Here is a 288358-nt window from a genome sequence, read left to right on the forward strand (position 1 = left end):
TGCCTTGAATGCTTACATTTAATCCCGACATCCCAATAACATATGTTATATTCATATTTTCATGATTGCAATGTCAGGGGAAATTGTATAACATACGAGCTTTATTTTATATCCAATGATGATAAATCATTGAGGTTTGGTAACCAGACCTAGGGTTGCATTTAACGTAGTCTTGCATACTTCATTTGCATTAGCACACAATTCAATGGTAATCCTGTTCATACTCCACATGCATCAGATTCCTCCATGGCTGCATAAGCATTTCGTTCATCCATTCTCATTCCTCAATGGAATACCTATGACTGTCAAACAAAAACACACAACACTATGTCAGATGTAAATTCATACATATGCGTTCTATCTAAACATACATCTCATGTACATTAGAGAAAAAAAAAATAGACAATGACATGTACACAGGAATACTCAGCTCAAAATCTCGTATATATATATCAAAGAATGGGTCAGTACAAAAAATGGGCGCTACTCGAGCGCAATGATCAAAAATGATACATCTGGTGCTAGCACACCAATCGATACATAGCCAAAGATCAAAATAAAAATTAGGCATAAAGCATCTAACTCTATTCCAAACTCTCGCCTCCAAGAGGAGTAGGAGGAACAGGGGCAGCAGGTGGCAGAGGCGGTGGTGGCATATCCGGCTTGACAGGAGGTTGTGCACCTCCAGACTCTCGTGTGTACTGAGAGAATCGTTGCACCTGCAATGTCTCATCAGGTACTGCACTAGTGTATGCAGCATAATAATATGCAGCTCGAGTAGACTGGAAGCAGATCTCATCCTGTGCTAGCTCTAGCCTTCACTCTACAGCCTCTGCGCACTCTCTCTGGCGATCTATCTCTCTTTGTCTCTCTACCAGCTGCGCATCCCTGACTGCCACTACAATCTGCAACTCTCCCAACTGTCGAGAGGCTACACGAACCCGCTCTCGGTACCACCGTACCGTGTCCAGTACCCCACCTACTGGCTAATCTGGCATATCCTCATCGACCATCTCTGGTGCATGCTGCTGTGGAGGCGCCTACTGTGGTGGAGGTACCTGTGGCTGTGGAGGCACCTGCTGCTGTGGGACCTCCTACTGAGGGGCCTTCTCCTCTATCCTCTGCCTCCTTCGCCGACTGTGTCCTGCTCCACTGCCCCCTGCACCCCGGTCTGATCCCATCTGACATGGGGGAATAGGTATCTGTTGTACCTAGTTCTGGACCTGTGGTGGCACCTGTGGCTATGCCTTCTGCTGCTGAGGTACTTGTCCCTACCCCTGTACCTGCCCTGCCATCCCTAGTGGATCTGTGAATCGAGGGAACGGATGGCTCATCAAAAATGCCTGATATGCAGGCGTCATCCTGGAATCTACTACCTCTGGCAAGTAGTCCCACTGAACTGCAACTAAGCTGCGGATATCTATCATGGATCATCCAGGATCCATCCGTGGAGGCCATCCCCGCTCTATATCCTTCTGCACCCTAGCATAGGCACAGTACTTAGCTGAAATGTCCTGTGGTTGGCCATATTGCTGCCACACTCGTGAGATGAAAAATCTCTCTATGACTGATGTCGTCCTGCCTGCCAGCGGTCGAGAACTAAACATCCAGGGCAGCTCTCTCGAGGCATCATCCCAGTCCTCTGTCTCTCTCTAGGGTCGCCATATAATAGACACTAGGTCATCGAGATGTGTCCACCAATGCTCAGTCTTACCCAGGTGAGCCTGGGTAATATGCCCTCAATATCTGTAGATGTAAGGCTCCATGGGCTCCCGAGAATCCTCAAAAATTGGCCTACATATAGGGAGATGCTCCCAGGCCCAGATTTGTAGCACATAAACACCTGCTGCCATGGTCTTCTTCTTGTGGAAGATGACCTCATGCATCTCATGAAAAAGATGGGCCAACATGCACTGACCCCACCCAAAGATCTCAAGTGCCTCAACCATCCTACGGAGCATGACACCCCATCCACATTCCAACCCATGCTGTCCCATGTCAAGACATAGGAAGTAGCTCAAGAAAATACCCAACACGGATGCTAACCTGTGTGTGGGTCCATAAGTATGCATCAGCTCATCCTAGCTGATGTCCCAACCTCTCGATAGCTCTCTCTCAAAAACAATGGATAGTGCCTCTATCCCTAATCGAGGCACTGTATCATACACGACCCGAGCACCGTGAAATGGGATCTTCAAGATCCTCCATATGTCCTCTAGTGTGATGGTCATCTCACCCATCGGCAAATGAAATGTGTTCATCTCTGAATGGAAATGCTCTACCAATGCAGTTAGTAAACCGTGATTCACCATCATGGCTGGAATCCAGCATAGTGAAGACAAACCCAATCGGGCAATGTGTGCCCAATCTGCATCATCCAAACTCCGCAATAACTCTCCATAAGGCGGATAATGAGATCTAAATGATATGTCTCCAAATACCTCCTGCACGCACCAAAAAAGAAATGACAAACAAACGATCAGTATCAAGTCGAATCGAAGCATCAAAACGAAATAGAATGCAATTTCTAAATGCGAAAATCACAAAACTGGCACAGAATTTCGTGCGAGATTGGTGAAATCTTGCACGAAGACATACAGTTTCACGCGAAATAGTTCTCTCTTTGCACGAAGAATCTCAACTTTGCACAAAAAAAGATCTCCTCGCGTGAAGATAGATCATCTCGCGTGAGAAAAAAAGGTTCTCGCGCGAAACACGAATTGCCTTGCGCGAAGAATCTCCATTTTTGCGCGAAACCAAAATCACCCCACGTGAAGATAGTCTGACCACGCACGAAGAAACAGTACATCCTGTTTCTTCGTGCAAAGAAAGAAGATCTTCGCTCGAGAAGAGATTGGTCTCACGCGAAGAAAGAATTGAACATCCTAAAACATGCTAAAAACGTGCATAAATGAACTCGAAATGCATGAAAATGAAAGTACGAAGATGGAAGATCGATGACTCACCGATGGTCCATAGTCTACTGGCCGGCTGTGTCGTCTAGAGTGCTCAAAATGATGATATCTCAAGTTCACTGCCATGTCTATATCAGAGCTCAAAATCACTACAAGACAAAAGCACAAATGAATTGAAAATGACCCTTCGAGCCATTATATAGGTGTTGACCAAATTTTTCAAAGTGCTCAAATTTGCGCAAAGATCGTACCCTTGGCTAATTGGACCATTTTGGATCCATTTTCGAGATCAAATTCAAAATCTGACACACCTAAGAGCCTTAAAAATGCATTTTAAAATTTTGGGGACTGACGTGATCGAACGCTTGTGCAGCCCAAATCTTTCTGATACTTTATGATTCTTGGAATCCTTTCAACTTTACATTCTCCATATTTTCAAAATTCATTTTGAAAATAGTCAACTTAAGTCAACTATGGCTGACTCTGGTCAACTTTTGGTCAAACTTGGTTTTTACGACTTTGCAATCATTTCAAATCAACCCAATCTTTAGATTATTCTAATCCCTTCTAGATTCTGCTGACATGATATACTGCTTCAAATCATATTTCTGGTGTGTCATCTTTCAATTTTGCTCTCGAGGGGGCAGGATGATTACATCATTAAATACTTATTGCTCGGGGTATCTAGTTCCCATCTTATGTCCTAGTCACTTGGGGCATCTCATCACTTGGGACTTTTTGTTCCCTTCTATCTAACATCTCTTCCATCTATCTTATCTTTTCATCAATTGATCAACCTTATAACAGCTCTTCTCAGAGTTCGATGGACAGGTATTGGGATAGTCTAAACCCTGACTCCTGAGGATCAAGCCTCGTTCTAGGGATGATTCTATGACTCATGATGGGACCTTGTTATCTTTTATCAATTTCGGGTATCTATGTGTTCTATCTGGATCCTTGAAGGTTAAGCTCTGTTCTGGAGATAATCTTCTAAATGCTATCAATTTTAGGTATCTAGGTGTTTTATCTAGATCCTTGAAGGTTAAGCTCCGTTCTAGAGATAATCTTCTAAATGCTATTACTCTCAGGTATCTAGGTGTTCTATCTGGATCCTTGAAGGTTAAGCTCTGTTCTAGAGATAATCTTCTAAATGCTATCAATTTTAGGTATCTAGGTGTTTTATCTAGATCCTTGAAGGTTAAGCTCCGTTCTGGAGATAATCTTCTAAATGCTATTACTCTAAGGTATCTAGGTGTTCTATCTAGATCCTTGAAGGTTAAGCTCTGTTCTGGAGATAATCTTCTAAATGCTTATCAATCTTAGGTATCTAGGTGTTCTATCTAGATCCTTGAAGATTAAACTATGTTCTGGAGATAATCTTATAAATGCTATCAATTTCAGGTATCTAGATGTTCTGTTTGGATCCTCAAAGATTATGCTACATTTTGGAGGTAGTCTTTTAAATGCTATCACTATTAGGTATCTAAGTGTTCTACTTGGATCCCTTAGGATTAAGCTCTGTTCTAGAGATGGTCCTTAAAAACTTATCAATTGGTCTCCATGTCATCAACTTCAGAACCAATCTCATCTTTGCATCATGCTTTCTGATTTTCTTTGAATTAAACGTGTTGCTCGCACATTCAATCAAAGAGGGGCAAAATGTAATACCCCAAAATTGGCTCATCGCCATTATACCAATTCTGGTCTATTCCTGATAATTTCAAAGTCCTATTCTAATAGGCAATTCTCATTCTGCTATTTGCTACTTGACTTAATTGTCAGATGCAGAAAACCTAAATCTGCATTCATCATGCTTATTATTTAATTCCTATAGTATTTACTCGTATTAGTCACATTAAACCTATTGATTAATATTTAATTTAATTATTAAGTATTTATACTTTAATTAAATTATAATTATATCCTAAGGCTAATGTACTATGGAATTAAATTTATTTAATTTAATAAATACGTCTATCTTAATTAATTAAATGTAATTATTTAATTAAATGGAGTACTTACTTCTAAATAATTAAACAAAGTTATTTAATTAAATGGGAAGACATTCCTAATTAATTAAATGAAGTTATTTAATTAAACAAAAGTGTCTCTAATTAATTAAAGATTATTTAATTAAATAGAAAAAGTAATTATGAGAGCATATTTCATTTTATTAAATTAAATATCTCAACAAAATCTCTCTTCAGTTCAAAAAGGGGAATTTCCAGTTCACTATTGATCAAAAATAAGTTAACTCAGTTAACTCCTTTTTTTTAAATAGTTAACTTCTTATTTTACTCAAATTAAGTCTGTTAACTCCCTTTAATTTGGGAATCTCCCTTTATGACTGAAACTCATCTTCAATCCTGACCGTTGATCTGAATCGATCTCAACTGTTGATGGATTCCAGGAGGCTCTATTTAAGAGACCCTCATCTCTTCATTTTAGGGGGATGAATTGATTTGCTATCGAATTGCTGTTGAAATTCATGCTCATATTTACTTACATTTCTTGCATACATTCTCATTCTTAGTTTAATCTCATTTTAGTTTAATCATGCATATGCTTAATCTAGTTTGCTTCATTTGTTCTTAGATTACATTGCATCTTTCATTTTTTAGATTAATCTATATACTCATTCTTAGCTTAATTCCATTGTCAAATCCTTCGTTCTTAGAGGGTCTGGTTGCCTGCACCTTGATTCTGAGAATATTAACAGGAAAAATCCCTTTAGATAGAAGGCAACAAGTCGCTTTGCAGGGCAAATTTTGGACAAACAATTCAATGTTCATTCCGCGATGAATCCGCAAATAAGGACCGTGTTGAAGTGTGTGTGTTAGCATAGGCCACATTTTCACATATACAGGGATGACACCCACAAATCATCACTACTAGAGTAATAAAGTGTATCCAATGAAGGTTATAATGTTTTATCATGAAACATGATCTACCCTGTGAAAGGTCTTCCCTGTTAAAGGCTTACAAGATTGTTAGATCTTACCCTATTAAAGGATTTCAACACCCTGTTAGAAGTGTGCTTGGTAAGAAAACTTTAACTTACAATGAAGTGAACACCATGTTAAAGGATTTACAATAGCTTTTTAAGAATACTCTGTCAAGAGATTTAACTGATTCACCTGTTAAAATGCCTCATCAATGATCCTTCAGTTAGCACTCTATTGCTTGATATTAGATCACCTCTATACTAATGTTTACTTAATCCTTTATGATTAGATGTCTCTTTTTTGTCCTCTGATTCCTTTCTTATGTTCTCCTTTAAGTGATTATGCAATGTAACTCAAATCCTTAACGCCTTAGTCACAATGAATGCTTTGTTTGTGAATGCAAACTCTCTTCAATTCTCCTTAAGAATTTATTCAAAAGTTTAGGGTATGTCCTCCTTAAGAAGACCTAGGTAACTTAAGGTTAGGTATGAATAAACAGTAGTGATTCACCCATATTGCAACTTAATCCTTCCCTTTTTCTAATTGGATGCATGTAATGCATAGGGATTCACAATTAAGATTTGTCCTTATCATCAAAGATCATAAAACAATTCTTAAGTTGGCCCAAAAATGGCTTACATAGAAGTTTGTGCCATTACAAACAACTATGTTAAAACTGTTTAACTCAGCACTTAAAATCCTTGATGCTTGGCATCAACTACAACTTCAATGTTGTAACTCAGCCTCTGAATGACTTGGCATCCACTAATCACTCAGCATCTAAATAGCTCGATACATACCATATGCTCAGCACTTGAGTGACTTGACACTTACTAGTTACTTGGCTCATACTAAATATTTGTCACTCGGCATATACTATCTAACAACTTATGCTAGCTATGTATTACTTGATTGGCATGAACTAAGTAAATGACTTAAGTATATTGTCACTCATGTGTCAAAACCAATCTGAGATTAACAATAGGCATGTAAAATATTGAATAGGTATATTATAAAACTTACATAAGCATGCAATGCAAGCTCCACCAGGATGTAACACAATTGATTGTTATAGTCATTAAAAAGGTACAAAATAGAATTCAAACATAGGAAAAATTGGGCATTATTTGGAATCTAGGAGTGAAATCTAAGAGAGACCCATTTGAGTACTCTACATTTTTATTCTTAAAATATAATTAATTGAGCCCCATAAATAAATATAGAAAGTAAAATTTTGAAAATACCAAAATAGGTACCTTGAAGGAAACACATATGAGAATGCATCTCCTAAATACACCATTATTTATAGAAAAAAGAGTAATGGTCAATCAATAAAAGCACCGAATAGACATTTAAACATGATCAAAAAAATTGTACACAAGGTTCTCTTCATTGGATCATACCCTACTTTTTGTCCTACAAAGAATCCACTCTAGGAATGAAGAACAAAACCCAAGACTGGTCCACAAATGAACAACAAAGAAAATTCCAAACTTTCCCTCGATTCTAAAAGAAAATTCAATCCCCAAACAAGGAAATATCCTTTAAAATATCCAATCAGTCACTTTTTTAAAAAAATGAGAATCAAAATCTCTCCAATCTCTCATCAAAGCACTCCAATCTCACACATGAAAATAGGAGTACTCATAGAATTTCCTCTTTATAATTTCTCCTAAATCATCTCTCATTTCCTATAGACAAATCTATATGGAAAATATGAGATAAATCTATATTAATTTTCTTGGAAGGATTTGTATGGGAAGAAACCATCTTTCCATGACCAATATTATAAACTATTTGTTAGTTAGAGGGATATGGGAACCATATCTCTCATTAATTAATATATTTTACAATATAACTTAATAATATAATAATTATCTCCTATTATACAATAGTAAATAAATAAAATATCATAAGTGGAATACTAAATTAAATACAACTCTTTTACTTACTAAACAATATAATTAAATGTCAACACCTACACATATGCATATATCTGTGCACCCATACACACACACACACACACACACACACACACACACCCAAGAGGTGTTATTAATGTTGTATACCCATAAAGTAACATTATCAAAATATTTAATAATATAATTAATACCTTAACCACATAGAACCATGGGATAACACAATCATATATATCTTATTTAATCCATGAAATCAATTGTAAACACAAATACCCTATTTAATCCTATTAGAGTAATAAAGTATTTACTTATTGATTTAAATCACTTATTATCTCTAGTTTACTTAAGCTAAACTTTGGGCATATAATAATTAATTATTATCATACAACCAAGGTTAGTTACCTATTAGGGTTTTGATCTCCTTTATAGGGACGATCTTTCTTTGTAATTATGCCTTCATTCACTTTTGATAATAGCAATTTCTCTTTTTTCTCATCAAGAATGTTTCCTTTGTAGATCTAAGAATTCAAACCTCATAGCTTTTGTTTCTCTCTATCTATGACACATGTTTGCATGTAGGTGATTCTTTGGAGTTGTGGGTTGATCTTTCATCAATTTTAACATGGTATCTGAGCTTTAGATCTTCATACCCATGTTTTGTTTATGAGAGGTTTGGCTTGGCTTTCATACCTGTGTTTTTTTTCTTTCAGAGGGTTTCATTTTTTAGAGTTTTTTTTTTTTTTTTTGTATTAGATCTAGGGGGTCACCTTTTTGGTGCACTTTGAGCCCAAAGACCTCACTATTGAGCTCAAAGCACCCAAAAACCTTATTTTTATTATAAAGTTATCCAATTTGGACATGGTTGGGATCTGAGGCAAAAACAATTGCTCCCAAATTTGGCATGTTTTGTGAGGTAGCAATTTTATAAATTTTTTGGCATGTAAATTGATATTTTTGGCACAAAAATTGAGGTTTTCTAGCATGAAAGTTGTAATTTTTTAGTACAAAATTTGAGATTTTTTCACGTAAATTGAGGTTTTTGGTACAAAAAATGAGATTTCTTGGAATAGAAATAGAGACAATATCTAGTACATAATTGACACATTTCGTAAGACAATTTTGCTAAGAAATTTGCACACTTCCCCATGCAATTTTGGTACAAAACCTACACACTTCCTTAGATAGTTTTTGGTGTAAACTAGCATGTTTCTCAATGTACTTTATGGTACTTGTATGTACACTTCCTGATGCAGTTTAGCATGGATCCCAAGGTAGTTTTTTATTTTTCCCTTCTGGCTCTTTTTTGACCTACATGTATTTTTTGGTCGTAACTTGCTCATTCAAACTCTATTTTTTATAAACAAAATATCATTGGAAAGTTGATTTCAAGCCTATTGTGGTGGTGTAGTTTATTTGGACTTTTGATGCTATTTGGTTGCTAGTTTATGCAATCAAAGTTAGGGGTTCAATTTTTCACTCTGGGAGACATATCTTGAGACATTCTATTTTCTAGATTCTGCTCCATGCACATCCCATTTAGTTTTTAGTTTTTTTTTTGCATTTTGGTGGATATCTTGGTTGTTTCAGGTCCAAAGATCAATTTTTTTGCTTCAAATGATTTTTCATGGGTTGTACTATCTCTTGTATCATCCTTTTGTCTCATTCGATCTTTGTTGACATCCTTTTGTAGTATTTTTGCAAATGCACTGAGATAAAGTGTCAATCTATTGCATTTTGAGATCTTGCACATTGTTGTATTTTGTTGTAGTCACACTATATTATAAAATACCTTGGGGGGTTTCATGTTGGCCATATTTGTCATCTTCCTTTGTCAAGTGAGTGTTCCTTCCATGACATTAGCCTCATGATGTGTCAATGATAGGTGTCATATATGTATTTTTACTTCTTTTACACTCTTGATGTTCATGATTCTTTATTCAACATGAGATATTGCATTTATTTTTAGCATCCATGTCTTACCTTGCAGCATTATAGGGGGAACTATGTTGGTTCTATTACTTTCTTAGTTCGATGGAGTGAGCTATGTATTCAATATTTGATCCTATGGTTGGATACCTATGTGTTTTGGTGAGATGGATCATTTACCATATAGACATTCTATCATTCCTATTTTTGGAGGCCATGAAGATACCTTCCATCTTTGATTGATCATCTCTTCAAACTTAGTCTTCTCTACCTGGTCATGTTATATACAGTGCAGGTTCTTCAAATCAGCAGTTTGACTGCTTTAATGGTGTTCTTCATGATCATCTTTTGTTCCTATCTTCTATCACATTTAGTAGTTTGGAGGCTTCTTTAGTCCTTCACTAGTTGTTTTAGCATTATTACCATCTCTTTTTGGAGTAGGGTTTTTTCCATGTGGTTTTCTCTATTTCTCCTATTTTTAGAGATTTGGTTGTGCTTGGTTACCTCATCAAGCCTTGTTGTGGGGACCCAAATTTACTTTCAGTAGTAGTTTCTAAGTTCTTAGCTACTCCTAAGTTTATCTTAAGGGGGGGGGGGGGGTGTTAGATTAATAAAGTATTTACTTATTAATTAAATCATATTGATTTAATTATTAAGTTACTTATTATCTCTAGTTTACTTAAGCTAAAATTTGGGCATATAATAATTAATTCTTTTATTAATTATTATCATTCAACCTAGTTTAGTTACCTTTTAGGGTTTTGATCTCCTTTATAAGGATGATCTCTCATTATAATTATTCATTCATTCACTTCTAATAATAGAAATTTATGTTTTTTATTATCAAGAATGTTTCATCTGTGGATCTATCAATTCAAACCTCCATAGCTTTTGCTTCTCTGTATCCTGTGACAAGTGTTTGCATGGAGGTGACTCTTTGGAGCTGTGGGGTTGAGAATTCATCAACTTCAACAAATAAAATTAATATAAAGGTCATAAAATTAATTAATTAACATGTCACAATAACCATGTAACCAACTAAACTCCAACAAAGTTAATAGAGGCAATTATGCTTAACCAGTCCAAGTATCCCAAAAAGAAAAGTATAGAAAAGACAATATGATCATTGAAAACATGAACCAATCAACATGCAACTAAACTAAATTATAAAATTGTCATCAAATAAAAGGACCACAAGAAGGGCTTACACAATATCCACACTTAAGAAATATCAGTGAACCAAAGCTGGACATCCCAAAAAACTAGCCAAAAAATCAAGGATGTCATTGATCTTCAATTAAAATGATAGAAAGCAATGAATTAGGTGGGCCTCAACATGATCTCCTATCAACAATTATCAAGGATTTTGAGGGTGTCATCAAACTTTTGGGGCCAAGTGAATTCAATGTTTGGTACCTACAAGCATAATAAGAAAGAACACACAAACATGTGTGTGTGTGTGTGTGTGTGTGTGTGTGTGTGTGTGTGCATGCCTGCGTGCCTGCGTGTGTGTGTTTGTGTGTGTGTGCATGTGCGTGTGCGTGTGCGTGTGCGTGTGCGTGTGCGTGTGCGTGTGCATGTGCGTGTGCGTGTGTGTGTGTGTGCGTGTGTGTGTGTGTGTGTGTGTGTGTGTGTGTGTGTGTGTGTGTGTGTGTGTGTGTGTGTGTGTGTGTGTGTGTGTGTGTGTGTCTGTGTGTGTGTATTTTTGTGTGTGTGTGTGTGAAGGAAGCAAATACAAAAAATAACAAGGATTGAGACTAGTGTAGATCTAACAAGTTGAGTGACTACAATTTTATCCCTCTCCATATATACAAGTCATAGATATGAACGGTCACACATACACATATGACATGAATAGTGCTAGCATAATAAAGAGTTAGACTATAATTACATGTGAAGAAAGTGAATACATTAATTTTAATCATTATGCAATCAAGGGTTATCCCCATAATCATAAAACAATAATCATTAAAGAGAATCTTTAAAAATAATCATAATCAAGTAAAGAGAAGATGAATAATTATCATAACCATATTTATGTATTGATCAAAGCATAACCACCAAAGTTTCATAATCAACACCTAAATCTATCGAGTGAGATAAATGGTTCATAAAATGTAATCATAATTATAAAGAATAAAATATGAATAATGACCATATATATGTATTATCATCATAAAAACATTCATGTATTGATCAGAGCATAACTGCCAAAGCATCATAATTAACACCTAAAGCCACCAAGCAAGATAATCACAATATAACATATGTATTATCCCCATAATCATTTTGGTACATAACCTACACACTTCCTTAAATAGTTTCTAGTACAAATTGGCATGCTTACCAATGTACTTTTTGGTACTTGTATGTGTGTTTCCTGATGTAGTTTGGCATGAATCCTGAGGTAGTTTTTTATTTTACCCTTCTAGCTCTTTTTTCACCTACATGTATTTTTTGGTCGTAACTTGCTCATCCGAACTCTATGTTTTGTAAACAAAATATCATCAAAAAGTTGATTTCGAGCCTTTCGTGATGGTGTAGTTCATTTGGACTTTTGATGCTATTTGGTTGCTAGTTTATGCAGTCAAAGTCAAAGGTTCTATTTTGCACTCCAAGAGACATATCTTGAGACATTCTATTTTCCAAATTCTACTTCATGCACATCCCATTTGGTTTTTAGTTTTTTTTGTATTTTGGTGGATATCTTGGTTGTTTCAGGTTTAGAGATCAATTTTCTTGCTTCAGATGATTTTTCATGGGTTGTATTATCTCTTGTATCATCATTTTGTCTCTTTTGATCTTTGTTAACATCCTTTTGTATATTTTTGCAAATGCACTGAGATAAAGTGTTAGTCTATTGCATTTTGAGATCTTGCACATCTTTGTATTTTTTTGTACTCACACTATATTATAAAGTGCCTTGGTAGGTTTCATGTTGGCCATATTTGTCATCTTCCTTTGTCAAGTGAGTGATCCTTCCATGAAATTAGCCTCATGATGTGTCAGTGATAGGTGTCATATAGGTGTTTGTACTTCTTTTACACTCTCGATGTTCCTAGTTCTTTATTTTGCATGAGATATTGCATTTAGTCTTAGTGTTCATGTCTTACCTCTCAGCATTATAGGGGGTTATGTTGGCTCTATTACTTTCTTGGTTTGATGGAGTGAGCTATGTACTCAATATTTGGTCCTATGGTTGGATACTTATGCATTTTGGTGAGATGGATCATTTACCATATAGACATTCTATCATTCCTATTTTTGGAGGCCATGAAGATACCTTACATCTTTGATCGATTATCTCTTCAGACTTAGTCTTCTACTTGGTCATGTTCTACACAGTGCATGTTCTTTAGATTAGTAGTTTGACAGTGTTCACAGCTTCATGCTTTAGTGGTGTTCTTCATGATCATCTTTTGTTCCTATCTTCTAAGACATTCTATAGTTTGTAGGCTTCTTTAGTCCTTCACTAGTTTTTTCAGCATTATTTTCATCTCTTTTTGGAGTAGGGTTTTTTCCATGTGTTTTTCTCTATTTCTCCTCTTTTTAGAGATTTGGTTGTGCTTGGTTACCTCATCAAGCCTTGTTGTCGAGACCCAAATTTACTTTCAGTAGTAGTTTTTAGGTTTTTAGCTACTCCCTAAGTTTATCTTAAGGGGGGGTGTTAGAGTAATAAAGTATTTACTTATTAATTAAATCATATTGATTTAATTATTAAGTCACTTATTATCTCTAGTTTTTAAAAGCTAAAGTTTGGGCATATAATAATTAATTCTTTTATTAATTAGTATCATGCAACCTAATTTAGTTACCTTTTAGGGTTTTGATCTTCTTTATAAAGATGATTCATTTTTGTAATTATTCATTCATTCACTTTTGGTAATAGTAATCTATTTTTTTTCTCATCAAGAATATTTTATCCATGGATCTATGAATTCAAGCCTCCATAGCTTTTGATTCTCTCTATCTATGATAGGTGTTTGCATGCAGGTAACTCTTTGGAGCTATGGGGTTGAGTTTTCATCAACTTCAACAAATAAAATTAATATAAAGGTCATAAAATTAATTAATAAACATGTCACAATAACTATGTAACCAACTAAAGTCCAACAGAGTAAATAGAGGCAATTATGCCTAACCAGTCTAAGTATCCCAAAAAAAAAACATGCAGGTAGTTTTTAGGTTTTTAGCTACTCCTTAAGTTTATCTTAAGGGGGTTTGTTAGAGTAATAAAGTATTTACTTATTAATTAAATCATATTGATTTAATTATTAAGTCACTTATTATCTCTAGTTTTTAAAAGCTAAAGTTTGGGCATATAATAATTAATTCTTTTATTAATTACTATCATGCAACCTAGTTTAGTTACCTTTTAGGGTTTTGATCTTCTTTATAAAGATGATTCATTTTTGTAATTATTCATTCATTCACTTTTGGTAATAGTAATCTATGTTTTTTCTCATCAAGAATGTTTTATCTATGGATCTATGAATTCAAGCCTCCATAGCTTTTGATTCTCTCTATCTATGATAGGTGTTTACATGCAGGTAACTCTTTGGAGCTATGGGGTTGAGTTTTCATCAACTTCAACAAATAAAATTAATATAAAGGTCATAAAATTAATTAATAAACATGTCACAATAACTATGTAACCAACTAGAGTCCAATAGAGTAAATAGAGGCAATTATGCCTAACCAGTCCAAGTATCCCAAAAAAATAAGCATACAAGTAGTTTTTAGGTTTTTAGCTACTCCCTAAGTTTATCTTAAGGGGGGGTTTTAGAGTAATAAATTATTTACTTATTAATTAAATCATATTGATTTAATTATTAAGTCACTTATTATCTCTAGTTTTTAAAAGCTAAAGTTTGGGCATATAATAATTAATTCTTTTATTAATTATTATCATGCGACCTAGTTTAGTTACCTTTTAGGGTTTTGATCTTCTTTATACAAATGATTAATTTTTGTAATTATTCATTCATTAACTTTTGGTAATAGTAATCTATGTTTTTTCTCATCAAGAATGTTTTATCTATGGATCTATGAATTCAAGCCTCCATAGCTTTTGATTCTCTCTATCTGTGATAGGTGTTTGCATGCAGGTAACTCTTTGGAGATATGGGGTTGAGTTTTCATCAACTTCAAAAAATAAAATTAATATAAAGGTCATAAAATTAATTAATAAACATGTCACAATAACTATGTAACCAACTAAAGTCCAACAAAGTAAATAGAGGCAATTATGCCAAACCAGTCCAAGTATCCCAAAAAAATAAGCATAGAAAAGATAATACGATCATTGAAAACATGAACCAATCAAAATACAAATAAACTAAATTATAAAATTGTCATAAAATAAAAGGACCTTAAGAAGGGCTTACACCATATCCACGCTTAAGAAATTATCAGTGAACCAAAGCTAGACATCCTAACAAACTAGCCAAAAAATCAAGGACGTCATTGATCTTCAATTAAAATGATAAAAAGGAATTAATTAGGTGGGCCTCAACATGATCTCCTATCAACAACCATCAAGGATTTTGAGGGTGTCAGCAAACTTGGGGAGCCAAGTGAATTCAATGTTTGGTACCTACAAGCATGATAAGAGAGAACACACACATGTGTGTGTGTGTGTGTGTGTGTGTGTGTGTGTGTGTGTGTGTGTGTGTGTGTGAAGGAAGAAAATACAAAAAATAATAGGGATTGAGACATAGTGTAGATCTAACTAGCTGAGTGACTACAATTTTATCCCTCTCCATACATACAAGTCATAGATATGAACAGTCATACATATACATATGACATGAATAGTGCTAGCATAATAAAGAGTTAGAGTATAATTACATGTGAAGAAAGTGAATACTTTAATTTAAATCATTATGTTATCAAGGGTTATCCCCATAATCATAAAACAATAATCATTAAAGAAACTCCAAAAAAAAATCATAATCAAGTAAAGAGAACATGAATAATTATCATAACCATATTTATGTATCAAGCAGAGCATAACCACCAAAGTTTCATAATCAACACCCAAATCCATCAAGTGAAATAAATGGTTCATAAAATTTAATCATAATTATAAAGAATAAAACATGAATAATGACCATATATATGTATTATGATCATAACAACATTCATGTATCAATCAGAGCATAATTGCCAAAGCATTGTAATCAACACCTAAAGCCACCACCAAGCAATATAAATAGTTCATAAAAAGTAATCATTATTATAGAGAAGAAATCACAAATAATGACCATATAAATTTCTTATGTATCCATCAAAGCATGTAACATCTAACATCCTAACTACACACACCGAGATCCTAAAAGATCCTCGACACCTAAGTAAAGATTAAAACACATTAAAAGTACCATTAACCATAAACAATATACATAATAATATCAAGATGTTTATCATTAGGATCATCATCAAGTACTAGATTATGAATTCATTATAAATAAGGTAGTGGAGTAGATCACACAAGTATGTCAATGCAAGCACCCAATATAGGGTCATAATCACAAAAGAAGGAAGATAAATATATAGGATCTTATATCATTCAAGAAACTCCAATCAATAGTAACAAAATAAAGCTAGGGTTAGAGAGGTGTTACACTTTGGCCATGCAAATTCTTCTTTGCACGTGATCAAATATTTTGATGCAATAATTTAGATTTAACATAAAAACCCAAAATGAAATCATGAAAGATAAACTCTTATGTTGTAAATGTTGTATTTCACTATGTTGTTTGAATGAGAAGAAGAAAAAGGACTTGGACATGAATGTAGTTCTATCTCCTTCCATGAAAGAAAAAATCCATTGATTGTTGTTGAATGAGGGAAAGAAGCTTGACCCATGAAGAACACCTTTAATGCTTAAATCTTGAATGTTGGATTTTTTTGACTTCAAATATTGAATTTGATTGATCGACAATAATGGGATAGTTTTCTTTATGGACTTGATCCCCAAATAAGGAGAGATAGGGTGTTTATATACTTCATCCAACATCTTGAGGTTAAAACTCAAAAAGGATGACCATGCATTCAAATACCCCATTAACTCATAGAGATGGGATCTTAGTTCCAATTTTAGTGTAATCTTTGGGAGCACAACTCCCTGCATGTTATGTTCTACCCAATCAAAGCTCAATTTAGGACCATAGGTACCAGACAATTAGGGGAATTTAAATTATAAGATATAACTAATTTTAAGTTTTAGATAGAACATGAAGGCCACAAATGGTAATAGGGCCTATGTGATGAAATAATTACTAGATTAGAGGAAAAATAGAGCACATTTAGAATTAAGGGCTTACCTTGATTTCAAACAAAATTGAATTGATAGAGGGCTTATTTTTTAATTTAGGTGCTCATTAAGTATCATATGAAGTTCTACTATGAAAACACATCGAGGTGTGTGTTAAACAATAATGAAATTGTAAGTGCCACATATTTGGTGCTTACGATTTATGAGAATACAATATCGATGAGTACATGGGATCAAGTGATGGGGTGACTGTAAAGGACTAAATATTGAGTGATCCTTGTGAGAAATCAACATATAAGATTTTATCTATTAATATATCCAATTATAATGATTTACTGATTAAAACGATATCAATGTAATGTCTTTCTATGCATGTAATTGCACAATTTTAAATTATAGTATCAGAATAGTCATATAACAACTAATTACGATTAATCCCACTTGGGTTCAAGGATAAATTAGAAGCTAGATAAAGTAGATTAAAGCCACAATTACAATAGTAAATTAGATCAGTGATAACACTTACAATACCAAACCTAAAAAGAAACAATAATCTAAAAGCTAAAAGTGTTCTAGCCAAAAATAATGTTGAATAACATGGATCGGTTTCTACAAATGTAATTATATTGTCACTATAATAGACATGTTAAATGCATATCCCAGTCTCTTACAAATATAAGAGTAGGAGACATGTCTCATGAAGAGACATGTCTCTATGATGAATCATTATTAGTTAATATATGTCAATATATATTAACAATATAAATCACAATATAACAGTTGTATTATATATAATATATATGTATAATATATTATATATGTGTGTGGCATTATATATATATATATATATATATATATATATATATATATATATATATATATATATATATATATATATATATCAACATTGTATCGTACGATTAAATCAATCCAACTGTAGCTATAATCTGAACACTCCCTCTTAGCTAGGGAGGATTTGTTATGGAACACAATATGCTCTCAAGAATATGGAGATATATCATCTCAATGTGATATTCCTGGAATGGCATATCTACGAATATCAACATAGATCCAACAACACACACATATATATATCTTAACATATATTACATATGGGATTCACTTCAATTCACTATGAGGCTAAATTTCTCAACACTCACACTTTAGCAAAGAGAGAACTAAAGAAATTATAATACAAGATTTGAACACCACCTTAAGTGTGGTCTACAATAGATTTAAGTTATGGTGTCTGGCAAGATCTGGCCCAAAGAGCCATAACAATTTGATTTTCATGGTGTCTAGAAAAATCCAGGTTGAAGAACCATGATGAGTTGATTATCAAGGTGTCCAGCAAAATGTGGTTCGAGGAACCATGATAAGTTGGTTATCAAAGTGCCCAGCAAAATTCGACCTAAAGAACCATGATAACACTTGCTCCAACATATTTTGGTGTTAGGAGATAGATCAACTATTGATAAAGTTGTCACCTTACAATAATAACCTTATGTTTGATATGTTCATTATCATGACCTTCTATTTATATATGTCAATGAAACATCATCACCTTTCATTACATATCATATGTGAAATAGTAACCACCATGGACCAGGTCAGAGGGTGGTACAAAGGATTTCACCTCAATTCTATCGCATAGAGAAGAATGCATTACAATAAATTTTACTTAGAAATTCTCATCACAAAGAATATATCATTTACAAAGGATTGCACCTCAAACTTCTCCCTCTAGTCAGGTCCTCTAGCTACTTATTCAGAAGCTCTCTTCACCCAAGGACGCATTGTTGAACTCACTCTAAATTTGGTATCAATCTTTTAATTTTCTAGTGATAAGTTGCCAATTTATCATGATGTACATAGGGGTAGGACCATTAGAATCATGCATTCACGCACATGTGTTCCTATGAATATCAATCTTTCATGTCAGACTCCCTCTTAATGGAAGAGTACCCATAATCTCAATCATCAAAGATATTTTCTTCAAGGGCCTCACTTTATCTAGCAAGGTCATCGAATAACTAATTAATTCTAGACCAAATCTTCTTTGGAGCTATTGTCATAAAATTGAGTTATGCACAATAAGTGTAAAGTATACAGCCATCTCTTCTTGCAAGAACATCTCTAGAGACAAGGGAAAAGATCAAGGAAAATAACTCTTTATAGTACATATAGAAATACAAATAAGAGAGAGACTATAATAAGTAGATAAATGTCATACTTAAGGATAAGAAACACTTATCTGCACAACTTTAATACAAATTGCTTCAATGAAGGTCCATTTACATCAATTTAGAAATATTTTTCTCAAATTGTTCGACAAACATCTCCCCTTTGAATCTTCTCCCCACTAAGGATGGTTCGAATTGAAAAATCAATTAGATTCTATTCTTTGATATCTCCCCTATAGGGATGGTTCAAGTGGGAATGAAACATTGGTTATAATATCTCCCACAATGTAAAATTCTCACTCTTATATAATTGAACAATTTGCATTATATCAAATTTGGCAAACTTCCTTTTTTTTTGTTTTTGTTATTCCTTCTTATACGATCTCAATCATACTAGATTAGTCAATTTTTCGAAGCAATGTTGAATGATGATTCATTAATGTGATGCCATAGTCAGATTGAAGATTTACTCATGATACTATTCTTGACACCAATTTTAGATATTCACTTAGTTTAATGTTCAATGGCATCTTATGCATATCGCTAGGTAATGAATTCACACTCCTAATATGAATGATTGTTTTGTCAATAATGAAAAGGGCTTGTGATTAATATCTTATTTGCATCCATAATAATAGGAACTAAGTCTTCATCTGGTCACCACTTGTATTAGAACTTGGGCAAGAATAAAGGATTCCCAATAAAATAAAATATTATTTCCTCCCTGTTGGTGTAAATAAGTATTTACTTATTACACTTACTTAAGTTTACTTAGGTTAATGCATTATTTTACATTATTTTATTATTTATTTAGGTGAGACACTTAGGATTTTGTGTACTCTAATGAGTTACACAACTCTAATTATGCACATGGTGTCTACAACACAGGAGTTCACTTCATTCACTCAATTGTCATGTTGACAACATAGTTATCTGCACCCCTCATTTAGCACATGTTGTCCACACCACTGATTTGTGTGCTACACCATTGTAGGCTTATCCTCACATCATCGCACTTAATTTTGTGCTTAATGGAGGATAACCCATATCTGGTGGACATGTGCCTGGTTGTATGACTTATCATGTTGCTGACTTTTATGCATTCTAGAAGCTCTCCTGAGGCCTTTATATATAGGCACTCCTAGTCTACTCTCAAGCTGGCATATTGAATGAATATCATCATTCTGATCATACTCTCTCTATTGGTCTACTATCTGCTTGTGTTTGAGTTCCTTGGTCTTGGGTGAATTCTAGACTAAGCCAAATTCTTATATGGTATCAGAGCTGAGGGAGATTCTCTATACATAGCCGTTCAAGACCGTTCATGCTTCAGCACCTCGACATGAATCTGAAGGATCCATAGAAATTGGGAGCATCTAGAGCCAGATCTAGCCTCACTATTGCGTTTGGAGCATTGATTCGGTGAAGATTGACTATAAATTTTCCTATATTGGGTGAAAGTTGATCATGAGGCAAAAAAAATTTGCAAATCTGAACCTGGAGACCCCAATTCGCAATTCAAAGCTGACCCCATCAAATCTGAGTATTAAGTAGCGGTAAAGCACATGCCTTAACCGAATTCCTCTCTCACCAATGTTCACATATCATCCATCGACGGGCGGCCAAGCTCCACCGGCGCAACAATACTTCATTTCTAATTCTCGCACGCAGTGTCTTTTATATTACTTTCAAACCTGCGCCCCCACGAATGTGGGACAAAACATTTAGAAAACTGGTGAACTAAAACATATCCTAATGTCATTTTCAAATGCTCTGGCAACTGTCAAAATAGTCATTCCTGGCACTTGGCATTTCTTTTGCCCATGCGACATAATTCACCTGGTCCACATGGCTAAATAGTCATTCACCTGCCTGCCCAAACAAAAATGTTGCCCTCTATGCCCAAATCCACCCAGGGACACGCATCACCATTCCTTACCTCCAAGTGGTCGCAAACCCCAGCTATCCTTGCTTGACACATGGAGAAATTTTATTACCCCACGTGGATGACTGTCTACATTAGCAACTTGTCTGATTAGCAGTGACAGGGCTGCCACACAAGCAGTCATGTTAGATCCATGTCATCCGCTCATGCCAGCCTTTCTGTACATTCCGTACAGATCCGTACAGTACGGCGATACATGTCATCAAGGCACAATTTTTTTGCTGACATCATCATTTCACTATCTTAAAATTGATGGTCATTTGACCATTATTCGTGGGCATTTTGAACTACTACGATGGTCATATGACCTTCAAATTTAACCTCATCATTTGCCGATACAACCCCTCTCCAGATTGATTTTGGTTTTTGCAGTCCGACTTCAGGAGGCCATAACTCGGACATCCTAACTCCAAATCAAGTGCAATTTTTTTTGAAATTGGGTAGAATTTCATAAAAATTCAATGGTGCAGCTTTTTTCTAGTTTTGGTGCATGGATTTGTTGGAATTTACATTTTTAGGTGACTATCATAATCTTATATTTTGCAACTTCAAACGCTCTGTACGAGCACATCTGCAGTCGAAAACATGTTCTATTTTTTTTGAAGTGCATTATTTTTTGTCTAATTTTTAGATCCTCAATCAGATTCTAGGGTTGTGTGGATAAAAGTGTCACTTTCAACAATAGGTCCTTTCTTTGCTTTGTAATGCTTCAAAATTGTAGCACATTGTAAAGTTCCAAATTTGTAATCGTTTTAGAGGTTGTAACAAGCAAAATCAGAAGTCCACGAAGGCCAAAATTGGCAAGTGGCCCATTGGAATCGCACTACTAATAAAGTTCCCAAAGCATCTATTTTGGGGGGGTTTCTTGATTTAGTGGGGGGGGGGGGGGGGGGGGGGGGGGGGTGTTCTTGGTGTTGTGTTCTCTCTTTTCTGCACTTTTCTTTCATTTTCTGCATTATGGGCAACCTTAAGTCTCCTAAATTAACTCCTTATAACTATGCTATGTGGTCAATCAAAATGTGGTAACACTTAATGCATAATGGAGTTTCACAATATGTAGATGGTACTCTTCCTAAACCAGTAGATGATAAAGTTTTAGCAAGTGATATTTCAGCTTGGGTAGCAATGGATAGGAAAGCCCTAGGTGATATATGTTTGGGGTTAGATGATAAGATCATGTATCAAATCAAGAAGTGTTCTACATCCAAAGAAGCTTGGTATACCCTCAAAAACCTTTATGATAAAGTGTCTAAAGAGGATGTGTTCAAAATTGAAGATGATCTTGTCTCCTTAGATCTTAAGTCATATGATTCAATATAGGATTTCATCATCAAGGTGAATGAACTAAGGACAAAGCTTACTGATTGTGGGAGTTCTATCAAAGATGACAGACTGATCTATCTCATACATAACAAGCTACCATCGAAATATTCCACATTTGTATCTTCTTTTAACACCTCAAAGACAACCTTAGGGTCTACCTACAAGAAAGTCACTTTTGATGAATATGCTAATATGTTGGATACTAAATAAAAGAAGTTGAAATCAATGGGGATTCTCAAATCACCTATGTCTAAAGCATTGGTGGCCAATGATGGTTCTCAAAATTCAGCTAGACAATCTTCAAATAAAGGATAGGGTAAGAAGAAATGGAAGAGAAAATCTAAGAATGTAGAAAAGACAACACCACAATCCAATCAACAAGGCAAGTCCTCAAATTCCAACAAGAAGGACAACAACAATAAAGAGAAGAAGAAGTGTGCTTATTGCAAGAAATCAGGTCATGAAGAGCATGAGTGTTATCTTAAAAAGATTGATGAATTGACCAACATCATGAAGAGACATAATGTTCTATTGCCTAATGCTTATAAGGATAAAGGGTCTTCTTCATATTCGAAGGGCAAAGGGCAAGCACTCATGGAAAATTTAAACTCTTCAAAGGAATGGATATTTGACTCAGGTGCCTCATATCATATGGGTTCTTCAAAGGAGAATTTTTCTTCAATGAAGTAGTCCAAGGTACCACACATCTTCATGGGACATGATAGAAAAATGGAAGTTGAAGGGAAAGGAAACATGGAAATGGAAAATGGAGAGTTTCAAGATGTTCTCTATGTTCTAAACCTAAGTTCAAATCTCCTATCAATCTACCAAATCACTCACCTCAAAGATGGACATAGATTTGAGTTCCTTTCAAACTCAGTAAAGGTGCACAGTCTAAAAGATGATTCCTTGGTTGTAGTGGGAAAAGTGAATCATAACAAAAGGTTGTACTCGTTCTCTCATTTTGTGCCCAAGTCTTCTTCAAAGGCCTTGTTATCACAATCAAATTCAAACATGCAATTATGGCATCAGCAATATGGTCATCTTGACTTCCGCTACCTTCAACAACTTTGCACATACAAAATGGTCAAAGGTCTACCTCAAATCAACTTTTCTAAGGGTGAATGTTCAACAGATTCAGTGGATATACATCCAGAGGGGAAGTTACAGAGAGGGAAGTCTTCAAGAGCACCAGGTGTTCTACAAGTGGTTCACATGGTATTTGCAAGTCCTTTTGCATTCAGCCAGGGTCTCTACATACTAACTTTCATTGATGACTTTTCAAGGTTCACTTGGGTCTATTCTCTTCATAACAAGAATGAAGTGTTGGACAAGTTTCTAGCCTTCAAGACTCATGTAGAACGTAAATCCAGAAAGGCCATCAAAGTACTCTGAATGGACAATGGAAGCATGTATGTGAACAAAAGACTTATGGACTTTTGCAGACTCGAGGAAATTGATCTTCAAACTCCTTCAACATTCAGTATGCATAAGACAAATGTTGTAGCATTGAGGATCTGAACTCTTAAGTCTATGGCAAGTTGCATGATACAAGCCAAGTCTCTTGATCCATCATTAGAAGTCGAAGCAATCTCTAGTGCCACTCACATTCTTAATCATTCTCCTCATCCAACCTTAGACAGAAAAATTCCTTTTGAGGCATGGTGCGGCAAAAAACCTATTGTGACACACTTCAGATTCTTTAGTTGTCATGCATGGGCAAACAGATCTTCTAGGGAATGCAAGGCACAATCACCTTGACCTTGTACCTTCATTGGTTATGAAGATAGTGTGAAGGCATATAGACTTCTAGATCCTAAGACACATCAAATATTTGTGGAGAAGGATGTATACTTTGAGGAAAGTTCACCAAGCTAGTCCTCTAATCCTCTATGCACATCATACAGTGTGGAAACTGATAGTGACACCAGGGATAGTGCTTCAACAAATTCAAACACGTGGGGTTCTATCAACAATTGCAACGAGAGGTCACTACATCAGTTCAGTCCATATGCATATATCACCACAGTGATAGGTCTAGAATAGCAAGGTACATCTAGTCTTCCAGGTACAGGTTTAGTGACAGATTTGGGGGACAGTATTGATGATCTACCTCTTCTTCTTGATGAAGAAATACCTTCTTTAGTTGTCATGAGGGCTTCATTCAACTCTCTTGTCCATTCTCTACATGATCAATCGTTACAGGTTGAAGTGATTGTGGATAATTGTGATCAACAGTTGTAGAAGGGTTCTTCATTAGTTGCAGAGTCAGATAATTCTTTGAGACAAGTTCTTCAGCCACTTGAGTAGGTTTCAGAGATATCACTTATCCATGGGATTCTTTCCACACACAGTAGAAGCATCTCATTTGTACCCTTGGCATTGTTTCTTCCTAAGGGGAGGAACACCATTCTGTAGTCTTGGATCAACTTCTTCATCGGAGCACTCACTGTTCGGCATTCTTCTTTGGTGGAGGGGGGGGGGGGAGCCTATTTTGTCTCTCTTCCTCTTCTCATCATTCTCTTATGTATATACTGGATGTATGTCGTAATGGGGGATCTTGATTACTCCATCCGTCCATGCATCCCTATTTATCTCTCTTTTTGGGGGAGGGTTTTTCCCATGAGGTTTTCCCTCTTTCTCCACTTTATGGGAGATTGCATATCATTATGTACATGGGTACCTAACAAGGCCTAGTAGCCGGGACCCATTATGCATTGCATCCTAGATTTCGTAAGCTTAAGGGCATTCCCCTAAGTTGCACTTAATGGGGGGTATTGGTGTAAATAAGTATTTACTTATTACACTTACTTAAGTTTACTTAGGTTAATGCATTATTTTATTATTTATTTACGTGAGACACTTAGGAGTTTGTGTACTCTCATGAGTTACGGAACTCTCATTATGCACATGGTGTCTACAACATAGGAGTTTGCTTCATTCACTAAGTAGTCATGTTGACAACACAGTTATCCGCACTCCTCATTTAGCACATGTTGTCCACACCACTGATTTGCATGCTACACCATTGTAGGCTTATCCTCACATCATCGCACTTAATTATGTGCTTAATGGAAGATAACCCATATTTGGTGGACATGTGCCTAGTTGTATGACTTATCATGTCGCTAACTTCTATGCATTCTAGAAGCTCTCGTAAGGCCTTTATATATAGGCACTCCTAGTGTACTCTCAAGCTGGCATATTGAATGAATATCGTCATTCTGATCATACTCTCTCTATTGGTCTACTGTGTGCTTGTGTTTGAGTTCCTTGGTCTTGGGTGAATTCTGGCCTAAGCCAAATTCTTACATTCCCAATGCATGAAAGAGTAAGTTCACAATATATTTTATCCTGAACTTTGCTACCACGGAAGTATATAGGTTGGCAATATATAGATACTCAATATTATATGCATCCATTAATACCAAATATATTTCAACTCAATCTTCTTTCTTAATAATATTAGATTATCATGTGCATTTTAGGAGACATTTATGTGGGTTGTCATTGTTGATACTTGTCGAATATTCAAAATAGAAAAGGATTTGAATTCATTCCCATGACTCATTCAATCAAAACTTATCATGTGAGCCTCTGTCCTTTGTTGTAGTTGACATCATCAATATACTACACACCATTGGGTTATCTAATTTTACCCATCTCCATATTACCTTAACTTCCCACCAAACATGCTTGTATTATCATTTGTCCATGTGTATGTAACCTTGTACGTCATTTCATTTCCTTAGTATTGATTTTAGTTGATTATTCCACCAAAAAGCAATGTATACATTCCTTCCTCTTTCTTCCCCACATAGGCAGGAAGTCATAAAGAAACAAGCCTTGTTATTTGTGTGACACCTTTGATGGTACAAAAGATTATATCTACACAAGAAAATATTGAATCACCGCTTTAATCTCCACTTTGTATCATATATTTAAGTTAGATCTCCCCCATACAATATGGGTGTAACACATACATCTTCACCCTTCAAATATAATTTCTTTGATAGTATTGGGTGGTTTCATTTCACTAACACTCACACAAATTATCAAGTTTCCTGTTTATTATGTCAGCATTACAAAATTGAGAAGTTTGTTTCCTATTTATTGCACCGAATCAGTGGGAATATTTTTATATCTATTTGTTTAATATATTTCATTTACCTCCTTAGCACTCTGTGAATATAGAACGTCTAGTTCTCTTTATATATTTCTCAAGTATGTGGTGGGTCCACCTTGTCCATTCATCCCTCCTTATGTGCTATTTACTTCCAATCATAATTCCATGCAATCGATGTCCTTTACTTACGTTGACCCTCATTTAACATTGGCATTGGCTAATCTTTAGACAAAATGCACAAAAGACAACAATAAAAAATGTCAAACATGATTCTTTTTTAAAAACACAGCAAAATTTTCTCAAAAAACATGTTGTTTTCAATCACAAAAAATATAGATCATGAAGATCAAATGTTGAAAATTTCAAAAAATTTCATTGTGTTTTCATTTTTTGAAATTTAGGCAATGGTGCAATTTGTAGGGAGGATCGTCACATCCTTTTAACATTTTTTTCTACACCTTATTTCTAAATCACGATCTTAATGGTTTCCTATTTATCTTTCTAATGTTGATCTAGATATAATTAGGCAATGCCATTATCTAAAATGCTTCCATCATTAATCTCAACCAAATTGTGGCAGAGAAAATCAAGAACATGAGAACACCAATTTGAGGTGGCATGTACCATGGGAATATTTGGTGACTGGTGAGACAATGGATCAGCTAATGCATCCAACTTTTGACACACGACTTCTAGAAAATTCGTCAATATTTAAAGAATGTCCTTCAAAACCCACAGAGGAATTTTCTTTTCACATAAAAGAATATCATTCATTAATCCTCCCCTCATGAGACTTTGTACATTGATATCAAAACTGCATCGTAATTTCATGAGGATACTTCCTTTTTACTTTTAGTGCATTTATTTATACTATATTGAATTTTTATATTATCTTATGTATATGTGCAACATATTCTCCAATATACTCATCTCCCCTCTAATCCATGTTTGGTTACAACTGAAAACATTTTATGTAATTGGGATTTGGTAAGAGGTGAGCTTCAATGCAGAGATGTTTGGAAATAAAATATCTCTCCTTATCATATATCAAGCTTATAATAATAGATTGCTCAATATATCTGCTACTAGAACTTCACTTCATTGTATCATACAAGATTTCTATAATCTTTCCTTATCCTTTCTAACATTTGCAATTTGGCTCTAATACTATGTTGAGTAACATGGATTGATTTCCGCAAATGTAATTATATTGTCATTGTTATAGATATGTTCCAAATGCATATCCCAATCTCTTATAAATATAAGAGTAAAAGACATGTCTCTATGATTAATCATTATTAGTTAATATATATATGAACAATATAAATCACAATATAACATATGTATTATATATAATATATATGTATAATATTATAGATATATGTAGCATAATTATAATATTATATATATGATAAATATATCAACATTGTATCTTACGATTAAATCAATCCGACTATAGCTATAATCTTAACAAATAAGATGTTTATGAATGTAAATGAATCTAGAGTCAATGAAATCAATCAAATTTATGGGTTGAGAAATATAATTAACATGGCCACACAAAAGGTCTAAAATAGAATGTGAAAATGCAAAAGATTAGCTTTTCACTATTTCAATGATATATCTGACTCCCTTTTATTGTATTTTATATGATAACTAATGTTTATGCCCACACATTCTTAAAATCATGTCTCTTCAAATTCTTAAAATCATGCCTCTTCTTGGTTAGCTTTTCTACAAAATACAATGTAAACATACTCAATATCGAATTCCCTGCTCTTGTGAGAGTCCCTAGTCTTGTGAGAGTAAAGTCACATCTATTTAACATTTAGGAAGCACACATAAACTAGTTAAAATGAAACAAAACCACTTCATTTTTCCTAAAAAAATCAAACCATTGAGTAGTAGGAACAAGATTGCATTAACAATGACATGGAAGATAAATATAGATCTTAATAAATAAGGGTTATATATTTAATAGGTTAATTACACACGATAAAAGTATAAGTGGTTTTAGGTTTTGTCATAAGAAGCTCTTGCTTAATATTAAAGTTACAAAACAAAAAAATATCATGTGTATAGCTAGGGATCTAGAAGAACATCTATACTGTGGATTATGATAAATATGAAATGAATGTATGAGGATGTAATCATCATGAAGATCTCATATAAGGAAAATTTCATGTAGGAACAAACATAAAAATAGCTAGTTAAGTTGCAACAATTATAATTATATGCCTTAATTAGCTTGCCTACAATTTTTTCTTATTTCTCCATTATTCGAAGAGGGAGGTAGATTACCTAGCTTGATCATGGACTCAATTAAGCTAAAAAAAAAAGCAGACTCATCTCGGCTAAAAAAATACACCAAGTCTCTAGTTTCTCCTAGAGTGGAGAAGAGAACTTGGTCTGAATTGAGCAAGCCTCGTCCTAGCACCAAGTTCTTAAAGTAACTATTATCAAATTTTGTGGGAGATCCCACATCAAGATCAAGGGTCACATTCTCATCCACCCCATGAGGGCATTGCATGTCTAGATAGTTTCTATATTCATGATCTATTGTTGGATCGGGATGACCTGATCCACTTTGGTTGTAAAGCCTGAACATAATAGAAAAACATCTCCCCTTTCCAATTGTATGAGTCCCTGAAAAACAATGCATTTTAACATTAATTCATATATATATATCTTCTTAAATAAAACAAAACAAACCCCAAATTATCATAATATTTATTAATGAAATATCTAACTTTAAAACGTCAGAATAGATAGAAATATAAGCTACATAAGGCCAAGTTTAAGATCTCTATCCATTGCTATGTTTAACAAACAAATAGCAACATAATTAAAAAATGTAGTAGGGAGGATGAAAATATATTTATTGTGCTGTTATCAAGCAAATCAATATTTTAACTAAATCGACTCAAACTATGTAAGCGGTTGCACAGTTCAAAACCAAATATGATTATTGCCCTTTTGCCTAAAGGTAACGCTCGGATCTCCCAAGCGTTAAGAATACCACTTCGAGGCAGAATACCACTTCGAGAGTTAAGAATGTCCTCTCACATTTCATCAGTAATTGATCGTGGCCACCTCTATCACAGCTGGAATGAACTTTGAATTTTCTAAGGGAAAAGCATATATTGTTACATGAATAACATCGGAACCCCAACTAAGTATGCCAGATCACCTCGATAAAATGATGAGGGTTCCAAAAAGAAAATCATGTTTTCACAGAGGTAAGAGGTGATTAACAAAGTACCATACGCACACCATAAAACCGGAAACTTTTGGAACAAAGCTGTGAAAGTGAGTATCTTACAAGGAACATGTCATATGCATAACTGAAAATATAGGATGGAAGTTTTTCCTTAACTGTAGGCTAAACAATGGTGTCAATCCTCTATATTGTGATTGCCCACCAGCAAATCAATAAATGTATGTTTACTGAAGCCACAGTAATTTGCCTAGCTTCCTAAGAGAGATCAGATGTAAATGACAGCCAAATATGTCTAAATAGTTAAGATGATATATTTAGTTTGGATTCAGATGTCATGTTAAAACCTCTTGTGGAGCAATTAGGAGTCAAACCTAACGGCTAGAACGCTTTAATTCTGAGCTACCAGACCTTTTGAGAACCAACCCACCTTTGGATGAAGAAAGGACTTATTTTCCAACAATAAACTTTCTTGAAAAAAGTAACTGGTTCTCTAGATGGTGTAGATAAAATTGTTCTGTTCTCGAAATGAAGAAAGTTAACTTATCAGCATTCAAATTTTAGGGTACCTGAAAGTGCAACCAAATCGGTTACAGATAGATCAAACTTCTTGAAAAGCTGAACAAGAGTTGTAACGTTGGCTCTGGGGCTTGGCATTATATCATTTGAATCATCCTCACTTGCGGTCAGACTGTCTTTTCTTCCCAAATACACCTCCCAGAATGGACCGCCACTCTGCAACAGCAATGCCATTTATAACACATACATATAAAACAATCAACCCAAAAAAAAAAAAATCATATTTCAACTGATTAGTAGGGGAAGAGATCCAGCAGTCATTATGAAATGTCTTAATAGTAGTGCACAAATGGGTCAATCACCAACTAAAAAATTAAAAAATAATCCACTTATACATGTGTGATAGAGCTTATCTATAACATGTTATCTATCTATCTACCCCTAATATCTTCCCCTACCAAAATCAAGGCAATCAAATAAGGCTGCAGAATTCAACTGCCATGAGAGCAATGATAAAGGAAGCAAATCCACCTTGATCGGTCTACGTTGCTGTTTGGCCTAAAGGGCATCAGATAATCATCTCATCCCCCAAACAGAGAGTTCAAATCATTAATGAAGTGTTCGAAACAACATGAAGATTATAAAGTGGTGTTTACCAGAGTCACAGCATCCCTAGCTGCAATGATGAGAATGTCAGCACAGGAAACTGTACCGGGACAAGCTTTCTCCAGAGCCTCTTTGATTTCATCTATGACATCATATGCCCTCAGTGAGTTTATATTGGATAGTGCATTCTTCTCTCCAGCCATGTTAGGGGTCTCATCTAGAAGCACCGAACCATCACATCCCTAACAAAAACAACATAATCATATATATCAGCTCTGTATATATAGCTCCATGGGTAAGCTTCTAAACCCTTGTTTAGTTTTGAAATGGAGCGAAAGGATTCAACAAATAATACCCAATTCTCTCTTAGTATGACAGTACTTGTCACACCAGCACAAAATATGTTTGCAGTCACAACCTCATTAAGAAAACAAATCAAACATTATTATATATCAGCTCTGTATAGTTCCACTATAAGCTTCTAATCCCCTGTTTAGTTTTGAAACAAAGGGCAAGGATTTAACAGATATGGCCCAATTCTCTCTTAAATATGATGATATTTGTGACACCGGCAGCGGTCACAACCCCGTTAAGAGACAAATTAAACATAATTATGCATCAACCCTGAATGGTTCCATTTATAAGCTTTCTAATCCCTTGTTTAGTTCTGAAACAGAGCCAAGGGATTTATCATATAATACCCAATTCTCTCTTAGCGTGATGATATTTGTCACAACAACACAAATTAAGCAAAAAATCGAACAAAATAGACTTCTAGATTTAGAAATGCCGTCATAAACAATCATCTAAAAAAGCAAATACCCTCTTAAAAGATTCGGAACTTCATTTAAACTTATCTCTATCTCACATTTACTAGGCAATCGTGATATTGAAGGCGAAGAACAGAAGCAGCATTTCTGGGTTCCCTTTTCATGGCCATCTCCATCACAGACCTCACCACGGCCTCTGCCATGGGGCAGCTATCTCTGTAAAATCCTTTGTATAAATGCTGCTGCTGCATCCTATTTTCAGTATGCACAAAAGGTGAAGTCATTACCATATAGAAAATTATCAGTATAGCTATAATCTGCAATAGCATGCGCATTACAGGAAAAACCCATTTCTGAAAAACCTTCATAGTTGCCCTGAGAACTCAAAGACCTAGCCCAAGAACCCTAAATGGAACATGAATGACAAATTCTGCCCTCTAACTTTATCAGAACATGCTTCTCTCAGTTTATCCGATGTATTGAGAGGTAAAAACGTTTGTATGCAAAGATTCAAAGTATAATGGGGACTAATATAGTAGTAGAGGATGGGTCTGACACATATCCTGAAAAGAGAATCAAAACTATTTCATCTCCACCCAATTTATATACCATCGATATTTATCTACCATCGGTTTCATTCAACCAACGCATTAAACCAAGTAGCATGGTCAAAATTGATTCCCATTTCATATAAATTATATGACAGCAAAATGACCATCTGGAGATGTCATTATCAACCCTCTACATTTCTAAATTATTCGTTTCGTCTTTGGTATTCCCAGTCTGTGGATGGATTCTTGTGTTTTATTGCTTGGGAGGGGACGCCGTAATTGTTGGAACCATTTAATCTTATTTTTTCATTGGATGAAGCGAAATATCCACCGGCAATTTAATCTCCACTGAATATATGATAGAATTTTTTTTCATGTTTACATAGACATTGGTAATTACAAAGAAATGAATCAGTGCTTAGAGATGTTTTTTATATTAAAGTAGTCAAATTAGAGATGTTTTTAGTGTTAAAGTAGTCAAAATTAGGGGGTCAGCCTTTCTACTTGGGGGTGTTCCAGCTTGGATATTTTTTTCCTGATCCACTAGTTAGCTATGTTATCAAAGGGTTGAAAAAGAAATATTTATCTTTGAATCAAATATAATATTATTTATAATAAAAACATATAAATATTTATGTTTGTTTGGTATATATTAAAATAAAATTATAAAGTATAATTAAGATAATATGAGGAAAAACGCAGTTGTATTTTCAATGAAGATGTTAATATCTACAAATATAAAAGACAAATCATAACATAAAAGTTAAATTATAATGCATTGTTCTAAACAACAAGTAAAGTAACAAAAAAATGTTAAGAACTTTAAATATTATTTTTATTTTTATATATAAAATAAAGATTTGAATTTGTTAATGTAACTTCTCATGTGATAGGACAAAATTAAATATCTCAAATTTTAAATTGAAACTTTTGCTTGAAAAATCATTATGTTTGACATAGGAGGGATTTTTTAAGAAAGTTTAATATTATTATTTTTGTATAGAACTTGTAATTACTAAAAAGGAATCATTATCTAGAGTTGTTATTAAAAGATTGATAATGTTAAAAAACTGGGTTAAGTATGGTGTAGTTATAATTTACACCAAATAGATATAGATAAGATGTTTGTTATTCATTCAACAACATTTATTATGACAATTTTTTAGTTTCTTTCCATTGAAATAAGCTTATAAAAATTGTGAAGTATCACTAAGATAATACAAAGCCAATAGAAATGGAGTAGTTGCATCTATAAATGAAATGTTTACTTTCAATAATAAGATAAAAACATCTACTGAGCTCAACTTTCTACTTTGCAACTTTCCTACTCTCGCGCTATTTGGACTCTTCATGCTACTGGTGGTGCTAGTTGGGGAGGGCTGAGTCGCCCCCTCTCTTCCTTGCGAATGTTTGTCCCGAACTGGTGTTGGTCTTGAGATCCCAAGATGTAGGTGGGAATGTTTCCCTAAACCCATGTAGCCAAGGTCTAGCTATGACCTCCTTTTGGACCTCATTGATTCCACTCAATTGCCTTCTTGGGTTATTATTAATCCATACTCCAATGTTGTGGATACCTCGAAGCCCATAGGCACCCCTTTCGATGATTACTGGAAAGTTATTTTGGTGGGTTGCACTAAATCTGTTGATGTTCTCCCCCCACCTTAAATATCTGAGGGTGTGAATGGTCTAGAAATTTTCCTTCCTAATGCCATCATGGGTAAAATTGCTTCCTCCCTTCAACTTTTCTTGGTGGAGAGATTTGATGCAAAGGCTTTGATATCATAGGTTTTCTTCACTCCAAATACTCCTTTGTTTAGTCTAACCATCCAATGGTTAACCTTGTTAGGGTCTTCTCCATATTAGGATCTCCAAGATCCTTGGTATCAACTTCTCCTCCTAGGTATAGTTGATCTTGAGAAGATTCCAAGGTCACAAAGTTAAACTAGTCTAACTAGTTCCCCAAAAACCTAGGTGTCTTCGCTAGTTTCCCCTCCTAGGATTCCAAACCTCTGCTTAGGATCTTTCCACACATTCCCTTGGATACTTATTAGTCTTCTTAGTCCATCTAGGGTCACTCTAAACCCTTACCCACACTTTTGAACCCTTCACCAATCCAATTGATCTCAAATTCACTAGGAAACCTAGTCGCCTAGCCCCAATTAGGCCTAGTTTCAATGTTGTGAGCTATAACTCCTAAAACCTCCAAATGACCTCACCCAAGTCCTTGAAAGTATTCAAGGTTATGAGTGAGTACTTTTAAAATCCAAAATATTAGCTTCTAGTTGCACCCATAACCCTAGTTTCTACCAGGGCTTATCTTTAAGCCTATTAATTAGGCCTTTGGACTAGTGAGCATGAACAATTTTGAAACTATGGACCTATTAGAGGAACACCTAGGGCACTTGGAAATGTCCTTCAATCCTTTGCACAAAGCTATGGGTGCATGCGCCAAAGCATTGTTAACCTTGTTTTGGCTCACTTGTATTCAACAGTCATCCATAGGGCTTGCCATTTGAACCAAGGAACTCATTGAAAAAACAAAAATGCAAACAAAACAATATATCTATATATATATATATATATATATATATATATATAGACCCTAACCCTACTTCCATAATTGTTTCAATCAATTCCACCAGTGGCTTCTTAGGTTAGAGCCATTTCTACCAATACAAGACTGTCAAGGTGATTGCATACTAGTGACCTTCAAAATGCCCTAACTTTGTACACCTAGAACTTCAAACACAACTATCTACTAAAAATGAAAGATATTAGAAAACACTATATCCTCATGGACTTTGATCTCCTCTTCCAATCTATACTGGTCGTACAACAACAAGAAATCAGTACAGCTCTAGCAAAATGTTGCCATAGTCATTCATACAAGAGTGCCAAAAATAATTATTACAATCCATAATTCTATTAACCCTATCCGAACATTGAATCCATGCTTATATCCCAAGCATGGGTGGTTATAACTGATCCAACTACATCTTTCTCCATTCTTGCAAAAGTTGTCAAAGTTGCTTGAGTAAGTTATCAAAATTGCTAGCAACTTTTTTCAATATGAGCATTTTGCCTCATTTTAGCAACTCGATGGGTGAGTTTGACCACTTGACCCTAGATAGGGTATGTAGGGTCCTAAAACACTCCTCAAACCCATGTTACACTAAAATAGCAACTTTCCACTATTTTGACCCAAAATAACAACTTTTCCCCTAGTGAGCACTATAGGCTCTTACAAACATGTAGTTGGCCAACATTACATCCAACCTATTGGATTATATTCAAACACACACACTAACATCTAAACCAAACCTAAAACACAAAAAAGCATCAAAGAGGGGAGGTTCCCTGCACCAAGATTTTTGGCCTTTCATCCTTCTATGGATATGGTCTATGAATGGTTGTCTAACCTCTAGAATGTTAAAGGTAGTGTGAGTGTAGCTATTATGTTGAGTTGTCTCTTTTCCTTCAAATCGATTGTAGAAGAGGATTTGATTCACTTCTTCTCTAGTACCTAGCACTACAGGAACCACAACCTAGCCCTGCCAAAATAGAAACCTGGTTTCGACCCCAATGTCGAGTTGTATCGCCTCACTCCTATCTAGGTCCACTTACTAGGTCTTCCTTTGGAATTATGGGATGATGGGATTCTATAATGGATTAGCAATACATTTGGGCACTTTCTTGCTACTAATGTTGTTACAGTGCAGAAACTTGGTTGGTGTATGCTAGGTTTTGTGTTAACATTGTTGTTAATAATGCCCTACTCAACTTCATCTCTCTCAAAAAAAAATGGAGAGTCTAGACTCAAGCCATTTTCTATGAGGAAACCACCCTCTATTGCCACAAATATTTAAAGCATGGACATGTAATCACTAACTGTAAAGTACTATAAAAAAGGACTTGAATTTGAAAAAGAAAGTCTCCTCCCTACAAGGGCAAACTGAGTCCACAGTGAAGATGCCACATCCCTACAAGTTTTTTGAGACTGTGATTTGGTCTTTGAACATGTTCAATACACATTCATGGAAAGGATTATATATGTTCTCAAAAACCCAATGGCCTCAACCCCTACCCAATTGATGAGGTTGAAACTAGAAGATGGAGAAATATCTAACAATATAGACATTTTTTCCTAAGGACTATGATGGCTTTGACCTCTACCTCGAGGAAAATGATAACTTTGTTGTCATCTTAAGACCCTAAGGATTTTGGAGTTATTGTTCTACCTTTATATGTATTTTTCCCTAGAGACTCTCTCCAAGGAAAAAGGTGGTTGGGGTGACTTACCCTTCTCCTCCCCCTAAGATGGTGTGTATGATTTTGGTTTTACCATCTAACATGATTGTTACTATTCTGACATTGGAGGTCACTAAATCTATTCTCACCTCCCCTTGTCAGCAAATATACATTGATCCCACTAGTGGACAATAATAAGGAAGATTGGTAGAAGCCAAAAAGGAAGACTAGAGGGAAAAATAAGGCGAGCATGAGTGCTGACACAAAACTAGGAAGACCTTCTAGAAGAACACATAGAACAAAGGAGATGGGTGGCAGTTTACTCTAAGGATACCAAAAAAAGTAAGAAATGAAGTGACTCAAATGGAATATGAGATGCTTAAACAACCCTCAAAAATAGTATTCTTTGAAAAAAAGCATAAGGGACTTGAAGCTTGATGTTACTGTCATTCAAGTAGTGAAAATGACTCAAACCACCTATGCTAATCTTACCATCAAAACTTGGCCCGATTGTGCTTTCACCTATAGTGAGAACAATGAGGTGTTTGGTGGGGTTTCCACTCTCTAAAATCCATGTAAGGTGACTATGCAATTGCCTCCTCTCATAATTTTTTGATAACTTATTCCATTTGAATAATCTCTCTTGATATATGTTTATGTGTATGCCCCCATCACTTGGGGTGTGTAGACCCTAGTATGGGAGGAACTCTCTAAGCTCTTCAATGATAATGGTGAGAGCCTTTTTATGGTGGTAGGGTACTTCAATTCCCTTCTACACCCCTCTAAAAATTTTGGGGATCTTTTTGTGATGTGGATCCTAATCAGACTTGGAGGTTTATTCAATGTGGTTTCCCTCTAGATTATTTCTACGAGGTCAAGGGGCAGCACCCCAGGCATGCTCCCTATCATGGTATAGGGTGGGGTCAAGGGGCAACACCCCCGTGGTCGTTATTGGGGGCAGCACCCCCAAAGCCAAAAATGACCTTATATTGTAAAAGGTGTCAACTGTTATTTTTCTATTATTCTAGCCCTAATTTTGTAATCGGCAAAAAGCTTGTATAAAAAGGCTTAGGGTTAGGGACCTTCATAATGTGTGATGCAAAAATTGGTTCTTGTGTTAGTATTGAGCTATAAGGGATTATGGATTTAATTAGGTTGTAATCACTGGATAATGATAATATTGGACTTGTTGTTAAGTGGATGTAGCCTAGGGATTGGATGAACCATGTTAAATCTTGGTGTCTTGTGTTCTCTTATGTGCGATCTATTATTTTTTGATATTGGTTATATTTGTATGTAACTATTATTTTTGTCTAAGGTTAATCCTAACAAGTCTTCTAGACTATAGTGAAAGTATGCTAGACTTATTTGAATTCATGAGGAATGACCTTAATTTTGAACTCCAAGGGTGTTGGAACAAGTGTCTTGGAAGTTGACTAGTAGACAAGACCAGTAGACTAAGTGATCAAGGGTTTTGTCATTGATGTGAATACTAATGAAAGATCAATACAAAGGGATGATTGGCAAAGCATGTTATAATGTCCAAATCTATCAAATAAGGATGATAAAAAAAGAGAAGATCTGTACACCCATCAAAGGCAATGGAAAAGGGTACAACATGACTAGATCGAGGAATAACTAGAAGAATTTGCATTTTAATTCTTCTTAGTCAAAGAAATCCATCAAGAACACATGACTCTCATGACTCTGTGTGAAAACATTGCACCTAATAAGAGCGGTGAACTACTACAATGGGAAACCATGCTACTAGTAGGGGTGAGAATTCAAAATTTGAATTTGCATTTTGATTCTTCTAAGAGAAGCTAACAAATTAGTACAAAAGGAGAAAGAATGGAAAGAGGAAATATTAGATTGCCAAGTGTCTAGTCAAAGAGCCAAGAGAGTCAAGCTAAGGTGGAATCTCAAAGAGTAAAGAAGAGTGATCAAAGATATCATCTTCAAGGAGTGATTGTGTTGAGAAAAGAAGAAGTGTGCCTGAACAATGCAAACAGTATCATGTGCATAAGTAGATAAAGAGAAGCACACAAGTGATCAATGAATGAAGTTCCAAAGAAGAGAAAGAGCAGAGTAGAGTTCCAAACTGGTCAAGGGAGCTGAAAAAGGATCTACATCAAGCTAAGTTTAGTAGCTAAATTATTAGATCATTTTTTTTGTTCTTTAATTACCTTTACAACAACAAATCTTGTCGAGGGTATACCCTAATAGGTTCTTTGTACAAATCTCTTAACAAGGTGACATGTTAACTTGTGTTCTAAGGTCGTCTAACCAAGTTGCTCCTAATAGGGAAAGATATTAATAGGTCTTATCTAAATCCCCTAGCAGGGTGGCACCTCATAGTGTTGTTGCAATATTTTTATAGGAATAAGCTCTTGATTGGATCCACTTCAAAAGAGTGTAAACTTGTGAGGATCGACTCACACATGGTTTTTACCCTAGTTGGGTTTCCATGAGATAAATATTGTCTTATATGTTTCTATTTTCATGTGATGTGTCTTTGCTTAACCTTGACCAATTGAGTTATATCTTGTACTAACCCATAGATAAGCATAGTAGTATATTGATTCATCCCCACTGCTCATTTTACTAACCTATGGAACTGGGACCAACAATTGGTATCAGAGAAAAGGTCCTCATGAGATGAGAGTTTAATAGCTCGAGGAAAAGATCAAGATGTTTAAAAGGGATGCACCAAAGTTCTCTAGAGAGAACTATGGCACATGGTGTAGAAAGATGTGCCTACATCTGAAGACTCTTGGAGATGACTACTGGACCCATGTAGACGTAGAATATATTGAACCAACTAGCCAACTTAGTATTGACCAGTTAAAGGAGAAGGAGATACACATGACCACAATGGATTCTCTAGCAAGCACAATGTCATAATTTGGATATAAAGATGTGGAGGAACTAAAGACAACTTACAAAATGTGGGAGAAGCTAAAAGTCATCCGTAGTGGAGACAAGCATGTCATGAGGGCTAGGTTGAGAGCCTATGAGGAAAGTTTGATGATATAAGAATGCAAGAGGGTAAAGATATTGAAGGCTATCGAAAGTGGGTGAAGGACATCATGCTATCTATCAGAGCATGCGACAGAGTAATATTAGAAGATGAGTGCATAAGCAAGATGTTGAGAACCTTGTTGCCCAAGTATTCCATAATGGTGTCATCCAATCAAGTGCTAAGAATAATAGACACGATGGAGGTGTCACTTCATGCCTTAATAGACAAGTTCATTGCATTTGAACTTAGAAAATTCAACAATAGTCAACCACCAAGGTTAAAACTACATTAAAAGCTTCGATTACACTAGCTACAACATTGTTGGAAAGAGGAGAACCAAGTACATGCAGAGTAGTAGATAGAGAACAAGGTTGTATGGACTATGTATTGAAGATGAGGTTAAGTGTAGTTGAGGATATATTCTACATTGTTTCCTAATGAAGATAAAAAGTGCAGATGCAGAGATTCAAAGACATATGAGAGTTATTCAAGAAATACAAAGGAAAGTGTGCAAATAGAGTACCTGAGAATTGGTTTCTGATGTTTGGATTATATCTCTTAATAGGGATACAATTATGATGAGTGAAGTTAAATAGTGACAATAGATAGCCTGATGATAATGTTAGCAAATGTGCAAGGTTAGAGGTTGCAATTTGAGAATTTGTATTTTCTATGAGCTGACAGTATTTTGCAATTGTGAAAAGTTGTATTTTTTTTATAATATCTTATTAAGGTACTATTATAATTGATTGGGAAAGCCTCAAGGCCAACTCAAATAATTATTTTGAGGTTATGGTATAAAGGAAGGTTATTTTCCTTCTGGTGAAGTATGTATGCAAGTGTGAGTAATTTGTGCAAGTGTGAATTGTACAAGTGATATGCAAAGTTGTTAAATGTGTGTAAGCGATCAAAGGGATAAGTGTAATGCGAGTTTGAAGATCTAGTATTGGGATTTGAAGAGTTTGGTATGGTCAAGAGGACAAAGAAGTTCAAGTTATTCTACATTCTATTATTTTTCAAAGAATAATAAAGAGACCAATTGGATAGTGAGTTCGGTGGTCTTGCCTCTGAAGATTTTTGGATAGTGGTTCCATCTACCTTCTACAACTCCTAACAGGGTTGACACAACTCCTAACAAAGTTGGAATTTCCTAATAGGGATTCAAAGTCTTCTAATAGGGACCGATATGTATTGAATGTGTTTCATTGGCTCCTAATAGAGTCTTTCCTCTTACAAGGAACTTTTATATTTTTACATCATTTTATGGGTACCATCCCCACCAAGATTTTCCCTATGATCAAGGATTTCCCTAGTTAACATATTTGGTGCTATTATGTATGTGTATCTTCTTGTGCTTGTTGATTATATTTTTCACATTCCTATGTGTATCTTCTTATGCTTTTTTATTATATTGTTCATGTGCATAAGTTTTAATAAGGTTAATAAAAGTTTTATTGATCTGATAAGTAATTACTTTCTAACAAGCCTTTGTGCTGAAGAAGAAGAACAAGAAGAGCTAGAGGCTATGTTCATGAAAATAATGGTTGGAGGAAAAGGGAAGTACAAGGGTAATATTCCTTTCAAATCCTTTAACTACAAAAAGGTAAGTTATTATTTTGCTAAATTTCTAGAGCCTGACAGAAAGGAGACCAATGAATAGAGAGAAAACAACAACTAGAAAGGTTCCAACAAGAAGTGGTCAAAGGAAAAAGAAATTAAGTGGTTTTACATTGCTGAAGAATGTGTGATGGATGAAGAGTTAACCAATGACAAGGAAGATGACAAGGATGAAGTATCCTTTATTACCATCATAGAAGAAAGGGTGGAGAGAACCCTAATAAAAAGTACTAGTATCCACAAGAATTAGATAATAGAAAGTGGTTGCTCACACAAAATTTTAGGTGATAGGAGAAATTTTCATGAGGTGAATGCCTATGATAGAGGAATGGTGAAGTTTGGAAACAACTCGTCATGCACGGTGATAAGTAAGGGTGCAATAGCCTTAAATGAGTCCATTACCTATAAATGTGTGTATCTAGTGGAAGGATTGAAATACAACCTATTGAGTGTGGCTCAACTAATGGATAAAGGATATAAATTCAAGTTCAATGAAAGGTCTTACAAAATATTTGATAGAATAGGAAAGTTGTTGGATACAAAAGAGAAAAACAAAAGTAACCTCTTCTACCTCAATATTTTTGGTAACACTTGTATGGCAACTATAAATGATAATAGTTATGGCATAGGAGGTTATGTCATGTAAATATTGAAAGTATTATCAAAGTAGGAAGGAAGAACTATGTAAGAGATTTACCCCCTATCACTAAACCTGACAATAATATGTGTAAATATTGCCAACTAGGAAAGTTGGCAAGTACAATTTTTTCTAGCAAGTCACTCACTTTTGAACATGTAGTAGATCTAGTTCATACTAATTTTTGTGGTCATATGAGGAAAAATAATGTATCTAGTGACAAATACTTTGTGTTGTTTATTGATGATTTTTCTAGTGTGATGTGGATTATTTATATGAAAGAAAAATTGGAAGCCTTCCACATGTTCAAAGTGTACAAAGAAAAGGTAGAAAGAGAGATTGGTAGAGCATTGAGGTGTTTGAGATCAGACCATGGAGGTGGAGTTCATCTCACAAGTTGAAAGCTACTATGAGGAGAACATAATTAGAATGTAAATGTTAGCTCTGAGGAAACCGCAACAGAATGATGTTGATGAAAGAAGAAATAGAACCATTATAGACTGTGCTAGAACATTAATGATCCAAAATAATGTTTCACAGATCTACTGGAGAGAAGCCATAAACACAAAAATTTACACATTAAATAGGGTACAAGTAAAGAAGGGTACAAAGAAGACACCCATATGAATTATGGTTCAGTTACACATCATCCGTCAGCTATTTCATGAATACTGAGGGAAGTTTGAGTCTAAAAGTGATGAAGATATGTTTTTGGGATGCTCTACTAAGAGAAGAGCTTACCAGTATTTTAATCTTCCAAAAAAAAAAATTATAGAATCGACAAATGCAAAGGTGGATGATTTCTTAAAGAAGAGTGAGGAAGACAAAAGAAAGGAACAAAAAAATTACAATCAGCTTGAGTACATTCTACTTAGTGACATAGTAGAGAGAATATTGGTTGAGGTAGAACCTATACAAGAAGCTATACTGACTCAAGTAGAAGAAGCCAGACCTAAAGAGCAGAGTCTAGAAGAATTTGAAGAGAAACTAGTGCTAGCCAATAATGTGAAAAGAAACCACTCATAAGAGCGGGGGCCCTAGCTTGGTTGGCTAAATCTTCCCTGTTGCAAGGGGTTGGTCATGGATTCTAGTCTCCTCTGTCCTTGTGGTACTGGTGGGCATGTCGCGCTAGCGCTACTAGTCACGTTAAAAAGTTCACCAGGCGCACTACAATTTATAGGGGGGCCGTGTTGCACCGATTCCTGCAGTCTAAAAAAAAAGAAAAGAAAAGAAAAGAAACCACTCATCAGACCAAATCATTAGGGATAAGGATGTTAGCATGCATGATACTACATTATGGGAGTATCCTACGAATTGGAGAGTATTGATATGTTGCATTCATGATTGTGTTTGGAATTGATGTCAACATGGCATTATTTTTGTAAACACTAGTAGAGTAGTAGATAGAGATCTTGATGGTATGGACAATGGTTGATTGTTTCGTCATGCAAAATTATGGACATGTTCAGCACAATGTCTTGATGTTGTGGTCAAGTGCATAGAGTCTAAGTCAAAGATGTATGAAAGTTGTACTTGATTTATAGAGAGAAGTTTAGAGATAGAGTATTGGGAAAGTAGTTCCTGATGATTGTTGGTTGTCTTACATCTGGGATGTAATGAAGAGATATACAATCAAACAGTCATAGAGGATAGTCAGATGATGACATCAGCAAGTACACAAGCCTTAGTATCGCACGTTTGAAGTTTTGTATAGACTATGATTTGATAGTGCTATTGTAATTATAATTAATTAATTATCTTATTTTAAGTAATTGGGAAAGCCTCAAGACCGACTCAAGCAATTATTATGAAGATATAGTATAAAGAAAAGATGTTTTCCTTGATTGTAAAGTGTATCTTTATTGGAGGAAGTTTGAAGTGTGAAAAGAAGCAGAGTGCATACTGAATGCATGTAAGCAATCCAAGGGATTATTGGATGCAAGATTTGAGATCTGGTTACAAGATCTAAAGGAGTAGAAGTTTGGTTGACAAGTCTGAGATAGAGGGGAAAAGTACATTTTAGTTCTATTATTCTTCAAGGACTAATAAAAAGATCATTTGGAGAATGGGTTCATTGGTCTTGCCCTTGAAGTTGTTTGGGCAATGGGTCTAGTTGTCTTCCACAACTCCTAACAGGGACTCAGAGTATTGAATGTTGTAAAAGACTCCTAACAAGATCTATCCTCTAATAAGGAATATTTATATTAGTACATCATCATATGGGTACAATCCCCACTGGGGTTTTCCCTCTGATTAAGGGTTTCCCTAATTAACATATCTAGTGTTATTATATATGAGTATCTTTTTGTGGTTTCAATTTATATTACTCATATGGTTACTATTGTTTAAGGTTTTTAATTATGGTATTAGTTGGATAACTAATTTATTCCCTCCCCCTTGAAGAATAAGTGTAATAGCTTTGGGAGATCAATGGTGAATATGTTGTTAGATTGTGGTGACTGATCAGGAAAGTATTGTACATACTTCATAAAAACTTTGGGGTTTGGGGCATCGGCTCGAAAAAAAATTGGGCCCTATTTTATTGGGATTTTGGGCTAACATGTAATTATTTATTATAACCCTAAAGCGGTTAAAAAACTTATATAAAAGGGCTTAGGGTTAGGGATTGTTTCATAAGGTGTGATGCAAAATTGGTTCTTGCGGTGGTATTGAGCTATAAGGGATTACAGATTGTAATTAGGTTGTAATCACTAGATCATAAAAATATTGGACTTGTTGTTTGGTGGACGTAGCCCAAGAATTGGGTGAACCACATTAAATCTTGGTGCCTTGTGTTCTTTTCTATGTGATCTATTATTTTCTATTATTGGTTATATTTGCATATAATTGTTATTTTTGTCCATGGTTTAATCCTAACAAGTGGTATCAGAGCCCAATTTTTTTTCAGTTATCCTCTGTAAGAAAGTTTCACAGTTGAGTGGGAGTCTCACGGTTGAGTGGGAGCAATGGAAAATAAGGGTAAGCTGAGGGTTGATAGATTTAATGGGCAGAACTTCTAGTTATGGAAGATGCAAATGGAAGACTATCTGTATCAAAAGGATTTATGGAAGCCATTGGAAGGCAAAGCCAAGAATTGGGGATCTATGTCAAATGATGAATGGGATCTTTTGGACAAAAAGGAACTTGGAAGCATTCAATTATGCCTGGAACCATCTGTGGCATTTAATATTACAAAAGCAAAGATGACAGAAGAATTGATGAAAACCCTAGCGACACTGTATGAAAAGCCCTCTACTTCAAACAAGGTATTTCTCATGAAGCATTTATTTAATATGAAAATGGCAGAAGGTGGATTTGTTACAGATCATTTAAATGAGTTTAATACTATTACTAGTCAATTATCTTCTATGGGTGTCAATTTTGAAGAAGAAATTAGGGCTCTCTTGATTTTGTGTTGTTTGCCTGAAAGTTGGAATGGCTTGGTAATGATTGTGAGTAATTATGTTCTTGGATCTAGTACCCTAAAATTTGATGATGTGATCAATTTTATTTTGAGTGAGGAAACTCATAGGAAAACCTCAAGTGGATTTACATTAGGAAGTGCTTTGAATGCACAAAGAAAGGGCAAAACAACTAAGAGAGGAAGTAATTCTAGAAATCATGGGAAATCAAGAGGAAAGTCAAAGGGGAGGAGGTCTCAATCGAGAGGATCGAACAACTACTGGTACTGTGGGAAACCAAGGCATAAAAAGAAAGATTGCTAGAATTGAAAGAAAAATGAAGGAGATAAATCAGATGAAGACAAGGAGGCAAATATGGTAAGTAACAAATCCAAAGAGGATGCTTTTCTTTTGTCGTTGGAAAGTGTTGATGATTCCTGGGTTGTAGATTCTAGTGCTTCATTTCATGCTACACCTCATAGAGGTTATTTGATTGATTATGTACAAGGGAATTTTGGGCTTGTTTATTTGGGGGATAATGAACCCTGTCAGATTGTTGGAAAGGGAAAAATTAAGATTAAGTTTCACAATTGGAATCATTGGCTACTACATGAGGTAAGATGTGTTCCAAGGTTGAGTAGGAATTTAATTTGAGCGGGGCAATTTGGTGATGAGGGTTGTGTAGTTACTTTTAATTATAAAAATTGGAAGGTTTCAAATGGTTCCCTTGTAGTAGCAAAAAGTGTGAAAGTAGGCACCTTATATCTTTGTACAAGTCATATTGTTCCTTCTACTTTAATTGTTTCAGAGAAAAATGAATGTTCAGGAACAATTGCTACAGTTGAGCAGGAAGAACAAATAACTATTGTAGATTCTGATACATTGTTGTGGCACAATAGACTTGGGCACATGAGTGAGAAAGGTATGAAAGTACTTCATTCAAAGAAATTTTTACCAGGTCTGAAATGTGTTAATATGACTTTCTATGAAAGTTGTGTGTATGGAAAACAAAAGAGAGTGAGTTTTGCAAAGACTAAGAAGGAAAATAAAAGGGAGAAATTAGAGCTTGCACATACCAATGTATGGGGACCAGCTTAGGTATCTTCCCTTGGTGGCTCTCATTACTATGTTACATTTATTGATGATGCAACTAATAAAGTATGGGTTTATTTCCTTAGATAGAAATTTGATGTATTCCAAACTTTTAAGAAATGGAAATGCTTGGTTGAAAATGAGACTGGTAAAAAATTAAAATATCCTAGATCTGACAATGGTGTTGAGTATTGTAGTCATGAATTTGAAGATTATTGCTCCACTAATGGTATTTGTAGATAGAAAACTATTCCAAGGACTCCATAGGAAAATGGAGTGGCTGAACGCATGAATAGGACTATAATGGAATGTGCAAGGAGCATGAGGTTGCATGTTGGTTTGCCCTTACACATGTGGGCGAAGGCTATCAGTACTGTTGTATATTTGATTAATAGAGGTCCCTCTACTTCTCTAGGCTATGGTATTCTAGAGGAGGCATGAATTGGTAAGAAGGTGAGTTATTCTTTTCTCAAAACCTTTAGTTGTGAAGCATTTTCTCACATAGATTCTGAAAATAGAACCAAGCTAGAAGCTGAGTCAAAGAAATGTGTATTTGTTGGATATGGCATTAATGAGTTTGGTTATAGGCTTTAGGATTTTGAAAATCAAAAAATTGTAAGAAGCAGGGATGTCATATTTAATGAGAAAGTGTTGTAAAAGGATTTGTTGCAGCAACATGAGAAGAAAAAAGATGATTATGTAGTGTTGGATGATACTCCAAAAGCTGATGTTCCAACCATTCCTCATAATGTGCAACAATAGTAACAACAAATACCACACACACTAGTGAATGTTAGATGGTCAACAAGGAAAATTATACCTCCACAAAAATTTTCTCCCTCTTTGTACTCTATTTTACTTACTGATGCTAGTGAACCTGAATATTATGATGAAGCTATGTAGGTGACTAAGATTTAGTGGGAGTCTGCAATGAAAGATGAAATGGACTCTTTTCTGAAGAATAAGACATGAGATTTGTGCAAGTTGCCTGTAAGTAAAAAGGCTTTATAGAATAAGTGGGTTTATAGGTTAAAAGAAGAGGATGGAGGTAAGAAATGATTTAAAGCCAAGTTAGTTGTAAAAGGATTTGCTCAGAAAAAGAGAATTCATTTTGATGATATATTTTCTCCTGTTGTTAAAATGACTTCTATCCGTACTATTTTAAGTCTAGTGGCTACTGAAGATTTTCATTTAGAGAAGTTGGATGTTAAAACAACCTTCCTTCATGGTGATTTGGATGAAGAGATATATATGGCTCAGCCACAGGAATTTGCAGTCAAAGGTAAGGAGAACTTAGTGTGCAAATTGAAGAAAAGTTTATATGGCTTGAAGCAAGCACGTCGGAAATGGTATCTAAAATTTGATAGTTTTATGCATGAGCATGATTACAGTAGGTGTCATTCAGATCATTTTGTCTACTTTAAGAAGTTGGATGATGATAGCTACATTATTTTATGTTTATATGTTGATGATATGCTTGTAGCTGGGTCTAACTTGGATCACATTAAGGGGCTAAAAATCCAATTAGCTCATTCATTTGCTATGAAGAATTTGGGGGCAGCAAAACAAATCCTTGGTATGAATATTTGCAGAGATAGGAAAAATAGAACATTGACTCTATCTTAGGCTGATTATGTTAAGTAAGTGTTGTAACATTTCTCTATGGAGAATGTTAAAGCTCTCAGCACACCTTTACCTAGTCATTTGAAATTGACCAAGGAGATGTGTCCCAAGACATAAGAAGAGGAGGATAAGATGTCTAAGGTACCCTATGCTTCAACTGTAGGAAGCTTGATGTATGCTATGGTATGTACTAGGCTAGATATTGCACATGCAGTGGGAATTGTTAGTAGGTATATGAGTCATCTAGGAATTGAGCATTGGAATGCAGTCAAATGGATTCTCTGATATTTGAGAGGAATATTCAATAAGTGTTTACACTTTGGGGGCTCTAGTACTGATTTACAGGGCTATGTTGACTCAGATTTGACAGGGGATATTCATACCAAGCAGAGTACTACAGGTTACATTTTACTATTGGTGGGGAAATCGTGAGTTGGGTTTCTAGGTTACAAAAGGTTAATGCTTTATCCAATATAGAGGTAGAGTATGTAGCTACTACAAAGGCATCCAAGGAGATGATATGGCTTCAGTTCTTCTTGCAAGAATTGGGACATCCTCAATAGGATAATTATTTGTTCACAGATAGTCAGAGTGCCATTCATCTTGAAAAGAATTTAGCTCTACATTCAAAGACCAAACACATACATTTGCGGTACCATTTCATTCGATCAGTTTTGGAGGATGGACAGTTAAAGCTGGAGAAGATACATACAAATGACAATCTAGTAGATATGTTGACAAGGGTAGTAACAAGGGAGAAGTTGAACTCCTCTTTAGCTTCAGTTGGTCTTCTAGACTGAATATGAATAAAAGAATAGTAGAGTCTAGGGTGGTTTGATCTAGTGGGAACCCCATGTGGTAGCGGTATTGCTGCAGGATCAGTCTCCAAGTGGGAGATTGTTGTTTAGTGTAGAGCCTAATCAGTCCCCAAGTGGGAGATTGTTAGATTGTGGTGACTGACCAAGAAAGTACTATACATACTTCATAAATTCTTTGGGGTTAAAAAAAAATTTGGGCCCTATTTTATCGAGATTTTGGGTCGACATGTAATTATTAATTATAACCCTAAAGCAGTTAAAATACTTTTATAAAAGGGCTTAGGGTTAGGAATTGTTTCATAAGGTGTGATGCAAAATTGGTTCTTGCTGCAGTATTGAGCTCTAAGGGATTACACATTGTAATCAGGTTGTAATCATTGGATCATAAAAATATTGGACTTGTTGTTTGGTGGATGTAGCCCAGGGGTTGGGTGAACCATGTTAAATCTTGGTGCCTTGTGTTCTTTTTTGTGTGATTTAAAAAAAAATAAAAATTATTGGTTATATTTGCATATAATTATTATTTCTGTCCATGGTTTTCATCCTAACATATGTTCAGGAAGGATAGTTCAAGATTCTATTGTGCATGGGTCTAGGATATTGGATCTTGACAAAAACTTAGAAGACAATCATTGAAGAAGAAAATCTTGAAGGATGCAGTGAAGAAGAGAGAGATCTATTTATGTGTAACATGAGAGCAAGAGAAGCTTTACCAATAGCTCTTCTAGAGAATGAATATAGTCAAGTAAAGTCACTTGTAACATCTCATAAAATTTGGAGAGCATTAGAATCTACTTTTGAAGGTGATGATCATGTAAAAAGAATGAGATTACAGAGTTGGATATGTGCATTTCAAGATGCTAGAATGATGGAAGATGAATCTATAAGAAGTTATATTGGTAGAATATCAAAAATGGTTGTAGGAATTTGGTCTCATGTTGGAACCAAGGAAGATGGTGAAGTCATATGGAAGATCTTGAAAAGTTTGACACCACCTTTCAAGCGAATAGCTCAAATGATATAGTGTAACATCCAATTTTCCCGAGTCTAAATTAATAAATATCATACTCAAAGAATATAGTTATTACTTCATTTCATAGGAAGACAGTTATATCATTCATGTTCATGTGAATAAGATTTACCATTAAAATCAATTAGACAAACTTTCTTAACTATAAACTTGAAATACCATCAAGTGAAATTATTACAGAAATTGAAAATCACATACCTTAGAAAATTGAGATTGAAATCAAACTAGGGATACTTCTGCAACCACTCGAGTTAGTCCACAAATACACTATAACAATTTCACATGAGGACTGTCATCTAAAACCCACTATCTCAAAATCAAATGATGATCACAATTAAATACAACTATATTTAAAATTAGGGTATCACATACCACTGTAACAATTAGGACATCATTTACCATCGATTCATTTAGGGCTTATGATACTATTATATCACTTAGGGCTACCTCTACCATAGATTCAATTAGGGTTTCTTCTACCACTGATTCAAATAGGGCTTTGGATACCACTAATTCAAATAGGGTTTCTGATTCCATGGATTCAATTAGGGCTTCTAATACCACTATATCATTTAGAGTTCGAGCTATTACTCAATCAAATAGGGCTTCTAATTACTTAACTATTGCAAGAATTCAAGATTAGAAATATGCTTATATATGATATTCATATAAATGAAAACAACCCATAATTCTATCTATTGCATCTAGGTGTAACAATGAAATACACTTAATTAATCTTACCTTCTTGCATATTAATCATAAAAATAATAATACATGTTTCTGACAACCAATTGAATGTATGACTTGTCTTTGTCTGATGTATGTCTAATAACTTGTGGAGAGATGAAACATTGTTAGGGGCTTAACCACCCAACCTTAGACCAAATCTTATCCCCACATGATCTCTAACGAGAAAGGCCTTCCCTACCTGGAACAGACAGGGGTCATCTTGCCATCCACTAGGCATCTTGGTATTTAATTCACCATATGACTTGGTAGTAGGAGGTTACATTACAGGATTATGCATGGGCTATGATAAACACTTATCTGATTACTATTTCATGTTATTATAGATTCTGCTTTTTTCACCTCGTCACCCTTTTTCTTGGCCACATAGTCGGGTGAGTCCCAGGTGCTAGGAATTCTTAGAACAATTGATTCTATCAACTATTTAAGAAGATTACATGCATCTAGCATCTCACAATCTGTGATTAAAATATTTCAGAATTTGATTGTTTATTTCTAATCTCTATCGGTAAAAATATTATGGATTCATACTATGTTTTCCTTGACTTCTCTTGCCATACACAGGGCTGAATTAAAGAGATTTAATTTGTTAATTCAACATGACATCAAACTAGATATCATCATGTTAAATACTAAAACTTACTGCAAACTACTTATGCAGAGATTTCACTGATTGGGATACTTATCATAATTTTGGCCATAAAGATTATGATCATTCTATTTATTTTACACCTTTTCACCTTTTAGGGCTTCTTTGCCAGTGATTTCCTCAATGTTCGGACTTTATGAAATTATTATCATTTCAACATGATTGAGAAAATAAAAGATTTTGAAAAACATTCGAGCAAATTCAAAGGCTTTCATTATTAATTCATCTTCCAAATGCTTGACTGAGATTATTTATTTTTAGTAAAACAACAGGTGGCTTAATTACTAGACCCCATGAATTTCATTTAAAATAGAGCTATGATACAGTGTCTATCAACATACTGGATTTAGACTGAGATTGTTTTTGCACATTATTATCTTTTAACAAAAAGGGATAATTAAGTATCTATATTCTAAAATCTTTATATTCTTCCTTGAAATTCAGCCTGAAAATAAGTAGATATCAATTTTATGAATTTGATGCAACATGGCACAAGATATAGTTCATGTGATATGGAAATGAATAAAAGATTACAAGTCCCTATATTATTACCAGTTTCTTGATACTTTATGATTTCTAACAAGCTTATCATTGCAAAGAAAAAATAAAAAGAATACATACACTAGTTCAATAGCTCCACTACTGGTTTGGATTCCCATGGCAAGAAATGTGAAGGAGAAATAAAACAAATGCAATAAACTCTATTGAAAATTATTCACAATCAGATTAAGCTGCAGATGAAACTATTCTCAATTTCTTCAGAGACACCGACAACAATAAATAAGAATAAAGGTGTCTCAAATATGATTATAAGACTATAATATAGAGAGGAGCTTGACTCTACAGCAATTACAAGAATCCATTTGAATTCCCAAGATGACCATTTGGATTCCAATATTAAATCTACTATGAAGAGAGAAAAGAATAAAAGAAAAATAAGAAGTTGGAAAGAAGAATTCGAAGATTATAATTTGAAATTTAAAATAATTCACTTATTATAATTCAAACATTATTATAATGTACAACTAAACATCACTCTAGTAAATTATTAAATGATAATGGTGCCAAGTCATTTTTATATTATATTAATATGCATGTTATAAATACTTATTAAAATAATATGATGAAAGATAAATTAAAATCCTTTAAGATATGTTTTATATTTTAACTCAATTATTTTAATTAAATTATTTACTAAATAACTCATGTGGGTCTTGCAAATGTATTATGTTCCAAGTCGCTAGATCCTCTACCCATCTACTTAGTGATGGTGATGCTCCTACCTAATTCTTTTCTGATAATGCTTCCACCCCACTAACATGCTCCCTAGAAGGAAATTCTACACCATTAAATTATATTATCATAATAAATTATTTAAATAATCACAACAATTAACCATCTTCTTAATTCCATGAATTCGTGATTAACGATCAACTAACATGTCATCTTCACTTGAAATCATAACAACTAACTATCTTACCATTTCACTAGATTATAACAAATTAAACTGCCAACTGACTTCATGCGAACCTCAATGGCTATATTTCAAGTTAGGTCAAAAATTGGGATGCAACATACAACTAGTAATGCCCTACACTAAGGTTTTCACAAAGGAAACATTGAGTGGTAGATTAGAATCAGAAGAAGCATATCTAAGACAATCTAGAGAACTTGTAAGAGTTGAAATAGCTTTTAGTTCCCTAAACATTCAACCTAATTTGACAAGGAGTGCAAGCACATGTGGAGATTTTGATGGCAATAGTAGAGCTGATGAAGACAAAAAGATTGAGGAAGAAATAGCCCTTCTGGTGAGAAGAGAAAAAAATGGTAAGAAAATCTTTAAATTTTGGACTTGTAATGAATTTGGTAAAAGAGACAAAATGTATAAGGAAAAATTTAACCCTAGAAGAGATAGAGATAGAAATTGTTTGTATGCTAATGAAGATGAAAAATTTGATGAGAAAGGTCAAAGTGAAAGTGATGATGAATTAGGATTTTTGGCTATCAAGAAAGGTGATCTTGATATAGAAATTAGAAAAGGAAGAGCTCTAGTTACTCAAGTGGATAAGAAGTATGATTGGATAATTAACTATAGTTGTTCACATCACATGACTGGTGATATGAATAAGTTTTTCAAGTTCAAGAATCATTATGGAGGCATTGCTAGAGTTGGTAGCAATGTAGCCTATCATATAATAGGAATTGGATCCATTATTCTTGATGGTAAAACTAATAGTGATGATATCTATTTTGTGGATGGATTAAAGCATAACTTTTTGAGTATTAGATAGTTAGTGGACAAGGGTTATCTATTGTAGTTTACTAAGAAGACCTACACTATCAAAGACAGAGATAGTAAGATGATTGGAACTGGCACTAAATCTAGAGGTGATGTATTTTAGTTGAATCTTACTTAGATGACATGTTTGGTAGCTAAAGTGGATAATAGTTAGTTGTGGCATAGAAGATTTTTTCACATAAACTTTGATAATATTGTCAAGGTTAGTAGCACTTTTGTAGTCAAAGACTTGCCTAAGATTGTTAAGCCTACTAATGTTGTGTGTAAGGAATGTATTTTGGCTAAGCAGAAGAAAGTTTCATTCCCTAGCAAGAAGTTCACTACGACAAAGAAGCTACAGATCATTTACATAGATTTGAGTGGTCCTTCTAGAACAAGAGGATTCTATGGTGAAAGATATTTTATGATTTTTGTTGATGATTTCACTAGAATGATGTGGGTAGCATTTCTTAAAGAGAAATTTGAAGCTTTTAAGAAGTTTAAGATATTTAAGAATAGAGTTGAGACTGAATCTAGTGTTAAAATTAAGTGTTTGAGATCTAATGGAGAAGGATAATTCACCTCTAGATAATTTAACATATTTTGTGAAGAAAATGGAATAAAAGACAACTATAAGAACCTAGAACACTTGAGAAAAATGGGATTGTTGAGAGAAGAAATAAGTCTATAGCAGAAGTAGCTAGAGCAGTTTTATTTGAGAATGATGTTTCTAGGACATTCTAGAGAATAGCAGTTAATACAATAGTATATACTCTGAATAGAGTACAGATCAAAAAATGTATGGACAAGACACCTTATGAACTATGGTTTGGACATTCACCATTAGTCAAATATTTTAGGATATTGGGAGAAAATTTTATATTTAGAGAGGCGATAAAATTGGTAAGTTTGATCCAAGAAGCAATGAAGGTATGCTTCTTGGCTATTCATTGAAAAGCAAGGCTTATAGATGTTTCAACTATAGAACTAAGACAATAGTTGAATGTAAAAATGTAAGGATTGATGAGAAATTTAGAACTAAAGAAAATATGGTAGATTATAATTCAGATGAAGAAGAGAACAACTGTGGAATTCTTAGATAGAATACTGAAGTTTTGTTTAAGACTAATAATGACTTGCAGAATGATGTGCTAACTTTTGAGCATAGAGGAGAACAAAGTTTTGAACCTAGAGAAGAGATAAGAGTTGAGATGTCAACTCCTACCTTTGATAGGAATTTGACAAAGAATCACCCTCTAGAGCATATAATTGGAAGTAAAGATAAAGGCATAATGACAAGGAGTAGAGTAAATAAGGAGATATGTTTGATATCTCAAGTTGAACCTAAGTGCACAAAAGAAGTAGTCAAAGATAATTATTGGATCCAAGTAGTGACGAAAGAATGGGATTAGATAGTATAGAATGATACATGGGAGTTAGTTCCAAGACCAAAAGACAAGAATTTGATAGGAACAAAATGAATTTTTAGGAATAAGATGAATGAACAAGGAGAAAAAATAAGGCTAGACTTGTTTGTAAAGGTTATTCACAACAAGAAGGCATAGATTATGAGGAAATATATGCACCTATAGCAAGAATGGAAACAATAAGGATGTTCCTAGCTTATGTAGCGAATAAGAAATTCAAGGTTTATCATATGGATGTTAAATCAACCTTTCTAAATAGAGAACTAGAAGAAGACTTTTATATTGAGCAGCCTAAAGGTTTTCCTTTATCAAAAGACAAAGACATGGTATGAAGATTGAAGAAAGCTCTTTATGGTCTAAATCAAGCACTAAGAACCTAGTATGTGAGGTTAGACAGTTACTTGGCAAAGCTTGGATTTGCTAAAGGTACAACAGACAGTAATTTGTATCTAAAAGAAATTAAAGATGGATTGTTGATTATTATTATATTTGTTGATGACATAATTTTTGGAGGTAGTGATGAAGCTAGTGATAAATTTTCTAAGGAGATGAAGAATGAATTTGAAATGAGCTTGATAGGAGAAATGGATTTTTTCCTAGGTTTGCAGATTGTGCAGAATAATGATGGTATATTCATTTCACAACCTAAAGGATTTGTTGAAAAGGTTTGGTTTGAAAAGTTGTAAACCTATTGGCACACCTATATAAACTAGTCACAAGTTATCCAGCAAAGATGAGAGACCTACAATTGAGTAGAACAAGTATAGATCCATGATTGGAGGTATGTAGTAGCTAATTCACACTAGACTAGATATAGTAAATGTGTTTGGTATTGTAGCTAGATTTGAAGTAGATCCTAAGGAATATCATTTTGTAGTAATGAAGAGAATATGTTGATATCTAAAAGGGACATCTAACTATGGAATTTGGTATGATAGATTGAGTGATTTCACTCTATGTGCATATATTGATGTTGTTTGGGAAGGTAGTATGGATGACAGAAAGAGAACCAATGGTGGAGAATTCTTTCTTGGAGGAAGATTGGTTTCTTGGTTAAGCATGAAGCAAGATTGTATTTCATATAGTACTACTAAGGTAGAGTATGTTGCAGCAACAAACAACTATAATTAAGTTATGTGGATGAAGAAGATGTTGAAGGATATTAGAATTGAGATTGAAGAACATGTTATCATTTACTGTGATAATACGAGTATAGTGAGTATGTCTAAGAATCATATACTACATTCCAAGACTACACATATATCTATTAAGTATTATGTGTTGAAAGAGAAAGTAGTAGAAAAGGAAATCAGATTGGAGTATGTATGTACTAATGATCATATCGTAAATATCTTTATGAAGCCTTTACCTATTTAGATACATTTGAGTACTTGAGAGGTATATTTAGGTTTATGCCCCTACCTACTTCTAAGTAGATGTTGCAGAGAGTGCATCAGTCTAGTGGTACAGAGCACTATTATTTGACTAGACTAAATTATGATGCGTCCTATATGGGGAAGTATTTGGTACATACTGAATCATTAAAGACTCTTGGTATTTGGTAGTTGGCATTGAACAGTGTCTTTGGACACTCAAGCCGATGGATGACTTGGAGTAATTGATTAACAATTGGTATTTTACAATTGATATGTAACTTTGAGATTGAGGTCTTTGAAATTGATGAAAATGGGGAGAATATGCATGAAAAATATCTCTTAAAGCATGGGGGAGATATGCATAAGATGGGGATAGAAGAAGAAGTAGAGTATTACTTGGAATTTTTGGAACTTAGATATTTTTCATCTATGTTTCCATCAATGCCAAAGGGGGAGATTGTTAGTATGAATGTTGATGATACTACATTGTGGGAGTATCCTAAGCATTAGATAGTATTTATATGTTGCATTCATGATTGTGTTTTTCATTGATGTCAACATAGCATTGTTTATGTAAACACTGGCAGAGTAGTAGATAGAGATCTTGATGGTACAAACAATGGTTTTATCATTTGGTTATATGTAGTTATGGAAATTTTTAGCATAGTGTCTTGATGATGTGGTCAAGTGCACAAAGTCTAAGTCAAAGATGTGCAAAAGTTGCACTTTATTTACAGAGACTAGTTTAGAGACAAAGTATTGGGAAAGCAGTTCTTGGTGATTATTGGCTATCTTACATCTAGGATGTAATGAAGAGATGCACAGTTAGGTAGTGATAAAGGATAGATAGATGATGATTTCAATGAGTGCACAAGCCTTAGTATCACACACATAAATTTTTGTATAGACTATGAACTAACAATGTTCAAGTGCACAAACTCTAAGTCGAAGATGTGTGGAAGTTGTACCTAATTTACAAAGAATAGTTCAGAGATAAAGTGTTGGGAAAGTAGTTCTTGGTGATTATTGGCTATCTTACATCTGGGATGTAATGAAGAGATGCACAATTAGGCATTGATAGAGGACAACTAGATGATGATGTCAATGAGTACGCAAGCCTTAATATTGCACACATGAATTGTTGTATAGACTATGAGTTGACAGTGTTATTGTAATTATAATTAATTAATAATCTTATTTTAATTAATTGGGAAATCCTCAAGGCCAAATCAAGGAAATATTATGAAGATACGGTATAAAGGAAATATGTTTTCCATGATTGTAAAGTGTATCCATTATTGCAAGAAGTGCAAAGTGCAAAAAGGAGCAGAGTGCTTATTGAATGTGTGTAAGCGATCCAAGGGATTATTGGATGCAAGATTTGAGATCCAGTTATGAGATTTGAAACAGCATAAGTCTTGTTGATAGGATAGAGACAGAGGAAAAAATTATATTTTAGTTCTATTATTTTGCAAGGAATAATACATAGGTCATTTGGATAGTGAGTTCATTGGTCTTTCCCTTGAAGCTATTTGGGCAGTGGGTCCAGCTGTCTTCCATAACTCCTAACAGGGTTGGCACAACTCCTAAGAAGGTTGGAATCTTCTAATAGGGATTCAAAGTTTCCTAATAGGGACTCATATGTACTGAATGTTGTCATAAACTCCTAATAGAGTCTATCCTCTAACAAGGAATATTTATATTGGTACATCATCTTGTGGGTACCATCCCCACCAGGATTTTCCCTCTAATCAAGTGTTTCCTTAGTTAATATATCTAGTGTTATTGTGTATGAGTATCTTTTGTAGTTTTAATTTTTATTACTCATATGGTTAAGATTATTCAAGATTGTTAATTATGATATTAGTTGGATAATTGATTCACCACCCCCCCGCTTTAGTTATATCAGTGGACTATATATTCTAACAAAGGATAGTGGAGTAATAACCAAGACAAAGGCAAGAGAGATGGTGTGTATACTCTCACACATGGAGCCCAATGCTAAAAGGGAGGTTATGAAGGATGAAGAGTAGAGAAATGCCATGAAAGAATAAATTGATTAGATAGTGAAGAATGATACATAGACCTTAGTAGCTTGACCAAATGACAAGAATATCATTGGCAATAACTTGGTGGTCTAAAATAAAATGAATGAAGATGGACAAGTGACCAAAGACAAGGCCTAACTTGTTTGTAAGGGTTATGAAAAAGAAGAAGGTATAGACTATGAAGAAACATTTGCATCAGTGGCCAAACAAGAAGGAGTTGGGATACTCCTAACATTTTCAAAACACAAGAAATTTAAGGTATATTAGATGGACATAAAGTCTGCATTATTCAATGGAGTTTTGGAGGGGGAAGCCTACATTGAGTAACTTGAGGGATTTGAAAATGAAAAAGGAAAGAAGCAAGTGTGTAGATTGACAAAAGCCTTGTATAGAGTTAAAAAACAAACAAGAGCATGGTATGAGAGGATAATCTCATGCTTGATAAAGGCTCGATTCACAAGAACCAATGATTACTGTAATCTATACATGAAGAAAGATACATAAGACCTTTGTGGATGATATCATCTTTGGAGGTGATGATAAGTTGAGTACTAATTGTTAGTATCAAAATGGTTTTGACATTTGAGTGCCAACACACTTAACCACTTTCTACATTGAAGCTGAGCACACTATGTATGCCGAGCCATAACATGTGCCAAGTCAAAAAATCCTTTAGATGCCGAGCAGCCTTCAAGTGCCAAGTGAAGATTAGGTACCGAGTGAAGAACAAGTGTTGAGTGACTTTAGGTGCCTAGCATGATACAGGAGCCAAGTAATATTTAGGTGCTAAGTCACAGATGATGCCGAGCAAAACAAAAATGCAACAGGAGCCAAGTAAGCTAATTTGTTATATTTGTCAAGCATCAGGAATCAATAAGTGTCGAGTAACACAGAATGCACATATAAGATTGTAACTTCACTAATTTAGATGTAAACCATTGTCATGGCTGACATATGATGAATCTCAAAGGATTAAAATAATAAGATTGAATCTTTTGTATTTCCTATGCAATCTACATGCAGCCAATAAAAAAATGGAGAACGTATGCAACCAATAACAAAAAGTGCAAGGAATGAGCAGGAAACAGAGATTCCATATGGATCGTAGATCCATATCTAACCCTAAGTCTTTGAATGTCTTTATAAGGAAGATGAAATCTCATTGAATAGGTGGTGGATGAAGGAGTGTATGGGAAATTAGACTGGAGTAAAGAGTAAAAAGACTTAGAGGAAGAGAGCAACAATGAAATATTCAATTGATCAGAACAAAGAAAGGGATACAAACGAATATCAAATCTCAAAGGACCAAAATCAGAGAAAGTAGATCAAGTGCCTATATTCAACAATCAAAGGATTGTAAGCTATAAAGTTTATTATACCTAATACTCTCTAGCAATTGTATTAGAAAGGAAATCCTATGGTAATAGGTTAGCTTAACAGCTATTTTGAAGATACTTTAAATAGGTGATTAAATCCTTTAACAAGGTAACACTTCATGTAAAGTGTTTGTAAATCCTTTAACCAGGTCACTATTGACATAGTGTAAAGCCTTTAACAGGGCAGACCTTCAGAAGTGGTCAAACATTATTGCTGCACTGATTGTGTGGGTATCATCCCCACCCCAGTTTTACCTTCTTATTCTTGGAGGGTTTCTGGGTTATCAAAATCTTAGGTGTTATGTGGTGATGCATATATGTTTCTCATGATTTCTTAATGTTTATATGCATGCATGTTCTTTTCAATAATATGTTATTAAGGGTTTAAAAATAGGTCAAAAGCTAATACTTTTGATTCACACCCAACCCCCCCCCCAAAAGCATTCTTTCTATTTGAATATTCCAACAATTGGTATCAAAGCTAAGTTCTCTAAAAAAGAAACCTAATAGCTTGGAGAAAAAGATCTAAAGATAGAAGTTTTCAAACTTGGAAAGATCATTGAGAACTAGGTGATACATGTGCATCTCGCTCTACACAAGGTAGAAGAAGCTAGAGTGGAATTAAGAAAATCCTTGAAAAGAAGGAAAGAGATAGCCATAGCTGAAAATGATATAAATTACAGGGAGATTGATACCACACAAGTGTTTGCCAATGGAAACACTAAAGAGTTTGATGCAGCAATAGCAGAACTCATGGAGAAAAACAAAGTTCAAGCAGAAGAGATAAGATCTCTCAAGATGGAACATGAATCACAGGCCATAATGTTATGTGAAATCACTGAACAAAAGAAAAGAGCAGTTGATGATAGAGTCATGATGGAAGATGAAAAAAGGAATCTGTCAAATAGACTTGAAGAAAAATGTACTGAATTAACAAGGATCTCAAACATACAGATGGATACACTTGCCCAAATGATGAACCTTCATCATGAAATTAATATGAAAGATATTGAGATCTCTACTTTGAAGATGTAGAATGAACAACTACAGAATGAATTGAACAAAGAAAAAGAGATAGCAGAGAATCTCAACAAGTCAAGCGAAGCCATCAAGTACTTTGAATAGTTGATGAAATTCACAAGATCAGCCCATGATACATCAGGACTTGGATACAACAACACTAAAGTTGGAGAATCATCAAAGAGTGGCGAGCAAAGAAGTGACAAAGGTAAGGATTCTAGACCCACTTGTCATTACTGTAATAAAAAGGGGCATACTGCTAATGTTTGCAAGACTAGAAGAATCAATCAGCAAAACACACCCAAAAGCAAGGGTTACTGTCACAAGTGCAACATGCAAGGACATATGACACAAGATTGTAGGTCCAAAGTCACAAGGACACAAAGATTTGATGGACATTGTCATAATTGTAAGAAGTATGGACATAGAGCATTTGAATGCAGATCAAAGCCTATGTGGAAATCAAATCAACCAACAAAAACAAAAGAGAACCACTATTGTTGGGACTATAAGACTAGGTATAGCTGTCATTATTGTTAGGAATATGGACATATACCCCAGAACTACATAAGAACACATTTCAAGGGGAACTATAAAAGATGGTTGAATCAAACCACATGTTTCAGTTGCCTAAAAATTGGTCACATCAGCAAAAATTGTCCTACAAGGTCCAAGGCACCAAAGACTAAAGTAAATAAGGGAAAAGAAAAGATTGATGTGGAACACATCAGAATAGACATGAAGAAGACATGGAAGAAAAAGAATGAATCAAGTACATCCAATGGAAGGGTCACTTCACCCAAAAGGTCAAATGATCATTTCTCATCCAATTAATCACAAGATGAGCCTACGGGGCTGATACATATAAGGAAGTATCATACATCAGCCCTAAACTATGAAGAAGCAATGCAAAGTATAAATCTACATAAGACAAGATGCCAAGACAAAAATTTTAAATGATGATGCCAAGCTATCTTTGGATGCCAAGTAAAACTCTAGTGATGCCAAGTTCCTAACATTGATTGAGTTGATAGCTGATGCTAATTTAAATAACTCCAATGGAAGTTGAGTGGGCAGTTGAGCATTTAATGTGATGAAAATAGGGTATATTATCGCGATTTCAATCATTTTTCCTCATCACGATCAAGAAGCAAAGAAGAGAAAGAGAGCAGAGTAACTTCATAGTAGAAAATCCAACATTCCAAGCAGATTCCAACCTCTTACAGTGCATTTTCATCGATTTTGAGGTATTTTCATTTGTGTCGAGCTACACAATTTCATATTTCTGTGTAAAGGAAACCCTAGTTTACACAAATGGCTTCGAGCTCTAAGAAAACCCAAGACAAAGAGTCATTTGAAGTCTAGTTAGTATCTAATGAGGTTAAGCAGCCCAATTTTTGTCCTATCCCTAAAGTTGCATACAAGAATGATCCCGCCGGAGCCCTTTCTCTCATACCCCCTAAATTTGTAATGGTTTAGGACGTAAGAAGATGCTATAATTGTAAGATAGGAGCAATAGGAGATATGGAAATAAGAGAAGCCTATGAGAAGTTGTGTGTAGATGGAGTTTTGAAAGATGAATACAAAATTGTTGAAAGGAAGGGTTTAACATGAGTTTTGAGTTTTCCCACCATATTTAAGATAGAGTGGATCAGACTTGTGTTAAGCAGAATTCATGATGGTAGTCTGTGGCTAGAAGATGTTCCCATCAAGATCACAAAAAGAATCATGCATAGGGTAACTGGATATCCTACCCTAGATTGGTTCAAGACCTTGAGAAGTGAATCCAAGGAGGTTATTGAGAAACACACATGTGCCCAATGGAATAAAAGAGGAATGACAATTCACACCATACAAGATCCTCTCATTGAATTTGTTGTTAGAGTTATTGCCCATAAATTCTATCAATCTAGCAGACTCAACAGTGTGCCATGTATTGCAATAGATGTAGGTTATAAAATTGTGAAAAAGGATCATACTTATGATCTTGCAGAATTGCAACTTCAACAGATTAATGAAAACCTAGCAGCTATAAGAAAGACAAAGGGTGCTCAATGCAAATTTGGAGCAATTCTGGTTTTTGTATTCTTCTATATTTTGAATGAATTTCCCTCTTTTGGAAAATTTACATGGACAAATGATAGAACTATCATATCCCAAATTAATGAATATATAGAACAAATGGGAGACAATTTTGACACACTGATGACAACCTATTTTGAGGATTTCAAGAAATCCATGAAGCAAAGGGTAAGAATACCAGTTTCCTTAGTGGAAAAACATACTAATGATATATACTTCTTAGTTGATATTGATTTCACCTATATCCAAGCAGCAGTTCCAAGGGTGAGATGGCTAAGGCCATTTGGTTATGAAATCAACATAGATGAAGCATCTGCAACAATAACTACATTACTGGTAGAAGAGACAGACAAGAGTGCCCCACACTTTGGCACTTATGCTGTGGTAAGGTCAAAGGTGAATATGGAGTTAAAAACTACCTCCATAATGAAGAAGAAAGATAAATTGGTGAAGAAAATTAAGAAGAAATTTTGTGAAGGAATTGAGGCTAAAGCAGAAGAAGAAGAAGATGATGATGATGATGAGGATGAACAAGAGCAAGGCCAAATGGAATTAGCTCAAGGCCTAGGTGAAGACAAGGAGGAAGGTGCTCAGAAAGAAGAAGCCGAGGAGCACCAACCCAAGCAGAGCCAAAGAAAAGAAAGGCAATAGTAAAACCTCCAGCCCAACCCAAAACAAAGAAGAGTGCTAAGCCAACACAAGCTAAGCCACAAATACCAGTTACAAGGGCTACCACAAAGGCATCTTCACAAAATGCCAAGGAACAAATCAAAGAGAAGAAGAAGGCTATTGAACAAACTAGTGAAGCACCAAGAAAAAGAAGAAAATATGTAGCTCAACAAGATTCTGATGAGGAGGAAAGAACAGAGTCAGAAGATATTAGCCAATTCAGAGTGATAAGTCATCCTCCAAAATTAGCCTTAGATAAAATGTGTGAAAATATTAAGAGTGCAGACTTTATTGACTTGAAAAATATTGAATTCATCAAGCTCATTAAAGAAGAGCAAAATAAAATAGAAGAATCAGTATATGCCATGATGGCTAAATTCAAGACTACACCTCTAGAGCTAGACAATACCATGCCTAGAGAATTATATGAGATAATTGAAAATAAATGGCATCATTGTTTGAAAATTGAAAAGGAGATAAGAGAATCTACCTTAGCTCAGGTGATGCTTGACCTAACAAGAGGTCAAATAACAAAGTCTAATAAGAAATATAGTGGTAATTTCACACCAAAGCATAGAGCCTTTGATATTTTACAAAACAAGATTGAAAATATAGTCAATAAGTCAACAAATATATGGAAATTAATATATGGCTTGACTATTGTCAAAGATGGTGAAGAAGATCCCCTTGAGGGACAAAACACAAAACATGAAGAACCTAGTGAGAAAGATGAGGAAGAAGTAAAGACAAAAAAAGGAGAAGAGGAGAAGAAGGAAGAAGAAAAGAAGGGAGAAGAAAAGAAAGATGAAGAGGAGAAAGAAATAGAGGAGGAGTCACAAAAGCAAGATGAAATGGCAATAGCTAAGCAGGAGCAGCAACAAGACTAGAATGTGCAAGACACACAATTGCCACCTTCTAGCCCTCCTCATGTACCCATCACACCTACAGAAACTATAACTGTGCAGGATGTTCATGACACTACTGCTTAGAACATCAATCCTTTAATTGCAAAGGATCTCAAAAGAATCCTTGACCAATCTACACAACAAGAAAAATTATGTATAGATCCAGTATTGGTCAGTGTGGATGAATTAAAAAAATTAGTAGAAAACACAGTTAGAGATAAGGTGAATCCACAAGAACCACCTTCCATTATCTCTATAGCTACATGTGGTCGACTTCAAATGCAAACAATTGTTTCATCAGGAATAGTTGACACCATAGTACAGAAGCCGAGTGCAGCGAGAGACAAAGAAATAGAGCAAACAAGACAGACTATTACATCTGATCCTATAGCACAAACACAAGGTGCACTTCCTAAAATTTCTATAATTGATCAAGGTAGTACATAGGAGGAGAAAGTAGAGGAAACCCCTAAAAAGTAGGAGGCAATACAGACATTGATAAATTTTCCTACCTTGAGAACTCCTTCAAAATAGCCAAGCAATGATGCAATGCCACTGCAAATATCAACACCAAGATCTAGTTCTAAAAAAGTTGCAAGGGTACTTCACTATGGAGACCCTGAATTTGATGAGGAGATAGTCATACCAAGTTATGACTCAAAAAAAATAAGCATTGATCAAATCAATGAGGTGTAGGAAGCATTGAATAGATGAAAGAGGCAGGAGATACTTAGGAAGGAGTATAAACAAAAGCAAACATTGCATGAGATTAAAGATAGCTTTATGGATGCCTTCAGTTTGTAGTGACCAAATGAGTCAAAGCATATAATGGAGAAATTATTAGATATTGTTGAACAGGTGACAAATGAAGACCAAGAAACAAATGTAAAACTTATGGAATGGTCTAAAAGGAAATTCCAAGGGAAAGTAAATGAGAAAATATCAAGTGAAATTGCACTTTCCTAGGTTGAATTGGCAAAAATGCTTGACAAAGTGAAAAAGGTACTTGAGAATATATTCTCATTGTAGAAAAAGTTGTGTGACTTTTCATACTTCACACAGGAGACAAGCCAAGGAATAATGAGCTTGGAGAGAAATTTGAAGATTTCAAGCACACAACTACCCCAAGGTCTAGCTCAAAGTGAGAAGCACTTTAATCAAAGGCTTCACACTCAAAAAGAAGTAGCTATGTTAACAGCAGAAGAGGCCACCATTAAGAAAAATTGATACAGCTCCAATCCTTCATTACCCCACATTTGGAAGTACTCCATAAAGAATAGGTCTATGCAGAAAATTTTCTCAAGAAAGATCCTAATCTTTCTACTTTAGATGGACTTGTTCACCTTGTTGTAGAGACTGCCATCCAGCACAAGTCAATGGAAATTGCTTTGCATAATTGGGATGCCGCTCTTAGGATGGTTATGGAGATAAATAGCACATTTTTGGCAAAATATGGTCTTAACCCTTAAAACCCTTTGACATAAGTGTCAAAAAGGGGGAGATATTATAAGTTGATGAATAGGGGAGACAAGATAACAGAGGGAGACAAGATAAAAGGGGAGCATGCTATATAGCACAAAAAATTTGGTTACCAAGATAGCACAGATAATGGCACAATCAGCTCAGAGGGAGTTACAATAATTTTGAGGTATAGATATTCTAAGTTACAAAATTTTGATCAAGGTTTTAAAACCTCTATATATACCGAGCAGATTAGTAAATGTACTCATAAGGTCAGATAAATAATGCTTAGTTAAGTGTTTTTGTCACTCATATCAAAGGGGGAGATTGTTAGTATCAGAATGGTTTTGACATTTGATTGCCAACACACCTAACCACTTTCTACATTGAAGCAGAGCACACTATGTATGTCGAGTCATAACATGTGTTGAGTGATCTTCAGGTGCCAAGCAGCCTTCAGGTGCCGAGTGAAGATCAAGTGCCAAGTGAAGAACAAGTTCTAAGTGACTTCAGGCGCTGAGCATGATACAGGAGCCAAGTAATATTTAGGTGCTGAGTCACGGACAATGCCGAGAAAAAAAAAATGCAACAGGAGCCGAGTAAGCCAGTTTGTTATATGTGTCAAGCATGAGGAATTAGTAAGTGCCAAGTAACATAGAATGCACATATAAGCTTGTAACTTCACTAATTCAGATGTAAACCATTTTCATGGCCGACATATGATGAATCTTGAAGGATTAAAATGATAAGATCGAATCTTTTGTATTTCCTATGCAATCTACATGTAACCAATAAGAAAAATGGAGAAGGCATGCAACCAATAACAAAAAGTGCAAGGAATGAGCAGGAAACAGAGATTCAATATGGATCGTAGATCCATATCTAACCCTAAGCCTTCAAATTTCTTTATAAGGAAGACAAAATCTCATTGAATAGGTGGTGGATGAAGGAGTGTATGGGAAATTAGACTAGAGTAAAGAGTAAAAAGACTTAGAGGAAGAGAGCAGTAGTGAAATATTCAGTTGATCAGAACAAAGCAAGGGATACAAATGAATATCAAATCTCAGAGGATCAAAATTAGAGAAAGTAGATCAAGTGCCTATATTTAGCAATCAAAGGATTGTAAGCTATCAGGTTTATTATACCTAATACTCTCTAGCAATTGTATTAGAAAGTAAATCCTATGGTGATAGGTTAGCTTAATAGCTATTTTGTAGATCCTTTAAATAGGTGATTAAATCCTTTAACAGGGTAACACTTCATGTAAATTTTTTGTAAATCCTTTAACTAGGTCACTATTGACACAGTGTAAAGCCTTTAACAGGGCAGACCATCAGAAGTGGTCAAACATTATTGCTGCAATGATTTTGTGGGTATCATCCCCACCCCAGTTTTACCTTCTTATTCCTAAAAGGGTTTCTAGGTTATCAAAATGTCAGGTGTTATGTGGTGATGCATATATGTTTCTCACGATTGGTTAATGTTTATATGCATGCATGTTCTTTTCAATAATATGTTATTAATGGTTTTAAAATAGGTCAAAAGCTAATACTTCTGATTCACCCCCCCCCCTCTTAGAAGCACTCTTTCTATTTGAATATTCCAACACTAATTTTATAGAAGCCATGAAGAAATAGTTTGAAATTTATAGGATTGGAAATATCAAGTTCTTCATTGGACTTTATGATGTAACAACTAGCTTACTCCTACCTCAGGTTTCTTCTAGGGTCTCCTTATGTCTTTCTCTTAACCTAATAGGCTTTCTATATACCCTACTCTCCTTAAGACCCTATCTATGAGGTCCTAGTATATTCAACTAGTGAATGTCAATTAGGTAGGACAACAACTCTTTTACTCCTTCCTAGGCTTGAATTAGCCCTTATTGCTTACTTTTCACCAAGAGCACAACTTGCAACATCTTATATATCACCCCAAATGTAGATATGACTATCTAGGAAGGCATTAGGACCCTCTCCAAGACTTACAACCACCATTTTCAATGAAACCCTAATCAAGTTCCAAGAACCAGACAAAAATGCTTGCAAATAGGGCTACAAGCAATTAGCCCTCCATTTGATGAAAACCCTTAATAGCTTGCAAAACTCATTAATAAAGGGGTAAAGTAATCATGGATCTAGATACCCTTTTAAAAGTACTAAAGGATTATTGAGGTCTTAGTCTCCCAAACCATGCATATAATATGACCTACAATTGTGCCTAAAAATTAAGTTTCACAAGGTATTGAGTCTATCTAACAAGAAACAAGTTCTACCCTCCATTGGACCTTCACCATTTCCTCCCATTGTAGTTGGGGATTCCTCACACATTCTTGTATCTCACTCCAAGCTTTGATTGAAGCAATCAAAGTGTTCAATCTCTCCTAACACTTCTGCAATTTACTGTGATCCCTAGCCATGCAACTGTGGCTCGCCTAGGGCATCACCTGCCTTGGGCACCACCATAAAAAATCCATCCTTGCTTCCCATAATCATCCTTCACTTTATAATATTTACATGGATTCATTTTCCTAATCCCAAAGGCTCATACAGATCCTATGGTGGGAATAGTCTCTATGACTCCATCTTGGCCAATTGCCTGGTTTAGGACAACAGACTAGCAAAAACCAAAATAATTTAACTAACTATCTATCAAACCGCAAAATTGCAATCCAAAAATATAAAGAATCTAGAAAGGAATTAAAATAGAATTTCTAATGGTTACCACATTTCTTTCAAACAATTAAAACTCACAAAACTTGAAAAGCATAGAGTTGTCATTGTATTCTTGTTGTACAGTTTGTAGACACAAAATAAAAAATTCCTCCAAACCATTGAATATGTAAAGAATGGAATTATATAGTTTTTCAATGGTCAATCCTAACTATTTTAGATAGCTATCAAACCCCATCCATGAAGTTACTTGTATGCAACAAAAAGTTGTCAATGTTGTCAATGACAACATTGATATTTTTATAGCAACTTTTACATCTTTTTGAGTTTGGCCCTCAAACTTGGTAAAAAGGCTACCAAAACTCACCAAAATCCTTAAATGGAATTTAAACATGTAAAAGGGACCTTAAAAAACTTTTTTTTTCTATTCTACCCTCCAACTCACAAAAATGCCCTATTTGACCTAATCATGCAACCAGGAACAACCAAGGCCTAATAAGGCTTCCTACACTAATCACACCTCAAATTAGGACTAGGTTAGTCTCATCATTATCCTAGTGGTGTGGTTAGTACCACTACAAGAAAAAATAACCATAGAATCCCTAGGTCTTCATGAGCCCACCCATGTGCCCCTACACTATACTCTTGCACAGAGAAAAACTATGTCACTCTTGTGGACAATAGATCTTTGGAGATGCCCATCTTGTTGAAGTCTGCCTCAGCAACCCAAGTTGCTTCTAAATCTAGCTTATGTCTGCACTTTTGAGGTGTTTCATGTACACCTTATGCCTAGTGGACTTCTTGACATTTGATTCCAACAGTTTTTCAGCTTCCAACTTGATTAGTGAAGGCACCAATGTAGGTTCCAGATCAACACTAACTCCCTAACTATTATGAGAAACCTTAGGCAATGCACCTTTGAACTGGACCAAGTCTTGCACATTGGAAACAATAGAAATTCCCAATTTTTTTGGCAAATAAACATTATAAGTGTTGACTACATATTTTTCTAGGACTTTACAAGGTCTCACTCTCTTCATATGTAGCTTTATTGGCATACACTTCTACAACCTAGACTTATTTAAATGCACCATGACATAGTCTCCTATGCAAAATTGAATGTCTTTTCTCTTCTCATCCACCTTGGATTTCAACTTTTGTGTGCTATCTTTGATATTTTTCTTACTTGCTCTTGGATTTCTTTCATGGTCTGGGCAAAGTCTTCAACATGTCCACTTCTATATTCCATTCCTCCAAGATCTCTTAACTCACATACACCCCTTGAATACATCCCATACACAATTTCAAATGGCTTCTTCCTATGGTTCTATTCTTACTATCATTGTAACCATATTCTACTTGGGAAATGATAGCATCCCATGTTTTATCATACTCCTTAGTTAGGTACCTTAAAAGATTACCCAACACCCTGTTCACCATTCTGGCCATCAGTTTGAGGATAGTAGGCTGATCCAAAAGAAAGGTTTTTACCAAGTCTACTCTAGAAGGTCTTCCAAAAATGGCTCATGAATTTCACATCTCTATCTTACATAATACTAATAGGGAGTCCATAAATCCTCACAACTTCCTTGAAGAATAAGTTTACTATGTGACTAGCATCATTGGTAGTCTTACATGGGATGAAGTGCCCCATCTTACTGAATCTATCAACAACTATTTTGTCTTGGGTAGGCCTATTATGGTGTCCATGCTTATAGACTCCCATAGACTACTAGGGGTTGGTGAGGGTTGATATAGACATGCATTGATCATTCCACCCTTGGCTATCATGCACACCATGCATTGCTCAACATACTTAGTCACATCCTTGACTAGTTTTGATGGATAGTAGAATCTTTGGATTAATTCTAAAGTTTCTCTCACACCAAAGTGACCACTTAGGCTCCAATTATGATTTTCCTAAATTAGGTTTTCCCTTATTGATCCCCTTGGTACACATAATTGATTGCCCTTAAATAACAACCCTTTTTGCAAGGTAAATTTAAAGAACTTGCTATAGAAATGGTTCTCAAAGTTATAACATACCTTGTAGGCCTCTATAATGTCTTCATCCTCCTTATATAAACTCTTGAGGCTCTCTGTCCCAATGTTATGTAATTGAACTTCTTGGATAGTTAATAATCTTCTACTCAATCCATCTACTACCTTGTTCGTCTACCCTTTCTTATGCTTGATTGTGGAAGTGAATGCTTGTAGGTATTCCATCCATTTCAAATGTCTATTACCCAAATTTTCTTGATTTTTGATATATCTTAAGGCTTGATTATTAGTAAATACAAAAAATTCTTTGGGAAACAAATAATGTCTCCACTTCCTAAGAGACTAAACCATGACATAGAGTTCTAGGTCATAAGAGGAATACTTATTTTTTATTTCATTTAATTTTTCACTAAAGAAGGCTACTAGCCTACCTTCTTGACTTAACACTCCTCCTACTACTAAGCCACTTGCATCATATTCTATCATGAAGAGTTTCTTAAAACTATGCAATTGAAAAATAGGTTGGGTAACTACTTATTTCTTTAGCATCTCAAAGGATTTCTCTACTTCTAAGGTTCATTTGAACTTATACTTGACTCCACCCTTAATGGTATCTAAAAAAGGTGCACATATTCCACTAAAATTCCTAATGAACTTCCTATAAAATTGAGCTAGACCATAAAATATTCTTCAATCAATAGATGTAGTAGGTGGTGGCTAGTTGAGAATAGTTCCTAACTTCTCTTGATCCATCTTCAAGGACCCCTTTGACACCACAAAGACCAAATACACAAGTTCTTGTTTGAAAAAGTCACACTTCTCAAGATTGATGGCAAGCTTCTCCTCATGAATCCTCTGCAATACAACCTCAACATGTTTCATGTGCTCCTCCTTTGTTTTTAAAAATATTAGTATTTTATCTAGATACACCACCACTAAACTTCTAGTGAAATCCTTAAGCACTAGATTCATGAGCCTCATGAATGTTCTAGGAGCATTTGAGAGATCAAATGGCATCACAAGCCACTCATACAACCCATCTGTTGTCTTGAATGTTGTCTTCCATTCATCTCCTTCCTTAATCTTGATTTGATGATATCCACTTTTCAAATCCAACTTTGTGAAGTACATGGCCCCTCCAAGACAATCCATGAGATCCTCAATCCTAGGTTTGGGAAACCTATCCCTAATCATGATCCTATTTATAGCCCTTGAGTCTATGCATAGTCTCCATTTTCCTCCCTTCTTGGATGCTAGTACAATTAGGACTACACATGGGCTTATACTTTTCTTGATCAAACCTTGATCCAAAATTTATTGCACTTGTCTTTCTACTTCCAAGTTTGGTCAGAAGTGAGCTTATATGTTTCCTTGTTTGGCAAGGATGCACAAGAAACGAAATCTATTTGATGGATTATCACCCTTTTAGGAGGTAAAGTATTAGGAGTTCCATCACTTACAATATCTTTATATTTTTCAAGCAATGTGTGTACCTCTGTAGGAAATGGTCCTCTATCTATCTTTTCTTCTCCTTTGGACTTTAGTACAACTACATAGCTTTGGCTCTCATCATCTCTAAGTTCCTTGACAAACTCTTTTCCACTACATAACAACACACTAGGAACCTTTTATTGTGGTTCATCTCCTTCCAACAAAGATTAGATTTTAAAAGTTATGCCTCCCTTCTTGAAGGATATGACATTTTCCTTCCCATCTACTAGGCCCTTAATATTGGTGTATATAGGGTTACGAGTAGTCAACTTGTGGCTATCATAATCTTGGCACCATAGAGGCAAGATTTTTTCTCAACATTGGGGTGATTTTGGGAGGAGCATAACTTTCATATTTTAGTAAATTTTTCAAATACTTTTAAAGGGTTTTTGAAGACCATATTAAAGAAGCTATAGTTAAAAATTTAGAGGAATTTGGGAAAATTTGAGAAAATTATTATAGAATTACTATTTCTACACAATAGTCCTAATAATCTTACATTTGATCCTTAACAAAGCCATCCTATGCTTAGGTTCATCTGGAGTTGGTTGCTTGATCAATACCCTCCTAAACATGAGTTTTTCTCATTTCTCTAATTCTAGGTGATTAAATTCAAGTTCCTTTCTACAGGAGTTATTCTCTTGAGCATATGTCACTGTCTTAACATGGTTTGAAGAACAAGGCTTTTTAGGGCACCTATATGCTGGATGGCCTAGTTGACCATAGTTATAGCATTTCATACTAGCAAAGTAAGAGTTACTTCTACCTGATTCTCTACCCTGATAAGTGCCTCCTTAGTTACCATTTCCTCTACTATAACATCCTCTAGGAGTACTTTCAATTCTTTTCTCAATGATTTGGTCTCACCTTGGTTCCTCTGCTCAATACTTTTGCCTAATATCCTCCCTTTTGACCCCTATTATTTCTTCCCTTACCATTTTCCTTGAAGTTAGAATCCCCCCTCTTCCTATTATTTTCTTCCACCTTTAGGGATAGTTGGTGAAACCTTTGGATAATTGTAGGAGTCCACAAGCTTAGCTCCTCTTGGATATTCCACTTTAAACCACCCAAGTATCGAGCCACTTTTATTGGCTCCTCTTCTTGCTTCTTGGATCTAAGACATAACCTCTTAAATGCCTATGTATAAGAGGTCACATGCATGTCTTTCTTCTTTAGTCCTTGTCTCCTCTTTTGGAGTCGAATGTCAAAGTCTTCTGGTAGGAAATTCTCCCTCAGTTTGGTTGTCATGTTATTCTAATTGGCTATAGGCCTCTTGCCCACCCTAATCCTCTCATCTTGGACATATTTCCACCATGTCAATGTTAATTGGTGTAGGAGCACCTAAGGTAAGGTCAAACCCTAAGTCTTTTTTTTTTTTTTTAGATGGTCCAACCAGCCATTGGGATAATAAGGACTAATGATAAATTCCCAATGTGTGATTAGGAGGTTTGATTTGATGGGTTTTGAGTTAGGAGTCTAATTTAATCAATTGGGTCTTGATAAGAGGAAATTGAAAAAATTTCTCTAGGAGGGAAAATAGGTAGAGATTCCATGAAAAGGAGCAAAGAGGTGTGAAAATATGGATCTTAGATGTTTTAAGGTCATCCTAGGAGGTTTTATAACATTCTTTTCAAGTTTGAAGAGTCTAAGAGAAAAATTGTAAAAGTTGTCAAAAAGTTGCATTGACAACTTTTCAGGTAGTTTTTTGCAAAACCAATGATTTAGGTAGTTAAGGTTTGAACTATATTTTAGGAGGAAAGGTGAAGTCTATTTAAGATTTTTCCAACTTAGTTCCAATGGTTGGATAGTTGGGTGTACGGACAACATCTGTAGCAGGATAGTTTTTGAGAATTTGAAGTGTAGATTGAAGTTTGGATTGGAATTTTGGATTGAATAAGAATTTTTTTTTGATGGAGTATGATCTTGTGTTCATACCTTGAATATGTGTTCAATTTTTTTATTTTCAAATAACTGTTTAATAAGGTTTAGAAAATTGTTTGTTTTTAGTAATCATGTTAGTCGGTCGATTTTGTGTAACAAGTATGGAATGGGCTATAACTTGAGTATCCTTGGTCTAATCACCATGACTCTTGGGGACAAAGAAATATCCTTTGTAAATAGTGTAAATATGGTCTATTGAGTTTATGGAAGGCCAAATACTATTTTTACAAGTGAGCCCTAGGCAAGCAAATAAGCTTGGCAAGGTGCAAGGAGATGCTTGTAAAGAATTTTTGAGAAGAGTAGACGATTGGAATGGATAAATATTGAATTGGTAAGGTAGGAGGAATTTTTTAAGTAATTAAATCTCAAAGGAGGATGTTGGGTATGGATTTTCATTCTTGTGGAGAAGAAAACACTAACATTGCTTCCAAAACCCTTAAAAGTAGGGTTTTATGAACTTGTATTGTATAGACATTTTTGGAACCCTAGACCTACAAAATCTTTAAGGGTTGGACATAGGGAAAAAAAAATTAGTATACACCAAGGGGCCTTGTTAATGGTTTTTGTGATTTATAGCTCTTTCCTTGTTTCTAGGAGGATTAATAAGGGCTCCGAGGGCTACAAGGCCTAACTAGTCATTTTGGTGATTTGGGTGAGTGAGCCTTGAAAGAATGGTGCAAAATAATGGGGAATGAGTCAAGAACCTCAATAAGAAGGTTCAATTTTGTTTTGGGGGCACTTGGTGCTCTTAGGGAAGTTTTGGCAGTCTAGGCCAAAGAATGCATTTTAAGGTGGATTGAGAGAATGGCATTCAAAAATGATTTGTTGGGAGAGATTCTTGGAGAAAGGGGGATTGTAGAGGGATCCTCTAACCTAGGGTTAGGAAAGAAGACCCTAAAGTGGGCTAGGAGAATCTTGGGAAGAGCTAGTAACCTATTAGATGAAGAAGCTCCCCATCAAAGTGGTAGCAAAAGATTTGGTTTGTGGTGGCATGTTGTATTCCACTGAGTCAAGTGCATCTTCCAAGATGGTCACCAATGTAGAGTTGAAAAAGGAAGTAGATGAGAAAAATAAGCTCTTAGAAGAAAAGACTAGGGTTCTAGATGAGGCCCCAAAGGAGATGAAAGACAAGTTGAAAGAGATAGAGGATGCATCCCAAGCTAAGGAAAATGAAAAATTTGGCAAGGGTAAAGAGAAGGTGAGTTTGGAGGATGAGATCCCTGAACCAAATCCTTCACTTGGTGAGCAAGAAGCATTCAGTAAAGCCCTCAAAGAATTTGGATGGAAGAGTCTAGAGAATGTGTCTTTATTTCATGAAAAGATGGATGCAGAGGTGGTCTTAGAATGGCTAAGAAGCATTCAAAACTACTTTAAGTGTGAAGGGACAACAGAGACCCAAAAGGTAAGGTTTGAAAATTCTAGGTTGAAAGTTCAAGCTTTGACATGGTCAAAGTTTGTGCAAGATGAAAGAGAAAGTGAGGGGAAGAAGCCTATAGCTGATTGGGAAGCAATGGTGGGAAAGATCAAGGAAACATACCTACTAAAGGATTATGAAATTCATATCCATAACTAGAGGCAAAATCTCAAGCAGAAATATCTTGATGTGGCTACCTATACTGAGGAGTTTCAGAAGTTGGAACTAAGGTCAAGGGTGCAAGAAGCAGAGGGTATCAAGGTGGCTAGGTACCTAAATGGCCTTAAATGGCCCATATAGGATAAGTTGAGTTTTTATAGCCTCACCACTCTTCAGAGTTATTTTCAAATGGCTAAGAAAGTGGAAGAAAAGCTAAGGAAGAAAGGGGACTCTAGTTCTAAGAATAGGGGTAGAGATAAGGACTTCAAAGGTGGCTCAAGGGGAGGATCTAGTGGCAGGAGTAATGAGAAAAGAAAATATGGAGACTCTAAGTGGAGTGAGTAGACCAATGAAACTAGTTATAGAGGAGGCTCTAGAAGAGGAAAATATAGAAACAATAGTAGAGGTTCACACTTCAGTAACATGAAGTGATACAACTGTGGTAAGCTAGGAAACCCTACTTATAGATGTCCAAAAAAGGCATCATCTTCTTATGCGAAAATAAATTACATATGTCTAAGAAGAGGATGATCAAAAGGCAGGAGAAGTGGACCTTAATGTAGAGAAAGGTGAAAACCTCATGTTGATAAGGGTATTGGTTAAGGAGCCAATCGAGGATGAGCCAAAGTAGTGGAGAGCACTATTTAGAACCACATGCAAAACATTGGGAAAAGTATGCAAGGTGATCATAGATTCAACATCTACTGACAATGTCTTGTTAGAGGAGGTAGTACAAAATTTTGGTTTGACCAAGATCCCACATGTGTATCCTTAAAGAGTGACTTGGTTGAATAAGGGGCAAAATATCCCAATGAATAAATAAGTGTGGGCAGAAATCACCATTGGCAAGTATCAAGATAAGATCTTGTGTGATGTGTTTCCCATGGATTCTTGTCATCTATTGTTAGGAAGACCTTGGTAGTATGACAGGGAGGTAGTGCATCATGGGGAAGAGAAAAAATATTCCTTTAAGAAGGATGTTGTCACTTATAGGATTCAATCTATAGTGGAAGAAGACAAGGTGGAGAAGTCTACTAATAAAGCATTACTCATGAGTGGATATGAATTCCTCAAGGACTTGAAGGAGGGTGAAGGAGTAGATTATTTTATTATGCTAAAACCTAAGGAGGAAAAGACATCTACATCCACACCTATACTTGCAGAAGTGCAAGATCCATTAGACTAGTTTAAAGACATTATTTGTGATGGAGCACCACCTACCCTACCACCTAAGAGGGACATAAGTCATTAAATTGACTTCATACCAAGGGCATCATTTCCAAAAAAAGTTGCATACAAGATGACTCCAAAGAAAAACAAGGGGATTGCAAGGAAAGTTCAAAAGTTACTTGATCAAGGGCTGATTAGGAAGAGTATCAGTCCATGTGTCATACCAATGGCCTTAGCACCTAAAAGGGGAGGTAAGTGGAGAATGTGTACTGATTATAGGATAATTAATAGAACCACAATTAGGTATAGATTTCCTATTCCTAGGATAGAAGACTTGATGGATTATCTAGCTGGAGCTAGGTACTTCTCCAAAATTGATTTTAAAAGTGGATACTATCAGATTAGGATGAAAGAGGGGGATGAATGTAAGTCTACATTTAAGACTACTAAGGGTCTATATGAGTGGTCGGTAATACCATTTGGTCTTATCAATGCACCAAGTACCTTCATGAGAGTCATGAATGAAGTTTTGAAGGATTACATAGGGGAATTTGTTGTGGTTTACCTAGATGACATTCTTATCTTCAATGAGACCAAGGAGGAACATATGAAACACCTAGAGTTGGTATTAAGGAATCTCCAAGAGGAGAAGTTGACAGTCAACTTGGAAAAGAGTGAAGTTATGAAAGAGGAACTGGTGTATTTTGGGTTTGTAGCATCCCAAGGGAGTCTTAAAATGGATAAGGACAAGGTGGAGGCTATTTTGAGTTTGCCTACACCTAGATCTTCTACTGAGGTTAGGATTTTTCATGGATTAGCACAATTTTTTAGGAAATTTGTAAGAAGATTTAGTGAAATATGTGCACCTATGATGGATACAATCAAATTGTGCATGAAGAATAAATTTGTGTAGGCCAAGTCTACAGATAAGAGTTTTGAGAGGTTGAAGGAGGTAGCAACCCAACCCATCTTGGTTCTACCTAGTTTTGAGGGACCATTTGTGGTGGAGTGTGATGCTAGCAATATAGCAGTTGGGGTAGTTCTAAGTCAGGAGGAAAAAATAGTAGCATTTTTGGTGAGAGGCTTAATGAAGCCAAGAGAAGGTATTAAACATATGACCTAGAGCTTTATACACTTGTCCAAGCCCTCAAGAAGTGGAGGCACCACTAATTGTCAAGGAGTTTGTTGTCTTCACAAAGAACTATGATTTGAGTTTCATTAACTCACAAGAGAAACTAAGCCTAAGAAACATCAAGTGGATGGAGTTCTTATAGTCTTATACCTTCACTACCAAGCATAAGAACGGGACAAATAATAAGGTGGAAGATGCTTTGAGCAAGAGATTTTGGACAATGCAAGAAGTCAAGTTGTAGAGCATTAGCTTGGATGGTTTTAAAGATATGTATGAGGAGGACACTAACTTTTTAGAGGCTTATAAGGTAGTACTAATTTTTCCAATCATTTCCATAGTCAATTTGTTGAATATACCCTATAGAATAGACTATTATTCAAGGGTCAATAGTTGTGCATCCCAAGGGGATCCATGAGGGAGAATCTCATACAAGAGAAGCACAATGGGAGCATGAGTGGGATTTTTGGTCTGAACAAGACCTTGGACCTTGTGGAAAGGTTCTATTACTAGCCTAAAATGTAGAGAGATGTTAAGAGGTATGTGGAGTAATGTAGCATATGTCAAAAAGAAAAAGGGAACTTCAAAAAATGCAAGACTCTACCAACCTCTCCCTATTCCTAATAGGCCTTGGGAGTGCATCAGCATGGACTTTATAGTGGGCTTACCAAGAACTAGGACAAATATGGATAGTGTCTTTATGGTAGTAGACAGGTTCAACAAGTTGAGCCAGTTCATACCATGCAAGAATACACATGATGCAAGTAATGTTGCCAACCTATTCTTCAAGGAGGTAGTTAAGATACATGGCTTGCCAAGGAGTATAGTAGCTAATAGGGATCTGAAGTTTGTGTTAAAATTTTCAAAGACCTTATGGAAGAGGTTTGGAACAAACCTAACACATAGCTATGCCTACCATCCTCAAACTGATGGTCATAAAAAGGTGATAAACATGATATTGGGCATGACCTATTAAAGTGCCTCACCAAGGAATATTAACATAGTTAGGAGCAAGTTATTCCACAAGCTAAATTTGCATACAATGATAGCAAGAATAGGAAAATTGGGCTAAGTCATTCCCAAGTGGTGTATGGTACTCACCCAAGAGGCATAATGGAGTTGAGGGACCTACCTTCAAATGAAAATATTAGTGGAAAAGCTAATGAATTTCTAAAATCAATGAAAGAGGTACATAATCAAGTGAAGCAACCTTTGGTAGAAGCCAATCAAAAGTTGAGGGAGAAGAAAGATGAGGGGAGGAGAGAGTTGTAGTTTCAAGTGGGAGACCTAGTGATGATATATCTCAACAAGGTTAGGTTACCAAAGGGAATCCCTAGCAAGTTGTAGACGAGGAGGATTGGGCCATGCAAGATCCTTGAGAAGTATGGACCCAATGCCTACATGATAAATCTACCAAAGGATGTGTCTCTTTCACCAATCTTTAATGTGAAAGAATTAGTACCATATAAAGGTCCTAAGATGGATGACATAGAGTATCAGGAAGAGTTAAACAAGGATGTAGTAGAAATGAAGGTACCTAAAAGAAAGCAACCATAGGTTGAAAATATATTGGACTCTAGGGTGAAGAAGAGCACAAGAAACAAGGTCTACAAGGAGAATTTGATAAAATAGATGGATTTACCTAAGGCTGAAGCAAATTGGATTGCTCAGGGTGACTTCAAGAAGCTAAGCATCAGTAAGGAGTTCTTATCTCCAACAATACATTAACTTCTTCATGCAGGGGGAGAATAGTGTAGGAGCACCTAGGGTAAGGTCAAAACCTAAGTCTAATTTTTGGTTTGGAGATGGTCTAACCAACCATTTAGATAACAAGTACTAATGATAAATTCCCAAGGTGTGATTAGGAGGTTTGATTTTATAGGTTTTTGTTGAGCTATTGTTTTGCATGATTCTTAATGGCAAGAATCCTTTCAAACTCCTCTCTTGAAAAGTCAATCTTGGGGATCAACTCCAAGGTTCTGGGCAATCTTTTGACCTATAGGAATTTTCTCAATTGAAGATAAATGTGAATGTTCACAAGGATCCCTTTTCTAGTTCTAATAACTTTAGATAAGATGAAAAATTTGTTCCTTGCTTAAAAAGAATAAAACACACAAAAAGAACTATGTTTTTATATTTTTCTATTTTATGATGAATGCAATCTAACAATGCAACTAATATTAATTCCTAATTTAACAAGGGGTTAGTAAAGAAAATAACAAAGATAGGGTGACAAGAGGTTTAAGAAAACAACATGAAAATAAAATCCTAATGGACATAAGCTATAGAAACAATGCATCTACGAGTTAAGCTTTCAACAAAATTAGTGGGTAACCAATGAAAATAGGAGTAGTACTTCCTTAATTCCACTAATGCAATCATCATTTGGAAATTAGCAAACATAAGATGCTTCACTTTTCATCAAATCACAAGGCCACGAAAAGTGCACTCATGTGAGACAAAAAGTTATGCAGGAAAAAAATGGGTGATCTCTTCTCAAACTAGATAACTCAATAGAATTCATAAAATTGTAGCAAACACCAAAATTAAAAGATCACACAAATAGAAATAACACAATAAACTTTTGGCTCAATAAAATTCCATGAACATACATTCACAAAATATAACACACTTGGGTAGGAATCACTACACTCCAAATGCGAGCACCAAAAGCATATTATTATTGCAAAATAATGGCAACCTTGATTACATATTACAATCTCATATTTATAAGAAATCATCTCTCAATTTGTGTTGAGAGTGAGAGATATTGTTATGCAGTCATATGCTTCTAAATTAGTAAAACAAATCTAATTATGAACAAACTAACTCTCTAACTGGTGCTTAATAGGACTCCATCCATTTTTATATCATTAATTGGATGCATGAACCTTTACATGTCTTAAAATAAAGAATAGATGAGAAAATAAGAAAGAGAGATTTTAGTTGATGTATGAGTGTCTAGAAGTGCCAAAAATAGAAGCTCCATTTTCACTAGGCGTCTGTCAGAGCTAAACTACTGTCAAAATGAATTTTCGATGCATGGAAAGCTCTAATTTTGGAACTAGGAGTTAACTGTCAATGCAGCTCTAGAGAAATGCATCTCTTCAAAATCTTCCAAAACACTTTTCAAAAAGTGCACTAGCACACTTTGCACACATGTGCACCTCGCACACCTGGTGCAGCAGTGCACCTCGGAGGCCAAAAATTGCAAAATTTTACTAAGTGTCAAAATTGAAATTTTGGCTTCTAAGTTTTGTTCCCCTTTATACCAGAGCTATGTCTAGGTATTTTCCCTTGAATTTCTCAATTATCTCAGTGAGTTGCACTATATCAAATAAATCTAAGGCATTATATTTATCCTTCACTTTCTACGTATAGTTACCCACTTCTATATTGGTTTCAGCAAAATCCCCAAGTTTTATATCAAGATCCAACAAAGCTTTAAATGCCTGCCGGATATCCAAATTATTACAAACCTCATAAAAAAATTTCCAAGATTTTTGAACTATTGCCTCTACAGGTATTAACTTTTTTGATGCATCATCCTCAAAGATGTCTAGACATGCATCACTATAATGTCTCTCGACTTCCAAAATTCACTCTTACCCGCTTGGTCCTTGAACCTGTGGATCTCCGCATGTAATGATTCCATTACATTATTATTATCCATTATCTTCTCAATCCAATCATCTATCTTATCTAGCTCCTTAACTATATATACATCCATTAACATTTGATACCTCTAGCATTTGATTGCCTATAATGCCTGTAGACCATTTCCTTAGGTATGCACCTCATCCATTAAGACATAATCTTGGTTCAAAATTACTACCAACTTATCAACATTCTCCTATATAACATGTAATATCTTAAGATTCCCTTGGACAATTAGTACACCTTTCTCCTCAAAAATTTCCTACCATTGCTGATAGGCATTCAAAAATGGTTCCAATTGCACTACTCCCCTATCCCTTCTCTGAATTTTTGCATTTAGAGTTTTTTGAGGGTTAATGGATTGAAAGGGCCAACCACTTTGCTCAAATATCCCTTAAGGATCTCATTCTATCACTAAAGTGTTATCAATTCCATCCCATCCTATTCTAGGCTCCTAAAACTTCCTTTATCCCTATCATAACCATAATCTTTGTAGTTTCCAAGGTTGGCTTCCCAAGCATGACCACCTAGATCTAATAATCCCTAGGAGTCAGTTCTTCAACATTTGATTCTAGAGGAGGGATAGCCACATGAGCAAAAAGTTCCTAATTCTAATCACTCATGATGAAGGCTAGTGCTTGTGCATCCTTTGAAGGTGAATTAGGTTTCCTCAAAACTTCTATCAATTCCATTCTATCCACCTCTTTAGTAGTGAACTGTTGCTTCTTGTTTTATATTATTTCTTTTCTAAGCTACCTTGGACTATGCTGCATTGGGGATTTTCCTTTAGAGGATGAAGGAGTTTGTTCTGCAATGCCTTTCCCTTTATCACTCCTTTCTAGAGTCTTCTCCTTCTATGAGGGATCCACACTAGGAGTCTCTATTTAAGTGGAGTCCACAGTAGTCACCTCTATGTCCTAAGAAGTTTGTTGTGGTTGTTCACTTTCCCATCCTTCTTCCAACACTTCCTCATTGGATACTTGTTGTAGCTCTTCTTGATATTCTATTTGGACTTGTTCAATTTTTGTACCTAGAGAAAGAGGGGTAGTTGATCCCTTGTCCACACAAAATATGACTTGTAATTGGGATGTGGGAACCATTTCAATTCCTTTTGATTTAGGTGGCATCTAAGTCCAATATTCCTACTAAGATTGATTAGTGGGTGTATCTCTAATCTTGTCCCTAACCAACTTAGTACCTACAAGCATAAAGTCAAAATATGACATCTTAAAGACATCAGTGCCCTCCACATCCTACTCATCTATCCACTATTGCATTTCATCATCTAATGTAGTGGTCTGCATGGGTTCATCAGGGATAGATGAGGGTGTGATCATGGCACTTCTTCTTCATTCTAGCTCTGTGGCTCTAGCTAAATGGGTCCTCTGACTCAAAGGTAGATCATCCTCTTCATCCTTATCACCCTCTTCTTCTACGTCTTCCAGAATGGGTTTGGGAATTGATGGAAAAGGGATCACCTTCTTGATCACATTTTGTCTCCTCTTCACTAGGGTCTTAATTTTTCTTCTTTTTTGTGCTAAAGGGGAGGCTTTCTCTATTTGTTGAGTTTGGGACACCTTTTGTACGTCAAGTTTTGTTTCTTCTTGGCTTGGTATAGCTGGTGGCACTAGGAGCTCCTCTGGGGCTTGTGAGGCCTCTACATATGTTTTCCTCTCCTTGTTCTGGAGGCATAGGTATTTCTCCCTCTTTAGGTTTGGCTTATTGAGGAGAATTTCTCTTCCTCTTGACCTTACCTTTACCCTTTTGAGCTCTATAATAACCAGCCAGCCTATTGAGTTGGTGCACTATCTTTGGCCTTACTAGTGATTGAGCCGTAAATGTAGGGACAGTGACCTTTTTCCCTCTACCTTTGGCTAGATGGGCTTGAACATGGAAGATTATTTTTTCAGGAATTAGATCAAGTTTGAATGGTTTCTTGATCCAATCCTGCATCATTTTGATAATGTGCCTCACCTTATGGTTAATATCTGACTTTTCTTCTCTGCCAACCTTGGCATTCATAATAGGTTGTTCACCAATCATGTCCCTATTGAATAAAGGATCAAGTAACTACTTTAAGTCTTGTTGCAATATCTTTAATGTAATCTTTGTCTTCAAGGACTTTTCTTCCAAATAAAAAGTCATCATACAATAATCCCTGATACGGACATCATAGTCATTTATCACATTCATCCAATGATCTTCAATAGCTTCTTCATGTTGGAATGCTTTGCTTGCTAAGTATTGCACTCTCCCAATATTATCAAAATATGGCCAAAGAGAATTATACTCTTCCAAGGGATATTGGTCCCATTCACACTCAAAAGACTAAATGTCTTGTCTTTGATCTAGCTAATAAGGTCCTATAGTCATAAGCCATGTCAAACATATCTTATGTTGCTTTCAAACTCTTTCATATGTAGACAAGAGTTGTTGGGAGATCTCTAGGAGGATGAGTCTATCACTAGGATATCAAGGGATCTTCTTAGGGTTAATAGTTGTACCCACTACCTCAAACATGTAAACATATGACAAAGGCAAAGAGATGAATAACTAGGGCCAAAGGCTCACCCAACTATCCAAACCATCCTGCAAGAGTTAACACAATGAAAGCAAGCACAAGGAATAGCAACCAAAGGAGGAAGAAGAGAGAATAATTTTACTGATTCTTCAAATATTCTACACTCATGCCCAGCTATAAGGCCTTCTAGGTTATGACCAATTATAATACATTCATATACAAAGATCCAACAGCAAATTTGCACCTTCAGTTCTGCTCCAAAATTTTCTTCTCTAAAACTTGCCTAACTCTAAGCCTAAACATTCTATTTATACTTGTCAAAATGGCTTATATATCATTCTAGAACATTACATAAGAGGAAGGCCAACCCAACAATGGTCTGGACTCATCCTAATAATAGATCTTAACATAAATGTCAAGAATTAAATAAATCCCACAAGTTGGCCTGCAAAAATCAAGTCCAATTACTGGCACTCGACATACACTAGATAATTCAGCACATGAAGGAATTAATAAAGTAACTTGGCACATGAAAGAAATTGGATTGCTAGGAACATGAAGAAAATTAGATTGCTAGGCACATGAAAAAAATTGGATTACTAGGCAGATGAAGAAAATTGGATTACTAGGCACATGAAGGAATTGCTAGGCACATGAAGGACTACTTCTAGGCACATGAAGGACTATTAGGCACATGAAGGAACTACTAGGCACATGAAGGAACTGCTAGGCACATGAAGGACTATTAGGCACATAAAGGAACTTCTAGGCACATGAAGGACTACTAAGCACATGAAGGAACTGCTAGGCACATGAAGGACTGTTAGGCACATGAAGGAACTACTAGGCACATGAAGGACTACTAAGCACATGAAGGAACTGTTAGGCACATGAAGGATTGCTAGGCACATGAAGGAACTACTAGGCACATGAAGGACTGCTAGGCACATGAAGGAACTACAAAATGAAAAAAATGAGTAGGATAACAAGGCAACCTAGGATGCTCCTACATCAGACAACTAGGGTTTAAAGAAATGATTCTCCTAAATCATTGAGATGTCCCAACCTGAATTGAATCCAACTCAAATTGAGAAATCCATGAAGCATCCTCAATAGGTCTATTCTTCCACTTCACCAAATATTCATAGTAATCTTTTCCTCTTTTACTCTTGCCAACTCTTTGATCCAATATCTATTCAACTTCTTCAATTTGCTTCTTAGGATAATCATCTGATACAAAAACTTCATCCTTTGACTCATGATACTTATACAAATCAGCAGTATTGAATATAGGAGATATATCCATGTCATCAAGTAACTCAACTTCATAAGCATTACCACTATCAAACTTCTTCAAGATCTTACAAGGTCCAAATTTCTTCATCTTCAGCTTACTGTATGTTCCAACTGGGAATCTTCCTTTCTTCAGATGAACCATCACCTCATCACCAACTTTAAAATCATGGTGTTTTCTAGACTGATCAGCATTCCCCTTATACTTTTGATTACTTTATTCCAACCTCAACTTCACTTCCCTATGCAAAGACTCCATAAAATTAGAAAATTCTTCTCTTGTAGTGCTTTTCTTTTCTTCACCAGCAACATCTCTCAAATCTGATATACCTCTAGGATGCATTCCAATAACAATCTCAAAAGGTGTCTTCCCTATACACCTATTCATAGAAATATTATATGCAAATTCAACTTGTGCCAATACCATCTCCCAATTACTCAGCTTATTCCCAATCAAACATCTTAGTAAATTTCCTCAGCTTCTATTCACCACCTCTGTCTGACCATCTGTTTATGGATGGAATGTAGAACTAAACTTCAATTCAGTACCCATCTTCTTCCACAAATTCTTCCTTAAGTAACCAACAAACTTACTATCTCTGTTAGAAATAATATTTCTTGGTAATCCATGCAATCTTACAATCTCTTTAAAGAAAAGTTCAGCAACATGCTCAGCATTTGATGTCTTCTTACATGGTATGAAATGAGCCATCTTAGAAAATATGTCCACTACAACAAATATGGAATCATACCCTTTCACTATCTTAGGCAATCCAAGAATAAAATCCATACTAATGTCAGTCCAAGGTTTCTCAGGGACAGTAATAGGTGTATACAAACTAGTATTTTGACTCACCCCTTTTGCAACTTGACAAACTCCAAAACTCTTTACAAATTTCTAAACATCCTTATACATTTGTGGCCAATAATACTTCTCTTTCAAAAAACTCAATGTCTTATCAATTCCAAAATGTCCAGCTAATCCACCACTATGCTTTTCCTTAATCAAATTCAACCTCATAGGACTTCTAGGAATGCACAATTGAATACCTTTGAACAACATACCTTCTTGAATGAAATATTCATCATACTTACTTATGTAGTCTATTAGATTTGGTGCTCTGCACTGTAGTGCCTGCCCCTAGTTCACATTTTTGCTATCATTGCCAAACTCTTTTAGGCCAGTTTTATGTTTGATGATTAGTACTATTATTTTGGAGATTATTAGATATTATTTTACACTTAGTTTATTATATGATGAGATTACTTGGTGCTCTATATTTCATGTATGTATGATAATTATTCAGTGTTTTCAGTTACTAATGATGATTAGTTAGATGGTTTATTATCACATGAGTTTTCTTATGGATACTTACCCCATACTACATGTGTATGGTGTGCATGTTTGTTTTCTTTATGTATAGTGTTTTTGATGTGGTTAAGAAAGGGAGTCATAGCCACCTGCTAGTCGAGATCTACACAATGCACCACTTCCTACCATTGCTTGTTTAGCTGAGAATATTGCATCTGTACATGCATGGATTTTATGCAGGTTGCAGGTACCGGATATGGACTTCCCTAAATTGCCAGGATGAGCATACCCTATCGCATTATCTCAATGGTAAGAGAGGGGAGATAAATCTTAAGTCCAAATCCTAAACCCTTTAGCCATTTGTCCTAATTGTCTTTATGAGTCTTCGGTGTATTTTCTATTAATTAAGTTTAATTAAAAGATTAATTAATGATTTAATTTAATGAAAAATTATTATGAAATTTTAATATTTAATTAATTGAAAAATTAATTAAATAAAAAGAATTGAATTTGGAGATAAAAGTTTAAGGATAAATTTAAAACGTGATAATATTTATTTAATTTAATAATAATATATTTAAAGTTCATTTTTAAATAAATGCTAAATATTATTGTTATTTAAGTTAATTAAATATTTTATCAATTAAGTTTATAAAATAAATTAAAAGTAAAGAGATATTAAATTATTAAAAGATTCTAGATCGCATGATGCGAGCATGAGTTGAAAATTAAAAAAATTAATTAAAAGATAAAATAAGTGAAAATAATAATGTTATTTTACTTTCATAAAGTGCACATGGGATTAAAACTAATAAAGTAATTAAAAATAAAGTCAAGTGGAAAATTAAATAAAGTTATTTAATAATTCAATTTAATGTGCATGAAAAGATTAATGCAAGATAAAGAAAGATTAAGAAAAGTTAATTTTGAGTTTGAGTCTTGTGAGCAAGGAGTCCTCTCGGGTGAACGCACAATTAGTGCTCCAATTTGAGGAGAAAACTCCTTATCACAACTTGGGGGTTCATTTTTCAAGGAATCGTGAATTTTGGAGATACGAAATTTGGGAAGTGAATTTTTGAAGGAGAATTCTAGAAAAGATTTACAGAGAAAAGTTATTGAAGGGGAGTGAATTATCTCATAGTTTTTTGAGGATTTCGTATTAGCATCAGGATCAAGTAGGGTCTTGCATTTTGATCGCTGATTATTTATGCAATTTTCCTATTTCCTGTCTTCTTCGTGTCTGTGGATTGTAGACCTGAATTCTCTATGATGAATGTTTAAACATTTCAATATTGGAATTTATCAGATGCTTGTCAATTAACTTCCATATACATAGGATTTAGATGGGAAGGGTTGAATCTAAGACTGAAACTCTAAATTTGAATGGTTGAATTTAAATGGAGAAATCTTGTTTAAAAAAAAAAATCCATATTGTATTTATTGATAGTGCTGGAAATTCAAATTATATATATATATATAACATTATTGGGAAAAAAATTTTAAATAATATATATAGTAAATGTTAAAAATAATAATAATAATTTATAAATGTTATTGAAAAATGTTATAATTGTTATTGAAAAATGTTTTCAAAAAAATTATTTAAAAAAAATTATTAATGGGGAGGGGCGGATTAAACCACCCCCTTCCCCCTTGTCATATGCCTCTGTGCATAGCAGGTGATTGCTGACACAGTCATACCTGCTAATGCAGGACAACTGCGACAGTAGTCCCTGCGTCACAGTTATGGTTGTAGGACAGCGATTAAAATCGCTTGTTTATTATTATTATTTTTTTAAAAAACTAATACATGCCATTCCAAAATAATTAAATTTGGTGGTGATTTAAATTTTTAATAATATAAATTGCATTCAATTTTTATAAGTTTTAATTAAATTAAATTTATGTTTTTAGTATTTTTAGTATTATATTTTTATAATATTTTACAATTTGATAAATCAATAATAAATATTATATATAGAAATAAAACTTTAATCAATTTAAATAAATATGTTTCAAATAATATTTTATTAAGAATAGATGATTATATTGAGGATTAAAATATTGATTTTAATAAAATCGTAGTTATTTTATTTAAAATCATTAATGGTTAGGTTTTATAACTTAATAAAATAAAGATTATTCCAGATTAATTTAGGAAATTTGACTTTTAATCTGAGAGTAAATTTATATTTATGATTAAATAATAGGGTTAAATTATAAGGGTATTAGTGAGAAACCTTTGCATTAGAAATGTACATTGAAACACAAATTGAAACTTCAACTTAAACCCGATTGTGTATTCTGAAAACAAACCCAAACTATGAAATTGTGCTGTATTGTTTTCTTTATGCTATTTATGTTTGGGGTTTTCGGTTGATTAGATTGTTGGCCAGTTATAGGATGTCTACCAAAGGCTTGTGGGGGTTATGTGATTGTGATATTATGATGATTTGTTCTCGATCTTTCTACACCCAACCATGGTGATGTGTTGATATGCTATATGATGGATGTTTTTACTAGTTGTTATTGCTTTCCAATTTCCTTGTGTGAAGCTGAGGTGTATGTATTTGAGATAACTAACTTAACCATTTTTGAGTCATTGATCTGTTATATTTGATTTCCTCCTAGTCACTTTGAGAGGACTAAAGTGTTTCTATGTTCTAGATGATGCCATGTTTTGACTTGACCATTTTGGAGTACTCGATCAGTATTGTGATTTATTTTGGGATATTTTCCGGTTGCTCATTGAGAACTGATGGATATGGTGATTTATCATTGATGCCTTCAGTTGTTGATAGAGAACTATTTTGATCATTATGATTATCATTTGATGCTTTCTAGTTTCTCGTGGAGAACTGATGTGATTATTGTGGCTAATCTTTTGATGATTTCTAGTCACTTGTTTAGGGCTGAGGTGATTTTTTGATTTGTGATTTCATGAGCCTAGGGTAGGTTATCTATGTGTAGTGTTGGGAAGTGGCTTGCAATGGGGGACGGGAGACCCTAAGTGGCTCTGGGGATGACTTATTGTAAGTTGTTTTTTAATAAGTGATAACATTACACTAAACACTAACTTAAATGAACCTAATAAGATTAATTGTATGTTCTCACCCATGCCTCAAGTGCTAGTACAGACTAGGATGGGAGTTGAGAGAATGCTTGGTTATGACCTTGCATTCCATAGTATGCCTCGTTAGTATGAGAGGATACTAGTGGCCGCAAGATCATTGGGGACTCGAGGTTCCTAGGGAATTTCTCGGGTAACTTCCAATGTGATTCATGTGATGACACTTTCTCGCTTACATAGTAGGTTTCCTACATGTCTTTTTGGTGCCTCTGGGTCTAGATGTCAATCTATGTTGGATCCTTTGAGTTAGTGTACTTTTAGGATTTCCCAGACTTAGAGAGTACTTGTGTTTTGTGTTTTGATATCTTGTTTGGGACTTGAGACTATCTCCTCAGTGCAGTGGGAGTGGGCCATTTAGGTTCCATGTGGTCGGGTGGTAGTGCTTTTTACTCTTAAAATTGACATTCATCCATAGTCACCATGGCTGGAGCATTCTTTGTTGGCATTTACCTTCATTCTATTCATGGACCATTATGATGGATGGTTATATTTTATGATGGATGTTATATCTTTTTGATGTATGGATGTATCATGTATGGTGGATGATTTCATTTATTTTACTCTACGTATCATGGATCTGAAGAGGATGATGTATTTATATTTTTACATATGTATATTCTTTAAAGCCTTTCATACCCTATGACATGTACAGTGGATGAATGTGCATTTCGAATTAATTTTTCAAGAGGCATTCAGAACAAATGTATATTATGGACATTGGAATTTCTAATTATTCTTTCATGTGGATATGATAGTTGATAGACTTAGAATTAATTAAATTTAAATGTGACTCAATGTCTTGGGATCCTTAAGGAATGTAACATGTTATGTATGTTGTTGATGATTACATGTTATTGCTTCCGCTACTATGTGTTTGATGTGTATGTTATACTTTCTTACTTTTTTAAAAAAAAATGTTTAGAAAACTTAGTAAAACTTTAGGTTGATTCTTTTGGATCCCTTGATGGGGCATTACATGCACTCTCTCCACACCTCAAAAAAATCAGAGTAAGCATCATACAACTCTTTCATCTCATCAAAACCAAGAACTTCAACCTTCATTTTAGTCAACAAAGAACATCTTCTACTCAATGCATCAACAACTCTGTTAGTAGCTCCACTCTTATGTTTCATCACAAATGTAAAACTCTGCAAGTACTCAACCCACTTCATATGTCTTTGATTCAATTAATGTTGACTTCCCAAGTATTGTAAAGCTTTATGATCAATATACAATACAAATTCCTTAGGAATCAAATAATATCTCCACTTCTTCACTGCTTGAAAAATAGCATAAAACTCTTGATCATACATAGAATATTTCCTTTTAGCATCATTCAAATTTTCACTAAAGAAAGCAATAGGTTTACCTTCTTGACTTAATATAGCTCCTATTGCATTACCACTTGCATCACATTCAACTTGAAATACTTTATTGAAATTAGGAAAAGCTAATACAAGTAATTCAACAACCTTTTGTTTCAAAGTCTCAAAACTCTTATCAGCTCCATGTGTCCACTTGAATTTCTTTTTATCTCCCCTCATTGTTTTAGTCATAGCATTACAAATATTACTGAAATTCTTTATAAACTTTCTATAAAAACTAACCAAACCATGAAATGATCTTACCTCACTCACATTCTTAGGTGTAGGCCTTTCCAAAATTGTTTTAACCTTCTCAAGATCCATCTTCAAACCATCAGCTAAAATCACAAATCCTAGATACACAATCTCCTCTTGCATAAAAGAACACTTCTTTAGATTAATCAGCAACTTTTCCTCTTTCAACCTCTATAATACTTGTCTAATATGCTCAAGATGTTCTTCCTTAGTTTTACTAAATATCAGAATATCATCCAAATAAACAATCACAAACTTACCCAAGAATCTTTTCAAAACGTCATTCATCAACTTCATGAAAGTACTAGGTGCATTAGTCAAACCAAAAGGCATAACCAACCATTCATACAAACCATCTTTTTTCTTGAAAGTAGTCTTCCATTCATCACCTTCTCTAATTCTGATCTGATGATAGCCACTCTTCAAATAAATATTGGTAAAATACTTTGCTCCACTCAAACAATCCATTATGTCATCCATCCTCGGCATAGGAAAACTATATTTCACTGTTATCTTGTTAATGGCTTTGGAATCAGTACACATTCTCCATTCTCCATTTTTTTTGGGTGCTAATATAGTAGGTATAGTAAATAGACTCAAGATTTCTCTGATCAAACCTTTCTACAACAACTCATGCACTTGTCTGTTAAGTTCTTCATTCTCTGCAGATGTCAATCTATATGGTGCTTTATTTGGCAAACTAGCTTCAAAAATTAGATCCATACAATGACTTATACTTCTGACTAGAGGTAAACCATCAGGAATATCATTAGCAATAATTTCTTTATACTCATTCAACAATTCTATAATTTTTACTAGTACTTGGCTATCACTATCTGTTGTCACTCAGTCATTACTAGCTTCTGCTACTCGGCCATTACTACCAACACTCAGTCCTCTAGGAACTATGGCAAAATAGACTTGATTCTTTTTCATTTCCTTTGCAAATTATTTCCCATTAACTATGCAAATTTTTATAGCAGTACAATTAACCTCATCTAGACTTTCAATCAAAGGCAGCAATATTTGTTTCTTCACATTTACCCAAAGAGTATATTGATTCAATCTTCCATCATGTACAACTTATCTATCATATTGCCAAGGTCTACCCAACAAAATATGACAATAGTCCATGGGCATAATATCACACAAAAATTCATCAAAGTAATGTCCAATTTTGAACTTCATAAGGCATTGCTCACTTACCAATATCCTATGCTCATCTTTGATTCATGAAACATGATAGGGTTTGGGATGTTTGAGCCTCTACAACTGCAACTTTGTAACCAACTCTTCTGATGCTAGGTTTGTAGAACTTCCACTATCAACGATCACTTTCTAGCATTTTCCAGCCATCTTACAACTAGTCTTGAAAAGACTTCTCCTTAAAATAGGTTCCTCATCACTTCCTTTATTACATAAGGTTCTTCTCACCATCAGATTTTCTCTAGCCTCAGGTCCACTTGGTGAACTCTCAATGTCTTCTTGAATCACAACATTTTTATTATTTTGTCCAATTTCAGAGGATCTACATTCAAAATATCTATGCCCTTCTTTGCCACATCTAAAACAATTACCATTAAATCCACCTCTAGAATAAGAATTACCTCTTACTCAATAAGAATTACCACTTTTCCATTCGGTCTTGCCTTTTTCATCATTCTTCCATTTGTATTTTCCTTTATCCTACACAGAACTTTCAGATCTTCCATCTTCACCATAAGATCTACCTCTGCCTCTCTGGAATCTGCCACCTCTACCTCTTTGTCTTTGTTCATACTTCTTTATCAAGATCTCCTCAACCTTCAAGGCATATTGGTATGCTTCTTCCACACTCTCCAACTTCACAAAACTTATTTCATATTGTATTCTAGATCTCAATCCATTTATGTACCTTGCAATTTTTTCAACATCATCATCCACAGGTCCAGATCTGATGTTCGGTCTATAGAATTCCTTAGTATACTCTTTCACAGTCATGTCTTGTTGCTTCAAATTTTTCATCTTTCTCAACAAGCTAACTTGGTAATCAACAAGAAGGAATTTTTTCTTTACCTTGTTCACCATCTTTGGCCAAGTTCTGATCTTCTCCTTTCCTCTCCTTTGTCTATCAGTTTGCAAGTGCTCCCACCATAGTGATGCATGACCTTTCAGCCTAGTGACTGCAATCTTCACCTTTTTTTTATTAGGAGTGTTTTCATACTCAAAGAACTTCTCCATATCAGAGATCCAATCCAACACAACATTGGTGTCCAATTTTCCATCATAAGGAACTACTTCTATAGTAGGCTTTGAATTTTCCCTAGACAACACACACAACAATCTTTCCTCATCTTGATCTTCTTCAGGTTCTAGATTATGATTTGGTGCTACTACTTCATCATCACTTACATCATTAAGGTGTGCTCCTCTCCTCTAGGTTGTCTTCATAGCATCTAATCTAGTTGCAATTTGTCTCAACTGATCCAATATAGCATCATCAACATTTCTTTTAACATGAACCATCTTTACAAATCAAGTTCCTGCAAGATCATAATCCTCTGTAAGTTATAGGTCAAATTCGTAGATCTGCCACCCTACAACCAAATCTGAATCAAGGTTCTACATGATCCAATCTCCACAAGGATGAACCTCAAGCTCTAATACCAACTAAAATAGGAAAAGGGATGAATAACTAGGGCCAAAGTCTCACCTAGCTATCCAAACCACCCTACAAGAGTTAACACAATGGAAGCAAACACAAGGAATAGCAACGATAGGAGGAAGAAGAGAGAATACTTTTATTGATTCTTCAAATATTCAATATGCATGCCCAATTGTAAGGCCTTCTGGGTTATGACCAATTATAATACATTCATATAAAAAGATCCAATAGCAAATTCGCACCTTTAGTTCTGCTCCAAAGAATTCTTCTCTAAAACTTGCCTAACTCTAAGCCTAAACACTCTATTTATACTTGCCAAAATGGCTTACAGATCATTCTAGAACATTACATAAGATGAAAGTAGACCCAACAATGGTTTGGACTCATCCCAAGAAAAGATCTTAACATAAATTTTGGGAAAAAAATAAATCCCCCAAGTTGGCCCATAGAAATCACGTCCAATTATTGGCACTCAGCATACACTGGATAAATCGACACATGATGGAATTGCTACTGTAACTTGGCACATGAAAGAAACTAGAGTGCTAGGCACATGAATAAAATTGGATTGCTAGGCACATGAAGGAATTTCTAGGCACATGAAGGAACTACTATGCACATGAAGGACTACTAGGCACATGAAGGAGCTAGTAGGTACATGAAGGAACTACTAGGCACATGAAGAAACTGCTAGGTACATGAAGGACTACTATGCATATGAAGGAACTGCTAGGCACATGAAGAACTACTAGGCACATGAAGGAACTATTAGGCACATAAAGTACTACTTGGCATATGAAGGAATTGATAGGCACACTAAGGAACTACTAGGCACATGAAGGACTACTAGGCACATGAAGGAACTACTAGGCACATGAAGGATTGCTAGGCACATGAAGGAATTGCTAGGCACATGAAGGACTGCTAGGAACATGAAGGACTACTAGGCACATGAAGGAACTACAAAATGAACAAAATGAGCAAGCTAACAAGGCAACCCAGGATGCTCCTACATCAACATACAAGACTACATGTAATAAGCCCCGACCTATGATATTTGTGCAACTACATCATCTGGCATTCTCTTTGCATAGTCTCTTTCTATGAATCAAATTATGGTAAATATGAAGGCATCATTTACAATTTGATACTCTTTTCTTTTCTCTGAAAGCCTCTTCTCTACTAACTAAGGGTACATGATATATGTCAATGCATTCACATCTTGCATGCTACCCCTCTTGTATAGCCCTAGATAATATGTTGCTCTTGCAGCTAACAAGTATACCAAGTATGATGTCATGTAGAATTTTTTGTTGTTCTTTGCCACCACCAACTACTCAAAGAAATTTTGACTAAGAGTAGAAGCCTAGCCTAGTGGCATCTCAGCTTTCTTTATCTTCTCAATAAAGTGCACCATGAAAATGTTTAGGTGTCCAGTTGTCAGCAAACCCATCACTCTACTCAAGAGTATGATCGAGTACCAGATGTCCTTCTTCATGTATCCTCTAGTCATGTCCACTTTGCTAGTTTTCTTTTCCAGGGGATTCTTCTTTATGAGGTATGATGATTGAATGATCTTAGAAGCCTCTTCAATATATTTTTGGTGCCACCTCTGTTCTTGCTCATAGGTTAGCCTGATGAGTTGATCTGTGCTCAAGAGATGGAACACTTTCTCGATGTTCTTGGGTCAGAGATCTAGAATGATCTCTCTTTTTATGCTCTTTACAACCCTCTCCTCAATGAAAAAATGTTTTGAAAGTGTCATAATAAGTTTTGAAGACTACACCAATACTAGGTGTGATGTTGCATTGACAAGCCCTGACCAGGTAAGTGTGGAGATTGTTTGGAACCTCTTAGTGGATTTATTGCATATCTTCAAGAATTCTCCCAAATCTATGTGTCCCAAATCTGTATCCCTAATCACTGAGTTGTCATCTTGAAAGCGTGATTTTTTTAGAATGTCTTAGAACTTGAATACTACAGGTTTTAGTGCCATTTTCTTTCTAATGGAAGATGATGAAGAGGCCATTGTATCTACACCAAAAAGATGTTCATTAGTCTATAATTGAAGAAAATATGATTAAAACAAACTCTAATAATGATACAAACAAGATTGAAAAAACCTAATTATCAGAAAACATTAGAAAACTTTTTTTTCACCAATATGGCACACCTAGCACACCTTGTAGGTGCACAAGGTGCACTCATTTTGAGGGTGAAGGTTTATATGCTTAAGTTTTTTGAAAACAAAACAATAAAATAAGTGCTTAGTTAAATTTTAAAGTTTCAGAAAGAAGTTTGGGTGCGCATCAGCACACTTAGGTAAGTGCGCTAAATTGCACCCAAACTTTGTGTAAGTTTTTATGTTTTTTGCTTATGTTTTTTTATGCGAATAGTGCACATCACTGCACCCATTGAGGTGCACTAATGTTTACCATTATTATGTTTAACTTGGTAGTTTTTTTGTAGATTATTTAAGTGGAGGGCAAGGAAATGGAGGATGCAGAGTAACGTACCTCTATTAATATGAAGTTCTAATTTCTAGGGGTGGAGTAAAGGCTTTCTTGAAGAGATGTGGGGCTACGACTCAAGGTGGAGGAGAACAAAAAATAAAGTAAAGTAGGGAGGGGTCCCCCCTATATATAGAATTAGGGCTCTCCATCTGTAGTTGTTTAGCTACATAGGTGCATTAGTTGTACATACATGCACCAAAAAATAGGTTTTTGTGCATCAACGCACCTTTGGACATGAGCTTGGTGTGCCAAATTTTACCAAAATGACTTGTTTCTTTAAAATTTTGACTCCTTGACCTCCAAGTTTCTCTGTCAAGACCTAGACATGAACTAGGGCACTAGGTAAGATCTCAAAATGACCCAAATCCTAGACTAGGGATCCAAAAAGTCCTAAAAAAAAGAAGTAGGGGTTCCCCATTTTTGATCAAAATGGAGCGTGCACTATGGAACCACAACAAATAGCCCCAACAAAAAGGAAGAAATGACAAAGGAATTTCTTCATCAACCAACATTCCTTCAACATGTGTCAAACACCAATTGAATCCCAAACATTCCAAGTGTATTTTGAGTTTATTTGCAATCAAAAACCTCAAAATCTTCGAGCTCCAAGTTTAGTGTGTGCTCTGTATATTCATTTACTTATCATCTCAAAATGCAATCTATCAAAATTTCTTAAAAACTTGTAAACAATCTTCCACCCCATCTGGCTCATTCATTGGGAATTTGCACAAAAGTTATTTATCAATCCTTTGTCTAACCAGATGAGAGAATCAGTTTGAGAGCTCTTAGCGAGTTGTCACTTTTCATTTGAATTTTTTGGCAATCCTTTAAATACTTTCTACATGTAGTTCATAATGTTTCCATTTGATTCCTTGATGAAGCAATGTTTCAGTTTTGGATAGCTTATCTTGAGTGTGTATCCATTTATCAAATTACCCTTCTTAAAACTCTTAGAATCTTCTAGTATTAACACCATTCTTTTTCTTTTATTTTCTTTCTGTATCCTAACCATGCTTAGACTATGTGGTCAAGACATCGGTGTCATTTCTTAAATTTGATCTTTTGTGAACATCCCTTGCATTCCTCTTTTAAGAACTTCTAAAACTCTCATGACAAACAATGATCTTAGCAATTCCTTCGAGAAGACCCTTCTGTTTGAAGCAATGGGACTTGGATCGTCCCTTGTTGTTTTCAACCTTGGTTCAACAACAAGTGAGAGAATCGATCTTTAAATTTGTAAAGTTTAAAGAACTTGTTAATCTATAATCCTGAATTCAAGACTAAAAGTCCCCAATTACTGTAAGTAACATCCATTCCTAAATTGGTATAAGCCACAAAATCATCAAAATGTTTTGACAAATAAATACCTCTTCCTAAAATTGGAACCAAAAGAGTATTTAGTAAGATATGTTAAGATAAAATCTTGAGTGCACCTACCCCCTTGACTGACACAACTTTGAAAGCAAACATGTGACTGAAAGAAAACACGTAACTGAAAGCAAACACACTTGGAGAAAATAAACACACTTGCAAAAATGAAATCTATCTATCTTTTCTTTTGTTTTCTAGGCTTTAAAGTAATGTTTCAGAAATTTCCCATTGACTAGCAATGGAACCAATTCCCCTTATAAGGAACTGAGCCTAAAAGTATTTTCTCTAAGAATTTTTATGATCTGATAAGAACCAATCCACAAGTGTTGAAACTTAGTGTGGCTACCTGACTTTTCTTTCACCTTATCCCAAAGTAGAATAAGGTCAAAAATTCTGAAGGACTTTATTGTGGCCCTCTTATCAAACCATCTCTTGATGATAGCTTGATTTTTAGCCATATGCTCCAAAGCAAGTGTCTATTTTTCATCCATCTCTAAAAGATTCATCAATTTGATTTATACTCTATCAGCATCTTCAGCATAGCTACTCATGAATTTAAAAATAGGAATCCTGAGATTAAGCGAGAATATTTTCTCTTGTCTATAAACAAGAAAATATGGAGATGTCCCCAAAGCATTCTTGACCCTTTCTCTATCTATCCATAGAGCATATTTGAGTTGCGTGTGCCAATCTTTAGGATTCTCCTTCAACAAACATCTTATTATTGTTATCAAGTTATTGTTCATAGATTCTGCAACACCATTCCATTGTGGATAATAATTTGAAGAGAATTTGATAATGACCTAATTTTCTAGTGCCCATTGAGTTACAAATACTGATGTGAAAACTGATCTATTATTGCACACTAGGGAGAATGACATCCCAAATATAGTAACTATGTGTTCTTCCAAGAAGTCTGTTCCCACCTTAGCAGTGTAGTTTCTTAATGTCTTTTCTTCTATCCATCATGTACAATAATCAGTAGCTGTGAGAATAAAAGTGTGTCTAGTTGGTGATGTTAGATTGACTAGACCAATAAAATCTAGCCCCCACTTTGCAAAGGGGTGTATCTCAAACACTAGTTGTAATGGCATCACAGAATGTCTTTCTCTATTACCACTAGTCTAACAAATATGACAAGTACACACATGCTCGAAAGTATCTTTGAATATCATGGGCCAAAAATAACCTAATCTTAAAATCATATGAGTAGTTTCTTCTACTGAACCATGCCCTTTACCATACTTATCGTGGAATTTTTCCAGAACTTCTTTTACTTCCTCATGTCCCAAGCAATTCAAATAGATACCTTCATAGTTCCTTTTGTATAATTTCCTATCATGTAACATTAAGGATTCACACTTCATTTTTAGTCCCCTATGCTATAAACTATTCATCCAACTAGGATACAAATTTTGTAAAAGATAGTAAACAATATCTTGGTACCAAACATCCATTACTACACCCTAATCAATATCAACTTGAGATACTACATGTTGGAATTAACAAGTGGCAAGATTTACTTATGAGGGGGGGTTGAGTCAAAAGTAACTAACTTTAACCTTTTCAAATCCTTTTAACTAAAACCATTTACATGCATCTAATTCATTTAATAAACATGAAATTAAAGACATGCATGAAAATTGATAACACACAAATTTGGTAACCTATAAACCCTCCAAAAATTGAGAAGTTAAAACTGGGGTGGGGATGACACCCACAAAATATCATTACAAAAATGTGTAACTATTCAAAGTTACAATGTTTGACCACTTCCAATGGTCTTCCCTGTGAAAGGCCTATCCTGTTAAAGACTTTACACCCTATTAAAAGTGACTTGGTTAAAGGATTTCACTACCTTGCTAAAAGTAGGCTTGGTTAAAGGACTTTAGTACATTCACTTGGAATGTCACCCTATTAAAGGATTTACAAATGGCTGCTAAGCCAACCTAATTCCATAGGATTTCCTTTATCTAATACAATCACTAGAGAGTATTAGAAAGTCTTTGACAGATTTGCAATCTTCAATTGTTGATTCTAGATCCTTGTTCTACTCTAACTAACCTAATCCTTTCTTGATCTGATATGTCACTCTTAAAAATTTTGATACTCTATTATTGGTCAACTAAATTCTGTAGTGCTACTCTATTCTTCACTAAGTCTTTTAGACTCCCCTTTGAATTTCTCTATAGTTCACCCATACACTTCTCTCATCTATACATACAATGGGGTTTTTTCCTCCTTTTCAAATATTTCAAAGACTGAGGGTTAGGAATGAATCCATGATCATAATCAAATCTTCATTTCCTTCTCATTTCTTGCACTTTTCATATTGGTTGCATGCCTTCTCCATTTTTCTTATTGGTTGCATGTTGATTACATAGTTAATGTGAAAGATTTGTTCTTATCTTCAAGATCCTTCGAGATTCATCCTATGTCAGCTCCAAAAATAGTTTACATCTCAATTTTTGAAGGTACAAACTCATATGTTGACTTTGTGTTACTCGACACATACTAGTTGCTGATGCTCAAAACATATAGGAAAACTGGCTCACTCTACTCCTATAGTAATTCTATTTCACTCAGCATCAATACTGACTCGGCATCTATACTTTTCTTGACACCTTAAGATTACTTGGCACCTGAAGTTCACTTGGCACCTATTGAATTTTCTGGATCAACATACATTGTAGCTAAACTTCTATATTATACTTAGCATCAACTGAAGAATTAGTTAAGTGTGTTGATACTTGAATGTCAAAACCAATCTAAGACTAACAATCCCCCCCTTTGACATGAGTGGCAAAAACACTTAACTTAGACATTGTGAATCTGATCTCTATGAGTATACTACATATTCTATTTGACATATGTACAAGACTTCAAAAACTTATTCAAAATTTTGTATACCTCAAAATCTTGTGACTCTCTCTGAGCTAATGTGCCATTTCCATTCATGTAACCAAAATTCTTGTACTGAATGTGTCTTATGCTAATGTATCTGATACTCTTTGTCTTGTCTGTACTCTATATCTATTTTACCTTATTTTTGCTTCCTGTATTCTATATCTACTTCAAAATTTGAATATCTCTTCATTATTTCCCATTTCCCATTCTTATTCACATTTCCCCAAAACATTATATCTATATCTTCCCCCTTGCAATCTGCAAATATGTTGTTCCCTTTTATTATCTCTCCCCCTTTTTGACACATATATCAAAGGGTCCTAAGGGTGAATTGAGTACTTCACCAAAAATATTTTATTTACCTCCATAATCATCTTGAGAGAAGCATCCCAATTATTTAAAGAAATTACCAATGACTTGTCCTGGATGGATGTCTCTGCTACAAGATGAACAAGTCCTTCTAAAATAGAAAGATTAGGATCTTTCTTTAAAATATTCTCTGCATAGGCTTGTTCCTTATGGACTAATTCTAGATGTGGGGTAATGGAAGATTGAATTTGCATCAATTTGGCCTTAATATTGACCTCTTCTTTTGTCAATACAGCTAATTCCTTTTGTGTGTGAAGCTTAGCTCTAAAATGCTTCTCACTTTGAGCTAGATCTTTGGGTAGCTGAGTGCCAAAAATCTTTAGATTTCTTTCCAAGCTTAGTATCCTTTGGTTTGTTACTTGGATGGCTCCTCAGTAGTTGTTTTTGTTATAACTGTACTATCAACCTAAGCAATTTTGTCTTGTTCTTCTTGCTCTTTGGGTCAATTAGCTATGGTTGTCGGAGGTTCTGTAGATTGTTCTTGTGTTATTTCTTTATCCCTTTTTATCTCATCTATATCTCTCTACAACTCATCAAAACTCACCAAAACTAGATTTTTATAAAGTTGTGCTTGTGTTAGTACACATTTGGACCCAGATTTTAAACTTTTAGTTTCAAGTTTTGAATGTCTCTGAAGTACTTCAAACTGAGGTTCAAGTGGTTCAAAGTGGTTCAAAATTTAGACTGGTTAGTTCAAGAAAGTTCAAAATTTTATTTTCAAACTTTGTCAGTTCAATGGTTTTACAGTCTCATTGGTTCAAAGTGGCATAACAGAGATGTTTAGAGAATAGTTATCATAAGTGCAAGGTTTAATGAATTTAATGGGTCAAAGGTTCAAGTACATAGTTCGAGTTTAAATTCCAATGGTCAAGTTCAAAGACCATTATTTTCAAGGTCAGAGGGTTGTTTTAGAATGTACAGGATTATTGTCAAAACCTCATGTGCAATGACTCAAAAGTTCTTAAGCATGGAAGTGGTCATGGTCATTCTTGAAACATTTTATGAGTTGTGATTCTCTTATAACCAGGCTTCAAATTTTCAAATGAATTGAAAATGATGACATAATTTCAAAGCAATATATAGCAAGAAACAAATCATCTCCATCAGTCATGGGTTCCTAACTGATTAAAAGTAGAGGATGATTTTGACAATCGAGGCTAAAGGTCACAAAGAAGATGCACATATTTTGATAAAGAATCATATGAATGGGCTTCATTTATAAATGCTATTCAACACATGGCATATGTCAATTTGAATATCCATTTGAATGGAGATTGTGATCTCATATGGAAGAATGACAACATTCAGCTTTGTATACTTAAATTATAGATATCACATAGACATAATAGATATTTTAAGTTTGTGCCTCCTTCACTAAAATTGAGATTAAGTCTAGACAGATCTCCTTGAATGCCAAGCCAATATGAAAATCAAAACCTGTGGTATGAGAATATAATAAAGGAACCCAAATAAAGAGCCCAATCCTTAATATCTGGAGTGTCAACTCTACATACTTGAAAAAAGCATCAACAATTATAAGTAAATGAAGTTTGTAGGTTTGAAGTAAAGCCATATCCTGATTGTTAAAAGGAGTGACATCCCATCTTCTATTGGCTAGAAGGTGAAGAGGATAAATGAAGCTCAGCCATAGGGTAAACAATTATATGTAAACAATTTAACAAAATATTTGATAATCATGAGGTGGTATTTTAAATCCCATGTTGTATGAGAGCACTAAGACAAGGGCCAACCTAAAGATGTTACACCAAAGTACAGCTCGAAGCTTTTGTGTCCAAACTATCAAAGTTACTTGGGGTCAATATAGTGAAAGCAAATGATTGCATTAGAGTTATGTAATCCTTACTTGAGAAGGTTGATATTCTTCTTGGAGGAGGCATGATTTTAACTTTTTTATAAGGCTGAAGGACTTAAAATTGGATCCTCCCTCGTTGAAGAAAACAAGTTTGAGCTTGCTACAAGCCTGATGCAAAAAGCTAAAGAAAAGGGTGTTCCACTCATGCTACCAACAGGATGTTGTAATTGTAGTCAAATTTGCTCCTTATGCAAATAGCAAGGTTGTGCCCTCTAATCAGATTCCAGATGGGCGGATGGGTCTTGATATTGGGCCAGATTCCATCAAGACATTTAGTAATGCTTTGAACACAACTAAAGTTGTTATCTAGAATGGTCCCATGAGATTGTTTGAATTTGAGAAATTTGTGTGGCTGGACTGCTTGGATCATTTTTTTAACTATTGATACTTTATTTCTAGTTTATGAATGGATCAAGATTTACTATTTATGAAGGGAGTGTGAATTTGATAAATCTAAAATTGGAATTGAGGCAATTGCAAAGAAGCTAGTAGATGAAAGGGACTGGCATTTGCATCATTCGTGGCATAAATATACGTATATGAAGATTGCTAAGGAGCCATGGGTCATACTACATCTATCGTGGCAAAGGTTCTTGAGAAAACTGAATGTGAGGATGTGGATTATAGAAACATGATAGGCATTCTCAATATCAAGGCAAACGATGAAAGAATCAAATTTATTAACTCTCAATTTTAGAATAATAGGCATTGATAGACTGTTCAATATGATGTATTTTCATGTTTTCATCATTGGTGGAGAAATTTGACACTTGTACTCTACATTTCACAACTCAGAGTTGAAGATCATACTTTCAAAATCTTTTGGAGCATATGGCTTCTCTCAAAATTCAGAAAGCCATTAGAGTTTCTATTCCCTGAAATGTTGCAAAGGTCATGCATCCAAGTCACCGACAGCAACTAGTTTTGTTCAAAAATCTACTCAACTATTAGCAGGCCAGATTAATGGGATTTGGGTTTCAGGAGAGCATATTTTGACACGATAGAAGATACCAAGGATGGGACCAAATTGTTGACATGGAATAAGAGATTAGAGATAGCAATATCTATATTCTTCTATTTCTATTCTGATTGTACATAGAGACATTAGATCTAGAAATATTTTATTTGACTCCACATGTTTTGTGATGCTATTAGACTTTGGATTGTCCCATCTAATGCCAATACGAAATACCCATCTAACTACCAGTGTGAAGAGGAGATTGGGTTATGTGGATCCACGAGACAGTTTGGCTCATAAACAAAATAGACATCTACGACTTTGGTGTTATCATGAAAAGGATTAACTTTAGCATTATGACCCACTATTAAATTTTAACATTACATTTTCCTATTATAAAATGATGATTATAATGTGAACAACAATATAAATATTAATAGTATGATAAAGAAAGTTAATCCTGGAGAAAGAGGAATTTATAAAGACATGAGAATAAATAGATTTAAAGGAAGGCAAGTTATAAAAAACCTTTCAAGGTTCAATTAGGAAAAAAAAAACCAAAAAGCCACAAGAAGTAAAAAGATAAATAAGCCAGCAGTACCAAGGCAAAGGGGTTCCATTCTTTAGCAGCTTTTAGACTATAGACTGTGTGCTCTAGGAAGGAAGGAGTTTTTTCAAAAATAATTCCATTTTATTGAGAGATTGTGAGAGGCATAGCAAGGGAGGATTTTCTTTTTCTGAACTGTGTGTCCAAGATAGAGATAAGATTTTGGTGATTGATGTAATATTGTGAAAGAAGTTTCTATTTTTCTTTAAATAATGGTTTGGTTGTAACATGTGAAAGAGTCTTTATGGTCTTTTATAGTCAAGGAAGGGAGGTTGGAGGTTAAACACTTTAAACTTTGATTATAATATATTTTTCCTTCCACTGATCATGATTTTTACATCATTTTCAGTGTTCTCTAAAATTACATTTTGATATCATTGTTTCCTTGTTACACTATTATTTCAAAACGTCTTTAAAAGCTCTAATTTTAATCCTCTCAAGAGGATGGAAGATATGTTTTCATTTTCATTATGTAATGTAGCATTTAGCAAATGAACCTTGTGTTGTCTATTGCTCTTTACTTTTCTTTACATTTCAGTTGTTAAGGTTTACACATCTACACTATATTTACAGATAGATTCTTGATATCCTTTTATGCTTTCTAGTTAAAAGTATCCATAATTAATTCATTGCATATCTTACATGGGGAGCTATACCTGATAAAATTTAGAGGAAGGTTATCAATCCTCTGATAACCTGTCCAACTTTTGGTGTTGATTTTTCCTTTTACTTGGGCATTCAGGGTCAGATTTGCATGTATTTTCTCGAAGGACAATCTATTCACCAATAGCTTGCAATGTAGATTGGTGAAGAATCTTCTTGAGATCCTCTGCAGTTAAAGGATTGATGTTCTAACCTGAAGTGTCAAGAACATCCTTTACAATTACTATATCAATAGGTGTTGTATGTGGAGGACTAGGTGGTGGCAGTTGGGTATCTTGGACACTCTGCTCTTCCTTATGTTCCTTAGTTGTTGCCTCTCCACCATGTGTCTTCTCTAGTATCTCCTTTTCTGTCTCTTTTTCTTCTTCCTCATCCTTTTATTTTTCTTCTTCTTCATCTTCATTTCTACCTTCAAATGGGTCTTCATGTCCTTCTTTGACTATTTTCAAACCATATATTAATTTCCACATTTGTGTGGACTTTTAGACATCTTCTATTTGGTTTTGCAAAATATTGAAGGCTTTGTATTTGGGTGCAAATTTACTCCCATGCTTCTTGCTAGCCTTTGTTATTTGACCTTTAGTAAGGTCTGGTAGTACATGAGCCAATGTAGACTCCCTTGTTTCTTTCTCCATTTTGAGATAGTAATGCCATTTATTCTCAACTAATGAACTTAGCTTCTTAAGCATTGAGTTGTCTAGTTCAAGTGGGGTGGTCTTGAACTTAGCCATCATAGTGTAGATGGACTCTTCCACTATGTTCTATTGTTCCTTTGACAACTTATTGAAATCTATGTTCTTTGGACCAGTTAAATCAGCATTGTCTCTAATATTATTACAAATACTTTCCAATTTAGATGTGGTAGAACGGCTTACCAATCTGAATTGATCTTCATCAAACTCTATCCTATCTACATCTAATTCATGAGGTGCAACATTATTTCTTCTCTTCTTTGGTTCTATAGGCCCTCCTTGTTTCATTTCATTTTTCTTCTCCTATTCTTTTTCCATAGCCCTAGTATCTACCCTTGTAGTTGGCTTGGTTGGGCTTGGCTTTGTTGGTTTCTTCTTTCCTTTGAGCTGTGCAACTGGTTGTTTCTTTTCCTTTCTCTTCTTTGGCTCAGGCTTTGGCACTTCCTACTTGGCACCTTCATCTTCATTTGCATCCCCCCTGTGCATTGGGTTAAGGCAAGTGGCCCCTGATCTCATTCTTCTTCATCACCCTTGGCATCTTCACCTTCTTCTTCTGCTTCTTCTGTAGTGCCTTCCCCAAATTTAGCTTTTGGCTTCTTAACAAGCTTGTCCTTCTTTTTCAAAGTGGAGGTAGTCTTCAGCTCCATATCCACTTTTGATCTCACCACATCATAAGTTTCAAAATGTGGTGCATCCTTGTCCACTTCTTCTACCAATAGTGCAGTTATTGCTACTAATGCTTCATCTATGTTTATTTCATACCCAACAAGTCTTAACCATCTCACTCTTGGTATGATAGCTTGTATGCATGTATAATATATATCTACAAGAAAACATAGATTATTTACATGTTTTTATACTAAGGAAACTAGAATTCTAAGCCTTTTTTTCATTGTCTTTTTAAAATCCTTAAAATAACTAGTCATCAAGGTCTCAAAATTAGCTCCCACCTACTCTATGAATTCATTGACTTGAGCTATGATTGATTTATCAATTTCTCATGCAAATTTTTCAAAAGAAGGAAATTCATTCTAAACATAAAAGAAAATGTGTATCAAAATGGCACCAAATTTGCATTAGGCTCCCTTGGTTCTTATGATTGCTGCTAAATTTTGATTGATCTGTTGCAGTTGTAGTTCTGTAAGATCATAGGTATGATCCTTCTTCACCAATTTTTATCCTAAATCCACTACAATGCATGGCACACTATTGAGTCTACTAGACTAATATAATTTGTGTGTAATGACCCTAATAGAAAAATCAACAAGAGGGTCTTGAATGGTATCAATTGTCATCCCTCTCTTATTCCATTTTGCACCTGTATTTTTCTCAATTGCCTCCTTAGAATCACTCCTAAGGGTCATTGGTCAATCTAGGGTTGGCTACCCTAGTACTCTATGTACAATTATTTTTGTGATTTTTATAGGGCTATCCTCCAACCATAAGCTACCATCATGCATTATGCTTAACACTAGTCTAATCCATTCAGTCTTGAATATTGTAGGGAATTCTAGGGCTCGTGTTAAACCCTTGTTTTCAACAATTTTATACTCTTCCTTCAACACTCCATTTTCACATTATTTTTCATACGTTTCCCTCATTTCCATGTCACCTATGGCTCCTATCTTGCAATTGTATCATTTCCTTACATCTTGAATAATTACAACCTTAGAGGGTATAATGGATAGGGCTCAAGTTGGGTCATTCTTATATGCAACTTCAAGTATTGGATGGAAATTGGGTTGTCTAACCTCTTTTGACACAAGCTGGACTTCAAATGATTCCTTCTCCTATGTTTTCCTAGAGCTAGAAGCTATTTTACATAGTCTAGGGTGTTAACACGAAGAAAACACAAAATTGTGTAGCTCAGCACAGTTGTAAATACCTTGAAATTGATGGAATTGTGTTGGAATGCTATTAAAATCTTGTTATACACTGGATTCTCTACTTTGGATTTGCTCTACACTCTTTCTCATCTTTTCTCTTTGTTCACAATGGGAAAAAAATGATTGAAAATGTGATGATATACCCAATTTTTGCTACATTTAATGCTTAGTGCATTTATAGCTATCCACTTAGCTTCTAAAGGATTGCTACATTACTCAACTTCCATTTCTTTTCATCACTCAGCTTCTACAGGAGTATTACTTACTCAGCTTCAACTATAAATTTTCTTCACTAACTTCCTCTACCTACTCGGCTTGTAAGGGCAACTCAGCAATACTTGTGAAATCTTGAAATTTTAACTTTGCATCTATGTTCATGCTAATCTCTTCTTTTCAGTTCTTGTTTGTCTAGGAACTGACGTATGATAAAGCTTTGTAAATCAATTCCTCATGCCTTTTCTTTGCTTAGTTTGATGAAGTGTGATCACTTGACTTGTTAGGTGAAGTGATCCATTCATTTGATGTGCTACACTCATCCTTCTTCTTCCAAGTCTCTTTCATTTCTCTTTTGATGTGTTCAATATCTATCTTTTCTTTACCTTTGTCATTCTTTGAGTTGGGTTCCTTTGACTTTGTTGGGAAATTCTTGCTTATATGACTAGTCTTCAAGCAATTGAAACATGTAGTTTGACTCAACCATCTACTGTAGTTTCCTCTGAAATGTGTTCTTATGCAATTTTTAGGAATGTCTCCATATTTCTAATAGTAATGATAGCTATACCTTGCATTGTAGTCCCAATTATAGTGATTTCCTTAGTTACTTTCTGTTGCTACCTAATTTGGTGTCCACATAGGCTTTGATCTGCACTCAAAAGCTCTATGTCCATACTTTTTGTAGTTATAACTATTCAAAGTATAGATGGAGTAACTGAGAGGGGGGTGAATTAGTTACCACAAAAATAAATCCACATATCCCTTAGATGTTTAATAAAACTATTTACTATTGTCACTTGCTAAACATATAGAATTTTCTAAAACTTGATAAATGCAATTTATGTTAACTTATTACTGATCCTTAACATTCACAGTGATTAACATGTAATCATAAAGGAAATAACATGAACATATGAGACACCAAATTTAATGTGGGAACCCAATATGGGAAAAACCACCAAGTAACTAGCTACTAATTTTCACTCTTTTGAAGTGAGCCTTGTTAGGAGCCAACCTGGTTAAAGGTTACAAAACACACTACTAGGTGTGACCTTGTTAGAGGATTTAATCACCCTATTAGGAGTGGCCTTGCAAAAGGTCTTTAGAACAATTCAATGGAACTATCACCCTATTAGAGGATTTACAAATGGCTGTTAAACCAACTATACTAAGAGATTTTGGAATCACTACTGCAATGGTAAGAAAGTAACAATGAAATGACCTAAATGAGATGCATCTAAATTGCTGATTAAAAATCTCTATTCTACTTCACTAGATCTTTCACAATCAAATATAACTTTGCTACTCCTCAAGGATATCTGATCATCCTTCAAATTCACTCACACTTTCCTCTTCAAACAATCAATACACTTGCATACTCGCTCATACTTTTGAATTCTCAATTTGACCTTTCATATATACCTTTCAAATTGTCAAGTCAGCTCATTTACAAGTTACAATCACCAATAATCATTACCTCAATCAACTAGAATTAATACTTGAAACAATTAAATTTTATTTCTCAAATAAAAAAAAATCCTTCATTGGTTGACCCTGCTCCATAAACACTGTTCCTGAAAATATTTCTCGTGTTAACCAATAGAAGCTCAGTTAACATGACAAACCCTAAAAAATGCTTTGGAGACTGAATGAACTTGGTAAACACTAACTTTCCTTTGTTAACCATGTGAGCTCGGTTAACACTACTTTCTGTCACATTTTCCTTCAACACCCAAGTGAGCTTGGTAGACATTGTCTACAAAAAGTAATGTCAAGGAATGTTCGGTAGACACAAAAAATTGCCTTGCTAACTAACTGAGCTCGATAGACACTGACTAATAACTAATATGAAATTTGTGTAACATCAAAGGCAACACAAAATTAAACAATTGTATCCAACAATCTCCCTCTTTGGCATTGATGGCAACACAACATGTCATAGCATGATGAAATTTGAAAACAAGTCTTTCTTTGATGGAAAAAATTTTTCTTAGATTTTATGCCTCAAACTTCTCTAATGCAGTAATCTCCTTCTATGAAGGAATTACATAGCTTCTTCTTCAAAACAATAAACTTTCCCTTAAACAAATTTCAAAAAGATATGACAGTAAACTCTCCCTATTTGACAACACATGCCAAAGACAACACATACCAAATGAGTGTCAATGTACCTTGACTACTGATTCATATGCAATGTTTCCTTGACCATGCTACATCAACTAATAGATCTTCAACTTGGTTCTTGTTGATGCATCACTAAAATTTTATTTTAGTGAGCTTCACTTAGGGGAATGACCCCTAGCTTACCTCTTACATACAAGAATGCATCCTAAGGTAATGGCTTGGTGAATATGTCTACAATCTATTCTTTTGTATGGACATATTCCAATTTGATTTCCTTATCCTGCACCAATTCTCTGACAAAGTGATATTTTATAGTAGTGTTCTTGGTTTTGAATGCATCACTAAATTCTTCGATATATTAATTGCACTTGTATTATCACATGACATAACAACTAGTTCTTTGATCTCAACCTTCATGCCTTCCAACAACTATTTAAACAAAACAATATTAGAACAATTCACTACTACTGCAACATATTCTTCTTTTGGTATAGATTGGGATGTGCAATTTTTTTGTTGCTTGTCCAAGATACCAACCTTTTTCCAAGAAAGAATGCTCCACCACTTGTACTCTTTCTTTCATCAAATTTTCCTACCCAATCAGCATCAGTAAATACTTTTAAGTCCAAATTTTCTCCAAGTTTATACCACAATCCATAATCTTCAGTGCCTTTCAAGTATCTCAAGATTCTTTTGATTGCCATCATATAATTTTCTCTGGGTTTTGTTGAAAATCTTGCCACTATACCAACTACAAGAGTAATATTAGGCCTTGTATGAACTACATACTGCAATTTTCCAATCATTGATCTACATAAGGTTTGATCTACCTCTTTTGAATCATCATCTTTGGTAAGCTTTAGTCCAGTACACATGGGGGTTCCAACTAGTTTATAATCTTCCATACCAAAAATTTTAAGTATCTCCTTGATATACTTAGACTAAGTAATGTAGATACCATTCTTGCTCTGCTATATCTAAAGACCATCAAAGAACTTAATCTCACCAAACATAGACATTTCAAATTCTTTTTTCATTTGCTCTGAAAATTCTTTTCATTGATCATCATTCCCTATAAAAAAAGTATCAATCACAAATATTTCTGCCAAAACAATCTTGTTATCTAGTCCTTCTTTGATGTACAAACTACTATTCTCATTAGTTCTCTAAAAGCCAATCTAAATAAGGAAGTTATGTAATCTCTTATATCATGCTCTAGGAGCTTGTTTCAAACCATACATTTCTTTGTGTAACTTGTAGACCATGTCCTTTTTGTCTAGATCAACAAATCCTTCAGGTTGTTCAATGTAGACTTCTTCATCAAGAATACCATTGAGAAATGCAGATTTGACATCCATCTGATATACCTTAAATCCTTAATGTGCTACATATGCAAGTAATATCCTGACACCTTCCAATCTTGTAATAGGAGCAAAAGTCTCACCATATTCTATGCCCTCTTCTTGAGAATATCTTTTACGTACCAATCTAGCTTTGTTTCTTGATACCTTACCATCTTCATTCAACTTATTCATGAATACCCATTTTGTTCCAATCACATTTTTATCTTTAGGCCTAGGTATAAGAGTCCAGGTTTTGTTATTTTCTATTTTCTATGTCTCTTCATTAATAGCCTCAATCCAACTTTCATTTTTCAATGTATCTTTGACATTTCTAGGTTCAAAATCAGCAAGTAAACAAGTACCTTTTAGCTTACTTCTTGTCATAGTACCTTCTGATTTGTCTCTAATAATCTGATCTGGTGCATGATGTCTCTTGACATACTTGGCTAATATAGATTCTTTTCCTTTTGATTGAGTTCCACTGTCTTTATTTTGAGTTTCAACTCCTGGCTCTAGTTGTTCTATCTATAGTTTGGGTCCTTTAGACTCGGTAGGCATTGGCTTGATAGCTTTGGACTATGACTCGGTTTGAACTTTTTGCAACTCAGTGACTAAGGAAGACTCAAGAGTAGAAGTCTCCTGATTAAGAGATGTGTCTAGCAATGTATTAGGTTCATGAAAAAAAATCTCCTATAATCTTCTAGTTCCTTTTTGCTTTCTTCTTCAGTCCTTTCTGCAAACTCATCAACTTTCACATGTGAACTTTCTATAATTTTGTGAGTAGATAAATTCAAACATCTATATGCCTTACTCTCCTAAAAATATACCTTCATCACCTTTCACATCAAATATTCCTTTTCTAGATTCTTTTAAGATGTAACATTTACTTCCAAATACTTTGGGGTTATAGCCATACCATAACTCATAGGGGGTTTTTAATGAGTCCTTCAACTATACTTAGTTTAAGGTATGAACTGTAGTACTGGTAGCTTCCTTCCAGTATTTGATAGCAATATTTATTTCAATCATTAGAGTCCTTACACAATCCATGATAGATTTTTTTCTCCTTTCAACTATTCCGTTCTACTTGGTAGCTCTAGGAGCTGATTCCTATCTTTTGATTCCTCTTTCAATGTAAGAGTTATTGAATTCATTGGAGATGAATTCACCACCTCTATCTGATCTTAAGCATTTTAGTCTTTTCCCTATTTCCTTTTCTACTCTTGCCAAATACCATTTGAACTTTTCAAATTCTTTTGACTTCTCTCTTAAATACACAACAATCATCATTCTAGAGTAGTCATCAACAAAAAGTATAAAGAACTTTTCTCTAGTATAGCCAATAATTCTAATAGGTCTACACAAATCAATATGCACAATTTCCAAAATATCTTCAAACTGATAGTTTTTACTTTTAAATCTAGTCTTTCTCATTTTACCAATCTAACAATTCTTGCATAGACCAACATCAGGTTTCTTCAACTAGGAATGCCTCTTCTTCAAACTAGAAATGCGTCTTACTTTCCTAAATTTGCTTATTTTTACCATGTTATCAAAATTTACATGACATAACCTTTTGTTCCATAACCAACTTTCTTCAACTTGAGCAATAAAACATGAACACTCAGCAAGATCAAGATAAAACAAGTTACCTTTTGTTTGTTTTCCTGATCTAATCAGTTTTCCTTTGTCATCCAGTAGTCCTGCTTTTCCATGCATGAATCCCACCTTGAATCCAATTTTGATTAGTTGTACCACACTCAACAAATTATTTTTTAGTCCTTCAACCCAATAGGCATTATCACATATAAGTTCTTTGGTTAATGAGATTCGACCTCTTCCTTCTATACAACAAAGTTCATTGTTTCCAAACCTTACACTACCACCATCATAGTCTTCAAAGTGTTCAAACTTAGTTTTGTCACCAGTCATATGATGTGAACATCCACTTTCTATGATCCATGTATTATTTTTTCTCACATGAGAGATAAGTGCCATCTTATCTTCTTCATCATTATCAAATTCATCTATCACAACAATGTAAACAATTTCATCCTCACCATTATCTGAATCCTTAGAGTCCTTAGCCATAAAGCATGTCTTCTTACCTTTGTCCTTGAATGATTTAAAATCTTTCTTGCCATTACATTTGTGACATTTCTTCTCATCCTTTCTTGCTTTTTTTGGACACCTGACTGCAATATGACCAATTCCTTCACGTGAAAAACTTATTAAGGGAATTTTGCCTTTGTATTTTTCTCTGTCTCCAGAATATTTCCTTGCAAGTAAAGCTTCAACAACTTCAAGATCACTGTCAAAACTTTCCTCTGATTCTTCTTCACTTTCTAACTGGGAGTCCTTTATCTTCTTGCCTTTTTCCTTAAGTGAAAGCTTGGCCTCAAGTGTTGATTCAATATTCTTGGAAGCTGGAACATAATTTTCATAGTTATCTAGCTCAAAGACTATCAGTCTTCCTACTATGGCATCCAAAGTTATCTTATGATTTGCTTCACATATTCTTTCTTAAATTGCAGATACTCTAATTGCATAAATGGGAAGCCATGTTCTAAGAACTTTACTTAGAATAGTTTCTTCTTTGATATCTCCTCCAAAAGCTTTAATAGCACTGATACTTTCTTTTTTCATTTCAACATATTTGGCAATGTTTTCATCCTCTCTCATTCTCATTTGATCAAAATATCCTCTTAGGTTTTCTTCTTTGGCTCTCCTCACATTTTCATCACCACCATAGATACTTTTTAGCTTGTTCCACATAGAAAAGGTAGTTTTGCAGTCCTTGATATCATCAAATGCCTCATAGCTTAGAGCAGATGCAATGTCTATCATCATGGTGTTATGAGTCTTCTTCTCAGCAATGTCATTTATAGATAATGTACCAGAAGGAGTTGTATATTCTTCATCAAGGTATTTCAATCTTGCATAACCAATGGAAGCTAGATGAAGTCTAATCAATCACTACCATGTTGAAAAGTTATCTTTGTTAAGCCTTGGAATTTCTCTCTTGTAAGACATCTTGATCTTTAGCTTAGGTCCTTGAAACCTTTCTTGTGAGCACCAAAATCTCTAATACCAATTTTTGGAAATATAGATGGAGTAAATAAGGGGGGAATGAATCAATTACCACAAAAACAAATCCACAGATCCCTTAGATGTCTGATAAAACTATTTACTATTGTTACTCGGTAAACATACAAAATTTTTTGTAACTCGGTGAATGCAGTGTATGTTAACTTATTATTGATCCTTAACATTCATAGTGATTAACATGTAAGCATAAAGGAAATAAAATGAACACATGAGAAATCAAATTTAACATGGAAACCCAATATGAGAAAAACCATCAAGTAACTAGCTACTAATTTTCACTCTTCTGAAGTAAGCCCTATTAGGAGCCAACCTAGTTAAAGGTTACAAAACACACTGCTAGTTGTGACCTTGTTAGAGGATTTAATCACCTTGTTAGGAGTGGTCTTGCAAAAGGTCTTTAGAACAATTCAATGGAACTGTCACCTTGTTAGAGGATTTACAAATGGTTGTTAAACCAACTCTGCTAAGAGATTTTGGAATCACTACTACAATGATAAGAAAGTATTAATGAAATGACCTAAATGAGATGCAACTAAATTTATGATTATAGATCTCTATTCTACTTCACTAGATCCTTCCTAATCAAATATAACTTTGCTACTCCTCAAGGATATATGATCATCCTTCTATAACGCCCCACTCGGGAACCCAAGAGAAATAAACCTAACATGTTACAAACTTTACTGAACTGTTTTTTTTTTTTTGAAGTTTAAACAACATCAAGATAACATTAATGCGGAAGCAATATGAACATACACATCAAATACACATATGCAAATATAGATACAGTTTCAATTCCTCAAGAGTTCCTTTACGTTGAGTCACATTAAATAATTTTAAATTAATTAGTTTAAGTTCCAAGTACAATGTCTCAAGATCAAAAAGGAATAACAGATACACATTCGCATAAGCAAATGCATAAGTATAAACAATACAATGAAAGTACATCCAATTAATAACATCCACTGCACATGTCGCAGGGTATGTGAGAATAGATTCAATACATCAAAATACATGATAACGTATATACATCATCTAAAAAGAAGCCTCTAAGATAAGAAATAAGAATGATAAAGGTACATTTCTGCAACGAACATCCAACAGCTGGCAATGTGAAGGGGGAACCCAAATGGTAAGAAGACACTACCTCCCGACCACCTGGTTACCTAATCAGGCTTCCACTCCCACCGTGCAGGGAAGATAATGAACGATCCACATACGGCTATCAAACATAAAACATTCCTAGGCATGGAATTCCTAATAGCCAAAACTACCTCAAAGGTAACACATGCTACTCAAGAAGATAAAATAATCCAAAAGTAAGAAAACTCAATCCAATACCAACACCACATAATCAAACATCATACATGAATCAAGTATAAACCAAATACCAAGATCATAAGATAAAGTCAACAAAAGAAAATCACCTCAAGTCAAAAACCACATGTCAAAAGTACATCATCTATGAATCACCAATCATCATCAATGAAAGTAAATAACCATAATAAACACATCTGACAATAGATACACCACCAACAATAAGTACACCACCAGAGATACAAAAAATCTATAGAGGAGACTCAGACTACATACTAGGGAGTATCATCACATGGATGCTTGAGTACCTTGGACTGATCTCTTAAGAGACCCCGGACCCTCAAGCGTTAAGTTACCCTAGACTAGTTACTATGAACCCCAGACCCTCAACATCACACATATGGAAACTAGAAAGCCCTCTCAAGAAGACGAGGCACTCATCTCATTCCCATCCTTAGTCTATACAAGCACTAAAGGCATGGGTAGATCAAAATCTCTAACTTATCTTTTTAGTGTGTTTCCCCCCATAAATTTTAATTACTAGATTATCACTTATTACATAACTTGCATTAGGTTACCCTGGTACTGACCACTTTGGGTCCCGGACCCCTATGCAAGCCACTCCCAAGTCACGTACCTAGACAACCTCTCCTAAGCACATAAAAACATAGTTGTGTCCCATACCACAACACCCATAAAAATCAAACTCGGTTCCTTAACAGGCAACCTAATAACACGATGGTTCTCCCATCAAAGTACACATAAATGCTTCATAAAGTAAACTTCATAAATATAATTTTCAAACTGAATCACAAGACATATCATGACATCCAGTCACATAAATAGTATAACAGAAATCTCACAAACCTCTGGTGTACATCCTAGACTAGTCGACATCTAATCCACACCAAAATCTCAAAGCATAAACAGTATAAGCAAAACAGTATAGTTTCATAGTTTGGTTGAATTAAATGTAAGGTTCCAGTTTCCAGTTTAACATATGTTTCAAGTAACTAAGTTTTTGCAGTTACCCCTTTTTAATTAACCCCTTTCTATGTTCAAATAAAATACAAAATTACTCCCTTTCAATGAAATCAAATTTAATAAAGCTAATTATTAGTTATTTATAAAATAACTAGATAATTAACATTTAATCAATCATTACAATTTAAATCTTTTAATAAATTTAATTATAATTTACAATTATGTTAATATATTATTAATTATTAATTACTTAATAATTAACAAAACTATTTAATAAAATTGTTAATAATTACAACAATAATTATGATTAACATCTATCAGTTAATGTTTAGCATTAATTTCGAATTAGCACCATTTATAATCCAAATTTCTATATTTAATTATAACTCTTAAAAATTATTTAACTAATTAATATTCATTAATTATTAATCAATTAAAAACCTCATAATAAACATTATTTAACAATTAATACTAATTAATAAAACTTATAAATATTAAATAAACGTATTATTACATATAATATTTCTTAAATAACAAATATTAATTAATGAATATTAATAATACTTCATTCATTGCAACTTTAATATATATATAATAAAATGCAATTTAAATTTGTATGAGCGATTTAAAATCGCTGGAGGGCTTGAAAAAGCCGCTGGCCATAATATTAGAGCCGTGTGGCTGCCTGCGTGTCTGCGGGCTTGTCTGCTGCTGCGTGCAGCAATCAACCTGCGCATGCACGACAGACAGGTAAGGTGGTGGGGTGGTCAAACCCACCCCCCCCCCCCCCCCCCACATATTATTATTATTATTTAAAATAAAAAATAAAAAAAAACTTTAAACAACGTTTCCCCCAATTTAGTAAATAATATAAATATTAAAATTCTTTTAAAATCAACACCATCTCCTTCTTAATATATTTAATTTTAATTTTTTTAAAGTATTATTACGATTTAATAAAAATTAAATTCAAACACTATATATATATATATCATTTTTACACAATACTTCTTCCAGTTCATATTAAAATATATATATATATATATATATATATATATATATATATATTTTTTTTTTTTTTTTTTTTTTAAATCCATGATTGAAACTTCAGTCTAATAGGAATAATAAATCGTACCCTTTGAATTCTCAATCCTAAGATTTTCATTTCCAAAAACAAACCCTTCCAAATTTAAATTTCTTAATTTCTATTTTGATCCAAAGAACAGATCTCGATTTAACACTAATTCCTTTCAATTGTAGAACGAGGTTATCTAAATAGTTTTTCAATCCCGATTCCCAGAAGAAATCAAATCGCAAAAGATTCAGAAGAAAGGTAGCAAGATTCATTCAATAAAATTTGAGAAAGCAATTTCCAACAAGCACGAAGAAGACAGAGATCCGAAAGTGTTTATAGAATGGGTCACAAACCCTACCTTGATCTGATGCTAACAATCTGGTGATCCTTTGCTAAACCAAACCCTTCAAAACTTCCAAAGATTTCTTTGTTCCTCTTCCAAAAGTGTTTTCCCTGAAACCTGTGTATGTCCTAAAATCTGTGTTTGAAAAACTTCCCCCTAAATAATGACCCCAAAACCCTCTAATATAGAATCTAATTACCCTTTAGGGTTTCTATCTCTACAACTCTAAAATAATAATTATTTTATTTAATTAATTCATTCATGCACAATTAATTTTTTTTTTTTTTTTAAATTAAGATATTCTTTTATTATTCCTTCATGCACTTTAAGTGACTTATTAGATTACTTTATTTAACTATCCACTCGACTTCACTATAAATTAATTTATAACTTTAATCTCATGCACACATTACTAAAATATCTTTATTCAAGTTCACATGTTTTTATCTTTTAAATTAATCTCTTATATTTAAAACGCATTCATGCGAACTTAAATCTCTTCCATAAATTAATATCTTTTCACTTTTTAATTTATTTTTGAACATTTTAATTTGATAAATATTTATTAACTTAAATAACAATAATATTTAGAATTTATTTAAAAATGAACTCTAAATATATTATTATTAAATTAAATTAATATTATCACGTTCTAAATTTAATCTTATAACTTTTATCTTCAATTTAATTCTTTATATTTAATTAATTTCTCAATTAATTAAATATTCATAATATCATAATAATTTTCCATTGAATTAAATCATTAATTTAATCTTTTAATTAGACTTAATTGACAGAAAATTCATCAAAGACTCACAAAATAACATATGCACAAAATACTCACGGGTATAAAAAGGGTAGACAGTCTGTTATGAGGCCTCCTTGCAGAACAAGTATTTTAGGCTATGGCTAGGATTGGACCTGATCATTATCTTCCCATTCTCACCATTTGAGTATATGTAATAGGGCACGCTCATCCTGGCAATTCAGGGAAGTCGATGCTCGGTACCTGCATCCTGCATAAAAGATGAGCATGTACATGTATATAGTTATATCTAAACTAAACAGACAATGGCGGGGAGTGGTTCATCGTGTAGATCCCGACTAGCAGGTGACTATGACTCCCTCCCTTAACCACATCAAACACGTCAGATAAAAAGATAAAATAAATATGCACACCATACACATGCAAGTATGGGGTAAGTATCGTAAAAATCACAAGTCTAACATCAAATGCGTACATATAATAATGCATCTCTATCAATACAACATAATCATCATTAAAGACATCATGTTAACATTTTTATGAAAGAACCCACACTTACTAACTAGGAATCATCATTAATGTCATGTGAAATGAAATCAACTAAACAATTATAACCGATATATTTGTAATTCAAGACATGAAATAATATCATAATATTGCAAATCTAGTATCTCTTAAAACTAATCAATGCATAAAATCAACCTAAAGCAAATCGATAATGATAATAGAAATGTGAACTAGGGGCAAGCACTACACCTTCAAATTTGCTCACACTTTCCTCTTCAAACAATCAATACACTTGCATACTCACTCATACTTTTGAATTCTCAATTAGACCTTTCATATATACCTTTTAGATTATAAATTTGGCACATTTACAAGTTATAATCACCAATAATCATTACTTTAGTTGGCTAGAATTAATACTTGAAACAATTAAACTTTATTTCTCAAATGAAAAAAATCTTTCATTGGCCGACCCTGCTCAGTAAACACTATTCCTAAAAAGAATTCATGTGTTAACCAATAGAAGCTCGGTTAACACTGTGAACCCTACAAAATCCTTTGGAGAACTCGATAAACACTAACTTCCCTTTGTTAACCATGTGAGCTCGGTTAACACTACTTTCTGCCACATTTTCCTTCGACACCCAAGTGAGCTCAGTAGACACTGTCTACATAGGGTAATGTCTAGAATGCTTAGTAGACATAGGAAATTTCCTTTTTGACCAATTGAGCTTGATAGACACTAACTGATAACTGATATAACATTTATGTGACATCAAAGATAACACACAATAGAAAATTTTATCCAACAGTAATAGTGACCTTCAAATTTTGGTGTCCTCATAGTCCTAGTCCTTCAATCATGTGCATGATATCCTTGCCTTTTGCACTTATGACAATAACTTGCATTCTTAGGTTTGTCATGCTGATGGGAAATTTTAATCCTACATACATTAGAGGTATGTCACTTTTTACCATAGAAATGACAAGTAGGTTTAGTGTTCTTACCTTTGTTACTTCTTTCTTCTACAGTCTTGGATGACTCTCCTTGTTCAATGCTAGTGTAACCAAGTCCTGAAGTATCATTGCGTGCCCTTGGTGATTTTTGTAGCTTCTCAAAGCACTTGATGGTGTCATTAAGTTTATTGAAGCTTTCTATAATCTCCTTTTCTCTTTTTAGGTCATTATTTAGTTGATCATTTTGCATCTTCAGTGTAGAGATCTCAATATCTTTGACATTTAGTTCATGATGTGCATTCATCATCTGACTCAGGTTGTCTAGCTACATGTTTGAAATTCTCACAAACTCAATTGATTTTTCTTCCAATCTATTGGCAAGGTTTCTCTTGTCTTCTTCTAGCATAGCCTTTTCTTCAACGACTCTTTTCTTCTATTCAGTCACTTCACAAAGCATTATGGCTTGTGATTCTTGTTCAAACTTGAGTGTTCTAATTCCTTCTATTTGAGCTCTATTCTTCTCCATCAAGTTTTCTATTGCTGCATCAAACGCTTTGGAATCTCCATTTGAAAAGAGATTTTTCAATCTCCTTGTACTGTGTGTCATTCTCAGCTATGGCAATCTCTCTTCTTTTCTTTAAGGATTTTCTCAATTCTCCTCTAGCTTCTTCCAAAGCATGTAAGGAAAGTTGTATGTCAATTACCTAATTCTCTATGATCTTCCCAAGTTTGTAGACTTCCATTTCCAGATCTTTTCTCCAAGTTGTAAGGCTCCTTCTTGTGAGAACTTGGCTCTAATACCAATTGTTGGAATTAACAAGTGGAAAGATTTACTTCTAACAGTGGGGTGAATTAGAAGTAACTAACTTTAACCTTTTTAAATCCTTTTAACTAAAATCATTTACATGCATCTAATTCATTTAATAAACATGAAAGTAAAGACATGTGTAAAAACTAACAAGACACAAATTTGGTAACCTAGAAACCCTCCAAAAATTGAGAAGGTAAACCTAGGGTGGGGATGATAGCCACAAAATATCACTATAATTTAATGTGTAACTATTCAAGGTTAAAATGTTTGACCACTTCCAATGGTCTGCCTTGTGAAAGTCTTATCCTCTTAAAGACTTTACACCCTATTAAAAGTGACCTGGTTAAAGGATTTCACTACCCTACTAAAAGTAGGCCAAGTTAAAGAACTTTAGTACATTTACTTGGAATGCCACCCTATTAAAGGATTTACAAATGGCTGCTAAGCCAATCTAATTCCATAGGATTTCCTTTATCTAATACAATTGCTAGAGAGTATTAGAAAGTCTCTGACCTGATAGCTTTGCAATCTTCAATTGCTAATTCCAGATCCTTGTTCTGCTCTGACTGACCTGATCCTTACTTGATCTGATATGTCACTCATCAAAGTTCTAATACTCTATTCTTGGTCAACTAAATTCTATAGTACTACTCTATTCTTCACTAAGTCTTTTAAACTCCCCTCTAAATTTCACTATAGTTCACCCACACACTTCTCTTATCCATGCATATAATTGGGTTTTTTCCTCCTTTATAAAGATTTCAAAGACATAGGGTTAGGAATGAATCTACGATCATCATTAAATCTTCATTTCCTGCTCATTTCTTACACTTTTCTTATTGGTTGCATGCCTTCTCCATTTTTCTTATTGGTTGCATGTTGGTTACATAGGTAATGTAAAAGATTCATTCTTATCTTCAAGATCCTTTAAGATTCATCCTATGTTGGCTCCAAAAATGGTTTACATATGAGTTTGTGATGGCACAAGCTCATATGTTGATTCTATTTTTCTCGACACATACTAGTTGCTCATGCTTGGCACATATAGGAAAACTAGCTCACTCGGCTCCTATAATAATTTTGTTTCACTCGACATCTATAGTGACTTGGCATCTATACTTTGCTCAGCACTTGAACTTTGCTCGGCACCTTAAGATTACTCAACACCTAAAGTTCACTCAGCACCTATTAAATTTTTTTGGCTCAGCATACATTGTACCTCAGCTTCTATATTATACTTGGCATCAACTAAAGAATTGGTTAAGTGTGTTGACACTCAAATGTCAAAACCAATCTAAGACTAACACTACAATCATTTTTTGATCTTCCACATCTATTTCACCATTAAACCTAAAAAAAAATTCATCCTCAATCTAGTTATCTGCTATCATTTTTTATAATCCTTGAGCTTTGGCTAATCTCATGGGTTGGATCTCTAGATCAAATTCTATCAGTATTGCCATCCTCTTTCCTCATCTTTCACCAAGTTCATTTTGTGTCAATAATGTCTTGACCACAGGATCGGGTATAATCGCATATACCTTGCTTCTCAGTATATAGTGACAAAATTTCTTTACCACCTTAATTAAAGAAAAAGGCTATTTATTGAGATTGGAATAATTCAACTTATAGTTTTTTAGAGGGAAATTCATAAAAGAAAGAGGTTTGTCATCTTCATTTTCCTTCTTCTGTGTTAGAATCCCAATACACAAATGTTCTGAAGCAAAAGAATGTATTTTAAAGGGTAACTAATAATCTGGACTTACCAATACTAGGGTTGTTCAAATGGCCACTTTGATATCCTCAAATGATTTCTTAATCTCTGGAACCCATTCTATTTTAGCCCCCTTTTTGAGTAAATCATTAAGAAGATGGACAATCTCTGCAAATTCACTAATGAATTTTCGCACAAAATTTATCTTACCAAAGAAAGACTTATGTTCTTTTCGACTATGAGGTGGTGATAACTTTAGAATAGCTTCAATTCTATTAGGATTGATGGAGATTCCCTCTTCAAAGCTGATATGACCTAGGAGCTTTCCTTTAGTAACCCCAAATGAACATTTCTTAGGATTGAGAGATATGCAGTATTTACGACATCTGTTGAATACCTGTCTTAAATCAGCAATATGAGTGCTTCAATCCTTTGAAAAGATAGTTAAGTCACCCATGTAGATGACTATACACTTGTTTATCAATCCTTCAAACACTTCATCCATGGCTTGTTGAAATGCAACCCCTATATTAATTAGCCCAAAAGGAATTCTTCTGTAGGAAAAAGTTCCCCATTTAGTTGTGAAGGATATCTTTAGCATATCTTCTTCATCAACCATTACCTAATTATATCTTGAATATCCATCCAAGGAAAACATCATTTTTGAACCATTTATGATTTTTAGGACCTCATCCAGTGAAGGAAAAGGATAGTTGTTCTTTTGACTTGCAAGGTTTAAGATACAAAAATCCATGCAAAGATGAATTCTCCAGTCTTTTTTTGCATAGGAACCATATTAGCCAACCACATAGAATGGTGAATGGGAAAAATGATCTTGGCATCAATTAACTTCTTAACCTCCTTCAATATCAGTGGTTCAATGATAGTATTAATAGGTCTTTTCCTTTGATGGAAAGGCTTTGCATCTGGTTTCAATGGAATGTCATGTGTAATAATATTAGGGTCATATTTTTTCAGCTCTTCATAGCTCCAAGCAATGACATCCTTTTACTCTAAAACTAATTTGAACATGTCTTCCCTTTCTTGTCTATTGCATGCTTTCCTGATCCTTACCATTCTAGGATCATCATTAGTACCTAAGTTGTATGAGTCACATTCCTTGATTCCCTTTTCTCTGATCATTCTTCTATTAATTTCTAATTTGTCACAATAAAAAATGCACTCCAACTCAACCATTCCCTTAAGAATAGTGTTGTTTTTAAGTTCAGGATCCCATCTTCATCTTTGAGTGTGTCATCCTCAGGATTGTCATCAATTTCTTGCCCTTTAAAGTGTCCATTGCACATGATAAATTCTAGTATATGTTGATCATCCTAAAAGACTTGGAAGTTTCTGATATTGTCTAGAATAGATGGAGCAACGACTAATTCAACTAAAAATCCTTTTAATTTCGTTCTCTCAATTGGTTCTAATGCACTAGCTGAAATAGCGAGAGCATCTTCTACCATTTTTTTTCCTTCTTGGAATGGACTTTATGTTCAAAGCTTCAAAATCATCTATTAAATCCCATACTCTTTTCCTGTAAGCAAGTAACCTCTTATCGTTGCAAGAGTACAATTATTTCACTTGTCTTATCACTAACTAAGATTCTCCTTTGACTATCAAAGTTGTAATCCATTTCTCCAATGTGAAAAGAAATCTTTAGATCAATTCTTTGTACTCTACAACATTATTAGTACATTTAAAATGTAACTGATATGCAACATAGAAAGACTTGCCTTCTGGGTTGACCAACTCAATACCTATGTTGGCTCCTAATTTGCATTTGGAATCATCGAAGTGAAGTGTCCATATCGGATATTCTTTGGGTTTTCTAAACTTATTCTTGTTTGTCCTTAGTGTCTCTTTCACTTCGGCCTAGAAGGATTGTCTCTTAGGTACCCATTGTAGTCTCTTGTGGGGTGGACTTATTGATTTTCCATTTCTATTCTTTCATACTGAGAGTGTATGTTTTTCTTGTTTTTCTTGAATTTCCCCTATCAATTCCTTAATTTCATCCACTTTGGGTTTTGTATGAATGACCATTAAAGTCCATCCTTGACCTTTTATGTATCATCTTCTTCTTTGAATTTTGATCATTCCTGGTGGAGGGGAAGACAAACCTCCACCATCTAAAGAGGTTTCACTATATGATGCATTTAGACCTTTTCAATAGATTCGAATATGTTTAGAGAACTTTGATTTCCTATGGATTCATCTCTTGGAATGTTATTACTCTTGACTTCCATCATTTTTGTTAATACCTTAGGAACTACTTCTTGGCATGATGAACATTCAAACTTTGAATGGCTAACTTTATGCAATAGCCAAAATCCTAGGAGGATTAGAATACTGGGGTCAACTTCTTCTCTTAAACATTGTAAATTAGCCACCATGTTATCTATGAACTATGTTACAACCTCCTACTTTGGGATTGAAATCTTAGAATTTTCATTTTGATCATCTAATATGTTGGTTGAAGTTGAATCAAAAGCCATCACTTTGTAAGAGCCCAAATCTGATTGTAAGAATGCCACTTCATTCAAAGCATTGTATTTTGTAATCATTTTTTTAAACTTTGGCTCTACATCTATCTTGATTTGATTGTTCAACCCTTTCCATGGTAACCATAACTGAGTTAAATCCATAGAAAACCACCGTCTTAGTCATTTCATCCATTCTCTACTTAGAAGTAATCCATATGTTTTTGGAATATTTACCAAATGTATATCGATGACATCTTGAATTTGAGGGTCAACTGTCAATTGTATCTGAACATCTTTTTGTTTTATCTAGCTGTATCACTATCTGATTAGAAGGCTGATGAGTGACTCCCAACCTTTGCACTATTGATAGTGGCATAACATTATGCGAGGCTTCTAAATCGATTAAGTAATTGTGAATATTCCTCCCATATATCCTTATGCTAAGTAGAAATGGGGGTACCTCAACTTTGTCTTTAAACATAGTTGGCATTGCCTCCAAAGCATTAACTTGTTGAGATAATGTCTTTTGAGGTATGGTATTCGTGTTATGTGGTACCTTTGTATGATTCAGAGTTTTGATCAGTGCTTCTTATTGTTGGGGATAGTTTTGTAGCATGTCAAACATAGACATGTTGTCTTTTGTTCATTTCAAATCTTCCACCACATTATATTTCTCAGTAGACCAAGATGGATTTTTCAAGATTGTTGGTATATTTTCTTGATTATGATTCTGTTGTCCTCCATATAAGGGCCTCATTAGTGCTAGATTATTACTTGATCTCAAATTTGGAGGATTTGTTTATAGTCCTGGAGGAATTCCATCTATCGTAGGTTCTTTTTGGCTGCTCAGATTGTATGTACTTTGATTGTCATTGCAAAAAGAAAATGTCTCTCTAGGCTTAAGGTATGGTTCTTGGCTAAATGGAAATAAGAATTTTCATTGGTTGGCTATTCTACCTGTGCATTCTGTGTAGAATCATAGGATTCTAGTAGCATAGCATTAAACTGCATAAGAGGGACATTGTCAATTGCTTGTGAATTTTGAATCATGTCTTGATTTCCATTGTAGTATGAACTATCATTATTCAATGTGTTTTGACCATTGTCATACTGATTGATATTGACATATTGAACATCATTAGTATTTTTATTTGCAGGAATACTTCCATTATTTAGATGAGTGTTCCATTGTCAATTATGTCTTTGGAAGCCATTGTTACAATTAGAGGATTGAAGTTATTTCCTCCAAGATTATTTCCTACATTGTTGTTTTTAATGTTGTTGTTTCCACTGAAATTCCTATTGTAATTTTGATTGTAATTGTTGTTGTTGTAAGGACCAGTATTGTTTCTTTGAAATTTGTTATTTTTTCATTGCAACAATCTTAAGTGAGTCAGTTCATTGTTCATTTGTGACATGGTCTTCTTCATTTGACTAAACTCAAAGGCAAAACTTTTTTTTGTCTCTGTGAAAGCTGTTGCCTTTTTTTCGAAGAAAGTAGCTTTAGGAGGTTCATACCCTAGATATGTTAAAGATAGATTTTGTAGAATGGGTGTCTGTTGTAATGGAACTAGATTCATAGGTATGAACTAGCTAGGCATCACAAGTGCTCTGATAGGATATGTTGGCATTGTGGTAATAGCTTGAGATGGAAGCATCAATCCTCCTCCATTAGGATTGGCTTACTTAGTAAAGGTAATCACTTCTGTGTAGACTTTTTCCAATGTGTCGATATCTATTGCTGGAAGTCTTCTTAGAAAAATAGCAGTGAGATGGTCCATAGCATTCAGATAAATCTGAATAGCAGCTTCAACTGGTATAGTGTATGGTGTTTCCAACTTGTGGTATGCCATATGAAAGTGATAGTTGAAGCATGACACTATCTCAGCTAGATCCCTTTTGATTGATATGAAATGTTGATGTATCACAACTGGATTGATGAAAGTTTTAAATTGTCCCAAGAATAATTTTTTGAAGGTAGCCCAATCTCCAATACATCCAAGTGGTAGATTAACATACCCATTTGTTGGTGTAAATATGTATTTACTATTTATACTTTTCTTAAGTTTACTTAGGTTAATGCATTATTTTATTATATTGCATTATTTTATCATTTATTTAGGTGAGACACTTAGGAGTTTGCGTACTTTCATGAGTTGTCATATTGACAACACTAGAGTAAGAAACTCTAATTCAACACATGGTGTCTATAGCATTGAAGTTTGCATCATTCACTGAGTTTTCATGCAGACAACATAGTTATTCACACTCCCATTTTAGCACATGTTGTCTAAAACATTAATTTGCATGCTACACCATTGTAGGCTTATCCTCACATCATCACACTTACTCTCGTGCTTAATGGAGGATAACCCATATATGGTGGACACGTGCCTAGTTGTATGACTTATCATATTGCTGACTTTTATGCATTTTAGAAGCTTTCTAGAGGCCTTTATTTACAGACACTCCTAGTGTGCTTTCATATGGAATATTGAATGAATATATCACTATTTTAATCATATTCTTTTTGGTCTACTATTGTGCTTGTGTTTGAGTTCCTTGGTCTTGGGTGAATTCTCAGGGAGATTCTCTACACATAGTCATTTGAGACCATAGTTGTTTCAGCACCTTGACCCGAATCTGAAGAATTTGCAAAAATTGGTAGCATCTAGAGCCAAATCAGACCTTGCCATTACCTCTGGAATGTTGATTCAGTAAAAATTGGCTATAAATTCACCTATGTTGGGCTAAAGTTGCTCGTTAGGCAAAAAAAATTTCAAACCGGCACCCGAAGGCACCGATATGCAACTTGGGTATGGCTATTTTAATTGATCTATGCATTTATTTTTAGATCTAAATTAATTTAATTCTCTGCAATTATTTTTTTGAATTTCTATTTTTGGAAAAAAAATTGCCTAGTCAAGCTTGCAGAGAAATTTGTTTACCGAACTGGGTAGTCACACCTCGGCCCTATAGAGTATATTCCTTAAGAATATTCCATTAAGCGGTTCAAATCTCAATTCGGTGACAAGTCTGCACTTTTTGGCACCATAATTCAGCCAAATTTTAGAAATCTGACCATGACTTAACATTATATTCCATCGGTTAAGCTATCCAACATAACCCGATGAAGGCATATTAGTGGCAAGGCCCCAACTCCTGGCAGCTTTTTATCATATGTGTGTAAGCTTGTTATTTTATAGATCGGTCGGGTCTATCCCACAAAAAATGTAGATAAAACCCATGATTTTTCTAGTGACTGTAATCTAGCTCCGACCCCAAAAACATTTTTCTGGGCCATGTCATAGGTTCTCAAGCACCTGTAGATTCAAATCGGTGGCAAAAAGACCACCACAAATATCAATCTTTGATGCCCAATCCTATTGCACCATGCAACTTTTGTAGACTATGCCAACCATAGGCCATGTGGCCTAATCTTGATCTACCACATGGAGGATCGCAAAAAGACTCATCCATGTCAATACAGAACCAACCAACCCACATCCACAGGTGACTCACCACAGACCCGCTAGCTATCATCCTGATCAGCACGTACACATAGCAGAATCATATGATAAATTAGTAGCACAATCAGCATATACATGGAAATTTTTACACTGAGCAAGAAAACATGTGTTTTTTCCATACTATTTTGTACAATTTTGTATCATGCTAACATTCTCCTGACATCACACTGATGTCATCACAGGGCTCGAGTATGCTGATGTCATCATTTCCTGAGCCTAAATTTGATGATTATTTGACCATCATTTAAGGACAAAATAGAACTATTGTGATAGTCATATGACCTTCAACTTTAAATCCATATTTTTTTTATGCAACCCCTCTCCAGATTGATTTTTAATTTTGTAGTCTAACTTTGGGAGGCCATATCTCAGTCATTCGAACTCCAAATCAAGTGCAATTTTTTTTGAAATTGGGTAGAATTTCCTAAACTTATTAGTGGTGTAGCTCTTTTCTAGTTTTGGTGCATGAAATTGTTAGAAATTTCATCTTTTGGTGACTGTACCTATCCAGTCCTACATTTTGCAACTTCAAATGCTCTGTACAAGCTGATCTAGACATGAAAATAGGTTCTGCTTTTTTGAAAGTGCATTATTTTTGGTTTACTTTCTAGATCTACAATCAGATTATAGAGTTGTGTGGACAAAAGTGTCACTTTCAAAATTAAGTCCTTTTTCTGGATTGTAATACTTAGATATATCTTTGGAATTGTTGAATATTTGAGAAACATTGTAATGTTCCAATTTTGAACTCCATAAGGAGGTTGTAAAAAGAAAAATTATAATTCCATGAAGGTCAAAATTGGTAAGTGGCCATTGTAATCGCACTACATATAAAGTGCCCAAAGCATCTTTTTGCGGTGGGGTTTCTTGATTTAGTAAAGAGGGGGGGTGTTCTTGGTGTTGTGTTCCTCTTTTTCTATAGTTTTCTTTCATTTTCTACATCATTGGACATTTTAAATTTCCAAAATTAACTCCACATAACTATGCTACATGGTCCATTTAAATGTGGTGTCGTTTGATGCATAAAGGAGTTTCTCAATATGTAAATGGTACCCTTCCTAAACCAATAGGTGATCAAGTATCTACCAATGAAATCACTGATTGGAAAGTAATGGATAGGAAAGCCCTAGGTAATATTTTTTTGGGTGTTGATGACAAGATCATGTATCAGATTTAGAAGTCTCGTACACCCAAGGAAGCTTGGGATACCCTGCAAAACCTATATGGTAAAGTGTTTGAGGAATATGTTTTCAAAATTGAAGATGAGCTTGTCTCCTTAGATCCTAAGGCATTTGATTCCATAAAGGATTTTATCATAAAGGTGAATGAATTAAGAATGAACCTAGATGATTGTGGGAGTCCTATTAAAGATGACAGGTTGATCTATCTCATTCATAACAAGCTGCCATCTGAGTACTCCACATTTGTTCCTACTTATAACACCTCAAATGCATTAGGGTTTACGTATCAAAAAGTCTCTTTTGATGATTATGCTGACTTTTTGGATAAATAAAAAAAGAAGTTGAAATCAATGGGGATTCTCAATTCACCAAAATCAAAGGCATTGGTGGCCAATAATGAGGGTTCTCAACATTCAGCTGGTCAATCTTCAAATAAAGGAAAGGGCAAGAATAAAAAATGGAAGACTAACAAATCAGAGGATGTAGAAAAGGCAACACCATGATCAAATCAACAAGGCAAGTCATCTTTGAATAAGAAGGAAGAAAATAATAAGGGCAATAAAAAGTGCACTTATTGTAAGAAATTGGGTCATGAAGACCATGAGTTTTATCATAAAATATTGATGAGTTGACCATCATCATGAAGAAACATAATGTTCCACTGCCTAATGCTTATAAGGAGAAATGGTCTTCATTAGATTCAAAGGGCAAAGGGCAAGCACTCATGGAAAATACAAATTCTTCAACGGAATGGATTCTTGACTCAGGTACCTCCTATCATATGGGTTCTTCAAAAGAAGATTTTTCTTCATTGAAGTAGTCCAAGGTACTACACATCTTTGTGGGATATGATACAAAAATGGAAGTTGAAGGGAAAGGAAATGTGGAGATGGAAAATGGAGAGTTCAAAGATGTTCTCTATGTTCCAAACCTAAGTTCTAATCTGCTCTCAATTTACCAAATCACTCACCTTGGAGATGGTCATAAAGTTGAGTTCCTTCCTAACTCAATAAAAGTGCACAGTCTAAAAGATGATTCAATGGTTGTAGTAGGGAAAGTTAATCATGACAAAAGGTTGTATTGTTTCTCCCACTTTGTGCCCAAGTCTCCTTCACAAGCTTTGTTGACTCAATCCAATTCTCAAATTCAATCATGGCATGAGTGGTTTGGTCATCTTGCCTTTCGTTATCTTTAGCAACTTTCCTCAAACAAAATGGTCAAAGGTCTACCTGCAATCAAATTTTCCACAAGTGAATGTTCAATAGGTTCAATGGATATGCATCTAGATGAGAAGTTACATAAAGAGAAGTCTTCAAGAGCACTATTTGTTCTTTAGTTGGTTCACATGGTACTAGCAGCTCCTTTTGTAGTGACTTTAGTCAGCCAGAGTCACTACATACTTACTTTCATTGATGACTTTTCAAGGTACAATGGGGTTTACTTTCTTCATCACAAGAATGAAGTGTTGGACAAGTTTCTAGCCTTCAAGACTCATGTTGAATAGAAATCAAGGAAAGACTTCAAAGTTCTAAGGATGGATAATGAAAGAAGATATGTGAACAAAAGACTTAAAGACTTTTGCAAACTTGAGGGAATTGATCTTTAGAATCCACTAGCATTCAATCCAAACAAGATAGATGTTGCATCATTGAGGATCCAAACTCTTAAGTCCATGGCAAGATGCATGATACAAGCCAAGTCTCTAGATCCATCACTTGAAGTCAAAGTAATCACCAGTGTCAATCACATACTTAAAAGGTCTCCTCATCCTACCTTAGATGGAAAGACTCCTTTTGAGGCATGGTGTGGTAGAAAACCAGTTGTGACATACTTTAGAGTCTTTAGTTGTCTAGCATGTGCAAACAGATCTTCCAAGGGATGCAAGGCACTGTCACCTTGGCCTTGAACTTTCATTGGATATGAAGACAGTGTGAAGGCATACAAAATTTTGGATCCTAAGACACATGATATCTTTGTGGAGAAGGATGTACACTTTGAGGAAAGTTCACCCAACTTATCGTCTAATCTTCTCTACACATCATACATTATGGAAACTAATAGTGACACCAGTGATAGTGCTTCAATAGATTCAAACACATGAGGTTCTATTGATATTTGTAGTGAGAGGTCACATCATCAAAATAGTCCACATGCATATATTTCCACAATGATAGGTCTAGCACAATAGGGCACACCTAGTTTTCCAACTTCAATAATAGACAATGACTACATGGTAGAAATTTTAGGTTTGTTCATGGAGTCATACATAGTAGATTTGGTGGACATCATTGATCATATACATCTTCTCTTTGATGGAGAATATCCTTCTTCAATTGTTGTGAGGGCTCACTCTGACCCTCGTGTCTATTCTCTACATGATCAATCTTCACAGGTTGATGTGATTGTGGATTCTTATGTACAATAGTTGCAGGAGGTCTCTTTATCAGTTGAGGAGACAGTACATTCTTTGGGACTGGTTCTGCATTCATCCTTCACTGGGATAGTTGAATAGGTTTTAGAGGTATCAATGATCATCAGGATTCTTTCCACACACAGTGGAAGCATCTCACTTGTACCTATGGTTTTGTTTCTTCCAAAGGGGAGGAACACTATTCAACATTCCTGGATCAACTTCTACATTGGAGTAGCTATCACTAACAGACACTCTTCATTTGGGGGAGGGCGGGAGGGGGGGGGGGGGGGGGGGGGGGGACTACCTTGTCTCTCTTCTTCTTCTCTCTTGTGGGGGGGGACCTTTTCCTCTTTTGGGATAGTATTCTTCTCACATTTCTCTATTGTATATACTCAATGTATGTCATAATGGGGGAGTCTTGATTACTCCATCCATCCATGCATCTAGTTTTTTCATCTCTCTTTTTTGGGGGAGGGTATTTCTCATGAAGTTTTCCCTCTTTCTCCACTTTATTATAGATTTCATTTCATTATGTACATGGGTACCTAACATGGCCTAGTAGTCGGGACCCATTATGCATATCATCCTAGTTCTTCTGAACTTAAGTGCATTCCCCTAAGTTGCACTTAAGGGGGTATGTTGGTGTAAATACATATTTACTATTTAGACTTTACTTAAGTTTACTTAGGTTAATGCATTATTTTATTATTTATTTAGATGAGACACTTAGAAGTTTGCATACTCTCATGACTTGCCATATTGACAACACTAGAGTAAGACTCTAATTCAGCACATGGTGTCTACAACACTAGAGTTTGCATCATTCATTGAGTTGTCATGTAGACAACATAGTTATTCACACTCCCATTTTAGCACATGTTGTATACAACATTAATTTTCATGCTACACCATTGTAGGCTTATCCTTGCATCATTGCACTTACTTCTATGCTTAATAGAGGATAACCCATATCTAGTGAACATGTGCCTAAACATATGACTTATCATATTGTTGACTTCTATTCATTCTAGAAACTTTCTAGAGGCCTTTATATACAGGCACTCCTAGTGTACTTTCATATAGAATATTGAATGAATATATCATCATTCTGATCATACTCTTTCTAGTCTATTTTTGTGCTAGAGTTTGAGTTCCTTGGTCTTTCGTGAATTCTACCCTAAGGTAAATTCTTATAGAATTGAAGGAAACTTCCCCTAAAGAGTAGAGGAATAAATGAAGAACCACATTATCATTCACAATCTTCTTTCGATTTCAAATTTCCTAGAATACTTTGACATGATCTTCAATAGTTCATGTCTCTCCATAGATGAATCTTGGGCAAAAATTCTCAAGATTCTTTGGAAGATCATTAAGTACACCTATCAAGTTGATTGGTGAATCTACAAAATTTTAAAAAAATTTATTAGAGGATTTGGTGGACCTAGAGGTGGTTGTTGTGGAGGTGGGACAATTGGAATATTTGGTGGTGCACCAGGTAGTTGTTGTGGAGGCGTAGCTGAAAAATATGATGTAATGTTAAATGGAAGTGGTAGAATTCAAGGGATTCCTTTTTCACTACAAGGTTTACAAAATTGGATCAGCTTGAGGAACTCATGTGCACTTGGTGAAGATCTTAAAGCTCGTTAAAATGAGGATTCTAGATCAAAATCCTCTAGTTTGCATCAACTCTGGAAAAATCACACCTCTACAAAGCACACTTTCTCACAAAAAGAGGCACACCTTAGAATTTAGTGCAATAGCACACCTAGCACACCAACGCACCTCCAATCTCAAAAACTTAGAAAAAATTTAGAACTTGTAAAAAATGCAGATTTATGAGGTTTTGACAAAAAAATCTTCTATTTTGAAAGTTTAAGAGGCCATCCTTCTAGCACCACTTCTGTTGAGCTGTCATTTTGCATGATGCTTAGCAGCAAGAATCCTATCAAACTCCTCTCTTGAAAAGTCAATCTTGGGGATCAACTCCAAGGTTTTGAGAAATCTTCCAACCTATTGGAATCTACTTAGTTGAAGAAAAAAGTGAATTTTCATGAGGATGCCTTTGCTGGTTTTGATAACTTTGGATAAGATATAAAATATATTCACTGCTTCAAAAGAATAAAACACACAAGAACTATGTTTTTTTATTTTTCTATTTTATGATGAATGCAATCTAACAATGCAACTAATATGAATTCATAATTTAACAAGGGGTTATTAAAGAAAATAACAAAGATCAAATGACAAGAGGTTTAAAAAAATAACATGAAAATAAAATCCTCTATGGAAACAACGCGTCGCGAGTTAAGCTTTCGAAGAAATTAGTGGGTAACCAATGAAAATAGGAGTAGCACTTCCTTAATTCCACTGATGCAATTGTCGATGGGAATTTAGCAACCATAAGATGTTTCACTTTTCATCAATTCATAAGACCATGGAAAGTGTGCTCATGTGAGACAAAAAATTATGTAGAAGCAAAATGGGTGATCTCTTCTCGAACTAGATATGTCAGTGAAATTCATAAAACCATAGCAAACACTAGAATGAAAAGATTGTACAACTAGAAATAACATAATAAACTTTTGGCTCAATCACATTCCATGAACATACATTCACAAAATATAACACACTTAGGCAAGAATCACTACACTCCAAATGCGAGCACCAAAAGCATATTATTATTGCAAAATAATGATGGATTTGATTACATATTACAATCTCACATTTATAAGAAATCATCTCCTCAATTTTTTTAGAATCTGATAAGATTAATAACCCAGAAAACTAGTGCAAAGAATAAATATCTAAACTATGAATGCAAATGATACAAAATCAAAATAGTATCATAGAGTTAGTGTCCAAGAGAGTAATGCAAATGCTAGAAGCAAAATAGCATTAAGAGGATGCAAAAACAAGAGATGCAAATACAAGCCAGATAGCATGCTTATATAGGCTAGGAAGAGGGAGGAGGTGGTAACACCAACCAATGAGGAGCAACCACCTATCGAACTAAAGATAGCAAAGTATCTTCCCAAGATAGCTAATGGATGCTCACATGTAGGAAGGTGACACCTCACAACCATTCACCTAATAAGACATGATTTATTAACCTACGCGAGATTATTAAAAGTGTAGGAAAAACCTAGTAAAATAGGAAAAATAAAAAACTACACTAACACCCCCCCCCCTCCCCCCATAAGCGAAGCTTAGGTGGATGTAGAAATGGGTCCCGAAAAGTCAAGCCTGATGAGGTACCCATGTACATAAAATTCCCCCAAAAGAGAGAGAAAAGAGACTCCCCAAAGAAAATTAGGACTCCAAGTGAGAGGAAGAGGTCCCCCCAAAAGATGAAGCATCCCACACCCCGAGCAAAACTTGCAAATTTTGTTTGATAGACCCACTTACTTTGAACAAGTTTTCTTCCCTTAGGAAAAGGGACAAGATCCCAAGTGTGGTTCCTCATCAAGGAACTATACTCTTCCTGCATAGCTATATCCCACTCAGAAATACCAAAAGCCTCATGAAAGGACTGTGGATTTGAGGCAGTAGCAATGAAGATATGTAGAGCATCCTGGAATTGTGAACGAGTCTGCTTGGTGTCTGATGGATTCCCAACCCAATCACCTACAAACAGCAAGGTCTGTCTAGCCCAAAGTGGACCACAAGATGGAGAATCTAGAGGAGAATCATCAACCTGTAAATGATGACTAGGAGAGGAAGGAGGTGAGTCCTCTAAATCACTCTCTACATCAAAAGGGGAGGTAGAAGATTGCTCAAGTGAATCTGACCCATTAGAAGATCTATCATGTATTCCAAGTGACTCCAATATCAAAGTAGAAGGCAACCCTATGACCATGCTCTGCTGGTTAAGCTGATGCAAGTAGTGGAAGCTAAGATGGCCAAACTGCTCATGCCATAATCTGCTCACATCATTAGAGTGAGTGAGTGAAACATTCAAAGGAGGATCAGGAACAAAGTGAGAAAACATATAGAGTCATGACTAATGATCTGCTCTCCCAACTGCAATTGTAGAATCATTGTGCAACTCACATATCTCCACTGAATCAGGAGTGAACTCAACTTGCTTGCCTAAACCTGTGTGAGCGATCTGGTGTACTGATAGGAGATTAGTTGACAATGAGGGTACATAAGGAACATCATGGAATGTGCCATCCCCCGCATCAACAGACCCTCTCCCACACACCTCAACAAGAGTGTTATCACCCATCAAAATAGAAGGCATAGTACATGGCTCCAAGGATGCAAGTTCTTCCTTAGATGAATCCATGTGGTGTGAAGTACCCGAATCAAGAACCCAAGTGGATGGTGAGGAAGCAACTACAAAAAGGGCCTTGCCCTTTCGTTTCCCCTTGCTGTTTTCTTTTTCCTTGTTAGACCCTTCATTAGAACTTTGTTTGATAGACTCAGGAACACTGATATTATTCTTCTCAAGAATGTATTTCAAGTGATGAAGTTGTTTCTGCAAACATTTATGTTCATTATGACCAGGTCTTTCACAATAGGCACATTTGACCTTTTCTTTCTTAGGCTTATCGCCCTTGGAAGATGGTGTATCAATAGTTTCTTTTGAAGAAATTGATATCTGATCCTTCTTCTCCTCGCTATTTGTTTGTTTCTTATCCTTACTATTGTTGTTACTACTTTTTCCTTGTTGTTCTTTTGTGCCTTGGTTGGCAGCCAAGGCATGTGACTTAGAGGACTTAAGAGTGCCCATCTGGATTAGCTTGTTCTATTCTCGAGTGAGATTGACAACAAAATCATCTAAAGATGGCATGGTGAATTGAGTACCAAGTGCACCCTTAGTAGCATAGAAGGTAGAGACAAACACAGAATATTCTGAACTTAGCTTAGAGAGAATATTAAGAATTAGTTGTTCATCTTTATTTTCAATTCCACATTGTTTTAACTGCAGCCTTAGTGATTTCAATTTGGTGAAGAAATCTTGGATTGTGTTGAAATTGCCTGGACTCAAACTAATTAATTCATTTTCCAACATATGACCCCTCATTGAATCTTGTGTGCCAAATAGTGTTTCTAGCTTTGTCCATACTTCATTTGGTGTATCCAAAGACTCAATGTGAAACAGCAAGTCAGGAGAAATAGACAAACACAATGTTCCATATGCCTCATCACATTTGTTAAACCACTTAGGCTTGTCTTCATCTTTAGCAGGTTCAGTTTCAAGTCCCATAGTTATCCTATTTAATCTAGCTTTCTTTAAGTGAAATATCATGCGTGATTTCCACTCAAAGTAATTGTATGGAGTTAGGATGGGCATATTTGTTTGATCCATGATGAAGAAATACTAAAAAGAAGAGAACCCAACCACGATAATGCCCCCCCCCCCCTTTTTACTCAATCAAAGAACCCCTCCCAAAAAAATATGATTTGGCACTTTATTTTAGTGCGTTTACAACTAACACTAGAAAGAAATACTTAGTGGTCTTGATTTCAATGCATTACAAACCCTCATGAAGAGCATATGTTAAAAGTGAAACTTGGGCACACTAATCAAAGAAAAAAATAGCACCACTGCGATCTACTCAAAAAATCATGCAATTTCAAAAAAAGAATCACCTCGATACGAGGTCGTATGAGAAAGTTATGATCCTCCGAAGTTTCCAAAATGAGAACTGTGCACAGTCACGGCTGAGAATCTGCAATTTTTGAAGAATTCATGCATGAAAATCAAAAACAACTCCACTAGTGGATAGAGCACAAAAAAATAGCCAAGTTCATAACAAGAATCATCAAAATCGAAGTCCGTATGAGCAAGAACAAGACATTTGAAAACTGCGTTCAAATCTGCAACTGCCAACGGAGAGGGGTATGGTTGTAGCCTTTCATACTCGATTCTGCAAAATATACATCTTGCATATAAAATCGAAAAGATACCCAGATGGTTTTTCGGGGCTGCAAACAAAACCTAGAAAGCATTTTTCTTTCTGATATATAGAAGATGTTGTTGTAGTGTAAATCAGTCGCCTTTAACAGTAAAAAAATGGCTCCAAAAATCAAAAAATGACCCCAGCAACCAAAATATGACATGCAAATGTTGGATCAGCTTCCTAAGTCCATCAATGGCATGCTGGAACCTGCAATACTGATTGAAAACTCCAAATATGCAAGTTGGATGTCAGATTTGAGATTGAAACCTCAGAGAAAAACTTTTTTTGTCAAAACTTTTCTGATTCTCAGGATCATCCAAAGATTCAAGAGAAGAGCATACTTCATTTTTCAAAAAATTATAATAAATTTTATTAGCCCCCCCCTGAATCTCTCAAATAAGGAAACTAAAATCTACTCTTGCACATAGAAATGCTCTGATACCATGTTAAAATCTGATAAGATTAATAACCCAGAAAACTAGTGCAAAGAATAAATATCTAAACTATGAATGCAAATGATACAAAATCAAAATAGCATCATAGAGTTAGTCTCCAAAAGAGTAATGCAAATATTGGAAGCAAAATAGCATTAAGAGGATGGAAAAACACAAGATGCAAATACAAGCCAAATAGCATGCTTATATAGGCTAGGAAGAGGGAGGAGGTGGTAACACCAACCAATGAGAAGCAACCACCTATCGGACTAAAGATAGCAAAGTATCTTCCCAAGATAGCTAATGGATGCTCACATGTAGGAAGGTGACACCTCACAACCATTCACCTAATAAGACATGCTTTATTAACCTAAGCTAGATTATTAAAAGTGTAGGAAAAACCTAGCAAAATAGGAAAAATAAAAAACTACACTAAGAAATTTGTGTTGAGAGTGAGAGATATCTTTATCCAATCATATGCTTCTAAATTTATTAAACAAATCTAATTATGAACAAACTGACTCTCTAACTGGTGCTTAATAGGACTCCATCTATTTTTATATCATTAATTGGATGCATGAGCCTTTACATGTCTTAAAACAAAGAATAGATGAGAAAATAAGAGAGAGATTTTGGTTGATGTAAGAGTGTCTAGAAGTGCCAAAAATAGAAGCTCCATCTTCACTAGGCATCTGTTGGAGTTAAACTACTATCAAAATATGTTTCCAATGCATGGAAAACTCTAATTTTGGAACTGGCAATTAACTATCAGTGCACCTCTAGGGAAATGCACCTCTTCAAAATATTTCAAAACTCTTTTCAAAAAGTGCACCAGTGCACCTAGCGTAGCTAGCATAGCAGCATAGCTCAAAGGCCAAAAATTGCAAAATTTCACAAAGTGTCAAAATTGAAATTCTAGCTTCTGGGCTTTGTTCCCCTTTATACTAGAGCTATGTCTAGGTATTTTCCCTTGAAATTCTCAATTATCTTAGTGACCTATGCTGCATTTGGTAAATCTAAGGCATTATATTTATCCTTCACTTTCTACCTATAGCTATCCACCTCTATATGGGTTTCAACAAAATCCCCAAGTTTTGTGTCAAGCTCTAACAAGGCTTCCTTTATTCTAAATGCCTGTCAAATATCCTCATCATTAGAAACCTCATCAAAAGTTTTCTGAAATTTTTGAACTACTACCTCTACAAGTATTAATGTTCCTTGTGCATCATCCTCAAACATGTCTAGACATGCATCACTATAATGTCTCTTGGCTTCCAAAATTTGCTCTTAGGCTTGGTCCTTGAGCCTATGGATCTCTACGTATAATGATTCTACTACATTATTACTATATGTTATCTTCTCAATCCAATCATCTATCTTATCTAGCTCCTCAATTGTATATACATCCATTAACATTTGATAACTCTGGCCTTTGATTTCCTATAATGCCTGTAGATCCTTTCCTTGGGTATGCACCTCATCTATTAAGCCAAAATCTTTATTCAAAATTGCTACCAACTTATCCACATTCTCCTAAATAACATGTAATAACTTAAGATTCCCTTGGATAATTAGTATGCCTTTCTCCTCAAAACTTTCCTACCATTGTTGACAAGCATTGAAAAATGGGTTCAATTGCACTACTCCCCTATCCCTTCTCTAAATTGTTGCATTTAGAGTTTCTTCAAGGTTAATGGGATCAAAAGGGCCAACTACTTTGCTCAAATATCCCTTAGGGATCTCATTCTATAGCTGAAGTGTTATCAATTTTGCCCCATCCTATTCTAGGCTCCTAAAACTTCCTTCATCCCTGTCATAACCATCAACTTTGTAGTTTCCAAGGTTGGCTTCCCAAGCATGACCTAGTTCTAATAATCCCTAGGAGTTAGTTCTTCAACATTTGATTCTAGAGTAGGGATAGCCACATGAAAAAAAAGGCCCTGATTCTAATCACTCATGACAAAGGCTAGTGTTTGTGCATCCATTGGAGGTGAATCGGGTTTCCTCATAACTTCTATCAATTCCCTTTTATCCTCCTCTTCAGTAGTGAACTATTGCTTCTTTTTTCTTATTACTTCTTTTCTAAGCTACCTTGGAATATGTTGCATCAAGGATTTTCCTTTAGAGGATGAAAAAGTTTGTTTTGCAATGCCTTTCCCCTTATCACTCATTTTTGGAGTCTTCTCCTTCTGTGAGGGATCCACACTAGGAGTCTCTATTTCTATGGAGTCCATAGTCCTCACCTCTATTTCCTAAGATGTTTGTTGTGGTTGTTCACTTTCTTGTCTTTCTTCTATCACTTCCTTGGTGGATACTTCTTGTGGCTCTTCTTGATGTTCTGTTTGGACTTGTTCAATTTCTATACCTAGAGGAAGAGGGGTAGCTGATCCCTTGTCAACACAAAATGTGACCTATAATTGGGAGGCAAGAACCATTTCAAGTCCTCATGATAAAAGGGGCATCTAAGTCTAATCCTCCTGTTGAGGTTGATTAGTGGGTGTATCTCTGATCTTGTTACCAACCAACTTAGTACCTATGGGAATAAAGTCAAAATCTGACATCTTAAAGAAATCAATGCCCTCCACATCCTACTCATCTATCCACTATTGCATTTCATCCTTTGATGTAGTGGTCTACATGGGTTCATCAGGGATAAATGAGGGTGTGATCATATAGCTTCTTCTTCATTCTTTCTATGTGGCTCTAGCTAACTAGGTCCTCTAACTCAAAGGTAGATCATCCTCTTCTTCTGCCTCTTCCAGAATGGGTCCAAGAATTGATGGAAAAGGGATCACCTTCTTGATCACCTTTTGTCTCTTCACTGGAGTCATAATTTTTCTTCTTTTTTGCACTAAAGGGGAGGCTTTCTTTGTTTTTTGAGGTGGGGACACCTCTTGTGCCTCAATTTATGTTTCTTCTTGGCTTTGTGTAGCTAGAAGCACTAGGGGATCCTCTAGGGCTTGTGAGGCCTCTACATTCTCCAACCATTGTATGTTTTCCTCTCCTTGTTGTGGAGGCACTGATATTTCTCCCTCTTTAGGTTTAGCTTGTTGAGGAGAAATTATCTTCCTCTTTCCCTTACCTTTACCCTATTGAGCTCTATAATAAGCAACTAGCCTATCAAGTTGGTGCACTGACTTTGGCCTTACTAGTGATTGAGCCATAAATGTAGGGATGGTGACCTTTTTCCCTCTACCTTTGGTTGGATGGGTTTGTGCATGGAGGATTACTTTTTCAAGAATTGGATCAAGTTTGAATGGTTTCTTGATCCAATCCTACATCATTTTGATAACATGCCTTCCCCTATGGTTAATATCTGAGTTTTCTTCTCTATCAACCTTGGCGTTCATAATAGGTCCTTTGTTAATCTTGTCCCTCTTGAACAAAGGATCAAGTAACTCCTCTAAGTCTTGTTGTAGTATCTTTAATGGAATCTTTATCTTCAAGGCCTTTTCTACTAAATACAAAGTCATCCTATAATAATCCCTAATACGGACATCATAGTCATTTGTTGCATTCATCCAATGATCTTCAATAGCTTCTTCATGTTGGAATTCTTTTCCCACTAAGTATTGCACTCTCCCAATATTATCAAAATATGGTCGAGCTGAATTATACTCTTCCAAGGGATATTTGTCCCATTCACACTCAAAAGATAGAATGTGTTGTCTTTGATCTACCTAAAAAGGTCCTATAGTCATAGGCCATGTCCAACATATCTTATGTTGCTTTCAAACTCTGTCATATGCTGATAAGAGTTGTCAGGAGATCTCTAGGAGGATGAGTCTATTACTAGGATATCTAGAAAGCTTCTTAGGGTTGATAGTTTTACCTACTATCCTCAAATAAGTAAATGTATAGAAGTGGATGTAATAAGCCCCGACCAATGATATTTGTGCAATTGCATCATTTGATATTCTTTTTGCATAATCTACTTCTATGAATTAGATTATGGCAAATATGAAGGTGTCATTTAAAATTTTTTATTCTTTGCTTTACTCTAATAGCCTCTTCATTACCAACTGAGAGTACACAATATATGGGCATGCATTCACATCTTGCATGTTACCCCTCTTATATAGCCCTGGATAATTTTTTGTTCTTGCAACTAACAAGTATACCAAGTATTATGTCATGTAGAATTTTCTATTGTTCTTTTCCACCACCAACTACTCTCACAAATTTTGACTAAGAGTATAAGCCCAGTCCAGTGGCATCTTAGCTTTCTTTATCACCTCAATAAAGTGCACCATGAAATTTTTTAGGTGTCCAGCTACTAGCAAACCCATTACTCTACTGAAGAGTATGATTGAGTACCCAATCTCCTCCTTCATGTATCCTCTAGTCATGTCCACTTTTCTTGTTTCCTTTCCCAGAGGAGTCTTCTCTATGAGGTATGATGATTGAATTATCTTAGAAGCCTCTTCAATGTGTTTGCGGTACCACCTCTTTGCTTGCTCATAGGTTAGCTTGATGAATTAATCAACCCTCAGGAGATGGAACACTCTCTCAATGTTCTTGGGTCAGATACCTAGAATGATCTCTCCCATTATTCTCTTTACAACCCTCTCATCAAGAACAAATTTTTCTGTGAGTGTCATAATAAGTTCTGAAGATTACACCAATATCAAGTGTGATGTTGCATTGATGAGCCCTGACCAAATAAGTGCAAAAACTATTTGAGACCTCTCAGTGGGTTTGTTTCATATCTTCAATAATTCTCCCAAATCTATGTGTCCCAAATCTATATCCTTTATCTCTAAGTTGTCATCTTGAAAGTCTTATTTTGTTAGAATGCCCTGGAACTTGAATACTATAGGTTTTGGTGTCATTTGCTCACCAAGGGAAGATGATGAAGAGGAAAAATGAGGATAAATTCCATGAAAAGGGAAAAGAGGTGTGTAAATATGGACCTTATATGTTCTAAGGTTATTCTAGGAGGTTTGATAACATTCTTTTCAAGTTTGAAGAGTCTAGGAGCAAAATTGCAAAAGTTATCAAAAAGTTGCATTGACAACTTTTCAGACAGTTTTTGCAAAACCAAAAATTTGGGTGGTTATGGTTCAAACTATAGTCTAGGAGGAAAGTTGAAGTCTATTTAAGACTTTTCCTACTCATTGCCAAGGGCTAGATAGTTGGGTGTTCGAACAACTTCTGTAGCAGGATAGTTTTTGAGCATTTGAAGCGTAGATTGAAGTTTGGATTGAATAAGAAACTATTTTTGATGGAATAGGATCTTGTGTTAATTCCTTGAATCTATGTGTATTTTTTTTATTTTCAAATAATCATTTAATAAAATTTAGAATTTATTTATCTTTAGTAACCCTACTAGTCAGTTTTGTGTAACAAGTATGGAATGGGCTATAGTGTGAATATCCTTAGTCTAATCACCATGACTCTTGGGGAGCAAGAAATAACCTTTGTACATAGTTTAAATATGGTCTATGGATGTTGTTGAAGGTGAAATATGATTTTTACAAGTAAGCCCTAGGCAAGAAAAGAAGCTTGTCAAGGCGCAAGGAGATGCTTGTGAAGAGTTTCTGTGAAGAGTAGACAATTGGCATAGGTCAATATTGAATTATTAAGGTAAGAGAAATCTGTGACAGAAGATAAAATCAAAGGAGGAGGTTGGGTATGGATTTTGATTCTTGTAGAGAAGAAAATACTAACATTGCTTCCAAAACCCTTAAAAGTAGGGTTTTCTAAATCTGTACTACATAAAAATTTATGGAACCCTAGACCTACAAAATCTTTAAGGGTTGGATATAGGGAACATAAGTAGTATACACCAAGGGTCCTTGTTAATGGTTTTTGTGATTTATAGCACTTACCTTGTTTCTAGGAGGGTTAATAGGGGCTCCTAGGGCTACAAGGCCTAACTAGTCATTTTGGTGATTTGGGTAAGTTATCCTTGAAAGAATGGTACAAAATGATGTGGAATAAGTCAAGAAAATTAGTAGGAAGGTTCAATATTATTTTTGGGGCACTTGGTTCTCATAGGTAATTTTTGGTAGTCCAGGCCAAAGAATGCATTTTAAGGTGGATTGGGACAATGGTATTGAAATTTGATTTGGTGGGAGAGTTTCTTGGAGAAAGGAGGATTGTAGAGGGACCCTCTAAGCTAATGTTAGGAAAGAAGACCCTATAGTGGTCTAGGAGTATCCTAGGAAGAGATAGTAAGCTCTTATTTGAAGAAGCTTCCCATCACTGATCCTCTAAGTCTTGACATGGCTTCTTTGACCTTTTGTGTCTTTGCCACCCCTTCACATTCAAAATGGTTCTCCATCCCATCTATCCAATCCATCACTACATCTATGTCCATCTTCCTACTAAATAGTGGCACACCTTCCAAGGCCTTCCCTCCTAGGGCTTTATGGCCTTTAAGAAAATTTCTTCATTGAAGATGGGGTCTAGCTCAGGGAAAAAATCTTCCTTTCCTCTCTCCTTACCCTTAAAATTGTTCTTCTCTTCCTTTTTCTTCGCTACATTAGCAACTGCATCAAATTTTATCTTTACTTCTTCTAAGATTTCTTCAAGGATCTTATTCTTCTCCTTTTGTTCATCAAGTTCTTTGGATAGCTCTACATTTGTCACCATAATCTCTAAGATCCTTGACAAACTCATTTCCACTACATAACAACAAACTAGGAACCTTGGATTGTGGTTCATTTCCCTCCAAAAAAGATTGGATTTTAAAAGTTCAGCCTCCCTTCTTAAAGGATATGGCATTTTCCTTCCCATCTTACATTGCCTCACTATCAAACTGTTAGGGTCTACCTAATAGTAGATGACAAGCATCCATGGGCAAGATGTCACACAACAACCTATCCTTGTACCCTACTATGGAGAACTCCACCCAAGTTTGTTCGTTCACTAAAATGCTTTGACCATTGTTGGGCCAAGTAACCTTATAAGGATGCACATGGGTTATCTTGGTCAATTTGAGCTTTTTCACTACCTCCTTTGATATTATGTTTTTAGTGGAACCAGTGTCCACGACTACCTTGCAGACCTTCCCAAAAATCTTGCATTTGATCCTAAACAAAGCCCTCATATGCTTAGGTTTATCTAGAGCTGGTTGCTTGATCAATACCCTCCTAAACATTAGGTTTTCTCCTTTCTCTAATTCTTAGGTTCCTTTCCACTGGAGTTATCCTCTTGAGCATATGCCACTCTCTTGGCATGGTTTGCAAAAGAAGGCTTTTAGGGGAACCTATATGTTGGATGGCCTAGATGACCACAATTATAGCATTTGATACTAGAAAATTAAGAGTTACTTCTTTTTTATCCTCTACCCTTATTAGAGCCTCCTTGGTTACTACTTCCTCTATTATAACCTCCGCTAGGAGTACTTTCAATGGTTTTCTTAGTGAGTTTGGTCTCACCTTGGTTCCTCTACTCATTACTCTACCTTGATATCCTCCTCTTTGAACCCTCTAATTTCTTCCCTTGTGTCTATCCTTGAAGTTAGAATCCCCCCTCTTCCTATTATTTTCTTCCACCTTTAGAGCTACTTGGTGGCACCTTTGGACAGTATTAGGTGTCCACAAGCTTATCTCCTCTTGGAAATTCCACTTTAAACCACCTAAGTATTTAGCTACTTTTATTGGCTCCTCCTTATTTCTTCTTAGATCTAAGACATAACCTCTAAAACTCCTCTATATAAGAGACCACATCCATGTATTTCTGCTTTGGTCCTTGTCTCCTATTGTGGAGTTGAATCTCGTAGTCTTCTAGTATGAACTTCTCCCTCAATTTGGTTACCATGGCATTCTAATTGGCTATAGGGTTCTTGCCCACCCTAATCCTCTCATCTTGGAAATATTTCCACCATGTCAATGCTGATCCTCTGAGTCTTGACTTGGCTAACTTGACCTTTTGTGCCTCTATTACTCCTTCACATTCAAAATGGTTCTCCATCCCATCACTACATCTATGTCCATCTTCCCACTGAATAGTGATACACCTTCTGAGGCCTTCTCTACTGGAGCTTTTATGGCCTTCAACAAAGGTTCTTCATTCAAAAAAAATTATGGCTCATGTACAACATCTTCCCCTACTACTTCCTTACCCTCAACATTTCTCTCCTCTGCCTTTTTCTTGGTTGCATCAGCAATTGCACCCAACTTTATCTTTACCTCTTCTAAGGCTTCTTCAAGGAGTCTATTCTTCTCCTTTTTCTCATCAAGTTCTTTGGCTAGCTCTAGATTTATCACCTTACTTGACTCATCCACTGATTCCCCTATAGTTGTAGACATATACTAGGTTCCCAAATCTTTAACCTTTTATGATACCACTCTGATGTAACAACTAGTCTTGCTCCTACCCCAATTCCTTGTAGGGTCTCCTTAGGTCTTTTTCTTGACCTAATAGGGTTTCTAGCTACCCTACTCTCCTTAGGACCCTATGTATGAGGTCCAAGTCCATTCAACTATTGAACAGTAATTAGGTAGAACAACAACTCTTTTACTCCTTCCTAGGCATGAATTAGCCCTTATAGCTTCCTTTTCACCAAGACCACAATCTAGCCCAACATCTTAAATATCACCCCAAATATAGGTATGACTATCTAGGAAGGGATTAGGTCCCTCTACAAGACTTACAAGAACTATTTTCAGTGAAACCCTAATTGAGTTTCAAGAACCACAAAAAAATGCTTGCAAATAGGGCTACAAGTAATTAGCCCTCCATTTGATGAAAACCTTGAATAGATTTCAAAATTACTCAAAAATAGGGTAAACTAAATATGGATCCAAATACACTTTTTAGAGTACTGAAGGATTCTTGAGGTCCCAAGCTCCCAAACCATTTGTAAAGTATGACCTACAATTATGCCTAAAAATTAGGTTTCACAAGGTATTGAGTCTATCTAACAAGAAACAAGCTTTAGCCTTTATTAGACCTTTACCATTGCCTCCCATTATATTTTGTTCTTTCCCACAAATTCTTCTATCTCACTTCAAGCTTTGATTGAAGCAATCCAGGCATTCAATCCCTCCTAGCACCTCTACAATCTACTATGATCCCTAACCATGCAGTTGTGGCTCACTTAGTGCATCACCATAAAAACTCCATCCTTTCTTCTCAAGGCCCCTCCTTCACTATAAAATATTTAAATGGAGTTTTTTTCCTAATTCCAAAGGCATTTATAGATCCTATGGTAGGAAGAGGCTCTATGACTCAATCTTGGACAACTACCTAGTTTAGGATAGTAGATTGGAAAAAACCAAAATAATTAAACTAACTATCCATCAAACCAAAAAATTGAAATCCAACACTATACACAATATTGAAAGGAATTAAACTAGAATTTTTAATGTTACCATACTTCTTTCAATCCAATAAAACTTACAAAACTTGAAAAACACAAAGCTATCACTATATTCCTTTTGTACAATCTTTACACACAAAATCAAAACATCCTCTAGCCCCATGAACAGGTTGAAAATGGACTTATATAGTTGTCCAATGGTAAATCCTAACTATTTTAGACAGTTATCAAGCCCCATCCATGAATTTTCTTGTACGCAACAAAAAGTTGTCAATGTTTTCAATGACAACATTGACCATTTTTTAGCAACTTTTACATATTTTTGAGTTTGGACCTCAAACTTGGTCCAAAGGATACCAAAATTCACCAAAAGCCTTAAATAGACTTAAAACATGTAAAAAGGACCTTGAAACACTTATTTGGCCATTCTACCCTCCAAATCACAAAAATGCCCTATTTGACCTAATCATGCAACTAGGAGCAACTAAGGCCTAACAAGGCTGCCTACACTTAACATACTATTAGTTTGTGCTAGCTGACTAGGGAAGTATTATAGATACTTCATAATTTTATCAGGGCCTATTTTATCACTAATGTTTTATTGGTAATTTTGGGCTGACATATTGTAATTCACTATAACCCTAAAGCGGAAAAAATACTTGTGTAAAAGGGCTTAGGGTTGGGGATTTTTCCATAAGGTGAGATGTGAAAATTGCTTCTTGTAGTAGCATTGAGCTATAAGGGATTATAGATTGTAATTAGGTTGTAATCACTAGATTGTAATAATATTAGACTTTTTGTTTGGTGGACGTGTTCCAAGGTTTGGGTGAACCATGTTAAATCTTGTTGTCTTGTGTTCTCTTTATGCATCTATTATTTTTTTTTATTGTTTATATTTGCATGTAATTGTTATTTTTGTCTATAGTTTAATCCTAAAAAGTGGTATTAGATTGAGATTATTTTTTAGTTATCCTCTGCAAGAAAGTCTCATGGTTGAGTGTGAGTTTCACGATTGAGTGGGAGTGATGGCAGATGAGGATAAGTTGAAGGTTGACAAGTTTAATGGGTAGAACTTTCAATTACAAAAAATGCAAATGTAGGACTATCTTTTACTAAAAGAATTTATGAAAATCATTGGAAAGAGAAACTAGGGAACTATGAGAAATGAGGACTAGGATATTTTAGATAGAAAGGCATTTGGAAGCTTGATAATGTCTAGCACCATTGGTGACATTTAACATTACAAAAGAAAAGATGATGACAGAGCTGATGGAAACCCTAGAGAAATTGTATGAAAAGCCCTATGCTTCAAATAAGGTATTTCTCATGAAGCATTTATTCAAGATGAAAATGGTAGAAAATGGATCTATTTTGGATCATTTAAATTATTTTAATACTATTACTATTTAGTTATCTTATGTGGGTATTAATTTTGATGAATAAATTAGGGCTCTATTGATTTTCTTTTCTTTACCTAAAAGTCGAAATGGCTTGGTAATGGCTGTGAGTAATTCCATTTCTAGATCTAATACCATAAAATATGATGATGTGATTGGTGTGATTTTATGTTATGAAACTCATAGGAAAACCTCAAGTGGATCTACATCAAGAAGTGCTTTGAATGAACAAAACAAAAGAACAGTGATTAAGAGAGGAAATAATTCTAGAAATTGTAGGAAATCAAGAGGAAATTCAAAGGGGAAGAGGTCTTAATCTAGAGGACCGAGAGATTGCAAGTACTATGGGAAACCAGGGCATAAGAAGAAAGATTGTTAGACTCAAATGAACAATGAAGGAGATAAACCAGAAGGGAACAAGGAGGCAAATATGGTAAGTAACAAATCCAAAGAGGATGCTTTGCTTCTATCTTTATAAAGTGTTGATGATTCATTAGTTTTAGATTATGGTGCTTCATTCCATGATACAACTCATAGAGGTTATTTCATTGATTATGTCTAAATTGATTTTGGGCTTGTTTATTTGGGGGATAATGAACCCTGTTGGATTGTTGGAAAGGCAAAATTTAAGATTAAGTTGTAGAATTGGAATCATTGGCTACTACGTGAGGTAAGACATGTTCCAACAGTAAGTAGGAATTTAATTTTAGCAGGTCAATTTGGTGATGAGAGTTGTGTAGTTACATTTAATGATAGAAATTTGAAGGTTTCAAAAGGTGTGAAAGTAGGCAACTTATATCTTTGTATAGGTCATCTTGTTCCTTCTACTTTGATTGTTTCAGAGAAAAATGAATGTTCAAGAACAGTTATTGTAGTTGAGCAGGGAAAACAAATAGTTGATGTAGATTCGGATACAATGATGTGGCATAATAGAATTGGGCACATGAGTGAGAAAGGTATGAAATTACTTCATTCAAAGAAATTTTTACCAGGTCTATAATGTGTCAATATAGATTTTTGTAAAAGTTGTGTGAATGGAAAACAAAAGAGAGTGAATTTTGTGAAGAGTGGGAAGGAAAAGAAAAGTGAGAAATATTAGAGCTTGTGCATACAAATGTATGGGGACCAGCTCAAGTATCTTTCCTTGGTAGATTTCATTATTATGTTACATTTATTGATGATGCAACTAGAAAGTATGAGTTTACTTCCTTAGATAGAAATCTGATGTATTTCAAACTTTTAAGAAATGGAAATGCTTGGTTGACAATGAGACTGGAAAGAAATTAAAATGTCTAAGATCTAATAATGGTGGTGAGTATTGAAGTCATGAATTTGAAAATTATTGCTCCACTAATGATATTCATAGATAGAAAATTATTCCAAGGACTCCATAGGAAAATGGAGTGGCTGAACGCATAAATGGGACTATGATGGAGCATGCAAGGAGCATGAGGTTACATGTTGGATTGCCCTTAAATATGTGGGTAGAGGCTATCAATACTACTATATATTAGATTAATAGAGATCCCTCTACTCCTTTGGGATGTGGCATTCCAGAGGAACCATAGACTGGTAAGAAGGTGAGATTCTTTTCTCAAGACCTTCGGTTGTGAAGTATTTTCTCATATAGATTTTTAAAATAGAACCAAGCTGGAAGCTAAGTCAAAGAAATTGTGTATTTTTTGGATATGGTATTGATGAATTTGGATATAGGCTTTGGGATTTTGAAAATTGTAAAATTGTAAGAAGAAGGGATGTCATATTCAATGTGAGAATGTTGTACAAAGATCTATTGTAGCAACATGAGAAGAAAGAAGATAAGTATGAAGTGTTGGATGATACTCCAAAAGATGATGTTCTAGAAATTCCTCATGATGTGCAACAACCACAACAACAAATACCACACACACCAGTGAATGTTAGATGGTAAACAAGGCTAAGTAGACCTCCAGAAATATTTTCTCCTTCTTTGTGCTATATTTTACTAACAAATGCTAGTGAACCTAAATGTTATGATGAAGTTGTGCAGGTGGATACTAAGATTCAGCGAGAGTCTGCAATGAGGAAAGGAGTTCCTGCAACATTGGCCTAACTTGGGCTCACTCAAATAGATAATATAAGAATTGGGGTTTATGTAAGTTGTCTATAGGTAAACAAGCTTTATATAATAAATGGGTCTATAAGTTGAAATAAGAGGATGTGGATAAGAAAATATTTAAAGCCAGGTTAGTTGTAAAAGGATTTAAATAGAAAAAAAGGTATTGATTTTGATGAGATATTCTCTCCTATTATAAAGATGACTTCTATTCGTATTGTTTTAAGTATTGTGGCTACTGAAGGTCTTTATTTGGAGAAGATTTATGCTAAAACAACCTTTTTTCATGGAGATTTGGATGAAGAGATATATGGCCTAGCCATAGGGATTTGAGGTCAAAGTTGGGTCTAACATAGATCACATTAAGGAGCTGAAATGCCAGTTAGCACATGCATTTACAATGAAGGATTTGGGGGCAGTAAAACAAATCCTTGGTATGAAGATTTGTTGAGATAGGAAGAATAAGAAATTTACATTTCTCAAGTTTATTATATTGCTAAGGTGTTGCAATGTTTCTCTATGTAGAATGCTAAATTTGCCAGCACACCTTTACCTAGTCATTTGAAGTTGACTAAGAAGATGTGTCTAAAGACACAAGAAGAGTAGGAAAAGATGTCTAAGGTACGTTATGCTTCAGATATAGGAAGCTTGATGTATGATATGGTATGTACAAGTCCAAATATTGCACATGTAGTGGGAGATGTTGGTATATGAGTCATCCAGTGCTTGAGCATTGGAATGTAATTAAATGGATTCTCAGATATTTGAGAGGAACATCTAGTAAGTGTCTACATTTTGGGGGCTCTATTACTAATTTCTAGGGCTATTTTGACTCAGATTTGGTAGGGGATATTGATACTAGGAAAAGTACTACAGGTTATGTATGTACTATTGGTGGGGCAGTAGTGAGCTGGGTTCCTAGGTTATAGAAGGTGAACACTTTATCCACTATAGAGGTAGAGTATGTTGTTGCTATAGAGGCAACCAAGGAGATGATATGACTTCAACTATTCCTAGAAGAATTGGGACACCCTTAGAATGAAAACTATTTGTTTATAGATAGTCAGAGTGTCATACATCTTGCAAAGAATTCAGCTCTACATTCATAGACAAAACACATTCAGTTGTAGTACCATTTAATTTGGTCAATTTTGGATGATGGACAATTGAAGCTGAACAAGATACATATAGATGACAATCCAATAGATATGTTTTCAAAGGTAGTGACAAGGGAGAAGTTGAACTCATCTTCAACTTAGGTTGGTTTTCTAGACTGAATAGAACAAAAGAATAGATGAGTTGAGTGTGATTTGATCTAGTGGGAGCCCCATGTGGTAGTTGTATTGCTATAGGATCAGTCTCTAAGTGATATATTGTTATCTAGTCTAGAGCCTAATCACTCCCCAAGTGAGAGATTGTTAGTTTGTTGTGACTAATCAAGGAAGTACTCTACATACTCCATAAGTTAGTGCTATACATATTGATTGATTGGGGCCTATTTAATCACTAATATTTTATCAGTAATTTTTGGAAATATATTGTAATTAACTATAACCCTAAAGAAAAAAAAAATACTTGTATAAAAGGGCTTAGGGTTAGGGATTTTTCCATAAGGTGAGATGCAAAAATTTCTTCTTGTAGTGGTACTAATTTATAAGGGATTATGGATTGTAATCAGGTTGTAATCACTAGATCGTAATAATATTGGACTTTTTTTTTGGTGGATGTAGCCCAAGGTTTGGGTGAACCATGTTAAATCTTTGTGTCTTGTGTTCTCTTCATTGATCTATTATTTTTTGATATTATTTATATTTGTATGTAATTTTTATTTATGTCTATGTTTTAATCCTAACACATACCTCAACTTAGGACTGGTTTAGTCTCATTATTATCCTAGTGGTGTGGCTAGCACCACTACAAGCCAAAACAAACATAGGAGCCCTAGGTCTCCATGAGCCCACCCAGATGCCCTTGCACCACTTTAAGTGTCCTATTGAATGGGAGGTATCTTCGTGGGGAAGATTAAGTATGCTAGAGAAATACTTAAAATATTTGGGATGTAGGTTACAAAATCAATAGGTACTCCAATGGAAATTAGTTGCAAGTTGTCAAAGGAAGATGAAAGTCCTGAAGTGAACAAGACACTTTATCAATCCATGATTGTAAAATTACAATATATTGTGCATAGTAGATTGGACATTGTAAAAGTAGTAGAGATAGTAGCTAGATTCTCAGCCAACCCAAAGGAATCACACATTGTAGCCATGAAGAGAGTCTTTAGGTACCTAAAAGGTATTGAAGAATATGGTCTATGATATCCAAAAAAAGAAATCTTTGAACTCAATATCTTTACAGATGTTGATAGGGAGGGAAATGTAAATGATAGAAAGAGCACAACTAGAGGTGCTTTCTTTCTTGGAGGAATATTGGTTGCCTAGACTAATAAGAAATAGAGCTGGATATCATAGTCAACCATTGAAGTAGAATATATTGTTTTAGCTATGAATTGCACTCAATTTTTTTGGATAAAACAACTTCTAGAAGGAATTCAAGAGAAAATGGAGGAATTGGTAGTTATCAATTGTGATAACACCAATGTTATCAATATATCCAAAATTTTAGCTATGCACTTGAAGACCAAGCACCTATTTATCAAGTACCATTTTATAAGGGAATGGGTGTAAGAAAAAGAGGTTAGGTTGGAAAAAGTACCAACTAAGAAGAAATTGGTTGATATCTTCACAAAGCCTATTTAGAAGGATATGTTTGAGTATCTGAGCGAAAGGTTAGAAATCTTACCCTTATCCAACCTAAACTAAGCCCAGCCATGAAGACATCAATTCATGACTAAGGAATGTAGAAAACTTAAAGTGGATTGATGAGAAAAAAGAGACTACTCCATAGGGGGAGTAGTCAAGAATACAATAAGAAAGAATAAGTGGTCACATTTTGCATTGTTTTCAAAGGGGGAGAAGTTGAGAGAAGTAAGTTACAGAATAATAAATGCACAAAAATGCACTATCTCAGGGGGAGAATAGGGCATCAATGCAAAGAATGTCAAAATGGCTAAGAATTTCCATCAATGCTAATGAAGATATTGTAGGAAAAAGTATCTTGAAAGCTTATTGGTGGGAAACACTGGTAGACTAAGTGATCAAGGGTGCTTTTATTGATGTCAATACTAACAAAAGATTGATAGAAAGGGACAAACAAAAAAGAATATTATAACATGTAGATTTATCAAATAAGGATAATTAGAAAAGAGAAGATGTGTACACCTAGGAAAGGTGGTGGAAAAGGTTATCCACTTAGACAAAACAAGCTAAGTGCAATCAGCATCAGCAGATGAAAGAAAAGTGAAAGGGAATGCAGACATATCAATGAATTGGTTAGGCTAGGTTAGAAAGATGTGTATGAAGCAAGGAACCCATGACTATTCTGTTATGTAAAGGTTAATTAGTGCACTCAATGTGGAATTTAATGGTGAAGGGAGAATAGATTGAGGAATAGCTAGAAGGTTTTGAATTTAAATTATTCCCAATTAGAGAAAGTCATCAAAAACACATAACTCCCATGACTTTTGTACAAACATGCCACACCTGACAAGATCAATGCACTACTACAATGGAAAGCCATACCAGTAGTAGGGGTGAGAATTAATATTTTGATGGTTCTAAGAGAGGCTAAGAAATCAATATTAAAGGAGGCAAAATGGAAAGTGGAAAGATTAGATTGTCAAGAGTCTAGACAAAGAGCCAAGAGAGATGAGATAAGATATAATCTCAAAGAGTGAAGAAGATTAGTTAGAGATATCATCTTGGAGGAGTGATTGTGCTAAGAAAAGGAGAAGTGTGCCTAAACAATGCAAAGAGTATCGTGTAAACAAGTAGAGAAAGAGAAGCACACTAGTGATCAATGAATGAAGTTACAAAGTCAAGAAAGAGAAAGGAAGAGTTCCAAACTAGTCAAGAGAGATTAAAAAAAGGATCTACATAAAGCCAAGTTTAGTAGCTAAATTATTAGATCATTTTTTTTTGTTTACTTATGTCTACAATAGCAAATCGTGTCAAGGGTGGACCCTAAAAAGTTTTTTGTAGAAATCCCTTAACAAGGTGATACATTAACTTGTGTTATAAAGTCCTATAACTAGGATTCTCCTAATAGGGAAAGATCTTAATAGGTCTTATCTAAATCCCCTAATAGGGTGGCACCTCATAGTGTCATTATAATCTTTTAACAGTGATAATCTCTTGACTAGGCACACTTCAGAAGAGTGCTTAAACTTGTGAGGATCAACTCACACACTGTGGTTTTAACCCTAGATGGTTTTCATGAGATAAATATTGCATTATATGTTTCTATTTTCATGTGATTTATTTTTTCTTAACCCTGACCAATTGAGTTATAGCCTATACTAACCTGTAAATAAGTGAGGAGGAGTGTGATTTGAAATAAAATGGTTTAACATAGTGAGTATACTAATTAACACCCACCCCCCACCCCCCCGCCCCCATTAGTAAACTAACATGTGGTTCGGAGCAACAAAGGGAACCCCTTTACTTTGTCCAAAAAATATAAAATGTCAAAATCTTATCCAAGTATAACTAAAAGGCATCCTAGTTTCTACTCATTTGGATCTTGGCTTTTGTGCTACACTATCTACCCTCATTCACATTGTCTCATATTACAACCCCATTATTCTCAACTAGATTGATAAAGTTACCTAAGGACCCACCCCTTTCAGATATGAAGTCATGTAGAACCCCTACTTTGAGTCCAAATATTTTATCCACATATGGTGGAATATCCCTACGTTATGTTCAAGGAGGCCAATAAACTCAAAAAATTTAAGTGGAAAGCCAAAGAATGGAACAAAAACTCCTTTGGTGATATATTCAAACAAAATAAGATTAAGACAAATTTCTCCTAGATTCAATTCTCTATGGGTAAGGTGACTTTTTTTAGTCCACCCACAAGGAGGAGGAAGCATGGAGAAATAAATAGAAGGAAAAAAAAACAAAAGAGGAATTCTACTTGAAGAAAAGATCGAGAATCTAATGGATGGTTGAATAGGACAAGAACACAAGTTTTTCTTACACATATGCCTCCAAGCATAAGGAATAACATTACATCTATCATGAATTATGAGGAAGTCATGAATTCCACGGATATGGGTAAATGGGTTTCTCAAATTTTTCCTCCATAATTTCATGGCTAACTCTAGAGAGGAACCTACTATTCATGATGAGCTCTTGGGTTGAATATTCTTGATTATTGATGAGGCATAAAATGAGCTATTACTTTTGTAATTCACTGAAGATGAGGTGTAAAAAGGTTTCCTTTTCTATTGGAGCTTATAAAGCCCTAGGCCTAGATTTCTTTCCCTTGGTCTTCTTTCAAGAGTTCTAGGAGGTAATAGAGATTGATTTTAATTGCAAAATTACATTCTATGTCTTTCACCTACCTGAAAGGGCTATATAAAGACCATTCTCAAATAATCTAATCAATTTTTAAAGGTTTTAACCATTGGGGAGTGATTATGTAAAAGTTTTTAAATGTTATGAAAAATTTTCAAGCCTTTACCAAGAAGTCAATGACAATCAAACTCACTTGGGCATCAAAGATAGTTTCTTTTATGTGTTGAGCATTCAGTGATAACCAAGTTTAGAGGCAATATTGACCAAGTTGGGTCAGTTAACAATAGAACTCCTATTCTAATCAAGTTGGGTTTGTTAAGAAGGGATCCTCTATGTTAACCGAGTACATGTGTTAACAACACACCTACCCTATCTTAGGACTAAGATATGCCTAATGACCATAGTCAAAAACCCATGGTTTATAAAACACCAACGATGACTAGGCCTTACAAGTAAACTTATTTGAAATGAAAACTACTTCTAAAACTTATCAAAGACTCTTAGGCATGAATGCTCTTGAGTGAAACTCATGAAGAGCTTGTTGTAGTGGATGCTTTGGAGAGTGGAGGTATAGGTTCTCCTACACCACATTTGTTTGGAAATAACTAGCACTTGGCTTGAAATTTTTTTTTTTGCTTCTACTTAAGTTCCTTAATCTTCTACTTTAGCTCCTTCATTTCCCAACCAATATTGATACTTGATCAAGCTTATCCTTTTAACTTGTTTCAACTCTTAACTTAAACTAGCAATCTTCTTCACTTCATTCATTGATTGAACAACACATTATCTTGTCAAGGTCCTAACTTATCAAGTTCCAATTGTGTTTCCATGATATTTAACACATCTCAACTCAATCTTTTACTAGGTCATCTCATGATCTCTTTTTTTCAAATCCTCTTCAGCAATCAAATGATATGGCACTCTACACTATCAGTAAATGACTCTCCAGTAGGTTTAACATCAATGACAACATAACAATTGATCAAATTGTATTTTCCAACACTTTAGTGCAATAAAGAGACCTATGAAAGTATCAGGGAGAGATGCCTCTTGACAACTAATAACTTGATTTTTTTTCCTCTATAGGTCAACAAGTAGATTCTACTTTTGAAGTAATTGATCTACTAGTAAGAAACTAAATCATGGTCATCCATGACTATATTCCAAATTTTGGCCTCAATGACCTAGGAGACCCTTAAAAGAAGAGTGTCGTGAATAAATTATTGCATAACCTCTAGAGGAAGGGTGGTGGTAGCATGTATACCCTAAATTTTGTGTTCACTGATTAAGTAGGAGAATTTCATGGTCATAACTTCAACAACCAATATGAAAAGAAAAACCAAGAGGGGGTATCCCTACCTTAGTTCCTTCACAAGCTTGAAGAACCCCTAGGGATTTTTAATGACAAAAATAAATTAAGAAACACTCCCAACAACCTTTTGGATGATGTTGATGACATAATCATTGAGTCCCAACTTTAGAATAACAATAAAATGGAAGTGCCAACTAACCTTGTCATAATATTTGCAAATGTTGAGCTTCAGGGCCATTATTGAGGATTTTTCATTTCTCCATGGAGTGATGACGTTATGGGTAGAGATCACATCATCTAGAATTTTTCATCCAAAAATAAAACCTTTCAGGGAAGAGCTTATAATTTTATCTAAGAGAGGTTTAATCTTCTTTATCATGACCTTAGAGGAGATCTTATACATAATATTACATAGGCTAATAGGTCAAAAGTTGTGTGTATGGATTGGTATAGATTGGAAAAATTAAATGAATAATTGGACCACCATCTAGGATGTTCTTGAAATAGAATGCAATTGGTTTGAAGTGTTGAAAAGGTATGAGTCAAAAGATATACAAACATCTCTTTCAAGTGCCAAAACCCACATTCCATAACTTGCTTTTCCACCTTGGGAATTCCATGCCACTGAAGAAAATGTATGTTAGGTTGGTGTACTATAGGATTCCATAATTATGGGAGATGGTAATTAAGTTTCCTAATTTTGTAACCCAGCCCTAGGCCAAACATCTATGTGTTTGGTTCAGGACAGCAAACATTAAAGTGTTAGGGGCACTTTGAGGATGGGTAAAACATGTTTAATAGTGCATTGTGATCACTTATAGATATCTCCAATTATCTCAAGTGGTGGTTAATCTTGGAAAATAGACTGGTGTTGACTTCCTTCACAAACCTAATCAATTAGGCCTATAATGACTAGTTGTTGCATTTAGGGTTTGGTGATCATCTTACTATTTGGGAGTCTAAAGCTTTGGATTCTAAACTAACTTCCAAAAGGGTGTCATAATATCCACTTTTTTTACCCAGTCCTTTGGAGAAGTTTCAAAATAATTCCTAATTTCCTCATTTGTAGGGCTAATAGGGCTACTAGGCCTAAAAGCTAGAATTGTTGTTTGGGCTCTTGGGCATAGGATGGGTTGTCTTAACCTATTATTTTTAGATCATTATATGTTTAGCAACCTTTTTATTCCCCTTATAACTCATAGGTTCCCATTTCAAGTGAATCCCAAATATTTGGTTATGTTTTTCTAAGAGACCTAGTAGTACTCTAAAGGAGTACCTAGTTGATGCTTTATTTGTAGGATTGTACAAAGGTGTAGAGACCTCTCTCTCAAGCCCATTTTGGGGTATAGAAGAAACTATAAGGCCACACCACATAAAAGTTTCCTAATCAAGGGAGAGCTCTGCATCAAGTGATATCAAAGGAACCTAAGATCCCTTAGGGTAAAATTATACTAACACAATGGATGGAGAAGATGAAGGGGGATTGTCTATAAGGATGACCAATGTAGAGATAGTGAAATACCTTAGAGAGAAAAAGTTGAGACAAGATGAAAAGGGAACAAGGAGATGTAGTTAATGAGGCAAGAGATGGAACCTTATTCCAAGTCCATTTTGGGACCTTATATCCATATTCTGCTTCATTCCTCACTTCCATCCATTCTAGGTCCTTATGTTCCACATCCGAACCCTTCATCCCTTCCTTCCATTTTGGGTCCTTACATACATCCATCCACCATATCCATGTTTTCCCCTTCATACGCTCATGCTCCTACTAAAGATCAACAAAGGCACACGTCCTTGAATTCCTTCCAATGTCCACCATTTTTTTGCTCTTCTTCATGCACCCCTACCATAGCCAATGAAAGAAAATTGGATGCTAAAGAAAAAGAGAATAAAGCCAAATATCCACAAAAAACAAAGGATCAACATGTCCCCTCTAAACGACATGTCCAAGAAAATAAAAATTTGATCCAAAACAAAATTAGAAGGCCACAAAGGCTCAAAATTAAAAAATGCAAAAAATTTGTGGATACTAAAGCTACTTAATGTAGCAATGAATCTCAAAGAAAGATTCAAAATGACATCCAATTTTTCTAATCCAAAGGCTTCCCACATTCATAATCCATCCAAGCTTCCATCTTCCATCTCCATTTTGGGTCCTTATGTACCCAAATCCACCATTCCAAATTCATCATCTCCTTCATCTATTTTGGGTCCCTATATCCCAAAATCCACACTTTCCCCTACCTATCCTCCACAATTTCCTCCTTTCCATCACCCTTCAAGGTGTGTGCCAATGACGATCTTTCCACTTCCTTCATCCACTCCTTCACACATCTTCCAACCTAGTATACATCAACCATGTCGTCCTCCCACCCACTCCACCCCCTTAATCCAAACCTTTTTCATAAGTTTTTTTCCTTCATTCCCCAATCCACTTCATCCTTCTTTTCACTACCCTACCAACATCTAGGAGAAAATAGTAAAATTTCCTTGAAAATAAAAAAGAAAAGAATAATAAATCAAGGGATACTATCTATATATCTAGATGCTTGAGTCCTCCCTTCATTCTCCTATCATGTATCCATTGTCTTCCAATTCCACTTATCCCTCCATTCACTTTTCCTCTTCCACTTGCACTCTATATTGGGGGCAAGCTCCATGCATACCACTACCTTACATATCTTCCATTCTTCCATCTACCATTCATATTCCGCTTCCATCTTTGATCTTAACTATCCTATTCCTTCCATCCACTCATGCTTACTTTCCATATCCCTTTCTCATTATCCATACATTATCCTATATACATCCATAATTCTTCCCTATCTTTGGTCTTGACATGCTATCCATATCTTGCATTCCAAAGTCCTTCTCATGTCATCCATTTTTCCATCCATACTCATACGTACTTCCATCCCCTTTTCATATGTCCTTGGTCTTGGTTATCCCATACCTTTCCTCCACTTCATATCAAACTTTTTATCCATATCATCATCCCCTTTTTCATACCCTCCCTCCCATATCTCCTTCCATTTTCATGCATCCTTTCCCATCATATTTCCTTCCATTTTCCTATCATTGGAATGGGGCATTTGAACTCCTTTGAAACATGGTCCTTGGTTCCACATTTTTTGATACCATATCCTTTGGCCCCTCATATCCTTTCACCATTCCTATCATCCACCAACATCACATTGCTTTTCCTCCATTTACCATACCTTGACTCTCCCTTGTCATTGGTTCCATTCTATTCATTCTACCTTGTCATTGGTTCCATTCTATTCATTCTATCTCACATTCATTCAATCTATTCTCACACACATTCATCTAATCAATTTATTTCTATCCATTCTATTCGTTCATATCACATTCAATTTAGTTCTTCCACTCAATTCAATCAAATTCATACTTCAATCAAATTTCCCTTCTTCTAATCCTTTCACATCAAAACAATTTCCATTCTCCTCTCATCGTTCTTCATCCTATCAGTATCTATTCTTCCAATATCATCCACATTCATTCCTCCAACTCCACCATAAAATCAAAAAATCAAAAAAAAGTATCACTTGTGCAATCAATACTAATTCAATCAATCTAATCTTGCAATCTTGTACCATCAATCCTTAATCAGTTCATCAATTTGAACCAATCAGCCGATAATCCATTTATTATATTCAAACATCATTATCATGGGATGAATCTTTCCCAATCCTTGGATGTGCATTACGCTTAGCATTACCTTTGCCATCCTTAATCAATCATCATCAATCGATCCATTAATGGTTTTTCAGCATGATTAGGGGCAAAATGGTGGTTTTCTTTTAGTCTTTTGTGCATGGTTGCTTGATTACTTGTATGAAATAGAAATTTTTGCATGTATCCTAGTCTTTGCATCCTATTTTCCCAGGAATCATGATTTCCATATCATTGTTTCATAAGGCATATGGTTGTATTAGACCCCTTCTTATCACATACTTGACACATTGTCATCTTGGTTCCTCATACCTTGGTGCATAGTGTTGAGTACAATATCAAACTTAGGTTGTTCACACCATTGCAACATAACTCACTTCCATCTTCCTATCCATTTCAAGAGAACATTCGTGTTCTCCTAATGCGCATGTCCTCTCGAGGGGGCATACCCTTCCACCCTCATCATCCTTCCTCATCCTTCCATGACTGGGGCATCATGCTACTAGTCTTATCCTTTTAGCCACTATATTTTATTCTTCTTTGATATAACATTACTAATGCTATATCAAAGAGGGGCAAAACATAGACACCTAAATTTGTCCAAAACCTGTTCCTAGCCAATTAAATAAATATTCATTATTTATTTAATTCCCCTACCTTAATTAAATAAATTTGCATTTATTTAATTACATTTGCCTTACCCTAATTTAAATAAACTAAGGTTTATTTAAATCCTTTGCCTTTCCTTGATTTAAATAAACTAAGGTTTATTTAAATCCTAACCCATCCCCTTTAATTAAGTACTTTTTTTACTTAATTAATTCCTTGCCTAATCCCATTTTGGAATTAAATACTACATTTAATCCTATTTGAGCACATGGCTCCTACCTTTAACCCTCACCTAACCTCACTATCCTAACTAACCCATCATGCTAAACATACCCACTTCCCTAATCATGCTTTCTTTTCCTAATCATCATTGCTAATCACCTCTTAATCCTAACTGTGTGCTCACACATGTGTGAGAGATGTTGACACTTTCCTCATCCCTCATGTCTTGCACACCTCTTGCACACTTGTCCTCTTGCATGAGAATCAAGTTGTCTCACACATGTGTGAGAAGCCATGCCTTCTCACACCTCTTGCACACTTGTCCTCTTGCATGAGAATCAAGTTGTCTTACACATGTGTGAGAAGCCATGCTTCTCACACCTCATTGATCATGTCACCATTAGAGATTTCTCACACATGTGTGAGCATATTTCCCCCTTTGACTAATCAAAACCCTAATCCATGTGGAGTCTACTTGTCCTCCACTTCATTGACACCTCATCAATCCTGAGGGATCCTAGCCCTCCATCTTGCATTCAATCTCAACCATCTGTTGCATCCATTTTCCTATAAAAGGAGAGCCCTCTCCTCATTTTCTCCATGAAGCACCTTCTACCTCATTGTTATGATGCTGGATTTGTGAGCAACCACATCCCATGAGCAAGGAAATCATCTACACTTGATGGTTTCATGAGGTTTGCATGTGTGTTATTTTGATTTCATTAATACTCTTGTTTGTTTCATGTTGTTCATTTACATGTCTTCTTTCATATTTTGAGGTTTTGCATGATAATGTAGGAATGTGCATTAGTTGCTTAGTGTTATTTCCTTTATTACATTTTTATGCAACACAACTTCCTAAATAATTCATTGTCTATATAGACAATCATGCACTAAGCTTCCTTCATAGCTAGGACAAGTTGAGTTGTAGGCATATGAAATGGGTTTAACAACTACGATCCTTCATATTATCTATAAAAAAAAAAGAAAGGCATTGCAAACAAGTTAGAAGATGCACTTAGTAGGAGAGTCATCTTGGTTGAAAAAGTGTAGGTACAAAGCATGGGGATTGATTCCCTCAAACACATATACAAAGATGATCTAGACTTTGGTGACATTCATAAGGTTTTCTCTACTCTATCCTATGCCTATAATAGTACATATTCTAAATATTTTTTGTAGAATGGCCTTTTTTCAAAGGAGGTAAGCTTTGTATTCTAAGATGCTCCATGAGAGAAAATCTATTCACATAAAAGCATTATGATACCTTAGGACGTCACTTTTGGATTGATAAGATACTATAACTCCTAAGAAGAAACTACTACCAGCCTAAACTACCCACTGATTTAGAAAATTTGTTCAAACATGCACTATTTTGCAAAGAGCCAAAGGAGGCATAATAAATCAAGGTCTTTACCAACCATTACCAGTTCCAACAAAGCCATGGGCCAATGTGAATATGGACTTTGTCTTGGGCCTCCCAAGAACTAAACAAGGTTCTGATAGAATTTTTTTCATAGTTGACAAATTTAACAAAATGGCTCACTTTGTTCCTTGTAAGAGCTCTAATGATACTTCACATATTACTAACCTATTCTTTAAGGAAGTAGTTAGGATTCATGGATTTCCAACAGCCATTATCTCAGATAGAGATGTGAAATTCCAAGGATATTTTTGGAGAACCCTATGGAAAAAGTTAGGAACAAACCTCTCTTTCAATTTTTCCTACCATCCTTAAATAGATGGGTAGATTTAAGTGGTAAATAGGTCTTTAGGAAACCTTCTAAGTTGTCTAATCAAATAGCATGAACAAACATAGGATGCTATCCTCCCTCAAGAAGAATTTTCCTTCAATGACTCAGTGAACAAGTCAACAGGGAAGACACCATTCCAAGTGAACTATGGATTTCATCCTAAAGGAGTCATGGAATTAAGAAATATACCTACTAATGTTAGCATTAGTGCACAAGGTGAAGAACTATCCACATGGATCAAGAAGATTCATGACCAAGTCAAGAACACTTTGGATCGTAATACTGCAAGGTATAAGGCACATGTAGACAAGAAGAAAAGGCATGTTACTTTCAAAGAAGGAGATCAAGTATGGGCATATATGAACAAAGAAAGGCTACCAAGGGGACACACCAAATTTTAGATGAGAAAGATTGGACCCTATCAGATATTGCATAAGTTTGAGCAAAATGTGTATGAAATCTCATTTTCCCCAACCATCTTTATTTCTCTTATCTTTAATGTTTGTGATCTCACCCCTTTCAAAGGTGATGTGGGATCTAATTATTTTGTGTAGGATACTGATGATGTATAGGAAGAATGGGTCAAAGACTTACCACCTATCCAACCATTATAGTTGGAGAAGATTCTGGGTTCTAAGGTGGTCAAATAAATAAGGAAGAAGACCTGCATAGGCTACTTGGTTAAATGGAAGGCTCCTTCTGATATTGATGCTACATGGATGAGTGCAAAATATATTTCCAAGAATGACACTTCTATTCAACAACTATTCTCAAGTGGTACTTGATTCTTTAAAACAAGGGAGTATGGTGTAGGAGCACCTATACCTCCACTCTCCAAGGCATCCACTATAATAAGCTTTTCATTAGTTTCACTCAAGGTAATTCATTCCTAAGATTCTTTAATAAGTTTTAGAAGTAGTTTTCATTTCAAATAAGCCTACTTGTAAGGCCTAGTCACCATTGGTGTTTTATAAACCATGGTTTTTTAACTATGGTCATTAGGCACATCTTAGTCCTATGATAAGGTAGGTGTGTTCTTAACATGTGTACTCGATTAACATAGTGGATCCCTTTGTTAACTGACCCAACTCATAATAGGGGTTATTTTGTTAATAGACCCAACTTAGTCAATATTGTCTCTAAATTTGGTTATCATTAAACTCTCGGCACATACAAGAAATTGTCTTCCATGTCTGAGTGAGCTTAGTTATCACTAACTACTCGGTAAAGGCTTGACAGTTTGTGACAATATTTAACAAATTTTATGTGATCACTCCCCAATAGTCACAAACTTTGAAAATTGGTTGTATTAGTTGGGAAAGGTCTTCATATATCCCTTTTAGGTGGGTGGAAGACATAGAATGGAATAGAATGTAATTTTGCAATTAATATCAATAAAAATCCCTATTTTCCTTATAAATTGACTGTTACACATATTTTTACAGATTGGAAAAAGAAAATTAATAACTTGAACAACATCTAGGATGTTCTAGGAAGAGAATGAAATTGGTTTGAAGTGTTGAAAACGTCTAAGTCAAAAGATATACAAACATCTCTCTCGAGTGCACCAAAACCCACATTACATTGGCAGCTTTTGGATAAAATGCCCTAACTTTCTTTTCCACCTTTGGAATTCCATCCCACTTAGGAAAATTTAAGTTATGTTGGTTTTCTATAGGATTCCATAAGGATAGGATATGGGGATTGAGTTTTCTAATGTTGTAACCTAGCCCTAGGCCAAACATTTCTATGTTTGGTTGAAGACAGTGGACATTGAAGTGTTAGAGGAACTTTGGGGATGGATAAAACATGTGTGACAGTAGATTTTGATCTCTTATAGATCCCTCCAAGTATCTCAAGTGGTGGTTAAGCCTGGACAATAGACTAGTGTGGACTTCCTTCACAAACCTAATCAATTAGGCATACTAAGACTAGTTATTGTATTTAGGGTTTGGTGATCATCTTATTGTTTGGGATTATGAAGCTTTAGATTCTAAAAAACTTCCAAAAGGGTGTCAAAAAATCCTTTTTTTCACTAGGTCCTATGGAGAAGTTTCAAAATAAGTCCTAATTTCCTCATTTGTAGGGCTAATAGGACTACTAGGCCTAAAAGCCAAAATTTTTGTTTGGGCTCTTGGGCATAGAATAGGTTGTTTGAACCTATCATTTTGAAATTGATGAAGTACTACTCTGATACCACTTGATGAAAGTATGCTCTAATAGCACTGATGAAGTACTGCTCTGATACCACTTGATGGAGACATGACCCAAGCATAGAATGGACACAATAGGAAAGGGAAAACTTTACTAACTAGGAAAATATGCTAGTACACTTAGTGTAGAGGAAAAAAATTCCAAAACATGCCCTATGGGCTTACAATAGCATAAATCTAGAGATAATTTCTTCTCCCAGTACCTTCTCTCAAACTCCACTCTATACTACCTTTTACAATGCCAAAAATGTCCTTAAATAGACCCCAAAGGGTTAAGGATTAGGAATACATTCTAGAAAGTGCTAGTTGGCATCCACTGCAAAAATGGAAGGCTCCAGAAGTCACTTTAGAAGTCAGTACAAAATTATAAGAATCTAGAAATGGTAGCCAAACTTTCGGGAGGCATAACTTTTGAATCGTAGCTCTGATCAACGAACCGTTTACATTTATGGAAAGATCTTAGAGTGCTCTATAGCCTTAAGGACAATCCTTGCTTGTCCCCCATTTTTTGGCCCTGTACGAGTTCATTTAATGCCTCAAACCTGACTTTGAAGCATTCTTAGGAGATCTCCAAAAATTGAAAAATTGCGATAACTTTCAAACCGTGCAACCTTTTGACTTGATTCTTTTTCTAGAATGTTCTAAATTACAATTTTAATCCTCCCTCCAATTTACACCTTCTAATTCACCATAATTATGGCTCAATTACATAGTCCTATTTTTCTTACATTTACATGTATCCCAAGGTGCTTAAATACTCTAACCTAGAACACTGATAGTGGAACTGTGAGAGTTGAAACCTTTATTTGACCCAAATGGGTATCCAGAAATGAGAACACATGAAATAGAAACTATGGCTAGGTACATTTTTTGGGTGACACTGGATTGCCCTTATACCTCTAGATGCTTCTACATCAAAAATATTTAGATGTTTAGGAACCTTTTCATTCCCCTTATAACTCATAGGTTCCTATTTCAAGAAAATCCCAAGTATTTGTTTGTGTTTTGCTAAGAGACCAAGCAGTACTCTAAAGGAGTTCCTAGTTGATGTTTTGTTTGCAGGATTGTACAAAGTTGTAGATCCCTCTCTCTCAAGCCCATGTTAGGGTATAGAATAAATTATAAGACCACACCACATCAAACTTTCCTAATCAAGGGAGATCTCTATGTCAAAATGTATGAAGAAGTATTGGTAGTGACCAAGTTTAGTATGGGATGAGTGAGCTTGTTGATGCCAAGGGATAAAATATAGTGTGTGTTGAGCTACACAATAATGATTGAGAAGAAGAACACAATGATTTTTGAGTGAGAAAAAAAGTTACAATTTGAGAAAGATTTAAATTTAAGGTTGATATAGTTGGAGTTTTGAGTTAGTCAAAGCACATGGAAGATAAGGATTGATGAGATAACATATTTAATGCATGAGGAAAGTTTATTAAGAAATCAAAGGAAAGTATTTGATCAAAAGTTTTGAGAAGAAGAAGGAGAACAAAAATATGGAAGGATTCAATGAATCTGATCTAACACTAAGATCAACAATGATGTTTAAGTAGAAAATATCAAGATTACCTATTTACGGAGGCATAAGAAATGATTTCTAAGGTTGGTTTGTTATTTATTGGTGATCATAAGGAGAGTTTTAAAGAGAAAGACAACATAGAAGAGGTGTGAAGAGTTTGGTGAAGAGTGATTGCTTGAGGAGATGTGAACAAGATTAGTAATGAAGATGTCAATAGAAGCCAATCAATGAACCAGGAGATGAGTGAATGGAGATCTAAATTTTCAAAGTAATTTTTACTTTGTAGATCAAACCTATTGTTACATTCTAACCATTGTATCAATCAAAATCCTTTAATCAAGGTTGATGTAACATTAATTTTGTAAATCCTTTAATGAAGGTGACATTTTAATTTCATGATACAAAGTCATCTAATAATACCACTCCTAATAGGATGATTAAATTCTTTAATAGAGCCACATTTAATAGTGTGTCGTATAACCTTTAACAAGGTTGTCTCTTAACTAAACTCACTTCAGAAGAGTGAAAAAAAAGGTAACATGTTGCTCTGTGGTTTTTCTCAAATTGTGTTTCCACGTTAAATCCTAGTGTCAAAGTGTTATTTTCATGTGTAGATGTTATTTTTATGCATGCTATATTTTATAGTAGTTTATTTATTGGTAGTTAATACTTGTAGTGATAGAGAGTTAAGATATTGAATGAAATGTTAAATTTTTGATGATGTGTTATATAGACCTAGTGGGTATTTTATAGTAATTTTAATGATTATGATGAAGAAGTTATTTATGTTTCAACAAAAGATGATTCTAATGAAAATGAGAAAATTTCATTGATCTCACATGTGAGTAAGAATGATAGATGGATAATTGATAGTGGTTTCTCACATCATGTGACTGCTGATACACATAAGTTCGAGAAGTTGGATCATTATAATGGAAGTAATGTTAAGTTTAGTAATGATGCACTAGGTTATGTGAAAGGTAAAGGATCAATTAAACTAAATGGTAAGATCAAATATGAAAATGCATATTGGGTTAATGGTTTGAAATATAACTTGTTGAGTGTGGAAGAGTTGATAAGTTTAGGCCACAGAGTTGATTTCCATAACAAGAAGGCAAATATCTATGGTGCTACTGGTGAACTAGTTGGAAGTGGAGAGAAAAAAAGAGGTAACTTATTCTATCTAGACCTATCTTAATATACTTGTCTATTTGCACAATGCATAGATATTTGGTTATGGCATAAGTGGCTATGGCATGTGAACTTTGATGATTTGGTAAGCATTAGTAAGATTGAAAGAGTTAGAGGGTTAACAAGACTAAGGAAACCTAATAAAATGATGTGCAAACAATGTCAAATGGGTAAAATGACAAATTCTAGTTTCAAGAGCAAGACCTATTCTTTTTATGATATTGTGGAGTTGGTTCATACTAACTTATGTGGTCCTAATGGAGTACAAAGCTATTATGAAAATAAATATTTCATTTTTTTTATTGTGAATTTTCAAGAATGATGATAATGATGTTTCTTAAAGAAAAATCTAATGCATTTCAAACATTTAAGTGGTATATGGATAGATTTGAAAAAGAAGCAGGAAAGAGTTTGAAATGTTTGAGATCAGATAGAGGTGGTGAGTTTATTTTTAGATAAGTTTAACATATTATGCAATAACAAAGGAGTCAAGAGACAAATGAGTGCAACAAAGCCTCCACCAAAAAATGGTATAGTTGAGAGAAGGAATAGATCAATTATGGATTTTTCAAGAACACTAATGATGGAGAAGGATGTTTCATAGAAATACTAGAGGTTGTAAGTACTGAAGTCTACACTCAGAACTGAGTTCAAGTGAAGAAAGGAACAAACAAAACACCTTTTGAACTCTGGTATGGATATGTGTTAGGAATAAGGTGTCTCAACCTTGAATAATTCCTATTCTTTTTTTTTTTTTTGTAAATGTATTTTTTGAAAATAAAGTAATTAAGTGTGAGTGTACATGTCTAGTTCACATGTTTATGTGTCACTCCACTTGTATGCATTGGCATCTTGAATTGCATGTAAGGAGATCGTGGAAAAAATGGTTATGATGGATTCTTATGACATGTAAGAGTTGTCTCTAGAAGATTCAATGATAGGTGAAAATGTGAAGACATGTGGCAATTGATCATTGAGTACTATACACTCAAGTCTCCAACTCATGCATAGGGTTCAAGGCATCGGTCCAAAAAAAAATTTGGGTTCCTATTTTCTAGAGAATGGTAAAACCCTAATACATTTGTTCTTTGGAAGTTGCCCTAAAAGGGAATGCGCATGACATAAACATGTTTAGGGTTGCAGATTGGAGAGTGAGAAAGTGTATTGTTGGTATGGTATGTTGCTACTAGATTGGTCTTTTGTGTCATTGTTCTCCTATAAGAACTCGCATTGCAAGTGTGTTGTAACCTTTTGTGTTGAAGATTATACATTGTACGAGTTTTGGAGGGGTGGGCTTATTTTACTAAAAGGTTTTTCCCCACCAACATATCTTTTTGTTTATGTGTTTTCTTTCTCTATTTCTTTTGTATATCTATGGTTGACTACAATATTATTGTTTACATAATATTGAATATGAAATTGTAAGTATTTAATAGGAATTTTCACAATACTTTCCTTAAGGGATTAGTATAGAAAGTTGTTTCTACACCTGAGTTTCCTTACAATATGCACCAAATATGAATTATTTTAAAGTTTTTGTAAGCAAGTATTGCATATTGAAAGATGCGAGAAAAGGTAAACTTGATGCATAAAGTGATGAAGGTATATTCCTAGGTTATTCCACTAAGAGCAAAGATTATAATTGTTTGAATTCTAATACTAACAAAATTTTGGAAAGTGCAAATATTTGAGTTGATGAATTTGCAGGTAAAAATGAAGAAGAATGCAAGAAAGAACCTAAATACTATAGAAATTTTGTTGATATTTACAAAGGCAAACCTACAACCTTATCTAAACCAGAGAAGGTGGTTGTCAAGCATTAGTATCCAAGCACTACTAAGGTTAAGCAGTAGAGTTCTACCAAGCATCAATAGACTATTGAGCATTAGGCTACAAGAGACAAGTCACGGACTGTAACTATAGACTAAAAGGCAAAGGAAGCTGAGTTGTAGCCAGAAATAATAGAAGATGTTGAACGTACAAAAATAATAGAAGATGTTGAACATGCAAAATATAGTGAACCACAACAAGAAGAGAAAAGACCTAAACCTATATTGGCAAAGTATATAAGAAGACATCATGCACCAAATCAAATCATTGGAGATAAATGATTAATATAGTCTCTTGGAAAATAATTACAACATAAGTAGTTGCTCAAACATATTTCTATATTGTTGAAGAGGATGGTTCTGATAGTAATTCTGATGATCATGATGAAGAAGTTGCTAATGTTGTAGTGAAAGATGATTCTTATGAAGATTAGAAAACTACATTGATCTCACACATGAGTAAAAATGATAGATGGATAATTTATAGTTGTTTCTCACATCATATAACTCATGATACAAGTAAGTTCAATAAGATAGAACATTATAATGGAAGTAGTGCTAAGTTTGGTAATGATGCACCATGTTATGTAAAACATAAAAGATCAACTAAACTGAATGAAAAGACCAAGTGTGACAATACATATTGGCTTGATGGTTTGAAATATAACTTATTGAGTGTAGCACAATTGATAAGTTCAGGTTACAGAGTTGGTTTTCATAACAAGAAGGTAAATATATATGATGCTACTGGTGAACTAGTTGGAAGTGGAGAGAAAACAAGAGGTACTTGTTCTACCTAGACCTTTCTAAAAATACTTGTTTATTTGCACAATGTGAAGATGTTTGGTTATGGAATAAGAGGTTATGTCATGTGAACTTTGATAACTTGGTAAGCATTAGTAAAATGAAAAGAGTTAGAGGGTTACCAAGAAAAATAAAACCTAATAAAGTGATGTGTAAAAAATGTCAAATGGGTAAAATGAAAAAGCCTAGTTTCAAGAGAAAGATCTATTCTTCTAATGATATTTTGGATTTGGTTCATACTAACTTATGCAGTCCAATTGGAATACAATGCTATTATGGTGATAAATATTTTATTCTATTTGTTGATGATTTTTCAAGAATGATGGTTGTGATGTTTCTTAAGGAAAAAATTGATTCATTTCAAATGTTTAAGTGGTATCTTTCTAGAGTTGAGAAAGAAACATGAAAGAATCTGAAATGTTTGAGATCAAATAGAGGTGGTGAATTCATTTCAGGTGAGTTCAACCTATTTTGCAATGAAAAAGGAATCAAGAGGAAAATAGTGCACCAAGGAAGCCACCACAGAATGGTATAGAAAAGATAAGAAATAGATCAATTCTAGATTATGTAGTAACACTAATGGTGGAGAAGGATGTTTCACAAAAGTATTGGAGAGAGGTTGTAAGTACTACAATTTAGACTTTGAAGTGAGTTCAAGTGAATAAAGGAATGAACAAAACACCACTTGAACTCAAGTATGGATATGCACTAAATGAGAATTATTTTAAAGCCTTTGGAAGAAATTGTTATATATTAAAAGATGTAAGAAAAAGTAAACTTGATGCAAATAGTGATGAAGGTATATTTCTAATTAATTCCACTAAGAGAAAAGCTTATAAGTGTTTAAATTCTAATACTAAAAAAATTGTGGAAAGCACAAATGTTAGAGTTGATGAATTTGTAGAGAAAAATGAAGAAGAATTCAAGAAAGAACCTAAATATTATAGAAAACTTGTCTATGTCTATGAAGGTGAACCTAGCACTTTACCTGAACCAGAGAAGGTGGCTTCTAAGCATTACCAGCTAGACACTATCAAAGTTTTGTAAAAGACCTCTATAGAGCATCAATAATCTAATAAGCATCAAGCTATAGGATTTGAGTCATAGACTGTGACTTCTAAGCAACAAACAGAGGAAGTTGAGTTGCAGCCAAAGAGAATAGAAGTTATTGAACATGGAAAATCTAGTAAACAACAATAAGAGGAACTAAGATCTGAACCTATATTGGCAAAGTAATTCTGAAGAGGATGGTTCAAACATTGTATGGATCAAGAAATTATGTAAGTTAGCTAGATCTATTCTTCTCCTTAGGTAGCGTCTTTTTGAATTTTTCAGCTAAGTATTATTTTGTGTTCACATATTCCAATCTAGCTTCTTTGTCTTGTACCATCTTTCTCAAGTAATGACTCTTACTCTCAATATGTGTAGTCTTGGTATCCATCACATGGTTCTTTGATATGTTTATATCACTTGTGTTATAACAATATATCACAAAAGATTCAATTATCTCTTCCTTCATTCCTTTCAAAAATTGCTTAATCTATATAATGTTTAAACAATCCACTTCTATGGTTGTTGACATATCAATTAAGTTTGTTACTAGTGACACACACTTATTCAAATTTTGTATAGCTACTGAGCTCATTCAATAGTTTATAATGTTTTCCATGTAATTTAGTAGCCACTGAGCTCTACAGTTACTATTGAGCCTTTTAGACTAATCCCAGTGGTTACTAAGTAGATTTAGTCAGTGTGAAGTTCAATAATTCAAACCGAGTTTGTAGTTCATGTGATGTGAAGCCAATGTTAACTGAGCATTGTAGTATCTAACAAGTTCACAGTTCATGTGACGTGAAGCCAGTGTTAACCGAGATACTTTATGACAACCAAGTGATTTAGTGTTTGTTGAGTTGCACAATATCTACTGAGTCACCAGTGTAGACTGAGTTCATGACTACTTGAAAGTGATCAGTATGGACTGAGCTTCTACATCTACTAAGAGCATGATGATGTCGAGTAGTGATAGTGGATACCAAGTATCAAAACCTCATCGAGATAGTCTTCAAAACCTGAGTATCTTCATGTGGGCTAACTTTGTAATATTTGTGTTAACTTGTGTCATGGTAGACTTTGTAATGTATTGTAATATATATGTAATGTATTGTATCATATCCAATGTAAGTGTGCAAGTAAGAGTGAGAATGTGAATGTGAGCATATGCATTGTAATGTGAATTTGAATGCAAAAAGTTCAAGTTATGAATGCAATAGATAAAGAATTATAAAGGACATATGAGTATAAGGAGTAGCAAAGACATATCTATCATAGAAAGGTGATCAGTACACTAAGGAATCTCTATCAGCAAACTTAATTTCAAACTAGAGATCTATTACTTCATCCTAATAAGTGAACTAGTCAAAATCCTCTAACAAGGTAGACCTAATAGTCTTCTATAAATCTTTTTACCGAGTGCATACTTCATTGTATGTTTGTAAATTCTCTCACAAGGTGGACCTAGCAGTCCTATTTTCTCCTAATAGGGTAGATCATCAAAAGTGCTCAATGTAAGCCTTAATAGGCCAAATTTATGTTGCAATACTAAAGTTTGTGGGTATCATCCCCACCCCAATTTTACTTTCTATTTGGAAGGTTTTTGGGTCACCAAATCTTTGTGTTCAAGTGTTGTGGATGCTTTCATATTTTCAATCTCTCATGCATGCAATTAGATCAAATGTGATGAATTAAGTGCTAATTGATTTATTGGATTAATAATTGGAATTGTTAAAGTTTTAGAAGTTGCTAATTCACCCTTCACCTTCAGTAACCTAGAATAGTCTTGAATATTTCCAAAAATTGGTATCAGAGCTTTGTGGTTCTCAGGAAAAATTTTAATAGCTTGAGAAAATATTAAGGATATGGAGATATTCAGACTTGACAAAGCTATTGGTAATGAAAAGTTGGATCTGGAAATGGCCATTACCTAACTCAAGAAAGCTAAAGAGAAACTTTCACAATCTCTAAAAAGAAGAAATGAACTTGAAAATAAAATGAATGATCATCTTTACATTGAAAAAATAATTGAAGGCTTTCACCCTTCAAGTACCTCAGATGAAGCAAATGATGCAATCAAAGAACTCCTAGAGAAGAATGGTTATCTACAAGAAGAAGTAACAAAGATAAAAGAGAACAAGAAATTTAGTTAGTAAGGTTATGTGAAGTTTTAGAACAAAGAAACAAGATAAAAGAAGAGATGGATGGAAGGAACAATGAAATTCAGAACCAATCCCTTCAACAAGCAGACCTTATTGATCAGCTCTCTAATGCAAATGAGGAAATCATGAGCCTAAGATTTGAAAATGAAAGAGTGAGGAATGATCTAAATTCTGAAAGACAAATCAATGAAAGAATAAAAAATGACCTGAGATCTATAAGACAAATCAATGAAAAATTGAGAAATGACCTGAACACTGAGAAGAAAATCAATGAAAGAATGATGAAATCTCAAGAAGACATGGATCAACTAAATGAGAAAAACCTCTATATGCAAAAAGGAAAACTAGGAATTGGATACAAAGAAGAAGGTGAATCCTCCAAACAAGGTGCTCAAAAGAATCAAAGACCTACATGTAATCACTGTGGTAAGATAGGTCATACATCAAATAAATGTTGGAGTAATGGAAAAGAAAAATTCAATGGAAAATGCTACAATTGCAGTCAACATGGTCATATGGCTAATGAATGCAAAGAGAAACCAAGATTTGAAGGCAATTGTCATCAATGTAAGAAACATGGATATAAGGCATCAAAATGCAAAAAAAAGACATTGAATCCTGCAAAAGAAATTGTGAAAGCAATATTTGGTTGGGACTAGAATACCTAGTGTAGATGCCATTACTGTGGAGAATTTGGACACATTGGTACGAATTGTGTTAAACATAATATGAAAAAAAGCAATACTACTAAAAGATGTTTCATTTGTACAAAACTTGGTCATCTTGCCAAGAATTGTATGAATACTGGTAAAATTGAAGATGAGAAGAAGGCAAAGGCTGATAACATCCGAAAGCAAATGAGATAGCAATGGATTTATAAGTCTACCAAGGATACTAGTTTGAGAAATGATGGTCAAGTCACTCAAGAATTGGGTGACTCTACCATTTCTAATTAAGTTCTTAAAGAAGAACTAGAACCAGGCTATCAAAAAAGACATCTGAATTAGTTCTAGTTGAAAGGTGACAAAGATCCAAATTCGTATACAAGATACAAAAGGGATCACTAAGAAAGACTGGTATTAGTTATTATCGAGTAAGGTCAGGTCATAAACTCTACCAAGTAATTTTGGGAGTAGCAAAGGAATTTATGGTTATCGAATCATGGAGATGTCACCGAGTGATCAATGGCAAGTAGTGGATGACAGACTATCAACATAATGTCAAATTATCTACCTCTATACTGAGCATTAATGGAAAAGTTTTAACAAAAGGCATGGAATTGTATTCATTTCTTATCATGAATTTTTGAGTGCTATTTTCTGTGTGATCAAAGTTACTTGAGGGAATTTCTTGCCAAAGTTTTTCGAAGTTCTCTCAAGCTACCTAGTGAAAAAGGCATCCAGTAGCAGCAAGGTCAAGAAAGATTCTAACATGTTGGTTCGAGGAATTGAATGAAAAGCATTAGATTTCAAGCTTGTGTCCATGGTTGCTAAAACCCTAGAACCAAATGGAGCTTAATCTCAAATCCCTCCCAAGGTACTTTTATTTAATGATGTTCGTACTCATTTTAAATGTGTAATTAGAGAAATTGGTACTCTAGAGATGGATGATGCCCTAGGTTAGTTATGTATTGATGGAACCCTAAAACCTAAGCATCAAAATTTGGAAGCAAAAAGATTAACACATATTCCTCATATGCCTTGAGAATTTAAAATAAAATAGATTAGGTATATCCTTAGTCAGGTGCATAACAAACAGTTGTGGTTAGAGCAGCCAATTCTAATAATGAAGAAAATGATTCATCAAATCAATGGCCTTCCCATGCTTGCCAAAGCCAAAACAACTAAAACCCTAGGTCAAGAAGAGTTGGAGAAGGAAACCCTAGCTGAGTGGGATGGCAAAGGTATGAAAATAAGTAGTGTTACTGATGTAGAGTTGAAGTTTGGAATTCATGTTATTGCTCATAAGATATATAGCTCAAGCCATCTTAATAGTGTGTCATGTGAATCCATGGATTTGGCATTTAAAGTGGTTAAAAATAACCTATCTTATGACCTTGCCGAGCTATTATTGAGGCAATTCAATAAAAACATGGAAAGTATTAGAACTTCAAAGAACAACCCGTGCAAATTTGGTTCATTGTTAACCTATCTATTCTTTTATGTCCAGAAGTTCTTCCCTTCCAAATGCATTGTATTCTGGAGAAAAGATGTGGTTGTACTTTACCAAATAAATGAATATATTGTAGAAATGGACGAGAACTATGGAAGCATCATGAACAACTACTTTGATGTGTTCAAAGATAAAATGAACAATAGGTTTAGAATTCCAAAGAAATTAGTTGAAGACTACAAGGATGATATTTGCTTCATGGTGGACTATGATAAGGTATATATCCAAGCAGTTAAGCCTAGAGTTATGTAGGTCAAACCTCTTGGCTATGAGGTGAATATTGATGAGACCAAGAATATCATTGAAGCCCTTGTCAATGAACCTATTGATCCCAAGGCCCCTTACTTTGGTACTTATGAAGAAGCTAAGGCCAAAATTGAGCTAGAGATAAAACTCCCACAAGCGGTTAACAAAGGGAAGAGAAGGATAGCCAAAATAAGATCAAGTACACCTCTCTTGTTAACTGAGGGCAAAGGTGAGGATGAGGAATATACATAGGATGAGGAAGAATCTAAGCAAGAATAATAACCTTTGAAGAAAAAGGCAAGGTGATCATCACCAAGCCTGCAAAATCATCCACTGCAGTCTTCACAAGGAGGTCACGGAAGAAAGGAAGTGACATTGTATTCAACAAACCTCCACCCACCTTCCAAGAAAAGTTGAAGAAATTGGAAGAAGGAGCAGGAATAAAAAACTTTAAATCTTTGAAATATGAGATTAGAGCTGAGGTAGAGTAGAAGCAAGTTGAAGAACTAGTCCATATCAAAATGGGTAAGTGGAGGTACTCACCAGACCAGATCGCTTCTCAAGTCTCCAATGAATTGTTAGAAAAGATCAAGCCAACATGGAATTTTGTCATGCAAATAGTCAAAGACGTATATGCACAAAACCTAAGGCAGTTACTACCAAGCATATTAGATGCTAAGGTGAAAGAGTCATTAAAGAAAAATGAAGAAAATTTGACTCTAAAGTTTAATACTTGTTTGGTTTTGATTAAGGACATAGAGCATGTTGTTAAAAATGCTAGAAACACTTGGAAAAATATTTATCATCTTCATAAACTAACTAAATTTCCAATTGAAGTAAGGGATGTTGATGAAGAAGAAGATAAGGAGAAAGATGAGGAGGAAAATGTTGAACAAGTGACTCATTTTGATAATGAAGAAGATGAAGAGGATCAAGGTGTAGAAGCTACTAAGGAAGATAAGCAAGATGATGAGGAGACTAACCTAGTCAAGATAGTTGCTATAGTCATTGCCTCACTTCCTCACTCCCTGAGCAAACCATTGACTACATGAAATATGGAGACAACTTCAAAAAATTTGGTTGTGACTACTACTGATACATCAAATGTCCAATCACTCTTTGCCCCAACTCAGCTCAGCATATCATTGATAGAAGTGACTTCCACTTCATCTATCAAGCTATAGACTCCTTCTTCATCTACCAAGCTGAGTTCTTCAGTCTTTACTTCTCCAATTTTGATTTCTTTAGTTTTGAGTGCATCTGTGGTAAGCTCTCCAGTTTTGTCTACTTCAGTTTTGGATTCTACAATTTTTGACTCTTCAAGCATCTCTGTAAGTATTCCATTAGTTAATCAAATAGAAGTTTTTAGTACAAGCCCAAGTATGTCCACTATTGTTTCCATTCTAAGTACAAAAGCAATAAGTGCAAGGATAGTTGAGCCTAAGGTTCAACCAAGTATAAAAATTTTGAAAGGAAAGGAGATAGAGGAAGATATAGATTTTAATGAGGAAATAGTAACTCCCAAATGGAATATCTACAATCTTTCTACAGACCAAATGCACATATTTGGTGAACTCCTCCAGAAAAAGGCCAAATGGCAAAGATTAAGAGAGGAGAGAGACAAAGAGTACAAGATAATAAATGATGCCAAGAATATCTTGACTGAGGAAATTGGAATTGAGGTTGATTCTTCTCAACCTATTTTGTTTCAGCTTGGAGAGGCAATCCAAAAATTCAATGAGGATACCGAAGGTCAAGAAAAGCTAGTTGAAAAGGTTTAAATGAAATTCAACAATAAAGTGTTGGAGCACATTGCTCAGCAAATAGCCATTTATCAAGTTGAGCTTTCAACAGTTTTGGTCAATCTTGAGGCGTCCTATTCAAATGTGTCATCACTCTTTTGGAAACCATGTGATGTCACTAAGCATACAAAGGAAGTCAAGTACAAATTTTCAAAAATTGATATTGATCTTAAAGCAAGTGCTCAGAAGCTACAACTTGACCCTAGTTCAAGCTCTGCACATTCTAGGAAGATCAATTTTTTGTCAGACTTGCAAGCTAAATTGTTAAGAGAAGAAGCAAGGATCTGTTCAACATTAATTGACATAAAAAATATGATCCTTCCAATCATGGATGCTATCTAGAAACACATTGTATATTCAAAAACTTGGATCCATGATAACAACTCCTCTGCTGCAAATCACATGATTGAACTATCAGTAGAAGGGAAAATTGCAATTCATACATGCAAGGTCTTGTAGGAAAATTGGGATAAAACCTTGGAAATCACCCTCAAGGTACACTCTGAATTCTTATCTCATTTTGATGTCTCTATGTAAATATGTTAGAATAAATATTTGGCATTACTATCAAAAAGGGGGAGAAAAGTTACAAGAGGAGATATGTTATTATATGGGAGAAAAGTTACATTGGAGAAATGTCATATGTATATAAGAGAAAAGTTACATGTACATAGAGGAACACATAGTATGGGGAGAAATATGCTATGGTGGAGAACTACTCTATATATACCTTACAAAGATCAATTTTGAAAAATCTCAAAAATATACTGAGCTAGTATCACATCATGATGAATACAAGGTATTCAATTTTGAGCTAATAAGTGTTTTTGTCACTAATGCCAAAGGGGGAGATTGTTGACATATCAGTCAAGTTTTTTATTAGTGACACACACTTATTCAGATTCTGTACAACTATCAAGCTCATTGAACAATTTACAATATTTTCCATGTAATTTAGTTGCCACCGAGCTCTACAATTGTTGCCAAGTCTTTTGGACTAATCCTGGTGGTTATCGAGAAGATTCAGTCAATATGAAGTTTAGTAGTTCAAACTGAGTTTGTAGTTCATGTGATGCGAAGCCAATGTTAACCGAGCATTGTAGTATCTACCGAGTTCACAGTTCATGTGATGTGAAGCCAATGTTAACTGAGCTACTTTATGACAACCAAGTGATTCAATATTTTTTGAGTTACATAATATCTACTGAGTCACCAGTGTAGACTAAGTTCAAGAATACTTGAAAGTGATCAGTATGGACCAAGCTTCTACGTCTACCAAGAGCATGACAATGTCGAGTAGTGACAGTGGATGCTGAGTATATGAACATCATTGAGTTAATCTTCAAAACTTGAGTATCTTCATGTGAGTCGACTTTGTAATATTTGTGTTAACTTGTGTCATGGGTGACTTTGTAATTTTGTAATTTGGATTGGTATATATATGTAATGTATTGTATAATATCTAATGTAAGTGTGCAAGTAAGAGTGAGAATGTGAATGTGAGAATATGCATTGTAATGTGAATGTGAATGTGAAAAGTTCAAGTTATGAATGTAGCAGATAAAGAATTATAAAGGCCATATCAGTACAAGGAGCAGCAAAGACATATCTATTAGAGAAAGGTGATCAGTACACTAAGGAATCTCTATCAGCAAAATCAGTTGCAAATTAGGGATCTACTGCTTCATCCTAATAGATAAACCAGTCAAAATCCTCTAACAAGGTAGACCTAAAAGTCTTCTATATATCTCTTTACTGAGTGCATACTTTATTATATATTTGTAAATCCTCTCACAAGGTGGACCTAGTAGTCCTATTTGCTCCTAATAGGGTAGATCATCAGAAGTGATCAATGTAAGCCTTAACAAGCCAACTTTATGCTATATTACGAAAGTTTGTGGGTATCATCCCCAACCCAATTTTACTTTCTATTTGGAAGGTTTCTAGGTCACCAAATCTTTGTGTTCAAGTGTTGTGGATGCTTTCATGTTTTCAGTCTCTCATGCATGCAATTAGATCAAATGTGATGAATCAAGTGCTAATTGATTTATTGGATTAAGAATTGGAATAGTTAAAGTTTTAAAAGTTACTGATTCACTCCTCCCATCTTAGTAACTTAGCATAGTTTTGAATATTTCCAATAGTGGCAACATATTCAGCCTCTGTTGTAGATTGTGAAATATAGTTATGCTTCTTACTTGTCCAAGAACACAATAAGAAATTACCATCCTTTTTCTTTGTAGTCTCTTTTATCTCTGTTGCTTTTATCATCTCTCCTTCCTTTGTACTTGAAATATTTCCTCTCATCTTTTTCATCTTTTTTAGGGTATCTAGCTTCAATATGACCAACTTTGTTACATGTAAAACACATAATAGGAAGTTTACTTTTGTATTTACCTTTTCCTCTAGGAAGTCTTCTTTCCAACAATGCTTCAAGTTCATCAAGGTTGCCAATAGATCCATTGTCACTTGCTACATACTTGCTTTTCTTCTTTTTCTTAGATCCATCAAGTGTTAGTTGTATTTTGAATGCAAATTCAACACTAATAGAGGAATAATTATCAAAACTTGATAATTTAAATGTAGTAAATCTACCAATTAGACTATCAAAGGTCAGATCATTACCAAGTATACATCTCAATTCTTGAATAGTAGATACTTTAATTGGATAAATAGGAAGTAATTTCCTCAATACCTTTCTTATCATTGTCTCGTTATTTATATTCCTTTAGCTCCTCTAATAACATTCACCACTTCTTTGATTCAGCTACAATACTATGCAATATTCTCACCTTCCTGCATTCTCATGTCATCAATCTTTCCTCTTAAACTCTTTGCCTTAGCTCTTAACACATTCTTGTCTCCACTGTGTGTTTTTTCCAACTTGTCCCACATTTTCTTAGTAGTAGTGCATTCCTTCACATAATCAAATAATAAATAGCTTAGGGTTGTTGAAATTTCAATCATCATTTGGTTGTGCTCATACTTCTCTTTTATTTTTTCAATTATCATAGGTCTAGGCACCTCAACATAGTCACTATCCAAGTTGTAAGATGTGGAATCTCATCAACATTTTCCATGATGTGAAGTTCTCCTTGTTCAACTTATATATCTCTCTCTTATATATCTTGATCTTTGACTTGAGTCCCTTCAAACTTTCCTAAAAAGCACTTATGCTCTTATACTAAGTATTATAATGATTTAGAATAACTTAGAGGGGATAAATCAATTATCCTTAGGTCTAGATGTACTAATTCAACTTTTAAACACTTCAAACAATTTAAACAAATTTAGATACACACTCAATCTCTATAGCATATTGTCGACAATTTAACATTTCATGTAATATCTTAACTCTTTGTCTCTATATATGTCAACTACCAGTAAATAAACTACTAGTAAATACAGCATGTAAAATAATAACATCCACACATGATAATAACACTTTTGACACCAGGATTTAACATGGAAACCCAATTTGGGAAGAACCACCAAGTTACATGCTACCAAATTTTCACTCTTCTAAAGTGCACTCAGTTAAGAGCCAACCCTAGTAAAGGTTATAAAACACATTTTTAGGTGCAACCCTATTAAAGGATTTAATCACCCTATATGGAATGGCCTTGTTAGAGGAATTTATGACATTTTATTAGAATGTCACCTTGATTAAAGGATTTACAAAATGAATGTTAGGTCAACCTTGATTAAAGGATTTTAGATTAATACAATTGTTAGAATGTAACAAGAGGTTTGATCTATAAAGTACAACTCACTTTGCAAATTTAGATCTCTATTTTCTCATCTATTGGTTCATTGACTAGCCTCCATTAACACCTTCATCATTGATATGCCTGACACCTCCTCAAGTAACCACACTTTCACCCTTATTGTTCTCCTCTTCATAGATTCTCCTTAAGATCACCAATCAACCATGAACCAACCTTACAATTCATTCCTTATGCCTCCTTAAATAGGTAATTTCAATCTTTTTCTACTTAAACATCATCATCAATCTTAGGGTTAGGTCAGATTCCTCGAATCCTTCTATCTTTTTGTTCTCCTTCTCCTTCTAGAAACTTGTGATCAAATCCTTTCCTTTGATCATGTAACAAAATCTCCTTGTGCATTAAATATGCCAACTCATCGATCCTTATTTTCCACATGCTTTGACTAATTTAAAATTCCAACTGTGTGAGCCTCAAACACAATTCTTTCTCAAACTATAACTTTTTGTTGTCACTTGTCAATCATTGTATTCTTTAGCTTGGTCATTACTATGTAACTCAACACACAGTATACTTTCTCACTTGGCATCAACATGCTTGGTCAGCCATTACCATGCTCAATCACAACTACACTTTCTCAATAATAACTAACTACTCAACTTGAACTATTTTTCTTGGCTTCTACTAAGTTCCTTAATATTTTGCTTCAACTCCATTAACTGTGCAATATTGATACTTAGTCAAGATATCCTTTTGATTTGTTTCAACTCTTAGCTTCATCTAATTGTCTTCTACACTTAATGTATTAATTGAACAACACATTATTTTTTCAAGGACTAACTTATCAAGTGCCCATTATATTTCCATGATACTTGATAGATCGCAACTCAAACTTTCACTAGGTCATCTCTTGATATCTTCTTTTCAAACCCTCTTCATCAATCAAATGATATGGTGCTCTACAATGTTAGTAAAATGTCTCTCTAGTAGGTTTGGCACTCTATTTTACCAATAGGTTTGAAATCAATGACAACACAACAATTGCTATAGTTATAGTTTCCAACACTTACATACAATGTTCTTCATTCTAGGTTTAACAAATCCCTTAGATTGTTCAATGTAGAATTTCTCTTCCAAGATTTCATTAAAAATTGCAGATTTAAAAGCCTTTTGATATATCTTGAATCCTTTATAAGTAGCATATGCAAGTAATTTTCTTACTCCTTCCAACCTTGCAACTAGAAAAAATGTCTCTCCATAGTCAATTTCTTCCTCTTGTGCATATCTCTTGCAAACCAATCTTACTTTATTCCTTATGACTTAACCTTCCTCATTAAACTTATTTCTAAATACCCAATTGGTCCCAATCACATTCTTATCCTTTGGCCTTGGTACCAATGTCCATTTTTTTCTTCTCTATTCAATCAATATCCTTAATCATTGCTCTAATCCAATCTTCATTCTCCAACGCACCTTTAATTTTTCTTGTCTCAAACTCACATAGTAGACATGTATCATTCTTCTACTTAGTTCTTTTCATGACTCTTGAATCTTTGCCTCCAATGTTTTGATTAGGTGTGTCGTGTCTTCTCACATATTTTGATTAAATATGTGCAGTTTTTATTTCTCCTTGTTTTAGTTCACTTGGTCTAGCTTTCTCATCTTCTCTAGTTATTTCCTATTTTAATTCAGCTTCCTTTATCTAATATTCAATCTCCTTTATCTGTGACTCAGTCTCTATAGCCTGATGATCAACAGAGCTTTTTTGTTGTAACTTGATAGTTCCTATCTGCTAATGCTCGACAATCTCATTCTCTTATTTAGGTAAAATACTTGGTTCTCCTTCATAGATGTATACAAATTTTATATAATCCTTAGGTTCCTTCTTGCATTCTTCTTCATTCTTTTCTACAAATTCATCAACTCTAACATTTTCTCTTTCCACAATTTTGTTAGTGTTAGTATTCAAACACTTGTATGTCTTGCTTTTAGTAGAATCTCCTAAGAATATACCTTCATCGCTCTTTACACCAGGTTATCCATTCCTTGAGTCTTTCAATATATAACACTTTCTTCCAAATACTTTGAAATATTTAACATTAGGTGCATAGCCATATCATAGTTCAAAAGGGGTTTTGTTTGCACCTTGACTTGAACTTAGTTAAATGTATAATTAGTAGTACTTATAGCTTCTCTTCAATACTTTTTTGAAACATTCTTTTCCATCATCAGCGTTCTTGCACAACCTATGATTGATATGTTTCTTCTCTAAACTACCCATTTTGTGGTGGAATCCTTGGTGCAAACATTTGTCTTTTGATTCCTTTTTCATTACAGAATGTATTGAACTCCTTTGATATGAATTTACTTCCTCTATCTGATCTCAAGCATTTTAGATTATTAGCTATTTCCTTTTCAACTCTAGCCAAATAGCACTTAAACATTTGAAAAGCATCGAATTTTCCTTTGAGAAACATCACATTCATAATTCTAGAGAAATCATCAACCAATAGGATAAAGTACTTTTTACCACAATAAATTTTCACTTCAATAGGACCACATAAATCAATATGAACTAACTTCAAAATATCATCAGAAGAATAGGTCTTTCTCTTGAAACTAGACGTTGCCATTTTTCCCTTTTGACATTGTTTGTACATCACTTTATTATGTTTTGTCAATCTTGGTAATCCTCGTACTCTTTCCATCTTACTAATGTTTACCAAATTATCAAATTTCACATGACACAACCTCTTATTCCATAACCAAACATCTTCAAATTGTGCAAATAAACATGTATTTTCATATAGGTCTAGATTGAACAAGTTTCCTCTTGTTTGCTCTTCAATTCCAATTAGTTCACCAGTAACATCATAGATTTTTGTCTTCTTGTTTTGAAATTCAACTTGGTAGCACTATTTAGGTGTGCCACACTCAATAGATTATATTTCAGTCCATCAACCCAATATGCATTATCACATATAATCTTGTCATTCAATATAATAGATCATTTACCTTTCACATAACATGGTGCATCATTTCAGAAATTAAACACTTCTTTCATTATAGTGTTCTAGATTCTCTAACTTGCTTGTATCACCACTCATATGATGTGAGATATTGACCATAAAGGCACTCTTGGTATTGTTTATAAGTGCAAAATGCATAGTCATTTAAAAGGAAGAGTTGGTTAGTCAACACTGTGAACAAGGCACAACAAAGGCTAAGGTTCGAAGACCAAAAGTGCCCAAGCTCAATAAATGTTGAGAATATAGTAGTCACTAAGAAATTAGTAGTTTTCAAGCTATCTAGAAGGAAATGAATAATATAATTTGAGTGTCACATAATTCAAGTAATTTAGAGAGGAAAAAATTCAAATCTAGTACAATTTATGCCAAGGATCAGTAGGAAGAATTCAACATGACCGAGCATCAAGGGATATATGTGTTGAGTTATATAGTTTATGTATATGAGTTTGGAATAGCAAAAATCTTATGTAGATCATTTTGGAGAGCATGAAATGTGTTTCTATGATCATTGTGAAGATCATGGAGGTGATTACACGTGTAATTTTATATCACTGATCTCTATAAAGTATAAAGAATCAATAAAAAATAGGAAAGATTAATCGAAAAAAAGGATGAATGACAATCTTTTATTTAAATCTAGGAAGTTTCCTAAGATGGATATAAAAGTGGGATTTCTAGGTTGAATATGTTGTTGCAAGTTGGAGGAATTCATAAATGTAAAGGTGAAGGAGAATCAGTGAGTTGTGAAGGACTAAAGGTGACCTAGTAATGTAGCCAATAGAGATTGCAAAACTATCACATTGAGGTGATCAGATAGTGGATAAAGAAGATCTATTATTAGAAAATTAGTGAAAACTCAAGGATCAAGGTACTATTTCATTCTAACTAGTGTATCAGGTGAGTTTGTTAACTAAGTGGTCCTAACAAGCCTATTATAGATCTCCTAACAAAGTACTAAGTTAGTTGTGAAGTTAAAATCCTTTTGTAAAGATATAATTAACAACCTTATATGCTTTCAAAAAAGTAGACCCCTTACAGGGTAGATCATCAGAAGTGATCAAATTGTAGCCCTAAAATGCACTTAGTTACTGAAGTAGTTAAGATTTTTTGGGTGTCATCCCTACTGTAGTTTTACCTTCACATTGGAGGGTTTGTATATTACCAAATCTTGTGTCATGTGTTGATTACTTTCTTATGCATTTTGATCACATGGTTAATAGATGGTAGATCTATTATTACATGATATTGCATGATTGGTTACATATAAGGTTAAGGTTAATGAGGTTTATAGAGAATTATGTTTAGTATGGTTAATGTTTAAAAGTGGTAAAAAAAAATTGAGATTCTAATTCACTCCCCCCTCTCAGCATCTCACTTTCTCATTAGGATTCCAAAAATTGGTATCAGAGATTAGTTCTCTAAGTAAGAAGTCTAACCACTTGAGAGTCAAAGGTCTTGGAGATGGAAGCCTAAAAACTAGGAAAGCTAATTGAAAATGAGAAGCTTGATTTTCAGATTGCATTAGAAAAAGTTAAGGATGCAAAGGAGGAACTAAGAAATCCTTGAAAAGAAGTAAGGAGATGGAAATCCAACAAAATGACACACAATACCAAGAAGAAAGCATTGAAGAGTTATGTGATGAAGGTAGATCTAGTGAATATGATGCAGGAATAGAAGATCTATTGGAAAAGAACAACAATCTAAATGAAGAAGTAAGAGTACTAAAGAGAGATAATGAAATGCATTTAGTGAGACTATAAAAAGTCATGGAACTAACAAGAAAAGCTAAAGATGGTAAGGAAATGACTAATGAAGATAAGAGGCAAATGGTTGGAAGACTTGATGAAAGGATCACTAAAATACAAAGGCTCACACAAAATCAATTTCAAGCAAGGTTGAAGAGATTGTTAGAAATAGGGAGTATTAAGAGGTGGGGGTTGGACAATCAATATTCTACAAACTTTTTTCACCAACTAGATATTAGTAATTACTTTGAACCATGCATAAGAAAGTAAGCAAACAAAGTTGAATAGTAAAAGTAACCATACACAGATAACTCATAACACCATATTTTATTAACTAGGGAAACCTTGGCCAAGGGAAAACCCAGGTAGGAATGATGCCCATAAAGATATACTGATATATATGTTCCTTATTAGAGGATGAACCATGTTATGAGTCAGTAAGTAAATTTAGTATATAGAGTCCCTATTAGGAGACTTTGAATCCTTGTTAGGGTTGTGGTATAATGTATGCAAGAAGAAATGACTACCCAAAAAAGTAACTAAACTTTGAGTTCCTCAAATATAGATGTTGTAACTTCTTCTTAGCTAATCTTTGACCTCAGCTTGATCTAGGATCACAAAATTAGGTTCTCAAAAACTTTGCATATATCACTTCACCAAAATTTTGCATATAACTTTCATATCAAAAAATGCACACTTAACCTCACAAGATATCCTTTGCATAAATACCATGCCCTTTTCCAAATTGCTACTAGGTTGGCTAAGACCACAATATACTATTCCAATTTAGAGTAAACATCTAGGATGTCAGCCCTAATTGGTCAAGTAATTATTTTGTAAATAAAATAATTCCTTTGCCTTTAATTTTGATGTCATGTACATCTTAATTATCATTCTTCTTTACTATCTGTACTAATGTCTGAGGTTATATAGTCATTACCAATATGTATACTACCTTTGTCTCACCTCACTAGTCATAATATGATGTCAGAAACATTTTACGTATAAAACATTGAACTGATGTAAACCATTTTCATAATTAGACAATTTTTTGAGAACCAAAAAGCTAAGTACCTTTATTTTTGAGGTTTGCTACAAGTATATACATCATTGTTTCCATTAATGACAACATTTACATATCTATATATAGCCAATTGTCAATAGAGATTGTAAACCTAAGATTAGAAAATAATCATTTAAAAAATGAATTGAGATCTAAAAAAGAAGCCAATGAAAGAATAAAGAGATTTGAAGAAAGCATGAGAATACTTGATGCATACTTGATGGGGACACGACCCAAGAACAGAATGGAACCAACAGAAAGGGAAAATTATATTAACTGAGAAAATAAGCTAGTACAAACAGTGCAGAGAAAATAAACTTCAAAACATGCCCTAAGGGCTTACAATAGCATAAATTTGGAGATAATTTCTCCTTTTAGTACCTCCTCTCAAACTCCACTCCGAACTGCCTTTTACAATGCCAGAAATCTCCTTAAATAGACCGCAAAGGGTTAAGGACTAGGAGTACATTCTAGAAAGTGCTAGTAGGCATCCACCGACCAAATAGAAGGTTTTGAAAGCTGCGTTAGAAGTCGGTGCAAATCTAGAAGAATCCAGAAACGGTAATCAAACTTCCGGGAGGCATAACTTTTGAACTGTAGCTCTGATTGACGAACCGTTTACATTTTTGGAAAGCTCTCGAAGCGCTCTATAGCCCTATGGACAAGCTTCACTCGTCCCCCATTTTTTGACCCTTTTTGAGGTCATTTAATGCCCCTAACCTAACTTCGAAGCATTCTTAGGGGGTCTCCAAAACCCGAAAAACTACAATAACTTTCAAACCGTGGGGCCTTTTGACCTGATTCTTTTTCTAGAATTCTCTAAATCACAATTATATTCATCTGGCCAATTCATACCTTCTAAGTCACCAAAATGATGGCCAAATTGCATGCTCCTATTTTTTGGGGATTTTTAAACACACTGATAGTGGAACTGTGAGAGCTGGAACCTTTATTTGACCCAAATGGGTATCCAAAAATGAAAAGACATGAAACAGAAACTAAGTCTAAGTACAATTTTTTTTTGGGTGACACAAGATTGCCCTTATACCTCTGGATGCTCCTGCATCAAACACCCAAGGTAGATTGAAAAGTGACCCTGTCACTTTATGGATGGTAGAGGAAATCCCAAATGGGAAACCTCAGCTGTTGAAATCCAAGTTGAGTCCTCGATCGATCGTCCTTTCCATTTGACCAAATACTCTTCATACTACCTGTTTCTAGTACTCCTACCCACATGATGATCTAGAATGTCTTCTATCTCCTCCTTCTTAGAAGTAGGAATTGGACATGGCTCTAACACCAGCTCATCATCTACACCATCATCATGATACTCTGTTAAATCTGCAATGTTGAAAATGGGAGAAATATGAATACCATATGGCAGCTCCACTTCATATGCATTTCCTGAGTCATGTTTCTTCAAAATTTTGCAAGGGCCAAATTTCTTCAGTTTCAGTTTATTGTAAGTACCGGCTGGAAATATTTCTTTTCGTAAGTGCACCATGACTAGATCCCCTACTTGGAATTCCTTATGTCTTCTCCTTTGATCAGCCCTAGTTTTATATTCTTGATTCATCTTGGTAATGTGTGCTTGAACCTCCTCATGTAGACGCTTGATATGTTTAGAAAATTCTTCTGCTTCAGCACTTGTCCTCTCCCCTTATTTTATCTTCCTCAGCTCTGGTGCAGTCCTTGGCCTACTCCCATATACAATTTGGAATGGTGATTTTCTAGTACTCCTATTTACAGATTTATTATAAGAAAACTCTGCCTGTGGTAGAATCAAATCCCATCCCTTGGGCTTATCCCCAACTAAACATCTCTGCAAATTGCCCAAACTTCTATTTACCACTTCTGTTTGACCATCAGTCTGTGGGTGATGCGTGGAACTGAATTTTAGGTTTGTTCTCAACTTCTTCCACAATGTCCTCCAGAAATACCCCACAAATTTAGTATCTCTATCAGAAACTATACTCCTTGGAAGACCATGTAGTCTTACCACCTCTTTGAAAAACAAGTCTGCAATATGGACAGCATCATAAGTTTTGTGGCATAGAATGAAATGTGCCATTTTGGAGAACCTATCAACCACCACGAATACTAAGTCATTACCCCTTTGTGTCCTTGGCAATCCAAGAACAAAATCCATACTTATGTCCTCCCATGGCCTTGATGGAATAGGCAACGGCTGATATAGACCAGTATTGTGACTAAACCCCGTTGGCAACTTGACAAACCTGGCAACTTTGTACGAACTTCTTCACATCCTGTGAAATTTTAGGCCAAAAATAATGTTCTCTAAGAATGGAAATGGTCTTATCTCGACCAAAATGTCTTGCCATTCCTCCACTGTGTTTCTCCTTAATCAGATTTTCCCTCATGGAACTCCTTGGAATGCACAATTGACTACCTTTGAACAACATGCCATCCTGAATCAAATAGTCTAACCACTTGGTTCTATCTATAGCAATAGGTTCTTTACAAGCTTTCCATGCTTCAGCAAAATCAGGATCCTCGGGGTACAAATTCTTGAGTTCATCAAACCCAACTATTTCAACCTGCATTACTGTAAGCAGTGACTGTCTCCTACTTAGTGCATCTGCAACCCTGTTAGATTTTCCACTTCTATGCTTCAACACAAATGTATAAGTGCATCTGCAACCCTGTTAGATTTTCCACTTCTATGCTTCAACACAAATGTATAACTCTGCAAGAATTCTACCCACTTCATATGCCTCTAATTCAATTTACCTTGGCTATTTAGGTATTCTAATGCCTGATGATCAGTATACAAAACAAATTCCTTTGGAAATAAATAATGCCTCCATTTCTTTAAGGCTTGAACTATTGCATAGAATTCTTGATCATAAACAAAATACTTCTTCTTTGCATCATTCAATTTTTCACTAAAATATGCAATAGGCTTACCTTCTTGGCTTAATACAGCCCCAATAGTGCTACCACTAGCATCACAATCCACCTGAAACACTTTTCTAAAATCTGGAAGTGCCAACACAGGCTGTTCAGTCACCTTCTTCTTCAGCAATTCAAAACTTCTTGCAGCTGCTACAGTCCATTTGGACTCTTTTCTATCCCCTCTTATTGTATCAGTTAGGGGTGCACATATGCCACTAAAATTCTTAATAAACTTCCTATAAAAACTAACCAGACCATGAAATGATCTTACCTCAGTAGCAGTCCTTGGAGCAGGCCATTCCAAGATGGCTTTTACCTTCTCTGGATCCATTTTGAGACCTTCAGGTGATATAACAATTCCCAAATAGACTAACTCCCTTTTTGCAAAGACACACTTCTTTAGATTAATTAATAGTTTTTGTTCCCTTAGCCTTTCAAGGACACTACGAATATGCAGTAAATGTTCTTCCAAAGTCTTGCTGAAAATTAAAATATCATCCAAATAGACAATAACAAATTTTCCCAAGAACTTCTTAAGTACCTCATTCATGAGCCGCATGAAGGTGCCTGGGGTGTTTGTCAATCCAAAGGGCATGACTAACCACTCATAAAGACCCTCCTTGGTCTTGAAGGTTGTTTTCCACTCATCTCCTTCTCGAATCTGTATCTAATGATAGCCACTCTTTAGATCTATCTTTGTGAAGTACTGAGCTCCACTCAAGCAATCCATAAGATCATCCATCCTTGGTAAAGGAAACCGGTACTTGATAGTTATCCTATTTATAGCTCGAGAATCCATACACATCCTCCACTCTCCAGCCTTATTTGGTGAAAGTACTGCAGGTACTGCACATGGACTCAGGCTCTCTTGAATCAAGCCCTTCCTCAATAGCTCCTGAACCTATCTATTTAGCTCCTATGTTTCAGTAGGAGTCATCATGTGAGTAGCCTTGTTAGGCAAACGAGCTCCTGGAATCAGATCTATCTGATGACTGATTTGCCTTACTGGTGACAATCCATCTGGAACATTATCAGAGATAATATCTCCAAATTCCCCTAGTAAATCTGAAACTTCAACTGGTATCTTTGATCCTCTCTGATCAGATGTATCACTTTTGTGCTCTAACGTCTTTCCTTTGTTCTCTTCTAACTAATTCTACAATTCATAACTTGATGATTATCACAACTCCTTAGTCACTGTGAATTCTTTGTTTGCACATACAAACTTATCTCTTTACACATACAATGTTTTAGGGTTTGCCTTCCTTAAGAAGACCTAGGTGACTTAGGGTTAGGTATGAATCAACGATTGTGATTCATCTATTTTTCACATAATCCATCTCTTTAACTAATTGGTTACATGTACTACATAGGGATCCTCAACATAGATTCATTCTTATCATCTAGAATCACAAAACAATCTTTAAGTCGACTCAAAAATGGTTTACATAGAAGTTTGTACCATTACAAAAAAAGAATTTCCAAAATTATTTTACTTGACACTTGAAGTCTCTGATGCTTAGCATGCACTATATCTTCAATGCTCTAACTTGGCCCCTGAATGACTCAGCATCCATTGATCACTTGGCATCAACTATCTACTTGGCACTTCAATGGCTTGGCACTGTTGGAAATATTTAGGATGAAATGTGTTACTGAGAGGGGAGGGGTGAATCAGTAACATATAAAATTTTATGCATTTTAACCATTCATCATTCATTCATCTAATCTACTGCATAAATGAAAGATCAATTGTTCATAACACATGAACACAATGATTTGGTGACCCAGAAATGTTCCAATTAGAAAGTAAAACTGGGGTGGAGATGATGCCCACAAAACTTCATTACTATAGTATGAAGTTGGCCAGTTAAGGCTCACATTGATCACTTCTGGTGATCTGCCCTGTTAGGAGCAAGTAGGACTGCTAGATCCACCTTGTTAGAGGATTTACAAACATACAGTGAAGTATGCACTTTGTTAGGAGATTTACAAAAGACTGTTAAGTCTACCTTGTTAAAGGGTTTAAAAACTGATTCACCTGTTAGGATGAAACAGTGGATCTACTTACAACTTGTTTGCTGATAAGATCCTTTTGCATTGATCACCTGATGTGATAGATGTAACTTTTTTGCTCCTTATGCTGACCTTGTTGTATTCCTTTTGCTCTGCTACTAATAGCAATACCTTCTTTTCATGCGAACAATACTTTCTTATTTCATGCCGATATGTTCATATTCCTATACATATTTCAAAAATGATATCATACATTACATATATACCATTCCAATATTTTACAGTTACAAGGTCAGCCAAAACACAAGTGAATAAAACATTACTGAGTCAGCCCATTAGTAAACTCGGTTTCACTAAACTGACTCAGTGACCTTCTGATACTCAACATCCACTATGTTATTCAGCATCATCATGCACTCGGTAGGAGTAGAGACTCGGTTCATACTAGTCACAGAACATTTCTTGGAACTTGGTAGCCATTGGTGACTCGATAGATGTAGTGTTACTTGATAGAAACTATCTTCTTTATTTACCTTGCTTAGCTCAGTAAACATTGAATCCTTTGTTTACCTTTTTCACTCGGTAAATTTTGTTGATCTTTGATTACCTTTTTCACTCGGTAAACACTATTGATCTTTGATTACCTTTTTCATTCGGTAAACACTGTTGAACTTCCTTTACCTTTTTCACTCAGTATCTTCTGGAATGCTCAGTGAGAATTGTTTGCCTGTTGAACTTCTCATTCAGTCAGTATCTTCTGGAATGCTCGGTGAGAACAGTTTGCCTGTTGAACTTTTCATTCAGTCGGTATCTTTTGGAATGCTTGGTGAGAACTGTTTACCTGCTGAACTTATAAGGTAACCACTGAATGCTTGGTATATACTTGAGACTAAGTGATGAGCAAGATAAGCATTCAGGATAGAATAAGTGTTTACATTAATGACAAATATATCATAATTCCAACAATCTCCCCCTTTGGCATTAGTGAAAAAAACACTTATGAGTAAAAAATTTATGTACAAAATTTGATGTACTGATTTACATATATCTCCCCCATACAATATGCTCAGAGTATTTACAAATATCTCTATCTTTTCTAACTCTATCTCCCCCTCTAAACTCTATCTCCCCCTTTTTGACAATAATGCCAAATTAAGCAATATATATTTACACAGAGACACCAAAATGGGAGATGAATTTAGAATGTACCTTGAGAATAAGAGCCAAAGTCTTATCCCAATTTTCTTGAAAAATTTTGCAGGAGGAGAGTGCTATTTGAACTTCTGCTGAAAGTTCAATCATATGATTTGCAGCTGAGAAATTGTTGTCATGGATCAATGCTTTGGAGTGGACAATGTGTTTCTACATTGTGTTCATGATAGGAAGGATCATGTTCTGGATGTCTATTAAGGTAGACCTGATCCTTGCTTCCTCTCTCAGCAATTCTACCTACTTTTCTAACAAAAATTTGATTCAGAGATGATGGGATGAACTTGAATTGGGATCAAGTTGCAATATTTGGGCACTGCCCTTCATATCCTCATTAATTTTATTCAATTCTTCTTTGATCTCCTTTGTGTACTCGATAACATCACAAAGTTTGGCAAAAAGTGAAGTTACATTATTAAAAGAATTTTCAAAATTGGCTAAAATTGTAGACAATTCTACCTATTTTATTGCAATATGCTGAGCAATGTGCTCAAGCACCTTATTATCAAATTTCCTTTTAGCCTTTTCAGTCAATTTTTCTTGACCAGAGGTGTCTGCGTTGAATTTATTTATAGCCTCTTCTACTTGAATCAAAATGTGTTGAGTAGAATCTACTTCAACACCTATAGCCTCTGTAATGATGTTCTTGGCATCCTCTATTATTTTTTATTCCTTATCCCTTTCAGATCTTAACTGCTTCTGTGTAGCCTTCATCTCTATTAATTGACTAGCATACCTCATGTCTTCAATGGTAGCATTTTCATAGTCAATTTTTGGAATAACTATATCTATGTCTAAATCAATTTCTTTTGGTATTTCCTTTCCAATTATCAGAAGTCTTAATGGTTGCTTTTGTTTGAATTTTGTGGCCATTGGTTTAATCTTAGGAATAGACACAATAGTAGAGATGGAAGGGCTAGCAGCAAAAACTTGGATAGGACTTGAAGAATGAATGCCAATAGAAGTATTTACTAGATCAGAAACTAGAATACTTCCCAAAAATGATGATATACCCGTTATAGCATTATCTAAACTAGTTATACTTGAAGAAGATGCAGATAATGCTGTCAAAATTGCTAGAACTGACAAAATTGTAGAACTTACTGATGTGTCACCTGATGATGTTGGAAAAGAGGAGGCTAGCTCAATGACTGAAGAAGAGGGCCACAGCTCAGTAGATGAAGTGGTAGACACTTCCACTGATGATACCTAGAGCTATGAAGTGGTAGGTGCAGATGATAAATTTGATGAAGATGCTATCAAACCTACGGAAGCTGACTCCAACCTTGATGATGTGATAGTTTTAGGTGGAGAGTGAGGAAGAGATGCAATGACTGTTGCTGCAATTTTTATTGGATCATCTTCCTCCTTATTTTCCTCTTCAGCTTCTTCCTCTTTTTCTTCCTTGTCTTCCTCCATTAATGCATGTAGCTCTCTTGGTGAGACTATGATGTATGGAGAGGCAGTTGTATCATCACTGTCACTGATGTCATCATCCTGGATTTCTACTAGATCTTCACTGGGCTTATGTAGATGATAGATATTTTTCCACATGTTTGTTGCTTCATTTACAACATGCTCAATGTCTTTGATTAAAATCAAACAAGTGTGGAATCTGATCATCATTTTGCCTTCATGATTTTTCATTGCAACTTTATTTCTACTCTAGTGAGATTTGGTTGAAGGTTTTTCAGAGATTGCTCATAGATATCTTTCACCGTTTTGGTGGCTATTTCCCATCTTGGCTACAATCTCTCCAGTAGTTCCTTGGAGATTTGAGAGGCAAGCTGGTCCAGGGAGTATTTCCATTTTCCCATCTTGGAGAGTACCAGTTCCTCTATCTGCATTTTCTCAGCATCTGTTCTTGTTTCAAATTTCAAAGCTTTGAAATTTGTGATGCTTGCCCCTTCTTCCAATTGTTTGAGCCTTTCCTCAAATATGAGTGAAGGTCTGACCAGTACAGGTTCCTATTTTCCTTTCTTGGTCCTCCTTGAGAATAATGTAGTAGGCATCTTCTTAGGTTTGGTAATGGTTACCTTACCTTTCTTCTTTAGAGGTTCTTCTCCTACAGATTCTTGTTCTTCTTCTTCTTCTTCTTCTTCATCCTCACCTTTGCCTTCAGTTAGCATAAGAGGACTAGTAGCAATTTTCATTTTGGCTATCTTCCTCTTGCCTTTGCTTATTGCCTTAGGTAGCTTGATTTCAAGCTCTATTCTAGCCTTTGTTTCATCATAGGTTCCAAAGGTAGGAATGTTGTGGATAGCTAGTTCATTGACCAGTGCCTTAATGATATCTCTTGCATCATCAATATTTAATTCATAAGGCAATGGTTTTACCCATGCCACTCGGGGTATGACTGTTTGTATGTACACATGATCACGGTCAACCATGAAACAGATATCATCTTTGTAATTCTCAAAAATCTTAGGAGGAATTCTGAACCTGTTATTCATCCTTTCCTTGAAATCTTCAAAATAGTTATCCTTGACTTTGTCAAAATTTTCACCCATTTCTGCTATGAACTCATTAATCTGATATAAAATTGGAGTGTCTTTCCTCCATACTACAGATCCTTTTGATGGAAAAAACTTTTGTAAATAAAAGAATAAACAAATTAACAAAGAACCAAATTTACAGGGGTTATTCTTGGAAGTCCTTATGCTTTCCATATTTTTATTCAGCTGTCTTAACAGCAATTCTAACAAATCAAATTCAAGATTTTTCTTTACAATCTTAAATGCTAAATCCACAGTTTCACACGGTACACTATTCAATCTGTTGGAATCGTATAACTTATATGCAATCACATAAATGCCAAATCTGAGTTCCACGTTAGATATATTATTAAGCTTTAGTCCTCTACGATCCCACTTTGCTGGGGTTTTCTTTTGTAACTCATCCCAACCTAGGGTTTTAGTGGTTTTAGCTTTGCTTAGCATAGGCAAACCTATAATTTTATGAATCATCTTTTTGGTTAACAATACGGGTTGTTCCAACCACAACTGACCATTATGAACATGACTCAGAACATATCTAACCCATTTAACCTAGAAACTTCTTGGTAGGTGCAAAATATGGGTCAAGCCTTTTCCTTCTAAGTGTTTGTGCTTACGTTTTAGGGCTCCATCAACACATAATTGACCTAGGGCATTATCCATATCTAATGTACCAATTTCTTGAAAAACACATTTGAAATGAGCATGAATATCATTAACAAGAAGTACCTTAGGAGGGATTTTCGATTGAGCTCCATGAATGTCAAGTGATTCTGCAACTGCGGGTACTACCCTAAATTTTGGGGCTTTCCATTCGACTCCTTTTACGAGCATTTTAGAACCCTTCTTCACCTTGCTGTTGTTGGTGCTTGCAGATGCCATTGATGCTCGGTGGATGAAAAGATTTTCAAACAATTACTTTGTAGGAATTTTGCTTCAAATTGCTTGGCATGCAACTAGAAATCCTTTTAGCTCTGAGAATTTTAAGTCGCGGTGGAAAATGAAATTGAATTCTACCCTTTTAATGAAATATTTTCATTAAGGCTCGGTACGAAGGTAGATGAGATGACATAGTGTGTGCTAGTCTATCATTGAAATACTCAGTAGAACCTTGCAAGTCGGTGGACTAATAAAATCTTTGATACTCCCAACCTAGCTTGGTGAGGTCTTTAGTCAGCCTTTCTCGGTACATGCAACTCGGTGATTGATACCATTTCTATGATCCATGTATCTGAAATAGTGTATTGATCATTTGCACCCATTTTTATAATCTAGAACTGTTTAAGATGTGGCTAGAAGATGCAGTTCCTGAGTCTTCTTAAGTCTCAATTGGAAATGATGGAGTCACCCACTTCTTGAGTGACATGATCATTATTTGAACTTTCTTGATCGATAGATTTAGGAATCCACTATTGTCTTATTTGCTTCTGAATGTTATCAGCTTTTGCTTTCTTTTCATCTTCAATTCTTCTAGTATTCATGCAATTCTTAGCTATATGACCAAGTTCAGTACATGTGTAACATCTTATGGTTGTATCCTTCTTTCTTAGGTGATGTCTTGCACATTTTATCCCGATGTGTCCATATTCTCCACAATAGTGACATCTGCACCAGGTATTATAGTCCCAACCAAATATTTCTTTGATAATTTGTTCTGCTAGATTAAATGCCTTTAATTTGCATTGAGATGCCTTGTGACCTAGTTTCTTGCATTTGTGACATTTGCCTTCAAATTTTAGTTTTTCTTTGCATTCATTAGCTTTGTGACCATGTTGATTGTATTTGAAGCATTTGCCATTGAATTTTGCCTTTCCATTACTCCAACATTTGTTTGATGTATGACCTATCTTACCATAGTGATTACAAGTAGGCCTTTGATTTCTTTGTGCACCTTGTTTGGAAGTTTCACCTTCTTCCTTGTAACCAAGTCCAGCTTTGCCTTTTTGTCTATGAAGATTTTGCTCACTTAGCTGATTTAATTGAGTCATGTCTGCTTGTGATTTCATCATTCTCTCATTGATTTGCTTTTTAGTGTTTAGGTCATTTTCCAAACTTTCATTGATTTGTCTTTCAGATCTCAAGTCACTTTTTAAGCTTTCATTAATTTGTCTTTCAATGATCAGATCATTCCTTAGGTCTTCATTTTCAGATCTCAAATTCATAATTGCTTCATTTGCATTGGAAAGTTGATTTATAAGATCTTGATGCTGAAGGGATTGACTATTTCTTACCTCTAAGTCTTCATTTGCCTTGTTTCTTTGTTCCAAGACTTCAAATAGCCTGATTGATTGGATTTCTTGTTCTCTTTTGAGTTTTCTTACTTCTTCCTGCAGGGAACCATTCTTTGCTAGGAGTTCCTTGATTGCCTCATTAGCTTCATTTGAACTACTTGAAGGTGAAAGGTCTTCAATCCTTTCTTCAACATACTGATGATCATTCATTTGTCTTGTAAGTTCCTTCCTTCTTTTCAGGGATTGAGAAAGATGCTCCTTAGCTTCTTTGAGTTGAACCATGATCATTTCCAGATCTAACTTTTCATTTTCAATAGCTTTTTCAAGTTTGAATATCTCCATTGCTCTTGATCTTTGCTCAAACTATCAAACTTTGTCCTAAGAACCAAATGCTCTGATACCAATTGTTGGAAATATTCAGGATGAAATGTGTTACTGAGAGGGGAGGGGTGAATCAGTAACATATAAAATTTTATGCATTTTAACCATTCATCATTCATTCATCTCATCTACTGCATAAATGAAAGATCAATCATTCATAACACATTAACACAATGATTTGGTGACCCAGAAACCTTCCAATTAGAAAGTAAAATTGGGGTGGGGATGATGCCCACAAAACTTCATTACTGGAGTATGAAGTTGGCCGGTTAAGGCTTACATTGATCACTTCTGGTGATCTGCCCTATTAGGAGCAAGTAGGACTGCTAGATCCACCTTGTTAGAGGATTTACAAACATACAGTGAAGTATGCACTTTTTTAGGAGATTTACAAAAGACTGTTAATTCTACCTTGTTAAAGGATTTAAAAACTGATTCACTTTTTAGGATGAAACAGTGGATCTACTTACAACTTGTTTGCTGATAAGATCCTTTTGCATTGATCACCTGATGTGATAGATATAAATTTTCTGCTCCTTATGCTAACCTTGTTGTATTCCTTTTGCTCTGCTGCTGATAGCAATACCTTCTTTTCATGCAAACAATACTTTCTTATTTCATGCCAATATGTTCATATTCCTATACATATTTCAAAAATGATATCATACATTACATATATACCATTCCAATATTTTACAGTTACAAGGTCAGCCAAAACACAAGTGAATAAAACATTACTAAGTCGGCCCATTAGTAAACTTGGGTTCACTGAACTGACTCGGTGACCTTCTGATACTTAGCATCCACTATGTTACTTAGCATCATCATGCACTCGGTAGGAGTAAAGACTCAGTTCCTACTAGTCACAGAACATTTCTTGGAACTCAGTAGCCATTGGTGACTCGGTAGATGTAGTGTTACTTGGTAGAAACTATCTTCTTCGTTTACCTTGCTTAGCTTGGTAAACACTGAATCCTTTGTTTACCTTTTTCACTCGGTAAACTCTGTTGATCTTCGATTACCTTTTTCACTTGGTAAACACTGCTGATCTTTGATTACCTTTTTCACTCAGTAAACACTGCTGAACTTCCTTTACCTTTTTCACTCAGTATCTTCTGGAATGCTCGGTGAGAACTATTTGCCTGTTGAAATTCTCATTCAGTCAGTATCTTTTGGAATGCTTGGTGAGAATTGTTTTCCTGTTGAACTTCTCATTCAGTTGGTATCTTCTAGAATGCTCGGTGAGAACTGTTTACCTGCTAAACTTATAAGGTAACCACTGAATGCTTGGTATATACTAGAGACTAAGTGATGAGCAAGGTAAGAATTTAGGATAGAATAAGTGTTTGCACTAATGAAAAATATATCATAATTCCAACAAGCACTTACTATTTACTTGGCATATATTGTATATCTCATTTGGCATACACTATCAAACAACTTATGCTTGGCATACATTACTTGTTTGGCATGAACTAAGTTCTATCTAGTAAATGACTTAAGTATATTGTCACTCATATGTCAAAACCAATTTGAGAATAACAATCTCCCTCTTTGACATGAGTGGAAAAAACACTTTTTCATGCATAAATAACCTTAACTTGTGACTTATTGGCCATACCTCAAAATTTTATAACTCCCCTTGAGTTGATTGTTCTTTTCTAAATCTAAATACTCCTACTAAGTAAATCTATTGTACTATTGTGTATTGTGTTGGCTCTATTTCTGTACTATCTCCCCCTTAGTTTGGTCTCCCCAAAACTTATTCATTTTCCCGTTTTGTCTTTTTCAAAATTCATTCTCCCCCTTTTTGACACTTATGTCATGGGTACTACATGAATAGTGTGTTTATCCAAGAATGATTTATGGACCTCCATTATAATCTTTAGTGTTGCATCATAGTTGTCACATGCTACCTCTAGAGATTTGAGTTGAATATCTAACTTGACAACAAGGTTAACTAGGCCTTCATGAGTAGAAATATGGGGATCTTTCTTCATCAATGTTTTTATAAAGGCTAGTTCTTTATGCAACACCTCCATGTGAGGGGGCAATATGGACTAGATTTTGATCAGTGTAGCCCAAATGTTGGCATCTTGAGCTTGTAATGCTACTAACTAACCTTGTGTTGATAACAAATTTCTAAAATGAGACTAACTTTGACCAAGAGATTGTTGTAGGATTTTACTTGTTGACTTCAAATCTCCCTCTAGATGGTCAGTGTGTCTCTACACTTCTTGTGTGAATAGAGTTATATCATATAACTTGGTGTAAAGAGAGAAAATTTTCTCTAATACCTTCTTCACACCATCAATTTTGGTTGCTAACTTAACTTGACTTAGTGCAATGGCAATAGATATCTTTTTATTTACCTTGGCTTGAAATTTTTGCTCATGCCATTCTAGTAATTTTACATTTGTATCCAGATCTTCATCATTTATTTTCTCCACAATGTTTGCCAACTGTTCAATGATTGGCTTTTCTTCATCAGGTGTAGGTAGGCTGAATGCGTCAAGAAATATTTCTTTGATGTCATGTGACACTTATTTTTTCCTATGCTCCCTTCTTAGAATTTCTTGGTGTTTCTTTATGGCTAGAGCATCATGAAATATGTTCATTTTCTCTATGGTGATTGATGCAAGATCAGACTTTGGAAGTTAAATCACCTCATCTAAGTTGATATCACCATAAGATGTAACCTCATCAACCTTGGACGTACTAGGACTAGGCCTTGATGACTGCAATGGTATAGCTTCTACACTCGGCCTATGAAGTGCTTGACTAGGAATAGGAGTAGTAGTATCTAGTAGGGTAACCAGTATTTGAATTTCTATCTCTTCCTCTAGTTTCATAGTCAAGACTGAATCTTTAGTCCTATCCTTTTCCTTTTATGTGATCTTTGTTTCACCTTGTGCTTGTATTGTAGGTGCAAGACTGGCTTCCTAACTTGTTTGGACTAGTGTCTCATCTTTCTCAACTATTGAAACTTCTTGTAATAAAACATTTTGCACCAATGTGTTGACATGTGATGTCACTATTTCCTTCCTTTGATATACTACAATAAGCATTGTAAGTTTCACTTTTGTAGATTGAGGTGGGGCAATAGATACTTCTTGAGTTTTCTCCCTTGTAGATGCATATTTTGCCTTCTCAACTACACTCACCAATACAAGATGGTTGCATAGTTTTTCCTTAGTGCTGGAATCAATCAATATCTTCTTCATATCCTCCTCTATTAAGGGATTGATGTTTTGAGTGGTGTTGTCAAAGATTTCCTTGATCTTTAATATTTCTTTTTGTCGATCCGCTTTGTCCACACGAAGGGGACTGGCACTTGGCATATGTACCTCTAGTACATTTTGATCTTGTTGTTGCTCTTCCTCAATTGTAGCCTCTGGATATGCTTCTTTTATAGTGCCTTCCTCATGTCCTTCCCTTAAAAATTCTTCCTTTGTTATCTCAACTACCTCTTGTTTGACTTTGTCTTCCCCTACTTCCACAAGTGCTTGCTCAATAGTTTTTTATGTCTATAACCCATAGATAACCTTCCATATTTGGGTGCTCTATTTGACAACTTCCTAAATGTTATTTTGTAAAATGTTAAAGGCTGTGTATTTTGGAGAAAATCTCCCCATGTGTTTATTAATGGCCTTAGTCATAGATGATTTATTTAATTCTGGCATCACTCTAGCAAGAGTAGTCTCCCTAATATTCCTTTCAATATTTAAACTGAATTACCATCTTTTCTCAACTCTGTCATATAGACTTTTGGGTAGAGAGTTGGCAAGCTCAATAGGGATATTATTGAATGTGGTCATCATTTTGTACACAAATTCCTCAACCTTGTTCATTTATATTTTACCAAGTTTTTCAAACTCAACATGTGTGAACCTTGATAAATCAAAATTATTTTTGATATTATCACACAAGTTGTCCAAATCAGAAGAGGACTATGACATACCACTTTGAATTAGTTGTTGTCATTTGACTTGGTCCTCTCCTTGTCTGATTCAATTGGAGCTATATATTTTCTCCTTTGCCTATGCTTAGGTTCATCTTCCTTGGTAGTTGTACTAGCTCTCTTGCCTATAGGCTTCTCAAATTCTTAATTCTTCTTAGCAATAACTCTTGTGCTCACCCTAGTGATAGGAACTATAGGCTTTTTTTGTGAAGGCTTCACAACATTCTTGGGTTTACTTGTTGTTGGCTTCTTTTCTTTTCTCATTTTCTTTTTTGTAGCAATAAGTGCTTCATTGGCATCTTCTCTCTCCTTCATTGAATTATGCGTCTTCTTCTCCTTGGTCCTCACCTTGACCCTATGTGAGAGAAAGTGGTTCTTGGGTAGGTGTACCTTCTTCATCATCTTCATTATCCTCTTCTTCTTCATCTCCTTCTACATCTTCACCAAATTATTCCTTGAGCTTTTTCACAATTTTGTTCTTGTTACTCATCACAGAAGTTGTCTTTAAGTCCATTATGATTTTAGATATGGCTAAATCATAGTTTCCAAATGTAGTAGCCTTCTTATATACTTCCTCTACCAGTAAAGAAGTAATGGCTGCAGATACCTCATCCACATTAATTTCCTAAGGCAATGGCCTAAGCCATCTAACCCTTGGCACAATAGCTTGAACACAAGTGAAATCAACATCAACTAGAAAACAAAAATCATTGTAATGTTTCTCTACTATTAATACAAGTATTCTCAATGTTTGTTTCATTGACTTCTTAAAGTCTTCAAAATAATTTGTCATTATAGTCTCAAAATTATCTCCAAGTTGCTTTATATATTCTCCAATCTACACTACAACAGACCTGTTGGTCTTCCAAGCAACTTTTTCCAAACGAGGGAAAAGTGCTCTGGGCATAGAAAAATATACAAACAAGTATTGAACCAAATTTTTATTGTGTACTTTTTGTCTTTCTTATGGCTCCCAAGTTTTTTGGTAACTACTAAATTTGTAACTTGACAAGGTCATAAGAATGGTCCTTCTTTACTATCTTATAGCCTAAATCCATAGCCATACATGGTAAACTATTCAATCTACTAGATTTAAATAACTTATGTGAAATTACTCTTACTAAAAATTCAATTAGGGAATCAATGATTGTGTCTATGGTCATCCCTCTCTTGTTCCATACTACCCTTGTATTCTTCTCAATTGCCTCTTTTGCATCTCTCCTCATAGTCTTTTATCTTTCTTGGGTAGGATACCCTGTTACTCTTTGAATAATCCACTTTGTGATCTTGATAGGGTCATATTCTAACCATATAGATTTTTCATATATTCTACTAAGAACTATCTTAATCCACTCTTTCTTGAATGCATTATGAAAATCTAGGGCATGGGTTAACCCTTTTCTCTCTACAATTTTGTTTTCCTCTTTTAGCACTACTGCCATTTTCACACAATTTTCCATACAAGTCATTAATTTCCATGTCTCCTATACTCCCTAACTTATAAGTGTAGCAATACCTTACATCTTGTATCATTAAAACTTGTGGTGGTATCATAGATAACACACCAGACAAGTATCCTTTGTATGCAATATTAGGAATTTCTCGAAAATGTGATTGTGTAATCTCATTATTGTATCATCTTAAAATAGAAGCACTTCCATGTTAAGAGAAATTATCCCTTTGAGTAAGTGGTCTGGGGTCATCTCAAGCACCTTGAATGGTTCTTTGCATGAATTTGTTAGTTTCCCCCTATTCTCTCTCTCTCTCTCTCTCTCTCTCTCTCTCTCTCTCTCTCTCTCTCTCTCTCTCTCTCTCTCTCTCTCTCTCTCTCTCTCTCTCTCTCTCTCTCTCTCCAACCTATTTTTGACAAATTTCTTTGTGAAACTGAGGACTTTGGCCTCTGGTGGTCAAGGATGACCTTGACCCTAACCTAGGGAAGGGTCAACCTCATTCCTAACCCCAAGTCCCATTTTCAATTTTTGAGACTTTTGGGATCCTAGGCTTTGGAAAGTTTCTTGTATTACTTCTAGGTCGACTATTCAGGTTTTAGAATGGTAGACTCTTAAATTACATTTAATCTAGGTGTATTCCTAGGGGTTAAAGTTAAATGAGATTTAATGCTCCTATGTCGGCCTTCTCTAGGAGTTAGTGCCTTAGATCTCTATATAAGGAAGTCATCTTCCCTCATTTTGACATCTATTAACTATCTATCAATTGAGAACTTTTTGAGGAGAGATTATCTACCTTTTTCATCTACTATCTATGAGAATATACCTACTTTTCAACTGAGCAATCATTTTATCATTCAAGTTTTCCATTTAAGATCAAGGATTGAATCATTCAAGCCTTAGGGATTTGGTTCAAGCATTCAAGATTCATCATTCAACACCCTAGATCTAGTCATCATGGTGGTGTAATCCTCCTTCAAGATCCTTTTTTCATCTTCAAGATCTATTCATACTTCTTTCAAAGTGGATTCTAAGCATACAATCATGGAGGTTTTTATTTACATTTTTTAATGTTATGTTCAAGCTTTCATATCTATATGCTTTCTTACATTTTAAATACAATTTCATATCTATTGAGTATCATAACTTCATTGTTAGATTTACTTCTACTACTTTCTATTTTTAAGGTTCCTTCCAAATTGGGGTTTGACTAAGGCAAGCCCCTCATCCAACAAACAAAACCATTTTTCTTGTAGATATAGGTGTCGAACAATGAATTAGAGAGAAAATTCAGATACCCTTTTCATCGAACTTGTGAGATTTGTGAACAAAAAATTTTGTCAGAGCAATGTAGGTCAAGGTCAATTTTTTTTAAGATTATGCCCTACCAATAGGGTCAAGTTTGACCTCCCTTCAAAAAGAAAAAATATTTTAGGGTTTTCCCCATCTCAACATTTTGAGTCTAGAATCAGTTGTAGATTCTCTAGAAACTACACACGGACATTAGAAAATAGCATTTTCTAGATTCAAGGTTTTTATTGTTGGTCTCAGATTGGTTTTGACAACTAAGTGTCAACACACTTCACCACTTTTCACATAGAAGCCTAGTACAATATATATGTCAAGTTACAGTATGTGCCAAGCTAGATAGAACTAAAAAAGGTGCCAAGTGATCTTCAAGTGCTGAGCAATCTTCAACTGTCAAGTGAAGATCAAGTGTCGAGTGCCTTCAGGTGCTAAGCATGATACAGGTGTTGAGTGATATATAGGTGTTGCGTCATAGTTGATTTTGAGCAAGCCAAAATTCTATATGTGTCGAGCATGACAAAATGCAACAGGTGTCGAACAAGGCAGAATCATATGTATATCAAGCACCAGTAATCCAGTCTGTGTCGAGTAACATAGGATTAGCATATAAGTTTGTGCCTTCACAAACTTAGATACAAATCATTTTTTGAGCTAAAATTGAAGAATCTCGAAGGATATTAAAGATAAGAATGAATCTTTTACATTTCCAATACAATCAACATGCAGCCAACAAGAAAAATGGAAAAGGCATGAAACCAATAAGAAAAGTGCAAGGAATGAGCGAGAAATAAAGATTCAATATGAATCATAGATCCATACCTAACCCTAAGTCTTTGAAATCCTTAAAAGGAGGATGAAACACCATTGTAAAAAAAAGGAGGAGAGCAGTGTATGGGAAAAATATAATGAAATTCAATAGGAAGTGTGAAAAGACTTAGAGGAACAGATCAACATTGCATATCCAATTGATCAGAACAAAGCAAGGGATATGAATAGATATCATATCTCAAAGGATCAAGATCAGAATGAGTAGAACCAATGCCTAAATTCAGCAATCAATGATTGTAAGCTATCAAATTTATTAGTCGAACACTCTCTAGCAATTGTATTAGAAGGAAAATCCTATGTTGATAGGTTAGCTTAACAGCTAGTTTCTAGATCCTTTGAAGAGGATATAAAATCCTTTAATAGGGTGACACTTCATGTAAAGTGTTTTTAAATCCTTTAACCAGGTCACTATTGACACAGTGTATAGCCTTTGACAGGGCAGGCCTTTCACAGGGAAGACTAGTAGAAGTGGTCAAATATTATTGCTGCAGTGATTTTGTGGGTATCATCTCCACCCTAGTTTTACCCTCTCATTCTAGAGGGTTTTTGGGTTACCAAATTTGGTGTTGTGTTGTTGATGCATGTGTTTACTTTATGTTTATTTGATATGTTTATATGCATGTAGTTTACTTTCAGTTAAAAGTTTTAATGGATAAAATGCATTACTTATGATTCACCCCATCCCCCCCCCCCTTAGAAGTATTCTTCCTATTTGACTATTCCAGCAATTGGTATTAGAGAAAGGTTCTCACAAGAATAAGCCTAACAGCTTAGAGAAAAGATTTGAAGATGGAAGTCTTCAAACTTGGGAAGATTATAGAGAAGAATTGAGAAAATCCTTAAAAAGAAGGAAGGATATAGCCATAGCTGAAAATGACACACACTACAAGGAGATTGATACCACAAAATTTTTTGTGAATGGAGATTCTAAGGAATTTGATGCAGCAATAGCAGAAATGATGGAGAAAAATAGAGCTTGAGTAGAAGAAATTAGAATAATCAAGCTTGAACAAGAATCACAAGCCATAATGCTTTGCGAAGTAACTGAATAGAAGAAGAAAGCCATTGAAGATAAGGCCATGCTAGAAGATGACAAGAGAAATCTTACCAATAGACTATAGGAAAAGGAAATTGAGTTTGAAAGAATTTCAAACATGCAGCTAGATACCCTAAGCCAGATAATGAATGCACATCATGAGCTAAATATGAAATACATTGAGATCTCTACACTGAAGACCTGAAAAGAGAGAAGGAAGTTGTAGAAAGCTTCAACAAACCCAATGAGGCAATTAAGTACTTTGAGTAGCTACTAAAATCACCAAGGGCCAGTAATGATACTTCAGGACTTGGTTACATCAGCATTGAACAAGGAGAATCATCCAAGACTATAGAAGAAAGGAGTAACAAAGGTAAGAACACTAAACCTACTTGTCATTTCTCTAGTAAAAAGGGACACACTGCTAATGTTTGTAGGAGTAAGAAGAAAAATCAGCATGATAAGCCTAAGAATGCAAGCTAATATCATAAGTGTAAGAAGCAAGGGCATCAAGCACATGAATGTAGGACTATCAGGACACCAAGATTTGATGCACACTACTACACTTACAAGAAGTATGGGCATAGAGCATATGAATATAGATCAAAGCCTATATGGACACCTGACCAGCCTACAAGGAGAAACAATCATGATCATCACTACAATTGGGACTATAACACTAGGTATAGCTATCACTACTATCAAGAATATGGACACATTCCTGAAAATTGCATAAGAACACATCTCAAAGGAAACTACAGTAAATGGTTAAGTGAAACCACATGTTTCAGTTGCTTGAAGACTGGTCATAGCAGTAAGAACTGCCCAACAAAGTCAAAGGCACCAAGTTCTGAGTTCAAAAAGGGGAAAGCAAAGGTAGATGTTGAACAAATCAGAGGAAAAATGAATAAGACATGGATAGAAGGGATGGAGCCAGCACATCAAATGGAGGGATCACTTCACCTAAGAGGTCAAGTGATCACAACTCATCCAACTAAGCAAGGATAGGTGTATAGGACCGATATACAAAGTTATATCATACATCAGTTCCAAGATAAACAAGCACTGCAAAGAAGAAAATAGCATGAGTAAAGATGCTAATTCAGAACTTGAAGTTTTTGCAAAATACTATCAAGTTTACTTTAGATGCCAAGTAAAGCTCCAATGCATGCCGAGTAGCCAGTAGCAACTGAGTTGATAGTTAGTGCCGAGTTGAGAAATGTTAATGAAAGTTGACTAATGGAAATATAGTTGAAGTTGAGTAAAGAAAAACCAATGGAAGCCAAGTTATGTTGAAACCTTCAAGAGCCAAGTGTATAGCTATATGCACAAAGCATTTAATGCTAGGTTTTGAAAGATATAAGGATGATTTTTTGATTATTTCATGCCATTCAAATGCAGAGCATCATTTTCATCGATCTAAGATATTCTTCAAGTGTTGAGTCACGTAGTGTTAAAATTTAAATCATTTAATACCCTAGATCGGCGAAATGCCTTCTAGTTCTAAGAACCCAAGGGATAAGGAAAGTCATGAGGTCCAATTGGTCAATAATGAGGTCAAACAACCCAAGCTTAGGCCAATCCTAGAAGTCACCTATAAAAATGACCCTGTCGGCACATTATCCATTATTCCACCCAAAGTTGTCATGGTGCAGGATGTAAGGAAGTGTTACAATTGCAAGATAGGTGCTATAGGAGACCTAGAAATCTTCCAAGCCTATGACAAGTTGTGTGAAAATAGAATTTTGAAGGATGAATTTCAAATTGTTGAGAAAAAGGGTTTAACTAGTGCCCTAGTTTTTCCCACAATTTTCAAAATAGAATGGATACAAATTGTTTTAAGTCGAATTCATGATGGATGTTTGTGGTTGGAAGGATGACCAATTAAAATAACAAAGAGGATAGTACATAGGGTTACAAAGTTTCCAACCCTAGATCAGCATAAGACCCTGAGAAGTGACTCAAAAGTGGCCATTGAAAGAAATACAGGGACCAAATGGAATAAAAGGGGCATGACAATTGACACTATCACAGATCCCCTTCTAGATTTTGCAATGAGAATCATATCTCACAAGTTCTATCAATCTAGTAGATTGAATAGTGTATCGTGCATTGTTGTGGATGTAGCTTATAAACTTGTTTCTAGTAGAACTAATGTTGCAACACATAAATGAGAACCTAGGAGAAATAAGAAGATCTAAAGGAGCTCAATGAAAGTTTGGTTTAGTTCTTGTATGCATATTTTTCTATGTTTTGGAAGAATTTTCCTCAATTGGTAAAGTGAACTAGAAATCAAACAAATCTACAATTACTCAAATCAATGAGTATATTGAACAAATGGGTGACAACTTTGAAGCACAAATGACAAGATATTTTGAAGATTTTAAGAAATCCATGAAACAAAGATTGAGAATACCAGTTTCCCTAGTTGAATAGCACATTAATGACATATGATTCTTAGTTGATATTGATTACACCTACATCCAAGCAATAGTTCCAAGTGTGAGATGGCTAAGGCCATTAGGTTATGAACTAGATGTGAATGAAGCATAAGTAGCAATAACTACATTACTTGCAAAAGAAATAGACACGATTGCCAAACCTTTTGGCACATATGATGTTGTGAAGTCTAAAGTTGAAAAAAAGTTGAAGACAACGTCTATAATTAAGAAGAAAGAAAAGTTGGTGAGAAAAATAAAGAAGAAATTTGGTGAAGGCATTGAAGGGGTAGAAGGCGTAGAGGAAGAAGAAGAAGAAGGTGAGAGTGAAGAAGAAGAACAAGGGCAAGGCCCAATGGAATTAACTCAAGGATTAGGTGAAGATAACAAGGAAGGTGTCGAGGAAGAAGAAGCCAAGGAAACACCAACACAAGCTAAGTCCAAAAAGAGAAAAGTCAAAGCTCGGCCTCTAGCTTAGCCCAAAGCCATGAAGGTTACAAAGCCTATACAAGCCAAGCCAACACCTGCAACAAGAGCTACCACAAGGGCATCTACTCAAAATGCCAAAGAGCAAGTCAAAGAAGAGATGAAGGCTACTGCGCAGACTAGTGAAGTGCAACAGAAAAGGAGAAAGTATGTAGCACAACCAGACTCTGATGATGAGGAGGTAATAGAATCAGAGGATATCAGCCAATTTAAAGTGGTAAGCCATTCTCCCAAGTCTCATATGGATAAAATCTATGAAAATGTTAGGAATGTAGATTTTACTGATTTGAAAAATATTGATTTCAATAAGTTAAGTAGAGAGGATCAAAACAAGATAGAGGAATCAATGTATTCCATGATGGCAAAATTTAAGTACACACCTCTTGAGTTAGACAATAGTATGCCTAGGGAGTTATATGAGATTATTGAAAATAAATGGCATTATTGTTTAAAAATGGAAAAGAAAATAAGAGAATCAACACTAGCACAAGCAATGCCTAATTTGACAAGAGGAAAAATAACTAAGGCTAACAAGAAACATGGTGGAAAATTTGCACCAAAGTATAGAACCTTTAGCATCCTATGAAATAGAATTGAAGATGTTGTAAATAAGTCCACAAAATTGTGGAAGTCAATATACAAATTGACTGATGACAAGGATGGAGAAGAAAATAAGGATGTAGAAGAAAAATAATGTTGAGGCCAGTGAAAAGGAGAAAGAAGACAAAATAGAAAAAGACAAAACAAGAAAAGGAGAAGAAGACAAAACAGAAAAAGATGAAACAAGAAAAGTAGAAGAAGAAAAGAAAGATGAAGAGGAAAAAGAAAAAGGTGAGGAGGAGGAGACACAAAAACAAGTGAAATGGAAACAACTGAGCAGGAGCAGCAACAAGATTAGAGTGTGCAAGACACACAATTGCCACCTCCTAGCCCTCCTCATCTAACCATCACACCTATAGACACTATAACTGTAAAGGATGTTACTGAAAAATCATGTCAAAACATCAATCCACTAACTATAGAGGATCTCACAAAGATCCTTGACCAATCTACCCAACAAGCAAGATTATGCAATAATCTAGTATTGGTCTGTGTATAAGAGCTATAGAAGGCAGAAGTTGACTCATCAAGAGACAAGGTAAATCCACAAGAACCACCTTCTATCTCTACAGCTACTAGTACTCAAATTTTAATGCTTCCACCACTAATTATAATAGTTGATACATCTGCAATAGTTGATACTACAATTTAGAAGCCAAATATAGAGGCAAAGAAAAACATAGAGAAAATAGGATGGATTGTTACATCTGATCTTATAGTATAGTTCACAAGTACACCTCAGATTATTATGATTGATTGGGGGAGAACAGATGAGGAAAAGGAGGTTGAATCAAAGGAAGAGGAGCAGGCCACAATACAAGCATTGGTAGAGTTACCTAAAATTGGCACTCCTACTAAAACTCTTCAGAAGCCAAGCACTAAGATGATGCCATTGCAAATCTCTACACCAGGCTTGAGCTCAACCAAAGTGACCAGGGTACTTCACTATGGAGACCATGAGCTAGATGAATAAATTTTCATACCTACCTATGACTCCAAGACAATCAGCATTGAGCAGATCATAGAGATGCATGATGCATTAAATAGGAGAAAGAGGCAGGAAATACTCAGGAAGGAGTATAAACATAAGCAAGCATTGCATGAGATTAAGAACATCTTTATGGATGCCTTCAGCTTGCAATCACCAGATGAGACAAAGCCTATAATGGAACAATTGTCAAATATTGTTGACTAGGTGACAAGTGAAGACTAGTAGACAAATGTGAAACTCATGGAATGGTCTGAAAGGAAGTTTCAAGGAAAAGTAAATGAGAAAATATCCAGAGAAATAGAACTATCACAAGTTGAATTTTCCAAGAATATTGAAAAGGTCAAAATTGTACTTGAGAATATCTTCTCATTGTACAACAATCTATATGATTTTTCAAATTTCACACAAGAGACAGGCCAAAGAATACTGAGCTTGGAGAGAAATCTAAATATTTCTAGCATGTAGCTACCAAGAGATCTAGCTCAAAGTGAGAAGCATTTTTTCCAGTCGCTTCACACCCAAAAAGAATTAGCTGCACTAGCAAGTGAAGAGGCCAATATAAAGGCCAAATTAATGCAAATTCAATCTTCCATAACCCCACATGTGGAAGTACACCATAAAGAGCAAGTCTATTCTAAAACTATTTTAAAGGAAGATCCTAATCTTTCTACATTAGATGGACTTATACACCTTGCTGCAGAGACTATCATCCATCATAAGTCACTAGAAATTGCTTTGGAGAATAGGGATGTAGCTCTTAAAATGATTATGGAGGTAAATAGTACTTTTTTGGTGAAATATGGTATTACTCCTTAGCACCCTTTGACATAAGAGCCAAAAAAGGGGGAGAAATAAAATAAAGCGAGAGATATAACAAAGGGGGAGAATACTAAGTATTTTAGTGATTACATTATTTCATTCATTCTTTTGGAGAATAAAGGGGAAAGATTATAGATAGCCAAAAAGGGGAGATACAATGTTTTGGGAATTGTATGGAAGGTAACATAGGTACAGAGTACAAAAATAGGGAAAAGGAAAAGAGTATTAGATACATCAACACAAGAATTTTGGTTACAAGAATGAAATAGAACAATCAGCTTAGGGGGAGTTATAAGAATTTTGAGGTATATTGTTCTTTACAAAATTTTGAACAAGTTTTTGAAATTTTGTATATATGCCGAATAGATTGGATAATGTACTCATAAGGTCAAAGGAATAATGCTTAGTTAAGTGCTTTTGACACTCATGTCAAAGGGGGAGATTGTTGGTCTCAAATTGCTTTTGACAACTAAGTGTCAACACACTTAACCACTTTTCATATAGAAGCCTAGTACAATATATATGTTGAGTTATACTATGTGCTGAGCTAGATAGAACTAAAATAGGTGCCAAGTGATCTTCAGGTGCCAAGTAATCTTCAGGTGCCAAGTGAAGATCAAGTTCCAAGTGACTTCAGGTGCCAAGCATGATACAGGTGTTGAGTGATATATAGGTGTCGAGTCACAGCTGATGCTGAGCAAGCCAAAATGCTATATGTGTTGAGCAAGACAGAATGCAATAGGTGCCAAGCAAAGCAGAATCAAATGTATGCCAAGCACCAGTAATCCAGTATGTGCCAATTAAAATAGGATCAACATATAAGTTTGTGCCTTCACAAACTTAGATACAAATCATTTTCTGAGCTGACATAGAAGAATCTCAAAGGATATTAAAGATAAGAATGAATCTTTTACATTTCCTATGCAATCAACATTCAGCCAATAAGAAAAATGGAAAAGGCATGAAACCAATAAGAAAAGTGCAAGGAATGAGCAAGAAATAAAGATTCAATATGAATCGTAGATCCATACCTAACCCTAAGTCTTTGAAATCCTTAAAAGGAGGATGAAACACCATTGTAAAAAAAGGAGGAGAGTAGTGTATGGGAAAAATATGGTGAAATTCAGTAGGAAGTGTGAAAAGACTTAGAGGAACAGATCAGCATTGCATATCTAGTTGATCAGAACAAAGCAAGGGATATGAATAGATATCACATCTCAAAGGATCAAGATTAAAATGAGTAGAACCAGTGCCTGAATTCAACAATCAAGGATTGTAAGCTATAAGGTTTATTAGTCTAATACTCTCTAGCAATTGTATTAGAAAGAAAATCCTATGTTGATAGGTTAGCTTAATAGCTATTTTGTAGATCCTTTGAAGAGGTGATAAAATCCTTTAACAGGGTGACACTTCATGTAAAGTGTTTGTAAATCCTTTAACCAGGTCACTATTGACACAGTGTATAGTCTTTAACAGGGTAGGCCTTTCATAGGGTAGACCATTAGAAGTGGTCAAACATTATTGCTACAGTGATTTTGTGGGTATCATCCCCACCCTAGTTTTACCTTCTCATTCTAGAGGGTTTCTAGGTTACCAAATTTGGTGTTATGTGTTTTTGATGCATGTGTTTACTTTATGTTTATTTGATATGTTTATGTGCATGCAGTTCACTTTTAGTTAAAAGCTTTAATGGATAAAATGCATTACTTTTGATTCACCACCGCACACCCCCCCCCCCCCCCCCCTTCTCAGAAGTATTCTTCCTATTTGACTATTCCAACAAGTATTTATCTTTTATGTATTTTAGGATTTAAGCACATACTCTCCCATAATAGGAAGATCACACATAGCCCCCTTCTTTCTCCCTATTTTTCATCACTTGATCCTTTTATGCATTGAACATCTTCTTGCATTTAATCAATTTGGAACATTCCTTTTGAAAATTAGGGTTCTGAAGAGGATTTTCATTTTATTTCTATTCAATTAATAATCAATTGTACATTTAAAACTTCTTTTCAGAAAAAGAGGTAGATGCCATTACAACTATCTAGGGTTTGTATAAATTCAAACAACATAGCTCAGCACATGATAAATACCTTGAAAAATATGATGTTTGGTGGCAAGTAGCAGTTGAATCTAGTTTTCAAATGCTTGAATTGATTTCTCTAATTCACCTTATGTTCTTCGTGCTCTCTTTAATGTCAAATGATTTCAAATGAGTCAAAAAATGATAATATAACCCTTGAAACTTTGCAATAAATGCTCAATTCTTACACAATTGTAAGCTCAGTTCCAATAGTAATTTTGACTCACTCAACTTCCATGTAATTTCTACCATGCTCAGCAACCACAGTGAGCTCAACTAATACTATCACCTTCAATAGTTTAGCATCAACTAAATTTTCACTCGTGAGCAACAGTGAAACTTTTCATGCTCAACAACAACATGAAAACTTATAGATTTCTTCTAGGTTCTAACTAATACTTTGCATCTTACTTCATGCATATATGATTTTTTTAGAACTAAATCCTTGGAACTGATGTATAACTTAACTTTAAAATATCATTCCCACGCATACCTCTTAATTGCCTAGTTTGGGGTGGTGTGATCACCTGATCCATTGGATGAAGTGATCATATCTGAACTTGATGTGTTGCAATCTTCCTTTTTCTTCCATTTCTTGTTTATCTACACTTTGACTTCTTCAATATTAACCTATACTTTGCCTTTATTGAATTCACTGCTAGGTGCTTTTGACCTTGTTGGACAATTTTTTGCTGATGTGACTAGTCTTCAAATAGTTAAAACATGTAGTTTGACTTAACCATCTACTATACTTACTTTTGAAATGCATTCTAATACAATTTTCAGCAACATGCCCATACTCTTGATAATAGTGACAACTATACCTTGTAGTGGATTCCCAATTGTAGGATCTATCAGTATGGTTTACCTTAGCTTGCTTGTTTGATGACTAGTTAGGCCTTGATATGCACTCATATGCTCTATGTCCATACTTCTTACAATTGTAGTAGTAACCTTCAAATATTTATGTTCTTTAAGTCTTGGTCTTGCATTCATGTGCCTAATGTCCTTGATTGTTGCACTTATGATAGTTACCTATGAACTTCTTCTTAGTGTTCTGATTTGCATTGTTTCTCCTACAAACATTTGTTGTATGACCTATCTTTCCACAATTATGAAAAGTAGGTTTGTAGTTCTTACTTTTTTGTTTCTTTTTTCACCACTATTAGATTATTCTCCTTCTTCGGTGTTGGCGTATCACAATCCAATGGTATCTGTATATGAGCAATGTTAGTATGCTAATAGAAACCAAATTTAAATAAAGCTTCTACAAACTAAACAAAATTCATAAACTTCAAGATAGACTAAGATGAGCTCTCAATTGAGAATATGAGCCATTAATGGGCTCTCTCAATGAGAAGCTCTCTTGTTGAGTAGCTTTGTCTAAATAGATAGGATGTATGCTCAAGCTTATGCTTCAAAAAGGGCTTCAAATGGAGTTGAAATTTGGGTGTGAGTGTATGGTTTTGATGTTAAATGGCTTCTCAAAATGGCATTATGACTTTACTTCATGGATTGTGTTATTTTGCAAAGGGGAAGGATCCAATTTATAGGCAAGAGGCTTGAGGGTTTGAGGGCTAAGATGCAAGGATGGGAAAAAGCTTATGGAGGGCTCAGATTGCATGAGAGGAGAGCACATGGATTGTGCTTCCTTATAGCAAATCAAGGAGTGACACATGTCACATGGTGAGAGGATGGAGGAAAGGGGAAGGATGAGTCAACAAAGGAGGCTCAAGGGATAAAATCTTCATAAAGACCCTCATAATGACTTGTAAGAGCAATAAAAGGGCTTGTAAGAGTCATTTATGACCTAGTGGACTTCATAAAGTTTTATGGTTGAGATATTTTGAGGGTGATGAGAGCAATTTCGACTTGGACTTGATTAAGAAGGTTTTAAGCTTTTTTAGGCTTGTGCAAATGATTAGAGGATGGATTAGGATGGTTTAGGATTAGCTTAGGGATAGGCAAGTGGATGGCATTTAATGAGGGTGGGTGAAGGAGGAGATATTTGTTAACTTTGGCTTGGGTTAGTAAGTTTTAACCCATGTTTAGGGAATGTGACAAGGTTAGGAGGGGATTAGGATTAGGTTTAAATACATCTTCTAGAAGAGTCTAGACTTTGGATGAGGATAAAGACTTTCTAGAATAGTCTAGAATTTCCTAGGATGAGGATAAAGACTTTCTAGAAGAGTCTAGAACTTCTTAGGATGAGGATAAATTAGATTTTTAGGAAATAAATAAAGTTTTATTTATTTCAAGGGTTTGGGTTGAGGAGATATTTATTAAAACTTTTTTAATAAACATGAGGATTAATATTTAACTTTAATTAAATATTTTGAGTTGGGATTAGGGGTAGGAAATGATGGGATTAGCCTTTAATCAAAATTAAAGAAGGATTAGAAGATTTTGGAAGAGGTTATTGGTCATAAGGAAATTGGCCAAGTTTTGGGCAAAAAATAAATTTTTTATTTATTTTAGGATTTTTGGTCAATTTATTAATTAAATAATTAATAAATAAGAAAATAATGTTTAAATAAGATTTAAACATTTTTGGGAGGGATTCCTTAATTAAATATTTTTAATTAAGATAAAGGGATTTAATGGCATAAAAATTAATTAATTAATAAATGATGATGTCATCAAGAATTTTTCAGAAAATAAAAATACTTTATTTTCTAAAGGATTTTTAGGTGTCTACATTTTGCCCCTCTTTGATGTGATGCCGCAAGTGGCATGACATCAAAGATAAGAAAATAAGATGCCCAAGGCTAGAGCAGAAGAGGAGAGAATGGACTGTGAGATGCCCCCTCAAGAAGGCAGCGGGGAGAGAAAGCGAGGCTTGGTGGCTTCTTGAAAAATACAAGAATCTGGGATGAGCAAGGAGACTCAAATTGGATTAAGAGAAGAGGTTTAGTTAGCTCAAACTCTTACTATGGGAGAATGATAAAGGGAGAATCAGAGGCACAAGAGGAAGCAAGCTTAAGATCTCAGGGATTGTAGAGGATGAAGGAGCGGAGCGCTATAAAAAAGAATCCAGGATAGGGAGATGGATGAGGGGATTATAAAGCTGATGCAACAGGATTTCAAAGAGTTAGATTGGCGGAAGATGGGTTTCGGAGATCCCTAGGACTAGGATTGTGGATCTTGAAAGATGAGGCTTGGTGGGTTGATTTGGATTGGTGGATCCCTAAGACTAGGATTGTGGATCCCTAAAGCTAAGAGTGATGAGTGATTCAAAGAGATACTGATGCATCAGCTGGGGTAGGAGAGACGGATGCTGGATATGGATGGTGGATAATGGAGATGAAGGAAAACCATTGAAGCTTTTTGAGCGGGGGGATACTTCAAAGAGAAGTACCACCATGTAGTTGAGCACTAGATTTACTATAGAACTATTGGTTAATTGCCAAGGTTACCAAGAACATCAAGGCCTTTTCACCAACCATCCAGAGGATTGAAAAACTAACTCAAAACAAACATGCAAGGATTGCCCCAACATCACACATGAATCCTAGAGGAAGCAGCGTGGAAATGACATTGGAGAACCCACAAGCAGAAAAGAAAAACAAACAAAAGACCTGATCAAGACCTTATGCTCTAATTGCCCCATTCGCAGCATACCATGATATGGAAGATCGTGGCAACCTTGAGGAGGGAACAAGGAGATTGCTTGGAAAAGATACTTCAAGACCCAAAAGGGAAGATCCCAAATCAAAAGAAAGTGAAAATCCAGAAGAGAACCGTTTGCCAACGAGATGGGTAGGACGAGGTACTAACGGACCAAGATCAGAAATGAGGAAAGCTATATCCTGCAAGGACCTATCAGAGAGCACCTAAGCTGGTGGATTTGGATGAGTGATGCGTCTGGCAAGATGAACTAAGAAAGATAACACTTTGGTGATAGGAAATCTAGCTAAAGGATGCATTGGAATATCTAACCAAAGTGTGCGATGTGTGCAAGATGTTGACCAAGGACGAACTGACACGAACGCTGGATAGATACAATGGTACTAAGCTAAAGAGGATGTACAAGTTGATGGACCAAGATATGTTACAAATGTACAAGTTTTTTCATGTTTTGGTTTTTGTGAGATGGAAATGTTTGTGAAAATGGGGTTTTGTGTGTGCACGTGATAGTATACAAGCTAGGATACAAGATTATTTATAGGCTGGAATATGGTACAAACCTTGGACAAGATTCGGATAGACAAGGTATGGTACAAGATTTACAAGGTATAATACAAGCTTTGGTACAAGATTTACAAGCTGTACAGGAGGTATTTACAAGCTTCATCAGATTTTGGATATTTGGTTGGAACACCAAGGGAACAAGAAAGTGTGTCTTATGGGATGGTGGGTAAATGGATGAGGGATAGGATAGTGATAGATAATGGATTAGTCTTTAGTACACAAGGCGCCTGAATTACCAGGTTTTCACCAAGGTACCTATCCAAGGTGCTTGAATTGCCAAGTTTTCACCATTGGACGCTTATTTCTCTTTACTATTTTTTTCTTTTGTATTTTTCAAAAGCCTGGTATACCAAGGATCTTCAAGCATAGAACTTCTTGAGATGAATGATGTTAGTAGGATCATTCAAGAGTTCTCCTTCTGGTGTAGATAGCTGATAAGCTCCAGAGCCAAAGGAAGCAGTGACAACATAAGGACCAAGCCATGTAGGTTCAAACTTGCCTTTCTTTTCTCGATCTACTTGGACTTTCATGTTTTCTTTGAGGACCATGTCACCTGGCTGAAAGTGTCGTGGAAGCACCTTCTTGTTGAAATTTCTTTTGAGATGAGTTTGATAGACTATGAGATGATCATAGGCTTGTTGCTGCTTCTCGTCTAAGAGATCTAGCTGGGTGAGTTGAGCTACTCTATATTCTTCATCTGATATTTTCCCTTGCAAAGATATGCGCAAGGAGGGAAGTTCAACCTCTATAGGTAGTACCGCTTTGGCACCATAAACTAGGGAGTATGGAGTTGTGCCTGTGGATGTACAGAAGGAAGTTTGATAGGCCCATAGGGCTGGATTTATTTGTAGGTGCCAATCACGGCCGGAATCATTGACAACTTTCTTTAGAATTTTGAGGAGGGTTTTGTTAGTTGCCTCTGCCTGGCCATTACCTTGTGGGAAATATGGGCTAGAAAAGTGGTGATGGATGCGGAGGGAAGTGCATAATTCTTTCATGTTGAGATTTTCAAAGTTACCTCCGTGGTCAGTGAAGATGGTGGATGGGATGCCGAAGCGGCAAACAATGTGGTACAAGATGAACTTGGAGACCTGAACTCCTGTAGCTGAGACTAGGGGGACTGCTTCCACCCATTTAGTGAAATAGTCTGTAGCTATTATTATCCATTTATGTCCATCAGATGAGAGGGGTGTGATAGTTCCAACTAGATCAAGGCCCCAACAAGCGAAAGGCCAAGGTGGTGCAATAGGCTGTAGATCCTGTTCTGGAGCGTGCACAAGATTTGCATGCTGCTGACATGGGAGACACTTTCTGACAAAGTCACAGGAGTCTTCTTCAATGGTAGGCCAATAGTAGCCTGCTCTAAGGATTTGTCGTGCTAGGACAATACCACTCGTGTGGGCACCGCAAAGTCCAGAGTGTACTTCCTTTAACACCATCGCGGCCTCATTTTGGTCTAAACATCAAGAGAGAGTATCGTGATAACCCCGACGATATAGGGTATTGGCTATGATAACATAGCGGGATGATTTTTGGATGAGGTTCTAGCGTTGGGTACGTGTGAGGTGAGGGGATATGATACCATCGTTAAGGTAAGCGTGAATCTCATGGTACCAAGGGGATTGGGGACCAACCAAGATACAAACACGGTTTGAATCCTCATTCGCATAGGCGGGTGTGAGGAGCTGCTCCACTAAAAACTCATACTGTGTAGCTACTTGGGGAATTTCCAAGAGCGAGCCTATAGTAGCCATAGCATCTGCTGCTTTGTTCTATATTCGAGGCACTTGTGTAAATTGAAGCTTTGTAAAATGTTGGGTTAGCTGATCAACTAGCTCTTTGTAGGGTAATAGCTTTTCATCTTTGGTTTGATATTCATTTAGGGCTTGCTTGATGATGAGCTGAGAATCGCCAAAGATTTGTAGCTCAACAATGTTCCATTCTACAGCTATCTTTAATCCTGCTATGAGGGCCTCATATTCAGCTATATTGTTGGTGCTAGGGAATTGTAGCTTGAAGGCTTTTGGAATGTAATCTCCTTGAGGTGTGGCCAACAATATTCCTGCCCCTGATCCATGAGATGTGTATGAGCCATCAAAATAAAGTTTCCATGGGGGTTGTTCTTCAATTAGACAGATATGCTCATCTGGAAATTCTGTGATCAACGGATAAGCATCTATTAGAGGTGCATCAGCTAGGTGATCTGTTATAGCTTTCCCTTTGATTGCCTTTCTATCCACATACTGGATGTCAAATTCACTAAGGAGCATAACCCATTTGGCCAAACGGCCTGTAAGTGCTGTTCTAGAGAGCATATACTTGAGAGGGTCAATCTTGGAGACTAGTTGGATGGTATGACTTAGCATGTAATGGCGAAGCTTTTGAGTTGAGAAGACAACTGCCAAACAAGCTTTTTCCATAGGAGTGTAATTGAGTTCATAACCAACTAGGGTTCTACTGATGTAGTAGATGGCTCTTTCTCTTTTGTAGTCATCAAGCTGTGCTAGAAGTGCCCCTAGAGCAGTAGGTGTTGCTAATATGTACAAAATTAGGGGACGACCAGGAATTGGTGGAACCAAGATAGGGGGATTGATGAGATACTGCTTGAGATGGTTGAAGCTACGCTGACATAAAGGATCCCACTTGAAGTTCTCATCCTTCTTTAGTAAATGTGAAAATGGTGTACACTTATCTGCAAGCTGGGAGATGAAGCGCCGAACAAATTGGAGCTTTCCTTGAAGAGAGCAAAGTTGTCGCAGTATCTGGGGAGGAGGCATGTCTAAGATAGCCTTGACCTTCTTGGGGTCGATCTCTATACCTCGTTTAGAAACTATGAAGCCTTAGAAGCTTGCCAGATGTGACCCCAAAGACACATTTCTTGGGATTCAGCATGAGATGATATTTGGCTAACCTATCAAAGACTTTCTCCAAGTCAGCAAGATGATCCATGAAGGTATGAGACTTGACCAAGATATCATCCACATAATCCTCCAAAATGCTATGGATGAGATCATGAAAAATGGCTGTCATAGCTCTTTGATAGGTAGCCCCAGCATTCTTTAGGCCAAAAGGCATCATGTTGTAGCAAAAGGTTCCCCAAGGGGTAGTGAATGTTGTCTTATGCTGATCCTCTTCTGCAATCTTGATTTGATTATACCCAGAAAATCCATCCATGAGGGACAAAATTTCATGTCCAGCTGTAAGATCTACAATCATATCTATGTTGGGCAAGGGAAAATCATCTTTTGGACAAGCTTTGTTAAGATCTCTAAAATTAGTGCAGATTCTGATGTCACTGAAAGGTTTAGTGACAGGGACCATGTTGGAGATCCACTCTGAGTAGTCGATAGGTCGGATAACCTTAGCAGCTAACATTCTTTCTAATTCAACTTTGACCAATAATGCCACCTTGGGGTGCATTTTTCTAAGCTTTTGTCTGACGGGCTTGATCTTTGGATCAACTGCAAGATGATGAACTACAAGCTTTGGATCAAGTCCTGGCATGTCCTGATATGACCATGCAAATCGGCCAATGTTCTCTCTTAAGACCTCAAAGAGGAGGTCAGCTTGGTCTTGTGATAGGGATGCAGCAATGTGAACAAGTCTGGGGATCTCTAATGAACCAATGTTGACTTCTCGAGTATCCTCAATTAGAATAGAAGACACCTCTGGTCGATTATCTTGAGGAGGCAATGCTAAATCCTCATGTTCTTCTGGATTTTCTTGCTGAGGGGTTCTCTTCGTTGCCTTAGCTAGTCTTAGATTCACCTTAGTTCCAGTTTTGGGTGTATCGAAACTAGGTTGGGGATTTTCTCCAAAATACCCCTTGGGATCTAGCTTGTAGATATAGGCAGAATCTGGCTTTTTTTTCTTGTGAGGAGTTTTAGCTCCCATGAATCTTAGAAGTGCCTCCTCTAATGTGAACTCATCGATGTGTATGACACTTGGTTGGTCCCAATCTATGAGTTGTGGATGGGCGAGTGGTAGGTCAATGAGGTGGATGGATAGTTCTTGGAGAACGGAGTCTCCGAGGGAGATTTGGTCTAGGATATCGTCGTAGGCTCTCTTTTCAACTTCCTCAGGAATGTCTTTGATTTCGACAAGGTTGCGGTGAATGTTTGAAAAAGCATGACCGTTCTCATTGGTGCCCCCAATTGTGGGTATGCCAAAGCCAAGACCTGACTTCGATTCCCACTTGTGTGCATCGATGGGGCACTGCATGCCTCTTTCTTCTGGTCCTAGACCACCACCTTGATAGTTCCATTTTTCAGTGATGAGCTTATGTTCTTGGGGATACTTTTGGCTGAAGTGATCAAGGCATGCTTGATTTCTTTGAGGTGCATCCTTATGTAACCATTTGTTGATATCTGGAGTGAGCTCCTCATGAAGAAGGATTTTTGAGGATACAAAGGTTGTTGGGCCAAACTGTTTGTATCGAGGAGGTGGAACCTCCTTAGCTTTGTGATACGTCGGTCATCCATGGGCATGTGGATCAAGTGGGAGTGCCCCGACAGCAAATGCATCTGACAGACTATACTCTCCACAACCTTTGTTATTGATCTTCACGGTAGACAGGGTAGAGGCGAGGATGGTTTCTGGGTCATTATAAGTGTGGGATGAGCTGGCGATGGATGTGCCGATATCAATTCCAGGGCAATGGTTTGTATATGAAGCTTCAACTGCATTGCAGTAAGCAAAGGGTTCTGGATCGGCATGGATGGTTACCTCAGTGCCTTGATGCAGAAATTTGATGCACTGATGGTAAGTGGATGGAACGGCTTTCATGGCATGAATCCATGGGCGACCGAGGAGGATGTTAAATGGTAGGTTTAGATCAATAACATGGTAGAGTGTCTCTTAGATGACTGGCCCAACCTTGATTGGCAGCAAGATAGTTCCTTCTGTGGTTCTTTCCAAGTTGTCATAAGCTTTGATGGTGATAACCTCACTGATGATATCTGCCTTAGTATACCCAGCTTGTTTTATGAATTTTAGGGTGCAAATATTCAAGGCTGATCCATTATCTATCATTACTCTTTTTACAGCAAAGTTGGATACCATGATGGCTATGCGAAGCGGAAGGGTGTGATCTAGCTCGACCACGGGTATGTCGGTGGGTTTGAACGATAGGGCACATGAGGATGAGAGGTGTCCAACAAGATTACGAAAATCAGTAGCATTGATATCAGAAGGGACACGAGATTCTATGAGAGCACTGTCAAGGATGTTCTTGTACACAGGACTAGTGTGAAGAAGGTCTAAAATGGAGATTTGGGCTGGCATGTTCCCAAGGTGTTCCAAGATATTGTACTGGCTTTTTGATGGAGCTGATGGTGTTGGTGTAACAGGTGGGCCTGCGATGTTAAATCGCTCTCTTCGAGTGGTGACCGAACACTCATTGTTTGGTCCTTGGATATTGATAACATTGACGGAAGGCTCTTTCTCGGATATACAACCTATAAGGCTACCATAGTCTATATAGGATGAAGTGTGGTCATTGTTCTTCCCATGCTGTTGGTTTGGCTGACGGTTGTTGGTGTTGTTGTTGTTGGTTTGGATAGGTGCTTTTCCAGGATTTTGGTTGTGGTGTGGAGGAAAAGCATTTTGATAGATCTGTAAGCCTGCATTGGGAGAGGTTTGGGCACCAACAGTGATTTCCTTCCGATCAATGAGGTCTTGCACATAGTCTTTCAGTTTCATGCATCTGAGGGTAGTGTGACCTTTTACCTTATGAAATTTGCAATACTCATTATCTTTGTACCATGCAGCTTTGGATTGGCTTGGGTCAATTTACTGGGTAGGAGGAAATTTGATGAGGTTTTCTTTGACTAATTTCTCAAAAATGACATCCAATGGCTCACCAAGGGGTGTATAGTTTCTAGGTGTAGGTTTGAATCTAGGCTTTTGTCCTACAGCTACATTGATGGCATTAGCTTGATTGCTAGACCCTTGAAAGTTGGGTCTTGGAGTGTGGTTTTGATAGCTTTGGTTATTCTGTTGTTGGTAGTTGATAGCTTGTTGATTTTTTGGTTGATATGGTGGGTTGGACTGGTTGTGAGAAGGACCAACAATATTCACATGTCTGGTGTCAGTGACGCCATCTGTTGCAACGTGCTTGTTTTTGTTCCAATACCTAGACTTGTCATTGGAATGTGATTGATTTTTGTTGGCTTCCTTGTAAAGCTTGACAACACCATCTTTAATGAGTCCTTGCTCAAGGATCATTCCTTTCTCTTTGATATCTTTGTAGGTTTGCAAACAGTTCATGGTCATGTGGTGAGCCAAGCTAGGATGGGCATTATCAATAAACATTTTCACAACATGGCGTTCTGGCAAGGTGCAGGATATGCGGGTGGTAAGGGTTTGCCATCTTTGCAGGTATTCGGCAAGGCTTTCTCCACCTTTTTTCTTGGTGTGGACAAGATCAACTATTGATAGCTCTGTTTCAACAAGATGGGCATATTGGGCTACAAATGCCTCAGATAATTCAGCAAAGTTTTTAATTGTACCATAGGGGATTCTATAAAACCATTCAAGAGCTGGTCCAACTAAGCTTTTGGGAAAAAGGCGCAAGAGGAAGACATCATTGTATGCTACGTCCTAGCAGTGCATGTAAAATTCTATGATATGTGTGACAGGGTCTCCTTTTCCTCTGAATTTGTCAAATTTGGGTACCTCAAAGTGTTTGGGAAATGGTGTCATGGTAATGGCTCTGTCAAATGGGTAAGGACACACATTCTCAAACTTGAATGTCTTCAGATCATTCCCTTCTTGGATGGCTTTCAGAGCTATCTTCATTTGCTCCCATTCTGAATTGATAGGTGATGGCTGGGGTGCCCCCAATGTAGGAGTGCCTTGAGGTAGGTATGTGCTGGATGGGGCCACTGAATATGGATGGCTATGAGGGATTTGCTGATAGGGATTGTACATTGTTTGGGCAGCTGCATGGTGGATGACAGGTTGCTGAGGGGGAGGTGGCGCATATTGCTGCATGTGTTGCGAGGCTTGCTGTTGATATGGGATTTGAGGTTGGGATTGAGGAACATAAGCTGGCTGTGGGATAAATGGATTGCTTTTTGGAGGTAAGGTATAAGATGGTTGAGAGGCTTGGGGAAAGGATCGAGGGGCTTGTGGGGTTTGACCAATATATGTGGGTTGTGCCCCCATTTGGGATGGTATCTGCAAATAATTGGTGGTTGGCTGGGGTGGTGGATTACCTCCTAGAAGTGGCATTGAAAAGTAGTTGGTAATTGGAGGTAATGGATTAGTTGGTGGTGGAGGTGGTGGGAATTGAAAGCTTGGGAATGGAACTAATGGGGTTTGATAGCTTTGTGGTTGGATTTGGAAGCTTGGTAGAGTGGTGGCAGGGGCTGGGGTCACTTGGGAGTTTGGTAGAAAATTGGTAGTAGCTTGTGGGATTTGATAGCTTTGTGGAGTGAGGGTAGTAGCTTGTAGATTTGTGGCTAATGGTATTGAGCTCCCAAGACCTAATGGAAATGATGGGATTGTGCTTTGGGTTGCAGTGAACAAGCTGGGGGTGATGAAAGGTTGATTACTTGGCCCCATGGGTGGCATCCCTGTTGTATATTGCTGAGGTTGGCCAAAGATGCTAGCACTGATTTGGGAGATGGGTGGATTTGGAAGGCTGGGTTGGGGAGCAGCAGCAGCAATAGTGAAGGGGGTGAACGGTGAGCTGTTTTGGGTAAAGGGGGTTTGGAGCGGAGAGGTATGAACCAAGGATGGAGTGGTGGTGGATGGGTTGGCTTGCGGCATGGAGATTTCAACTTGGGTGGATGATGGTATGTTTGGGTCTGTTGGATCATATGGATTGGCTAGAGGCTCTTCTTTTGGCATATATTGAGGATAATTTGGATCATAAGAGCCTATGGGTGGTGGTAGCTGCCCAAACAATGGGTGAGATGGATCTGATAATGGAGGGGGTCTTCCAAAGTCAAAGGTTCCTACATTTTCTCTTCGAAAATTAGCCATGATTGTCTCTTTGTTCTTGTCTATAATGGCATTTACCAATACTGCATTTCCTGGTTGGTTCATGAAAGCTTCAATGTCAGTACATGATGGCATAGCTTTCTCTAGGCTAAAGGATGGCTGAGTGCTCAAGGGGGGTGAGGTTGTTCGATCCAAATGATAGGGCTCCATTGTTTCTTTCTTCTTGGCTAAGTGAGTGACGGGTGGCATGAAAAATGCTCCTAGGGATGAGATGCAATAATGCTGATGGATGCAAAAGGGGGAAGGCTTCTCTATGCAAATGATTTCCTAGGTTAAGGCAAAGCTATATGACAAAACCTAAGGAGGATTGGGTTGGAGATTCTAACTTCAAAGATATGTTGCCAAAGCACGAAAGGTCTGCTTTCCTATGTGCAAGCTTGGTGGTGATTGTGTCAACTTAAGGATAGACTGATGATCCTTTAGGAAGAACACGAGATTGACCACTTGTGGATCCCAACCTTTAGCTCAAGGTGATGAGGGATAACAAGTGACAAAGCTAGATTACCCTAGACAAAGCTCTGTCAAAGGGATAACCTTGGTGAGATTGATGGATTTGGAAGATTTTAGGAGCGGCAAACTTTTGGCAAAAGTGACAACAATTTTGAAGGCTTGGATGTGAGGTTTTGATTGCTGGCTAGATGGTTTGATTCTAAATGAGATGGATGAGCTAATAATGCTTAAGGGGATAACCTAAGATGGCTGGCTTTTCTACAAAGATGACTCTAAAGTGAAGCTAATCCAAGAAGATGTGGAGAAACAAGGGTTTCTAATCATAGAAATCATGCCTAGTTGGTAAGGCATAAGCAGGATTAACTCCTGGATGTTGGCTAAATTTGATGGTGCACTCTAACCAGGCCTCTTGAAGTGCTTCGTCGGTAGCTTTGTCCTCTGCTTTGTGGAGTTTGGCAATTCGTGGGCTTGGTGTTATTTCTTTTCTCTTGGCTGAAAGTTCTTGGTATGCTAGAGATGGTTTGAGTTTAACTTTGTGGAACTTCTGTTTGGGTTTGGGTTGCTCTGACATCAATTTCTAAATCTACTTGGCTTTGAGAGATCTTGGTTGTTTTGCTTCAACTCGTTCAACTTCTAGAATAGGCAGTGACTACGCTAAGTATGCCCTAAGCTAGGATTGACCAAGTTTGGAAAATATTCATTCAACAAATAAAAGATCAAGCAATAGATAGAAACAACCAGATAGAAGGTTTTGATTCTCAAAAAGTGATACTTGCGCCAAGGAGTGTGTATGTTCTACAAATGTTTCGATCAGTCACCTCAAAAACATTAACATCCTAGATGGTTGTCTACAAGGTTGACAGTTGGTTTAGCTAAGGAGTCCTCGATATACCCAAGGTACATGAGGCCCAAATTCGTAGATGAGACCAAAAAGATGTCACACAGCCGAGAGGAGTGGTAACCCACTTCTCCTCTTTCACTTCTCAAGGGTATAAAGTTCCTTGAGGCTTAGCCCGAGTGACAAAATCTTGATCCCAAGAGAGGTGTCTTTCGATTCACCTCCCAATTCTTATACTCCGTCAGAACGCTGGAGTTGAGGTCATCCAAGGGGTGATGAAATCCCCAAGCAGGCCTCCTAAAAAGAAACAAGGTTTTGGATCCTAATCTTATGCACCCAAGATGGCCTCGAAAGACGACAAGGGGAGAGAAGACTTGGATGACCTTGGGCTAAAAAACACGCTTGTTCTTTTACCAACTGACGCTTAAGTTTTCTGATCTAGACTTTTCAAGCACTCATGTTTAAGATACAATGTTTATTCCAACTTGAAGCACCAACAAAAGTAAATCGATCAAAGAATGCAAACACTAAGAAGAGTTAGGGTCAACAAAAGAAAACTCGCGCACCCAGAGGCCCTCCACGTCAAGTATCGATTAATTTTCTTTAAGGCATTCAAGATTGAGTGTGAGTTTGTTTTAAGCCCAAAACAAAAGTGTGTGAGATTCGATTTCAAGCGCGCGCCCGGAGGCTCTCCATGTCAGTTGTTGTTCAATTTTAGTGCCCAAACTTGAAGTGTGATCAATTTAATCTAGAGTTTTGATCATTTAAGAATTTTGATAAAGTTAAAGCAAAAATTCAAAGACCAAGTGAGTGAGTTAGATTGTGGAACATTTAACACCTTTTTCAAGTATACCCATCCCCATAAATGGCGCTGATATTGCAACCAATGGTTAATATTTGATGGGTGATTAGAAAAGAGGTGAGTCCAAGGAACTACTCAAATTGATTTTTGCAAATTTGTATTTTAACTTAACAAGGTTTCTTAAATGTCCAAAAATCAAACTTTACCTAGATTGCATGTGGAAAAGATATTTGTTTTGTTCAATTTTTAGAAGCTCCAAATGAAGTATTTGATATTGCAATGGTTAATTGGTCCTTAGAATTCAAGATTGGATTTGTTGTTTTAATCATGCATTCAAGGAAAATTTGATTTTAATCCATGGCATTCAAGAGTGATTTTAGCAACATGCATTCAAAGAAAAGTGGTTAAACATTCAAGTGTTTTCTTTTGAGCATTCAAGATTGAGATTTTGTGTGTTGTTTTAAGAACTTTGAAGTTCTTTGTTTTAACCTTAGATCATTCAAGATTGTTTTGGACTCAAAAGTGAAAATGACTCTTTGGACTTTGGTTTTCATTCAAGATTTTGTGTTCTAGTTTGCATATTTTAAGCCCAAAAATGATATTCCTAGATTGTTTTGATGCATGAAAATCCTAAGAAACATTCAAGATTTTGTAATAAGACATTTTTTTGGAACAAATAACAAAGCTTTTAGGACAATTTTTGGCAACCATTTAGGACTCTTAGTTTTCATGAGATTTTTTAAAAGAACTTTAGTGTGCACTTAGTGTTGATTTTGAACCCTTTGAAATGGAAACTTGAAGTTCTTTTTAAATTCCCAAAAATGAAGTGTTCCTAATTTTGCATGAATGCATCTAAAACCTTGATGTTGCAAGGATTCAAATGATTAGATTTGTTTAGTTTCACTTGTTAAAAGATTTTTTCTTTCTTGCAAATTTTAAATTTTTCAATGGATTTAAGTATGATTTGGGGGTTCATTTTAAGCACTAAAAAGAAGTGTGTATGATTTTGCTTCCTTAAAAAAAAATGGCCAAGATCTCCCACAAGAAGAAGAAGAAGAAGTAGATGGAATAAGAAGAATATAGACAAGAAGAAGAAGAAGAATTTTAAATTCTTTGTCCACCTATAAGCTTGAAAAATCTGCAAACACTATGAGATAGATTATGAGTTCCTTTGTCTTCTTCATGCTCATGTGGACCTACAAAACCAATTTATACAATCCTACCAATCACAAAAACAAGAAAAATTAGCCAAAATCAGCAAATAACATACAAAACTTGACTAAAAAAGCTAATGAAGATGACCCATGCGAGGTCCCACCGGGCGTGCCAAAATGTATATGAGAAATGTTAGTATGCTAATAGAAACCAAATTTAAATAAAGCTTCTACAAACTAAAAAAAATTCATAAACTTCAAGATAGACTAAGATGAGCTCTCAATTGAGAATATGAGCCATTAATTGGCTCTCTCAATGAGAAGCTATCTTGTTGAGTAGCTTTGTCTAAATAGATAGGATGTATGCTCAAGCTTATGCTTCAAAAAGGGCTTCAAATGGAGTTGGAATTTGGGTGTGAGTGTATGGTTTTGATGTTAAATGGCTTCTCAAAATGGCATTATGACTTTACTTCATGGATTGTGTTATTTTGCAAAGGGGAAGGATCCAATTTATAGGCAAGAGGCTTGAGGGTTTGAGGGCTAAGATGCAAGGATGGGAAAAAGCTTATGGAGGGCTCAGATTGCATGAGAGGAGAGCACATGGATTGTGCTTTCTTATAGCAAATCAAGGAGTGACACATGTCACATGGTGAGAGGATGGAGGAAAGGGGAAGGATGATTCAACAAAGGAGGCTCAAGGGATAAAATCTTCATAAAGACCCTCATAATGACTTGTAAGAGCAATAAAAGGGCTTGTAAGAGTCATTTATGACCTAGTGGACTTCATAAAGTTTTATGGTTGAGATATTTTGAGGGTGATGAGAGCAATTTCGACTTGGACTTGATTAAGAAGGTTTTAAGCTTGTTTAGGCTTGTGCAAATGATTAGAGGATGGATTAGGATGGTTTAGGATTAGCTTAGGGATAGGCAAGTGGATGGCATTTAATGAGGGTGGGTGAAGGAGGAGATATTTGTTAACTTTGGCTTGGGTTAGTAAGTTTTAACCCATGTTTAGGGAATGTGACAAGGTTAGGAGGGGATTAGGATTAGGTTTAAAGACATCTTCTAGAAGAGTCTAGACTTTGGATGAGGATAAAGACTTTCTAGAATAGTCTAGAATTTCCTAGGATGAGGATAAAGACTTTCTAGAAGAGTCTAGAACTTCTTAGGATGAGGATAAATTAGATTTTTAGGAAATAAATAAAGTTTTATTTATTTCAAGTGTTTGGGTTGAGGAGTATTTATTAAAACTTTTTTAATAAACATGAGGATTAATATTTAACTTTAATTAAATATTTTGAGTTGGGATTAGGGGTAGGAAATGATGGGATTAGCCTTTAATCAAAATTAAAGAAGGATTAGAAGATTTTGGAAGAGGTTATTGGTCATAAGGAAATTGGCCAAGTTTTGGGCAAAAAATAAATTTTTTATTTATTTTAGGATTTTTGGTCAATTTATTAATTAAATAATTAATAAATAAGGAAATAATGTTTAAATAAGATTTAAACATTTTTGGGAGGGATTCCTTAATTAAATATTTTTAATTAAGATAAAGGGATTTAATGGCATAAAAATTAATTAATTAATTAATAAATGATGATGTCATCAGGAATTTTTCAGAAAATAAAAATACTTTATTTTCTAAAGGATTTTTAGGTGTCTACAGTATCATCATTAGATCTAGGAGGTCTCATCAATTTCTCAAAATACTTGATGGTTTCACTAGGTTTGTTGAAATTTTCAGAAAATTATTTTTCTCTTTTCAGATCATTTCTCTGTTGTTCATTCTATAATTTTAGGGTTGTGATCTCAATATGCTTTCTATTCAATTCATGATTGGTGATCATCATTTTATTCATTTTTCTAGTTACATTTGAGCAATCCAATTACCTCTGATGTCTTCTCTTCTACTTTGTTGGTCATTATCCTTTTGTCATCTTCAACCATGACTTTGTCTTCCTCAACTTTCTTTTTCTACTTGGTCACCTCACATAGCAATACTGATTGGACTTCTTGTTCTATCTTAAGATTTATGACCTCTTCAGTTAGAGCACCATTCTTTTCCATTAGATCTACAACTACTACATCAAATTCACTTGAGTTTCCATCTACAAACAATTCAATAGTGTCTTCCTCTTGGTAATGTTTATCATTCTCCTCAATAACTATCTATTTCCTTCTCTTCAATGAGCGCTTCAACTCATCTCTTGCTTCATTCAACTGATGTAGGGCAAGCTGAATTTCAATCTTCTAATTCTCATTAGTCTTTCCCAACTTGTAGACTTCCATCTTCAAGATCTTTCCTCAAAGCTACAAAGCTTTCCTTTCCAAAGAATACAACTCTGATACCAATTGTTATAAATAAAATAGGGAAAGTAAATTCTAAGAGGGGACCACACATCCATCTCACAATTTGCATGTAAACTAAAATACCAAACTAAGCATGTTCATCCATAGCATGAAATCAAATAAACATTCAACACATATATGACATAAGATATTTGGTTACCTAGAAGCCCTCCAATGAGAAGGTAAAATTGGGATGGGGATGACACCCACAAATCTTCACTACTATAGTTGTAAAGTGTATCCAATGAAGGTTGCAATGTTTGATCATAAACTATGATCTATCATGTGAAAAGCCTACCCTGTTAAAGGCTTACAAGATTGTTAGAGCTTACCTTGTTAAAGGATTTCAAAACCCTATTAGAAGTTTGTCTCATTAAAGGACTTAAACTTATAATGAAGTAAGCACTCTATCAAAGGATTTTCAATAGCCTATTAGGACTACTCTATTAAGAGATTTAACTAATTCACTTGTTAGAATCTCTCAACAATAATCTTGTAATTAGCACTCTACTACTAGATAACAAATCACCTCTCTGCATGTATCTTTGATCCTCTCTAATCAGATGTATCACTTGTGTCCTCTAACTTCTTTCCTTTATTCTCCTCCAATTGATTCTGCAATTCATTACTTGATGATTATCACAACTCCTTAGTCACCATAAATGCTTTGTTTGTGCATGCAAACTTCTCTCTTCACACATATAATGTTTTAGGGTTTTCCTTCCTTAAGAAGACCTAAGTGACTTAGGGTTAGGTATGAATCAATTATTATGATTCATCCATTTTGTTTCTTAATTTATCCCTTTAACTGATTGGTTACATGTACTACATAGAGATCCTCAATATAGATTTGTTCTTATCATCTTGAATCACAAAATAATTCTTAAGTTGGCTCAAAAATGGTTTACATAGAAGTTTGTGCCATTACAAACAACTATGTCCAAAACTATTTTACACGACACTTGAAATTTTTGATACTTGGCATCCACTATATCTTCAATTCTATAACTTGGCCTCTAAATGACATGGCATCTATTTATCACTCAACATCTGAATCACTTGGCATCAACTATCTGCTCAACACTTGAGTGACTTGGCATCTACTATTTACTCAACACATATTGTATATCTCACTTGGCATACACTATCTAACAACTTATTCTTGGTATAGATTACTTGTTCGGCATGAACTAAGTTCTATCTAGTAAATGACTTAAGTATATTGTCACTCATATGCCAAAACCAATCTGAGATTAATAAAACATACAAAGAAGACCTCATAATACTTTTGGATTAGGTTATATCAATTTCATATCATCTATCAAACAAGGTGAGTGTTGTCACAAAGGTTTTCACCCTTGTCCAAAGTTTTTACCTAAGGACAACCTTGTGAAACATGGAAACAACCTCCAAGCTGTGGGACTTGAACTATGAGGTTGAGTCTTTGAAGAAGGCCAGCTTCCTTTAATATCAAGGTGCACCTAACTACTCTTTGAGAGGAAAAGGGAGAAGGAATGCATGAAAGAAAATCTACCTACTCTAACATAAGGGGGTGATGCACCAAAATAGAGTGTTCAAACCAATCTTTGCCCATACATGCACTATTGAACCATCATGACAGCAAAAGATATACACATCCACACTTTCTTTAATCTAACAATCACATGTAGATCAAAAAACCCAAATGAATGACACAAGGAAAGAGATGTTTCACTTATATACCACTCATAGGCCAAAAAATATACAGTCATACAAGATTGCATATCTCTACAATACACCAATTAGAGGCAACTAGTTCTTGCACTTTACATCAATGGTTGAAGGTGATAAGGCAAAATTTCATACAGTTCAGAGACAAAGGGAATTTACAATGAAATTGTAGAGCAATATTAGAGAAGTCAGAGAAGAGTCAACCAGTACAAAATCTACAAAAATTGCCTTTATAGTTTAGGCATAACTGAGATATTTTCTAACTAAAGTTACCCCACAACCATTGCCATTAAGTCTTGATAAAGATCTCGAGAAAATCTGATCTAGGTACCAATTTAGATATAATGAAACTTGATATTTGTTGAAACAAGGCCTTGATAGAAACGGTGCCATTAAACCATCTTGACCAAAAAAGATGGATGAACTGAGGTGGTGGAGTGTTCTCTTGCTATTTACTAGGCTCAACATTCATTCAAGAGTGGTTTGCATTGATCACAAGGATCAGATCATGCACAAAAACTTGATCCCCTCCATTTCTAGCTCATGGATCAGCAAGGTCAGCAAGGCAACTAAACACTGCCACCAAGATGAGCCACATGGGCCAATAGCCTTTTATTTTTTTTCCACCTTGCAAGGTCTTCTCGAGTTTGACCACATCTTTATAACTGACTGCACCACCTCCTCAAAACCCTGACTGCGATGGTCTCATAACTGCCAACCTTTGCTACTAATGCCTTGGTTAGGCCTACTGGGACACATGTCCCTCAAGTGCTTCCTCTCAATGTTTAATTTCCTCGCATCTTCATATTGCGGGAAAGCATTGATCATTGATCTCTATGAGATCAATGATTGTGAAAGATCCTCCATATACTGCACTTGCTCTTTAAAATTTTTGGGCCCATGAACACTTAGCATCTAACTCAACATGACCTGGCACCACCTTGGCATCCAACTATAGTGTGAGGAACAAACCTGACCCCACAAGGACATGTAGTAGCAAGGCACACGCCCACATTACTTAAAAATCATACTTCTTATTGCGGGTATGCATCGGCCATTGATCTTGGGAGATCTGACGATAGAAGGTACAATTGAGAACATGCGACATTACTATAGCCTTTATTCCTTTGGGCTCATGGGGACACTTGGTGATCTAGGGCTTGCCCACATTGTTAGGAAGTTTGACAAAACACAAAATTTGGGAATGCAGGCGCCAACCAAAATACCAACTGGACTGAGACCTCTTCCCTCTAAGGCCCACAAAAGAAGATGGACCTACCTGCCACATGTCACAAAGGGGCTTCCCTGCAATTTTTAATGGTTGTTTGTTTTGAAAATGCAGGAAAGCACCCACCATAGATCACCAAAGATCTGATGGCACAGAAAGTTGCGAGAAAATAGAAAGTCTAATCATTTTTTTTTTTTGTATTTCCCGAGCATTTAAAAAATACTAAAGATGGTAAGTGGCCATTGGGTGGGGTTTGCATTCAAAATTCAAATTTTGGAGGAGGTAAAATTAGGTAACAATGAGTCATCAAGGCATGGAGAATAAAGGAGTAGGATTCCAAAGACCAAAAAGCCTACATGGTATCACTGTGGAAAACTAGGTCAGACAAAAAATGTTTGTAGGAGAAAAATTGGTAAGTTCAATCCTAAGGCAAGGAGGATTGGAAAATTAGGGCCAAAGGCACACCTATCTATCCAACCACCTTGATGAGTAAACACAACAGAAGAAAATAAAATAGAGAACAACACAAGGAGAGAAGAAATAACAAATATTTTATTGATTCATCAAATGATCAACATACACGCCTAGTTGTGAGGCCTTCTAGGTCACAACCAATACAAAGATTCAACTTCAAGATCCATGATCTAACTCTAAACTCTCTCTTCCAGGAATATATGCCCCCAAACTCTCTAAGTGATTCCTAACCTAAACCTAAACACCTTTATTTATATTTGGAAAAATGGCTTACAAAAGATTCTAGATCATTACATAATAGAAGATCAACCTTAAAATGGCTTGTACACATCCCAAGATAAGATCCTTACATTAAATTCATGATCCAAATTAAATACGTAACTCAACTCAAACTAGGAACCAATCACAGACAAACTTGGTCAAATAAGGAATTGAGCATTAACAAATATAAGGATATAAGGTTCACTTGATGCATGAAGGAATTGTTAGAAATCCTTTAGAATAACTGGGAGGGGGAAATCAATTATTTAAGGTCCAAATGTCCTATTCAAACCTTTCACTAAGTATAGTGAGCTCATTCAACTATTCATTCATCCAAGCTTTATCTATTCTAATCTGCAAGTTACTGATAATCAATATGCAAGCATGACACATAAAAGATCAATACATAACATAGTGATTTATGTGGAAATCCAATTTGGGAAAAACCACTAGTAACATGCTACTCCATTCTCACTCTTCTGAAGTGATGACCTATGAAAGGCATCCCCTATTAAAAGCTTACAACACACTATCAAATGTGACATTGTTAGAGGATTTAACCACCCTATTAGAAGTGGGCTTGGTTAAAGGACTTTAGAAAATTCACTTGGAATGCCACCATGTTAAAGGATTTACAAATGGCTATTAAACCAACCTAAGTCCATAGGATTTTTAGATCTAATACAATTGCTAGAGAGTATTAGAAAATCTTGACCTGACTACAACATACAACTTATCTTGCAAATCTCATATCACTTCTCAGCTCATACTCTTGCCTAGCCTTCAATCTCTGCAACTCTTGATAGCTTGCCCTCTTTTCAAACTTAGTCTCTTTGAGTCTCCATACTCAATGTAGTGGTGCAATCATCTCTTCATGACCACTTATAGAAGTAGAGCCTCTATGCTCTTCCTTCTCCTAGATGTCTTCTCCTTGACACCCTTCCAACTACTTCGCAGATTTGGCTCTTCAGTAGCAACAGTATCAGCAGCATTTGCTTCTTGGTCTATGACTCCTTAAACAGAAGTCTTGGAGTTCCTTTTTCCACTCGATTCTTCCATTCTTTAATTTCAATTCATATGGATTAGTTAGGATTCATTGCATCCAACCCATATTTTATTTCCTCTAGAAACTTCTTGAATAATCCTTTAGAATTCACCTAAAAATGGTTTACATAGATTTCTATGCCACCAGCTCATCATCCTTATCTTATAACTCATTCACAAAATTCAAGTTAACCACTTTGTTGGCTCAAATTTGGCAAATCTTCATCATTTGAAATAATGCAGCAACTCGACACTATTTAAATACTGGTGCTTGGCACCTACTGTGTTACTCAACATCAACTACATTTTTCCTGATGCTCAGTATTTGAAAATCACTCAGCACCAACTAAGAATTTTTTGATGCTTAGCACTTGATCTTCACTTGGCACTTGAAGATTACTCGGCACACACTAGAATTTTTTGTTACTCGGCTCCAACTAAGAATTTTCTTAGCTTCAACTAACTTTCTTGGAACCCACTAATGATCTTAGTTTAAGCTTTGCATTCAACCTTGTTACAACTTCTTCCTCCAATGTTTCTAAGTGTGACCAACCTCTGTATCTTTGAGTATGCTATCAATACATCATTTAACCATTGTCTTAACTAATCCTTGCACTTTATTACAACATCATAACTCAACATTTCCCTTAGATTCTCTTGTTACATCTTGTTGATCAAATTCTCTTCATCAATCAACTAAGTGATAGTACTTGGATCTTATAAGAAAATGTCATTCCTACAAGTAGCAGGTTTGACATCAATGACAAAACAACAATTGAAAACATCAATCTTCCTTCTTTGCAAAAATGTCCCTCTTTGATCTTCAACAATGAGTTTTTCAATGATATTTCCAACAAGAATTCTCAGCCAACACTAGACAACTCGACACATGTAGGAATGCTTGGCCAACACTGGACAACTTAGCCAACACTAAACAAGTTAGTCAATGCTAAACAACTTGGCAACAACTGTAGCTCATCAACTACTGGAACTAGACACTAATAGGTAGAATGAACAAAGATGAGTGGGATAGAAAGGCAACCCAAGATACTCCTAAATTAAACAACTGGGGTTGAAAGAAATGATTCTCCTAAATCATTAAGATGTCACAACCCAAGCTAAATCTAACTTAGATTGAGAAATCCATGTAGCATCTTTGATTGGTCTATTCTTCCACTTCACCAAATATTCATAGTAATCTCTTACTCTTGTGCTTTTACCAACTCTTTGATTCAATACCTGTTCAACCTCTTCATTATTTTTCTTATGATAATCATGTAGTACAAAAACTTCATCATCTCACTCATGATACTTATGAAAATTGGCAACATTTAATATAGAAGATATATCCATGTCATCAGGTAACTCAACTTCATAGGCATTATCAATATCATACTTCCTCAAAATCTTGCAAAGTCCAAACTTCTTCATCCTTAGCTTATTGTATGTTCCAACTGGAAATCTACCTTTCTTCAAATGAACCATCACCTCATCTCCAACTTTAAAAACATGATTTTTTCTAGAATTATTAGCATTCTCCTTATAATTACTTTGTTCCAACCTCAACCTCACTTCCTCATGCAAAGACTTCATGAAATTAGCAAATACTTCCCCTTCAACACTTCTCTTATCTTCACCAGCAACATCCCTCAAATATGATATACCTCTAAGCTGCATTCGAGTAACAATCTCAAAAGATGTTTTTCTAGTACTCCTATTCACAAAATTGTTATACACAAACTTGACTTGCGCTAATACCATATACCAATTACTCAGCTTATCTCCAACCAAACATCTCAACAAATTACCAAAGCTTCTATTCACAACCTTTGTCTACCCATCTATCTATGGATGTAATGTAGAACTAAACTTCAACTTAATATCCATCTTCTTCCAAAAAGTCCTCAAAAAGTAACCAACAAACTTGTTGTCTCTGTTAAAGATAATACTTATTGGTAATTCACGTAATCTAAAAATCTCTTTGAAGAAAATCTCAGCAACATGCATAGTATCTGATGTCTTCTTACATGGTATGAAATGTGTCATCTTAGAAAATATATACATAACAAAAAATATGGAATCATACCCTCTTGTTGTCTTAGGTAATCCAAGAGCAAAACCCATACTAATGTTATTGAAAGGTTTCTCAAGAACAAAAATAGGTGAATAAAATCTAGTATTCTAACTTACTCCTTTTGCAACTTGAAAAATTCCACAACTCCTTACAAACTTCTAAATGTCCTTATACATCTATGGCAAATAATACTTATCCTTAAGAAAACTCAATGTCTTATCAATTCCAAAATGTGCAGCTAATCCACCACAATGTTTTTCCTTAATCAAATTAACTCTCATAGAACTTCTTGGTATACATAACTAAATTACTTTGAACAATATACCTTCTTGAATGAAATAACCTTCATACTTAATCAGTTGATCTAATATGTTTGGTGCTTTGTACTCTCTCCATGCATCAGAAAGATTAAGGTTAGTATCATACAACTCCTTCATCTCATCAAAAGCAAGAACTTCAACCTTCATCTCAGTCAACAAAGAATGTCTTCTTCTCAATGCATCAATAACTCAATTAGTAACTACAGTCTTATGCTTGATCACAAATGTGAAACTCTACAAATATCTAACCCACTTCATATGTCTCTGGTTCAACTTATGTCAACTTCCCAAATACTATAAATATTTATGATTAGTATACAACACAAAATCCTTAGGAATAAAATAATGTCTCCACTTTTTCAAGGCTTGAAAAATAGCATAAAATTCTTGATTATACATAGAATATTTCCTTTTATCATCATTTAACTTTTCACTAAAGAAAGCAACAGGTTTACCTTCTTGACTCAACACAACTTTTATTGCACTATCACTTACATCACATTCAACTTGAAATACCTTATTGAAAGCATGTAAAGCCAATACATGAAACTTGGCAAGCCTTTGTTTGTTTCCATTTGAAATCCTTTTATCTCCTCTCATAGTCTCAATCATAGCATTACAAATAGAACTAAAATTCTTTATAAACTTCTTGTAAAAACTAGCCAAACCATGGAATGATCTTACCTCGCCCATATTCTTAGGTGTGGGCCATTCCAAAATTGCTTTAACTTTCTCATGATCCTTTCTCAAACCACCAAATGAAATCACAAATCCCAAGTACACAGTCTCCTCTTACATAAAGGAAAACTTTTTCAAATTAATTAGTAAGTTTTCCTATTTCAATCTCTACAACACTTGCCTAATATGCTCAAGATGTTCTTCCTTAGTCTTACTAAATATTAGAGTATCACCCAAATAAATAATCACAAACTTTCCTAAGAATCTCTTTAGGACCTCATTCATCAACCTCATGAAAGTACTTGGTGCATTATTAAAACCAAAAGGTATATACCAACCACTCATACAAACCATCTTTTGTCTTGAAAGCAGTCTTCCATTCATTGCCTTCTCTAATTTTAATCTAATGATAACCACTCTTCAAATCAATCTTGGTAAAATACTTTTCTCCACTCAAACAATTCATTATGGCATCCATCCTTGACATAGGATACCTATATTTTAATGTGATATTGTTAATAGCTCTAGAATCAATAGACATTCTCCATTCTCCATTCTTCTTAGGTGCCAATACAATAGGTACAACACATGGACTCAAGATTCTTATCAAACCTTTTTGCAATAATTCTTGTGCTTGTCTGTTAAGTTCTTCATTCTCAATGGGTGTCAATCTATATGGTGCTTTATTCAAATAACTAGCTCTAGGAATTAGATCCATATAATGACTTATACTTATTTCTGGTAGTAAATCATCAGATATATCTTTAGCAACAATCTCTTTGTACTCATTCAACAACCCTTTCAATTTCTCCTAGCACTCAGCTTACACTGGAAATTTTTGCTATCACTTGATCTCCACTATCTATTGTTACTTGGCCTCTATCTATCGCTCAGTTATTACTATACTATATCACTTAGCCATATATACCATATCTCAGCCCTCTATGAATTATAGAAAAATAGACTTGGTTCTTTTTCATCTCCTTCTCAAATTGTTCCCCATTAACCATGCAAAATTTGACGGCAGTACATTTCACTTCATTAGGAGCTTCAATCAAAGGAAACAATATTTTCTTTTCTCCATTCACTAAAGAGTATATTGATTCAATCTACTATTAGGCACAACATCTCTATCATACTACCAAGGTCTATCCAACAAAACATGGAAATGATCCATAAGCATAATATCACACATAACTTCATCAAAATAGTCTATAATTTTGAATTTTACAATACATTGCTAATTTACAAATAATTTATGCTCATCCTTGACCCATGAAACATGATATGTTTTAGGGTGTCACAACCTCTACAATTGCAATTTTGCAACCAGCTCCTCTAATGCCAAATTTTTTGAACTATCACTATCAAAAATTACTTTGCAACATTTTCTTGCCATCTTACATCTGGTCTTGAAAAGACTTCTCCTCGAGATAGGTTCCTCGTCATCTATCTAATTACACAAAGTTCTCCTTATCATTAGGTTTTCTCCAACCTCAAGTCCACAAGGTGAAACCTTAAGATCTCCTTGAATTACAACATTTATATTACCTTGTTCATTTTCACTAAGAGGGGGGGTGAATCAGTTATTCAGGGTCCAAATGTTCAATTCAAAACTTTTCACCAAATAAAATGTGCCCATCAAACTATTCATTCATCCAAGCTTATACTTTCACACTTAGCAAGTTATTGTAAATCAAAATGCAAGAATAAGACATAAATAATCAAGACAAAACACAATGATTTACATGGAAACCCAATTTTGGAAAAATCACTAGTAATATGCTACTCCATTCTCACTCTTCTAAAGTGATGCCTTGTTAAAGGCTACAACACACTGTTAAATGTGACTTGGTTAAATGATTTAACCACCCTATTAGAAGTGAACCTAGTTAGAGGACTTTGGAATATTCACTTGGAATGCCACCATGTTAAAGAATTTACAAATGGCTATTAAACCAACCTAAGTCCATAGGATTTAACCCTTACTGATACAATTGCTAGAGACTAACAATAAGGGGTTTTGACTTGATTAAAATTCACAACTTATCTTGCATATCTTAGATCACTCTTCAGCTCTTCAAATTGAGTAGCTTTCAGTCTTTGCAGCTCTGACAGGCTGCCCTCCTTTCAAGATTTGTCTCCTAGAGTCTTCATGCTCAATGTACCAGTGCAATCATCTCTCTCTCTAACCACTAATCAAAGCAAAGTCTCAATGCTTTATTATTCCTTCTCTTGGATGTCTTCTCCTTGACATGCTTCAACCACTTTGTAGTTTTGGCACACTAACAGCTCTTGCTTTTTGGTCTGTGACTCCTTAAATAGAAGTCTAGAATTGCTTTTCCCACTCAATTCTTCCCTCCTTTAACTTTGGTTAGAATGGATTAGGTAGGATTCATTGAATCTAACCCACATCTTGTTTCTTCTAGAAACATCATGAAGAATCCTCTTGAATTCATTCAAAAATGTTTTACATAGAATTCTATGCCACCAACTCATCATCCTTATCCTCCAACTAGTTCAAAAAATTCTAGGTAACAACTCTATCATCTCAAATTTGGCAAATCTTAAACTTTTAAAATAATGTAGTAGCTCGACACTATTGAAATTTTGGTGTTTGGCACATACTATGTTACTCAGCATCAACTATGTTTTACTGATGCTCGACACATACTGTGGATTCACTCAGCATCCACTAATTTTTTGTATTTTCTCGGCTCCTATATCACTCAGCACTTGAACTTCACTCAGCACTTGAAGTTCACTTGGCACCTAAAGTTCACTCGGCACACACTAGATTTTGCATTTGCTTGGATCTAACTAAAAAATTTCTCAGCTTGAACTAGCTTTCTCGAGACTCACTAATGAGTTTAGTTAAGCTTTGCATTCAATTTTATTCCAACTTATTCCTCCAATGTTTCTAAGTGTGTCCAACACATGTATCTTCAAGTATATTATCATTTCACAATTGTCTTAATTGATCCTTGTACTTCATTACAAAACCATAACTCAACCTTTCCCTTAGGTGCTCTTGTTACATCTTGTTGATTAAATTCTCTTCATCAATCAACTAAGCAATAGTACTTTAATCTTATAAGCAATTGTCATTCCAGCAAGTAGCAAGTTTGACATCAATGACAAAACAATGATTGAAAACATTCTCTATCAACCAACTTCCTCCTTTGCAACAATCTCCCTCTTTGATCTTCAACAATGATATTTTCAATCAGAATTCCAACTAAACTACCATCTTTCCACTCAACTTTTTCCTTCTTGTCATTTTTTCACTCAAATTTGTCCTTATCTTACATAGAATTGTCAGATTTACCACCTTCTCCATAAGATCTACCTCTACCTCTCTGGAATCTACCACTTCTACCTCTTTGTCTTTGTTCATGCTTCTTGTTAAGATCGCCTTAGCTTTCAAGGCATATTGATAGGTTTCTTCCATACTTTCCAATTTCACACAACTTGTTTCATTTTGAATTCTAAATCTCAATCCATTTAGGTACCTTGAAACTTTCTCAACCTCATCAACTACATGTCCAGATTTGATGTCCAATTTATAGAATTCCTTAGTAAACACCTTCACAATCATGTATTTTTGTCTCAAATTTTACATCTTTCTTAACAAGCTAATTTAGTAATCAATGGGAAAGAACTTTTTCTTCACCTTGTTCACCATCTTCAACTAGGTCCTAATCTTTTCCTTTCCTCTTCCATGTCTATCAGTTTGTAAATGCTCCCACCATAGTGAGCCATGATCTTTCAACCTAGTAACTACAATCTCCACCTTTATACTATTAGAAGTGTTTTCAAACTCAAAGAACTTCTCCACATCATAGATTCAATCTAACACAACATTGGTGTCCAATTTTCCATCATAAGTAACAACTTCCACAGTGGGCTTAAAATGTATCGTAGACAATACTCTCAATAGTCTTTCCTTATTTTGATCTTCTTCAGGTTCTAGATTAGGTTTTTGTGTCATTGCTTCATCATCACTCACATCATCAATATGTACTCCTCTCCTTTGGGTTATCTCCACAACATCTAATCTAACTGCAATATGTCTCAACACATCCAAAATAGTAGTGTCAATATTTCCTCTACCTCAAACCATCTTGGCAAATAGGTTCATGCAAGATCATAACCCTTAGCGGGTTATAGGTCAAAACCACAAATCTTCCACCTTACAAAAAAATCAATTTAGGGTTCTACATGATCCAATCTCCTCAAGGATGAACCCCAAGCTTGATACCAGTTGACACAAGGAGGATTGGAAAACTAGGGCCAGAGCCAAGCCTAACTATCCAAACACCTCACCAAGTAAACACAACAAAAACAAACAAAATAGAGAAAAACACCAAGGAGAGAAGAAACAAAAAATATTTTATTAACTCATCAAATGATTAGCATACATACCCAACTATGAGGCCTTCTAGGTTACAACCAATACAAAGATTCAACTTCAAGATCCATGGTCCAACTCTAAACTTACTTTTCTAGGAACATCTACCCTCAAACTCTCAAAGTTATGCCTACCCTAAACCTAAACACCCCTATTTATATTTTCCAAAATGGATTACAGAAGATTCTAGATCATTACATAATAGAAGGTCAGCCTTAAAAAGGTTTACACACATCCCAAAACAAGATCCTTATATTAAATTCATGATCTAAATTAAATACATCAGTCAATTCAAACTAGGAACTAATCATAGATAAAATCAATCAAAGAAGGAACTAAGCATCAAAAAACATCAAGTTCACTTAGAAAAAAAAGGAATTCTTGGCCAACACTGGAAAACTTGGCACATATAAGAATGCTTGGCCAACACTAAATAGCTCGACCAACACTAAACAACTCAACCAACATTGAACAAATTGGCAGCAACTCCATCTCACAAACTACTAAAACTTGGCACTAATAGGTAGAATGAAAAAAGTTGAGTAGGATAATAAGGCAACCTAGGATGCTCTTGCATCAAATCCTAAGCCTAAATTTGATGTTTATTGCTTTAAATTCAACAAGTATGGACACCAAGCATATGAGTGTAGAACAAAGATCAATAAGGCACCACTAATCTCTTGATTTGAAGGTTATTTCTATAAATGTCAAAAGTATGGTCATAAGGTACAAGACTGGATATCTAATACAAAACACAATTGGACACCTAAAGGTCAAAGCAATGCAACTCTGCAAGGTAATGCAATAAATTAGTATTATAATACATGGGTCACTTTTCAGTTATGTGGTAGGAATGGACATATTGTGGCAAATTGTGCAATAACACATTTCAAAGGACGATCTGGAAATTGGGAGAACTTTGACATGGTATGATTTCATTGTCATAAGGTCACTCACCCAAGAAGAGACTATAGGAACCGAGTATCAAAACCCAATGATGAAGAGAACAAAGGAAAAGAAAATGTTAGTATTGAAGAAGTAAGAAATCAGATGAATCAAACCTAGAAGAATAAATATGAAGGAAGAAACAATTCAAATGAAGTAGTTGTGATCACCCAATCCAATGGATTAGGTGATTCTACCACCACAAACTAAATAAAGAAGTAAGTATGGAACTATATTTCAAAATTGTCAAATTAAACATCAGTTCCTAAGACTGAAAGCATAAAATCCAAGATAAGCATAAGATTAGATGCATAAGGACATATTTGCAGTAGCAACAGAGTGAAAGTGTTTGGATACCAAGATACAAAGTTAGTGATGACTAAGTGTTAGTATTGAAGATTGAGAATTGTTAAGAGACCAAGAAAATTAAGTTTTACTGTTGAGTTTTGTAGTATTGTTGAGACAACCTATGATGGATGCACTTTAGGTATGAAACATTAATGAGGCCCTAAAATTGTATTTTCAACATATATAGAAAATCTTATCATTCATTTTGATCACATTTCTTCCAAACTTTCAAGAAAAAATTATGCTTGAATATTTTTTGTGTTTGGTTAAGTGATTTTGAGAATATTTTAGTGCATTTCATCAGCATTGGAAGTATATTTGTGAAGATTTGTGTCGAAACCAAGTGAAGTGGAGTTTCTTGTAATCAAACCCCAATCAAGATAATGGCATCTATCTCATTAGTTATAGAGAAGATGGAATCGAAGGTTAGTAATGTTGAATTGGTTAGGAATGAAGTGTATAACCCACCTCAGTTTAAGGCATACCCTCAGATTGTGATGAAGGGAGATTCTTCAGGTGCCTATCTTTGATTCTACCAAAAGTTATATCGATTCACAATGTGAGATCATGCTACATGTGTAAGATTAGTGTGGTTGAAAATTTTGAACTGAGAAGTTCATATGGGAAGCTATGTGTAGATGGAATATTAAAGGATGAATACAAGAATGTTACTAAGAAAGGTCTTACACATGCCTTGAACTTTCCTAGGGTTTTCAAGATTGATTGGATAAAGATTGTGTTGAGTCGAGTCCATGCTATGAAGGTATGATTGGAAGGAGAACCAATTGAGATTACGACATATATCATTCACCGTGTTACCATCTACCATGTTATAGAAAAGGTCAAAGCCATTCAATGCTAGAGAAAGGAGGTTATTGAGGCTAATACATTGGGAAAATGGAACAAATATAGAATTCCAATTTCAACCATTAAAGTTGCACAGATTGATTTTGGTGTTTGGGTTATTGTGCATAAGTTCTACCAGTATCACTAACTAGATAGTGTTCCTTGTGTAGTTATGGATTTTGCATAAAAGATTGTAAAAAAAGACCATCATTATGATATTTTTGACCTACAATTGAAGCAATTGGTCAAGAATATGGAGAGCATAAGGAAAAGAAAAATATGTGTAAGTTTGGCTCTCTACTTGTCTGTATCTTCTTTAATGTTCAAAATTTCTTCCCTAACATAGGGGATGTAACCTAGAAGAAGAAGAAGTCTATTACACAACATATAAATGAATTTATTAATCAACTAGGTGACAATTTTGAACTAATCATGGATAAAACTTATATACACAATTGAGTCTAGAAACAGATCATGTTGTTAATCATGGATAGTTATTTTGAGGAATTTGAGCATAAAATGAAGAACAGGTCAAGGATTCCCAAATCCTTAATGGACAAGTATTATGATGATATCTATTTTTTGGTGGATACAAACAAAACATATGTATAGGCAGTTCTAAAAAGAATTGCATATTTAAGGTCATTAGGTTATGAAATCAACATTGATGAGGCTATTGTAGCCATTAAAACACTTTTGAATGAGCCTATGGATAAGGATGTCGAGCCATTCTATAGATATGAAACTACAAAAGTGGAGATCACAATGCAAATAAACGTTCCCAAAATAAAAATGAAGAAAAAAAGTCATGATAGAAAGTTAGGAAAGAACATTTGGAGAAGGTTTTGAACAAGAAAAACCTCTACAGATCACTAAGGGAAAAGGTGAAGACATAACAAGTGATGAAGATGTAGATAATGAAGAAGAAAAGGTTTAAGATAAAGGGAAATAAATAGTTTCTACTGAGCTATAGGGAAGCAAAGAAAAGAAGAAGGTTACAAAGCCCACCCCTACAACTCAAAGAGTTACAAGGTTAATGACAAGGGCATCTACTGCTGAATTTTGGTTAAGCTTCAAAAAGGAGTTGGAAAATTTACTAAGAATGTTCAAGGAAAGAAATTAACAAAGAGGAAAGATATCATAGTTGAGGCCAAAGTGAGAAAACCCATAAATAAGTAGAGAAGAACAGTCATAATGCCTAAAGATGATGATGAAGAAGAAGAACAGACTAGGTTAGATGACACCAATCACTTTAGAATTGCAGTACATAAGCCAACTTAGATAATTAATGAATTATGTGACAATATCAAGGAGAGTGTAGGTATAAATAGATCTGATTTTGTAAAGTATGATAAACTAGATAAATTAGACAAGGCCAAAGTAGAAGAAGCAGTTCTTGATATGATGGGAAAATTCAAGTATACACCATTTGAATTAAGTAACTTGATACCTAATGAATTATATGGAAAGATAGATAAAATATGGCAATATGCATTGAAAATTGAGAGACAAATAAAAGAAGGCACTCTTGTCATGTTATGCCTAAACTAAGTAGGAAAAAAATTTATAATGCTATGAGTTCGAGTATAATGACAAATTTATTCCTAAAAGAAGAGCATTTTTTATTCTGAAAAGCAAAGTAGAAAATGTAGTGGAAGAAAGTAAAGTTATATGGAAGAAATTCTATAGATTAATGTCAAATGATGAAAAAAGGATGAGGATGAGAAATATGAACCTAAAAAAGTAGAATTGGGTAACAAAGAGGACATCTATGATGACACTAAACATCTTGTAGACACAATCCACAATATGGTTCAACAATGTAAAGGTCAACCTGACACAGTTGTGACTGAAGATGAACTAGGGGTTAGCCCAACCAAGGATGTGTCACATGAAGAAACTATCATGGCTAAGCCTAAAAACAAGAGTGAATATCATATGTTGATTGATCCAGAGAAGAGGGGTGAAGCTCTATCATCCAAGTCAGCTCATGAGATCTTGTTGAATGCAAATCCCATGATAGAACAAGTGAAATATTTTACAAAGATTGGCACATAGGAGAGCACTTGATAGGTAGATTTAGCACTTGTCATTTCTATAAGACTAATTCATACACAAGGTGATGTAAATGTCAGTTACGTTGAGTAATAGAGTCAATTAGCTAATGAAGGTGATAACACCCTAAGACAATAATAGGACAACGATGTCAAAGAGGATAATATAGATGGTGAGAAGAATGAAAAGAGCCAAGATGTAAAAGAAGACTAGTTTATCAATGGTGATAGACCAATTTCCTCAGAACCTCTAATTAAGGGAGATAAATGGGTTCAACAATAGAGTTACACTAGTGAACTCAAAATAGAAGATGATAAGGGAAGGAATAATGAATTTGAGGAGTACAATCCTAAGGAGACAAAGAAATATGTAGAACCTCAAAAGGACAAGGAAGCAAAAGAGGAGACAAATATGTAGAATCTAAGTTCAAACACAAGGACTACAACCAACTATGTTGAGTATACACCATTAGAATTAGTTAACTTGATACCTGATGAATTGTATGGAAAGATAGATGAAATATGGTAGTATGCATTAAAAATTGAAAGACAAATCAAAGAAGGCACACTTGCCATGTTATGTTTGAACTAAGTAGGAAACCAATTTCTAATGCTATGAGTGAGTACAATGACATATTTGTTCCTAAAAGAAAAGAAAAATTTAGTCTAAAAATTAAAGTAGAAAATGTAGTGCAAGAAAGTAAATTTATATGGAAGAAAGTCTATTGATTAATGCTAGATGATGAAAAAAAATAAGGATGAGAAAGATGAACCTAAAAAAGTAGAATTAGATAACAAAGAGGACATCTATGATAACACTGGATATCTTGTAGACACAATCCAAAATATGGTTCAATAATGTAAAGTTTAAACTAACACAATTGTGATTGAAGATGAACCAAAGGTTAGCCCAACCAAGGATTGACACATGAAGAAATTATCATGGCTAAACCTGAAAACAAGAGTGAATGTCATATGTTGACCGAGCTAGAGAAGATGGATGAAGCTCCACCATCCAAGTCATCTCATGAGATATTGTTTAATCCAAATCCCATGATAGAACAAGTGAAAATTTTTCCAAATATTGGCACATAAGAGAGCACACATCATGTAGACTCAACACTTGTCATTGTTATAAGACTAGTTCATACACAAGGTGATGTAAATGTCATTCAAGCCAAGTAACACAGTCAATCAACTAATAAAGGTGATAACACCCTAAGACAAGAATAGGAGGATGATGTCAAAGAGGGTAATATAGGTGGTGAGAAGACTAAAAAGAGCCAAGATGGAAAAGAAGACTAGTCTATTACTGGTGATAGACCAATTTCCTTAAGATCTCTAATTGAGGGAGATAAAGGGGTTGGACAATAGAGTTACACTAGTGAACTCAAAATGGAAGATGATAAGGGAAGGAATAATAAATTTGAGGAGTACAAGCCTAAGGAGACAAAGAAAGACGTAGAACCTTAGAAGGCCAAGGAAACCAAAGAGGAGACCAATACATAGAATATGTAAGTTCAAACACAAGGACTACAGCAAACTATGCTAAGTTGCAACACCCTAGATTCCAAGGGAAAGAGATTGAAGAAGAAGGTGAAGCATTCTCCACTAGGTATGAAGGGTAAGCCAATTAGTCTTGATGAAGAGATTGTGATTCCTAATTGGCACACATCTAATTTAAGTGTTGAATAAATAAGGAGACTTAGTGATTTGTTTAGATAAAAAGGTTGAGCATGAGGAATCAAGGAGAGAGCATCAACAAAGATATGTACTCTATGACATAAAAGATATACTTCTAGAGACTATTGGTGTAGACAAATTAGATGAAAGGGCCCCCATCATTAAACAACTAGTTAAGATTATTGAGAAACTTAATGACCCTGACATATATACAAGAGAAAAATTGATTGGTCAGAGACAAAGTAATGGAGAAAGTAGCAACTGAGATTGCACTCAAATAGGCTGAAGTCTCCACTCTTATTATTAATTTGGAAGAGTTAGTACATAATATAAACACGTTGTTTACTAAATTATGTGGTGTACCCATATTTACCAAATAAATCAGGGAGAAGATGGATAAGATTAATGTTGATTTGAAGAAAAGTGGTAAGATTTGGACATGGACCATAGTTCTAGTTCAATGCATTTTTCTAAGATCATATTTTTGCAAGGCAAGCAATTAGATTTATTGCATGAGGAATGCAATATATGATCTGAGGTCACAAATATCCAAGAATTATTATAACCTCATTTGGAGGTGATGCAAAGACATCTATAGATTTCTAAAGACCTCATTAAAAGTCATATTTTATCTAGAACTGACAATATGGTGGACTTAGCAAGAAAATTGGAGATGGAGAGACAAGTTCTTGAGACACTCGAGAACAATTGGGATAAAAAAATGGCTATGATCTTAAGATAATATCAACCATATTTGATGCATTTGGTATAGTCCCTAGTCTAAAGTTAAATGTTACTCTTCGACATACGTGACAAAAACAAGGGGGAAATGCATTGAAGTAATAAGAAGACAATTTTTTTATCTGATGTTGATTAACAATTTTGAAAATATCAGTTATTATGTAATACATGTAGATCGAGCTATAGGTATGGAGAACACCCAAAGGGATGGTTAAATGTTTTTAATCTTTTGGTAAATTTGATTTTTCCACCAATACCAATGGGGGAGATTATTGACCCTAAAGAACAATCTTGATATTGTCTATTAGTGAAAAACACTTAGTCATTTATAAGGTAGAGTTGGTCATTCAATGTTGTGACAAAGCCACCAAAAAGTTCAAGCTTTGAAGAGTAGAAGTGCACAAGCTCAATATATGCCGAGCATATAGCATTCATCCAATATTTAGTAGTTGTTGAGCTATCTAGAAGGAAACACATGATATAAGACAAGTGCCACATGAGCTAAGTAATTCAAAGAGGAAATAGTTCAAGCCAAGTAGAGTTTATATTAAGGATCAATAGGAAGAATTAAGCATGACCAAGCATCAAAGGCTATATGTGATGAGTTATACAATTTGAGTAAATGAGTTTGGAATAGCACAAAATCTTATGTAAACTATTTTTTCGAGCATGAAACATGTTTCTATGATCAAGGTGAAGATCATGGAGGTTATTATGCCTATAATTCTATATCACTAATTCATATGCAGTACAAAGAATTAATCATAAAATAGGAAAGCTTAAGTGGAAAAAAGGATGAATGACAATCATTGATTTTGATCTAGAAGTTTCCTAAGATGACTATATAAGAAGGGTTTCCAGGTTGAATATGTTGTTGCAAGTTGGAGGAATTCGTGTATGTGAAGTTGAAGGAGAATATGTGAGTTTTGAAGGATTAAAGGCAATTGAGAATTGTAGTGAGAAGAGATTGTAGAATAGTCATATTGAGGTGATTAGATATTGGATAGAGAAGGCATGTTATCAAAAAATTAGTGTAGATCAAAGGATCAAGGTACTGTTACATTCTAATTAGTGTATCAAGTGAAGTCTTAGTAGATTGGTCTTAATAGGCCTATTCTAAATCTCCTGATAGAGTGCTCACTTAGTTGTGAAGTTAAAATCCTTTTGTAAAGGTAGACTTAACATTCTTATATGCTTTTAGCATAGCAGAACACTCATAGGGTAGATCATCAGAAGTGATCAAATTGTATCCCTACAAGAACTTTGTTAGTGTAATAATGAAGATTTTGTGGGTGACATCCCCACCACAATTTTACCTTCACATTGGAGGGTTTATGTGTTACCAAATCTTGTGTCATGTTTTTTCATTATGTTAGTAGATGTTAAATATGTTATTACATGATATTGCATGATTAGTTACATACAAGGTTAAGGTTAATGAGGTGTATTATGAATTATGTTTAGTATGGATAATGTTTAAAAGTGGTAAAAGTTTTTGAGATCCTGATTCACTACCCCTCTCAACATCTCACTTTACCATTAGGATTCTAACATTAAGAAATCACTATCAATTATCCATCTATCATTCTTACTAACATGCGAAATAAGAGTAGTTTCCTCAAACTTTTCATCTTCATCAAGTTCATCTTTCATTGCAACATAAATAATTTCTTCATCATGTCCATTAAAATCACCTTAAGAACCATCTTCTTTAGTAATGTAACAAGATTTCTTACCTTTTCTCTCATAGTCTTTATTACCTCAATTGTCTCTGTTGTCTCTCTTTCCTTGATATATATTGTCTTTCCTTTCCTCCTTTTCATCTCTGTCAAGACACCTTGCAGCAATATGACTAACTTTATTACATGTAAAATAGATAATAGGAATTTTACCTTTGTATTTTCATTTTCCTCTTCATAACCTTCTTGTTATTAATGCTTCTAGATCCTCAAGGCCATCATCTGATTTACTATCAATGTCCACAAGCTTACTTTTTTCACTTTTTCTAATTTAGATCCATCAAGGGTTATTTGAGACTTGAAAGTGGATTCAACACTAGAAGGTGTATAATTATCAAAATTTGACAATCAAATGTAGTGAGTCACCAACCAGACTATCCAAGGTTAGGTCATTACTAGGTGTACATCTCAGATCTTGTATTGTAAATACTCTAATAGAGTACATGGGAAGTAAATTTCTTAATACCTTATTAATCACAGTCTCTTAAGTTATGTCTACTCCAACACCTCTAATTGCATTCACCACTTCTTTGATTCAGCAATAATACTAGGCAATATTTTCTCCTTGTTTCATTCTCATGTCATCAAAATCACCTCTCAAACTTTCAACTTTATCCTTCAACAAAAATTTTTCTCCTCCATGAATTTGTGCCAACTTATCCTACATTTTCTTTGTAGTAGTGCAATCCTTCACATCATCAAATTCAACATAACTTAGGGAAGATGCAAGATCTATCATCATTTGATTATGCTCCTACTTTTCTTTTCTTTTCTCAATTTTCATGATCTAGGTACTTTTATGTATTCATTGTCCAAGTAGTACAATGCAAAATCTCCAACTCTAGATAGATGAAATCTCATCAAACTTTTCCATGCCATGAAGTTCTCTTTGTTCAGTTTAGGTACCTCTCTTTTATACATCTTGATCTTTAGCTTAAGTTCCTTCAAACTTTCCTTCCAAGCACCAATTCTACAATACCATCTATTAGAATGATTAGAATAACTCAAAGGGGTGAATTAGTTGTTTGCAAGTCCATATTTACCAATTCAACTTTTGACAGCTTCAAACAACTTAATCAAACTCATTAATGCACTCGGTCAATATAACAAATCATCAATAATTTAACTTATTTTTATCAGCATATTGCTCTCTATTTTAGTGTCGGCTAAATTACATAAACATATAACATTAAACAACATAACACATGAAAGCAATACTCACACAAGTATGACACCAAGATTTAACATGGAAACCCAATTTGGGAAAAATCACCAAGTAACATGCTACCACTTTTTCACTCTTCCAAAGTGAGTTCAATTAAGAGCCAATCCTCTTAAAAGGTTGCAAAATGCATTGCTATGTGTGACCCTATTAAAGGATTTAATCACCATATTAGGAGTGGCCTTGTTAGAGCTCTTCCAAAACATCCCAGGAGAATGTCACCTTGATTAAATGGTTTACAACATGACTATTAGGTCAACATTTATTAAAGGATTTTACTACCACAATAGCTAGAAAGTAAAATCTAAGTTGATCTTATAAATTACAACTCACTTTACATGTTTGGATTTCCATTCAGCTCATTCATATTTCACTGACTGGTCTTCATAATGTTCTCCATCTCTAATTTTCTTGGCAACACCTCAAGCAATCTCACTTTCACCAACTTCTCACTTTCCTCTGCAACTCTTGTTCTTCCACTTATTCTTCACAAATTTTCCAACCAACAACATTGTAAAACATCTCATATGCCACCTTAAATAGCTAGGTTAAATCTTTTTGTACTTAAACATAACTATAGATCTTAGAGTTTGATTAGATTCATTGAATTTGTTCATCATTTTGTCTTTCTTCTTCTTTTCTTGAAACTTCTGGAAACTTCTCATTGAATCTTTTTCTTAGATTTCTTAACAAACTTGATTCATACATTAGGAATGCCAGCTCATCAATCCTCATCTTTAACACATTTTGACTATTCTATAAATTCAACTAGTTGGCCTCAAATCTTGATTCTTTCTCAAATTGTTAATATGCTAACATGCAACCATCACTATGTTTTTTTAGCTCAGTCATCTCTAGGTGGCTTGGTAACTACTAATCCATCTCACTCAGTTTGCACTAGCTTGCTTGGCCATCACTATACTCAATCAGTACTTCAGTTTTCCTTCATCTTGCTTGGTTATTAGTATCATTCAACTAATACTTAAGTTAGTTTTTTAAATTTATGGATTTGATTGTGCAAAGTTTTTAACTATCAATGTTTAAGATCATACTACATAATCCATCATCTTTTGTTCTTCTTGTTCACTTGCATCTTGATGGTGGACCATGTAGTATGATTTGAAATGTTGATGGTAAAAAAATCTATACAATCAAATCCAACAATTTAAAAAATATTATTTACATGGATTGTGGAAATCTAATAGATCTGACTAATACTAAAGTTCCTTAATCTTCTGCTTGGTAATGCTTAACTTTTGCATTGACCTAGTAACATGTTGCTTGGTAAAACTAGTGTTTTACTTAACTCCTTGACTTGCATAAATCATCTTTTCTACACTTCAACTCATCTTTCTTTTTTACTTAATACAATGATCAAACAACATATTATCTTGTCAAATACTAACTAATCAAGTTCCTTGTGTATTTCCATCATACTTGCTCCTCTTTACTCACCCACTTTACTAGTTCATCTTGCTATCTCTCTCTTCAAATCCTCTTCATCAATCAATTGATATGGCACTCTACATTGTTAGCAAATATCTTACCTGTAAGGTTTGACATCAGTGACAACATAACAATTGTTCCAATTGTAGTTCCAACAATCAACACTAACCATATTATGTTTAATGACACCCATTATGGTAGCTTGATGCCTTCGTGTCATGGTAGTCTTTAGAAAGTTTCAATGGGTTGAAAAATAAAGAAATTAAAGGCATTAGCTAATGAGATAGTTGAATTTGTTGCATTAGAACAATTTGATCTAATTCCTCAAGAATTTCTAAACATGGAAGATATTGTTTTTACATCATATGATAGCTCCCTCCTACCAACTCAAGTAGATAGTTAGGTGGGTGAGGATGTTGAGGACATAAATGAATCTACCTATGCCTTGGATCAAACCATTGGTAAGAATATTAGCAAGTACTCAATCAATACTCCTTCTTAGGCTTGTAGGGCACTCTAGGACCTATCAAATCTACCTTTGACTCAAGCAGAATCTCTCTTACAAAAGATCAAAGAGGATATGATTTGTCCATAGCTATCCCCTAATAATAAAGGGCATTTAGCCTCATCTTTTGATTTTTCTCAGTCTCTATCATTCATGCAATCACCAATGTGTGTAAATCTCAATGTATCAACCCCCAAACCAAGAGGTAGAAAGAATAAGAGCATGTTAGAAAAAGAGGAAATTTCTACAGGTACCCAATCTACACTAGAAGGGAGATTTAAGGTAGCTAATAGAGTTATGAGGATGACTGAGTGATCTCCTCAAGAACTATGAGGATCATTACATGGAATTCCAAAGGTATCATTGCCCCTGACAAGAGAGGAAGGATCAAATCACTCCTTGACTCTTCTTATGGGGATATTATACTATTGTAGGAAAAAAAATTATCAAAATACAACTTTTGAAAATATTGGAGTGAAATGGACTCTTTGGAAATCAACACACCTTCCAAGTTATGGTGCTTCTGGGGGTAGAACAACTCTATGGAATCCCAAAACTATTTTAGGGGGTCTTATCAATCAAGGCTTGGGGTGGCAGCTTATAAGTTTCAATCATTTTTATATTTCTTTGATTTTTATTAAGGATTATGGTCCCACCACCACTGCAAACAAACTAAAACATTGGGAAACCCTCTCCAATGTCATCCAACTTCATCCTACTTAGAATAACATTAGTGGGGGAGATTTTGATGCTATGAGAAATACCAAGGAAAAGAAGGGCGGGATCATTCATCCACAAAGAGCTATGGAGGATTTTGATTCATTCATTAATGTTAATGACCTTCAAGATATTTCTCCATCCAATGGATTTTTTACTTGGAACAACAAATGATATGGTTTTCTTCAGATTTTAGAAAGATTGGATAAATTCCTTATATCTCGGGATTGGAAAATCCAAGGTTTTTTATTGAGGTTTAAACTTTATCCTTTCTAGGCTCTATTAATTTTATAGTTTAGCTTAGCATTGATAAGTCACCTTCACAGCGGTTTCATAAGCATAAGTTTTCTTTTGAGTTTGAAAGAATGTGGCTTAGGTATCCTCATTTTTCACCTCTAATTAGACAATGGTAGGTAAGTTCTATGTTGGTAGAAGGGACCAAAATGTTTTTATTTTTCAAAAAACTATAGTTTCTTAAAAGGTAGATAATGTTTCGAAATAAAAAGGTTTTTAAGAATGTCTTTGCTCAAAAGAAATGGTCAATAAAGAGTTGAAAGAAATCAATGATCAAATTTTATAACCCATGGCTTGAATCCTCGGTCATTCACAAAATAAAATGAGAAACAAATGGAATGGGTTGATTTCTGCAATAGGGAGGAAGAATAATGGAGGCAAAAGTCTAGAGAACATTAGCTAAGAGAGGGAGATAGGAATACTTTAAAAAATCATTCTTCTATTAAAAAAAATAGTGTTGCTAGTTCTATTTTCACTATTAAGGATGTTGGTTCTGGTAATCTCATCTCTAATGTTGAAGGTATTCAAAATGAGGGTGTTAAGTTTTTTCAAGGGATTCTTGATCCTCCTTCTTCCTAGTTGTAAATGATGGTAGAATTTAGGATCTCCTTAATGCCATTCAAATTTTGACATCTTCTCAAGAAACTGATGCTCTTATGGCCCCATTCTCACTCCAAGATGTTTACAAGGTAGTTATTTCTCTACCTTTAGATAAAGCTCCTGGCCTAGACTAGTTCACCGCTCTTTTCTACCAAAAGTATTGGGATATTGTCATTTGGAACTCTTTTTTGGCTTTAGAGGAGACCCGATGAAATGCTTCAATGCTCAACAAATTTAATTTCACTAATAGTTTTATCATGCCAAAGGTTGGGGACCCTCAAATATTTTTAGATTTTAGGCCCATTTTATTGTGCAACACCATATACAAGATCTTTATGAAAGTCATTTATATGAGACTGCAACCTATTCTAACTAGGATTATTTATCCTAAACAAGGTGGATTTGTTATAGGTAAATAAACCATGGAAAGTGCTTTAGTTTCTCATGAGGCTCTTCATTCAATCAATGATAGTTATCTCTCCTCATTTGTTATAAAACTTGATATGATGAAAGCATATAATAGACTAAATTGGTGCTTCCTTATGAAAGTCCTTAAAACTTTTGGATTTTTGGATAAATAGAGTAAATGGATTAAGGATTACATATCTAGGGGTCACTTCTTAGTTATTATTAATGTATCTCCTGTAGGATATTTTAAGTCTTCTCAGGATGTTTGACAAGGAGATCCTCTATCTCCCTCTTTGTTCATTCTGATGATAGAAGCATTAGTAGGATCATTACAACTCATCTTAACTTAGGTCTCTGGATGGGTGTCAAAATTGGTATTTATTCACTTTTAGTTACTCTCTTTTTTTTTTTAGTCAATACTCTTCTATTTGGTACTTCTACTGTGAAGGAGGCTAAACATATCAAATCAACTATGGATCTTTATACAAAAAAATTAGGTCAAAAGATAAATTCTACTAAATCAAAGATCATTATCTTCAATTCTAATGTTAGGTCAAAAGATAAATTCTACTAAATCAAAGATCATTATCTTCAATTCTAATGCAATTATTTATAGCAAAATTTGTAAGATCTTGAAGTTCTCTTACCACATCCTCCCTTTCACTCACTTATTTCTAGAAGAATTTGTAAGATCTTCAATTTGTCATTAATACTTTTCTTTTCTTCAAGCTCTAAGTGGTGTTATAAAGAAAATTGAGATAATTATTAGGGGCTTTCTATGGTCTAGCAATATGACTAGTGAATCCAAGATCCGTCTCATCTCTCTTCAGGACATGTCTTTTGACAAACTTGAGGGAGGAATTAGTCTTCAGGATCTCACCAAAAGAAATAAGGCATTTGGTGGTAAACTAATATAGCAGATGGATGAGAAAGAATTTAATACATGGTGTCAAATTATGTATATTAAATACCTTTATTCTCAAGATCCCATGATGATATTTACTTCTCTAAACCCTCCGAAGGGATCAATAATTTGGAACTTCATGATCTCTTCCCAGGATATGATTACCAAATACATTACATGGAGAGTGAATAATGGAGAAAGAGCTTTGTTTTGGGAAGATTTATGGAGTGGCTTCCCCCTTTATCTCTATCTTTTAGTTGGGATGACTACATATCAATCTTCCAAAATCATTGGGGGGGATTATTAGGGGATTATATTGAGGCAGTAGATATTTTGATAGGGTGCACTTGTTGGAAAGAGCCCAATGATATTCCTATCTCTTCATATGTGAAGGCTTCTTTCAAAAAGATGTTGAGCAATAGAGAGGTTTTAATTTTGAACCAAATGGATTCATTTATATGGGCTCTAGAAAAAGATGGTAGGTACTCAATTAAGATGGGTTATAAGGCTACTAGAAACATGGTTGAAAATAGACCTAAGACTAGAGCTTTCATATTTAGTTGGAATGTGATAGTTCTTCCTAAAGCTAGATGTTTTTCTTGGTTAGAAATTAAGAAAATAATCCTTCCAAGTGATAAACTACAAAAACTTAACATTTTACTTTCAAGTGTGTTCTTTGTTAGGAGGAGGAAGAAACTGTTGATCACCTTCTTCTACAATGTAAATTTTCTCATGAATGTTGGGTACATTTCCTTCACAAACTTAAGGTTTCCATGCCTCTCCTAGATACCTTTATGGGATCTTTTTTAGGGCTAGAAAAGTCTTGTCCCTCATTCTTACTACTCATTCTTATGGAAGTGCACCCTTGCTCTAGTGGTTTGATCAATTTAGTGAGAAAGAAATAAAAGAATTTTTAGACAAATTTCTTCTCCTATAGAATCAATTTTTATCTACTATAGAATGCTCTATAGTTGAGGTGGCATATTCAGATGTTATAAACACCAACAAAAACCTTACTATAACCCCCTAGAACATATTAGTGAAAAATCATTAGGAATCTCTTCCCTATCCATCTCATCTATTTTTTGCTAACGTATCAAAAGTGTTTACAAATAAGAAATATGTTAGATGGATCCCTCCAAAAAAACCTTCATAAAAACTTAAGTTTGATGGTTTCTTTTGAGGGAATCCAAGAGCTTCTAGGATTGGTGCTTGCCTCAAAGATCACAATGGGAACATTATTTCTTACTTGGCTCAAACTATCCCCCCAAGCACTAACAATGCAATAGAAGCATATGACCTTCTTTAGGGCCTCACAATGGCCAAAAGAATGAATATCAAAATATTAATTATTGAGGGTGATTCAATGGTTTTTATTAGTGTATGTACAAATAGAGCTTAGGGCAACTAGAAAAATGCATATATCTTGCATCGTACTTGGAACATAATTGATTCTTTCTTAGATTTTTCCTTTTCACATACTCTACAAGAAGAAAACTCTATTGTAGACACTTTGGAATATATTGGTTGTGAAAATATTTTCTTAGATGCCTCCACATTTCAAGATTACATGTTTAGATTTCCTCATCTCCATTCAACAATTTAGTTAGATAAAGTTAACTATCTCAAGGGAGTTGAAGCTTGGTAATTTGGTTTAGGATGTATATTTGTCTAGGTGAACCTAGAGGACCTTATAAATGTGTATGGTATTACCAAGAGGGAAACCTTATCATTAATAAGCATGTTCCAAGGGGAGTACATATTTGCAATGTCGCTTCTACGTGTGAATGTGATCAATAACTCATTGTATTAATCATTACCTAGTAAGGCATATATATAATATGTTTGGAATGGGTGATAAATACATCCTAATTATTCAATAACCAACTATAGAGTCTCTTATGTCATATGTGGGAAGGGCACCTTTGGTATACATGATATTTAACACAAGGATATAAATTCTTGGACTTGGATACATGGGGAGATTACAACATTTCTACTTGGGTGTGTATGCTCACAATTTATGTGCCCATGAATTTTATTAATAAGATGACATGGTGGATTGTGGATTGATAGAGTGATTTCAATTGTCATTTCCTATTGTGTGAAAAGGGGTGCATTTGGTATTATAAAGTCTCTCTTCATAAGTCTAGAACAGAATTTGAGTATTAGTACCATTGTAATCATGATTTAAATAGGTATGTAAAAGTGGTATCTTGGCATAATTTTTCCACCTTGCATCATTGTGAATCATTCAGACTATGGTGAAATCAAAAGTGTTGTACTAAGGAAATTAGTTGATGGTAATTGATTTTTATGGAGCTAAGTACTTGGTAAGGCACATATTTGCTAGTTTAATTAGGTGTAATTAATTAATTGCCAGCTCACATACTAGGAATATTTCACACATGCATTTTTGGTATGGAGTACATTTGTGGGTGATTTTCATTGTGACTTTAAATACGATGGTATTCTATTCTTTATCTCAATTCATCTCTTATAATGCTCTTCTTGAATTGGTTGTTAATCGAGTATGTAAAACATGGAGTATGAACCAAGAAATTTCAAATTCAACATTCTAGTAAGAAACTAGAAAAATTCATTTGATGGGTTTTTATCACATGATTTATTGAACAGCTTATTCAACATGGAGTGCCCTCATTGTGTCGAATACATTAGGAATAGTTTATGTCTTGAAATTTCCTCCGTAGGAAAATCATTTCATTTTCCCTTTTTAGCTGGTTTCCATATTCCTCTCCAACATTATTGATTTCCAACAAATTACATTCAAATTTGAAGACGTGGTTTGAAAAACTATCTAACCTAATTTTGTTTCAGATGAACAAATAGAAGGTGCTCTTCAAAATTATGACTTCTGCTCAAGTTTGGTTGTAGTTAAATGCATTATTTCAAGGGAGTTGTTCAAAGATAATGGGTTTTTTTTAGGGTTATGGGTGGAATTAGGGCTTTTGTCCAGCTATGCCACATTCAACCATTTCAAAGTATAGCATACAAGCTTGGCGGTAAGATTAATACAACCATAATCAACATGATTTTTAACAAAGTTCATGCCATTTTGGTATTCTTTCAAGACCCCTAGCTAATCTTCCCATATTAGAGCAATGGACACCACTTCCTAGTTGTCCTAATATTGCATCTCAAACTGTTAACTTTTTTAACCCTTTGTCGTTTACCATGCCAACAGTTGAAGATATCAATGGGGGGAATCTAAGTTTTGGGTCATATCCAATAGGAAACCCATGAAGAAAATATGGCAGCAATTGAGGTTTTTATGGGCATTTTTTCCCTTGAGGAGGAGGCAGAGTCCGCACCAATGGAAGAATGAAGTTAGCTATGGCGGTTTACATTTTTGGGAAAAAAATTGCATAGGGTACTCTCGTCTCGACTTGGCTTGATCAATTTTGATAATTTTTGTATTAATCATTAGCTGGCGAGTCTCCCACACTTTCTTCAACCGATGTGGATCCAAGGAACTTTTGGATAGTCTTCTCATTAGGGGCTCTTTATGTAGTCTATGTAGTGAGTGGGACCATTCTCTTGGAGTGCACCAAAAGTTTGTGTCATCATCTACCTACATCAATAAGTCATCTACGAGAATATATCTAGACAACACACATATTTTTGTCTAGCCTTTGTGATTATAATTTTTTTTGTAAATATATCATTGCCCCTCAATATATTCAAGTTTTTATATTGTGTCAGTACAGTGATATTTTAGATTATCATATTTTAGTCTTGTTTGGTGAATACCTTTTATCTTTATGGGTATTAATTTATTCCATTGAGTTATTTGTAATGTTCACCCAGATTATAAGAGTTCTTTTTTGCTCATGGGATTTTGATTGTAATAGTGTAAATCTTCTCTACTATTTCTTTCTATGTGATGCAAGAGCATCCTTCGTTGGCTATCAATCTTGCAAGATGGTGTAGTTTGACCTTGGAGTTGGAGAACTCAGTCATAGGAAGAGGTGTGGCTCGACTGATATTGAGTTGTTCATAGTTATTGTATTAACCAAGGATCTTAGTTAATGAAGGCATGTGACGATGCTTGGGGCACTCGGCATGTATTGTGGGTTTATTTCCATTGGGAACTCAATAGTAGTGTTACTCAAGTTAGCTCAGTTAATGAGGAGAGCTCAATTATGCTTGGTGAGTTGGTGACACTTGGTGGAGGTTTCTAACACTCTATCATGTCTTGGTGTCTATGTTGCCTAAATTATCCATGACCCGACCTTTTGGAATTTAATTTGGGTGGTAGGTTATTCATAAATATTGTAGATGATGTGTGGCTTATAAATATATTTAAAGTAAGGGTTTATTTTAATTTGTAAGGGGATAGGCCGACTTATGGCTTAGTTGGGTATAAGTAAGGGGTTTTGTAGAGTCTTTAGTAATTTTATTTAGCTAGCTTGAAGAAGAGGATGTGGCAGAAGAGCAAATTTTGAGAAGGGCTAGTAGTTGAGGCTTGGGAAACAAGGAGATTTCTTGCGAGCACAAGTTGAGATCTTCCTTGGAGGTTTCTACCAGAGTGTGCATCTAGACTAGATAGTTTTGGGATTAGATCTTGAGGGATCTTGCATAACAATTTTTATAATTGTTATTGTATTTGGCCCTAACTTAGAAGGCCTTGTAGCTACGCACATTACATGTTGTATGCTAGAAAACTAGACCTATTGGAAGCAAGGGTTAACAAAAAAATATTAGTTAATATGCATGCATTAAATATTCCACAATGAAATAAAAGCTAATATTTTCTTGAGTTTTGCAACTCAAAGAAACCAACAACGCAAGTCCTCAAGAAACCTCAAATAGCTCAACAAAGGCACCCATGAGAGACCTTGTTGGTGTGTTGGATTGGAGGGATGTTTGGTGTGCTCTCCTCAAACACAACTATATTTGAATCTCTTGATGTGAAGGTGCAAATGTGATTGATGAAACTATGAAACTATACTATATGAGATGAAGAACACCTCAAACAATGGCTATGGAGGAAGCCATGCTTGAAAGCATTCAAGGATGTGGAGATGGAATGCAATAAAGAGACTAAGCTAATATGCAAGCTAAACTAGTATGGAAGTGAAATGAAGATTTAAATGCATGAACAAGCTAAATGTAACAATGCAAATGCAATCTAAAAATTGGCTACCAAGTGTTAGTATGCAACATGAAATCACTATGAAAACTCAAACTAGCATGATAACACTATGAAAGCTCAAAAATCAAACTAACATGATAACAATGCATGTGGAGGAGATGAAAATTCTTGAGACAAGGGCTCTATTTATAGACTTTAAAGAGGACCTGGGTGAGGTGGCATCTATGTGGCAACCACATAGTGCAACAAGGAGACACATAGGCAAGCCATGCAAGTGGTTAACATTCAAAGTTTGCTCACACATGTGTGAGAAAACTTGGAGAGAAGAGTGGGGGACAAAGCTTGCATGAAGTAGTGGTCTCACACATGTGTGAGCACACACTTAGGCTTAAGAAGGAATTAGCAAGATGATTAAGGGTAATTAAGCAGGATTAAAGTGTGGATAGGCTTAGGAGGATCAAAGTGACAAGTGTAGGGTAGGCTTTAGGCTAGGTTTAAGATTAAATTAAATAAAATTTAATTTAATCATAGGTTTAGAGGAATTAATGAGATGGAGAGATTTAAATAAATAAAATTTATTTAAAAGGGAAATTTATGGAGGATCATGTATTAAATAAGTTTAACACATTAAGACTAGAGGTATTTAAATTAAATTTAAATACCTTAGGAAAGTGAACCTATTTAATTAAATAAATTTAATTAATTAGGTAGAAGAATATAAAAAATATAATTAATTAATTATAATGTCAACAGAAATATTAAATAAATTAATATAGTCTTTTGGGACGATTTTAAGCGTCTACACATGTAAATAATTATTATATGAATAAAATGTTGAGAATCAGATTGTGTGGTTATTTGTAGGGATCTGGATTACCTCGAGTAAGGGTACCTTTAGATTCTTGCTGCAATAGATGACATCAAAGCATAGTTGTTCCTGAGCGTGTAGACTAAGCATCAAAGTTGAAGCAATTTGCACCAGGACTTGGGTGAAGGCTGGAAGAGAAGGTTGATCTTGTGGAGCTAACTGATCTTCTAGATTTGTGGATTTATTTCTTTAGGCTTGCAAGAATCTTGGAAGATGTCTCCAAGAAGATTGGACCCTAGGGTGATTGATGATCTTAGTGATGTTGTGGAAGAAAGGATCTTAAAGAAGGTTAAAGTAAATTTTAAATCTAAAATAGAGGAGGTTAAAGCCAATTTCAAATCTGAGATGACATTAATGAAGAGTGATATGATGATTGTTGAAATTGTGAGTTATTATGGTGATGTACCTCTGTATGTGGGTACTAAATATGGTTATGAGGAAGTTGCTAAAGACTTTGAAGTTGCTAGATCGAGTGTGAAGGATTTGATCAAAACAAATCCACAAAGCCTTCAAATACCTGCATGCAAAAAACCTATCATAGAAGAAAAAGAAATGAGGAGGCAAGGGTTTTGCTCTAAAATAATATGCTATATATTCTCAAAAATGGAATAGATAAAAAAAAATTTACAAGATTTCAACCCTAAAGCTGAATGAAACCCTAAATCCTAAGAAAGCTAGGTTGCACATTAACAATTAATAAAAGAATTAATTATTAATGCACCTAAGAGAAAGCTTAAGCACTAAAGAGTAATAACTTAACTAATTAAATCAAAATGATTTAAGTAGTAAGGAAACAAAATATTACTCTAACACCCCCCCTTAAGCTAAGCAAAGGGGAAAAACTAACCTAGCATAGCTATGAAAGTAAGAAATGGGTCCTGCCAACAAGGCTTGATCAGGTACCCACTACAAGGAAATCTCTATAAATCAGAGAAAAAGGAGAAAACCCAGTAGGAAAAAATCCTCTCCAAAAAGAGATGAAAAAACAACAATAAAAATGGCTTGAGAGACTCTCTCAAAACCATAAGTACAACCAGCCCCCCAAGAATGATGGAGCCCTTCTAGAAATGAACAAACCAATGGAACTCCAATGCAGAAGAAACAAGGGCACAGAACAAGGAAACCATTGAATGACTAGAAGGGCTAACTAATGCTCAAAGGAGAAAACATAAGGATCCAAAAAGGGAATCCCCAATGTAGGTGTATAGACACTGTCATGAAAGAGGAGATGAATGTCCTTTGTAGAATCCACAACAAGTGCACCTGGAGGTTCAATGAATGGAGCTAGAGCGTCTGGTAGAGTAGAAGTAGAATCTTGTTGAAGAGAAAAAACCTCAACTAGATGTGGTGCGGTAGTCAAAATAGTGATATCAAGAACAATACAAAGGTTTAAGTGTCCTGACTACACCACATGATGCTCTTGCGAAAGAGAAGAGTTGTTCTCTTATAATGGAGATAATGGACCAAAGTGCAAGAAGGTGTAGAGATGGGTGGTATGATAAACTATCCCTATAGTAATAAGGCCTCCTGTTGCACTACCCCAAATGTAGACTGAATCTACAATGAACTCAATTGTCTTACTTGATCCACTGTGTGTAATCTAATACATCAAGAGAAGGTTTACATATAGAGATGGAACATACAATACATCATTGAATCTGCCATCTTGAATGTGAACCAAACCTTTCTTGCAGACTATTAGGGTAGTGTTATTCCCCATGAGAATATGAGTAATGGGAGAAGCCTCAATAGAGGAGAAGACTCCTTGAGAAGATGACATATGGTGAGAAGCACTTGAATCCAGTATCCAAGAGACCTAGCAAGGGGATGCAATGGATGCTCATAATGCATGACCATATCCAAAATCTAGTGTAGGTTTTGAAGAGATGGAAGAAGACTAAAAGGAAAACCCTTATGAGGTAGAAGAGGATGGAGATGAAATAGTGCTCCTCTGAAGAAGAACTTGCAAATCTATAATCTATTTCTCATAGCCATCAAATCACTTCTAAAAATAATGTGACTCATCATGAGGTCCCTTCCGACAATAGGAGAAGGTAGAAGTCTCAGTCTTCTTTTTCTCCTTCTTAGAAGAAGATGATGAACTAGTAGAGTGCTAAGAAGAGGAATATGATATCTGGTTTAGCTTATGCTTCTGTGTATCCTGAGGTGACTTGACAAGTAATGCCTATGACTGTGAACCTATAAGTGAATCCATCTAAGTGACCTTGGACTACTCACAAGTTAACATGTCACAGAATGTCTCAAAAGAAGGCATAACATGTCGTGCACCTAGAGCATCCATAGTGGAGTAGAAGGTAGAAGTGAAAACCTGATAAGGACCTTGAAGCTTTGAGAGTATCAAAAAGATACACTCATCATCTAACTTTGTCTTTCCAACAACCTATAACATAGATCAAAGAGACTTGAATATCATCAAGAAGTCCTCAATGCTAGTGAATGATTTAGGAACCAAGAAGGTAAACTTTGCATCTATCTGTAGAACCTTGAACTGATTCATTATGTCAAATAAGGTGGAAAACTTGTCCCACATAGCCCTAAGTGTAGTCAAACCATCTAGATGAAACAGTAACCCATCTAAAATATTTATTGCAATGAGGCTCATTGCCTCATACATCTTATTGCATTGCATAAGAACCTCATAAGGCCTCTGTAGGATTGGCTAAGCCGCATCGAGGCATGACCATAACCCCTTCTCCATAAGCAATCTAGTCATCTATCCTTTCCAAGTATGGTAGTTATGAGGTGTAAGGCAAGTGACATAAGAGTCTAGTAGTAAGAGAATAAGACGGAAGTAGAAGGGTCGATTCTAAAGTAAAATATAGAAAGAAAAATGCACCCCCCCACAATGTAATAAATTAATCCCCAACTTACAAATTGATTGTGTAAAGGAGAGAAGAGAAAAAAAGGTTAATATATGAATCAAAAATACCTGATACCAAATACTAGTGAAAATGTTAAGAATCTGGAAAGTTCTCGAGAAGAGCTTTCTAGCACTTTTTTTAGAATAGAAAATGGAGCTATAATGAAGAAGTTATGCCCTCTGGAAGATAGAATCCATCAATAGACTTTAGGCGCTAAAATAGGTATCAATCTAAAAAAAATTCTAAAAATTTCTCCATCTCAGAACCATCTTTTCGATTCTTCTTTTGGATTGAAAAATACCCCCAAATGCTCAAGTTATTGCAAAAAAACTGACAAGGCCCCTAGAAGAAGAGAAATATTTTTATTTTTTTTTAAATAATTGAAAAAATCTTTAAAACTCATTGCCGAAGAGGCAAAAAAGTAGAGCAAGGGTGGCAGGGAGGTGGAGCTTAGCCCACATGACACCATAGTGGAGAGGAGCTAGGGTGAGTGTTGCTCAGGCGGCTTGATGGTAGAGGAGCGACGGTATTTGGCACCAGTGTCAAAAAATTAAAAAATGGCACGAAAAAACTTAAAATTGATGCTATAAATAAAAAGGTCATTGTTCCTACCGAAAAACACAAAAGCTATCAAAAAAAAGGTATGCGGGCTAGAAAATAGTCTGTAGCCTTTTTTTTGAAAAATTACCTCGGAGAGCATGCAAGAGGTCATACGGCCTTATGGGCCAAAAAAATTTCCTCTTAGACCAACATTATCCAAAATGAACAAACTTTATATGGAAACAAGGGTCATAGGTATAGGTACAGGTTCCACCAGGTGTACAAAGACAAGGGCCAGTAGAGGATCTAGACATGGTGAGGGTTGAGCAGGATAGCCTCCATGCAAAGGTAGCCCAATTATAGGGGGTGGCATAGGTGCAGCAGGCACGAGTGGATAGCCTAGAGCAAGCCATGGCCATACAAGCAGAGCTACAGGCTTAGAGGGCTAGAGGAGACAGTGTGCAAGAGGCCCTAGTAGCCCTATAGGCATGGGTAGATGCTAGGAAGTTCGTGGGTATGGAGGTCCATGTAGATGTCGAGGAGCTAGCAGAGCTAGAGAGACTCTGAGGGGAGGTGGCCACATTACAAGCTAAGCGAGTTACCCATCAGGTGTAGCTGGACGGATACCACATGCAGAGGGACATAGAGAAATAGATGCTACAACCTGAGGCAGCCATCACATTCATGCAGGAGGCCATCTCAGCTAGTCGAGTAGAGGCACGAGCCATACGAGAGGTAGCTTACTATAGATCATTATATCATGAGGTCGTGCTTGTCAACTAGCGGCAGCCAAATTTTGGGAGAGGTGCCAGCTCATAGACCACAAGGGGCAGAGCCAGATCAGAGTGGACTATAGGATAGTAGAGACCTCCCCAAGGGGGGGATATGGGGGGGCTAGGCCCTTACAGCTAGCGGCTTGATTTTTTATAGTGACTAGTTTTGACAGATATGTGCAGATGTAGCGAGTTTTTGATGATGCATTTGTACTACATGATTTTGTATACGAACTGTACAGACATTATTTTTTGATATATACATGACATGATTTGATGGCCCTATGTGTATATGGATTATGTGATGCATATGATATCTATGATGTGGATACTGATGCTTGTGATGCAGAATGTGTGTGATGTGATGTTTCCTATGATGTATACATATGTATATGATGTCTAACATGTGGATGGTGTTTGTTGGCGATTATGAGATGTATGCATTGTTTTATTTTACATGTATGGATGCATTTGTGAGATGTTTTATGATGGATATGCCCCTAGATGCATGTGTTAACATGGATGTATGTAAATGAATTAATGATGCAAACTAACTAAATGAATAAAATGCCTAATGAACACTAATGAATGCAACCTAAAATGAAAATGTAAAATGAATGAACCTAATGAATAATTATCTATCAAAAATTTTCACTCATAGAAACCAAGTAGCGTAGTAGAGGAGGGGGGGAATAAACATAACCCTTGTCTCAAGCATGGCTCAATGACACCCTATACTACATGAAACCCAACTACATGATATCAAGAGATTCAGTTATGTTTATATGAAAGAGCACACCTTAGTTTGATTTTACAAATGAGTTTATGCATTATATGTTATAGAAGCATAAATGACATGACTCTTTTGCATAGATTAGAGACTTTAGAACAATAGGTGTAGTTTACATAGTCATGATGTACTAAATGTCATATACACATTGGAGAGGTCTAGGTACACCCAAAGTCTTTTTAGGGATCTTTTGTGGAATGTGTGCTAACCTATTGCCCCCAATGTGAAAGGCATTAACATAACTTGAAACTAACACATATGTAGTAAAGCCTCAAAAATAGATCATACCACAAACAACACATGTAGTCAATGAGAGTCATTCATATATGATAAAATATGGAAGATCAAGGTACACCATAAATAGCTTCCACTAACACACAAAATGAAATCAACCAAAAAAAGACCTCATGACCAAGTAGTCATTCAGTCCATAGTTCCTACCAAGAACCTTAGGTCTAGAAGTGAATGTCATAATGCCACCTACAGGAAAGATTCGTCCTATGAAATTTTTTTTTTGTGCGACATCAAGTATCATAAATTGTTTATTTATTTTTGGCAAATGCTATGAAAAGAACAAGTATCTCAAATCATTAACTCTCAAATGGTGATTTTGTTGAAGTCCTATGTGGTCACTATTGTGAAAAAGCTCAGTGTGATGGGATTGGAACAAACACTCGACGAAAAAATGCCTCGCAAACTAGAGGTCTTTCAAAAGATGGAGGTGAAGCGAAGCCTCATAGACAAGAGGTCTTTTTTATTGAATGTAGGAAAAGCATAAGCTAGATAAGACTTTGCACAAAGGAAATGGACTGGTGGAATGGAGTGAAGGGAAACAAGCCTTATAGACAATGGATCAAAATGCTTTTTTCAGGAACTTTTTCTTCTTTTTAGTCTTCTTTCAGGAATATTTTACGAATTTTTTTGGATTTTTTTTATTTTTCTAATTTTTTTGGATTTTTGTGGGACTATAAGAACATTGTACAAGAACTGCAAAACTCAAGCATAGAACCACTTGAGGTGTTGGATATTTACAGGATTAGGGAAAAAATCTCCCTCTCGAGTGGCAATCTGATATGCTTTAGAACCATATTTGGCTGTGATGATAAATGGACCAAGCCAATTATCCTCAAACTTTCCTTTCTTTTCATGGTTCTGGAGATTCATCATGTTATGCTGCAAAACTAAGTCACCCACCTCAAATTCCTATGGCTTGACTTTTTTGTGATACTAAAGCTAAAGGCAATTTTGATACATGCGGAGGTGGTTTAGGGCATTAAGGCATCTCTCATCAAGGAGTTGCAGCTCTTGCAAGTGAGCAACTCTATATTCTTCTTTAGACATCAGATTCTTGAGAGAGATTTCGAGGTAAGGGAGCTCAATTTCAATGGGTAAGATAACTTCAGAAACATAAATAAGGGAAAATGGAGTGGCTCTTGTGGGGTTATGGATGGAGGTACGGTAGGCCCAAAGGGCAAGAGCAAGATGGAGGTGCCAATCACGGCCAACTGCATCAATGGTTTTATTTAGGATTTTCAAAATGGTTGTATTAGTAGCTTCAACTTGGCCATTGCCTTGGGGGTAGTATTTGGTGGAAAAATGCTGTGTGATTCTAAATTTCCTACACAATGTGGCAACTTGCTAATTTTTGAAAGGGGTTCCATTATCAGTCATAATATCTTGAGGTATATTGAAATGACAAATAACGTAGTTCAAGAGGAACTTCAAAATTTGTTTTCTAGTAGTGTAGGTTAATGGAATAGCCTTGACCAACTTTGTGAAATACTCAGCGGTGGCAATAATATACTTATGGCCATTTGAGGAATTTGGATATACTTGACCAACAAGATCAAATCACCAGCGGGAAAAGGGCCATGGAGTGATGATGGGTTGGAGGTCTTGGGCAGGAGCGTGTATCAAATCGCCATGCTGCTAACAAGAAACACATCTCTTCACAAAATGATATGCATCTACTTCCATAGTAGGTCAATAATAACTCATTCTAAGAAGCTTTTTTGCTAACGTAAGGCCACTAGAATTGGCACCACAAATCCATTTGTGGAACTCTTCTAATGCCATTCTAGCTTAATTTGAATTGAGACATCAAAGGAGGGTTCCATCAAAAAAATTTTGAAAAAGCGTATCACCTAGGATGGTATATCAGGTTGTGCAATGGATGAAGGTTTTGCTCTGATTTGGGGTGAGGGTTATGGGAATGGTTTTGTTACATAAATAGGCAAAAATGTCAGCGTACCACAAAGACTTAGGACCAAAAATCTCACATACCAACTCTAAATCAATTTTCTCATAAGCAGGAGTAAAAGATTCTCAACAAGAAACTCACATTTAGGACTATATTCTGGCATAGCAATCAGGGAGGCAATAGTAACCATGGCATCTGCTACTTTGTTATTAGCCCTTGGGATCTACTAATAAACTAGCTCTATGAAATATTGTTTAAGATCCTCAACTATCCTACGGTATGGCAACAATTTCTCATCCTTAGTGTGGTATTCATCTGTAACTTATTTAATGACCAATTGTGAGTCTCCAAAGACAAGAAGGCTTTTGATATTCCATCTAATAGCTTGACGCAACCCTGTGACTAATCCTTCATAATTAGCTATATTGTTTATGCAAGGGAATGATATCTTATAAGACTTAGGAATGAGATCCCCTTGCAGTGTAACAAACAAAACTCCTGCCCCCGATCCCTTTTGTGTGAATGAACCATCAAAAAATAGTTTTCATGGTGTAGTCGGGGTGACAATCATAATGGTGTCATCTGGAAAATCTACTACTATGGGATGGTCTCCTGGAAGAGGAACTTCAGCAAGTTGATCTGCAATTACTTGTCCCTTAATGGTTTTACGTTCCTTATAAACAATGTCAAACTCACTCAAAATCAAGACCCATTTTGCATCTTGACCAATGAGGGAGGCTTTTGATAGAAAATATTTGAGTAGGTCTATCTTGGCAATGAGATGTGTAGTATGATTAAGCATGTAATGGTGTAGCTTCTGTGTGCAAAAGACCATTGCCAAACATGCATACTCAATAGTAGTGTAGTTCAACTCATAGCCAACTAGTATTCGACTGAGGTAGTATATAGCTTACTCATTCCCATTTTAGTCTAGTTGTGCCAAAAGTGCTCCTAAGGCTACTGAAGTAGCTAAAATGTATAGAATCAATGGCCGTCCTGCAATTGGAGGTACTAGAACTGGAGGATTATCCAAGTATGTCTTAATTTGTTCAAATGCTTTTTAGCATAGACAATCCCATTCAAACTTGTTTCCTTTGTAAAGTAAATGCTGAAGTGGATGGACCTTATCTTCTAAATGGGCCACAAATCGTCTGATGGACTGTAACTTTCCTTGAAAATTGTAGAGTTGTTTCAATGTGGTAGGTGGAGGCATTTCCATGATGGCTTTGACTTTAGTGGGATCTACCTCAATACCTCTTCTTGACACAATGTAGCCTAACAACTTGCCTAATTTGACCCCAAACACACATTTCTTAGGATTTAGGTGCACTTTATATTTCTCCAATCTCTCAAAAATGGTGGTGATTACATCAATGTGGGACTCACATGTCTTTGATTTTCCTAGGATGTCATCAACATAGTCCTCCATTATGATATGTAAAAGATCATGAAATATTGTAGTCATTGTGCATTGATAAGTGGCACTAGCATTCTTCAAGCCAAATGGCATGACTTGATAACAAAAGGTTCCCCATGGGGTGGTAAATATCAGTTTATGTTGATCTTCTTCTGCAATTTTGATTTGATTATAACTAGAGAAACCATCGATCAAAGACAACATCTCATTTCCAGTAGTCAAATCCACTATGATGTCTATGTTAGGAAGTGGAAAATCATCCTTAGGACATGCAAGGTTTAAATGTTAAAAATCTGAACAAACATAGATGCCTCCAGATGCTTTCCCTATAGGAACAATGTTGGAGACCCACTCAGGATAATCAATAGGGCAGATGAATTTTTCTTCTAACATTTTATGCAACTCTGCTTTGACTAAAAGTGCTACCATAGGATGCATCTTGCACAACTTTTTTTTCACTGGTTTAATCTTGGGATCTATTGTCAAGTGATGCACAACCAAATCTATGTCTAAAATATCTCTATAGGTCCATGTAAAATTGATTTTACCCTTTCTCAAGAATTCAATAATTGCCTTTTGCTCTTCAAGACTTAGGGTAGTTGCAATGTAGGTGATTTGTGGATTATCCTCTATACCCAAGTTGACTGGAATTATGTCCTCATTAAAAATAGATGACTTTTCTGGTGGTAAAGATCTGAATGGAAATTTAATCTCTCCTTCTTTTGGCACCTCTAAGAGGTTTTCACTAGAAGATGTGTCCTTTATTTTATCTTTTTCCTCATCCAAAAGTGCCCTAGAAGAGTTTTCACTAGAGGATGTTTCTTTTCTTTTTCCATTTTTATTTTCTTTTTCGCTTTTGTGACTAAGAGAGTTGACTTGGCTACAAAAGTAGGCTTTCTCATTGTATTGGATCTCATGTTCATAATCTTGGAGATTCTTAAGGCCAAAGAGTGTCATCACTACCTCATCAGACTTACAGATATCGAGAGCTAGTGGTGTTTCCTGAAGGTCCCAGTTTATCATGTTAGGGTTGGTGAGAGGTAGGTCGATGGATGAAAGGTCAGCTATGGTAATGGAATGGACATAGGTATCTAGGTCATCTTCAATGTATTGGAAGAGTATTTCAAATAATTCCTTCTCGTCAGTCTCATAATCATATTCAACTGTATAATAGTTGTCAACAAAGGATACCTTAGGTTTAATGGAACCCAAACCGCATCCTTTAGGATAGCTATTAGCCTCTAGGGGTTGTCTAATTCCATCTTCTTTAGGTCCAAGGCTGGTACCATGATATCCCATGTTTTTGATAATGGGAGAGGCCTTAACATACTTATCCTTTGAAAATTCCATGGGTTCATCTTTTCCATCATAGTATAGCCAATCTAGGATATTATATTCCATGTGCTCATCACTAAGTGAACCCCAATGTTCAAATGTGGTCTTGTTAATATGCATAGTCTCTTTTCTGGTAGGAGGTGGTAATTGTGAAGGTTTTTGAAAGGAACAGGAGGAGAGTGGTAGTTGTCCAACACACAAGGCATTTTCAAACTTATACTCTCCCATTCCTAAATCAGTTAAAGTAACCTTCTTCCCTATAGTATTGACCTTAGTATCTTCCACCTTTTCTTTTCCTTTGCGAGAATTGGAATCATTATTGGCTAACTCTAGCACTATTGTAGAAGGTGATTCTATTATTGTGAGAGGCTTAGGTATAACTTTGAAAAACTCACTAATTGGACAAACAATTTCTGGTGCACCTTCCAATCTTTTACAAAAGGGAAAAAGGTGTGGGATCTCCTAGAATTGTGACCTCTCTTTGTTGGTGAGGAAATTTCAAGCATTGATGATAGGTAGATGGAATAGCCTTTAGTGTATGTATCTAAGGTCAGCCAAGAAAAATGTTCTATGGAAAATCCAAGTCTAGGACATGGCATTCAGTATTTATGATGGCTGGTCCAACCCTTAGTGGCAACATGATAACTCATTTTCATTCGCTTTCCCTTTCATCATATGCTTTGATTGTTATCCTTTAATTAACATCTAGGAGGTCTTCTGGAAGTCCCAAGAAACGAATCATCTTTAATGTGCATAGGTTCAAACCGGATCCATTATCTATAAGGACTCTTTTAATCTTATGTCATTGTATAAGGACTTCAATGTGGAGCGACAAATTATGGTGGGGATCAGGACCTTGCAAGTCTTTATCTATGAAGACAAGGTGTTGTTGTGTGGTAAGGTTTCCAATCATGGTGGTAAATTAGGAGGCATTAATGTTTTCAGGAACATGAGATTCTAAAAGAGCCTTCTCCAAAATTTCCTTGTGGATGGGTGATGTGGTGAGGAGCTCATGAATGAATATTTGTGCAGGAGTCTTACCTAACTGGGACAACACATCATAGTGAGAAGTGGGCCTTTGTGAAGTGGATGGCATAGCAAGCACATGTGGAACTGATGGATTAGTGTGATTGGGAGCAGTAGCTTGCAAAGTAAGTCTTCCCCATCGAGTAGTTGCATCACAATCGGCTGCTTGTAGGACAAGGGTATTCACATAAATGTCTACCTCTTCAATGCGACCACACATGGAGTCAAATCCACATATATTGTTGGTTTCTATTTTACCACACAAGGAGTCAAATCCTTATATGTGGTTAGTAGAATAGTCATAAGGTAAGGCATTTGATGTAGAAGCTCGATTTGCATTGTTTGTATTGTTGTTTCCATTGTTGTTATTGTCATTATTGTGATTAGGAAATGGTTTTTGAAATATCTTTAGCTTAGCATTTTTAGAGGATGGCCCTCCTTCTACCTCAATTTCTCCATCATCAAAAAGATTTTGGATGAAGACTTTGAGTTTTATACACTTGTTTGTGTCATGTCCTTTGATGTTGTGGTATTTGCAATATTCATTTTCCCTATACCATTTCGACTTGGGTTGATTCTCATCAAAGGGTCGTATGTTGGGAAATACCATTAGATTCTGATCCACTAGTTTTTGGAAAATGGCTTCCAAGGGTTCACAAAAGTTAGTGAACACCATATTGCAATCATAGTCTCAGTTGTAATTGCTATTGGTATTGTTATTGTTGCGAGGGAAAAACTATGTTTGATTACGAGACTGCTGATTGTTTTGATTCTGATTTTCACGGTTTGAACTGTTGTTGTTTCAGTTATGATAATTGTTGTTGTTTCCTCAACATTAATGACACCATCATGTGTGACACCTTTGTTCTTGGACCAAAATTTGGGTTTTTTGTTGTTTGTGTCATTGTTTGAGGATGATGAGCTATAATGGTTGATAACAACTTTGTCTAAAAAACCATTTTCAATGCTTTTGCCTCTCTTGACTAATGTAGAAAAATCTTCAGGGCTAGACATCTTCATGTGAAAGGACATATTTGGTATCAATTTTTTGATAAATATATCCACAAGGTGGGAATCCTTAATTTTGTAGGGCATGCAGTTAGCGAGATGTCTCCATCGTTGTGGAAAATTAGCAAATATTTCACCACTTTGTTGTTTTGTGTTGCACAAATCACTTAATGAGGCATGATGTTCAATGTTGTAAGAGTATTGTGCCACAAAATTTGTTGTTAAATCATTGAAAGAGTTAATGGAACCCTTGGGTAAGTTCATTAGCCACTCTAGTGCAGGGCCCCCAAGACTTCGTGTGAAGAGCCTCTTAAGATAATCTTCATTATAGGCTACTTGACACAAAACTAAGAATTCCTTGAGATGTGTGATAGGACATGTTTCTCCTGTGTATTTGTCAAATTTAGAAATCTCAAAGTTTTGTGGGAATGGTATCATGCTAATGGATTTATCAAATGGGAAGGGACAAACTTCCTCAAAAGAGAAATCCTTCTCTCCTTTGTTGGCCATGTAATGCACCAAGTTTTGAAGTTCTTGTAATTGTTGGGCTAAATCTTGGTTTGGTTGCACTTGTGGCTATTGAGAATTTTCAATCCCACCTCCCAAGATATAGGGAGGTCCAAACATATTATAGGGTGGTGTGAGTGCTCCACTCTGGCCAATGTATTAATATGTAGTCATTAGAGTTGGCATAGATGTTTTTACCATACTTATCAAAATTTGTAAATAAGTAGAATACATTGGTTGTGTTGGAATTGTCATTTGTTCAGTAGACATTTTCCCAATGTTTAAGCATCCCACAGTTGGCCTGTTAAGGTGGATTGCAGAATACTAGTAGGCATAGTAGTGTTGGGTATGACACTAATGATTTGTTGGATATGTTCAGCACTTAATTGGAATGTTGGTTGTGTGGTGACACTTGATGTAGATGTAGCACTAGTTGTCACTATTGGTCATTGACTAGATGCTTGAGTTGTGTTTGGCAATACAGTAGCACCACCTTTCATAATCTATCTAAACAAGGTGGTCTCATCAAAGCTTGTAGGGACATTAACACCATCTTTAACCAAGTTGAGGAAGATCTCATTTTTGTTTTCCCTAATAGATTTTTCCATCATTTTGACATTGTATCGATCTGCAAGGAGTGTTTAGACATCATTAGGGATATTTTTGTTTTCAATAGGGTTTTCCACTTGGTATACTTCCTCATCGTCATTTCCCAAAGTTGTGTTGCAAAAAGGATCTTCTGGTTCTTGTGTGGATGTTAAGCTAGGCATGCCAAAGTTTGAACTAGAGGGAAATCCTCCCCCTAATGATGTTACATGTAAAGGGAAAGGATTCTCCATCTCTTTTTCTCTTAATGAGTCCAATAAACAAGACATGGGATTAAATGTGAATCTACTAGATCGTGTATGTACCATACAATAGTGACCAAACCAATGGGTGGAAGACTATGGAAGAAAGAGGGGAATGTGGGAGAAAACTATTGAACCTTATGCAATTAAAGGGGTCAGCAACTTAAATGTAAAAAAAATATTTAGCAAACAAATAAGTGATAGGTGTTTGTTTGTGGATAAGAGGTCTAGTGTTGTGATCCTAGAAGGTTTTCTTATGCCAAAATCTTTAGGTTCAAATGATCAAGTTCTCTAGAGGAAATTTGCAAATGGAAGACTAGAAGTGTGGAAAAATAAAATGATATGTGGAAAATGCAGGTGTAGTAGTCACTTATACGGTTAACTCAATCCTCACTCACTGCGAACAAAAACTTGGGGTTTACTCCTGGGAAGGTAGACCAATTTCAATTTTTTGCATTGTACTCAATTCTATTGTAGCGGTCTTCTTTAGCTTCTTCTTTTTGAATGTCTTTGATAGCATATCGAAATTGTTTGTCACCATATGCTAGGTTCTTCCTTTCCTTGTAAACAAATGGTTTGGACAATTTCACCTTCTTATGTTTGACTTTTTCGGTCATGGCAAAAACAAAACAAAACTCAGTTTCAAGCACAAACTAGACTCAACCAATTTCAAATACTAGACCAATATAAAACTTTTGAAAATAACCACTATTTCTCTCACTAAAGTTCAACTCACAATTTCACTCATTTTGCACTTGTTTGATGTTTGGTATTGGTTTTGAATGTTTAAACAAATAGGCAAGCAGAACCCGCCAAAAATCCTAATAAGGCTACAATTAAGATATACAAGGCTTATCTAAAGGGTGTCCTCGATATACGCAAGGTACATGAGGCCCAAATCTATAAATGAAAGAAAATAATGCCACACAACCGGGGGAAGACAATAACCCAAATCTCCTCCTTCACTTCCCAAACGTATAAAGTTTTTTGGGGCTTAGCCAAGAGTGACAAGATTTTACTTCCAAGAGAGGTGTCTTTCGATTTACCTCCTGATATTTACACTCTGCCAAAACGCTGGAGTTGAGGTCATCCCAAGGGGTGATGAAATCCTCAAGTAGGCCTCCTAAAAAATAAAATAAGACCACTTATTTCTTGTGCATCCAAGATCACCCAAAGGTGTGATGGGAGAGTATACGTAAGTGGCCCTCAAATTTAAAAGACATGCATTTTTTCCCAATGAAACTTTAGGTTTTGTAATCTACTTGAAGACACACATGTTTAAATCATACAATGTTCTTTCCAACTTGAAATTGTCGTCAACATAAATAAAAGTGCAGATTCATCAACAAGAAAGTAAATCGAGCGTGTGCATAAATAAAATGCTAAAAATAAAATCAATTTCCTTTAAGGCATTCAAGAGTATGTGAGTTCATTTTAAGCACCAATTCCAAATATTTGCTAGTCTAGACATTCATGTTAATTTTTTTAAGGCATTCAAGAGTGTGTGAATTCATTTTAAGCACCAAGCCCAAATGTTTACTCTCCTAAAAATGCATGTTCATTCCCTTAAGGAATTCAAGAGTGTATGAGTTTATTTTAAGCACCAATTCCAACTATTTTCTACCCTAAACATACATTCCAATGAAAAGATGGTTCATTCCTTAAGGGCATTCAAGATTGAGTTTTTTGCCTAAACATCCATTCCAATGAAATATGAGTAAATTCCTTTAAGGCATTCAAGATTGGATGAAAAAAATTTCTTTAGGCACTCAAGAGTGTGTTTAGAGATTACTCATTAGTTTGCAGCATCCATTCAAATGACAAATGATTATAACATGCAAGTTAATTAACCTTTAATCCTAAAGTGATCAAAATCACTACAAATTTCCTTAGTGATAAAAATCACTATTGCTTTGCTTTAAGTCTTTCAAGGTCAATTTCCTACATGAGAATTTTTTAGCAATCCCTACAAACCACTAGTTAGCAAATAATAATACTTCAAATTTTAACAATTTTGTCAAAAGGCACAAACGACAGAATATCGAGACGTTAAAATGCGCAGACACCAAAACTTGTAGACACTAAATTACGAAGACAATAGAAGGAAAAAAGGTACATATGGAAGACTAATGCTCTTTCCAGGCACAAACGACAAATAAAAGATCAAAGATGCTAGAAACATAGACAACAAAGTACAGCCAACAAAAAATGCAGATGACAGATGGAAAATTAAAGACGACAGAATACTACGCGCAGATGAGAGACTAATTTTTGTAATTTCAAAACCCACCCCCAACAGAGACGACAGGATAACCTATGCAGACGCTAAAACTCTATCTCCAATGCAATGTGAGTGGATGATGCAAAAATGCTAAAATGCGCAAACACTGGTCTGAAGAGATGATAGAATGCAAACACACTATGTTCGATGTTGATGATAATGCGAGGTTTTTTGCGATGGACTAAAAATTCTCAATGGATTTTTGAGATGAAAATAGAGACGTGGGTCCCACTAGGCTTCCCAAAATGTATGCTAGAAAACTAGACCTATTGGAAGCAAGGGTTAACAAAAAAAATTAGTTAATATGCATGCATTAAAGATTCCATAATAAAATAAAAGCTAACTAACATTTTTTTGAGTTTTGCAACTCAAAGCAACCAACAACTTAAGTCCTCAAGCAACCTCAAATGGCTCAACAAAAGCACCCATGAGAGGCCTTGTTGGTGTATAGGATTGGAGGGATGTTTGGTGTGCTCTCCTCAAACACAACTATATTTGAATCTCTTGATTTGAAGGTGCAAATGTGATTGATGAAACTATGAAACTATACTATATGAGATGAAGAACACCTCAAACAATGGCTATAGAGGAAGTCATGCTTGAAAGCATTCAAGAATGTGGAGATGGAATCCAATAAAGAAACTAAGCTAATATGCAAGTGAAATGAAGATCTAAATGTATGAACAAGCTAAATGTAACAATACAAATGCAATGTAAAAATCAGCTACCAAGCGTTAGTATGCAACATGAAATCACTATGAAAACTCAAACTAGCATGATAACACTATGAAAGCTTAAAACTCAAACTAAGATGATAACAATGCATGTGGAGGAGATGAAAATTCTTGAGACAAGGGCTCTATTTATAGACTTGAGAGAGGACCTAGGTGAGGTGGCATCTATGTGGCATCCACATAATGCCACAAGGAGACACATAGGCAAGCCATGCAAGTGGTCAACATTCAAAGTTTTCTCACACATGTGTGAGAAAACTTGGAGAGAAGAGTAGGGGACAAAGCTTGCAAGAAGGAGTGGTCTCACACATGTGTGAGCACACACTTATGCTTAAGAAGGAATTAGCAAGATGATTAAAGGTAATTAAACGGGCTTAAAGGGTGGATAGGCTTAGGAGGATGAAAGTGATGATTGTAGGCTAGGCTTTAAGCTAGGTCTAAGATTAAATTAAATAAGATTTAATTTAATCATAGGTTTAGAGGAATTAATGAGATAGAGGGATTTAAAAATATAGAATTTATTTAAAAGGGGAATTTATAGAGGATCATGTATTAAATAAGTTTAATGCATTAAGGCTGGAGGTATTTAAATTAAATTTAAATACCTTAGGAAAGTAAACCTATTTAATTAAATAAATTTAATTAATTAGGTAGAAGAATATAACAAATATAATTAATTAATTATAATGTCAAGGGCAATATTAAATAAATTAATATAGTCTTTTGGGATGATTTTAAGCATCTACACATGTAAACAATTATTATATGAATAAAATGTTGAGAATCAGATTGTGTGGTTATTTGTAGGGATCCAGATTACCTTGAGTAAGGGTACATTTAGATTCTCGTTACAACAGATAACATCAAATCATAGTTGTTCCTAAGTGTTTAGACTAAGCACCAAAGTTGAAGCAGTTTGCACTAGGACTTGGGTGAAGGCTGGAAGAGAAGGTTGATCTTGTGGAGCTAACTGATCTTCTAGATTTGTGGATTTATTTCTTTAGGCTTGCAAGAATCTTGGAAGATGCCTCCAAGAAGATTGGACACTAGGGTGATTGATGATCTTAGTGATGTTGTGGAAGAAAGGATCTTAAAGAAGGTTAAAGTAAATTTTAGATCTAAAATGGAGGAGGTTAAAGCCAATTTCAAATCTAAGATGACATTGATGAAGAGTGATATGATGATTGTTGAAATTATGAGTTCTTATGGTGGTGTACCTTGGCATGTGGGTACTAAAGATGGTTATGAGGAAGTTGCTAAAGACTTTGAAGTTGTTGGATTGAGTGTGAAGCATTTGATCAAAACAAATCCACAAAGCCTTCAAACACCTACATGCAAAAACCTTGTCATAGAAGAAAAAGAAGAGAGGAGGCAAGGGTTTTTCTCTGAAAAATATGCTATGTATTCTCAAAAATGGAATAGATAAAAAAACAATTACAAGAGTTCAACCTTAAAGGTGACTAAACCTTAAATCCTAAGAAATTTAGGTTGCACATTAATAATTAATAAAAGAATTAATTAATAATGCACCTAAGAGAAAGCTTAAGCAGTAAAGAGTAATAACTTAACTAATTAAATCAAAATGATTTAAGTAGTAAGGAAACAAAATATTACTCTAACACCCCCCCCCCCTTAAGCTAAGCGAAGGGGAAAAACTAACCTAGCACAGCTATGAAAGCAGGAAATGGGTCCCGGCAACAAGGCCTGATCAGGTGCCCAATACAAAGAAATCTCTATAAATCAGAGACAAAGGAGAAAACCCAGTGGGAAAAACTCATCTTCAAAAAGAGATTAAAAAAATAACAAAAATGGCTCAAGAGACTCTCTCAAAACCATAATTACAACCAGCCCCCCCAATGAGAGAGAGATGAGACACCAAAGCCCCCACAGAATGATGGAGCCCCTCTAGAAATGAATAAATTAATGGAACTCTGATGTAGAAGAAACAAGGGCGCAGAATAAGGAAACCACTGAATGACTAGAAGGGCTAACTAATTCTCAAAGGAGAAAACATAAGGATCTTGAAAGGGAATCCCCAATGTAGGTGTACAGACACTATCATGAAAGAGGAGATGAATGTCCTTTGTAGAATCTACAACAAGAGCACCTGGAGGCTCGATGAATGGAGCTGGAGGGTTTGATAGAGCAGAAGTAGAATCTTGTTGAAGAGAAAAAACCTCAACTGGATGTGGTGTTGTAGTCAAAACAATGATCTCAGGAATAATACAAAGGTTTAAGTGTCCTGACCGCACCACATGATGCTTTTGCGAAAGAGAAGAGTTGTGCTTTGACAATGGAGATGGTGGACCAAAGTGTGAGAAGGTGTAGAGATGGGTGGTATGATCAACTATCCTTGTAGTAATAAGGCCTCCTATTGCACTATCCCAAATGTAGAATGAATCTACAATGAACTCAATTGTCTTCCCTAATTCACTGCGTGTAATCTAATACATCAAGAGAAGGTTTGTAGATAGAGATGGAACATACAATACATCATTGAATGTGTCATCTTGAATGTGAACCAAACCTTTCTCACAGACTATTAGGTAAGTGTTATTCCCCATGAGAATATGAGGAATGGGAGAAGCCTTAATAGAGGAGAAGACTCCTTGAGAAGATGCCATATGGTGAGAAGCACCTGAATCCAATATCCAAGAGACATTGGAAGGGGATGCAATGGATGCTCATAATGCATGACCCTATCCAAAATCTAGTGTAGGTGTTCAAGAGATGGAAGAAGATTGAAAGGAAAACCCCTGTGAGGTAGAAGAAGATGGAGATGAAATAGTGCTCTTCTGAAGAAGAGCTTACAAATCTGCAATCTATTTCTCATAGCCATCAAATCACTTCTGAAAATAATGTGACTCGTCATGAGGTCCCTTCTGACAATAGGAACAGGTAGGAGTCTCAGTCTTCATTTTATCCTTCTTAAAAGAAGATGATGAACCTATAGAGTGCTAAGAAGAGGAATCTGATGTCTTATTTAGCTTTTACTTTTGTGTATCCTGAGGTGACTTGGCAAGTAATGCCTATGACTATGAAGCTATAAGTGAATCCATCTAAGTGACCTTGGACTGCTCACAAGTTAACATGTCATAGAATGTCTCAAAAGAGGGCATAACATGTTGTGCACCTAGAGCATTGATAGTGGAGTAGAAGGTAGAAGTGAAAATCTGATAAGGACCTTGAAGCTTTGAGAGTATCAGAAAGATACACTCATCATCTGACTTTTTCTTTCCAACAACCTATAACATAGATCAAAGAGACTTGAATTTCATCAAGAAGTCCTCAATGCTAGTGAATGATTTATGAACCAGGGAGGTAAACTCTACATCTATCTATAGAACCTTGAACTAATTCATTGTGTCAAATAAGGTGGAAAACTTGTCCCGCATAGCCCTAAGTGTAGTCAAACCATCCAGGTGAAATAGTAACCCATCTAAAATATTTATTGCAATGAGGCTCATTGCCTCATCCATCTTATTGCACTGCATAAGAACCTCATAAGGCCTCTATAGGACTGGCTGAGTCGCATCGAGGCATGACCATAACCCCTTTGCCATAAGTAATCTAGTCATCTATCCTTTCCAAGTATGGTAGTTGTGAGGTGTAAGGTAGGTGACATAAGAGTCTGGCATTAAGAGAAGAAGACAAAAGTAGAAGGGTCGATTCTGAAGTAAAATATAGAAAGAAAATGCACCCCCTCACAATGTAATAAACTAATCCCCATCTTACAAATTGATTGTGTAAAGGAGAGAAGGGAAAAAAAGCTTCAGATATGAATCAAAAATACCTGATACCAAATACTAGTGAAAATATTAAGAATCTAGAAAGTTTTCGAGAAGAGATTTTTGGCATTTTTTTCAAAATGGAAAATGGATCTATAACGAAGAAGTTATGCCCCTCGGAAGATAGAATCCATCAATAGACTTTAGGCACTAAAATAGGTATCAATCTAGAAAAAAATTCCAAAAATTTCTTCTCCATCTCAAAACCCAACTTTTCAACTCTTCTTTTGGATCAAAAAAATACCCCCAAATGCTCAAGTTATTGCAAAAAAACTGATAGGGCCCTAGGAAGAAGAGAAATTATTTTGTTTTTTAAAATAATAATTTTTTTTTTAAAAACTCATTGTTGAAGTGGCAGCAAAGTAGAGCAAGGGTGGCAGGGAGGTGGAGCTCAGCCCACATGGCACCACAATGGAGAGGAGCTGGGGTGAGTGCCACTTAGGTGGCTCGATGGAAAAGGAGCAATGATATTCAGTACTGGAATCAACAAATTAAAGAATGGGGCCGAAAAACTTAAAATTGATCCTATAAATAAAAAGTTTGCCAGTCATGTCGTAAAACACAAAAGCCGGCCAGAAAACACAAAAGCTATCAAAAAAATAAGTATGCGGGCGAGAAAATAGTCTGCAAGCTTCTTTTTTTTAAATCACCTCAGAGAGTGTGCAGGAGGTCGTATAGCCTTTTGGGCAAAAAAAATTTCCTCCCAGACCAACGTTATCCAAAATGAACAAACTTTATATAGAAATGGGGATTTTGATGCCTTCTAGATCCATCTACAGTTTGTTTGACCTCAAGCAACTTTGAAAATCAGTAACCCTCCTATTTTCTTAGAAAATACCTAAAAAACTCTATATCTATTCTATCAAACCCTTGTTCTCTTTTTTCTCCAAATAATGAACAAGTAGCAGTAGATCTAGCTCTGATACCATGAATGATTTGATCAAAACAAATCCACAAAGCCTTCAAATACCTACATGCAAAAAACCTGTCATAGAAGAAAAAGATGAGAGGAGGCAAGGGTTTTGCCCTAAAAAATATGCTATGTATTCTCAGAATGGAATAGATAAAAGAAACATTACAAGAGTTCAACCTTAAAGGTGAACGAAACCCTAAATCCTAAGAAAGCTAGGTTGCACATTAATAATTAATAAAAGAATTAATTATTAATGCACCTAAGGGAAAGATTAAGCATTAAAGAATAATAACTTAACTAATTAAATCAAAATTATTTAAGTAGTAAGGAAACAAAATATTACTCTAATAGTGAAGACAAAA

General features: G+C 35.2%; 1 protein-coding gene across 2 annotated transcripts; it reads right to left on the minus strand.

The window, feature by feature from the left end:
• Positions 1–28700: 28700 nt before the first annotated feature.
• Positions 28701–32302, minus strand: LOC149570554 (Peroxidase superfamily protein). 2 transcript variants are annotated; one of them, XM_089823139.1, is made up of 5 exons: positions 32036–32177; positions 31772–31925; positions 30954–31145; positions 30348–30513; positions 28701–29207 (listed from the first exon to the last, which is right to left on the minus strand). In XM_089823139.1, the coding sequence occupies exons 2-5, from the start codon at positions 31922–31924 to the stop codon at positions 28801–28803; spliced, it is 918 nt and encodes a 305-aa protein (XP_089679265.1). In that variant the 5' UTR covers position 31925; positions 32036–32177; the 3' UTR covers positions 28701–28800. The 2 variants fall into 2 exon arrangements, with proteins under 2 accessions (XP_089679265.1, XP_089679264.1); XM_089823138.1 differs by having other exon boundaries at positions 31772–32302.
• Positions 32303–288358: the final 256056 nt, after the last annotated feature.

This window comes from Cupressus sempervirens, chromosome 3 (genome assembly GCF_028749045.1).
Source record: "Cupressus sempervirens isolate cs-2001-9-10 chromosome 3, ASM2874904v1, whole genome shotgun sequence".
NCBI classification, from domain to species: Eukaryota; Viridiplantae; Streptophyta; class Pinopsida; order Cupressales; family Cupressaceae; genus Cupressus; species Cupressus sempervirens.

What these genes read in the sequence shown, in the direction of transcription:
- LOC149570554 (XM_089823138.1), bottom strand. Translation starts at nt 32,041, where the DNA reads ATGAAGGTTTTTCAGAAATGGGTTTTTCCTGTAATGCGCATGCTATTG. An exon ending in ATCACGATTGCCTAGTAAAT is followed by an intron (nt 31,146 to 31,771) that starts GTGAGATAGAGA and finishes TGTTTTTGTTAG; the next exon opens with GGATGTGATGGTTCGGTGCT. An exon ending in CTAGGGATGCTGTGACTCTG is followed by an intron (nt 30,514 to 30,953) that starts GTAAACACCACT and finishes TTGCTGTTGCAG; the next exon opens with AGTGGCGGTCCATTCTGGGA.